General features: G+C 37.5%; 2 protein-coding genes across 6 annotated transcripts; one reads left to right on the top strand and one right to left on the bottom strand.

Annotated features, from left to right (window-relative positions):
* The first annotated feature begins 16,465 nt into the window (after nt 1-16,465).
* On the top strand, nt 16,466-68,475 carry SACS (sacsin molecular chaperone). Of its 2 annotated transcripts, XM_056481982.1 has the most exons (10): nt 16,466-16,704; nt 30,077-30,646; nt 36,436-36,586; nt 39,247-39,334; nt 41,950-42,035; nt 44,415-44,526; nt 45,641-45,787; nt 47,065-48,547; nt 51,451-51,542; nt 55,350-68,475. In XM_056481982.1, exons 2-10 carry the CDS (start codon nt 30,624-30,626, stop codon nt 66,908-66,910), a joined length of 13,743 nt encoding a protein of 4,580 aa, XP_056337957.1. In that variant the 5' UTR covers nt 16,466-16,704; nt 30,077-30,623; the 3' UTR covers nt 66,911-68,475. The 2 variants fall into 2 exon arrangements, with proteins under 2 accessions (XP_056337957.1, XP_056337967.1); XM_056481992.1 differs by lacking the exons at nt 16,466-16,704; nt 30,077-30,646 and adding an exon at nt 36,184-36,234.
* Nucleotides 68,476-70,801: 2,326 nt separating this feature from the next.
* SGCG (sarcoglycan gamma) lies at nt 70,802-174,803 on the bottom strand. 4 transcript variants are annotated; one of them, XM_056482015.1, is made up of 9 exons: nt 174,585-174,803; nt 143,984-144,075; nt 122,723-122,920; nt 110,418-110,519; nt 106,788-106,875; nt 97,003-97,122; nt 91,659-91,731; nt 75,670-75,793; nt 70,802-74,243 (listed from the first exon to the last, which is right to left on the bottom strand). In XM_056482015.1, the coding sequence occupies exons 3-9, from the start codon at nt 122,915-122,917 to the stop codon at nt 74,070-74,072; spliced, it is 876 nt and encodes a 291-aa protein (XP_056337990.1). In that variant the 5' UTR covers nt 122,918-122,920; nt 143,984-144,075; nt 174,585-174,803; the 3' UTR covers nt 70,802-74,069. The 4 variants fall into 4 exon arrangements, with proteins under 4 accessions (XP_056337990.1, XP_056337998.1, XP_056338008.1 ...); XM_056482023.1 differs by having other exon boundaries at nt 122,723-122,917; nt 174,585-174,785; XM_056482033.1 differs by lacking the exons at nt 143,984-144,075; nt 174,585-174,803 and adding an exon at nt 142,024-142,191 and having other exon boundaries at nt 122,723-122,917.
* Nucleotides 174,804-288,358: the final 113,555 nt, after the last annotated feature.

Genomic DNA, 288,358 nt, shown 5'->3' with positions numbered 1-288,358 from the left:
CACATTACTGATACAGCTGCAAAAGCCCTTCTGAATGAGGAGCCAAAGGAGTTTGGTTAGAAAATTTGCTGGTAGAAAAGGCTTTAGATAGACACAGGGTCCCTCTGTTTACACAACTAAAACTCACCATTTTTTATTCTTTTTCCTTCTGGCCCAGAAAGTACTGAGCTTTAAAAACAATATTCATATATTAACTGGGAGGTAACTACCTGTTCAAATGGTCAAGGCTCCTGTGCTCAAAAGTGTGCTGAGATATGTTGTCTAAATGTATAAACATCAGTTAGCATTGTGGAATGGGTGGCAGGCCAAGTTAATCAATAATTTAATTACCAGTGACCCATTTTGTTTACTTCTACTTGAAAGGGAATTTCTGCATTCTTCCATAAGTTATCATTTATTCAGTTTCTCACAGATGGATTCAGATGATGCTTTTCCTGCCTCCAGGATGAGAAGAACTTAATCCAACATTATAAATGAAAAACAGGTGTCCAGATGCACACTTTCCCTGACAGCTTGCATTGCATTCATTTACCTAGAATGATTCCTGACAAAATTTCCTGCCAAAAGTTTAAGTTGCCTTCACTTATGGTGAGTGTGGCCATGGATGCAATTGCTGCAGCAACTGTCAGCAATGGTTTTTTTGAAGTTGCAAGTCTTTGTGAGAAGGCCAGTGTTGGTGTGTTGTAGTTATTATTATTACTCATTTTTATTGAGAAGGCAGCTGGCTGGAGCTCCAGAAATAGAACAGCTCTAAAGTGAAGCAGAACTTTTCATTTGTCTCTAAAAATAGGTCATCTACCAGAATGGAATTTGAAACTGCCAGTTTTTGTGCTTTTGAATTCCCAGAGTTATTCCTGTTGGATTTCTCTTCATACAATTTTAATATGAACCCTTTGAAATTGGACTCTGGCTGAAGTGTTTCTTTGGCTTGAAAGTCTGCATTTCACTTGCAGTTGCTCTAGTCAAAAAAAGAAAAGCTGGATGAGAACAGGTGGTGTGTCATACCCTTTTTTATAAGCACTCTGCATTTATGTGGTATGTGGCATCACCACAGCCATCACCACAGTCAGGTTGCTGCAGAGAGGCACACATTACATATCCTTGAGAGACCAAACTTCAGTTTAATCTGCTCTTTTGATTTCTTATAGTATGAAGTATGATATGCTCTATATAGATGCTCTAACACTTTGTAACGAATTATTGGGCATGTGTTAATTATAGTACTGGCTAGAGACCTAAACAGAAATTAGAGTGTGCATGTCTTAACTCAACAAGCAACTCAGGAGATCGTTCTTACCCCTGACAGCAAGCAACATGGGCAGAAACATTTTGCCTCCACTATGCAGATGAGAAATCTATGTGCAGGAAAATGGAAATTATTGTCCCAGAAGCATTAAGCCTATGTCTAGACGCCATAACCCAGGAAACATCTGAGTTTCTGACTCAGAATGTGCACAAAGGCCATGTCTGGATCACATTTTGAGGCAAACCCATGTGCATGCCAGCCATCTCACCTCAGATACCTGGTTTTCATAGGAAGGACATCTGGGGATGCCCTAGCAAGGCTAAAGCTACAGTGAACTCCCAGACATGCCTGGCCAGTCAGGGAGCTGGATGCAGATGATGGAGCACCTTGTTAACTAGTTGTGCTTCAGGCAGAGCCACAAAAAATAAAAATAAACCCCTCTAAACCATACAAAGGTAACTCCAGTGCTTAGGTGCAAATTTGTCCTCTATGGGCCCAAACACTTAAAGGGACTAAAATGTTTAAATGGTTCTCAGTGTGTGGGTTCAGTTTTAAATAGGGTGATGGGGAAATGGTTGGAATATTTCCAGTGTTGTGTGGAGCCATTTACTGGATTCTGGGAACGACACTTCTCTGCAGCCACACTTTTCAATGAGCAGAGGCACAGATCAGATTGATCAGGCATTTTCAAATGTATGATGATTATCTGAAAATAAAATGTCTGCTACATCACAGGTGGGTTACTGGTGAATTCCTAGATGTGTTAAAACTTTTTGAATGTATTAAAGAAAGGAAATGAAGGGGCACTTCAAACTCAGAATCCTGCCTCTGGGCAGAATCTAGTGCTGCAGTAGCAGTGACCATTTAAGGACATAAACAAGATGAAGAATATGAATAGAGGTATTATGGTATCTATTATCCAAATATGGTCTTTATTACCTTTTCCTAAAAACACTGTCTTTATGTATTTATTTCTGATCTGTCTTACTTTCAGGACAATGGTCTGAGTTTTTTCTGAAAGTTTTTATGATAAAGCTACTGCCCAATGTAGAATACTTTATGAAAAGTCTTGGAAACATTTGAAGACAAAGCTTTACTGTTATTTGCACCTCAAACTTCAATATAGCTGTAGGATTTATGCCTGCTCAACTAATAAGATCTTCAGAGAGCACATTCATTTAATTTAAAAACCAACTTCAAAATGTGCAAATTCACAGATGGTAATGATTACACACATGTTTTCCCTTATTGCTTCAAAGCCAGCAAAGGCCAAATTCAGCTGTAATTTGTACTGCAGTGATGAGAGTTGTATTAATATCAATGACATGAAGAAACATATTCAGGGACTTGGGGGTTTTTGCAGATAATGGGGCATTTCTAGAAACGTCTGTTTTGGAGAAGTCAGACCTATTCTTCAGCTCATAAAGCAGCAGGAGGGTTACTCCCTAATGTAAAGTCAAAGTTGTGCAGAAGGTGAAGAGAAAGGACAGAATGCACCTTCTGCACCCCGTAGCAACAACCACATTTCATGTTATGGAAGAGAAGAAAAAAAAAAAAAGAGGAAGTGATGGGGAAAAATATGACACCCAGGAGTAGCTGCAGTGGTGATAACTGTGTAGCACACACTTTTCTACTGAGACTTTACTCGTGCCCTCTATAACTATTTACATATTTCATGTGCTTCCATGCACAAATTTTTGCTGATATATACATTTTATATTATAGAGTTTCCCCATTTCTATAGTAATTCTGGTACCAACCATCATAAAGTAAGACAATGAAAAAAAAAAATGAAAAAGCCCGTATATACAAATACATGTGATCATAAATAGTTTAATAACACATAGAAATATGTGCCCTAAGAAGAAGATTTTCATATGCTTTCTTTCTTCAAAGCTGGTGCAAACATATGGGTTTGTTCAAGTTCTTTCTACACAATTGTTAAGATTTTTAGAAGACACTTGGCTTCAAAACCCCAGTCTGTGTTTGTATAAAAGCCCTCTCTTGCAGTTTCCATTCACTTTAGAAATATTCACTAAATATAAATTTCAGAACTTTAAATTCTTGAAGTACAAAGCTGGCAGATTGAAGGCAATGGCTTCTGAAAATTGTGCTCTAATCTCTGCAGCAGCCCCTTTAAAGGGTCAGGTTCTATTTTCTCTGAGAGGAATGCAATGCCTGTAGGAATACACATGCACACAAATATTTTTCCTGTCTCTTTGATATCCAAACAAAAATCTGGTGCTGTGGCTGAAGGCACTAAGGCACTTTCTAACTCCCTGCCTGACTGAGCTCCAGCACAAGTCCCTGCCGGTGCCTTTTGGGAAGGGCACTCCTCACCCACTGCTCCCTGGGGACAGGTCCGTGGTGGACTTGACTCCTGGCTCACCACACAGGAGCTTTGCAGCCATGGCCACGGTCCAAGTGCCTGATATACTTAGCATCAGAAAGGAATTCAAATTCTTTCAGCTCATGTCTTCAGACTGGAAATTTATTCCTCTCTTCGGTCACTCTTTAATGACAGGACAATAATTTCCCCTTCTGATCAGCCACTTACAAGGTTACTTCATTTCCCCCCGGGTCACCCAGTGCTAAAGCTGAAGTGTTCCTGGGCAGTGCATGCAAGCACAGGCACTGTGCTGTGAGTGTTGCAGTACCTCTGAGGTTTGTTACTGAGGCACTGCACGTCCTGGCACAGCCTCATTCCCCAGTTTTGCTTGGTAACAGTGCTCTATACTTACTGAACATCTCCATCTGGGAATTAAGCAGGGGTTTTAGGCAGCTTAGGTAAACAAACATTGAAGTCTGCTGGACTGTATTCTTACAGTGTCCTACTCATAAGTCACTTACAGAATTTTGAGGCTGTAAGTGAACAGGGCATATTGTCATGACAAGGCACTGCCTAATTTTCATGCAATCTAAAGCAGTTCCTCTGATGCAGCAATGCTCTTGAATTACCTGAAGTCATTTTGCCATATTTCCAAATTCAGTTTGATGGAGCAAGAATGCAACAGGCACCTGGATTCATCACTGCAGTTAGTGTGATGAGGTTGTAAGAGGTTTGGGCTATAGAAACTCTCCATGACTTTGACATCTGCCTAAGGGGAGGAGCCCTCATGGCAGGACTGGGCCCAAAATGACCTGTTTCTCATATGAGGCAGTATCACTGCAAGCAAAGGAAGCTGAGGAACCAGATTTTCAGACACTACAAAGAGCACTATTGTGTGAACACTCTGAGGGTATTGAAGGGAGAGGTTCAATCCTGTATGGCATTTTTACAGGTGCATAGTTTCAAACATGAGAATAATCATACTGATGTCAATGAATTGCTTACAAACTTAAAATTAAATGCATGCTTTGCTGGATTAAATCTAGGGCAGAATCTCACCAAATTTAGCCCCTGGTTCTTTCTATTTGCACAAGTAGGCCAATCCCTTCCTCTCCCATTGCCTTTCGCAATGGCAATTTATTCACAATGAGTTGGTCTCTCACAGAATTTTAGATTAATTTTTTTAAAAATGAGTGACAACCATTGAGATGTAGCATTGACCAAGCCTAACAGGACGGTTAATTTGCTGCTGCCTGCACCTGCCTTTCATGTTGATGAATATTGCAGAGGTATGTGCCACTTTCACTACCACAGACCTTTATTCACACTCATAATTCAGCTGGAGCACACCCCTGCCTGAAGTCATCTTGGTGCCTACCAAAATGCAGCTCCAAATATGATTCAGTGACAAGGGCTGTGTGAGAAAGTTTAATGCACATCCACTCTCTAGGGTCCCACACTTGGCAGCAGAATGTTTGCACACCCATTATAATTTTCAACATAGCTTTGGAGAGAAGATAAAATAATTGGTTTTATTTGAGGGCTTACCAGAGATGGAATATTTCTCTAAATTATTCAGAATATTTAGTCAATATCTTTTTTCTCCTCTTAATTCTACTTTTATTATTTTGTTTTGTTCTTTTTTTCTAATTTATTGTATTAAAAGAGCACCACATGTAACTGCAGTCTTTCAAACACAGGCACATACAAGTGCAAAGATGAGACTATGAGGCAGGAATATGTGAACACCATTATTTAAAATACCTTCTTTTCCCTCTTCTTTTCCCGTTTATCACTATTCCCAATACAGCTATATCCACTGGGGAGGAGACCCCATAAGTAAAGTCATAGCCAGGTGCTTCATTTTCGGAGCCCGAGTTGGACGAAGTGCGTTTCTCAGGATGCTGCCAGGCTCCAGCTGGCGGGGCTGGGGGGACCTCTCGTGGTGGCAAGGCAGGGAGCAGCCCTCGGCTCCTCGGCTCCTGCGCTCCCAGGGAAGCAGAGTGGAAGTGAAAAAGGGAATGCAAGTGCCAATTAACAAGAAGAAGTTAAACAGCAAGGCGCTGAGGTGTTGGAGTGTGCAGTGCCTGGAGCACAGCTCCCATGAGGAGCAGCTGATGGAGCTGGGTTCCTTACCTGCTGAAAGGAAGGCTCAGGGAACCTTGTCCCTCTGTACGGCTGCCTGAAAGGAGGGTGTAGCCAGGTGAGGGTTGATCTCTTCCCCGAAGTAACAAGTGACAGGATGAGAGGAAACGGCCTCGAGTTGGTCAGGAAGGTTTAGTTTGGATATTAGGAAAAATGTCATCACTGAAAGGGTGGTGGTGCATTGGAAGAGACTAGCCAGAGATGTGGTGAAATCACTTTCCCCAGAAGTGCTCAAAAATTTTGTGGATGTGGCACTTAGGAACACCTATTTTGGTGGAGTTGGCAATGCCTGGCTAAAGTTTGGACGTAATGATTGTTTCCAATCTAACAATTTCATGATTCTACAATTATAGAACCATGGAATGGTTTGGGTTCCAAATCCTCTGCCATGAGGAAAGACAGGCTGGTCAAAGCCTCATCCAACCTGGTCTTGAACATTTCCAGGGATGGGTGACGACTTCTCTGCCTCACCAGTGGAAGAATTTCTCCCTAATTCTAATCTAGATCAACTCTTTTTCAATTTAAAACTATTCACTTTTGTTCTATCACTACACTCCCTGATAATCAGTCCCTCCTTGACTTCCCTGTAGGCTCCCTCTAGGTATTTAAATATTGCTCTAAGGTCTACCCAGAGGCTTCTCTTCTCTAGACTGAACAAGCCCAACTCTCTCAGCCTGAATTCACAAGAGAGGTGTTCCAGCCCTTTAATCATCTTCGTGGCCCTCCTCTGGACTTGCTCCAACAGGTCCATGTCCTTCTCATATTGGGAGCCACAGACCTGGACACAACACTTAAGGTGGGATCTTATGAGAGAGAAGTAGAGGGGCAGAATCATCTCCCTAGATCTGCTGGCCACACTTCTGATGCAGCCCAGGGTGTGACTGGCTTTCCATGACTATGATTCTATGTCTATGACTTTAGGACTATTACTCAATACCAGTGCTGGTGAAAACATGAGCACCTGCCTATATTTAAGAAACATACAGCATGAAAATCCAGAGTTTTCTGAGTAATTAGTGCCTAAATTCATTGTGCAGATGTAGTTTGCAGTCCTTTCAGTGACACACAGTCCCAACACAGGAGTTTTTTCATCCCACTTTGAGGGACATGCTTTCATCCTTCCTCTGGCACTGATGTTGTAATTTTTATCTATTCCTGTAGCATTAGTTTTGTGGAGTTAAAGAAATGTCAGTCTACGCTTACATTATTCAATATTTCTTGGGGTTTTTAATGCATTCTGGATTTTTTTTTTAATAAAAAATACCTAAACTGAGTTTGAAGAAATTTGAAGATTCTAGTTTCATAAAAAGTTGTGAACAATGCATTTAGTCTGGGAATAAAACTCTTTAGCCATGACCAGAACCATGTGTGAGACAAACTGGGAACACAATCAGATAAAAGTGTAAACTCACACACTGCTCACAAGTGGGTTTTTTATTACCTTCTGGGGTATTGAATGAAAATGTACCTACATGAGTGTCTTCAAGGCAGATAGCCCAGATTCCCATTTAAGCTTCTTAATGGAGAGCTAAATGGGCTACCATCAATCATTTTTTACCTGTTTGCATATATGAAAATTAGGTAAAGGTGCAGTGTCTTGTTCATTTCTTTATTACTGCAAGAAGGGATCAACAAGCTTCTCCCACTCAGTGTCCAAAGAAATCTATTTCAACCAATCTGCTGAAGTGCAGCTGCACTGCTGAGATTGAACCTCAGGCAAGTAGAAGGTAAAGTACAGCAAGAGGTGGCTCTGCATGTGCTTCCAGGATAGAAGTGGAGCTGTTGCTGTGATGTCTACCCAGAATTTTAATGGATTGGAGTGACACATTTTCAAGAGGATGGATTCGAAGGATCATGGGATCATAGGACTGCAGTAAAAGCAGTGGGTACCACAGGGGGCCTCTGGTCCATCTTTTTCTCCCAGCAGTCAGCTCTTAGAACAGACCAGGCTCATAAGGGCTTCATTCAGTCAGGGCTTGAAAACCCTCAAAGATGGAGGGTGCATCACCTCTCTGGCCAACCTGTGTCTCTGCTTGGGTGTCCTCACTGGGACAAACATCTATCCACTCGTTGTGGTTTAACCCAAGACAGCAATAAAACACTACACAGTTACTTGCTCACTCCCCCACAGTGGGATGGGGGAAAGAATCTGAAGAGTAAAAGTGAGAAGGAAGCTAATGTGTTCAGATAAAACCAGTTCAATATTTAAAAAGTTGTTTTGTTTTTTTAATTGTAAGGAAAAAAAACAACCACCAAAACATCAAAGAGAGAGCAAAATAAAACACACACATAAAAAAATTATGTATGAAAATTAAAAAAGTTGCTTATCACCCACCAACCAATGAACAGTCAAGTCCCTGAGCAGCTGCCTCCCTGCCAACCTCCCTTCACAGTTTTATTGCTGAGCATGATGCCATAAGGCCTGGAATATTTCTTTGGCCAACTGAAGTCAGATATCCTGCTGTGTCCCTTCCCAACTCCTTGTGCACCCTCAGCCCCCCTGATAGTGGGGTGAGAGGCAGAAAAGGTCTTGGCCCTGTGCAAGCCCTGCTCAGCAGTAAGGAAAATATCTCTGTGCTATCAACTCTGTTTCCAGCATGAGTCCAAAACACAGCCCTTACCAGCTACTGTGAAGAAAATTAACTCTATTCCAGGCCAAACCAGCACAACATTTTAAACTTCTATTCCTTCAAAGTATACCTGCTGGTTCCCATCTTCTGTCCTTCACTGCTGTGAAGAACCCAACTCCCACTGTTGGCTCCAGGAGCTGTTGGGTCTCCTGAAGCCATCTTGGCTCAGGCTGAGCAATCCCACTCCTCCAGCTTTTCCTTGCAGGGCCATTGTTCCAGCCCCCACCAAAGTGGTGCCTCTGCTGAGCTTGATCCAGTTTCAGTCAATGCTTCTCCTGTATTTGGGGCCTGGCAGTAAGGTAGTAAGTGCAGAGTGCAGGGGAATAATCTCTTCCTTTGGTCTCTGGCTCTGCCCCAGCACAATATCTGTTGGCTTTCTTTGGTGCCAGGGCACTGCTGGCTCACACTCATCTTGCTGCTCACTTTCTTCTCCACAGAGCTGTCATTAGCCAGGCAGGATCAGCCTGCACAGGTGCCAGAGGCTCTTCCTTTCCGGGAGCAAGACTGCATTTGTCCTTGAATTTCACGTGGCAGAACCATTCTTTCATCCTGTCTACACCCTTCTGAATGGCCTGCACTCAAGTGTATTCACTAATTTACCCCCAAACTGGTGTCATCTGCAGAATTTTATTAGAAGTAGATCCATGCATGCAGGGAAATGATATGGCTACATGATTGTTTGTACACCAGCATCTGCTCTATTTTTGCTCCAAGTATTTATGTGGCATCCAGCCCAAGATAATATACATTACCTCTCAGCAGAGTTTAATAGCTTGGGATCAAGATTATGCTAATCACAGCTAAAGTCAGTATTTGCTCTGTTTTAGTGTCCTGGTTTCTCAGAAGACATAACTCTACCTTGAAGACTCTAAATTGATTGATGCAGTGATGTGATTCATTTGCTATAGTCTCCAGTTTTGCCCCCTAAGTTCCTACACATATTTTAAAGACATTCTAGCCAGCTGTCATTGTCAAACAATTCCTTCAGAAAGCACAAAAAATCAAATAACATTTGTTTTGACAAAGAGATCAGGGGAAAAACTCTGAACTATTGTGCCAATGTTATAGGGGGGTTTCCTGAGTTCACAGACTCAAGATGGGTCAGAGAAGGGCAAGCTGCCTCATTCTTCTTGCAGGTAACTAAAAGCCTTGTGAGTATTAGCACTCAGTTTCTCTTGCCAGCAGACACTTGGTGCCACTGCACTGAATGGTGCAGAGGACCTATTTTCTCCAGGCTCATCACAGAGGTGCCCAGCCCTTCAGGGACTGCACCTGAGAGAGCCAGGAGTGTAACCTAGAGCTCTGACCCAATGTCCCTGCACTGACTGGGCTGACCTTGTGGCTCATGAGCTTGGTATGACTCACTGGAACAATTCTCACAGAATCACAGAATGGTTTGGGTTGGAAGGGGCCTTAAAGATCATTCAGTTCCAACACCTCTGCTGTGGGCAGGGACACTTTCCACCAGACCAGCTTGCTCACAAGCTCCTATCCAGCCCTTCTTGAAGAACACTTCTGAGGACAGGGCATCCACAACTTCTCTGGGAGACCTGTTCCAGTGTCTCACCACTGGCACAGCAAAGAATTTCTTCCCAATGTCTAATCTAAACCTGCCCTCTTTCAGTTTAAAGCTACTGTCCCTTGTCCTGTCACTACATGCCCTTGGAAGGTAAAAAGCAAAGCTGGTTATCAAAAAGTTTGTGAAAGCTGATTTAGAAAGGTTCTTTGGGAGGGAATTACTTCTTAACTTTACACTCAAGGATAAATTCTGCTTAAAAGATTGTGAAATGTGGAACAGACACACAAAAAAAGGGAAAAAATGTATGAAAAAATAAGGAGAGAATTTGTGAATAAGAAATTAATATTGTCCAGTAGGTTCAAAATACATTCTGCTTCCTGGCTATCCATGGCTTTCGCTGGTGATTAGTCATATTTTTTTTCACCTTCTTTTGATAAACAAATTAAAAAGGTTTAATCTCTTTCCTTTAAGGTGAATATTGCTTCTCTAACTGTATTGCTAGGGCTTCTCTGAACTTGTTCTCCATGTCTTCTTACTTAACTGTGACTGAATCAGAATCAGATAGAATCTTGTAGTTAACTCTCACTCATCAGTAACTTACCTTTTTCTATCCCTTGCAGATCACACTTTCCTTCTTCATGGCTGTACTATGCCAGTAGATAATAGTTATCAACACTTTTATAATAATTTTTATGATTATCAAATTGGTATGTAGTTTTTGGAAAGAAACTTATTTATAAACAAATACATTAACTTCCACTGTATTTATTTATCTATTGAATATATATAAAAATATAACACATCTGTATTTTGTATAGTATTTTTACTATTATTTTCTGCAATAGTTAATAATATTTTCTCCTGGATGGAGGCAGGGTGCAGAATGTTGACACTGCAATCTGACTCATGCTACCCCTCATTTCACACTGCTTTTCTGTCCTGTCGTGATGTCTGGTGAGCAGTTACAAGAGAGATAAGAGATTCCTAAAATGTTTTCCAAAGCTTTACTTACATCCACTGGGGCTCTGCAAATGGTTATGCATGGGTCTTCATCTTTTTCTCTTGAGTAAATTTCTTTGATATTTAAATTGTGGCAAATAATGTGTTAAGCATGGCTCTGCCTGACTGTTGAACAGTGGTTCCTGCTAGCTTATGTCTACTTTACACTCCCTGTGACATCATGTTGAAGAGGTATTAGCTACCAGTGCTCAGGTGAAGCATCTTCTCATGTAGGAGAGGTGAATTAATAAATAAACAGAGACTGGAAGTGATACAGCTCTGAGCTGATTGCTGATGAACAGCTGGCAAAAAGTGCAAAATTAATCCTACCTAGTTTTTCAAACTCTTTCATGGTAAACAAAATAAAACCCATCACAGGAAAAGCTGATTCAGTTATTTGTACCTTTGTTCACCACAATAAAGCACAGGACAATCTCCATGCTGGCATCCTTCCAGACAGAAACTACACAGAGTTGCTGCCTTGGAGTGAAATATACGTAGAACAGTAGAGAAAATGAAGAATAACAAATTGCAAGGACCTAGACACTTTCAAAAATCAGCTCATTTAACAACTCTTAGAGGAAATACCTGAATGGCTGTCCATGCTTGCAACTTTTCCTTCAAGACCCTTTGCTTCTTAACTGATAAGACCATTTTTCAAAAAGGGTTCCAACAGAGATCTGAGGAACTACAGACTGTTATGTTCATTACCTCTACAGGACACTTCCACAAGATTTATAATGAAGAATAAAATTAGAGGACACACGGATAACTATGACTCTGTGAGAAAGTCAATGTGAATTTTGTGAGGGCAAATCACACCTCATTATCCACTTAAACTGAGAGGAACAGCATGAGGGGATACAGGAAATCCTGTCTGCCTGGAGTTCCAAAGGCATTTGAGCCCACTGATGAAGGTGTTTTTAGCAATTCAGAGTGGTCACAGAATAAGACTGCATGGATATCTGGAGAATTGATTAAATAATAGAAAATTCAAAGATGCAGTAAATGGTCAATATGCATATATGGATTATATAGAGAGTACAGAGTGTGCATATAGATATACATATATACAAATGCCACACAGGCCCTCAGATGCAGTGTAGGTGCAATTCTGAGTTGAACACTGATGGTCTGAGTGCTACAGCCCAACAATCTGCTGTGACATGGCTTCTGTAGGTATCTGTTTCATGGCCCCACTTTTCCTGATAGCCTTAGCCAAGACCTCTGCCATGATATTTTTGCCCTTCATGTTGAATTTTGCCCCTCATTGGCGTTGCCAGTATTTATCATAGAAAAAGCCCATCTCCTGAATTTGAGCACTTGGTGTCAAAGACAGCTCTCCCCATGGACCCAACACCTCGGGATGCAGAGAGGGCTGCTCTGCACTGCAGTGGTTAATGCATCCACTGCCCTGGGCAAATGGGGTCAGTCAGCCTGCACAGCTCTGGCTGCATGCCATGGGCTGACTGAGCTGGCATCTAAGTCTCAGTCTGAGGGTGAACAAGTTTCATCATTGTTTTAATTTCCCTGCTTGGAATTCCTACGTGTTAATCCAGTCCTTTCATGACTACCTCTACATAAACAATATGTTAAATCTCCCATTATCATGGTGGTACAAACAAACAAAAATATTTTTTTCCCTATGGTTATGTAAATATTTGAAATATGCATATGCATATATCAATGAGGTAAAAAATAGGTAAAGATAAAGCATCATGCCAAGCTAATATGAGCCTAAATTAATTCTCAAAGGATTATAAAATTCCACACCATTGATGGTGCTAACACTAATAGCTAGGACTGGCAATATACTAATCACTCTGGCTCTAGAAGACCAGGCTGGTATTTTAATCACACAAAAACTAATTGCCTGGCCTTGCTGGCATTAAAATTGTTATGGCACTAATAGCCTGGGCAAGACTGCATTTTAATCATCCTGGATCACAGCCTAGAAATGTTAATTTATAACATTTTTGTCCTTTTATCTAGGTTAACAAGAGGTCTACCACAGATATGATCAATTAAAAAATGCAGAAATCATGATTTCAACTTAAAGCAGAAGCAAATCAAGTGTCTTGGCACTTGCAGTACTGGAGAATTTTCAGTTAGGTCACCTCTTCCTCATATTTTGTCTTTTTTTAAAACTTCTTCCTTGCAGCAGCTTTAAACCACAAGTGAGTCACTTGAGCCAGCTGAAGCAGGTTGTGCTAAAGAGTTTGCTGTTCCAAATATTACAATGATATTACTACAAGGTCTAGCTAATGCAGTTCCATATATTTAACCTCAGAGGATTAAAACCCTGTCACTATTGTTGATAGTTAAAAAAATTATTTCAGGTTGTCAACAATTCAGCTTATCTTCAAAGGTCACTGATGAGTTATGTTATACATTCACCAGCTTCAAAGACCCCATTTAATCTCTGCTGCTACATAGTGAAGGTCTCTTACATATGGATTTTATAGGAAAGTTTTATGGCTAGATTCCATTTTTATCCCCTTTAATTGGAGTCTGGCTATGCTGGGGGCTAGAGAGAAGAATTAAACAAAAAATTGCCAGTCCTCCTCCTACTGCTGAGGAGTGTGATCTTGCAATGCCTGGGAAAAATCCAATAAAATTGTGGAGGAGTTAGAGCTCACTATAAAAATTAATGTTGATTAAGATTTTGCTTTTTGATTCATATTTCTCAGAGTATTTGGCTCAGGCCTTATGAGATTTTCCATAGTTAAAGCAGTCAGAGCTCTCTTGTACCTTCTGAGCTGGGTCTGTTACCTAGGTGCAATACACTGCCACTTGAGGAAGATTTCAGCTTTCCCCATTATGGGGGTGGCTGTGGCTGCATCTGGGTGATGAAACCATTTGCTTGTACTGGCATGTGACAGTGGCCCTGTAGGTGGCAGGGTGAGGGAGGTGTTTTTGGCTGCCTCCAGCCCAGTGCTGCCCAGTGGGAACCCAGCTCTGCCCATTCTGCCACTGCCACAGTGAATGCCCAGGAAGCCCTGGGGATGAGACCTTGTGCCTCTCCCTTCATGGACAACACAGAGAGCCTGCTAAGGCTGAGGGTGCCATGTGAGAGGAGGTGTCTCTTTGAGAGGAGGGAAGTTAAATTAAAGAGGAAGAGAAATAGGAAAAATGTTTCTGACTGAAAGAGGAGGCAGGTGAACTTTACAAGGTATTAGCTTTGCAGGCCACCAATTTGAGTAGCTGGCTGCACTTCACCCACATCAGCACCAATAAAAGTCATACCCAACTCAGCAGCAGCAGCAATGAGCCTTCTAATTTTACTTGATTTTCACAGCTGGAATGCTCAATGCATCAATCAAATACTTATTTTTGCTTTTGTTTTAAAATGTCCCTGGAGGGGAAATTTGCCCTTCACCTGCTTCCCACGTGGGAAGCCCCGCTGCTTTTTCAGGCTGTTTCAGACACAGGGCTGCCCTCAGCTGACATCCTTCTATAAGAAGATTGCTAGTAATGCTAGTCGTTCACATTCTATTTTCACTCTAGGAATGGAATTTCAAAGGAGGGCTCTTTAGCCTGCTGCTTAAAAAGGATTTGAGCACTTTGTGAGAGAATGCTTTTAAAGCACTTTTATCTCGATGTCCAGTCCCTATTGTCTCCTATCCTTGCTCCATGTGTCATCTGTGGCTTCATTCCCATGCTCCTATATGGAGCAATCCATATGGATTCCAATGGGGCTATCCTATATGGATTTTCTTTCTGCTTTCAGAATGTGACATTGACAATCAGGGCTGATGCCATGCCACTGGCCTATGTGGCCAGCATGCAGCTGCAGCTGACACGTGTGCCCTGCTCAGGAAGGTCATTCTCAGTGTGCCACTGCACTGGGGCCAATCCTTTCAGCAGTGAAACTTAGGAGCAACATGACAGCTGTGTCACCTCACTGTGCTGCAGGAGCTTATCCAGCAGGGCAATGTTTTGGAGACTGGCACTGCATGTTTTCCTGGCTAAACAGTCTGCTCTGCCTGGTTACAATGTCCTTTTGTTTACTCAAACTCAGAGAGGATCTCTTACTGTTTCTGGGGTTAAAGCTGAGATGTGATGACCAGAAAAATGTGTTTTGCTTGATCTCTATGCAACAAAAAGCAATATTGTAGGGAGAGTGTTGTTGTTTACTTATGCTCACCTTACATGATCAGGACTCCAAATATAAGGACGTTGTCTTCCTCTGGTAAATTGCTCGTGATAACACAAATAATTTCACTTGCTATCAGATGTACTTATAATATGAAACAGACTTACTTTCCTCAGAAGAATAATATTTTCTTTTATACAATGCAGCAGTAGCCTCTTAGTGTTTGCAGAGTTGCTTTTACCTTCAAGGTGAGAGAAGTCAGCCTCAGCTCCTTGGCAGGAAAACAGGTTTTTCTAACCAAAAGAGACTTGCAGTAAGCAGTGGAGTTGTAGTAAAGTCCAGGAATTGTCTAAAGAGGAGTCCTCTGTCTGTACAAAGCTGCATTGGCACTTTGTGTTTGTTTTCTCTGCCTCTGCTGTCATTACCCTATGGAGAAGTGATTTCTAGTGCCTCACCTGTGCAGTTCAGGACTGCAGAGGGAAAAGAGAGCTCCAGACTCCCCAGAAATCCCTAACCTCATCCTTTGAGCCAGTCCTGAAGATCCTGTGAAGTTCTATGTTAGTCCAGCATTTTAAATGAAGACTGACAGGTTGGAATGATGTGCTTCTGGCAGTAAGCTACTGGATCAAGGGGAGAGGCAGCATTCTACACTGCTATGTGGAATTCAAAGAAACACAAGATTAGAAGGGCTCTCAAAGGAAAGGTTTCTTGATTTTCCTGGAGGAAAACCTGACAAATTAGCATGAGTGAATGAGAGGAAAGAATGAAAAATCTTAGAAATATCTTAAATGCTGAAGTCTGCTTTATACAGTTGATCACATGGATGGGAATACGAATGTGAAGTTAATAAGGAGAGGAATTTGAAAATGTGGAAGTGCTAACAGCTACCTGTGCCAGGCTGGAAAAGCGAAACCAAGATTGGGATGCAACTGGTAGCCCATAGACTTTGGACTCTTGATGTAATCAGCACTGACAAAATTAATTTAAGGAAGTACTAAAGAAGAGTGTGAGCATACTGTGTTGGCAAAACAGACACAGAACAGTAAAGATATTTATAAAACTGCTATATAGACAGAAGTTTTAACAGAGGATTTCTTCAAATTGTGAACGTTTAAAATGTAAACATTCTTTGACACAGAAGAGTTGAAGAGTGAAATAAATAAGCAGAAAACCTATTATATCTATTGTATAAGCTGAAAAAAAATGCAAAAAAGTAAAGAAATAAAGCAGCAAAATATCAAGAAAAAATTGAATTAAACAGAACCAATCAAAAAATTTGATCTGTTACAGGAAACAGTTCAAATACATGTTGCACCTTGAGTAATATCTCTTCAAATTGTGTTATTTTGTCCTTCTGTCTTGGTATCCTTCCACATCTGTTTGACTACGCCGTGCCCGGAGCTTGTATTGTGCTCCTGAAACCTGAGGTTAGTCAGGACCATATCTCTTTAAAAAAATCCCCACACAGACAAAGGAAGAAAAAGCCCAGGCTGGGAAGGGGGAGCTAAAGCCTCTGCTGCATTGTGCTGTTTGGATACATCGGCTGCAGCAGCGCTCACGCATCCCTCCGCAGCCTGCTGATTTCGCAGAAGAAGGGGCAAAGGACCATTTTGCAGTCCAGATGCTGTCAAACACAAGCAATCAATGGAAGGAATGGCAGACAATGAGCAGAGAAGCGTGCGGGAGCAGCTTACGAAGGAATAGTTAAACGCCGAGCTTTGTCCCGGCTGATGCTGTAATGTAAGTAGAGCTCAACAGCAGATCCCGTGGTCGCTGCAGTTGTTTGTGGGAGATGTTAATGGGTATCCTGATGCTTTTAGCAGCCGGGGAAAGCATTAACTGCGACATTCTTCCTAGTGCATCTAAGAAATAACTGTATTGTCTGTGTCTCTACAGGATTTTTGAGTGACTCACAGGCTGCAGTGTGTTGGTAGGGTGGGTGAAGAGCAGGACTGTGCACAGAGCTTATTCTCCTTTCCTGATAGCTTATCTGGGCTCTGCTCTATAGATGTGTTAACAGATTGCTGCAGCACCACCCTCCCTGTGCAAAGGCCTCTCACTGAATTTTAGCCTCTCACTGAATTTTAGCTCTGCCTTCAAGCACAGCGATGCACAATATATTTTTTCAAACTCCGTAGAATTATTTCTTATACAAACTTACTTCATGCCTACTGCTTTATATTTATTTTTTCTCATATATGCAGTTGTAGAAAGTTTATGAAATTTAAATAGCTTTGTGTGTTACTATTGGGAGGCTAGTTCTTACCATAGCCCTCCCAAGGAGAGTGCCAAGTATGATTTATTACTCAGAGGAATGTACACTTTCCTATCTTTGGTCTGTTGCTAGCTGAAGTAGATGTATATATTTTTAAATGAAAGCCTCCTTTTTACAGAAATCCAATGTTTTTTTCTTTGGCAAATGATTTGCTGCTTTTTATTCTGCATATGCTCTAATGATTTAAAAGCAAGAGAAAAAGCAGAGCTAGGGCAAGTTTACTGCACTGCATTTCTCAGCAAATTTTTTTGGTAATCAGACAAAATTTTTTATTGTAGCTAAAACTACACATATCAGCAGAGTGAAAAAAATGCAAAGAGTGAGTATTTCCTTGTTATTTCATGGGAATATCAATTTTGCTTCCATCTGTCTGCATAAAGCAGTGGTGATTTGCTCTAAGCCAGAGAACATCATCTATTTGATGTCCTCTGCAGCTGCACCTTGGTGCTTCACGCAGCTGCTGCAGAAACAGCAGGGAGATCTCACTCCAGTGTCGGGGAGGTGACAGCAGGTGATGGTGACAAGCAGCCTGTGTGGGCCAGTTAAGGAGGGTGGGAGTTGCTGCAAGGAGGAGACTTCTTTTGTGCCTCTCTTTTGGCAGAACTGCAGCTCCTGATGCTGAGGGCTGCAAGGTAATGCACTTCTGCCCCATCACACCTGGGTGGGGGAATGTAAGGCAGAGCCTCCCTCACAGCAAGGAACCCACAGGGAAGTTTTGCCATCATTGCTTTGGAAGGTGCCCTCACCCTGTTTTCCCTGAGGTATAAGAGCTCCATCAGCTGTCTATTCGAAAAACAGCTTCTTATTGCTTGCTATCAGAAACTGAATTATAAGAAGCTAAATTTATCCCTTAATGAGCTTATAGCAAATTACTGTTACCTAGGGAGTGCTATAGTAGTGATTGTGAATGCTGAGGCTTGGTATTGTCAGTGTTTATTCTTATCCCTTCCTCTCCTGTGTCAGGATCACCTTCTCAGCATCACAAAGAAACCCTGTCTAGAAACAGGATTTCCAAAGATTAAGAAAGTAATAATTTACAAGAATACAAGAATTGTAAAAAACTCCTCAGTTCCACATAGCAAAGTTCTGTTCACCTACTGAAAATGTGCAGGACTATTGGATAAAATAGTTTTACAGGTTGTTGTGTAAAGACAGTGGGAAAAGTTCAGGTTCTGTGTACTTCCATTGTCTTCAGCAGAATTACACTGGGGTGAATTTGGCATTTTTGGGGCCAACTCAAAAACCTTTTGTTTCTCTGTCCTCCTTTCTTGATTGTTTTCCTGTTTCTTAGATGTGATTTTTTTAATGACCTCCAAGGCAACAGGCACAGATTTATAAAGTTTAATAAAGAGGACCTAAGAAGCTCAGGTTTGGACCATAATTTCTTTCTGATAATGGAAGTGCAGCAACACTTCCAGAAAAAATTGGTATATCACATATCTAAAACTAGCCCATGGTTATTGAACTTCACAATTTTTGAAAAGGAGAGTTTCTAAAATACTCTGTTAGTTTCTGTGTTAAAATACATGAAAGTATAGGCTTTATAAGGCAAAAGAGCATTTTGTTGAAGAGTTTAAATGGTTTCTAGTTGCTCAGCTAGTATGGGCTCTTGGAATAACACACAGAATTTAAAACATGCATGTCAGACTTTGAAATATTTGATCTTTTGGAAGATTTAGTCTTTTTTGAAAAAAAGTGTTAATTCACTCAGCAATATTTCTTGTTATACACACAGCTATTCAGCAATTATTTCTGCTTCAGTTAAGAAATATAACAACTCACACAATTATTTGGTACAGTAGGTTGACATTTTTCTTCTAAGTGTGTATTTAATGGATATATTTGTACTTTAGCAGTCTTGAGCTAAATCTTTAAATGGGGTGATCTATTTCATTAGCATTTTTTGTCTTCTTTTTGATCAGCTTAGCAGAAGATGGTCATTGTTTGAAACTTTTAGCAAGCTGTTGATTTGATGGAGGTACACCAGAGGTGTGAGAAGGGAAGGATTCACATTGTCTGTGAAGACCTACATGTGTTTATGTGCAAAAAAATGTGCAGCCATAAAGGTCAGAGTAGAAATAAATGAGGCTCAGTTGTCTTCCCTAAAATTACCTATAGAAACTTTCTCCACCCGGGTGGAACCAAAATAAGGCATTATTTCTGATAGGTGATGATTACACTCATGAGATGATGGGCCAGGTGTTTTGATCTCCTCAGGCCACTCTCAGTGGTAAGGTTTGGTTTCTCTTTTCTTACAGGAGAATGTTACAGCTGGCTGCATATACCAATCACCACCTACTTCAGATATGACAGCTGGTGGAAAATAGCAAAGGTCAGAGCTTTAGCACTCTGGTCTCCCATGAGGAAGGAAATAACAATGTTAGTGTTTAAATTGCTGTTTTGTCTGGGATAGGGTTAATTTTATTCCTGGTAGCTGACACAGTGCTGTGTTTTGGATTTAGTATGAGAATGATGTTGATAACACACTGATGTTGTAGTGGTTGCTAAGTAGTGCCTGCTCTAAATCAAGGACATTTCAGTTTCCAATGCTCTGCCAAAAAGGAGGCACACTGGAAGCTGGGAGGCAGCACAGCTAGGACAGCTGGGCCAAATTAGCCAAAAGGATATTCCATACCATAGAATGTCATGTGCAGTGTATAAGCTGGTGGGAGGGGCTGGCTGCTGCCCAGGGATGGGCTGGGCATTGGTCAGCAACTGTGCTGTGTATCACCTGTTTTGCTTGGGTTTTGTTTCTTTGTTGTATTCCTCTGCATCTAAATTATTGTTATTGCTATTGTTATTGTTGTTTAATTAACTTTCTTAACCTATCCTCATCTCAACAAATGGGTTTCACCTTTCTGATTCTCCTCCTCATCCCACTGAGGGGGGAAGATGGGTGAGCAAAGCATCTGTGTGGTACTTAGTTGCTAGCTGTGATTAAACCACAATAGAGTTTTAGTTAAGGCATCAGTGGAGCAAAAGGAACTGCCTGTACTTTTTCATTTTAGGACAGGCTAATTTTCCTATCTCTTCGTTATATATGGTGCAATGTGGAGGTCTGCAGAGGTAACAGCAAAATTACTGTCAGATTTTAAATGATGTAAGCTGAGATCCTGGGGAATGTGCTAGTTACTTCAGAGTGGTCTGATGTGCTTTACAAGAAAACACCAGCTGTTGCCAAATCCTGTCCTATAAAATAATTTACACTATGAAAGAAATTGCTAATGTCAGATGGATGGAGATGTGCTGGAAGAGAAGGAGATGTGCAGGATTGTGCCCATGATCCTTGTTTGTGCTGTCTGCACTTTCCCCATAAAATGTCTTCTGTAAACCTCTTCCTTCTCAAATTTCTCCCTCCATATTGTTCTTTGTCTCCATACCAGGACAATTCCTACATAAATCACCACTTCTGACCAACTCCCATGAGGTTTTTTGTAACAGTAATGTCCCCAGCCTGTCCCAATCCTCCAGCAGCATATTGCATTTCTCCTACTCTCCAGGCCACAGATGTACTGCTAAATAAAACATAGGGAACTAAATACTGCTCAAGTCCTTAGCTGTCTGTGCTCAGAGGTGCAGCCAAAATCCTGCCTGCATGTTCTGAGCCAGGGTCTCAGTCTAGGGCAGTCCATGGTAAGAGAGGGAGCAAGATGTGCACTGGAGGATGATTTTTTACACTATAGAGAGATGTAGAGCCTCATTCCAGGTGTAAGCATATTTCAGCTCTCAACCTTCATACTCATACTGGATTGGTATTGGATATGCTTCCTTGGATCTTGTCATTGGCTTGTGTTACCCCATCCTGTGCTAGTCAGGATCTCAGCCTAACATTGTTGATCCACCATAGTAAAGTAGATTTAAGAGCTGAGGAATTTAAATTATTCAAATTGCTTTCTGGTTAGTTTTAGTTATGCCTGTTGATGGTAAAAGCATCTCTTTGACTCATGCTGGTTGTTTGATGTTTATACAATGTACATATATGGACACAGGGACATCCCTCAAACAGCAGTAGTGGTGTGGAAAACTCATCCCTTTGGGACATGCACAATGACAAACAATAATCTCTCTAGTTGTGTGGGTTAGCAAGCCCTTCCCTGCCACAGAAAAATGGATCATTAGGTCTGAGATTTTTCATATCTTCTGTGAGAGACCCATATAGATGGATTTATTGCAGTTTCTCATTAGCTGTGACAAGGATGATGTCAGACAAGTTGTGCATGTCCTGTCTTATAAATAATAAATGAGAAGGACCTATCTCCTCTTCAGCTAATGGATTAATATTATAGCTGGGTGGAAAAGCCACCAGCTTAATTTATGGAACATAATGGAGCAACAAATCTGCTTAGACCCTTAAGTGTATTTATACCAGGGCCTCCTGCCTGACCTTTTATCTTGATCTTTGGCACTCTCTCATCACGTTGCAAAATTCAAGTAACAATGGATTCCTACTGTTTTCTAAAAAACCCCAAGAAAGAATAGAACAAATTACACTGCTTTTTGGTCAACCTAAACTCTATAATATAAAAATTTACCACATACCCTTTCAGCATGACTTCCTTTATTAGTTATTAGCATAGCAGCTGCAACCTAAAGTGTACTTCTCATTTCTTTCTTTTTATTGTAGTGCTTGCAGAGAGAGCTTTGTTGTTATAAGCTCATCATTAATCATCATTTTCACTAATAAGGTGTAGTTTAATCAAGTAGTTTAAAACACTCTGCATACACTCATTAATGCAGCTTTATTTATATATGCAGCACCTGATGCTTAATATAGCTCTCTAAGAATAATGTTACAGCTGTTTCATGTGTTGAAAAGTCCCTGTTCAGACCCTCGGTCATTTTCTTTCAGTGTTAGGCCACCTTTTTAATATTTTTAATTGTTAGAAAGAAAAAAAGGCATTAAAATGTCCCTCTAGAATGTACTATGTAGAATTTAGTATGTTGTGAAGCAATGGAAGAGAAGGATGTGGTGTCAAGTCATGGGCAAGGCAGAGTTTTAAGGATGTTTTTCAACAACAGTTGCTGTCATGAATGGCACCTGCTACATAAACAGGTGGCATTTCAGTGCTTTTCACTCTTGGCAGCATCTGTAAATGACTCGGGGAGTTTCAGCTTTTAAAAGATTTCCTCTGTACTATCCTGGTGTGCTGTATCAAGACAGATCTGTGTTAATCTCCCTTGCTTCTGCAATGTTTGGCATTCCTAGTCGAAAGTTTTCAGCAAAATATGTCCCACTTTAGAGACAAACTCCCCCCACTTATGAAGGAGAATTTAATACAGATGAATTCCCTGCTTAAAAGCATGCTAATCATAGACAGAAAATGCCATACCATTTGTCATCAATTGTGGCTGACAAATTACAGAGAGAAAAAAACACTTCTGGTCATGTCTGTCAAATCCTATCCATACTTGTACAAGTATGTAGTGATGATAAAAATATCTTCCTGATTTTTGAATTTAAAAAAATGGAGGAAATTAAGAAAAAAACAGCTTGTTTATCAACATCAGGAGCTGAACAAAAAAAAAATGAATTAGCCATGCAACAAAAACTACAGAAGTACTTATCTGTTGGTCTGAATACTCTTTGCTAGGTATATGAACAGCACTCATCAGAGCTGATCTCATTCTTTTGTCTGTTTCTGACACAGCTCCCTGTCCTTTGCAGGGAAATTTGGCTGGTTACTATATGGGATTGTTCTGGAGAAAGAAGATAGCCTGCAAAATATTCCCCACTTCTGACTCATGGACCTGGCTCTCTCCTTAATAGCAGTCATGGAGACATGCAGAGTTGAGCCTGAGCTAGTTACTTTGTGCTAAAGAAGTACCATTTTTACACAATGTAACCATCATTATTTCAGGTCTTTTGACCTAAAATGATCCCTGTTTCTTCAAAGTTCCCGCAAATCTCTCAAGATCACTGGGATGTGATAGGGGGCACAGAGACCTGGGAGCAGGGAGACCCACTGGATGCATGGTCCAGATCTAGCTTGGTTCTGACCTTGAGCATGGTGAGTCGGTGTGTACCTGATATTCCAATTTCTGCACCCAGGACCAAGTAATGCCAGGCACATGTGCAAAGCCTGAAAGGAGCAGCTGGAGAGCAGTGCAGCAGAGAGGGATCTGGGGCTCATGGTGGGCAGCAGCTCACTGGGAGTCAGCTGTGAGCCAGGTAGGCAAAGCCCATGCCAGGATGCTTCAAACAGCATCACCAGCTGGGCAAAAGAGGGAGTATTAATACATTTTTCCATAGGTGAGGATCAGCTTGGTCCAAAGTAGTGTTTTGTCTTCTCTCCACACAGGTCTGGCCTATTTGTTCAGGTGGCTGTGATGTATCTGCAGGTTCTGAATTACATAATTCCTTCAAAATAGTTGCAGATTGGGTGCCTTTATTCTAGATTTGATACTACAGTGCTACTATATGAAACAAACAGTTATTGCAAAATATTTTGCTCCCTGGCCTAAGTCAGACAGTCTTGTGGTGTGTCTGGGTGCAAGGCAAAATTGATTTGTTTTGCTCTTCTACCCTTAGTTGAACAGTCTTGTGGTATGCTCGGGTGCAAGCTAACAGAACAAAGTCACCAACATCAACATCGAAATTCTCTGCCAGCTGACTGACTAACAGTGAGTTTATGTTTCAGGAGAGCACACTAAGGCAGTTTTTCTTAATGTATTCATTAATTTCTGGTTTATAGCCCACATTTAGCAAATCTGAGATGCATAAGTGCTCTACTCATGGTGCACAAAGGATCTGTAGCTGCCCAGGACACTTTTCCTCAGTATTTAGTACTAATCTCTGATTCATTAATAATATTTCCTACAAAAATGGCAATTTCAGAGATAATCTAAGTATTTCCAATTAGAGTGGATTAGCTTTAATTCCTGCCTCAGTTTTTAGAGAATTTCAGTTTCTGCACTTTTTTCTAATAGCCATGTCATCTAGGTTCCCATGTTGAATGTTAAAAATAAGAGGAAAGCTACTTGCCTTTGCTGTTTTCTCTATAATAGTTTGTGAATGATGCTTTCCAAGTAGAAAGGCCATATCTCAAATTGTACCCATAAATCATTTGGAAGCTATTGCAGGGAAGAAGATGCATCATTCAGTGAACAAGTGCACTGCACACAGCCTGCAGTCCAATACTGCTGTCCTGACAAGGTGAATCAGAGCTCAGTTTTGTCAGATGTATTTATGTCAGCAATACACTTTGTCTTACCTGGAGATCCCTCAAACTGGGGCTGTCTGTGTTTCTCATCCCTCCCAAAGGATAGAATGACTTAGCAGGCTCATGATGTCACCAAGATTACCTCACCATAAGCTTTCCAGTAACCCAATGTGAGGAAAGGTTTCTCACAAGAATAATTGAGGCCAGAAGTATTAAGAGAAGGTTTGCCTTCATAAATACTCCTTTGAGAGTTGTTAATATTTTCCCCTCCATGAAAGTATTGGGAATATTCTTTAACGGTGGATTTGAAATTCTCTCGTCAGGCTTTTGTCAGTCAAATGAAAATTTCTGAGTTGCAGTCTAAGAATTTCAATCTATCTCAGACTTTAACAAATGAGATACTGCAAAACACATTCATGCAATCAATCAATCAATCACACGTATGTATATCTGATACAGGTTAGTGCCTTTTGGCTATCAATTTTCCTGAATTCAAACAACTATAAACAAAAGGGGGAACTTCCATATAATTTTTATTTCAATATAATAATAATAATAATAATAATAATAATAATAATAATAATAATAATAATAATAACAGTAACAATAATAATAATAATAATAATAACAATAACAATAATAACTGTCCTTGGAAGACAGAAAGTCCAACGAAAAACACAACTACTTTTCTCATCAGGAATCCTTCCTTCCTGGCCATCTGTGCTTCCAAGTGACCAAAGGGGAAGATGCTAGGCCAGAGAGAGTAGTGAGGCCATATTGATAGCAATCAGGGAACAGTAATGCCCAAATCAAACATCAATTCATTTTACTCATTGAAGATAATTTTTTTGAAGAACTGAACCCATCTACTTTTCTTTGAAACGTTGAAGTTAGAACAGTAACAACATTTGGACATAGCTAAACCCTTCAATTAAGGGTAAAAACAAAAATAATTTTAGATACAATGTGTGAAAGGATAACTTCGCATATATGTGTATTACTTGTTAAAATTATTTGGAGTATGATTTACTTAGTAAGTAAAAAAATTCCTTAAGTACATTTTTTTCTTATTTGTGTACACCAAAACCAAGTAAATTAAGTATTCTTATGTAATATAGTTCAGTATACCTAAGCCTGAACTGCCTGTTAGCTTACAGTGCAGGAGGCAATGCATAAGGAATTTGGATACCAAGAATAGGTATTCAGTATTTAGGTCATAACTGACCTTACAGTATATAACTGTTCTAAGTTCATCTTTGGAATAAGTTCAATTACTGTTTCAATTGAAGTGCTTATGTGCAAAGTGTACTTCAGGGGCACTCTCAGACTTCATGTATCTGTTATAATGGTGTTCTCTGTACAGCACAGTACAGTGCCCTTACATAACCAAGAAGGGTGCTTGGGTTTCCAGATACTTCATCCACCAGTAACATTGCAAAACAATAATTACAGGTTTGAGTTTCCAGGTTACTTTTGAAGAAAAGTGCTTGAAGGAGACTTTTTTTTAGTTAGATCCAAACAAAATCTAATTTAAAAGGAAAAAAAAAAAAAAGGAGAGAGAGAGAAGGAAATCTGTAAAAGTACTCAGTTCCCTTCCTTCCTGTGGAATTGTATATTCAGAGCACTTGACCAACCCCTTTTCCTTCCAGCCCTGTATAACTTACAGAGACTGAGTTCAATCAAAATGATGTAATTATTCAGAAATTTTTGTATTTTCTGTATAAGAGTTCCATTCCTATTTTGTCCTTCATCTGGTTTCTCATCAGGGATTTGTGGGACTGACACCCTGCTGTTAGATAATTCATAAACTCTTGCATGGATTGGCAAGTCTGCACAGAACAGTGTGCTGCTGTGGTGGATGGTCCAGACTGTTTCAGATGCTAGAAATTAGTGTTCAGCTCAGATTTTGTGTACCCTGCTTTAGAGCAAGAAGAGCTTATCAGTTAAGCTGTGTATCTCTAAAGGCATATTATGCAGTCAAGTCATAACTCATATGTTATTTTTTTCCTCAGCTTAATAGCCCATTGTTCATATCTTTGTGACTGCAGTGCTCTTTAGGCTTCTGTATTATGGTTCATAGACAGTGTCAGTTTCCCATTTCATTGGAAAGCCCAGAACCAACACTAAGCACAAATGGATCTCTTTCTGCTTGTCTTTTTTTATGGCAACCATTGCTTTAAATTTCAGAGGAAAGGTCTTAAAATCTCCACATTTCTGGAGAACAGCAGTGAGGTCTTAACCACATGGCTCATGGCTCTTTCTCTCTGTTTTGTGGGTTTTTTTGAGACTTTTCCTCTGGTTGCTATGCATTGTTGAGAGATCATTTTGAGACATTGTCATTTGGTATCTGAGTTTACTTCATCAGAATTTGATGAAAGGATTCTTTATGCATAATTCAACCACATAGTCCCAAATGGTTACTGTGAGGTCATTTGAAAACCATAGAATCAAACTTATTCATACTATTACAAGTAATTTTTAGAGTCTTCCTACTGTTGCATGTAATCATACTTCTTGAGTCACCTTTTCCATAAGTGAAGTATGGCAAGTCTTGTGTTAAGCACATTTACATTTTAAGAATTGTGTTGCTTTTGTTCCTCTAAGAAAGAAACACATAAAGTTGGTATGGGATCTATTTTTGGTTTCACTTAACTTATTCTTTTATATCGAAGATGAATTTTCTCAACTCCATGGCTGAAGATTGTTTTTGCACTTTGATTGCTAACCTCCTCCACCAAAATTCAGTTAAAGACACACATAAAATTCTTCAGGAGAGGTGTTTTATCCTAAAAAGTAATAAATTTCACAGAAGAAAATTGGCATAGGCATTGGTTGTAACTGGCTTTTTTTCCCCCAGGAGAGATTTATGGTTGGCTATAGCAATTAATTAAATTAGAGACTGTTCTCAGATGCTGCACCTCAGTATCATACAAAAGTATAAGGTAACCTGTATGACCAGCTCAGGCACTGAGGAAGTGTAAGGTCAGCAAGTTAAGTGTGCCAGGATAAATCTGTATCTGGTATCTGACAGCCAAGTTGGCTCTGTTTCTCACCATGGGAGACGACATAGACATGACTGTGTTGAAATCTTTCTAGGATTGTAATATGATCTGGTACCAAACTGACAACACCTTTTGGTCACATCTATGCTGGCAAGACCAAGCACCTTCGAGGACTATTGGAATTATTTGCTGGTGTAGGGATGTCACTTCACACTGTGCTATAACACGCCTTTCTGCTAAGCAAACTATTTGTTGTATCAATAATTTTAGGCTGTTTTTAGGTAATTTGGACCTCTCAATTTTCTGAACAAGGTGTCATTGTCAAAAATCCTAGAAGATATTTTTGTTTTCCTAGCATGTATCAGTACTAAGAAAAGCAACATATCAAGGGGGTGACAAAATAAAGGACAATCTTTGAGAGACCAAGTCTAGAAATAGAATGGAGTCTGAGAAAGTGTGTCACTCACTAATTATGGAGAGTCTGTCTCCTAAAGTCATAATTAGCTTTCTATTACTTTCTATTATAATGTATTTTTCCTTTATTGTTCCTCAAGGCAATTGAAGCTGCTCAAATAACTTGAAGTACTTTTCATGTGTGATTTTTCTAATGACATTTTAGGGGAACTGGTATAAACTACCCTTGTCTTCCAGCCATGGGTGCACACACAGTCCCTGGACCTCTTGAGCCTGTCTTTTCACTGCAGCCAAAATATCTTTTCTTAGCACTCCCCTCCCAACTGCAACCCATTATGCAGCTGGGCTGCAATAGTTTTGCTCTCTTTGAAATCATTCATGTCTGGGAAAATGGGGCTGGATTTGCAAGTCTTTATTATTTAAGTATGACATAAGTGTGGACTTTTCTTTGGATTATAAGGTAGATAAACATCTCAGCATCCACAGAAAGAAAAAAATTATATTGAAGCCACTTAATACCACATTATGCTAACTTAAATTATTAATGATGTTTGTCACAGTAAACACACATTCAGAATTCATACATTTCAACATTTTATTTACTGATAGGTAAAATCCCTAAGTATTAAAAAAAATGAGAGAATCCAAGCCACAAATTCTACTTTCTTTCATATCATTTGTATTTCAATATCATGCTTACATGTAATTAATCTTTTGCAATTTAGCCACAGTTGTTTTCCTTTCTGGGTCAGGAAGGAATGTCTGTGCATTGCTGTTTGAAGAGGGACATAGACAACTGCACATTATGAAAAGACTTGCCAAAACTGTCAGAGGCTCAGAGAAGGATTTACATTTTCACAGATGCAGAGCAATAATGGAGCACCACTGCCAGTGCAGTTCTCTTAAACATATCTCATAACATAACATAACATAACATAACATAACATAACATAACATAACATAACATAACATAACAACATAACATAACATAACATAGCCTCTATAACATCTTTATAAAATAACTCAGCTCTCTTAAACATATCTTTCTTGGGTAATAATTTAGCATTGAAGTATGCTGTTTTCTGCAGCTTGACAGCATGTCTTTCCTCACTTGTACACTGTTCTGGTGCTACAGAAATTCAGTGGAAATAGCTCCCAAAGCTAGCTTAGGGGAAATATTGACCTATATAGCTTGGGACTGAGGATTACCTGGGAAGAGTTTGAATCCTCCCAGTGGAAAGTCATTGCAAGCTAGTTAATCTCTTCCCCTAGCTGAAAGCCATTTGAATAGAAGGACAAAATCCTTCTGCATGAATGTTCTGCCCAGCCTGTTATTTTCCTTGATGGCACAATTTTATATCCAGACTGTAATATCTAGCATAAAGAAGTATATATCCTTGAAAAGTTGCCAGTTGTACTGGTTTTGGCTGGGATAGAGTTAATTCTCTTCCTGGTACAGAACTGTGGTTTTGAATTTAGTATGAGAATAATGTTGATAACTAACTGATGTTGCTATTGTTGCTCAGTGGTGCTTAGTCTAAATCAAGGTTTTTCAGTTTTCTGTGCTTTGGCATCAAGGAGGTGCACAAGAAACTAGGAGGGAACAGGGCCAGGACAGCTGAGCCCAAGGGGCTGAAGGATGTTTCAGACCATAGAACACCAGGCTGACTATGTAAGCTGGGATGTATTGGCCATGAGGGATGGATCTCTGCTCAGGGGTGGGCTGGGTATTGGTCAGCAAATGGTAAGCAATTGTTTTGTGCATCACTTTTCTTTCTTGCGTTTTATTTCTGTCTGTCTTTTTGTTGTATTTCTTTGTATTGCCATTATTTCATTCTTATTAATATTAATTATAATTTCAATTATTGAGCTGTTCTTATCTCAGATTTTACCTTTTTCCCTGGTTCTGCTCTCCATCCCACCAGGAGGGAGTGAGGGAGCAGTTGCTGGGTGCTTAGTTGCCAGCTGGCATTAAACCATGACACCCATTCAGTCAGCATACTTAAAGCCCTGCATGTTTGTCACCGTGCTGATTGTATGGCATTAAAGTGGAGGAGAAGCAGGAAACCTCACTGCTCTGTGTCAGCTCTCCCTGTGTGTGCCTACAAGCAGCGCACAAGGCAGTTTATAATTAGTATCATGACTCACTCAATCCTGGTAACTGCAACGATGCCCTCAAAGGAAATGACTTTTCCATACCCTTCGGTTCAACTGTTTTGTATTAATGGCCCTACCCCTTTCTCTTGTGTCTCTTCTTCCAGAGCTCCTGAGCTGATGTTCAGAAGTATCTTCTAGCAGGTGTGATGAAGAAGACATGTTAGACTTTGGGCCTCACTAATACTCCTCCAACTGTGCCTGCTTCCAGAAAAAAAGGAAAGACAAAGAAGAAACAGCAGCTTGCAGAATCCCACTCTTCCAGAATCCTACTTCTTTTCAAGAAGATAAATATAAATCAATTGCACAAGTATATAGCCTGAATTCAGGCTATATTAAAGAAACTGAACAAGACCTCTGCTTTCTGAGATCTGTCCTGTTACATCCATTCTTGTTTATAAGAGAATGAACTTCTGTGAACAATTTAGCAATTGGCTTTAAAAGAAAACTGGAGAAGTAGCAGACGGCGATGCACAGAGACATCTTGGGTAGAAAAGCCATGAAGTGAATACTGAGTTGACTTTCATATGCTTGGGCTTTCTGGTGTCCACTGAAGAGATGATAAGCAAAAAGGATTAAAAAATAACTTTCTAATTTATAAATCCAATATCTGCTTCATGTTCCTATCAAGAAGATATCAAAGAAAAACAGACAATGGAGATCAAGGATAAGAACAGGTAAAAAAACACCAACCAAACAAAAAAGGCTGGCATGTTCTTGCTCAAACATCCATGGTCACTAGTTTAAAGAAATATGAAACCTGCCCAGTGTTTGTACAAAATTGCTATTTTAAAAGGTGAAATTAATTTCTCAAATTACAAAATATTATATAGGTGCCAGGTTCTGCTGCATTTACTTATGAATTATCTCCATGAAATGAATGAAAACTGCTTGAAAGAGCTCTTGTGATTAAAGGGCTCATAGTCTAACTTTCAATTTATGGTCTCCATTCACTATAGCACTTTTTGTAAACAAGTGAAAGTTTCCTTCCTGTGCTTGCCTAACTCTGAATTCAACATATTGTATAGGATGAAAGTATAATATTGCCAACAGCTAAAATGCAAAGCAAGTTCTTTGTGTGAACATTGTCTAAACAAATTTTATGAGATAAGGGTTTTCTTGTAAGTTACAAAACATTAAGTTATAACTAAAAGTGTTTTGATTTGCTGTCAGTGAGCCTGCAGGAAGACTTCCACCCTCAGCCTTACAATCTGCAGAATCTCCCTTGATGTGCAGTTCTTTAATGTACAGCTTCTGCTTTTTCCTGTGTGTTAAGAAGGTGGGTTGAGCATTGTGTTAGCCAGTGGTTGTTAGCAACAGCTGACTACTCTTTCAGGGTTTGTTCCACTGGCTCCCTGGGTAATTCTGTGAAAATTCAAGGCAGTTATACCTTTCCCAGCTGATGGTGGGATAGAAAATTTGGGGGTTTGAATCTCTCTCTTTTTTTGTAGGTTAGTTAACAGTCCTTTTTAATGCAAATCTTATACATTTGGGCATCTCTGAGGATTTTTTCACTTCCCTGTGTTTACCCAGAAGAGGATGAGCTGTGTGCTTTCTTCCCCTTTTCCTCCTTTCTTCTTACTAGGCCCTACATGTGAGTAATTTTTCTTCTCCTGTGCCACCTGTCCTTCTGTTTCCTGAAGGACAAATTGTAGCTTGTATTTCTGTATGGAACTATGTTATGAGTAAGGCAGGACTAATAGAGAGGGGGAAAAGAGCTAGGATTATCTGGAAGGATATTGCTGGATATCATCCGCTATCTGATGAAGAGACAGTTGCAGAAGTGCTTGAAGTTGTGTTTTCCCACAATTATCAAAACTATTTGCCTTGTATTTTCTTCTAGAAAATATGAAACTTTGGAGCATGATTAGATGCAGTATTCAGAAAAAATAGGGATCAGCAAATACTACTTAAAATGTTTAATGCATGTGTAATCTGGGCCATTTTAGTTACTGAGTTCACTTTCCTCAGTGGAAAGATAGTAGCTTCATTAACTCTGAAACTAAGATAGGAAAAATGTCTTAAGATAGTATGGAAAAACCCTAGCTTTGATAACTTGATAAATCTGTGTCCTAAACAGAGGAAAAAACATAGGCCTGGATTAATGAATATGTTTAGGAGCCTATATTAGGCTCTGAATTCAATTTGCAAATTTATGCTCTGCTCTTTTGATGTTTCAAGGTTAGAGTGGATGTTCTAAATCTGTCATTTTTATTGGCACCAAAGGCCAAAAGAAAATACCACCAGTAATTTAACATATTGCTTATTAAAAAATGTATGCCAACAGCAGCTCTTGCAACACTGTAGTCCCTCCTATTGCAATCCCTAAAGAGCAGCTGAGGAGTTTATTTTTATAATTTGGTTTAATCTTTTGCATAATTTGAAATGTCAAACATTTTGTACTGGTGTTTTGTTATTTGTACCATCTGGAATAGAACACTGTGATTCTCAGCAATTCAAATTTGTGGAGTAACGGTTACTGCTCTATAGTTCAGTTGTCCCTTCAAGGACTTAGCTCAAAGTAGCACTTCCTTAAAGGTGGATCAAACAGGAAATTTTACTACAGCACTTGAGATTTTGAAATCTTGTAATTTATTTCTGCCTTCTTGCTTTGCTCTTTATTTGCAAAGAATAAACTGAAACAATTTTCATAGGTCTTTTAAGTATTTTCCATAGAATTTGCTTAGTGCCATCAAGGAACTCATTTGAACACTGAAACAAATCACAGAGAGATCAAAATAATTGGATAATGTTATGTTATCAAATATCATTAATATAACAGAAAATAAATGTCTGTTCCTGGTCTCTGTACCCTTAAAGGTTTTTCCTCATTTTTAGTAGTATTAAAAAGTATCCTGTTCTGTTGATATTTGATGACTAGAAACATGTCAGCTTGAAAAGAGAATATGATAATACTTGAGTTCTTCAATATTTGACTAAGCTATGGTCATGTAGATATTTTGCTTGAAAACTGCTAATAATGGTTTCACATGAGGGGTGCAAAGCAGGACTATTTATTTAAACTCACTGCACCAATCTAAAATAAATAGTTTCATCAAAATATACAATTTGTGTAATAGATCTTAGGAAAAATGAGACATTTGTTTGAATGAAACACTTCACATGCCATAGGTTGGGGTTTTTTTGGCCATTTGTACTGGATAGAACTCTAGCTAGAAAAAATATAGTGGAGCTATTCAAATGAAACAGAAACTGTACAGTAAGGGTTGGCTTGCCAATGACTAGCACATGTGTCATCAACAAATGGAAGGCTTATTTTCAAACTTCTTGAAAAGGCATTAGTAATGAGGGGTAAAGCAAGACCCTGGCAGTAACTAAAGACCAATGCAATCTGTAATCTCTGACTGCTGGAAAATACCTACAGTGCAATATTTAAAACATCTGCTGGTAACACTTAAGGAGTTGATTTAAGAATGAAGGTCAGTGCCTGCTGTGTCATAGAAAGCTTTGCTGTAAGTTTGGTGTGCAGTCTCAAACCCAGATGAAGTTGTTGAGTCACTGCCCCTCGCCTGCCAGCACTGCAGAATGTCACTTGCTGTGCTGGAAGCCGCTGTGCTGCAGCGGTTTTCCTCTGGCAGGAGTGACCTAGTCATGTCTGTATCTTATCACAGCATACACCCTTTTTGTAGACTCCATTCCATCTTTCTAATCACACTGACAGGATGGAAGGGACTTGCAGGCATCTTTTTTCTTCTATTGTGGTCTTATTTTAAATAACTGGAAATACAATGTGATTCTGCAATGCAGAATTTTCTGGATAAGTGAGATTTCAAAATTCGTTGTTATTGTTGCAAAAATCTGCAAGCTGGAACATGTACTCTTTCTTTTTTTCCCAGTCAGTCAGTGTGATTTCTGTATCATCAATTTCTAGGATATTTTTATTTAGAGATGAAGAAAAAGCAAGGGGATCAGATTTGTGAGAACAGGCATGGCTGTTCCAATAGCTCAAGAGTTAACTCCTTTGTCCAGAACTGAAAGTTTGGACAGTAGAAAGTTTCCACTTCTGTACTACCAGTTCTTCCCAACTTTTCCTTTCTATGAAGAGATAACATACTAGACAGAATCTGTGGTACACAAAGCATTTTTCCTCTAATATTAATGTAAAATCATCACAGGGCATAATTTGTGAGTATTGCCTTGTCACGTTACGTGGTATAGGTGGGGGAATTTCAGCCTGGCATCGATGGACCTGGCAGGATGGTCCATGGCCCCAAATGTGTCCCACCATTTGAGAAGTTTCACAAGAAGAGGTGGCTGTTACTTGAGATAGCTTTGCTCCTCTCCAGGGTCCCAATCAAACAATTGTGCATGCTTCATAGGATGCTAAATCACTCAGAATTCTGCAGAGCAGAAGAATTAGATTCTGCCAGTGTGGCTTAGTGCTTCACAACTGTTCTGGAGAATATTTTAGTAGCTAACATGCATGAAACTGCATTGGGTTTCAACTCCTTCTATTTTGCCCAGTCACCCTCATTTATGTCCCTTCAGCAGGTATTAAGACATAAAAAGATAAACATTAAGAGATTAGAAAGCAGCCTTCTCCTTCTTTTGGATATAGTAGGAAAAATTCTGTGATGATGAACTCTGAAGAGCATGTAACAAAATGGAAAGTTGAAAGGACAAAATTAAAGAAAAATGAACAAAGTCCTAAACCAAAGCAAAGAGAGACATCTTGTTTATGTTAAAATAGTTTTTGTATTTTTTTCTGGTGTAAGCATGATCGGATCTGCAATATTGTCAACATTTTCTTATAATCCTGTATTATTTTTATTAATTTTATTTTTATTAATTGCGGATGAATAAAATCAGTTATTGTAGCTTTGGTAATCTGGTTGTAGCACTGGTATCTACCTACTTAGATACCATCTTGGATCCTGATTTGCCAGATCTTCGTGGGTTTTTTAGCCTTCTATCAATTTTAGTGGGCTTATTTTTTTTTTCTTAGCTTGATACATTTTCTGCGAAGGTTCATTGTGTCCACAGAAACTGTTGCATTTGGCTGTCAAGCATCAGTTTTAGCTCCCTGTCACTGAGTTAGGTCTTAAATGTTTTTAGTTTAGTCATAGATTGGAATTGAGGACCTGTTGGAATGCAGCGGAAGTGTTGGCTGGAGGTCTGTAGTCCATATTTCTCCTCAAAGCAGAAGGATCAGTATTGGTTCATGTACCTCTAGACAGCTCCTCTCTTAGTGACAGGATTTTTCCTGATGTTTCATGAGAACCTACCAAGCTACAGTTTGTTGCCATTGCCCCTTGTTAGTCTTGCACTACTAAGCAGAGCTCAGGCCTTTGAAACTGCCCTTCAGGTAAAAGTAGGTTGTTACCACACTGCACCCTACGGTCTCCTCATCCTCAGACTAAACCCCCCAACTCGTCTCATACACCCCTTGTAGGTCACGCACTGACCATGTCAGTAACTCTCTGCCTGGGAACAAGGCAATCCCAAAGCATCACTATGTTCTAGTCACAGTACCCCAGAGCCAGCCTCATCAGCACTGAGCAGAGACTCGCTTTCCTTGCTCTGGAAAGCCTGGTATCCCTCAGCTCCTTCGGAGCAGGGCTGCTGTGCAGCCCCTGAGAGATGCACAGCCCATGGCCCCGGGAACAGAACTTTGTACAGGATGAACACTAGCCTTTCTGCTGGGCCCCTCAACTCATCGGGATCACAGGCAATCTAGGGCTCACCTTTCAGGAGAGAAAGCCCTTTCCTTAAGTCTTGAATGGTAGGAAGACTTGACATACATCCTGTGAGATAGGGCAGGATGTAGCACCTTTGACAGGCTCTCTGACAGAGAGCAGAAAAGGTACGTTTCCTTCTCTGTTTTGCATCCTTGAGAAAGAATGAAGTTTATCAGCTGTAACTATGTCTGCTCCATACGGTGGAATGTTGTGAATTACGTGAAACACCAGCGTGCTTCCCTGCCGAAGGAGGGATGTGCCTGCGGTCCCATGTCTGGATCCCACCCTCAGCCACGGCCCACGCCGTACATGGAAGCTGCAGCCTCTGCCCCGCTGCCGGTGCCCGAGCTCTCTGTCCCGAGGGCCCCGGGGAGCGGGAAGCGCCAGGCCGAGGAGCCCCGGGCGCTGCCGCAGCCCGCAGCCCGCACCCGGCCGCCGCTCCCAGGCCGGCCCTCCCCCGCTCCCGCCTCCTCCGCCCGCGGCCTCCGGCGCCGGCCCCACCCCTTCCCCGCGCGGGGCGCGCCGCCGGCGGCCGGGCAGCGGTGCTTTGTGCGCGGCGGCGGGATGTGAGTGCGGGCCGGGCCGGGCGGCTGCGGGATCGGCCTCGCCGCTTCCCGTCGGAGCGCGGGACAGGCGCCCGCCCGCCCATCGCTGCAGCCTGCGGGCTCCCGGCGCCCGTCTCGGGCCTCCGCGGTGCCCGAGGGGGAAGCGAGCGGGCGGCGGCGCTGCGAGCCTTTTCTCATCTGGTGTCTGTCGTGTTGCCGCAGGCTGGCCCGGGTGACCGTCCTCCATGACTGCCTGGGCTGCAGGACCTTCGAGCTGCCGCCGTCCGCGGCCGTGCGGGACGTGAAGAGGAGGATCGAGGCGGAGGCCGGGCCGCCCCGCGGCGAGCAGCGCCTGTGGCACCGCGGCAGAGAGGTGAGGGGCGGGCGGGGCGGCGCCCGGGCTGCGGCCAGTCCCAGCCGGGGCCCGGGTCCTGCGTGGCCAGCGCCTCCTTCGGTGTGCTTCCTCTCGCGGGGAGCGCGGAGGTCGTTTGGACAAACCTCATGCCGCTCTTGGTGATGCCAGCTTCTATCATCCGAGTTTTTGTGTTTATTTATTTATTTATTCTTTCCCTGAAGTTCCTCGTGTGTTTCATCCTGTTGTTGGGGAGAGCCGAAATTGACCGGGGAGTGCTGGTGTATGATGTGTTTGTTCTGCCCTCCTGCCATTCTGGCCAGTTTCAAGAGCAGAGCTGACATCACAGTGAGATGAAAGTGACAAGTTAAAAATTGAGGTCTGGGCACAGGAGAGAGTCGAATGAATGAATGAATGAATGAATGACCTTGTTCTGTTGAAGGTATCAGTCATGGTGTCAAGTCTTTCAGTACTGCTTTGTGAGCTTCTAGCTGCGCTCTTGGGAAATGGGAACCTGGAGACCTGGTGGGATGGGATGAGCAGAGGCAAGGAGGGGAGAGAGAGGAGGTTGGAAGTTAGTGTTAAATAGGACAAGGGGATTTGAGAAGAGAGGGCTCTAGGGAAACCTTACTGTGCCTTTCTATATGTAATGGGGGGTTGTAAGAAAGATGGAAAGGACTTCTGCCAAGGCCTGAAAGGACAAGGGACAATGGCTTTAAACCAGAAGAGGGTAAGTTTGGATTGGGCACAAGGAAGAAATTTTTTTAGGATGTGGGTGATAAGACTCTGAAACAAGTTGCCCAGAGAAGTTGTGGATTCCCCATGACCAGATGTGTTGATGATCAGGCTGGATGGAGCTTTGAGAGATCTGCTCTAGTTCCTTTTCATGGCAATGGTAGGAAGGGAGTGAAACTACATGTTCTTCGGATGTCCCATGCCAACCCAAACCATTTTATGATACAAGGAAAGATACATGTTGGTTGTACTGCTCAGGAAGCTTTTAAGAGTCTGGGCAACACAAGTAGTCTTTGAGAGCTCAGGTTTGAATGTGACTGTGTAGTTTGTATTTTGTTTCTTGCCTGTTTTGTGTCCTTGATTTTGTTCTCACCTGGCCTTCCTGTTTTGGAGGACAAACTCTGTGTCACTTTCTAAAATTTGCCTGGAAGCAAAGGTCTGACTGGCACAGAAAACTTATCTTTTGCAGGGAACAGTCAGTAAGCAGACTGTAATTTCTACTCTGTTTGTTTGGTGTTTTTTTAATAATAGACTAGAATATATATAGGAATATTTATTCTGTACTATAGCAAATTTGAAAATATTTTATAAATTTTTGAACTGCTGTTTACTGGGATCATATGATTTTTAAATTTTCTGGGTAGGAAAATATTCATTCATAAATTATTTTTTTTCCTTGAGAACTCTTTATGTGCAATTTACAGATGTTAAGTAAAGTCCAGTATCTTTTTCTCTCATAGTCCCTTACCATATTAAACTATTGATTTGGATCTATTCAATGCCCAGTTTCTAGTGGTGTCTTGGTACAAAAATTTTGCCTTGGAATATTCAGTTAGTCTGTCTTTTTAATGCTTGGTGATAGGTTCCAGCATTCTGTGGATTGCTTTATATTTTAGTGACTTCAGAGTAGTTATACTCAATTTTATGTCTCGAGAAAGTTCAAATCAAGTACAGTATTTCTGCAGTTTTACAATAAATCCACTGTTGTTTTGATCACTATTTAAAACCGGTGGAAGTAAAAAAATTTAAGTTTTTTTCTTACTAATGTTGTTAAATAATGATTACATACTCTGGATTAGGCCTGTCTTTTATTAAATGTAGTTAGATTGTAAGCATCTATGTCTGTGTAAACACCTAATGCTGCCTAGTGATTTGTTTTTACCCATCAAAGTGAGGAAGTATTACCATAATCTACTATAAATTGACTAATATAATAACATGATTTCACATAATAATATTTTAATGTAGTTTCTAATTAGTACAGTGGCCTTCCAATTTTGCATTTGTTGTTGTGTACAGGATAACATATGTCTTATATGAGTCTTCTAGCAACACTTTGTAAATGAATGAGACACATTTATGAAACTAGAATTGCAACAAAACCTTTATGTGCTGTGATTACTTAATAGTTTTCCCAGTGGCTGCATTGGAATGTGTTGCTTAGTTTACCTCAGTTTCTCTGTGATGTTTCTGGTGGGGCACTGGAGGCTGGATTAGGTGACTTCAGTGGTCCCTTCAACCTTGACCTTGCTGTGGTGAGTCTGCATGTAGAGGTAATGGGGAACGAGGCTGTTGAATTCTTCAGGGGTGTTTCTCTGACACACTTTTGTCTCTACACAGTATCTTTCCAGCTGCTTTGAGCTGATATTGCTTAGTTTAAGCTCCCTATGAAATTGGATACCCAGATGTACTTGTGGAGTATACAGACTATATACTTCCTGTATATGTTAATTTTTTTTTGTGGGCATGCATCTTAAAACAATAACTGCTTTAGTTTTATGTTTCCAGAACTTCCCTGAATACAAAACTTTTTCAGTTGTAGAAGCAAGAGGCCATGGCTTGCTCTTAGTATGCTTCTATAGGCGTTTTTTCCACCTGATTTGTTTTGGTCCTTTTAGTATAAAACTGAAACTTCTGACCAAAATCTGTCTTATTTTTTCCTTCAGTTATCTGATGGTATCAAGATTGTGGATCTTCAGCAGTCTGAAAATCAAGTTTTTCTAGAGCTTCAGTCAAAAGGGTTGAAAGGAGGAGGTATGGAAAATATTTGTTTAAAACTGGAAGATCAAAGCATTTTCTGATGCAATATGGAGTTAATTGAATTTTTATCTTCTTTAAATGGGAGGAAATTATTTTTCATGTGAGTCCTAGGTTTGTCACTTGTTCTTTTCATTCTGCTCTAGAAAAATTAAACTTCTCTTTTTAAGTGCCTTGGTTTATTTTTTTTTCTGTGATATAATGTATAGAATTTAGGTTATTGCTGTCCTTTGGAATCAGTAAAACATGCCTTTCAGTAGTGTTGTAGCTGCCTTGTCTCATATAAAATAAGCTGGATACTTGAAAACAATTCAGATACTGAAAGGATATCTTTTCAGTAACCACCATGTAAAATATTACAACACTAGTGAAAATTTTTGGATTTTGTTGTTTTTAGGGGTTTTTCTTTGATAGCTGTTTTTTTTTTGTTTTGATTCTGACTGTTATTTTCGTTTTTATTAAAAAAACCTGAAGGTGTATCTTTTTGTATGGTATCTTGATAGCTGAGTATCTTCAGAAATGCTCTAACTGAAATCTGTCATGATTATTTTATTTGACTGCTAACATTAATATTCTCACAATAACTTCATTGTAAGGCAATGAACTAAATGCTAATCAGGTGGCATGATGAAGAAAGATATTCATGGAGATATTTTGTTTTGTCTCACAAAATACCGTATTTCTTAGCCTGTTCAAGGCATGTATGTACTAGATTATGGATTTTAGTGACAGAGGGAAGTTTGTATATTAGCCAGAAGTTCATGTTCACATTCTCTAGAATCTGAAGTGATTAGAAAACATTAGAAAATGGACCTTATGTTTTTATGACATCAAACATTTTTCATTTCTGTCATTCTTGACTGCTTGCTCTGATGTTTTGCTGTGTGTAGGCTGTGGTAGACTAAATAAAAAGAGTCTTATTTTCCACCATGTCAGTATATAGAGAATAAATTGCAGTGGCCCTAAAAAATCTGTCATGGGAAAGAAAAGGGTGCCTAGGGTTGTAGATTTTCTTAGAGATGTCACTGTAAGCAGTCTATGTCTAGATAAAGTGCTTAACCTTTCCTGGCCCACAGTTCTGATGTAAGTCAATCTAAAACATCTGAAGGCTTCAGTATCAGCCTTTTGTGTTCATTCTGGGGTCTTCCAGTTCAGAGATTTTTCTATACAGCAGGTGAATCAAGACATGCCCTGAATTTCTAGCTTGGAAGTGCATGGTCACTAGGACCAAGCACATGGGTTGCTGAAGAACTCTGATTATCAATGTCCCCTTTGTATTCATTCATTGTTGGTGTCTAACATAATGCATGATCTTTTCATACGATCCCAGAATAATTCATGTTGGAAGGGACATCAGGAGGTTTTTACTCTGCTGCTCAGAGTTGGGCAGCTCTGAGGTCAGACTGGGTCACTTGAGGGTTGGTCTGGTTGAGCTTGGAAAGAGGATGGAGACTGCACAGATTTTCTGGTCTCCTGTGTGCTTGACTGCCCTTATGGTAGAACAACTTTCTCCTTGAAATCTGTGGTACCAGTTTTGTGTTAAATATGAACAGCTGTAATACTCAAGAAAAATAGGTTTAGCCTTTAATAGGTTGCAGTAAATAATGACCTATAGCCAGAGTAATTGCTGTGACATGCATTGAGCTCTGCTCTTGAAGAGAACAAAGTTCTCTTCCCTGTCACTTAAAAGCTCTTTCATTCCTGTCACTTAAAAGCTATTTGTCTCTTTTTGTGGTGGTTCCCATGGTGAATGAAATGTGTTGTTTAAACACTTCCACCTGCCAACTTAGAGAAGATCAGTTTCTTGATTTTAGATAATTTCTGTTGATCAGTTCACCTTATTTTGGAGGTGTGCTTATTGCATATTGACTTTCATATACTTCTGTTTACTGCAAAAATAACAGAAGTTATGAAATACTTCACACATTCAGCTGTCAGTTGCAAATTCTTGCTTATTTTTTTCACTGATGCTATTAGGTTACCTTAAATAAAGTGGCACAAGAAAATTTTAAAGACAAAATATTTGATGTTTTTACTTGATGCTTTCTTAGCAAATAGAACTCTTATTTGTCCCCTTTTTTCACTTTGCTCTTTTTTCCTAGTGTTTTATTCCAGAATATACGTAATATGTGAGTTTGAATCTGTGTGCTTCATAAACACATGTATATATGAAGAAGAGAGGGAGACAGTTATCACTTGTTAATAATTTAAGAAGAACCTTTAGATGGCACATCATTAGGATCTGTTTTCCTTATGAGGATTGCATCACTGCTATTTGTTTGAAGCACATGTTTTAGAGATTTTGGTTTAGGGAGCTGCCCTTCAGTCTCAGACTGGAGTTTGAAATGAAGAGTATTGAACCTTTCATTTTGTGATAGACTTTTTCTCTTGGAGCAGATGTTCCTAATGCTGGGACTCTTTTCCCTCCAGCACTAGTCCCTGACAACACCAAGGCTGGCACCAGGTTCATGCCCATTCTGGAAAGACAAGATTTTGCAATAATAGGCCTTAAGTTAATTTAAAGAAATTATTGTTTCCAGTAATTGTTTAGTATTTTTTAAAATCTGAAATTAAGTGCATAGTACCATTTTTTATTTATTTGGTTTTTTTAGGTCGTTTTGGACAAACAACTCCACCACTTGTTGATTTTCTAAAGGATATATTAAGAAGATACCCAGAGGGAGGACAGATTCTTAAGGTAGACAATAAATAGTATTTTAATAGTCATTTAATATGCATGACATAAGTTTAACACTTCCCAGCAAATCTTGTGGTTGTTTTGTCCTATATTCACTGTACTACAAAAGATACATGTTTCCATTTCTGTGGACCAGGCAAAGTGAGCTGTGTGCTTTGTGTGGTTTTTTGTTTTTGGTTTTTTTTTTTTTTTTCTTTAAACATTTCTGAGTTTGCTCAGTAGAAGAGTAGAAGAGAAATTGTGTGATTTATTATAGCTTCCTATGCTAATGTCTGAAAACAGCAGTTCGATCTTTTTTTTTTTTTTCTTTTTTTTAAGAGCATCTGGGTTGATTAGTTGGATGTTAAACTTCTCATCCAGCATGCTTCAATGCTTCATCACATGGGTGGTAGGAACTTAATTTTCTCAGTGTGTGGGAGTGCTGGGTTCTAGCTAATGGGATTTGATACCGATATATCTTATCTACCTCTACATGCATACATACAAAACACACAAATACAAAAGTTGACAGATGATGTCAGTTCCTTATGTCTGTTGTTTTGTTTGCAACCATGGAACTAGAAGCTGATTATGCTTAGTGGGAATGCCCAAGATAAGCATATCTTCAACTGTTTTGGCAAATTGCCTCCTGGGTATGTTCTGAGCATTGTACCTAGGAGGGGTACTTACATTTTTATTATTTCTCAGTACTAAATGCATCTGTGAATGCATTTGAATTAAGAAGGGTTCAGACATCCTCAACATTTTAAACCCAAACTTTCATTCCAACATGAGAAATAAGGTAATGTACTTAGAAATCAGATAGGTAAATCTAAAAGTAGAAATGATGATATTTTCATAGTTAACAATTTAGGGTTAACAGATTGTTAGAGAGAGATTACTACCAGGAATTTTGCTGATACCGTAAAATTTATTTCAGTCTTTTGATTCTTCAGATACAATGCTGTTACAGCTGAATGTAGCAGTTACCCCATGTGCCACAGCATGAATGCAAGTCTAACCTCATGGTGATTGCCATGCTTAGCATTTAATGTTTCTGGAAACTGTCTTACTGTGTCTTCATGAAGGACTGTCATGATTGTTCTTTTAGAAGAAGAACTGCATATAAATATCTTGTGAAGATTCTTTAAACTTTTATTTATGCTTAACTGTAGGTATATTTCTTGCTATCTCATAATACTTCAAAACTATGTAGAAGTAACAATGTAATATACATTATAGACTGAACATACTGTCAAAAACTGCAAAATAAAAGGGTTATAATTTTGGAACCAGATATTAGATAACAGTGAGCTTATTTTAGTCTCAACAGTATACCTGAATGCAACCTAATCTGAAACACTTGCTGCTAGTTGATGCATTTTTTGAAGTACAAGTTTATCTTGCTATCAAGTCTTTTATGTATAACTGAATGAAATTCAAGTGTATTAATACATTGCTTGTGATATATCTACGTTGTGTTTCAATTTAGCTGAAATACTTGCTTATGCCAGGCATGCACACCCTCACATAAACATACACAGGTGTTTATGTGGCTGGAGCCCTGATGCACAGTGATGATTCAGTGTAAACAGACCATTGTGTGAGGCTGTAATCCCGTAGGTATTTATAATCATGCTTACGTGTCCACTGCTGATGGAAACAGAACTGGATAGGCGTATTTTATTAATGGTCGTGCTTACAGAACTACTTTACTGACATTTGAGTTTTCTGTAGCTCTCACTACTGCTACTACTGTTTAATAAATAATCTTAATATAAGCCTCTCTCCAGTCTATGGGTTTCATTAAACAGGGCTGCTGCTCTGTTGGCTCATGACTTAGGGAGCTACTGGTCAGAACTGCTTTGCAGCCCTTTGCCAGAGGGGTGAGAGAAACATGGGCACCCAGGAATGGTTGGTTCATAGTGTGAATTGCTAACTTGAACCTAATTCAGTTGATGTAAAGAAGAGTGCATTACCCTTTGTGAATGGTTGCCTCTCTGTTGTACAACTGTTTGTAACGACTTACCTAATACACTTTGATAAATTTAAAAATATTTTTTCTCTTCTCATGTTTGCCTTGTTTTGAGACTTTTATAGCTTTGATTCAGGATTATATAGTGGTAACAGTTTAGTAACTTACTTCTCAACTTTGTGATTACTTTTGTATGGTATTTGAGCTCCAAATTCAAATAATATTTATAGTACTTTTCTGAATATTTGTTTTATAAGTATAACTATTCTCGTGCTTGTAAACTGGATAAAACCATTTTGGTTGAAATGTATGACAACAACTACACTTGAGACGCTTGTTATTTTCTACTGTGTAAGTTCAAAAGCCATTGCTAGAATATGTATTACTGCATTATACTTTGTTTTGATTTATTTTGTCTGCCTCAGGAACTGATACAGAATGCAGAAGATGCTGGTGCCACAGAGGTTCGGTTTCTATATGATGAAACTCAGTATGGAACAGAAACGTTATGGTCAAAGGACATGGCACAATATCAGGGTAAGTATAAGTTTTATTAAATTTGGCCATTATTCTTCAATATGTGTGTTGTTTGAGGTTAGCTGTCCTGGCTATGTCCCCTCTCAGCTGCTTAGCAGCCCCAGCCCACTGCCCATGTGGCCGTTTGGGCCACATGAGAAGCAGAAAAGGTGTTGGCTCTGCATAAGCTCTGCTCAATGATAACTAAAACAGCCCTGTGTTATTGTCACTGTTTCCAGCACAAATCTAAAACATAGCCCCCAGCTACCATAAAGCCCAAGGCAGCACACTAGTTTTTAATGTAAAGATGACCTTTGCCCTTTACATTTCAGCATTCTCCAGGCAGTTCAGTTTTCTTCCCCATCTCTTTTTCTCTTGACCTTACACCTGACTTTGCTCCATGTTGTCTGTATACTGCAAATCCAATTTCTTGAAACTTTAAGGCATTTCCATCACTTACTATGGCTTTGTGAGATAAAGGTCAATTATGTATTTAGAAGTAATTATATTATTTTTAAAATTAGCTTGCATAGTCTTCCCAAAAGGCATTCAGTTGTGATTTGAAGTTGCAGTGATGGATGATCCACTACTTCTTCTGGCTTTTTTCCAGTTGTTAATCAGCCTTATTATGTCTTCTAATGTGAATTTGTCTGTCTTACTTTCTAGACACAGGTTATTGTTTTATCTTGCCTTATATTCCATTCCAATGGAGATATCATTAGACTGTGACTAGTACATTTTTCAAACAGCTTTTTGATAGTCTGAACAGATCGGGTTTAAGCCTTGTGCCACACAACTTCCTTCAGGAGTTTTGTTGTTTTCTGCTTTTTGTTCAGCTTTTCAGAATCATTCTTTTAAAATGTGGATGCAAGAATTAAATAACACATCAGAATATAAAGTACCATTTACAGAGGTAAATTCATCTCCTTGCTTTTGCTTTTGCATTTTGCTTTTTTTTTTCATTACCAGGCATAATTTGATGTCAGCTTAGAGTAATAGCTTCCCCATTAAATTTGCACATGCATATATGTCAAAGAAATGCTTTCTTAGGTCTGAGTTCATTTTCCTAGAAATTTTAAACATTAAATAGTTTTATTCTTCTGTAGTTTTTTAAATTCTTGCCTGTTTATTATAGGGCCAGCATTTTATGCATACAATGATGCAATTTTCACCCCCGAGGACTGGCATGGTATACAGGAAATAGCAAGAAGCAGAAAGAAGGATGATCCCCTGAAAGTTGGAAGATTTGGAATTGGCTTTAATTCAGTTTATCATATAACAGGTAATCTTAGTAGTTATTTAAAAAAAAAGTTGTAGTTTTAAATAGTTAAATGACTTTAGATATTCAAAGACATTTAATATTTTTGCTATAGTGTATTTTAAAATTAGTTCATGGATAGATTGATTTTCTTATGAAACATTCCTGTTTTTCTCTAATCATATAAGGTATCTATTTGATTTGGAAAGTTTTCAAAGAAGATTGTTCTAATAGCATCATTATGTACTTAGTCCTTTATATTGAAATAAACATTCCTTTACACTGATATTTCAGTTATACACTGCTATTCATTTCGTAGAGGCTCATAATATAGGGTAGATGTCCAAGTAGAAGTGTGAAAGCTCTACTCCCTAGACTCAAAGTCTTCTGCAGGTTCTTTGTATAGTAAGTAGTGATTTTTATTTATAGTTAGAAAAGATACTATGTAATAGAGGTATATGCACACTTAAACTTGAAAGAGATAGTATATACTATTTTGCAAGCTTATAATATTCAGCCTTGAAATTTCTTGAAATTCTTCCAGAATGTTTTATTGTGGTACCAAAAAAGCATAAATAATGCTTACAGTCTCCACAGTTATAATAGTAAAGTACAAGAGGCAAATTTTTGCTGGAATAAAAATTTTTACCTTGTGAATTTGTAAGACACATGATATTTTTAAAAATATTTTACCTAGCAGAGCATGAATTAATACATGCAGTCATTCAATAATTCTGTGATTTTGTGCTTTTGAATGTACAGAATTACTGTTTGCCAGCCTTCAAGTTCTGCAAAGTATGAGTCTAGTAGAACACACATGTAGTAAATTAATTAGTTCCTTTGTTTCTTGAAAATACTGGAAACATAAAAGTATGTAGTTGAAAGAAATTGTACTTGATGTTGCTCACTGTCTGCTAGAATTCAAATGGTTGAATGAGTATTTATATGTTCAGTTGCAGAATAGGTGTGTGCTTGTTTGTTCCTTGTTAGTAGGCACTGAATTATCAGTTATCAGAATCATGTAGGTTGGAAAGACCTTTAAGAGCATTGAGTCCGACCATAATCCTAATGGTACCAAGTCCACTACTAAGCCACGTCCCCAAGGGTTGTGTCTGCATGTCTTTTAAATACCTCCAGGGTTGGTGACTCAGCCATTTCCCTGGGGATTGTACTCAGCTCATCACAGTTTTAGAATATTTTATTCTTGCCTTTTTAAAATTTGTTCCTTAACACTATATTTTTAAAGTATTTTCTAAAGTTGTTTTAGGATTATTAATAATTATTGATTTTTATGTATACAGATGTCCCTAGCATCTTCAGTGGTGACCAGATTGGAATGCTTGATCCCCATCAAACCCTCTTTGGACCTCATGAGTCGGGCCAATGTTGGAATCTAAAAGAAGATAGCAAGGAAATAAATGAACTTACAGACCAATTTGCTCCTTTCATTGGTGTATTTGGCAGCACTAAGGAAACCTTTAAGAACGGAAACTTTCCTGGTACATTTTTTCGTTTCCCACTTCGTCTGCAGCCTTCTCAGCTGAGCAGCAATGTTTATGACAAGCAGAAGGTTTTGGAGCTGTTTGAATCCTTCAGAGCAGATGCAGACACAGTATTGCTGTTCCTGAAGAGCGTTCAGGATGTTTCATTGCACGTTCGGGAAGCCAATGGAACGGAGAGGCTGGTTTTTAGAGTAACTGCCAGTGAGAACAAGGCCTTGAAACATGAAAGACCCAATTCTATCAAAATCCTGGGAACTGCAATAAATCAGTATTGTAAGGGAGTTCCGAGCAATAGCATAACATGTGTGACATACCATGTAAATATAGTTGTAGAGGATGAGAGTGTTAAGGACGCACAGAAAACATCTTGGTTAGTGTGTAATTGTGTGGGTGGTCGAGGAATGTGTACAGAACTGGATTGTTTAGCTGATGACTTGAAATTTGTTCCTACTATTGGAATAGCCATGTCTTTAGCAACTAATGAGGAGGAAAATGGAGCTGTAGCAGACTTTTCAGGAAGAGCATTTTGTTTTCTGCCTTTGCCTCCAGGCGAAGAAAGCAAAACTGGACTTCCAGTTCATGTTAGTGGTTTCTTTGGTCTTACAGACAACAGGAGGAGTATCAAATGGCGAGAGTTGGATCAGTGGAGAGATCCAGCAGCTTTGTGGAATGATCTTCTTGTGGTAAATATAGTGCCTAAGGCATATACCACCCTTATTTTGGAAGCTATCAAGAGGATGGAGACTGAGAAGAATTCAGATTTTCCATTGTCACCTGAAAGAATTTATAGGTTATGGCCTGATGAGAACAAAATCAGGGTACCCTGGAAACCAATTGTAGTACCTCTCTTTAAAGACCTGCTCCAGCATACAGTTATTTACTCAGTGAGTAATCAGTGGATAAAGGTGGAGCAGGTGCACTTTTCTGAAATGGATGAGAGTTTGGAGTACACACAGTCTGTTCTCAACTACCTCCAGAATTCAGGGAAGCAGATTGCCAAGGTACCAGCAAATATTGCTAGTGCAGTGCATCTTACTATTTCTGCTGCTAAAGCTGTGAAAAAAGTGACTCCTGCTGTAGTGCGGCAAGTGCTAAGGAAATCTGGACACAGTGGAACTGCTGAAGAAAAGCTTCATCTTTTAGAATTTGTGCTTTCTGATGGAGTCTACAGTGAACTGATTGGATTGGAGCTTTTGCCTTTACAGAATGGGAATTTTATTCCTTTTTCCTCATCTGTGTCAGAACAGGATGTAGTTTACATTACCTCAGAAGAATATCCCAGGTATGCTTAATATTTGTAATACTGTGGGAAGGTTTTTCTTAGGATTTTTCTCTTCTTTAAATTTATATGTTAAAACAGAGCTTCAGACTGTTTTTTGCTTGTCAACGAACAAGGTATGTAGCAGCTTGTATTGAGATGAAATAAGGCATAGATAGAACTCAATTTTCTGTATATACATGTATGTCTGTGTGCATATATCTCATTTGATGAGTTTGACACCCATTTGTCATTAACCCTTTATAAAAGAATTATGTGATCTATGCTTTAAGAGAATATCTCAGGATACATTTCCAGTTAATTTTCTTCTTGGAATTACAAATACGAGGTGATTAGAAACATACATACTAGGAAGTTCATTAAATTAGGTAATGATAAGAGCTTTTATTAAACTTAAGGCTTGAGATTGTCTTTTTTTATCACAACACCTAAATTCAGTGAGGTAGTACTAAAAACTGGTTTCAGGAGATAAGCAGATATTACTATGATGATCTGTCTTTTACATCTGCTCTCCCTTTGTTCTTTCCAGTCCCTCCCCAATTAGTTTTTTTTCCTTGCTTATTTCCCAGCTGCATCAGTGCTCCAATTTGGTTCTCATTTCATCAGCCAAAAGAGTTTGCACTGACACTGGGGAGGGGATAGCAAAGAGCAGGCTAGCTGGAATAAATGGGCTTGGGGTCACTGGGGAGAAAGCATGGCTACTGCTTTTTATGTCTGTACTGGATTATGCACGGATTAAATACTTGTTAAATCTGGACCATTCTGCACACAATGACTAAAGACATAAGGCTTGAAATCACTCAGACACACCAGATGTCTTAATGTTTCCCCTTACAAAGTTCTACCTCTATGTATGATTACAATGAGCCCTCCTTCTATTGTGCCTCCGAGTTCCACTAATTTCCAGACCCTCAACCTGAGAGACTGTGACACTTGGCATATATTTTGTTGCTTTTACTGCTCTGTAAAGGGAAGGAGAGGTGGGTTGGAATGTGCCCATATAGGAATTATTAAGGTAAAAAGTGCTTAAAGTGAGGTCCATATGTAGATTGTTTTGAATATTCATACAGAGAGCCGGTCTTAAAGAAAAGCAGTTGGATGCAAGTAACTTTTCTTTCTATGTTTCTTGAAAACGATTTGCATATCTTCAAGCCTACTGCTGTTCTTTTTCTGCTATATTCTAAATCAATTCAGAATCACAGAATGGGTCAGGTTGAAAGGTACCACAGGGGATTATCTTGTCCAACCTCCCTGCAGGAGCTGTCCCAGAGCACATGGCACAGGATTGTGTCCAGATGGTTCTTGAGTATCTTTAGTGAGGGAGGCTCCACAGCCTCTCTGAGCAATCAGTACTCATTCTAGTACTAGGTCATTGTATAGTAAAGAAGTTTTTCCTCATGTTCAGCTGGAACTTCCTGTGCATCATTCTCTGTCATTGGCTCTTGTCCTATTGCCTGTATCCTTGGCAGCACAAAAAAGAGGCTGGCTCCACCCTCTTGATACCCTCCCTTCAGATACATGTAGACATGGATGAGGTAGGTCCCCTTTCAGCTCCCTCAGCCTTTCCTCATAAGAGACATGCTCCAATGCCTTAATCATCCTTGCAGCTCTCTGCTCGACCCACTCCAGGAGCTCCATAAATTTTAGCCCATAATCATAAACCCATGATCTTTTCTCGCTCTAAAAAATTCAGGTTATTTATCACGCGATTAAAGCTACTCAGAACCTATGATTCTATTGTCTTTTTCTAAAAATAAATAAATAAATTAAAAAAGTGTTTTAGCATCATTTTAAGATGATTTATCTTTTGTTGTTCTTTCACTTTGTTAATCCTTCCAGAAGTTAAGCCACTATACTAATAGAGAAAACATTCCCATGATGAGACTAACAAATTAGAGCCCTGCTTCAGACCAGTCATAAGATACTTCTTTTGAATCTTAAGGATACCAGTATTTCTTATTCAGTTCATGTTCCATTGGTAATGGACCTGGTTTGATTAGTTTGCAAAACTGATACAAAAGTATATTATACCAGGCATAGATCTCCTTGCTTGCTGTGATGAAACAAATTTGAAATAGTAATGCTTTCTTTTCCTCTATTCTTGCCTACATCAAGTATCTTTAATATTTTAAGTATGATAAATTATGTATGCTAGGTGTTTCAAAACCCTTTCAATTTAGGAGATTGGCTCTTATTCAGATTTGGAGCCTGCTAAGAAAGTAAAATAAACTTTTAGAAATTTTCTTTCTGCTAACTGTGGAAGAACAAGATTTTGTGTTGGTTTATGTCTAATGAACATAGCTGCGATTAGAATTAAACTGGATATTTATTTTTTATTTCACAAAGGCCAAAGCCCTGAAAACTGATTTAATTTTAAGTGCCAAAGTAAGAGAAGGGGAGGATGAGACTGACTCTTGGCACAATAATTTAAAGTATTGACTGCAGATTTTCTGAAATCTGTAGATATTTTCAGATCCATACATCTGTGTGACATTCTAGAATTATGTGTTGTATTTTATGTAAACTTTTCAAACAGAATTCTAAGAGACATAAAATGGTAGGTGCTATTTCAACTTTTTTTTTGTTAGAGTACAAATAGGTGAAAATAGATTTTTAATCCCAGTTTTTCTAGCGAAGAAAACTTGCTTAGACCTGTTTTGAAAAAAAGAGTAGTTGGAAAAATTACTTTCTTATTACTCTCTACTTCTAAATATATAGCTTTTTTATTTGTTAGAAAATGCCCACTGAAAGCCCTACTCTGCATATGCACATGATTGCTTTGCATGCTACTGATCTAATGATGATTACCATGCTAGTAATGTCTATACAGTTACATAAATAAATGAGGCTTTGCTAAAGTGTGGGGGCCTTTTTTTCCTTTTTCTCTCTTTTTCATGGTGTGCTAGATCACTCTTTCCTGGCTTGGAGGGAAGGTTACTCTCTGATAACCTGAAGCCTGAGGTCCTTGCTGCTTTGAAAGAAGCTGCCAAAAGCCGAGGTAATGCCTTTTGTATTTTCTTATAGAACATCTAATGGTTCAAACAGACTTGCTCTAAACCCAAGTTTAAAGTAATGTCTCTTGAAGTTGAATTCCCATAAATAAGACAGTCATCTTAAAAAACCCATTAAGGTGTGGTAGACTTGTCTGAATTGGAAATTACACAAATGAAAATTTGAAACAAACAAAAAGGTAAAGGAAGAAGGATGAAAATTTGTGATAAAATAATAGATACTAGTTTAGTAAAATGTATTCAAGGGTGAAGAATTTTATTCAAATAGTATTCTTCTACCTAAGACTGTCTTATTTATGTTTTGTATTTATAGTATTTGCATATGCAATAGCTGTGTCATGGTTTTAGTATTGTGGATCATCTTTTAAATCACAATTACAGGTGATCAGTACATTTGTTTTAAACCAGATTAAATCAGTTTGAGTAGTTAGCCTCAAGCATGCTGTAGATCAAATAATTTGATCATGTGTTTCCTGATTCTTAATTCATGGTTTATGGTTATGTCATTGTGGATCTAATGAAATGCTCCCAATCATGATCAAAAGACATGGTCAAGGAGTTTGTTTCTTCTCAGAGTTTGTCTGCACTTATCTTTTCATCCTTGCGTTTACCATTTGATTGATAAATTTGAAGCCTAAATCGTAGAAATATTTTCACTTAAACACAATTCAGAAACCAAGTTAGCTCATAATACTTAAACATAAGCTGTTCTTCAGTGTCTAGAAAATGTACTTTTCAGGACCAGATTCTTGTCTCTTTTTTTTAAATTACTTGATTCATCAAATTCTTTCTTGGAGTGAAGATGTTTAAACCAAGTGTAGAATGCTATTACTCACAGTCTTGATTTGCTTTTCTTTATATCCTTTATATCCTCATGGTCTTCAGTCATTTAGTCTCTACTTCTTCTGTGTTTTGACCTTTTTTCCCCTTCAATCTTTTAAATCTTTCCTCTTTGTTATTATTATTTTTGTTGAGTTCTAAAGCTCTCCATGTTTTGATCATTCCTTCATTATCAAAAACAAAAGAAAAATAACATAATCCTGAGGCAAGGTGATACATTTCTGAAGTATGGCTAAGCATTTATGAAAAAACAAGAATAATTGAGTGACTTTTTGCATAGTGTAAAACATGTAAATATTTAATATAAAATGTATTGAATATATAAAATCTGGGACTTTAATTGAATATGAAGAACATCAAGTTTGAAATTATTAGAAACAAAACCTTTATTTTAGAAAGGAGAATTTTTAAAGTCCTATCAGTATATTAGATTATGGATGATGTGTCTGTTAATGCAGTAGAATATGCTTGACTTAATTTTTTTTTCTCTACTGTTAATTTCCCTCAGTACTGTTTTAAAACAGCATGTAAAGTGTTGAAAGTAATGGCTACTTTAAGTTGTGTATTCAAACAGGGAATACTGATGATCTAGGATAGAACTATAAGGAGCTACTGTTTAATAGTACCTTTTAAAGAATGGGCATATATAGCTATCAAGACAACAAGATTAGATGGATGAAGATTTTATGTAAGACAGCAATGTTAGTATTGAAAAATGCCTGTTCTGTGTGATGAAACCTTGAATGTATTTTCGAGATGTTCTTTCCTAGACAATTTCCTCCAAGTGAATGTCACAAAGCAATCTAAAAGCAGGCTTAAATTAAAAAACAGAGGAGAACAACCAAAACAAAATACAGTATATACTTGAAAAGATCTTAAACAGAAAATGCAGATGTGACAGAAACAGCAAAACCCCTGTAAGTTATTAAACCAGTCCCTTGCTGAGTCCTAGGACATTCCTTTCCTTGCAGGCTTGATCACAGAACTGCAGTGAAGTATTTCTAGTCGTTTTAGTTATTGGGGAGATTTTTAGGTCATATTTAAGTCTTCCTTTTGTTTCTCTTTTATTCTGGTAGATTCTTTGGATGATATTTTTCTAGGCACTTATTCTTTGTAGTATGCTTCTCATTCATTAGAAGAACATATTTTTGTAAATAAATATAGCGAGTATTCTTCTAAATGTTCTTGAAATTATTAAATACTATTAGGTAATAATTTACAAGATTCAGGTGTCCTATTTTTCATTCTTCCTCCTCCTAAATTATTCTTCATTCAGTGATTCTGCGTAATTGTACAAATGCACTACCATAAAAATTGTATGTTACTATAAATAATAAATATTAGAGAGGGTTTTGACAGGTTTAGAAATCTTAATCTATCAAGTTTTTTTTTATATAGCTGTAGAAATTACATCAAAGAGATTTCTGATACAGTTGCAGAAATAGAAGCTTTTAATATTATTTCTTTGAGATGCGGTGCCATTGTTTTTATTGTGTTGTTCAAAGACAAACAGATCTGACTTTTACTCTCCTAAAATGTGAACTGTATTTGTCTAGTTAGTAACTGTTTATACTTAGTGTATTAATATGCAGCTCACAGGATGTTTTCTAAAAATGGATTTGATTACATTCTAGCCCAACAGCTTCTCTGGGGATTTTCAGGTATGGTTATTAACTGAAGATGTACTGGTTTGGATTGAAGCTTGACATTTGTGTGAATTTGGTGGTTAGCTTTTCTTACTGCCCCAGTTTTCTTGTAAAAAAACCATGTCAAATAGTGCTGCCAAGAGATAGTAACCTAACATAATTATAAAGAGATTTCTAAATACATTTGAGGGAAAAATGCATATTGATGTAATTATGTTACATGGAAATATCAATATTTTCGTTGGTTTATTTATATATATTTAATAATTTTACATGCAGGAAGATTTCCAGTATTTTAAGATTACCTGTATATTTTTAAAAACAGTATTTTAAACTTCTTTTCTCAAATAAAAAATGGGATTTAAATTTAGCTTTTAAGTAGATTCTTCCTTGGGCCTCTTCTGCAAGTTTTCCTGACTTGCACACAGCTCATGTATTTACGTGTTTTCAACAGAGCTATCACAATCTGAAGCTCTGTTGGCATGAAGTGAAAGAAAAAAGATTTTTTCTGAAGGATGCCAATAACTGCTCTTAATCTTTATTTTGCCTTCAAGAAAATGGCAATGTTATCTAGATGTGTGATGAAAGATCTGAAATACAAATAGATGTCTTTCACTTCTGTCATTATTTCTGATGTGTTGGGAGGTAGTGGAAGTTTTTTATTCTGTGCTATTTTACCCCCAGAAGTTCTGTAGTTTTTAAGTATAAACTTTGCTAATGATAATTAAGACATGAGTGTAAAGACATATTTCTTTTAGTGAGAACTTCAATAAGAATAAAAACATATAGACTTAGCTTCTGCACTTCCTGCCTGAGTCTAGTTTGTCAGTTTAGTTGTAACATCAGCTGCACCTGAACCACTTTGTTATTTTCAAATATTTCAAATCTATTTGAACATTTTCAATTATAGACAAATAAAGGATTAGATTTTTATTTACCACTAGGTAAATAAGTAGGGTAAAGAATCAACTAAACAAAAAAAATGTAGTTCAATTCTAAATCTCTAGTTGCTATGTATGCCTGAGAGCTTTTGTGCTAAACTAACAAATGTAATAACATACTGGTAATTTTCAATTTGTTTATATTTTCATACTAATATGGAATGTATTTGCTTTTTATTAACTCCTGAAAGCAAAGGAAGCTGGTATCTGCACTCCTGTTTAACAAACTTTTTTTTTTCCACAAAAAGACAGGGCACAGATTAGACTTTTTTTTCCTCGTTTTCCTTTTGCTTTGCCCCCTGAAGCCATTTGCTAAGTAACTCTGCTCTGTGATTCTCACAGCTTTTCCCTTTTGCTGTAATTTCAGGGAGGCCATGCACTCAGCTGCAGCTTCTGAACCCAGAAAGATTTGCCCGGCTCATTAAAGAAGTTATGAACAGCGTGTGGCCTGGGAGAGATGTGGTTGTACAGTGGTATCCAGGCTTGGAAGAAAAAAACCACCCATCAGTTTCCTGGCTGAAGATGGTCTGGAAGAATCTATATATACATTTTTCTGATGACTTGAGTGTGTTTGATGAAATGCCTCTTATCCCCAAGATGCTGCTGGAGGAAAATCAAACATCAGTGGAACTGGTTAGATTTAGGAATCCATCACCCATCATTCTGGAAGATGAATCTGAGACTCAGCTCCCAGAATATTTAGCTGATATTATTCAGAGAATTGGTGGAGTTGTACTTAAGAAGCTGGATACTTCTATCCAACATCCACTTATAAAAAAATACGTGCATCCACCATTGCCAAGTGCTGTTTTACAAATAATGGAAAAAATGTCCTTACAGAAACTATGCAATCAGGTTGCGTCATTCCCACCAACACATAAAGATGCTCTTAGGGCATTCTTAGCTAGTTTAACAGATGCAAATGAAAAAGAGAAGAGAATTATTCAGGAATTGCTAATATTTAAAAAAATTGAAAAATCATCTGATGAAAGTGTCCCTGTTTTTACTGGGCTAAAAGGGAGTAAGGTATTACACCACACTGCCAAAATTCCTCCTGGTCTAAGGTTTTCTGTTCCAATAATTGACAGCAGTGATGAAGCAACTATTCGCTTAGCTAATTTGCTGAAAATAGAACAGCTGAAGAGCACAGACTGCTTGAAGTTTGTCATAGAAGACATAAGAAATGATTTTTATTCATATGATGAAACAGCACAAATAATGCAATGGGTTCTTGAAAATCTCACTTTTCTGAAAAATGAGAATGCAGATGTGATAGACTGGCTGACACCACTAAAGTTTATTCAGATCTCACCAGAAAAGATAATGTCAGCAAATGAACTCTTTGATCCTGAGGTAGAACTTCTGCAACATTTGTTTTATGCTGAGGAGGAAAGTTGCTTCCCCCCTGTTATTTTTACCTCCTCAGATATTCTTCATTCACTAAGACAAATAGGTTTAAAAAATGAAGCCAGTCTTGAGGAAAATGATATCTTGAGAGTGGCAAAAAAAATTGAAAGTTTGCATGCTGACTCTAACACCAATCATGATCTGCTGTTAAGAAAAGCTAGAACTCTTTTGACGATTTTGAACAAAAACCATATGCTGCTTCAATCATCTGAAACAAAAGCTGTAATGAAAAAGATAAAGTGGATTCCTGCAAGTAAGGAAAGGCCCCCAAATTATCCGGGGTCCTTAGTTTGGAAAGGAGATCACTGTAATTTGTGTTCACCACCAGAAATGTGTGATATATCACATGCAATTTTAGTGGGTTCCTCAGTTCCTCTTGTGGAAAACGTACAGTTGGATATAGAAAAAGCACTTGGCATCCCCACCAAGCCCAGCATAAAAGCAGTCTTGAAACATTTCAAGGTGGTAGTTGATTGGCATAGTTCTAAAACCTTCAGTGATGAGGACTACTATCAGTTTCAGCATATCTTGCTTGAGATTTATGGATTTATGCATGATCATCTAGAAGAAGGCAAAGAAGCTTTTAAAGCCCTGAAATTTCCCTGGGTTTGGACAGGTAAAACATTTTGTTCCCTAACACAAGCGGTTATAAAATCAGTTCCTGATCTTGATCTCCAGCCTTATCTACATTATGTTCCAAAAACTATGGCAAAGTTTCACCAGTTGTTTAAAGGTTGTGGTTCAATTGAGGAGTTAACACCAGACCATGTTTCTATGGTCATTCAGAAGATATATCTGAAGAGTGAGCAGAATCTCTCGGAACAAGAGAGCAAGCAAAGCCTTCACATCATGTTGAGCATCATAAGATGGCTGTACAGCAACCAGATCCCCGCGAGTCTGCATACGCCCATGCCGCTGTACAGTGGCAAACTTCCTTACAAACTTGCAATGAAGCCAATTCATGAGTGCTGTTACTGTGACATCAAAGTTGATGACTTAAACGATTTGCTTGAGGATTCTGTTGAACCCATAATTTTGGTGCATGAAGACATACCAATGAAAACCGCTGAGTGGTTAAATGTCCCATGCCTTAGCACAAGACTGATTAATCCAGAAAATATGGGGTTTGAGCAATCTGGGCAAAGAGAGCCTCTGACTGTGAGAATTAAAAACATATTGGAAGAATACCCTTCCATTTCAGATATCTTTAAGGAGCTTCTTCAAAATGCTGATGATGCTAATGCAACAGAATGCAATTTCCTGATTGACATGAGGAGAAATATGGATATAAGAGAGAACCTTCTGGATCCAGGAATGGCAGCATGTCATGGTCCAGCTTTGTGGTCATTCAATAATTCTGAGTTTTCCGACTCTGATTTCCTAAATATAACTCGATTAGGAGAGTCTCTAAAAAGGAGCGAAGTTGACAAAGTAGGAAAATTTGGACTGGGATTCAATTCTGTTTATCATATCACTGATGTTCCTATTATTTTGAGCCGGGAGTTCATGATTATGTTTGATCCAAATGTCAACCATATAAGTAAGCATATCAGAGATAAATCTAACCCTGGCATCAAAATCAACTGGAGTAAGCAACAGAAGAGACTGCGAAAATTTCCAAATCAATTTAAGCCATTTATAGGAGTTTTTGGTTGCCAGCTACCACTGACAGTAGAATCTCCCTATAGCTACAAAGGAACACTTTTCAGGCTGTCCTTTAGGACTCAGCAGGAAGCTAAAGTGAGTGAAGTCAGCAGTGCATCTTACAATACAGCAGACATTTACTCTCTTGTGGATGAATTTAGCCTTTGTGGTCACAGACTGATAATATTTGCTCAGAGTGTAAATTCAATGGTTTTGAAATACTTGAAAATTGAAGCAGATGATCCTGGCATGGCACAAGATGTCGTCACTATCAGAAAAAATCTGTGTTCTTCCAAAGCCTTGACTGCACCGAATGTAAGCGTTTTAAAGGAAGCAGCTAAAGTCATGAAGGTTTGCAGCAGCAGTACTAAAAAGCTTCCCACTGAAACACCAAAGTCCTCGTGTATCCTGCAGATAGTAGTAGAAGAATTTCACCATGTGTTTAGGCGGATTGCTGATTTACAGTCTCCACTTTTCAGAGGTACTGAAGAGGATCCAGCTGCTTTCTTTGAAATGGCTAAATCAGGACAGACGAAAAGATCAGGTGATGAATTGCCACAGAAGACAGTAGATTCAACAACGTGGCTTATATGTTCTTGCATGGATGTTGGAGATGCTTTGAAATTTTCTTTACATGAAAGTGGACGAAGACTAGGCCTAGTTCCCTGTGGTGGTGTAGGAGTGTTGCTGTCTGAAACCCAGGATCAAAAATGGATTGTGAAACCTAATTGCAACAACATAGGTGAAGTATTCTGCTATTTGCCTCTGCGAATAAAAACAGGCTTACCTCTCCACATAAATGGCTGCTTTGCAGTTACTTCAAATCGGAAAGAGATCTGGAAAACAGACACAAAAGGAAGATGGAATACAGTATTCATGAGGCATGTTATTGTAAAAGCCTACATAGAAGCCCTTTGTGTTTTACGTGACATGGCAATCAATGGTGAGCTAGTTGACTACAGTTACTATGCAGTGTGGCCAGATCCTAATTCGGTTCATGATGATTTTTCTGTTATTTGTCAGGGGTTTTATGAGGACATAGCTCATATGAAAAGCAAAGAAGGGATCAAAGTGTTTTCTGATGGGTCATCTTGGGTTTCCATGAAGAATGTAAGGTTTTTGGATGACTCCATACTGAAACGGCCAGATGTTGGGCCGTCAGCCTTCAAGATCTTTCTGAAGTACCTTAAAAAAACTGGTTCCAAAAATCTCTGTGCTGTAGATCTTCCATGCTGGGTAAAGACAGGATTTGAAGAAGCAGGATGCAAATACATATTATTGGAGAACACTTTCTCTGAGAAACAGTTCTTTTCTGAGGTATTTTTTCCTAACATTCAGGAGATTGATGCAGAGCTACGTGATCCTTTGATGCGTTATGTTCTCAATGAAAAACTTGAGGAGTTCTCAGGAATTCTTCGTGCTACTCCATGTATTCCCTGTTCATTGGATGGACATTCATTAGTTACGCCATCAAGACTCATCCACCCTGAAGGAAGAGTTGCAAAGTTGTATGATGCTAAGGATGGAAGATTTCCTTACGGTACCACTCAGGATTATCTTAACCCTGTTATTTTGGTTAAACTTGTGCAGTTGGGAATGGCTAAAGATGATATTTTATGGGAAGATCTGATAGAGCGTGCAGAGTCAGTAGCTGAAATTAACAGGACTGATCATGCTGCAGCTTGTCTCAGGAGCAGCATTATATTGAGTCTTATTGATGAAAAATTAAAATGTATAGATCCTAGAGCTAAAGAATTTGCTGGAAAATGTCAAAACATTCCTTTCCTTCCTTTCCTTAGCAAACCAGCAGGCTTCTCACTGCACTGGAAAGGCAGTGATTTTCAGCCTGAAGCGATGTTTTCAGCAAATGATCTTTTCACTGCTGATCATCAAGATATAGTTTGCCTCACACAACCAATTCTTAATGAAAATTCCCACTCATTTAAAGGTTGTGGTACTTTGTCATTAGCCGTCAAAGAATTTTTGGGTTTACTTAAGAAGCCAGCTGTTAATTTGGTCATAAATCAGTTAGAAGAAGTTGCAAAGTCATTTGATGGAATCACGTTGTATCAAGAAAATATCACTAATGCTTGTTACAAATATCTGCATGAAGCCATGTTAGAGAGTGAATCAACAAAAGCCATGATAATTGAACAGCTAACAAACTGTAGTTTTATTTTGGTTGAGAATGTGTATGCTGATCCATCAAAAGTGTCTTTTCATTTGAATTTTGAAGCAGCTCCCTATCTCTATCAGTTGCCTAACAAATATAAAAATAGTTTCCGTGAGCTGTTTGAAAGTGTGGGTGTAAGACAGGCTTTCACAGTTGAAGACTTTGCTGTAGTTTTGGAATTAATAAATCAGGAGAGAGGGACCAAACAGCTAACAGAAGACAACTTTCAGCTCTGCAGGAGAATAATTAGTGAAGGAATATGGGGCCTCATTAGAGAAAAGAAGCAGGAATTTTGTGAGAAAAAGTATGGTGAGATTTTGTTGCCAGATACTCGTCTTGCACTTCTACCTGCAAAATCTTTGTGCTACAATGACTGCCCGTGGATAAAAGTCAAAGACACAACTGTTAAATATTGTCATGGTGATATTCCAAGAGAAGTTGCAGTGAAGCTTGGAGCAATACCAAAACGTCATAAAGCATTAGAAAGATATGCATCAAATATCTGTTTTACTACCCTTGGAACAGAATTTGGTCAGAAAGAAAAACTGACTAGTAGAATTAAAAGCATTCTGAATGCTTACCCTTCAGAAAAAGAAATGCTGAAAGAGCTCCTTCAGAATGCAGATGATGCAAAAGCTACAGAGATCTGTTTTGTATTTGATCCTAGACAGCATCCAGCTGATAGGATATTTGATGAGAAATGGGCACCACTTCAAGGACCAGCACTGTGTGTTTACAACAATCAGCCTTTTACAGAAGATGATATTCGGGGAATCCAGAACCTTGGAAAAGGTACAAAAGTAGGAAATCCCTGTAAAACTGGGCAGTATGGTATAGGTTTCAATTCTGTTTATCACATTACTGATTGCCCTTCTTTCCTGTCTGGCAATGATATACTTTGCATTTTTGATCCTCATGCAAGATATGCACCAGGTTCAACATCAACAAGTCCTGGCCGCATGTTTAGAGATTTAGATGCAGATTTCAGAACACAGTTCTCAGACGTACTGGATCTCTACTTAGGAAATCACTTTAAACTGGATAATTGTACGATGTTTAGGTTTCCTCTTCGAAATGGAGAAATGGCAAAAGTATCAGAAATTTCATCAGTTCCGTGCTCAGATAGAATGGTCCAAAATCTTTTGGATAAGCTGCGGACAGATGGAGCAGAACTCCTAATGTTTTTGAATCATATGGAAAAGATTTCTATTTGTGAGATAGAAAAAACAACAGGAGCACTGAATGTCCTGTATTCTGTTCAAGGCAAAATCACTGATGGAGACAGACTGAAACGAAAGCAATTCCATGCATCTGTGATCGACAGCGTAACTAAAAAGAGGCAGCTAAGTGAAATACCTGTACAGCAGATTACTTACACAATGGATACTGAAGACTCTGAAGGAAATCTCACCACTTGGTTAATTTGTAACAGGTCAGGCTTTTCTGCCATGGAAAAGGTATCCAAAAGTGTGGTTTCAGCCCACAAGAATGAGGACATTACTCTTTTCCCTCGTGGTGGAGTAGCAGCGTGCATTACTCATAATTACAAAAAGCCCCACAGAGCATTCTGTTTCTTACCCTTATCATTAGAAACTGGATTACCTTTCCATGTGAATGGGCACTTTGCTCTGGACTCTGCGAGAAGAAATCTGTGGCGCGATGATAACGGTGTTGGAGTAAGAAGTGACTGGAATAGTAGTCTAATGACAGCGCTGATAGCACCAGCCTATGTTGAGCTGCTCATTCAGCTGAAGAAGAGGTATTTTCCAGGAACTGACCCTACAGTATCAGTGCTGCAAAACACACCTATTCATGCTGTGAAAGACACTTTAAAAAAGTTTTTATCCTTTTTCCCAGTTAATAGACTTGATATTCAACCAGACTGGTATTGCTTAGTGAAAGCAGTTTATAGTTGCATTTATGAAGATCTGAAGCGCCTCTTACCTGTTATGAGAGCTCCAAATGTTGATGGTTCTGATTTGCATTCTGCTGTTATCATCACATGGGTTAATATGTCTACTGTGAACAAAGGCAGACCATTCTTTGACAATTTGCTACAAGATGAACTGCAGCACCTCAAAAATACAGAATACAACATCACGACACGGAAGACAGTGGCTGAAAATGTTTACAGACTGAAGCATTTGCTCTTAGAAATTGGATTTAATTTGGTATATAACTGTGATGAGACTGCAAATCTCTACCACTGTTTGGTGGATGCAGATATTCCTGTCACCTATGTGACGCCTGCTGATGTCCGATTGTTTTTGATGACATTTTCTTTTCCAGACTCTAACTGCCACATTGGAAAGTTACCCTGTCGTCTTCAGCAGACAAATTTGAAACTGTTCCATAGCCTCAAACTCCTGGTTGACTACTGTTTCAAAGATGCAGAAGAAAATGAAATCCAAATTGAGGGTTTGCCACTCCTCATTACTCTTGACAATGTTTTGCAAGTTTTTGATTCAAAGCGACCAAAGTTCTTGACAACATACCATGAACTGATTCCATCTCGCAAGGATCTCTTTATGAACACATTGTATTTGAGATACAACAATATTCTGCTCAGCAGTGAAGTAGCTAAAGTCTTTGATATCAAAAGTTTTGCTGAATTGTTATCATCTGTGCTGCCTAGAGAATATAAAACTAGAAATTGTATGAAATGGAAGGAAAACTTTGCAAGTGAATCTTGGCTTAAAAGTGTTTGGCATTTTATCACTGAGTCTCTAAATATTAAGGAAGAACAAGAAGATACACAAGCAAAATTCGATGGTGTTGTTGAAACTTTGAAGGACTGGACTTTGCTTCCAGGTGTAAAGTTTACAGTCTCAGCCAATCATCTGGTTGTGCCAGAGTGTGATGTTTTGCTGCCACTCAGCATCATGCACATAGCTGTCTTTCCAAATGCTCAGAGTGATAAAGTCTTCCATGCTTTAATGAAAACAGGCTGTATTCAGCTGGCAATGAACAAAATCTGCTCCAAAGACAGTGCTATAGTGCCTTTGTTGTCGGGACGTACAGCAAACATAGATAATCCCTCCAGCATTCTGAAAGCCATACAATATATGGTACAGACATCAACCTTTAAGACTGAAAAGTTAGCAGAAAGTGACTTTGAGGCTCTCCTAATGTACTTCAATTGCAACTTATGTCATCTGACATCTCAGGATGACATTAAAATTTTAAAGTCTCTTCCATGTTACAAATCAATCAGTGGCCGATACATCAGCATTGCAAAATATGGGACCTGTTATGTCCTCACAAAAAGCATCCCATCAGTAGAAGTAGACAGATGGACACAGTCGACTTCATCGGCTTTTCTTGAGGAGAAGGTTCATTTGAAAGATTTGTATACTCTGCTTGGCTGTGTCTCTGTGGATGATCTTGAAGTGTACTTGAAACATCTCTTGCCAAAAATTGAAACTCTGTCTTATGATGCAAAATTAGAACATTTGATCTACTTAAAGAATAGGCTAACTAGCATTGAAGAAACTTCAGAAATGAAAGAGCAGCTGTTTGAAAAGCTTGAAAGCATTTTGATAATTCATGATGCAAGCAATAGGTTAAAACCTGCAAAATACTTTTATGACAGGACTGTAAAGGTCTTTGAAGTTATGCTGCCTGAAAAATTCTTTATACCTCAAGATTTTTTTAAGAAGCTAGAGCAACTTACAAAACCAAAAAATCAAGCTGTGTTCCTTCCATCGTGGGTAACTTTTCTGCGACATATTGGTTTGAAATTCATCATTTCACAGCAGCAATTACTGCAGTTTGCTAAGGAAATTAGCATGCGAGCAAATACAGAAAACTGGTCTAAGGAAACACTACAGAATACTGTCGATGTTCTCCTCCATCATATATTTCAAGAAAGAACTGACCTTTTTTCAGGAAATTTTCTGAAAGAATTGTCTTTAATTCCTTTTCTGTGCCCTGAACGAGCTCCGGCAGAATTTGTGAGGTTTCATCCTCAGTATCAAGAGGTTAATGGAACTCTTCCTCTTATACGATTCAATGGGGCACAGGTGAACCCTAAATTCAAGCAGACAGATGTGCTGCAGTTGCTGTGGACGTCATGTCCAATTCTTCCTGAGAAAGCAACACCTTTAAGCATCAAAGAGCAAGAGGGGAGTAGCATTGGTGCGCAAGAACAGCTTGAGCAAGTCTTATCCATGCTGAATGTTAATTTGGACCCTCCTCTAGACAAAGTGATCAATAACTGCAGGAACATATGCAACATAACAACTTTGGATGAGGACATGGTGAAAACTAGGGCCAAGGTCCTAAGAAGCATTTATGAGTTTCTTAGTACAGAGAAGAGGGAATTCCGCTTTCAGCTTCGAGGAGTTTCTTTTATAATGGTGGAAGAAGGCTGGAAGCTCCTTAAGCCTGAGGAGGTTGTCATAAACCTTGAGTATGAATCTGATTTTAAACCTTATCTTTACAAACTTCCTTTAGAACTTGGTACTTTTCACCAGCTGTTTAAACATTTGGGTACTGAAGACGTTATTTCAACAAAGCAGTATGTTGAAGTTCTAGGTCGCATATATAAGAGCTCAGAAGGAAAGCAATTGGATCCTAATGAAATGCGCACAGTTAAAAGAGTAGTTTCAGGCCTGTTCAAAAGTCTTCAGAATGATTCTGTAAAGGTGAGGAATGACCTTGAGAATATGAGAGATTTTGCCCTTTACCTTCCCAGTCAAGATGGTAGGTTGGTAAAGTCTAGTATCTTAGTTTTTGATGATGCACCCCACTACAAAAGCAGAATCCAAGGTAACATTGGTGTGCAGATGCTTGTTGATCTTAGCCAGTGTTACTTAGGCAAAGACCATGGCTTTCACACTAAATTGATCATGTTATTCCCCCAGAAACTGAGGCCTCGCTTACTTAGCAGTATACTTGAAGAACAGTTAGATGAGGAGTCTCCCAAAATTTGTCAGTTTGGAGCGTTATGTTCTTTGCAGGGAAGGTTACAGTTACTGTTGTCTTCGGAGCAGTTCATCACAGGACTCATTAGGATTATGAAGCATGAAAATGACAATGCATTTCTGGCTAATGAAGAAAAAGCAATAAGACTTTGCAAAGCTTTGCGAGAAGGTTTGAAAGTTTCCTGTTTCGAGAAGTTGCAAACAACATTAAGAGTTAAAGGGTTTGCTCCTATTCCCCACAGCAAAAGTGAAACATTTGCTTTCTTGAAGAGATATGGAAATGCAGTAATATTGCTTTACATACAGCATTCTGACAGCAAGGACATAAATTTCCTCTTAGCATTAGCCATGACCTTAAAATCTGCAACTGACAACCTGATTTCTGATACCTCATATTTAATTGCGATGCTGGGTTGCAACGATATTTATCGGATCAGTGAGAAGCTTGACAGCTTAGGAGTGAAGTATGACTCTTCCGAGCCATCAAAACTTGAACTACCAACACCTGGCACTCCTATACCAGCTGAAATTCACTATACACTTCTAATGGATCCGATGAACGTATTTTATCCTGGTGAATATGTTGGTTACCTTGTTGATTCTGAAGGTGGCGATATATATGGATCATATCAGCCTACTTATACCTATGCAATCATCGTGCAAGAAGTAGAAAGAGAAGATGATGAAAGCCACAGTTTTCTAGGGAAGATTTACCAGATTGATATTGGATATAGTGAATACAAAATAGTGAGCTCTCTTGACTTGTACAAATTTTCCAGACCAGAGGAAAGTTCTCAAGGTAGGGATAGCACACCTTCAACCCCAACCAGTCCTACAGAATTTCCAGCACATGGACCAAGGGCAATTCCACCTATCTTCACTGGTAGAGAGAGCCACAAAACAATGTCCTCAAAACACCACTCTCCAAAAAAGATAAAGTCAAACTCATTGCCAGAAATATTAAGAGAAGTGACATCTGTGATTGAACAGGCTTGGAAGCTTCCAGAATCTGAAAGAAAAAAGATTATTAGGAGGCTGTATCTTAAATGGCATCCAGATAAAAATGCAGAGAATCTTGATATAGCTAATGAGGTTTTCAAACATCTACAGAATGAGATTAACAGAATGGAAAAACAGGCCTTTATGGATCAAAATATGGACAGAGCCTCGAGGAGACCATTTTCATCTTCTGCCTCTCGATTTCAGTCAGATAAATTTTCATTTCAGAGATTTTACACTTCATGGAATCAGGAAGCCACAAGCCACAAATCTGAAAGGCAGCAGTATAAAGAGAAGTGTCCCTCCTCCACAGGGCCATCTTACTCCCAGCGCTTTTTCGTCCCACCTACATTCAGGTCCGTTGGCAATCCCGTGGAGGCACGTCGATGGCTTAGGCAGGCCCGAGCCAACTTCTCAGCTGCACGAAATGACCTTCATAAAAATGCCAATGAATGGGTGTGCTTTAAGTGCTACCTTTCTACTAAGCTAGCCTTGATTGCAGCTGACTACGCTGTGAAGGGCAAGTCAGACAAAGACATAAAACCAGCAGCTCTTGCACAAAAAATAGAGGAGTACAGTCAGCAACTTGAAGGACTTTCAAATGACGTTCAGACATTGGAGGCTTATGGAGTAGATAGCTTAAAAACTAGGTATCCTGACTTACTTCCTTTTCCACAGATTCCCAATGATAGATTTACTTCAGAAGTTGCTATGAGAGTGATGGAATGTACTGCTTGTATCATAATAAAACTTGAAAACTTCATACAACAAAAAGTATAAGTGATTTGAAGAGGTCAGGGGACTGTTTCGTCAAGAGTTTAGGCATTTCAAGTAGTGGGATACAAATGCAATTGTGCAGATTATGGAACGTCCAAGGGGTTAAATTGTGCCAAGCAGTTTAGAAGTGTAGTACACAAAGGTGGATGGTACAGAGGTACTTAGAACTGAAATTTACTTAAATGGGATTTTTTTTCTTAACTGAGCCTGCTGTTAAGCAAACTGTAAAACCTGAATATTTTTTAGAATTTGCAAGGAAATTGAGCTGCAAAAATTAGATGTATGAACAATATTGTGATTAATTGGCATATTATTGAACTGCACTTTATATAACCAAAGCTTAGCTTTCTGTTAGATGAAGCCTGTACTTATAACTCCTTGTTAGATTTATTTCATTTAATGTAATGTTTCTGAAAGGGTAATGTCAAGTTTTCAATGTACTTATCTTAAGACTGGACATACAATGAAATGGGAAATGGGGTGGAAGTTAAAATAACTTTGGAGATATTGCTCCGAAGCATATCTGTATTATTTTGCATTCTGTGGATATTCATGTCACTCATAGTAATACTCTTATCAGCTGGATCTGATTATAAATTTGCTGCAGCATCACACTGTAAACATTTAAAGGATAGTTTAGTACCTGTAAACTGGTACAGTTATTTTAATACTGAATAATGATACTTGATTTAAGTATGCCACATCATGTCATGCATTGATTGCATTTACTTTATTATAAAGCAATGAAGTATTTAATTTACTTTTTTTTTAGAGCTTGTCATTTTTTGTTTAGTGATAAAGCATGTGGATGATGTAAAATCTGTGAACATTATTATATGGTGTTTTATGATTTTTTTGGAACAACAGAACTCAGTTTTCAGATGCCTAAATGCTTGAGTTCCTCTTTTTTCCCCTGCGTGTGTGCCTTTGTGTGTGTACATATATATGTATTTTTCCACAAACATTGGTAATAGTAGAATTCAGTAAGTCATTTTTGGTGTACACAAAGCACTGTTTTTTGTTACATGTTTAAAGGTGCTGCAATGTAATGCTAGTTTTATTTTGTTATTCACTACAGCTCTTGAGAAATCTGATTATTAGTTTACACTCTTTCTTTTATAGTTTGTAATACTTTTGGTAATGTCATGCAGTATGTTCAACATTAGCTTTTTGTAAAAAAAAAATTAAAAATAAAAATTGGAAGGATACTACTAAATGGAAGGATTTTTCTTTGCTGGATCAACCACATTAAACATAAATGTCAGACATTTTCCAGCGGCATGCTGTTACACTTGTCTACTTGACAGCACAGTGAAACTGCAATTTAACTTACTGAATACAAAGGAAAATAACAGCAAGCTTACAGGGCTGATACATCTGTGATAGTGTTGTAATACAAAAATAAAAAATCATGATGAGGTCTGCCTCAGTTTTGAGTAAATTATAAAGGCCTTGTTCAAGAAATGTGACATTTGGAAAGTGATATTGCTTCTGATTGTGGAGACCTATTATTATTATTTCTGCTATTAAATTAAGTGCCATAAATTTAATAAAGAAAAATGCAAACACATATTTCAGTCCGATGTGTTTTGGTTTTATAATGTAAGCTAACTTCACCTATTGTTTGAAGCTTTTATATAGGTAAATACACTATCTTTTTTTTAATAATTCTAAATAATTGTACAAATATTAAAATACTATTGAAAAGGAAATTAGTTTTTTTTTTTTTTTTTGCAATGACAAATGTTTGCAGTTTTCTCAAATTGTACATTTTGCTGATGTTTTGCAATAAACAGCATGTAAATAAAATACAGATCCTGGTGTGCCATGAAATAAATCAGTTTAGTTAATTCCCTATATTTTTAAAATAGATTCCCTTGTGGTTTTTTTCCCTTCGTGCATTAAGTCAGATGAATAGTATTCAGGGTAAGCAAAATACTTGAAAAGGAAACAGTTCTCATGCTTTTCATTTTAAATGGAGCTAAAACATAAGATCTCATGGAAGCACGTGAAAGTGCAGCAGGAGCACCATGAACACTTTCCTGTTTTTACGTGAGCTCTCAAGGAAGAAACTCTTCAAAGTGTATAACTGTTTTATAAGCAACTTATGTTGCCTTACCAGTATTATTATTATGAACTGTTAAAATGGCTGTATAGAACCACTGAACTATTCTAATTTTTATTTTGTATATACTGTTGAGCACCAACACTGAGAAAGAAAAGGGTCCCAGTTCTTAGAAAGCTAATGGTCTGAAGCAATTTTAAATAGTGAGCCAAGCTGAAAAAGAAAACTTGAATAACACTGAAAAACTAATAAATTCTATTATCCCTGAATTGAAACTCACAATAAAATTTACATTTGGCTGCAGAGAGATAGGCAAGAGTGGCATCTCAGTTGGAAGTCTCTTAGTTTCTTATTAATTTAACTCACTGTACAGCTAGCCTAAATAAAGAGACTTTGTGAGACTAGGAGATCATATTCTGACAGAACATGATTTTTAAAGTGCCATTTAATTTCTGATTAAAAACAAAAACAAACAAATAAAATACTTAATTGATTCTTCCTTTTGGCTCAGCTGGTAGATTTGACAATGTGTCTAAGTCAGGTGTGGAAGCTTAGAACAGTTAGGATGTGATGATTCTGTAGTAAGTAAGGGTCTGTAGAAGAAAATGTTAGCATGTACATTCCACAAAAATACATTTAACAAGTAATTCTGCACATTAAATGAGTTCTCATTGGAGAAAATGTCTTTTCATTCACGTCTATCTCCTACCTTCCACAGGTACCAGCAGTTTATCTAGGAAAAGCAGCTTCAGTTCTTGTCTCCCAAAATTACAGCTGATTGCGGTTAACAAAAAGTCAGTGGTATAGGAAGCTGATTTAACCATACATTGGGCAGTTTAAATCTAAGGAACTGCAGCTGGAATAAGCCTTGATAGGCTTGTTACTATCTTGTGCTTTAAAAGCTTTTCTCTCAAACAATAGCATACACAGCTCTTCTAAAGAGCACGGGACACTTTCCTCAGCAATTAGTGACAAGAAAAATACCTTTTGTTTGTTAGTGTGCTTTTTTGTGTTTTTTGTTAGTTTTTTTCTTGATTGTTTTGTTTTTTCTGTTTTTTTTTTTGGTTGCTTTTTTTTTTTTTTTTTTTTTTTAGGAAATAGATTTTTGTGTAGCTGACTACCAGAAGAAAGATAAATGTTTTAATCATGTAAGAAATACAATTTTGCAATATTTGTACTCAAATCATTATCAGTGAAGTTACTGTAATGATTTATAAGATAGGATTTAAAATTTACTATAAGGATTCTATTCAGTTGGTATGGTATACTTGGGTTGCTTTAAACAAGGCTGTAATTAAATCTATTATAATTTCTCCAATTAAAGTAGAGGAGGGTAGTACCACCTTTGAGATTTTCTGGATCTAAACTCTTTGAAAAAGGCTGGATTTGTCTTGGGGTGGGGAACAAAGGCAGAAGGAATAATTAAAAAATAAGTAAACTTGCCAGCCAAATGTAAATGTTTTCATTTGAAGAAGACACACTTTTTTTTTTCACATGAAGGGAATTGTCAATGAATTTTTAATCAAAACTGTTTATCTTGTCTTTGGTTTGTTTTCTGGATGATTAATTCAGTAGCACTACCAAAATTTCTTTGTTTACTTTTACCTACTACTGATTAAGATAAAGGAATTCTAGAAATGTCAAATGAAACATAATTGTAAAGCATTTTGTAAATTCTGCAAAGTACATTTTTAGTTGGGACCAAGACTTGTGTTCATATTTTAAATAAAGTACATTTCATATTCTTAGTCTTGGAAAAATAAGTTTGTTTTAAAAATGAAAGCTTTAATTTACCCTGTGTTTCATTTGAATACAAAAGCAGAAGCAGATTGTTCAAAATGTATAAAGTTTATTCAAGGACTCAGTTTCCAATTCTTGCAATTTCCTTTTGCATAAAGCTATATAAAGATAGACAAATGCAAATACTAAAAGAAATGGGAAAAAAGCTCATGTTTGGGCAATCACCAGTAAAGTTTTTCTATCATTTTTCCATTGTGTAACAACTGCAACCAGTTGCTAGAACTGCTGTAAATAATTCTTTTTGAGGGAGTAATTATGCAAACAAATCAGTTCACTACGCTGGTAGTGCTTTTTTTCTCTTCTCTGTTTGGATAATACTTTTGGAAATAAAGTAGAGAAGTGCATACTCTCACCTCCCTGTGCCATAATTTTCTGTTACTCTGTAACTATTTACTGAAGTTTGATTCAAGTAGAAACAGTCATTTTGAACAAACTATGTTGAGATTATTCAGATTAATTCAAATTGTAGCATCAGCTGATTACACTCTGGTAATTTTAGCATAAATTTTGTTTCTCTACTACCATACCTAAAAGAAAAAAAAAAAAAAAAAAGGACAAGATGTTGCCAGTTATACTTTACAAAATGTGCACAACTTCTATACTGGAACAATACTTCTGATGTCAGTGTTGTAGCATAATGAAAAGAAGAATGATATTTAAGCAATGAAAAGGATCACATTGGTGATTTGGGTGATGGCAGTGCTGAGGGTACAGCAGACCTCTTTAGGTTTTGGTACTACTCAGAAATCTCCTGTGAAATGAAGCAAGTGCAGAAGATTTATCTCCAGAAGAAAAGTGGTAGTTACTGCAGTGTCTAAAGGAAGTGCCATCCTACTTAATAGTGTTACCAGCCAGGGGACTGCACCCTGATTTTCCTAGCTCTGTAGGGTCAGGTTATTCTTGCCTGGAAAGCCTCACTTCAATCCCTTGCTGTGAATTAATTGGCAAATCACATTTGAAAATGTGCCTCCAAAACAAAAGCTTAAAACGTGTAACTTAAAAATGCCGTGCTTCTATTGTCAGCAGAACAAGCAGATTTTAACTATTTTGCAGTATCTGGCTAATATTTAGGGTGAATTATTTGTTTGATACTCCATGGAAGTGGGCATATGTTCCTTGATGTCAGAACAGTGGCTCAAATTTCTAAGGACTCAAGTCCCAGTTTTGCTGTTAATATTACACCTGTAAGAGACTGGTGACATTACAGTTCTCCAAGTTCCCTGTAGCAGCAGTTTTTAGGTATCTGGCACATGTGAGGGTATTTGCTGACCTTTATTTTAGTACTCATACTTTCTATCCAATGAGTAAGCTAAGTCTGCTTGTATTTTGGTTTGTAAAAGCTTGTGCACAGAGCTGGGACCACCAAAACTGACTTTAAAGAAATACTGAAGACAAGTTTCTGTTAAAATGTGCCTCAGCTGAGAGCTTAGCTGTAGAGACAGACATAGTCAAGAGATACAGCTGTGGAAACAAACATTTTTTTCTTTATGGCCAACAGCCTTGGACTCACTCCTGTCTTCAGGATTCTAAGTGATTCTAAGCCCAAGAAAAGGGATTTCAGATATGGAAGATGTGTAGCTTCCTACATCTCCTTTAGGCAGTGTGACAGCAACTGGAGCACTCTCCAGGTAATGTGAAACCTTGCTTCACTGGCTCAAGCTCACCTCAAGTGTTTCCTACTTGCACTGCTGAAGCTCTTTGAGCATTAATTACTGAGAGCTGTGTCCTGCTGCTGAAGTTCTGTACATCAGACTCTAGGAGAAACTGCAAAGGCAGCCCTTACCCTGGGCTTTACCTATTAGTGGAAAAGGTTAACTGGGACTCAGCTCAGGTTTTTGTGTGTGCCTGGAGATCTCATCTGAGTATTGGTTTTCTTCCTATGTTCACCAGAGCCAAAGTAGCAAGTTTTTAAAAAGTTAGTAGTTATTTTGTCCTGATTCTTCTGTTTTAAGGATGATGAATAATTTTTTCCAAAAAGTGGATATTTGTGGTTTACTAACACTGTGGGTTAAAATCCTTCTGTAAATAGACACCAAGGCACTGTGTGATAGCTCCTTCCTGGAAAGTAAAATGATAACGTATATACAAAACGGCATCAAAGGAATTAAAAACCCATGAGGTTTAAACAACAGACTACTAAATACAAATCTTGCTACCCAGAGGTGTGCAAACAATTTATTTGTGTTCAGTGCAACACCATACAGGGGAACAGGTCTGCAGTTGTGTTTCTTTACAAGACCAATAAATAGTTTGTCAGCTCTGGTGAGCATTTATTTTGTATCCAAAGTCCTAATGTAAAAAGTAGTAACAGTTTTACTCTCTGTTTGTGATGCAGTCCCACTCTGACAGGATCAGAAATAGCAGTCAACAGGTGCAGATAGAAATGAAATATTCCTCTTAATTAAAATCTGTGGGCTGCATAAAAGGATTTTTTCCCACTGCCCAAATAGTTCCTTGTGCCAGACAATCTGAAGACATTTGTTTTTTTTTCTTTTTACTAGTCCAGCTGGCACAACAGATTGCCTTGTTGAATGTGCTAAAATAAAATAAAAAAGGATTAAAATGAATATGGCGGTACAGGCAGTAGAACAAACAATTGCTATTATAAAACATAATAACATATTTCACTGTTGTATAGTGATCTGAGACACAGAGAGATCTTCATGACTTCTGGAGCATTCTGCATTAGTTATTTTTATATGAAACCCAATAAGAAGCAAATCAGCATATGTGTTGCCAAATTAAAATAGAAAGCTATTAGCAAATTAACATATTTGACACAGAACTTATACAAATACCACGTTTTTCTATCTTGTGTTATTGCAAGAACAAAATTGCATAGACCATTTGCTGGCACTTTCTGAATTCTCCAAATAATACTTTGTCTTACAAATAATTCAAGTAGTTCCCTCAATTTAATTTCACCCACTAATACAGTAAGTGTTTTACATGTTGTGAGAGGAAAAACCCACGGATCTCAAAAATATGAACAATGACATAATCATCTGAATAATAGTTCAGCAAGGAAACATATTTGTTTTATTTTTTATGCTCTTTGTAAGGCTGTTTTCCAAGTGTTACTGACAAAACTTAATTAGATTCAAGTCATTCTTTTGAAGTGAAAATGTCGTTTGTGCTCTTCTTCCCCTTACACCCTGTATTCCAGAACTGTAGATGCAGATTTGTTTCCTAAATTGTAAGAACTTTGTTTATAAAATGCTGAAAAGTGCGCTTTCAGTACCGCCCTTTAGGGGTAACACAACGCTGGGATGCTCAGGGTGTGCAGCCTGTTGGGTCTCACTGGCAGACCCGGCTGTACTCCTGGCAAGTGGAGCCCACGCCGGCCACTGACAGGTAGAGCTTTCCATCGGGGCACACGCAGATCTCATAGAGCCCCTGGGAAATCCCGGAGCCGCCCCTCGCACCCTCGGGCAGCTTGGGCAGTCGCACGGTTTCGGCATCGAGCAAAAGCTGTTCGGGGAAAGAGCAGGACAAACGGGGTTGTTAGGGATAATACAGTAATAATGTGCCATGAGGCAAGCTGAATTTGTCCAGGCAGAGGCTTAAGAATGGCCTTTTACACGGGACTTGTTGCATAGAAAGCTTCTCTGAGCCCCAGGCTCTTGGCAGACATTAACAGGACAGGAATAAGCTGTGCTCACTCTCTTCTTAGCAGAGAACTGGTGGCCAACAAAGCCAAGTGCAATGTCCTGTACAATCCCCAGAATGGATACAAGCAGGGTGATGAATGGATGGAGAGAAGCCCTGAGGAGAAAGATGTGGGGGTATTGACAAATGAAAATCTTTGTATGAGCCAGCAATGCGCACTCAGCCCAGAAAATCAATCGCATCCTGGGATGCCACAGGAGCAGCGTGGTCAGGGGCCAGGGAGGGGATTCTGCCCCTCTGCTCTGCTGTGCTGCATCAGCTCTGGGGGCCAGCACATAAGAAAGACATGGGCCTGTTGAAATGAGGAGGGACATGAAGATGCTCAGAGGGATGGAGCATCTCTCCTATGAGGAAAGGCTGAGAGAATTGGGATTGTTCAGCCTGAAGACCTCATCGTAGCCTTCCAGAACTTAAAGGGGGCCTACAAGAAAGCTGAGGAGGGACGCTTCATCAGGGATACTGGTTTTAAATTGGAAGAAGATAGATTTAGATTAGGTCTAAAAAATAATTTCTTTCAGTGGTGAGGCACAGGAACAGGTTGCCCAGAGAAACTGTGGATGACCCATCCCTGGAAGTGTTTAAGGCCAGACTGGACTGAGCTCTGAGCAGACTGGTCTAGTTGAATGAAGGTGTCCCTGTCCACGGCAGGGGAAGTTGGAGCAGGATGATCTCTGAGGTCTCTTCTAGCACAATTCACCTAAGGTAAGTGGCAGGGTCCCTGCCCACACACAGAACAGGACACTAGCACTGCTGCTGGACCCAGGTCTGTCCTGGCCTGAGTGCTGAGGCTCACTGCAGAGCCAGCAGGTTGAGGATGGATGTGGGCTGGTTTTAGTTCCTCTGTGGAATAACTGGCACAGTACAACCTTGCAGAGGGGATAAATAGGCTGCTGCATGTTGCCTCCTGTTAATGATGTCTGCAGAGCTTCATTCCTAAATTTTGCCACTCTGGGGCTGTGTCTGCTCTGAGCCAAGGTGCCTGGGAATCTCTGTGCTAGTGGGGAGTTAAGCAGTATCCAAGTTTTATTAGAAAGCATCTCTCTAAGCTTATACAATATTATGTCTGTTGGTAGTACTATTTACATAAAATTTTGTTGGCACTAATAATTTTAATATCCTGCCACCCAAAACCTGAGGAATTAAATTAACAGAACTTGAAAAAAAGACTTGAGGTTATAGCCACACAGAAGATCAACCACAGTTAGGGAAAAGAAGGGCTTGTACTCACCACGCCATCACTGCTGTGTAGTTTGATATCCATCTGGGAAAGGGCTTCAATATTCCCAGCTTGTGCTTTGATATTAATTCCTCGTGGTGCATCCATGCTCAAAGATCGAGTTGGTGATTCCAGCCTAAAAGCAGGAGCAGGAAATCGGACAGTAGCACAATCTCAAACGTTCCCTTATTTTAGGAAAATAAGTAAACATTGAACAAGCCCTTGCAGGCTCTTGCCTGAAGTCATATAAAAGATGCAGCCTCCCTTTTCTTCAGGCAGACTTGAAAAAGGAGGCAGCTATCTCAAAAACCAACAAAGCATCCCAAATGAAAATTCCAGATTAATTAATAATACAAATGGAAGGTATTATTTAATACCCAACTACAGATTAATTCAGTATAACAGTAACTTAATGTATTAACCTGGAACTCAGTTTTACATTAGTTAGTTTCAATTTCTTTTTATTTTTAGCATAATAAGACATTGAAATAAATACAAATAATGCAACCTGGAACTTTTTTTAATCAATGAGGTTTTTGACACTACAATTAGTTGGACCAAGGTTTCACTCAGTGTGTGCGCGTGTGTGTGTGTGCTGTTAACTAGATGACATCTGAAACTGAAAAACTGTTAATTTGAAATAAAAATTATACAGTATAACAAACAGGGAGTTGCAAACCTTGCAGTGCCACAAGATGGCAGGAAGGCACTGTATTATCTGAGTAATCACCTCGTCGGATCAGCTGTGCAGGATTAAAAATTTTTACTTTTCAAAGAGATAAGGCCTTGTTTCTTCAGAATTTTGGTATCATTTCCATATAAAGTAGCAGGGTAGAAGTATAATTAAAAATCACAAGAAGGAAAGAAAAAGCCCAATCCTAGCAACAAGCAGGGGATTATGTTGCTTCTTTTGACCATTACCTAGAACTGCTGCATCTGGAGGCTCTGCAGGATCAGAATTGTTACCTACCAGGTTTTGATAATGATTATTCACTCACCCTTCCTGATGACCCCAGCCAACACTAAACAGGTGAATATGAAGGCTAGGGAAAGTGAGGCAACTGCTGGTCCCTGTTTACAGCTGTGCTAGCTTTCCTATTCCCTGGACACATACCACAGAATGTGGGCTGCATCCACGCTGCAGAACACAGACACACTTGCTCCCAAGCCTGCATGCTCTCACCCACTGTTTTCTAGAAATGCAGAGGGTTGTGTGTGGTGCATGCACCCCCAGCAGATGCTGTGCTGGCTCCACTGGTGCTCCAGGGCTGTGCAGTGCTGTGGCAGGGGAAGCTGTGCCCAAGCAGGTCCCTTACTGGGAATGCATTGTGTCGCGAGTCCAGACTGACTGCCAATCATTGGCAGGAATTAACTGTCTAATCTACTGAGACTCTTTCAATTCTTCCTTTTCTTTTTGTTTTCCTGTTCCTTCATTAAAACCAGAAGATAAAATAAGAAAATTTGGGCATGTGAGAAAGGTCAGTTGTATCTTGGAATTCTGAAGAAGCTAAATCCAGCTGATAACTTAAAACCTAAATCCATGATATCTCAGCACAGTCACTGAAACTTCATTTTTTTATCCACAAATCTGAAAATAGCTCAAGCAATATTGGCTTATCACTGCTTGCCAGAGTTAGCAGAAGACTCTATCTTCTCTGATCTTCAAAGGTCCCTTCCAACCCAAACCATTCTATGACTTCATGTTTCTATGATCTGCCTCTCCCTGACACCTCCTGGGTTTACCACCTTCAATCAGTTTAAACTCAAGACTGATAAATAAATAAAATATTAACAATGAGTAAATGCATCATGGCCCCATATTGAGACCATATCCACAAAAAAATTTGATGCTTCAATCCATGAATCTGAGCTAGCACAAACTGCTGTCATGGTCATGCTGTGTACCAGGGCATGAGTATGAGCTCGTTCTGCATCAGATAACCAATATAGTATTAGAAATCTTTATTAAGCAGTGTTTGGTATTTAACAACTTTGGCATAAATTTTTGCTTTAGATCTCTAGATTTATACCTCTATGAAATAAAAATCAGTTCTTCCCTGAGTGATTAATGTGGGAGGTCTGCTTCATTGGAATACTTTTCAGTGCACATTAGTATGCATTATATACTGAAAAATTAAACAAAGTTTCTATTTTCAATCTTTTAAATTTAATATATTTTCATAAGTTAGTGTCAAGGTAGTTAAGTATAACTTTGCCATAGTTTGTCTTGACAAAAAGCTTTAAACTCTGAAATAGCTTATGTTCTTTTATAAAGTATTTCACCTACATAAGCAACTAAATGTAGCCATAAATTTTTATTTTTAAACTCCGTCAATATCACAAGACAGCAGACTGGGACAAATTTCTGAGAGTATATCAGACATGGAGTTTAAAAAGCAATCAAACACAAGTGAAATATTTCTTACTTTTTACAAAAATTAATGCTGGAATGAAGCCTACAGACTTCGGAAGCACTTAGATTTATGACATGACATAGACATAATTTAAATTACATTGGCTATATTAATCACAAAGCTAAATTTCTGCTGTTTATACAGGTCCTATTTCTAGATTAACTCAGCCTGGATTTGCCTAATTAAGCACGTCATTGAAGCTTCCTGGCAGTGCAAACTGTCGTGAGTCAGTGATATGAACTGTAATATGTGAGATTCTTGCAAAGGCAAGAGTCAATAACACTAATGATGCACTTCTTCCTACAGTATTCAAAGGTTCAGTGTCTGAAGTCCAGATGTACTCAAAGGGAAATGGGCACCTGGTGTAAAAACAGCCTGAGTTGAACTTTGACTTTGAATGTCCCTTCTCAGTGCCCACATCACCTGCATCCCTCAGGTGTCCTGGCACAACAAGAATTCAGTTTGTTTGCAAATGATGGAGGGTGCTTGGAGAGTAAGAGGGAAGAAATTAATTGTCTTAGAGTTTTTGGTCACTTGATAGTGTTTGCATTTGTGCATTAGAATGATCAGGGAATATATTGCTACCAGTCACCTTTTTTTTTTTTTTTTTTTTTTTTAACTTACAGACACATAAATTGCATTTAAGAGGATGAAGTGAATGATCTTTACTATCTAGGGGAATTAATCTATGTAATCTGCTGTCCTAAATGTGACATCTGTCACAGCCTCTATCTCACTTGGGAAGATGGATTCTATACTTTCAAGTAGCTTCTAGGTACTGTGGTAGCTGCCAGGGTCAATTAGCAATGGGTGTGGTGCAAGAGAAATTGATCTGGGCAGCACAACATTTGATGCCAAGGACCTGACAGCCCATTATATGTGTCCTGAGGAGTACTCTGCACTAGCTGTTGCCATCTGGATGCCCAGAAAAGGTGGACCACATTAGGTGTTCTCTAAGAGATCACAGCTTTCAGATCAGTTTAACACAAATGTCTCCCTGTCCATGTACCCCAAACAGTTCCACAATGAAAATCCAGATGTGGAGAGCTCAGGCCATTGGGAGATCTCCCTCAGCAGCATGTTTCTAAAGACACTCAACTAGACATACCCACAGATTGCAAGGCAATGCAAGCCTCACTTGCAGAACAGTTACTCTGCCTTGCTCCCCTTCACCCCAACCCCTGTAGCCTGAGAAGCTGCACCATGTCAGCCTAAGAATGGCAGAGAAGGGTGAGGGAATAGGTAGTCCCTGGTAATAATTTACTGCTGTTATTTGCTGGATATTGGTTCTTCATAGTCCATTGCAACTAAAGCAATTGATTACAGCAAAGATAATATTTTCATTGCTGTCTTCTTACTTGTTGGTAAGAGTTCCAGGAGTCAACTACACAGTCTTGTCTGGCTGCCAAAGAATTCTGGTGCTGAGCTGTGCTAAATAATTCATGAAGGACTGTGTGAAGAATATTCTGAGGGAACCTCGAGAGCATCCAGTCTCTGAAACCATCCCAACAACCCAAAGGCTTGGAGATTTCCCTTTTCCTATGAGCATGGTGCTAACTCGTGCCAGATCACCAGAAATTGCTCGGTTGGCTGCTAGGGAGGATGTGAGGGCAGTGGCAGCCTGCAGCAGTTCTGGGAAAGAAACAGATGGCACTGCCTGTGCATGCTGCAGGAATATTGATCTCTTTTTTCATCCTGGTCTGGCAGGAGTCAGAAGGATACCTTACAGATCTTGTAAGTACCACAAGGTACCAGAGAGCTGGTTCTAGGACTGAAAAAAGAATACCACAAGTTTCCTACCACAGTTTGGGTTTGCTTGACCCTTAGAGCAGAACAGAGGAACCACCTTGCTCTTGGGTAATTATTTATCCTTTCCTTCTGACCTTTTTGATTTTTCCAGCTCATGAGTCATCATCTCTCCTGAATTCAATGGGAAGAGAATTCCATGGTATGGCCTTAGACAGAAATTGCCCATCTGTATGCCTTCTTCCCAGCACCTATCTAAGGAAGATCATGGTTACTGCAACAGGGATCAACACTACCTCAAATATTGTGGTGCACTCAAAAACTGCATCCCTGGAAGCATCCAAGGTCAGGCTGGACAGGGCCTTGAGCAACCTGGTCTAGTGGAAGGTGTACCTGCTCATGACAGGGGGTTGGAACCAGATGATCTTTAAGGACCCTTGCAACCCAAACCATTTTGTGACTCTATAATCAAAATATCTTTTTCAAATCATCAGGTAAGGAAGAGATCCTTACACCCCTTTGGTGTGCAAAAAGAAATCCTGCTATGAACACCTGTCTGAGAGTTCATCTGACTTTGAAAAGGTCAAAGGGGAACAGAAATTAAATTATGCAATTACTAGAGGTCCTGGAGCAAAGGATGAATAGAAAAGGCTAGAAATGAAGAGGAAAAAAAGAAAACATATGAGGGGAAAAGGGGAAAAAGGAAAATCTTTAACTTGTCAAAGAACTAATGTTTTGAAAGGCAAAAAATCAACCTAGAGGATTCTGTGGGCTTAATTTGCCTTGGTTCTCTGTAGATGTCTGCTTTGAGCCCTGCTTTTTGAATTCATGTTAACCTTTAAAAGGCAATAGCAGTATATTGACTTTTTGATTAGTCTGAAAGTAGTCTAATTCCCCAGCCATTCAGCTAGACATTGTAAGAGAGTAAACCATAGGCAGAGCATGCACTAGTCACACAGGAAAAAGAGACTGTCAGCATTTATTTATGGTGCAGTATCCACAATTTCAAACTGTAGCCTTTCTTTATGAGGAAGCTGGATTCCTGTTGACATGAGCAAAACTGGGCTGGAGCTAGAGGTGGAGAGTGAGCAGCAGGCATAGAGCAATGCCTGCTGCCAATCCTCACCCATATTCACTTATCTCCCAGCAGCTTGCTGTTTTGAGGTCAGGTGAATGGGGAGGGCGATCAGGATGCAGCAAGAAGAACATGATGACCCAAACTTGAGGATCTTGGTGTTCTGCCTTGTGGCTTTTGTTAGCTTGCCAGAAGGTCCAAAGGCAAAGAAGGACAAAACAACAGGACTGAGATCTGTCTCAATATATGCCTCATTTCTGTATTTTGTGAAACTATTTTCCTTGGAACAGCTCCTAAAATTACATCTCCTTGCAAAAAGGAAAAATGAGTTTCACAGCATATTCCAGCAACTGTGTCTATCTTAAGGACATGGAAGTATCAGTATTCAACAGTAAACTGTGATAGCTCTTGCTGAATGTCAAAGAATAGAAAACACTAATGACTCATTAAATCTTCTTCCCTGATCAGTTTCTGTGTAATGGAAATATAACAGTTACTTAGTCAAGCCTCAGCACAAAATTCTGATTTGACATAACTTCTATAAATCTTTCAAATGCTGACTGATTTTTCTTTCTAAAATGTCCCATTTTGTATCACACCTATTGAATTCCTTCATCTAGAGGTGGAATAATTACTTCCCACTAGATGATACTGTCTTCCATATTGCCTTTGTTCACTTTGATATTCTAAGTATGAACTTCACTGATTTAAACTAAATGAAACATAATGAGAAGAATTGACTGGAAAACTGCATCCATTTTTCCTTGTCAAGCCCATTAGTTGGTCAATGGTTATAATCTATTGCCCAATTTTTTGTAGCTTAGTTCAAAAAAATCATTTTCCAAGGATGGTTGCCTCTGGGAGTTGTCTGAACTAGGAGGCATATTCTGTTTCAGTATGACTAATGTCAATATCTACAGCTCCTATACACTGAACACTAAGTTAATTTATTATTTATGCCACAATAAAATGTAATATGCAAACCAGTATGTTTTTAATGAATCAAAATTTAACAATTATCTTAAATTTTATAAAAAGAACATTTAATAATTTTTCTACCAAATGAATCTGGCTCTTCCATTGCAAAAAAATCTACAGGAAAACTTAAGAGTAGCATGAGATAGCTTAATATTAAAACTGTGCTTTTAACTTAACTATACCAAAATCCTATCCCAAAACTTTTGGGAAGGAGTTTTCATCATACACAACACAGCTGGGGCTTATTGATCTTGGCTGGAATGAAGGGGAGTCACTGTGAAAACCAAGGAATCAGATCACAAATAGTCACTAGGCTCAAACAAGCAACCTATAGGGAATGCATTTTCTAGAGCTAAAACAATCTTGTAATGACCTTTTGGAATATTGAGCTACTGCATTAATTGACCTTAGACATTATGCTTTCTATGTTAAGACAATCACTGTAGGAAAATAAAATAATAATTAATCAGATTCTATCGTAAGTTTAGTTTTTCATAGATAAATTAATCCATTTATCCTTATTTATTCCTGTATTTAAATAATTTTATCCACAGACTTAATACAAGCTTATAGGTCAAACATTTTGGATATGGAGTCAAGTCTGTTACATGCTCTACTGGTGCATCAGGGTGTTCTACATATTCCAACATTAGAGGTGCAGGACCCAGGAAACCAGCCTGGACTGTGTTCCTCTGGTGATGTCTGTGCTAAGGACTCTATGAAAGAAAAGCACTAACACTACAGGGTTTTCATCCTCTGTTGTGCTTCAGGCTGTGGGTAATCTGATGACCCCAGATTACAAGAAAAGAGAGATTGTGCTATTTTCCTGGTACATATTTGAGTACTCATTAGCTTTAAGAAACAAGTCAGTTGCAGGAAGACATTGGAGATGAGTGTGCAGTGTAGGATAGAAAACCAGAAAAATGTTCAAAACAAGAATTGCAGGAGCCAAGGGAAAAACTGTAAAAGATAAATATAAATGCAAATACATGGGATGCATAATTATCAAGATCAGTATAAGAAAGAAGTCTGAATTTGATGCAGAAGATACAGAGAAGGTTTTCAAGCAAGAAGAGAATCAGAAACTTGATAGCAATGAAAACACTTAGACAGTATTTGAAATTCTCTAAGTCTTTAGTGAGTATAAAACAACCATGGATTTTTACCAACTAAGAAAGGATACTTCTTTTAGGTAAATATGGTGGTGTCATGACTTTCCTGAAAAGAAAGTCAGAGCATGGCTGGGGCCTCCAAGCTAATTATTAGCTTGGAAGGACTCATTATCTCATGCCTGATATCAAACAAGAACCAGTAATTGGCAGCATTTTTCTATATAATCATATAAACTATAATTAGCAATTTAGATGAATTTATGAAATACTAGGTTCCAAGTGGAAAGCCTTAATTCTGCAATTTGAATATTTCCCAGAACAGTACCTCATTTCTTATGATGAGTTTTCATTTCTTCAGACCTACACCAAACGTGGTGGAGTTGGCAAGTTGCACAATTCCTAAATAAATGCCATTGATCCCCTGTGCATCCTTCAAAATTAATAGAAAGAAAAAACTAGTGCTAGAGCATAATTAATCTGCACTGCTTTATATGTCTCTCTAAAGTGCCCTCACAATACCTGTTGCCTTCCAACAAAAGTGATGAGATGTGGTACAGGTATCTGCACCACAGAGTTGAAACAACTCCACCTGAACATCTGCCCAAATAGTTGTAAACCCCCAGGGCCATGCTCCAGGAATATTAGTTTCTGTGTGGGTGGCTTGTGGGAGGATCCCTTTCCACTCCAGTAAATGAATGAATGAATGAATGAATGAATGAATCAATCAATCAATCAATCAATGAACAAATAACTGATTTTGCTTGTAATGAGAGGAGTACTCTAAACCTGGAGGGACATCTGAGATGCACCTGCTTATTCTGGGTACACAGAAGTCCTCTAGCTTTGGTCTCTGTTGTATGAATGCTGCCTAAATATGTAACAGAATGATAACCAGGAGTGTGTGCTGAACCATCAGCTAGATCACATACATGAACAAGGAAGAAATCATTTAGAATCAGCAAAAATGTTAGGCACATGCAGATGAAGGGGTTTCTGTATATTTTTAGATTTTAGCCCTACTCCATATGCATGGGAACCCCAGTTGATTTTTAAATAAATAAATCTAATGGGATTTTTAAAGCTCATTTTGCCTTATGCTAAAAATGATCAAGGATAGTGATCAAAGGCAGAACCCCAAGGCATTGCATTCCTTTTGGGTGCCATTCTTAAATATTGGAAGTATCTGCTGCTCTTGAAGGTGTCATCTGGTCTTTTCTTCAGGATATTTTCCTTTCCTTTAAATAAAAAATTCTTATCATACTTTTATTTCTTGAAATAGCCTGTGTTCCAAGTTAGTTCCATATTTATGTTGTAAATCTGAAATGTGTGGCAGCAGATGATTCCAGTAAAGCTCAGTTATGAGATTCTGGATTCAAGGGAATTGTTCAGCATAAGCACAGCAGGCACTAACACTGCTTATGGCTTAGGGGGGATCTCTGCACAATTACAAAGCCAGATTTGAATAACAGATGTCTCTAGCTCCCAAGGTTTTGGCTAACAGAATTTTTTTTTAATGTAAGCCACACAAAAGTAGTGTTCAAAGTTCTAGGAAAAATTAATTTATGTGTTCTCTTAAAAAAAGAATAAAACAGTTCCCAGTTTTAATGGCACTTTGAAAAGGCTCTAAAAGCAATTTAAAACAACATTTGTAACGTATTCCAAAACATATGATTCCAAAACTGTGATATAATTGTCACAGTGTACTTATTTGTTTACTAGTTCTCCATCCATTTTAAATATTGATGTGTTTTTCCTGTTTGCCCTCTGTCACTCAATGCAGAGTTGCTGAAGGAATGAAGACTACAGATAAGACTGAGACATGATTAAAATAGAAGCTTCTCTCAAGGCTGACAGTTGTGATGAAGAGTAGTAAGAGCTAATTCAAAAGAGGTCTTTGTGATGACCTCAATTTTATGATGTGCTGACTCTCCAGGTAATTAAAAATGACCAAGGCCTTAGTGAATGTGATTAAATCTGGCACATCACAGATGTTTCCAGCATAGCTATCTTTTTCAAATTACTTTAATAATATTATAAAATAATGTCTTGTATTATAAAATTTTAATCTCATATAATAACAGCACTTGCATCATTGTTGTAAAAAATAGGGTTAGCATTTTCCTTATGAGTAGTTTCATAAAATTATCTTCCAGGTTGAAATTTGCCATGCCTTTCTTTTGTGTGTATCTCAAGCAATTTTTTATTTAATATGCTGAAACATAGCACCATTTCTAGTAACTGGAGTTCTTCAGTACATGCTGCTCATAGTATCCACATGTTCTCCATGAAAACAAGCACTCAAGCGAAGAGGCTTTGCTGAAAAGCAGGTCATACCCTTTCCTTCTTGTGTTAGTACAGGGGCTGAATGTGCCACACTGTCACCAGATTCCTCACAACTGCACTATCACAACTGTGCACACAGTCTGAGAGAGGGGAAAGAGGCAGCAGTGATGGTGTACATGTGCAATGCTTCTTGGAAAAGTTACTCTTACCAGGAAATGCTTCTTTTTCCTTTTTCCAGTGCTTGTCACACCCACATCCTTATGGTGGGTGTCTCCTTTCATGTCTCCTCCTCCTCCTTTCTTCTGATATATGTGCAGATAGGTATGGAGGTGAAAGATAATGTAAGGGATTGTTTGCTCAACTCATCATTACAATTTGGATCAGTGACAGCACCCAACAGACAGGGCTCCAGGTGCTCATCTCCAAGGTGGTGTCTAAAACTGTGACAATCACCAACAAAGTTTTCACAGTGGCTTGTGCTCTAGTGGAATATGCTGTAATCACTGATGACAAGTTCACTTTAGCAAACTCACTGAGCAGTCTGACATTGTCAGGGACCCAGCTCAACAGGTGCATTAATCATTACAGCTTTGCTCTTTGTGCTACTGACATAAGCAGCCATGGAAAATACTTAAATGACTGTCCCATGCAAGCAGCAGGAACAACTTCTATTTGTTTTAATGTGTTAAGTGACATCTCTGAAAAATCGAGCCTTTAGGAAGAACATCAGCCATGTGACTGGAGCAAGTGAAAATTATTTATGACAGTACTTGAAAAATGCTTTTCACTTTAAGACTTACATTTACAGATAAAATCACAACTTGCAAGATAATCAGATGTGATGCAATACACAAGACTTTGCTAAAAGAGTTTTTTTCAAATATCCAAGTCAGAAATGTATCTGAAAAGATGATCAACATGATGCCCTGTACTATCTAATCCTTCTGAATGACACCTTTTTACACATTTGAGTCTATCAGATGAATGGAAAGAAATTCTTTAAAGCTTCCAAAAGACATATTTGATGGTGTTCTAAGTTAACCTGATTATATGTATATGAATGCAAATTTATATCTAGCAAATTAAGGCCAGGGCTCATAATATTAAAGTGAAGTAGAAATATCTCACTAGTCAGGGAGCAGAGGTGCCTTGCAAACACTGAATCATAACCTTATTCTTACTTTCTTTTTTATGTAATTCATTCTCTTCTGACTGACTGGGCTTTTGATTTACATAATGAATGCAAATCAAAATGACTGTACTTCAATTGGTTAGATGGTATTTTTGGGCAATTAGCATGTAAGCATTAGTATTACAAATATGATTAAAAAATTATTTGGCAAATGTTTTTCCTCTGGTTGGCTTCTATACATTTCTCTAGATTTCCTTCATAATTCTTACTCATACAACCACAAAACTCCACAAAATCAGTTTCCAGCTTTTTCTCTGTCTTATGAACCATAGCAAATGCTTCAAGTGCAAAAGGAAAAAATAATACGGGGACTGGAAAGGATAAAAATAAGACTTCAGAAAATATCTGAGAAAAGTAGAAGCCGTAACTCCATCAGTAGAGTTACTGGATGCCACAGAAGAGATGTAAGGATATATGTCAATTATGAATATATAGACAGGGAAAAGTCTACCATCAGTAAAGTAATTTACTCTAATCAGATACCTAGAAGCCATACAATTGATCTTCAAATTATCAGTATTCTGTAACATGTCAGTTACATACCAGTAAATATAGACTTCTATGCTTTTATGTGTCGGACAGGTATTTCACTTAGATATAAAACACGCTTAAAGTTACACACTGAAAGTTTTATTTAATGCCAGTATTATACATTCGTTTAGAATACATCAGTTTCCTTAGGGAATATTGAAGTATTTTCAGTATATACCCATAAACCATTAAATATACCCATATTCTGATAACACATATCTCTCTATACATTTATAATCATACTCTGACAAAAGTTGATTCTCTGAAACAGTGATATCATTCCTGCTATAGTGCTTTGCAAAATCAAGAGTAGTGGAATGATGCAGATCATTCTGAACTTGGATGTAAACCATCAGCTAAAGGACTGTCAGAATGGCTGAATGTACTAAAAGTGATTTCCCACAGGATTTGTGCTCAGAAGGCTCAGTTGCTGCTGTCAGACAGCCATACATGGCAAATATGAGAACAAAGAGAGTACTAATTTATAAGCATTATATTCACTATTCATAGTATACAGTTAGTTGATAAATGGAAAAATGCCACATTCGGAGGCACATTTTTGTAAATTTGGGAAATGCAAATGCTCAGCTCAGAAACATTGTTTTGAGACTTAAAGAGTTTTGCTGATCCACTGTTTTGTCTTAAAAACCACAAGCCATGTAGAAGTGAACAGTACCACAATGACATAAACATCAGAAGAGGCTAATTCCAGTACTTAACTTGGAATCTGGGGAAAAGATGACTTTTAGGGAACTGTTACAAATGTCTCTGTCTACATCATCTACATCCAGTAGTTGCCGTAACAGATTTTGGACCCACAAGGTATGTATCTAAACATGAGCTTTCCTAATTCTGTTTAAACTTGGATTTTTCTGGGAAGCAAGACACCTGTTTTCTTTTAAAACTTTACTGTGATCCAGTTACATAGGTGTCAGCTAAATAAATTCTTGGGAAGCCTCAGGAGACCTGACTGAGGCAAGTTCTCAAGGTGCCAAATACACACTAAAGTCCAAGGCCTCATGAAGAGCCATGGAAAAGACTACAAAACATCTTGGTAGGAATGAAGAGCTGGATTGTGGCAATCACTAACATATTTCTGCTCTCACTAATGACAATTGGCTGTTTTCAGCCAGATGCCTCCTCAGTGGCATTTGTCTGGGAGGGCTATTTCCTGGATATATCCAAACCTCCTGTTGACTGTAAACATGTCATTGAGATGTTTGTCAGACACTTATTACATGCAAGGCCCCATTTTTAGATGTCCACCTGGTCCTAAATTCTTAACAAATTTTGTAAATGAAAACTATGTATCTTATTTAGATATAAGAAGACCATTAAAGATATTAAAATTAGGCAATGTTATTTTAAAGTTAGGAAAACTACGATCTTGAAATGTAGATTTTATTGTTTTAATTCTTCCTACCAACTGGAAGCAAGTGCAAGCACATTTCCTTTTCTTTATGAGTGAGTCAGAAGTTTGATCTTTTAGACCAAAAAGAACTCTATAATTTTCCTTGAAATTCCAAATGAAAAGACAGTCACTGACCGCAGTATAATTGCATTGCTCTGTCTCAGTAAGTTAGCTATAAAAAGATAAGTTCTAGCACACATATCTCTTTGTTTCCAGAGAAGCAGTCTATCTTGAAATTCAGCATTTGGACAAGAAAGCCAGCAGAATGTCGAATTCAGAGGCCATTTGTGTCAGCTTTGTTTGAAATCCTGCTCTAAATCTGAATGTCAGAGAAAGAATGTGGCCCCTGCTCATATGACACAAGCTGAAAAATTATGAGCATTAACAGCTCTCCAGTCAGCTCCTTGAAACCTGCAACTCCACTTGTAGTGGATGGGGCTTCTCAAAACACTATTTCCCACATTTAGTGCTGCAGACCATGGCACTTTATAACACATTCATCCAGCATATCACATCCACATGGCACAGCACAACCACCGAAGGAAAAAGAAAGGAAAAATAGCAGAAGATTAATAGATGGTGAAAGTGTAGAGATAAGGCTCAAGGTAAGCAAATATGTTATATTAACTATAACTCTGTACTCACTACCCTGATCTGGAAAGAAAGCATGTCCAAATATAAAATGGGAAGGTCATACTTAAAATTGCATTTAAATGTTCATATTGAAGTCCTTTCCAGTGGATAGGTACCTGTATTTAACAGTGTGGAATGAAACTGAATATTTATGAAGCATTACAAAATATCAATTTTTTTGGTAAGCTAGTCTGAGCTCTTTCACAACAGAACACATGAATTTTGTTTATGCTGGCATTTAAGATTACCCTTGAAAGTAACCTTTTACCATCTTGACAAAACGGTCTTCTCTGCCTACACCTTCATTTACCACCTGCACTGCAGATCAGTGCATTTACTTCTTAAACCTCCCTAGAAGCCCTTAATGAAAAAATGAAATAATTGCCATCTCTGCTTTCAAACTTGACACTGATTATGACAGAAAAAGAAAATAAATTAAAGGACTGAGGTACCTAAACTGCTATGGGTAAAGGCCTGCCAGGACAGGAGAGAGGAGAGGGATGTTTTATAAGGAGGGACATCTAGTGAGAGAGCAAGAAGGCAAGATATTGGGAAACAATTCTTTAATGTGAGGATGTAGGGCACTGGAACAGGATGCCCAGAGGAGCTGTGGGTGTTGGAGGTGTCCAAGGCCAGGCTGGGTGGGACTCTGAGCAACCTGGTCTGGTGGGAGGTGCCCATGGCAGGATGGGTTGGAACTTGATGATCTTTAAGGTCCCTTCCAGCCCAAGCTATCCTCTGCTGGCACAAGTGAGTGGTGCAAATTGCACAGCATCATGCTCAGAAAATCAGTTTTCTTAGGGTTAAGCTAACCCAGTTTCTAGCACAGATGTTTAGCAGCTCTGGATTCATGTCAAATACAGTCACAAATGTCAGTGGCCATGTCACTAGTTCCCTGACATCACAATAATTAGTTGCAAACTTCTGTTAATTCTGGAAAAGTCTGTAATTCCCATTATTTTAAGTTAATATAAAAATGGAAATGAGTGGGATTTTATGTATTACATTTAAGCTCTGCTAATAAATAGCAGAACTCTAGATCAAAATGTGTGTTTATAGCTGACATGGTAAAAATCACTGGAGGCAAGCTGTGGGGTAAACTCATCCATGTAGGAGAACTTTAGGAACATTTTGAATTAAGCTCAGTGTTTTCCTTCCCACTGCTACCCTATTTCAAAGAGAGGCAGAAAAAATATTCTTAAATAGTTATATGTAATCAGGAACATTGTAACTGTTGTTAAGCAAAAGTGCAAATAAGAACTTAAAATGTAACAGCATATAACATACAGAATAAAACTATATTAAGCCTATTGAAATATTAATTGATCATGCATTTGAAGCACTGTAACAACCACAGAAAATAGTAGATATGTATCCAATCAAAATTTGCAAAGAGCTTCTTGCCTTTGCAATTAAGAAATTCAATTTCCTACTTCACTGAAGTCAAGATAATCACAGAAAATGTCAAATTTACAACATAATGAATCCACTCCCTACAAAACCAAACCATGTACACTTATGATGCAGAATATTGGTCAAAGTCTCTGATATCCAAATTCTACCATAACAGAAGAAACACATTTTTGAAAGTGGACATCAGTATGTTAAAAATACTGCCTTGAGCTCACAGTATGCAAATGTAAGCAAAACATAAAGAGAATCTTAAATATTAATGGGAAAATCAAAATAATTATCATAACATTCCCTCTCTCATTTCTCATTCTCAATTTGAAAATTCAATCAGCAAGATACAGATAGTGTTTTTGAAAGCTTTCACCACTCTCTAGTAGTTATCCCTATTAGACAGGAAAACTAAGAAAAGAAATTATGACAGAAAGTAGAAAATGGCCAAGATATGAAAGGATACAAACACAATTGTTAAAGAGATCTTCTTTCATTTCAAATCTTTCTTTGAACTGGCTTGTAAAATGAAAGATAACATGTTCATGAAGAGAATATACTTTGAGTTTATCACCTCATCCCAACCAGCATATTATAAACTGATCTGGGATACTCAAAATTAAATAGAATACTGCACAAAGAAATGCTACCCCAGAATTAAGGAGCTCTGAAACATACAAAGTACTTAATAATGATTTTCTCAGCCCAAACTGCTTTTTAGCCAGTTTTAATGTTTTCTCTTGATTTCACTTCTTTTCTTTTCAGCGTGTTCTCGGAGGTTGCCCCAAACAATTTTTAATTCTTATATTTTAATTCTTTTAATTTAATTTTAATGTCCAAACTTTTCTTCTTAGACTGCTTCCTCAGATACTAGTTTTCAAAACCCTTGACTAATTACAGGTTGATGACCTACTGCAGACAAGCAACTTATATTGTAACATAGTAGAAAAAATCATATTTCAAAGTGTTTCAAAACTGAAAAATAGAAGTTTACAGAAAATCCTTCCAGAGGGGTTTTAAATATATTCACCATCAGCAACAAGTAATTCATAATGTATTTTAAAATTGCAGAACAATGTGTATGATTTTCCTTTAAAATAATAGCTTGTCACATAAACCAGAAAAAAAATTATTAGGAATCCTGTGTTGAAAATCACACATTCAAAAAAACTGAATACTTAGAGAAAATAACATTTACTTATTAGATTTATGTATAAATTCTTACCTAAGCTGTTTAAAAGCTTCTGCTTTCACAAGTGGTGTTTCTACAGAGTGTTCAAAAAGTGCTCCTTCAGGCCCTGCAAAAATAAAAAAGAACAAAAATAGCAAGAGTTTTTATTTTTTATTTTTAATATGGGCACTTTGATGTTGGAAATGGGTATAAGAGAACACATGTTAAGAATTGTAAGACAATTGAAATACAGCTACATTATTACCATTGTAGTATTGGTTGGAACAATACAATATAGAAGTAAAGTAAATGCACAGCTGTAAATTTTTAAAAAAGAGAAATTTTAAACTACTTGAGACAATAATAAGATTTATACAATGTAACTTTCATTACATTTACTAGAGATAACTAAAATCCCACAAACCTCTGCAAATACTACAGTCTCAAATAATTGTATTTATTTTAGACTGCTCCATGGATATCACAACTTCTGTCATGTAGCTCTATCAAAGATTTTTATAGGCAGACTTGCTCAATATGAAATGGTGTTTCTGCATGCAAAGTGTTAATGACTATGGGATCAGATAGTTTATGTCTTGATATACAACTACTTTCATTCAAAAGGGGAAGAAACAATGGGCACCCAGCCTCTTTGTTGGACCTGAAAATCTTCCAAGGACCTCCATTTCCACTCTCCCGAGTATTAGCATTATTTAAGTATCACCAGCTCGGTGACCACCTTCCACCAAAGCTTCAGTAGGATTGGGAAATTGGCCAACGTAGGACAAAAGCCCCCCAGCAACAGAGGCAGCTCAAAAAAGCAGCTGAACACCACTCTCTACAGCAAGAATGGAGCCTCTGAACTTCTGTTCCCTGGCTTTGTGAACATACTCATCAAAAATTGGAGAGGTCTTAGGTTGAGAGATCTTCTGGCTTTGAGGATTCACATACCTGAGCACTTCCCAGGTGGATATGTGGCAAGGCAATATATTTTAATAGTTAGGATATTAGTCAAGGTGGCTTGTCTGGCTGCTCTTTACGCCATTACACTCTGGAATGAATTCTGGGCTGTAAAAATCCCTACATTAGGGATTTGGCCTCTGTCCAGACAGAGAATGGCAATGGATGATTAAAAAGCGTGGTGTAGACTGTATAAATGTGGTATTGGATTGTATTAAATGTGGTATAAAGGGAAAAAGAGAACTAAAAATGGGTTGGGGCAACCTCAGAGAATATGGTAAAAGGAAAATAAGTTAAATCAAGAAAAAACTTTAAAAATGAATACATTGCTGAGACAACAGATAGGAAGACTGTCACTTCACGAGGATTGCAGGAAAATTCTCAGGATGTCCTGAGAGGGCAAGAAATATGCAGTTTTATGAGAAGAGTTTTAGCTGAAATCGAGATTCCTTAGAATTAAATATTCTTGGCTTGGATGGAAGAGAAGTACACAAGATAGAAGAATTACCATATTAAATCACTTCAGCACTTTGAGGATTCTTTGATATACCAAGCTTGAATTTAAATTTTATTTAGCTGCTGATACCCTTCCCATCAATTTAAATCGATTAATCTTTCTGTAAATTACGAATGGGCATGAATATAACACTGGAAAACTTAAAATTTATTAATTCAGACAGAGCTTTAACCCTGCTTCATTCACATTTCATTTGATTTTCATTAACATTAAGATTATTCTGCACCTTAAAGAATTAAAATGTTTATCAGAAAATGCAGGTTTGGTACAACTAAGATATTTTGCAGGGATATCCTGATATGTCAAAAGTGCAGATGTGGCACTTGGGGACATGATTTAGTGGTAGGCTTTGAAGTGCTGGGTTAATGGTTCAGCTTGGTGATCTTAATAATTCTTTTCCAACCTAAGTGATTCTATGATCCTATGATTCTGTAAAGACAAGTAAGTGGTTACAGAGATAGTATCAGTTTCATGAAAATAGGGGCTAATGGAAGGAAGAGAACAGGAAACATCAGTGCTAATGTTCTGGGCAGTAGGCAGATGGTGTAAAATGGAATGAAAAGGCTTATTTCCATATTCTAGAGCTGTCACCTCTAAGCAAGGGCAAAACCTTGCCTTTAATGTGAGTAAAACTTCTTCATCAAACAGCATTAAGTTATAACAGTATGCTACTAATAGAAAAATAAATCTCAGGGCAACTTTTTTTGGAAAATAGCCCTAAATTGATTTCCTGTCTTCATTTCCTACTTTGTCTTTTTAACTGTGATATGACTATTACTATATTTACTATTTTATAGACTACTGTTTATTAAGATATTGTAATTTATTCCTAAAATACACAAGAACAAGGTATTAATTTTGCTCATTGAGTGAGTTGAAGTCAGCAATATTCATTAACACCCCACACACTCTATCAGGCAAGGACCATTTGCCTCCTCAAAGTCTAACAGAATGTTTACTCATACCCTCAAATTGCCTCCTACTGAACTTATCTTCTGAGCAGAAGTGTTTAAATTAAGCACAGTCACATTGCACACTTCAGCATCTGCTATGCAAACTGAAATCCTTTGCACAGAACAGAGCACTAGAAAATCACACACAATACTCTGCCAATTCTTTAGGGGATTTTTAAAGACAAACAAGCAGAATGGAAGTAGTAAACTGGAGAAAGGGTGATACAAATTTGCTTATCCTTAAAAATACTGATCCTCTTTGCCCTGCTAACATTACTTTTAGGAAAAAAAAAGTGTAGATGTGGCACTTGGAGATGTGGTTTAGTGGTGAACATAACAGTGTTAGGTTAATGGTTGGATGTTACCTTAGATATCTTCTCTTATCTTTACAATTCTGTATTTTTGCAAGCCTGCCATGACAATCAGCTCATTGCCAGCCAATACAGTTGCACAGTGGTTTCACTGTCACCAATGCCAGCTGAATGTACAAAACCCTCCCAGAACAAAACATGGATGTTCAGTACTGCCACAGCAACATAATAAATGCCTGCAAAACGCAGGTCCTTACTGAAATAATATTAAAGAGGATGCAGTTGGAGTCCTTGCTCCTTCAGGAGCAGTAATTGTCATGGAGGGTTAAGCTGAGCTTCAGTTTCGTATACACTGAAATGCATATGTGATGTAGGTGTCACAGATGAGCCAGAGGCAGTGTATCTTTGCCTAGGTGTATGTAGTTACTGTCATCTGGAACACCCCTGAGCATCCTGCCTGGCCTCCAGCTGCCATGATCACAGAAGCATCTCTGGGAGGCAAAGTGGTACCATGCGGTGTCTCACACACCCCAGGTGCTGCACACGCAGCTGGATGTTGATGTTTGAGCACATCAGCTCAGCCTCTAGCCACAACATCCAAGGGAGAGGACAAGCCCTGGAGCCTCCCCAAAGCAGAGAACAGCATTTGGTGGGCACAAGAGCTCTGCCTGGGGCAGCTGCTGGCATCTCTCTGTGCTCCAGGGGAGCGTGGCCACCAGAGCTGCCAGTGACCCTGCAGGCTATGGGAGGCACGCTCCTGGTGGGGGCTTTGCCCAGGTGTTTGCTCTTCTTTGATGTACACTATTCTACTCTACACAGGGGCCAGAGAACGCCTGACTGAAATAGTATGAGTTGAAACATATTAATCGTAGGAAAACGACAATTCTCGAGGTGTTGGATCGGATTATATTAGTCTCAGACCTTTTCCTTTGTCTTGAAATATCATAAATCATACACATTTGCTCTCTGCTACATTATATTTTAGTTGAAAACTGTCAGGTTTTCTTAAAAATCATTACTGAGCTTTTCATAATTCACATAAATAAAGAGAATCAAATAGTTCACCACACTGTGCATAAAAAACTGTAAAATGTTGTTTGTGTATTTTAAGCCCACGATCATCTGATTTTAATGGTATGAACTTTCCAAAATTTATTTCACATTGATCTTGGTCTCTATCTAAAATGTTTAAAAATAATCTCGGTATGCAAAGTATTACTAATTTATCCTTCATGCTAATAGTATCATTTAAATCACAATAATTTATCCTTCATGCTAATAGTATCACTTAAATCACAATTTTAATAAATTAATTTGAAGCAAAGTAGGCATGAATCTCCTCTCACTTACATTAATTTTACACTGAAATAACCTCACTGACTTTAATGTGTCTTAGTACACTATCTGCTGCAGTAAATAATTATCAATGCACTGTAAAGATTAATATTGGATGAGTGACTCATTAATATTAGCATAACAATTTCAACTCGTGTTTGAATGATTTTTACTTACTTTGAGCAGAGACAGACCTTTTCCAAATCAGTTAACAATTATGCAGTTTTTCATATCTTTGTTAAACATGCTTTTCTATTAAAGTTTAACATCCCTTGGGCAAACAATAATTATTTGATATGGTTTCCTGGTTAAACAAAGTTGTAATTTCAATTAGGCTAAAAGTAAAAAACCTTAAGATAAGACCCTCAGGCGTAAACAAAATATATCAACACAATTATTATAACTTAACTTTGGCTTTGAAACACTAATTGTACAGTTACTACCATATTTATAGTTTTGACAGTGAAATAATATGAATCTATTCATTAAAATGAAGACCTCAACATTTCAGAGGACCGATAATTAGCCAAACATGATAGTTGCAATCAGGCAAAAAATATTAAAAAATTAATTGAAAAGAAATTACAGAATAATTTCAATATTTCCTTTGACGGATCTTTCTGCTCAAAGAGAAATCACACTTGATGTATCTATTTTAATGCAACTTTGCACCTAGAAAATGAAGGTTGACTTTATCAGGTTGTATGAAAGGAAACAGCTTTTCATGTGATAACTTTGACATATAACTTTGTAAATGAGTACTTCAGTGATTTGAAGAAACAGCCTAAGACAAACTTTTCTCTTGACAGGTGACATTTAAGATATACTACAAATATCTTCCTGTGACATATGTGCTACTCACAGAACAGAAAAATAGTAGCTTTCACTCTGAAAGATAAAACCACATAAAAATATCAGAGATATTCTCTTATTTCTTATTTTCTTATCTCCCTAAAGTTTTCAAAGATCAGACCTGTTACTACTCACAGTGGAATATCTAGAACTTTTTCAGCCTCAGACAGCACACACTGGAAAAATTAAATAATTCATAAAAAGATGCACCACTACAGTTCCAGTTACTAATCACTTTGAAATAAAACACACATACAGATATATATATATATATATATATATATGTATAAATTTGTTTTAAAAATTCTTACTGATTATTTATTGAAAAAGGTCAGATTGTCTTCATATTTCTACTTCTAATGAAGTAAAACCAGAACTTGCATTCATGCATAATAACATATTTAAAAATGCCATTCTTATTGTGCTTTTCATATGGGTATGATCTGAGCATTTCTTAAACCCTTACAAACCTGTGACTCGAAGCTTATCTGTGCCAATTACAACTTCATTTTCATCCACTGTAAAAAGTGGCTTTCCATCCTTTGAATTGATCTGAAATTGCTGACTGTGGAATTCTACCATTTTAGGACCTGCAAAACACAAAATAATGGAATAATTTAATAATCTTTCTTCAATTTTCTATAGAAATTATTAATAATTTTAATTGGTGTGTTAATAATGTAGAGACTCATTTAAGTACACTGAAGTTCACAGAGCACTCATATATTCTATGCATAGTGGCCTTGTAAGTTCTGAAATGGGTTAAGTCTATTTATGTGACCTAACTTGTTGTTCAAAACCATGCCTGAAGTCTTCCTTTATAGTTGGGTTTCCAGGGAATCTAGAAAATCCCAAACAAATTGATCCAGACAAACATTCATGTTCTTCGTGTTGAAACTGCTTTGATCAGAATGAATCTATCTTTTTATTTATTTATTTATTTATTTATTTTTTAAGCAGAAACTAATTATTAAAGTCTGTGCAGCATCATCTCTTTTCACTAGGGACCTCAAATGCTTTAGAATTACAAATATCCCATGTAAGAGCAGGACCTCAGCTCTTCACAAGAGAGGCCAGTTTGGCTCCACATATCTAACAAACTTTGCTGATCATGTAAGGGTTTCAAGAAGCCATGAGAATATTTGCAATTGATTCTGGTACTCCAAAAATGAAAATAATATGAGTAAGAGAGTCTGTGGGTACTTCCAGATCACAAATTCAGTAAAACATCCTGTTCTACAGTATTGGTTTGGTAAGTAGATCAAAAATCAAACCCTTAATATTCCCTCTTCTAACAACTTGATCCATTAGAATTCACACCACATCTAGCCTGAATATCTATTACACAGAGTTGTCATCATAAATCTATATTCAAAATTAAAATTACAGAGAAAGTAGTTAAGTCTCCTTTTCAGCAATTTTTAATAAATGTATTTCACAGACTATCCACAGGACTGAGAGGCACTGAAATGCTTCCTTCCCATTAAGAACCTGTTTTCCCCATGTCTGCTCCCATAAATGTAAAATATATTCCAGGCAGTAATTCTCAAAAGAAATAGGAATTTTTTTTTAATCTTGTGTTAAAGGGGCTCTTGATGTTAGATGTTAAATGTTATGTTATGTTATGTTATGTTAGATGTTATGTTAGATGACAGATGATCGGGACTGCTATGAAATACATGCAGGTATTTCACAAAATCTGCTTGGCAGCTGGTATGAGAGAAGCACCATGAGGCTCTATATAAATTACTTATTGCTCCACTAAGCAGATGCAGAGCATTGATTCTAACTGCCCAAGAAACACAGAATGAGTAAGAGAAACCATAATGTCCTAAACCAGGGCAATGATTTTAAGGCATAAAACCTAATACTGATTCTACCTGAAAATGGTCAGGATTGAGGGCTGAGCTCTGCATTATGTTATGCTCTGCTGCACATGTGCACCCAAGCACAGCCTTATGGAGCCCAGTTTGGCTCTTCTCTAAAGCTATTCTGAAGCCCACGACTTTATTTCTGAGAAGTATGTTGCAAAAAGTGAGATCAGAAAATATCTTCACCACGTGAAAAGCCTTAAGTATTTTTAAAAAAAAAATTTACAGCAAAAGAAACAGTTCTGGGTAAGTGAGGCAGGGATGGATCCCTGTCAATGGTTTCCTAGAGAATCTTGGTTAAGGTTTTATTTAAGGTCCCTTCCAATCCGAGCCATTTTATGGTCCAGTGATTGATTGTCCCTGTTTGTGCCCAGCAACAATAATTAAACTGGCCATTTGTGTAGTGTATTTCTTGTGTATTCAAACAAATCAAAGGCCTGAGTAAAATGGATGCTATCAACTTTACTGGTGCTGCAGGGGCTGGTCCCTCATCCTTCCCATTCATCCAACCCCATGATTTTTAAAGCTTATTTAAGGAAAAACTCTGCAGGCACTGTGAGAGCACTCACTGAACATTTTATACCTTCCAAAGATACTTGACTCTCTTTGAAACTCCAACTCATGGCCTTGCCCATGCTGGATTTGCATTCAGACTGTTTGATCCTGGACTCTGCACAACTGAATATATCCTTAACAAGAATCTTTAGGTCCACAATTTTTTTAATACAAGTGCCCCACTAATGTGAGACAATGATTGCCCTACAGATAATCTTTGTTATCAGAGAATGGTATGGATAATAAGTGATGTATTTTAAATCTTAAGAGGGAATGCTAGGGTAAACAAAATTCAAACATATGTTTTACTCATGCTAGAGATGAGACATTTCAGGGTTTCAGAAAGAAATAATAGGCTTTTATATAATTTTATGTAATGAAAAGTAGCCATTAATTTCTCTTAATGGTATTCCATCATAGACATAAACTAGCTATATTGCAATAACACTAATTGTAATCCCAGTGAGATTAATTTTCAACTCACAAACAGCAGCCAAACTCAGCATCTGAAAGTGTAATCTCCTAATGCCTAAATGTGTTTTCTTTACTACCCTAGTATATTAACTACATGTAAGTCAACGAATACTGTATAATCACATTTGCTGATAAAATCCTATGATTAAAAATGCAACCTGACTGAATGTGTGTTCTAGAAAGTATTTGTTTTCTGCTTACTGTCAGATGTGTCACATGAATTTCCAGATCAATGGGTTATTCTTGCTGATCAGGCTGATTATTGCTCATTGTTTCTGTGTGTTTCCTCCTTTAATGTGCAGCCCTGAGGCAGACCTCATAAGTGATCTTCACATCACATACCTCGTGACACTGAGTACGCTGCTTTAAATGATGAACTTTTTTATCCAAAAAGAAATTGACGTACTGCTAAACAGTCTACATTTTCATTTGTCCTCCTCACTCTTTACTTCCCTGGAGATTTTCCAGGGAAGGAAGCTCTTTTGTTTAGTGACTCCATTTCAGTTGAAAAGCATTTTAATAAACTGCCTTCTACTGCTACACAAGGTTTGAATTCCGGGACAACACAAATATAGATGTACCAGACAATAAAGGATCTTCTGCCAAATACAGGGCCTGCCATAAAATAAATATCCACAAAAGCTTAATGTCAATGAAATTTGAGGAGTCTGAAATTTGAAGAATTTGCCTACATGTTACCAGCAGGCAGACTCTTCAAATAGTTAGTTCTGACAAATACTAAGCATTTTTAGTGTGCCTTTAGATCTTCCAGAAGAAAAGGACTTTCCAACACTGGATTTACTTCTATCATTAAGTAATTTCATACCTTTTTTTTTCTTAGTCTCTTTTCTTATCTGCCATATCCAATTAACCTATGGCTGTCAGCTACTCTGTATGCTTTGCTCTTCTCCTACCACCTAAAATCACTGAAGTATTGGGTATAAACCAAAATCCTGAGTGCTCTTTGGTATTCCTATGTAATTTCTTTTTTTAGTTAATTTTTATTAAACTAAAGCACCTTGCTTAAAATAAGATCTCATTAAAGGTGTTTTAAAAATGTAATACTCCTACAGATTCTGTTCTCATTCCATGAGTGATAGAATACAATACCAATAAAGTCCTTACTTCCAGAAGCATAAAATAAGTTATATTTTCATATGGAATGGTATGGTATTTCATTAGAACAAAAGCAATATTACAAAGAATATGCAGCACATTTCACATACACATTTTATGTCCATATCATACATATCTCTTAGCTTTGAACAACAGCTCTAATACATTAATAGAACACTTGCTGCTCCTGTTTCCTCTTTTTCTCTCAGTCCTCCTTTTATGCAATGGATGAAACAATTATGTCCTCTCAGATCAAAGTAAGAGGGCCTTACCGTCACCACTGTTTATGCTTTGTTGTTATCTGTGATTGAACGCAAGCCTAGAGATCTCAAAAAACTGGTCACCTTTTCTCACATGCTTAATGAATCCAGATTTTGTTGCATAATGAAGAACTTCCATGGGAAAAGCTGAAACACACAGTTCTCAGACAGATAAGGTGAAAAGGAAAATACTAAAGGAGATGAAGCATGATAATTTGAAACCCTGTATGCAGAGAAGATAGCTGATCTGAGTCTCTCATTCCTAAGTGAGTACTTCAACTACTTTATCATCTATATAATGGTTATTCTTCTTCCTCTTTTCCCTTTTTTTTAAAAAAAGTAAGCCATGAGTTCACTTTCATAAGGTCAACTCCTGCACTGTGTTTCAGCAGTATTCTAAGCATACCTACTGGATGTGGGCAGAGGACAGTGTGAGAGGATCAGCTGAACAGATGGGGCATGATTCAGTTCACAGCATCACTGTCTACTACCATAATACATTCTTTTGTGTTCTCTGCCCAGCCTTCAGCTTGTTTCAGATGTCCTAGAGTATCTAGGACTTTGGTATCAGACCAGAAAGTCTGACATGGGGTCTGTAAGCAATGTGAGCCCTTCCAGCATGTCAGCTGAAGACTGGGCAAGAAGGAATCACAGAGGAATGCAAGCCAGAGGTCACCTCTGTATGTCCTACTTCCTAACCACATCAGGGCCAGCTTGGTTGGAAATTAGATAAAGGTGCTCAGGGTCTTGTCCAGGTGAAATTTTAATACCTCTGAGGAAGGGGATTTAGCAGCCTTTCTGAGCAATCTGTTCTGTGGTTAACCATTCTAACAGTGGCAATTCTCCCCTGCCCCTTCTATCCAGTTGCATTTTGCCTCTCTGCAACCCATGACCATTGCCTTTAGCCCTCTTGCTGTGCACCCTGAGTCTGGTAGGGACTGGACAGTGGGAAATGGCCTCAACCAAGGGAGGTTCAGGCAGTAGCTGCCATCAGGGTTCAAAGCTACTGTTGCATTTGCAGTGACTAGGATTTTAGATGTACTTAATTATCCAAATTCTATCTTAAATTATAGTCTCAGTAAATTTCTGCTACTTTAAGCTAACCTTTAATTCATCTAGCATTAACTGGTGCCAAAAATTCCGTTATTTTTGGTGCAGGAACTCTCCTCACCTTTAGCAGTAACTACTACCTTATAATTACCACCCAATTACTTATGTTAATGATTACTGAAAGCAAAATATATTTGGGATTGCAAATTTAATGAAACAAAGTTGAGAAGGTTGTAAAATCTTTAATAATTCCCCTTTTTTCACTCATTTTGAATTATTTCCTCCCATTGGAATAAAGAGACAATGAAGCTACTCAGATGAGTAATTGCTCTCTGATGACAGACAGGTATCCCCCAAATGTTTATTTGCCAAATAAAAAAAGGTTTCCCAAATATTAGTGGTTATTTTTCAGAGCTAAATTCTATAGACTTATGTCCTAGGATTCAGGTTAAATTTCCCCTTAATGTGATACTGTCATATTTAAAAAGTTGGCAATGTATGTTATCACAGAATCATAGAATGGTGTGGGTTGGAAGGGACTTCAAAGCATGTGTAGTTTCAACCCCCTGAAATGGGAAGGGGCACCTTCCACTAGATCAGGCTTCTCAAAGCTCCATCCAAGCCTGGTCTGGAACACTTGCAGGGATGGGGCAGCTACAGTTTCTCTGGGCACGCTGTTCCAGTGCTCCTCCACCCTCACAGGAACTATCTGAATAACTCCTAGAGGATGTTTTAATTCTGGCTTAAGTCAGCCTGTCTGACTGTAAACATCATCATGTATTTCTTCATAAAGATTATTATATTTGGGGATAGGGTGTGCATATCTTGCTATGGTGAACATCTTACTCTACATGGTGTATAGACCATCAAAGGTATTTTTTTTTCAGAAGAGGATACTTATTATTTGAGTCTATATATTAAACTGCACTTTGATTTGCTTAGCTAGCTTTCATTTAAATGTATTTTGAATATTTATTACTGTTTTCTGCTCTTTGTTTTAATCCGTTTCAACATATATACATTTAAACACACAACAGTCTCACAAAATACTAAATGCATTTGCATTTAATGCATATTTAAAAGCATATGCATTTAATGCATATTCTCAAAAAAAAAGCAGAATTGGTTAAAACATCTGTAGGATGTCATTCTCTAAATCTTATACATCTAACCAATTTTTACTTTAAAGTAAACTAGCATGTATGTCTTGATATGATCAGATTCACTGATAGCTTAAATTTCTATACTTTAGGAAGTAAACATTCCTACTTTAATCTCCTTGGAATAAATAGTGTAAATTCATAATCACAAGAAGACTAAACCACCTCAAAAATACTTCAATGAATTTTCAGATTTATCTTTCTATTAATTGGTCCTATGGTGTATCTTCCTTTCTTATAACCCAATTGGGCAGCAATTAAAGCTATGCAAATAATCATCTTCTGGCAGACAAAGATCTTCAAGAAATACATTCTGCCTTTTATCTTAAAGATAAGAAGGAATTTATTTGGACAAAAATGGGGTTTTTAATGAAAGACTTCTGGGAAAAATAAAGAAGGAAAAGCTAAATGATTTTACAATGTCATTAAGTTTATGAAACTGGCTTCAGGGTCTTCCCTGTGAAAACAAGATCAAACTCTTCTTAGAGTCATCATGCCTTCTTAGCACTCTTTTCTTCTTCCTATGCCTCTTATGAAAAAATACCATCAGTTGAAAATGAAAAATTCAAATGCTGATAAGAAAACCGTACATGATTTGACTTTGGAAAGCAGTAGTTTTCCAAATGGCAATTATTAGTGCTAAAGCAATGTATGAGGTATTGACACTCATCTGTTTCCTCAGAATGGTGTTCCAGTCTGAAAAAAGAGATAGCACAAATACTCTCATTGTAACAGCTGTTCAGATTAATGTTACAGACATGAAAATAGTCTCTAAGCAGAATTTTGACTGTAATTCTCTTTTCACACTGCATAAGCGATTTTGACTTTCACCATATTCCCATGATTTCTGAGTGAAGCTGATTTCATGCTTAACAATGCAGAACAGCTTCATAATCCAACTATCTAAATTCCTACAAGCTTTAAACACTTTAAACCGAACCCCTGACCTGAAGCTACTGATGTTACTATTCCTTGGTGTAAAAAATTGAACTAGGTTGAGGATCAGCAATCTATTCTACTGGAATCTGTTCTCACAGACCTTTCATGACTTTGGGAACATCCTTTTTTCTTTTAAAGTTATACATTTTTTAAAAGATTTTTCTCCTGAAGAAGACATCTACAAGGAGAATTTAGGGTCTTCTGTAGGCTGAAGCCTCGTTACATGGTCCTTGAAAGACAGATCTCTTAAAAATCTGGTCCTACTTTTCACCTGCTGCTCTTCACTGACTTATTATCCATGACTGGAACACAACTGGAAAAACTGACTGTATAATTTTCATCTGCTGATAACCTGTGCATAGAAGCCTATGTTTACTTATGTAAAACATCACTTACTGTTTGATACCAATGTTGCTTTCACTGATTTGGTAATTGACTATATAGTCTCTGTTTCTTTTATACATAATACATTTATCACCCCTCACTTTTGAAAAAGTTTGTCAAGTTTTTTGCACTAAGTTGATTTATTATTCATCAGGATATAAATCAAAAGTTCTGCATTTTTTTTTTCTAGGATTGAATACAGCTTTGAAGTGGTTAAGAACAAGAATCTTGGAGATCATAATTAGCAGCTTTCTTGGATTACCAAAGAAAGTTCTAGATATTTCAGTTTTGAAAGTTGATAAGCAAGCTGTAACAAGGACACCAGAATCTTACTCATTATTCGAAGGAGAGGAGCTATTCTACTGAAAATATTTACCATCTGCTCTGTACACATTGTTGCTTTGCCTATAAACAACTCTCAACAACTTTCTGAATTCCCTAAGACTATCAACCCTGTACATTCCCAGAACAATGCTTAGCTTAAATTCCTTCCTTGCTGTCTGTTGGCCAACATTCTTTCAAGTCCCATTTCTCCTACAAATATTAACAAAGCAATTAGTTCCCTTAAATAAAGCTCTTATATCCTTTTATGCCTTGTTGTTTTGTTCTTGTTTGTTTATTTGTAAAAAGTAATTAAAACAAAATGAGTATTTTTGTCATCCAGAGGGCCACTGAAGCAAAAAACTGTAAAGAATGTAATTGCTTGGTTTTTTTTTTTTTTTTTTTTTTTAAATTATGATCCCTATTATTTCTAAAGTATTATTTTCCTGGCAAACAGTTTTTAAAGTATTTGCATTTAGTGAGATTTCTGAAAACAAAGTGATCATGGGTCACAGTACAAAACTCAATATCTACAGCACTTTGTTTTAAAAAACAATGTCCACACAACTCCTCCAAGGGGTATTTCATGCAGATGAACTGAGGGGCATGTAGAAGCTTTAAGGTCAGAGTGATCATGTTGGAAGTTGCTCACATTTTATGTCTTTTTAGTATATCTGTGATTCATGAGGGAATGTATAATGTGTGCCTGTTATCACAGGGGGAATTTCACAGAAACTCAGGTAAAGATTTATTTCACATCTCTGTTGTGAATTACTTCTGTTGAAGACTGGGTATTTAAATCATTCTTAGTAACTTATTAAACTCTTTTAACAGATCATTTGAATCACAATTTCCATGAGTTAAAAGGTATTTTTGTTATAATCTTATGAGAGATGCTATATTATATTGTCATCTCTGGAACAATTCCAAGCTTATCTATATGACTCCTACACAACTGTAACTAGTCCTATTTATAAGATGACTATAGAGTTTTGAGACATAATTCCAGCATGTTGGCAATGGTGGAAGATATTAACTGTTAGCAAAAGCTTGTGGAATATAAAGTAAACATGCCACACACCTATTTATCACATTCCTTATTACAAATATTTAGGAGTATTTTCTTAAGACAAGTAATTCAGGTCTTTATGATCGACTGAATTAAAAAAAGGGAATTTGAAAGCATTTAAAGGCTGGCTTGTGATTAAGTGTATAATTATACATTTTTAAGGGGAAGAACAGGCTCCTTTTTCCTTTTTTTGAAAAACAGTGAAGCTTGCAAAACATTCTATGTATTGAAATGGTAATTCTTCAAAGAGGAGGTGTCACAGAAGTTACACAGTCTCAACAGCATGGAAAAGTTGCTCATCAATGCTCTGCTGGGTCCCAATTTAGCAAACTACTTCAACATATCAGGTTAGGCTACAGTTAAATAAGGAGGAATTTATGCTTTGCTGCCTGAGAACCTTGTAAGAAATGAGTTAATAAATTGTTACATTTTTCTCCAATGTCAAATAAAGGTTGAAAAATAGTAACAAAGCTAAGAAAAAATCTGTCATAGCTCACACATATTGTTGTCATTCTTGCCTTAAAAATATGATTTAAAGAGTAACGTCTGTTTATTTTTCCTGCCAAGATCTCTCACTTACATCTGTCTAGATCTATTGATTTCACTTAGTAAAGCAATGTATTTTATGTTACCACAGATATTAAAAGATATAAATGTCTGAGTTTTGAACTTGAATTTTTTTAGGATGTCTGCTTAAATGTATTAGTTTCTAGAATACTAGGAAATAAAGAGAGACTCTAGCTATGTTTTCTTGCTGCATTTTCTCAGAAACTGATTTGCAACTACCAATAGATATTTACACAAGAGATCTTGCAGAGACCTTTCTTGCATAATTCTGCAATAAAGAAGTGCCTCAAATATTTATAGGATTAAAGCTTAACTGAGAAATTGAAAATATACTGCTGCTTTTCACTGAGTGCGAGGTGGATTATTCAAATATTACAATAATAGTAATAAATAATCATGTGTTTAGTGCTTTATATTCTCAAATCTCTATACAAACATTCACTACAATGTTTCCAAAGCAGTGGACAAGGGATAATCAGTCAGACTTACCCACATTTAATCTGCCTGTGACTTCCCCGTTTGAATTGCGAGCATTCACGGTCACATTGTGAGTAGATTGGAGAAGCAGTGATGAGTCCTGAAATATGGAGAAAGAAAAAAAGTATGTTGGACAGAACACTTAGAATTGTGAAAAATTGTCAAAATTTAGTCTGCTGGTTGGTATCATCTCAGTCACTGAAAGGTCTCTGCAGCTACAAAACTATCCACAGATCTCATCAAATAATGTGGGCAGATATTTCTGATTACTACAACTATATCAGATTTAAAGTAAGAAAAATAATTAAAGGGATTACATCAGGTGAACAAAATCTCTGTTACTGGACCAATAAGCAGGGCTGCTAACATTTCATCTTTTGGAAAAAATGCTCTAGTACTAGATTTACTACCTTCCAGTACATAACTGAGACTCCTAGAAGACAGCCATTTAACTGAGTGTGAGCACTCCACTTTGAGAATTAGCTTGGTGAGAAACATGCATGTGCATTCTGCTTCCTCAATAGTCCATGCAGTCTCTAGGCTGTGGCCTTATTCTGGCACCTGGCACTGACTGCAGGCAAGGAAGCTGCCACAGTGAGTGATGGAGAGAGTGGCAGGCTGACTAGATCAATGCTGACTTTAAGAGGTGATTCTCAGGGTAATCATAGTGGCCACTGTCTTTATTTGACATTAAGTATTGGAAAATTATCTGGGGACACAAAATAGTATCACACTCATTTGGATCAGCAAACTATGAATACCCTGGTAGACTTCAAGAAAAGAGGAGTAAGTTTTCTGCAGTACAGATGTTTTCATACTAAAGCATACTTTGTGTCTAAAGGACAAGAACTCAGTAAGTGATAGAAGTGCCTACGCAGATCTCAGTTGCCAAAGTATCAGGGAATACATGGTATGAAGAGGATATCAGCCAGCTGCCTGCTTGAGACATCAGTGGAGACACCCATTCCTAAACAAGTTTCTAACCACTGGAATATTGTTAACAGATCAGCCTCTTTCACAGCTATGGCTTCTAGCTATTTTTCTGGACTGACCAGACAGTATCTTGAAGGGCTAAACCCTGAAAATAACCCCAAGGCATGTTCTCATCTCATTTTAATGCTTAGAGCATGAGACAACCTGAGAGTTTCAAACAAGTTTTAAATGATGAATTTTACTACAAACACTTATTTTGTAACAGAACCACAAACCCAATTAAAAAGTATTAAAATAGAAGCAACACAAAATCTGGACTCAAACTTACACATTTTTTTAAAGAAAACAAACGGTATCTTACAAGTAGGTAGAAAGGTTCTCTCAAAAGAAGTCATTAAGTGAGCAAAATAAACTAATCTCACTTTTAAAATTATATCAGGAAAACATGAAAGCTCACAGAATTAACACAAATAATGAAAAGTCTTAGGAAAAAAAGTAATCCATGTGTTAGAATGAACATTGATGGTAATAAGTTAGTATGAAGTGGAAAAGGAAGGTCAACAAAAATTGGAGATTGGGTAAATATAGTACATTTAAGCAAATCTGCTAAATGACCCACAAATCTGGGCATCTTTATTGATGCCACAGTTATTTGATTGCCACTGGTTGATGAAAAAAAAAAATTGATTTGTGATACTAAATGAAAGTGTGAATAAACTGTACTCTAGCCTTGCTGCTGCCACATATGTGCTTTTGACTAATTCAAATCTAGTAACATATTTAAAAATGCTTGTCTTTTATCTCCCCATGAAGATGCTTTAGCAAAGGTGCAATGGTCTTGCCCACAGCTCTGCGTTGGACTCATAATGAAGGCATAAACTTGTAATAGGTTCCAGAGACAATGCACAGCAAGTAGATTTTCTTCTACATATTTTCTTAGCACTTTGGAGACCCTATTAGGTGAGAAAACCTGTTAGGAGACTGCAAGGAGAAAACTATTAAGGCCAGGGAGAAAGCTGCTTGGGAAGCTGAGCGGGGCTCGGTTCTCCAAGATAAACTTAGAAAAAGAAAGCTTAACAAATAAGTAACATTATGAGAATAAATACATAAATGGCAACTCAGGAGACCAAGCTGCAGGCAATTAAGCCTTTAGAGAGTTCAAATATTTAAAAAAGCAAGGATACAAACAAAAAACAGATGAATTGTCAGTAGGCAGAGAGAAGCAGTAGCCTGAAGGCTCTAATTAATGCATGCTACTAATGACCATGATGGGTCATTGGACAGCTAAGTTTATATTAGATGCTGCCACACCTCTTTTTCCTATATTGTACTAAATGTATTAAGAGCTGAAAAGAATATTAAGAGAGCACAAATGGTAGCTTAACACTGCATAACGATCTTTGGGACTAGAGGGAGTTCTTAAACATTAGCTGTGCTGGTCTTAAAAAGTTACATATCTTATTGGATAAACAACCTCAAGGGAAATTCACCAAAGCCCATAAATAGTTTTCTCACTGCCTGTGAGGCAGAAAAGAATACAACATAAGAAGCTAAATGGAAATAGAGATATAGTAATGGAATTTCACTGTCTTAATTAAGAGCTGTTCCTGGAACTGGAAATACTTGTTGCAAAAAGAGAGAAAAAGAAAAGCTCAATATAAGTAAAATATGCTGCCATTGCTTAAATTTTAGTAATCAAGCATGTTAACAACCTCATCCTGATAAATTTATGTACATTTTCTCTTGGTATAGCAGTATAAACAATAACTTTTTTCCTAGGTTCAGAAAAAACTCATGTCTGGCTATTTCTTCCCATGAAAGAGCAATATTTGGCTTTTACTGTCACTGAATTCAATGAAATGTCCCATTGGTTGATGATAATTTTTACAAAATATAAAACTTTATTTTGTGAGACATTGGACTATGGACAATAGTTCAGAAAAATACTTCTTTTATTGGCCACAAGCAGACATTTCTCTAGAAAAAAAACACTGGAAAAAGTTTCAGAGTCCCCCTGGATAAAATCCAGATCAGATTCTTGCTTCTTTTTTCTAAACCCACAACTTCCATACATTTCCCATTCTCGGTGACATTTTAAAGTTAATCATTTTGATAAATATTTGACCACGTATGGTATTCCTTTTTTACCTCACTAGTAATAGCAACAAACTTTTCTGTCTAGGTAAACTAGATTAAATACTAGGTCTTTCAATTTAGACTTGTAAATTTTATGTACATAAATATATAAACATGCCAGACATTTCATGGCATTGTCCTTGAAGTGAAAAAACCTGTATGTTTTAGAGAAATCAAAACTTTCCATTGGAATCCACTAATTTTAGAGATGATAAAACTATTGTATAATGGATGAATAAACAAATAGTTTCCTAGGGAAGCCTATATTAAAAAATAATCTCAGTAAAAATAATGAAAAACCTTTCTACACACTCCTCAAGTTTTAGCATGACTTACATAAGATAACAATTATAATTCCTGTTTGAGCTGCTTATCACATGCCTGAGAGATAAATTTTAATTCTGACAAAGCTTCATAACACTGACCTTGTAAAGTGTGCAGAATATGTGTGTATACAGACATACATGTGTGTGTGTGTATATATCTATATTTTAATGACAGGAAAAATGGAAAGTTCAATTATTCAGAAGTGCATTCATTCTGTTTAGCATTACTGCAAGATCACCCACTCACCACTCTTGAATGGATTTCTTTGGCATAAAGAGGGAACAGGAATTCAGATTCCCCTTCCAGTCGAAGGCCTTCCTTCGTAACACGCAGGTGTCCCATTCCAGTCTGAGGAGAAGATGTGAGAATTATGCAAAATTTACTATTTTACTGTATCTATTTTGTGTTCTTTTCATGAATTAAACACTTTCAGAGCTGCCTGCCTCCAGTCTACTGATAAATCTACAAATAGGAATGCATTTAAAACTTTGAGAATTCCTTATTTCTTTCCAGGAGTAATTTTTTGAGAGAAATTGCAGGTTTCATGAAGTTATTAAACTTGGTGTTTGTTTTTTTTTTATGGTGGGGGGGAGGGTGTGGAGTAGAAATACAGTTTTATAGTCATTAAATGAAAAAGAAGTGCATTTGTATTGGCTGTGCTAAAACAGATTTTGTGCTTGCCTTCTAAAAATGTAATGAACAATAAACTTTTACATATGAGTACTCACATAAAAACCTTCCATTAACATCTCAGGGTTCATTCTATCAATAATGTAAGCCTACAAAACAGGCAAAGAGGGATTTTTATTTGCTTTCATTTTCAGCAATTACTTCTTTTTAATTAAGTTTTAATTCATTGGTTTAGATTTTTTCTCCTTAGGTCAAGGCTCTATATCTCATTATCATGTACCTTTTTCTCTATCACCTGCTTCTCAGTTTTCTCATCCTTTCTTCATCATTCCCTCTTGACTTCAGCCCAGTTCTTTCCAGCTGATAACTCCTTTCATTCTTTTCACTTCCTTTCATCATTATCATAGAATTGATAATGTGAAAAATGAGTGAGGAACTACTTCAGTAAGTACATCTGAGGGTTTGCAGGCTTCAGTTGCAAGGTATTGCAAAGGTATTTAGCTAATTTGTAAAGGATTCACCCCTTTCCCTGACATAAAGAGTGACAGAAAACTTGCCCCAAAAAAATGCAAAAAAAACCAAGCAAAAAAAGCAGCCTTCCAGCTTGGCCACATGATAATATTTCAAGATAACTGCTGCAAACTACAAGAAGCAGATGGAATGGCTAAATAAAAAACAATAAACCCAGTAAAGTATTTCCACTCCAAAGAGTTTTTAAGTATTCTCAAATAAGCAGAAGAGATACAAAACAGGCCACCAATTATACATCAATAAATTGTTCATCTAATGAATTATGCTTGCCACTGATAAAAGTTATAATTGAAGAGATGGTGATTGTTTTCAAATATATGTTCTGACTAATCAGATTATACATGTATATATGTAATGCTAAGTAACATATCAAACCAGCCTTCCATGAGAAATCAGAGCTATTTTTCTAGCAGGCCCAAAATGAGACAGAGAAACAAGTTTTGCTTAAATTCCATAAGGTGGGAAATGTTCATCCACTCCACTGGAGAGTACAACCATGACCCTTTCTCAGATAGATTTGCTTCAGGAAAGAGGCTTTTAAACAGCTATTTATGGAACCTGTTTTTCAGGGTCAAATATTTTACTGTTTTACAATATATAATGTAGTGACTTCTCAGTCAAGAGAACAGATATGGTTTCCAAATACTAGACCAGGAAAAAGCTTCTAAAAAGTACCCAGTATATACTGATACATCCCATAAGGCAAAACTGAAATAATTACTAAGATGAGCTTTTATAATGACAATTCATAGCCAGCACTGACTGATTTAGAAATATGTTTTTCTAGTGAAGACTACAGACAATTTTCTCTTTTTCTCTAACCTGCAACACTACAACATTATCAAGACACACAGGTTTTAAGAAAAACACTTTTGAAAAGCCTGATGTGAAATATCAGGATAGTCTAAAGAAATACCACCAAGTATCTTCTCTTTTATTAACCAAATTTAGGGTCTGATTATTGGATTAAGCTCATACCTTTTCCCATCAGGTGAAAGTAGTTTATATTAGCTATCAGGTTTAAACAGAGATTGCATATTTTTATGGAATATAAAGAAATAAATAAATAGTATATTATAGATTAAGTACAAAAAAAATGACATTGACAAATCTGAAATTTAAGAAGGCAGAGGAAGAAGTAGAAATTAATTCTTGCTCTGAAGCAGACTGGGGAAAAAACTCCTGGGTGGTAATCTCTGTCCTGCCTTTGTCAGGAAGAAATTTTTAGTAGAGAGAAAAAAAAAATTTATGTGGAAAAAAGTAAGCAATTTACTCAGCACACTCTTTCTAAAGGATTCAGGTTTCCTAGCAATGATTATTGTGAAAATGCTATATAGACAAAGAAATGTCTTTGACATAAAGAATGTCATAGCACAAAACTCAGAACTTTTATTGAAAAGTTCCTATTTTTTCAGTAAATCCAGTCATATCCCTCAGGATTACTTTGTCTAAGTATGTCCTCCAATACACCATATTTTCTTCATAAGATATTTAATTTAAGCATTGACACAAAGCTCACATTCTCACATATTTGCCTAACAGTCTCATTTTCCATTCTCATTGACCACTTGAGAAGTGCAAACCCAGGGAAATTTAGATTTGGGTTATGTGCACAAAGGACTATCTGTGAAGACTAACAAACTTTGTAACTTGCATGCAATCATACAAACAATAAAAATGTGGATTTTATATAATGATCCTTACTTCTGTTACCCTCGTGACTGCAAACAATGATTGTGATCTTAGTACCACAATATTTGAGCATCTTAAGATTGTAAAAGTACTGAGTTATGCAGTACAGTGAGACAGGGGAATTCTATTATGCCCCTTTTAAAACTGGCAAATTGAAGTACATGGAATATAAAAGAGAGGGATTTAGAATAAACAACCACCCCCATGCACTAAGATCCAATGCTAAGTTCCATGAAAAGGCATAATAGTTACACATAATGTTCTCTCTACAACCATTGTTTCTTACATTACCAATTGCTGTTTACTGAGTATTGCAGCTTCCTCAGTGATGAACAAACTTGATGCTTTCTGTTTCAAGGATTTAATTCTGTTCCTATTCAAATAACTGAATAAAAATATTTCTACTGAATTGAGAAAAGGAACTTGATACCAGTTAGATGTGGACTTTGATGCAGTTGTACAACAAGCTATTGCTTAGGATGGGGAAACAAAAGTGCTTCATTAAACACTGGAGATGTCTGGATTCTGGTTATCCTGATGCTGGTGACTGTCACTGGTTGAGTTTGCTGGCCCTGAGCTGTAACACACAGTTGTACATACAGATGTAGCTGAGACTCACATTTTGTAATTACTCAAAGCCCTCAGCAAGGCAGGGAGGCAGATGTACAGGATGTAGGGAAGGATGAAATGGCATCTCTGTAGACAGCAAGCAGGTTTTATTGCCACAAGGAGTTGACTAGCATGGAAACTGCTGGCAGCTGCCAAACTCTTATGTACCAAAGATGCAACTTAGCATTAGTGTTCACAAAGGTGTGACTAGTTTTCATTTCAGAACTGCTTGACTTACTCTAACTGCAGCAACAGGATGCCTTCAACTACAGCAGAAGCATTCTTTCATAATTTGAAAAATGCTCCCAAGCAGGTAAGTGCTTGAAGAAACGGAGACAAAGCCTTCTAACAAAAAAATTCAATCTGTGAATCCTCATAAAAGCTCATTAAAAGATTCCTTGATTGAGAAGTCCTAGTCTAAAAGACATTTGACATCTAGCTTTTCAATGAATTATCTACATAGGGATACTCCAAACCAGCTGAAATGAGCAGCCACCACTGCAGAATCCTAAGGTAAGATGCATTGTGTTGTGGAACATCTGAATGGGAGGACTGTCTTGGATGTGTTATCATTCTTAGACTCTAAACACAGACTCCAGACCACTAGGGGTAGAAAACAGGCAGGTGCTGCTCTAGGGCTCTTGCACTCACAGTGAATTGCTCTCTGGTAGCTGAGCCTCATGCTGCCTATGGCATATGGAAGCTAAAGAGCATCAGTTGATTTATTTGGGATTTACCTCCCAGGAATATGGCAATGCAGGTCTGCTGCTGCAGGCATGCAGCCCTCAGAAATAAGCATGAGGCATGGGCAATAATCATTCAGTTTAAGAATGAGTATTTCTAGTCACCTAAATTCAATCAATAACTATAGCTTTATTTTCCTACCAACACTGAAATTGATACACACTGGCTCAATATATCTGGTCAATCATATGTCACACCATATCACATCACATCATCACTGTTTCTGCACCTTCTCAGCATTAGACACAAATGCAGTCCTCAGACCCCTTTGAAAAAGAGAAATTGAACTTCTGCTCTGTGTATCAGCTAATAGTTGCAAGGGAAGATGTGTATTTTCTCCTTTTGGAGAGATCAAAGACTAGAAAAACAGGCTGACTCATGTGTTAGCATGGTTACAGCAAAAAAATTTTCGAAGTTGATTCCAGCATAAGTTTTAACACACATTCAATTCAAATCAAGTAGCTTCCATCTCCGGAGTTAAAAGCATGTTTGATTTGCAGTATTTGCTCCCTGGATATTCAACTTTTCCATATATTAAAAAGTCCACACATGCTGCAGTGGCTGAATGAAACCAGTAATGATATTAACTTCAGAGTGAAAAGGATGCAGCATTTCCACTCCTTTTCTTTCTTGTAGGATCCTTACATCCTCCTTCTAGGCCAGATCAGAGAAAGACCTTGGCAAGTTCAGACCAAGACATCACTTGTGCCCCAAAGCTAGTTCAATTAATGGCTTTATAGATCCAGTGCACTGCAGCACTTCTTGCAGCAATTACTATTAGAGAACTTGCTTTGCAAACAAGAGTGTACTGTTTCATTGAGATAATAGGACTGTGGGTAGAGATTGTTAAAGAGCAATCAGCAAAACAGGATTGGTAATGAATCTGATGAAACTCTCTGTTTGACTTACAATATCAATTCTGGAGCTAAGTACGTGCTTGGTATGATAACATTACTGAAGCCTCATCTCATTTTCAGTTGCAAGGACTCTATTTGCTGGGCTCAGGCAGAGGTTATCTGACTCATCTGCTTAGATGACAGTGGAGTCATCTCAGCCAAAGACATTGGTCAAATCAGAGCCCTTGGCAACAGCAAGCACTCCTGGTATAGAAGTTAGTCACACCTGGCTTAGGGCTGGATACAAACCAAAACAGCATTTGCACACAAGACTGAAAATTGGGTAGATATTATTTTGAGATTTAGAAAAGTAGATGGCCACTTTGACTTCAACAGATTTGTAAGAAAACAGCTATGAATTACACAAATTATCAAACCACTGATTATTTTTATAACATTTCTTTCATAAAACAGGTTTCATATTTAAAATGCATACTTTCAAGATATTTTCAGTTTCTCTTCTTTGTCCTGATATACAGAGTAACAAACTTCCTTACTTAAAGAATTAATTAAAACAGGTGTTACTCAGGAGGAAAGAATATCTTCTCAAAAGAGAGTCAGTTTTAGCTTCATTTCCTTGTTCAGCGAAGAACCAACTTTGGTTCTGTACTGCACAGATATTAAAAAATGCCATTACATCTGGCATTACAACTCCTGTGTTAGAAAAACAGACTGAAGAAATAGACTGCTACTCTCACTGCTACATGTATTTCTTCAGGAACTAGGTTTTTCTAAGTTGGGTAATTAATTTTGTTATATTAACATAATTATTGTCATTATGCAACTTAGCTGAAGGAATGGAATTAAATATTTTCCTTTGATTTTTAAAGGTTGTCAAAAGGGTTTTCCTAAATCCAGTTCTTAAATTCGCACTCTAATCTCACTGTACTCTGAATTTTTATAATTCTTTATTAATATTATAGATTATTACAACAGTCCACTTAAAACAAATGTTCTCCACACCCTTTTACATACATGTGATTTAATTAATAATATAATTCAGAATAATCAAATGCCTAAAGAAAATATATTTAAATGAAAATATGTATCACTACTGAAAAGTTCTTCTTTGGCAACAGTTTTGTGCAGTAAGTATCTCAATATCTTTCCATTCAATTATTACTCTTTGCATAAAATATTTAAATATTTGCCTGACAGAGACAATGGGAATGACTGCAGCCTGAATGGAAGCAAATTGTATTTGTATATAATTGTATATAATAGCAAAGTTGCAAAATACTGCTATTTTGGATTATTCACAATAGAAACTATGCAATATTCATGTTCTGACATGAAAAATTGGATGAGAATTTGAAAATTCAATAATTTATTGAATTTGAGTATTAAGGCAATGCAGTATTCTCAAAATGGCAACTAATTTCATGGAGCACCCACTGTTAATCACAAAATGCATGGAAAGGTACAACTTCACTAATGGATGTCTTTAGTGAAGGAGAACTTGCTGTAAGTGTTCTTTACTGTACATTTTCATTGCTGTCTGCTCTGGTTTTAGCTGTTTCAAATGACTGAGCAACTCCAATTTAATAAAGCATGCTATTACACAGTCTATTAAGTTTCACTGTCAAAAAGTGTTAACTGATTTTCTGTTAAAATTTTCCTTTCTTAATTCATTACATTCCAAGTTTCATGTCTTCATCTTCATCTTCAGTGCCTGAGTTTATAAAGTGCTTAAATAGTTGTTTACACAACTATTTTATTACAAAATTAGTTTTTAAATTTCAAAATACATATTGTATTTATAGATTTAGAATAGAACCATTATTAGCCAGCTAATATGCATATACAGCACAATTATATATAGTTTGCTTTCCAACATATCTTATTAAATGAACTACCAAGAAATTACTATTGCCTTACAGAAAACTTTGAAAAAAGTAAAACAAAGTTCCTAATACTTTGTCTATAATAATTTTTAATGAGAACCCCAGAAGTTTAGAAAGGTGCTGTATCTGTGATAGTTTCCAGGAATGGCTACATGGGAAGAGTACTCCCTTGTTAAAAGAAGACCAAAAGAAGAAAACACCTGTCTAATATCTAATATCTAGAAAACTCTGTATGTTTTTGTACAACTGTGACAATTTCCCTGTTTATCCCACTGCCAGAAATTTATGTGAATAACGGAGAAAGTAAAAACCCACAATCTATCCCAAATGTGCAGAAACCCTCCTGTTTCTCATTGCCTTTGTCTCCATGTCCAGCTGAGGTGCAGGCACAAGAGCAGGCTAAACATTTTTCCTGTTCTTAGGAAGAATCACACTTAGGATATGCATTGTTGGACTGGACATTGGACACTGCCCTCCACAGACCAAGATATTCCCTGTCATGATCAGGTGACCTGGGTGTTATTCTGAGGCTTACTATTAGGACTTGACTTTCTTCTTGTTAGACTCAAACCCAAGTAAGGTTTGATATGGATGGCAGGAGAAGTTGAGATATGAATTATGTTTGACTAACAGTACACCTAAAACTATAATGACCTGTCTACTTCTCTTATGCTGTGCTTAAAGTTTTTGTCAGAGGAAACTCCACACTGAAGAAAGGCAACTAGTTATCCAGGTGAACACTGTAGCTGCATTACTATCTGTCCTTATCAAAATGAAATACAGTACAATTTCCCTTCTCATTCCAGGAGATCATGATAGCTGGGGCATTCACTAAAATCTATGGAAAACATGGGTTTCTCCATCAGAAGCCAAAAAAATTTAGAAATTATCCTTGGCATACAGCTGTTCCTAGTGTTATGATAATCTGGCAGAACCTAAATAATACAATAACTGAATTAATGAGGGGTTTCTGAAAATGATTTTCTAGAGAATCAGGAATGGTAATCACCTGATCAGGTGCATTTTTCACACCTGAGTTGTAGCATGACAGTCCTGGACTAGAGCTAGTGTGACCTCCAGCCTGAGTCTTGGAAGTATTGAATGGTACCCCCCAACTGGTGTCATCTGCTAGTTTAGTGAGCAAGCATTCTGTCACCTCCTCCAAGCCATTGATTAAGTTTTTGAAAAGGACAAGACCAGGACAAGTCAACTGCAATGCTTATTTCTGCCCTCCATGCAGACCACAACACATTAGCATCTACCTTCTGAGCCAGACTACCCAGGCAGTTTACTTTTTATACTTACCTGCATGCCCACTCCTCATGGCTGTAATATCCTAATTTACAGGTACAGGAATATTGTGGGAGAGAGTCAGAAGCCTTGCTGAAGTCAAGGTAAATGATATTTTATGTCCTCCCATCATCTATAATTCCAGACATCTTATCATAAAACGGCAATCAGACTGGTCAGGCATCATTCACCCTTGGTAAATAAACCCATGGCCTCCTTTTTTTAAAGACAAGTGCAACACTTGCATTCCCCCTGTCATCAAGGATTTCCCCAGTCCCTAAAGCCTTTCAAACATTGCAGAGGGTGACTCTGCAAGAGAATCAGTTCTCTCTGCACCAATGCATGCACACCATCTTCTTGCCATTTGCTCTTTGTAGTTCCTAACTCAAATTGAGCTTTGACATTCCTGACACATCTCCTGGTCCAGACATTGTTCCAAAATTTCTTCTTTGTAGCCTTTATCTGCTTCAACTCTTCTATATTGCTTTTTCATTGAAGCTCCATCACAACTACCCTGACCAGCTAAGCCAGGATATTTATCTTCCTGAGTATCAGGACTGATCATTCCTACATTTGGAGGACACAGTCCTTAAACTTGATCAAGCTTTTCTGGGTAACTTCACCCTTCAGATCTGGCTCCCATTGGATCCTGTGAGTAGCAGATCCAGCTCTGTGCCACTTTAATTGTCCCTTCCAGAAGCTGCTGCTGACACCTTCTAGAAATCTTCACTGCTTCCACCCTGCCACAGTTGTTTTCCAGCACATATCAGAGACATCAAATTTTCCCTCTTTCAGACCTACTGGACCTTTCAGAATTGCCCAAAGGACTTCTGACATCCTTGCAGCCCTAAAACCCTTAAGATTCTTAGTTTTCTAAACTCTTAAAACTAGCAGTCCTCTTTAGTGCTCAGAAAGCCTCATTATGTTAAAAAGAGAATCTGAAATTTGCATTATATGCCAAATGTGGTATGTTGTCCAGGGAAAAAAATCCAACCAAACTAATTTTCGTGCAAAAATAATGCTAGTTTTTAAATTACTCTATTTCACCTTGTTCACCAAGCTCATGGCATGATTATTTGAATGCCTTCTCTGAAACAGCTGAATATAATGAATTCATAGGTTTCTTTGCTCATTCCCACAAAAATACTTGAGACCCTGTCCCTCTGAACTCCAAGAGAGAAAGGAAAAAAAAAAAGAGACACAGCTGATATTAATTAATGAATTAATGTGCACAATTTGGAGATGCCCATGTGTGTTTTAATTGGGGCAGCATGAGAAAAGGGATATATTCTCTTTTCAGGTTTTTCTCTTTCAATATAGATGAAATGAAATGAAATGAAATGAAATGAAATGAAATGAAATGAAATGAAATAATGAAATAAAATTAAACAATGAAATTCTGTTCAATTCAGTAATCTACATTTGATACCGAAGGCCTCTCTAACAATAGAGCTTAGAAAAGTTTCTTTCACCATTCCAAATTCTTACAAGGAGATCAACATCCATTCATCTTGCAGCATATCTACGTCTGGTTCATGCTCTCCTTTATCAGCTCAGCTTCCTTGCTAGCACTTATCACACTGTCTGGTTTTATGGGGGTTAAGGCAGGACAGGTGTGCATGGATTAATTCAATGCCAGAGCTTCTTCAAGCTCTGTTCATAATTTAGCTATTATTTTAATCTGAAACTCTGAATAGAGGTAGCATGTGATTTTTGTATTCTGCAAGTTATTACTTAATGAAAGAGTCAAGGATGCTTTATAGAAAAAGAGGATGCTTTTTATCCAACAAAAGAAACTTTCAAGTCTAAATAATCAGTTTGTCATCTCTGAGTGAGCTCATGAAAGAGCTGTGCTACAGAACCATGTCAATCAATCACTAAACCACCAATGCCTATATTACTGCAAAACTGTTTTCCTAAGAAATTATATATTGTAGTCTCTCTTCTACTATAAAAATAAATTTTAAAATGCTTGCAACATTTTTTTCTAAATATGTTTAGCAACCTTAGTAAGAATACAGCTTGTTTCTTGTATTATTTTACAGAGAAAAAAACCTGTTAATATCTTATTAGCTATCAATACTTCAATATTGTTGAGTGATATTTTTAAGAGCAATCTTAATTAATTCTTTTAGTTTTTAAATGTATTTTAAAATGTTTTTTTAAGTATTAGCTAAAATACAATATCTATTGTGGTTATTCAACATAATAAGTCATATAATCTTTACCCAATATACCTAGAATACAATTAATAAATGTGTTATCATAGTCGACATATTAATGTTCACTAAACAACTGATGATTGCATAGGATAATATGTCACAATTACTTTTAAACTCTTCCCAGTCATGGGAATGTTTAATTGGGTAAATGTGATATATATGAAGCAACTCATTTCCTAAACAGCAAATACTTGTCAACCTTGGAACTCATGAATCATAAAAATCTAATTCTGACACTGCATTGATACCTCTCTTTTCAAACAGTAACAAAATACTTGGAGGTATAAATGCTTCATGTTTTATGATAGTATTAATAATTTCTTATGATTGTTAGTGCTTCACAATTGGTGTTTCCTTACACACAGGAAAGAACTGTGATGCTTCAGTTATACTTCCAGACTTTGAACATACACTCAACATCTTTCTTAGACTCAGTGGCTAGCAGGGCTTCTCTGTGATTCTCTGGGTAATATCTCTGGTATCCTCAGAGTTACTTCTTGAGAGATGCAGGCTATTAAAACAACACTCAGTAAAAAAAGTTCTCTGTTCTTAATGACACCACATGTACTTTTGCTGAGGATTGTGACATCCATGTGCACTTTGCACAAATGTATTTACAGCTGATATTTTTTTTGAATTTCAGTATTTCCCTAAAATTATCCCAAAATGAAAATATTACAGGTAAGTCACTATCCAATTGAGTGTGTCAGGCACACAGATTCTTTAACATAGAATTAGGAATTCACAGCCCAGCCTGTGAAAGGATGTAAACCTGCACTGCTAGAGCAGTTACTCCACTGCCCTTGTTGCAAAAGCAGAAGGACACTGTCCCTCAGCAGATCAAGGTACTTGGTGTCTTCCACACAGGAACTACAAGGAGATAGGCATCCTGTAAGTAGACTTTCTAATGTTATCTTTTTTAGTTCTCACTGATATCAGACAAGAAATACCAGGCTCATATGTAGAAATCAAATCAACATAAAATAATTTGTGGAACTCCTTTAAAAATAGAACTCTGAGCCACACAGAAAACAATTATATATTTTTCATGCTCTTTGTGATTTATGACATGCAGGCACTATTTTCCATGTGAGCTGCATAAGAGAAAGATTATATGTGATCTGAGATGTTTTGCACTGTAATCTGTATGACAGTAACAGTGCTGCAAAGAATTCATGTAGGGGAAGACCTTTCACATGAACTCAAGCACAAAAATCAGTATTAGCAAGTAGGACATACCATCTTTTTAGTGAGTATAGAAATATTTATATTAAGATAAAGAGTTCTTCACTTAGTGACAGAGGCGAAATAACAATAGATAACAGAAACTTTCTTCAGCAGTCAGGGCAGAGCTTTAGAAATTTATTATTATTGTTTTTCTTGCAACAAGGCTATTCAAATCATCTGTGTATCACAACTGCATGTTAGGAGCAAATTAGCTTCAATATTCACTGATGCATTTTACTGCATTCTGACTAAAGTCGTATCTTGCAGACTTCTGACACTTACCCTTTAATCTACTACATGCAAAATTACATTATAAATATTAAAATATATATGACAATGGAAGGTTATTAAATTTACTTCTGAATTATATAGCTGCTTAACTTCAAGCATGAAGTAGTGATAACTACCTCTGAGCTGTAATTAATTGGGCAAATAAATTGTTAAATTCTAGCTGCTGACAAATAGGAGAAAGAAGCTAAAAACCCACAGTAACTGTCAGCAATATTTTAACTAAGGAATTCCATATGAGATAAAACTACAGCAAACACATCTATAAAATATCAACTAAGTAGAGATTATGAGACAATGGTAAAATACATTCTCATAGAATGGTTAGAATTCACTGCAATTTAAAGCATCAACAATCTCAGTATTTCAAAAACTATTACTAATACAGAAATTACATATGAGGAAGTACATTCAAAGAGATTTTTCTAACATACTTTCAGCCAAAGTACAAATCACAGTTGAGAAGAAAGAAAAAAGAACCATCCATTACCTAGAGAGAAGCTGGTGTACATACAAAATAAGTGAAGTGCTGAGGCAGGGAAGAGAAGACAAGAATGGAAAACTAAGAGGATACTTACTGGAGAAAACCACATCACTTTAAGAATCCAAATTGTCAAAGAAAAATTCACAACTAGGATGATAAGCAGGAGGAGAACAAACAGGTAGAGACAACGCTTTCTCCAGCCATAAATTCCAATTTTGTAGATATATTCATTCTTCGGCCTTTCTAGGCTCGTGCCTGGTGTCGTTGTCGTGTATTGTTCACGTACCATCTGCTATGTAGAGGAAAAAAAAGAAAGGGAACTGCTTAGTTGCCTAATTTAAGTGACAATATTTATATAAAACTCCAAGGAAAATATGAAGATATAACTGTAAGAGCTAGGAACCAGAAACTCTTATAAAGTTTTACCTGGAAAGCATTTTCATCATGCCCTGTTCAACTTACATCTTAGTTTTTTATACATGCAAAGTGACCTTTTAATATATGAACTGCATTAACTGCTGTTTTCAGGAGGCTTAAATTTATTTCAGCCTATAAAGAATGGCAAAACTTTCCTCCTGTTTGTCATAATATTCTAATTCATCATAAAATATTTCATGGGACCATATCATAATCTACAGCTCACAAGTGTGTATCCATTGGAATGCCAATATATATATTAGGCTTCAGAATAAGTATGTAAAGAAATGAAATTATTCTTTATGATGTAAAGGAAATAATAATTTCTCAATTCCCCAGATATTCATATTTAAAGATATATCAATATTAAAAACATTGCCTAATGGGTTTAAACAACCCAATTTATACCATAAAGTATAAAGTTTATACTATAGTTCTTAAAGAAGCATTGTTTGAATTTAAAAGAATCTTACAATATTGCACTTCCTTAAAAGATGAGAATATTCACTAATTTCCACTTTTACAGCACAGAAATCACCAACAATTCAAATCACTCATTAAAGCTTGCAATTTTGGCCAAAATAATAAAAACTCAGCAGCTGAAGCTGCTTATCAAGAACAACAGTGGGCAATATCTGTCTTATAAACACTGAGATAAAGCAAAAAAACGCAATTATGGATGTCAAAAACAAAACAGGTGTTGTAAATTCAAGCCATTTCCATGAGCCAGATATGTCCACAGGCATCTTATATGGAAAAATGGATCCAGTTTCCTATAATATAATGCTCCCAAATGAGAGTGTCCTCAGAAAGGTTTCACACAAGGTCTACTCTCAATTCTGAATTTCCTCCTTTCACAATGCCCTGCTCACACAGCTTTCAAAACACGATCAAGTGACATCTCTGCCTCTGTTCAAGTTTCCTGCAGAGCCATCCTGTGTCTGTAACACACTTGTGGCTCTCAGTTCTAACCCTCATCTTTAGAAAGATGTCATCTTTTGTTCCTGTAGCTTCCTAGCAAGACAGAGAAAGCCATATCATTTACAACTGAACAGAAGCCCATGCATTAGTTCCTTGTATATATGCAGTACTCATTTCTGCACTTCCACAAAAAGAAAATAATTCTTATTTATATTCAAAAATTAGACCAAATAATTGGCAGTTCATAATGTAACTTTGTTTACAGATATGATGGTATAATATTATAATTTTTTTCCCTGCTATCAGTCTTAGTTGCTCTTACACTATGTATACAAATATTTTCATTGCTGAAAATAGTATAACAATTTATTACTGAGGAATTAATAGACACTGAAATAACTTGGCTTATTATTAGGGAAAATTATTAACAAGATTTACAAGACGTTACTTAATATTCACCACATGAACTGTGCTTGTTTAAAAATATCAGATTATGTATTTTAATTCTGTGCATTACTCAAGCACATAGTACTGATTACAGAATGCTGTTTAAATATAAGTTGATACTAGTTTTTTCAGTTTTCTACCTAATTATTGTATAGTAAACCATGTTACTCACATAGAGGTTTCCCCTTATCTAAAATCTCTGTTACTGTGTGCTGCCATGAGATATTGGGACATTTATACATACAACGGGTTCCATAAGATGCTTAGACAAACCTTTACCCTTCCACACAGATTTCTTCTCCAGACATAACTTACAGAACAGGATGCAGTAATTCTCATCTGCTAACAACCAGAGACAAACTTTCAGAAATAAGCTGTGCCATTCTTGCCCATGAGCAGTACAGCTACATCCTGGCCCTGGTCAGGACATGGTTAATATCTGCAGTAGCCAGGAGGGGCATGGACAGGACTCTGAGGTTATCCTACAACCTCAGGGGATGCAGGGGGTGGTGGGGGAGAGGAGATCCCTTCTGGTCCTGCTGGACACAGGTGAGCAGTCAGGGTGTTGCCAGTTTCTGTGTGCTGAGCACTCACACGAGAATCTGCCTGCAGCTATTCCACACCCCCTTCACAAGGCAGACTGCTCTGCCTGCTCCTTGTGTTGCTGTTCCTACACCTGCAAGGTAAATGCTGCAGTACAGACCATTTGCCACACAGTTAATTAATTGTCACATCTTCATGTTCTTATGCAGCCTCATTACAGTGGTCTCTGAGGCTGGAATTCATCTCACAACGTTAGATACGAACAATTTAGCCTTGAATATCTGAGCCAGTCAAGCTGGACTCCCTTTATGGTTAATGGAGATAGGTCTCCCTGCTGGGAATTATTTATCTGACTTCTGTTAGATGTGAACTTTAGACATCCAATGAACTGCTTACTTTCCCTCCATCAAAAGATAGAGAGCCTGGGATGACTTTCTCATACGTGTATGCCTATATGTTGTAGACATTTTAATTAGAATGATTTCCAAAAGCATGTAATTTAACAACAAGACAGGATTTTTCTGATTCCTGTTCTTCTCTCTTCTATTTTTCCCCTGTTGTAAAATGTTTATTTTGTGAGTTGAGGGTTTTATACATAATGTATTATGTACTGCTGTTTAATGAGGTGAGGTCAAAATCCATTATGCATTTCAGCAAAAAGCCTGTGAGTTTTGTGATTGTTTTCAGCCCTGCAGAAATTCCACAGGGACATCTCCCAGCACAGCATTGTTCCCTGCATGAATTATTTTTTCCTGACAGAAAACAGTTCTGTTGTTTCTGAGCATTATTAATACTGCCAAAAATTGCTTTGGTCATAGTAAATAGGCAGTGCTGGCCTAGACAACCGAATGCTTTGATAAGGATTAAGATTTTCTCCCTAATATAATATTTCATGATTTTTAAGAGAATTAGTGTCCTACTATTACAGCGGAAATCCTTTCAGAACTGATACTGTTGGACTGTTTCTTTTGGGAGAATCAACTTCCCATATTACTTACTTTTATGTTCTCAAGCTGAAATCACATAGGAAAATAATCTCAGACTTGTCTGGAGGAGTCAGAGAGAAATCTTTTTATAAGTCTAGGATGTTTTAGGAAGGTGGGCTGAAAGGAAAGCCTTAGATAGGCAGACCTCATAGCTGTGAAATGTTGTCAAGACTGCCAAGATTGAAGATAGACTCATAGAAGAACAACAGGTATTTAGTACTATGATGAGAAATGTGATTTGTAGGTGGAATGACCATGAAATTGGTTGTGTAGGAGCACTCTAAACAGGCATCAAGAAGGAATTGGTGACTTGGACACTTGGATGTACACAAGTTAGTTGTATTAGGAGAAGCAAAAAACTTGCAATGCACGATGACTTCAGCAAATGTTATCTTTGTATTATTCTACAAGGAAGCAGCAGACAGTGACTAACAGTAAGAAATACTGGCAACCTACAGTGCAGATAAAATGGGAATTGAGTTTCAGAATGTAAATTCTTACATCTTTTAAATGGGCCATGAAAATGTCTTATTTGCATCAGGTCAGCAGTACCATAATAAACAAGCTACTACAAATAAACTACTTAATTGGAAGTGAAATTTCTTGGTCTTCCTATTCAAGAGCCAACACAATCAGCACATTCCTTATGGAATTTTGGAGATTTGTCCATAATTCACAGGATTGAGCTCTATCATGATAGTTTTTTATTTAGAAGTATTTTCTAATTGTCATAATCTATTTTACTGGAATCCATTTAAATCAAATTACTTCTTGCCTCTTTGCTGATTTAAACCAGATATTGAGTGCTAATTAGCTGCCAAAAGATTTCTCACAGATTTTAAATGATAGATCAAACATATGAACAACCAGTAACACTGCAGATTTTTGACCTTGTGAGATTTCCCATGTGTTCAGACATTGCATGTGTTGCATGTCAGGCACAAAATTCATGCCTGTAGTAACATATATGAGCTGTTCATGAAAGACCTGCATGTTCTTCACACTTACAATTGTCCTCTAAAAATACATAACCATGACAGAACATTTCCCTAGCTCTAGTGCACAGTTTCTATGCAAGACTTAGAAACTGGTCTGTCATTTGAGTGACTGAGGCCCAGGAGATTTTTATATTAATATTGATTAATGAAAGACATTGAAAAACTGTCTACCACTAATGTTACTATTTGACTGAGGTTAGTTTGGGCATCAAGTTCAAAAAGCTATTCTGACATCTCTTAAATATTGACTTAAGACACCCATATTTTTAGCCTGCTTTGGAAAGCAAGCCTGAGTAAAAGCATGTTATTCTTACTATTTTCAGGAATGACTTATCTCTAGGAAATACTGAACATGGAATACTCATTCAATCAAAATAAGTAATCTCAGTGTATTTCAACTGTAAAAATATGTTTTCACTATTTTTGTTAATAAATGGCTACTATTTTCATGTAAATAAAATTCCCCTTTATACACAGTTCAGAACTGCTACTCAAGTATTTTGTCATGCTGTCATAAAGCAACTGATAATAACATACAATTAGAAACATAATTTAAATACAGAACTACTTAGTTGGTTAATACTAATAACCAGCTGTAATTTCAATAATAATTATGTAATTATCAGCATTTCATATTTTCAGCAAAGAGACAAAAAGCTTAGCATTCAATAAAACCTTTTCAAATCAGAGTTCAGAAGAATTGGTGGGGTTTCACAATGAAATTTACATCACTAGTGCTTGTACTACGCATGTTCTTCTTCATGAACAGACATCAGTGCATCTATTCTTCCCTCTTGTTCTGGTTTTGGCCAGGACAAGGTTGATTTTTTGCAGCAGCTGGAAGGAGATGCTGAAGGGGTGTGTCCAGAACCCTGATGTTTTTCTATAGCCCAGCAGGCCATTGCCAGGGGTGAGGGAGAAGGGACTGGCTTCTGAGGAAAAGGGCATTCCTTTCAGTGGAAGAAAACTTGTTTGGGAAGAACTGATTGGTATTTTTTTATTGTTGCAGGCTTTCTGTGCAAGTCATTTCTTTGTGCTATACCTTCTCTTGTTAATATTGTTGCTGTTACTGTTTCCTTATCTCATTGCTGCTTTCAGCAAACTGTTCTTATCTCAACCCATGATCCTTGCCTTTTGTGCTTCCAGTTGAAGGGGAGGGGAAGCAAGTGGCAGCATGGTTTTAATAGGAATACTGAACTGGAGAACATCAGCCCTAAATCACAACATCTCTTTACAAGAACTATATTCATTCACAAGCAAGAAAATTCACAGTATGTGTGAGCATGAAAGAGGTGACAGTGCTAAACCAAACCAGTACAGTGAAAAGACCATTTCAACCTCAACTAAATTCTTGCACCATTGTATACAAACTGTAAACTGAAATTAAACAACCTGTCAACTGAGGCAAGTGAGAACTACTTTTATGATCTGCATTCAGTATCTTCATGGAATATTGTGTTCATTTTTTGTGTATGTTGTATTGGGCTAGATGGGTATTATTATAGTGGGAACATCAGAAGCACACCAATAATTCACACTTTAGTGCATTCAGGCACGCACACTTTTGTCTTTGTGAACACAGAAGCAGTCCAATGATTAACCAACAGGAAAGAGGTGCCATTGTAGTATTTTCCTGAAAGATGAAAGACAGTTGAGACAATCCTGCTGTTCAGAGAAAATTATGAGAAACCTTTGGAATCCACATGGAAAAGCTTTCAGAAAAGCAGAAAGGCAGGGAAAAATCAGACTCTCATGATTAGGTGAAAATTTTATAATTACTTTCAGCCCTTCCATCATATTGTATTTAATCTTGCCCAACCTTGCTTTATGGAAATTTTTGTATTACAGAGCATATTACAGTTTGAAATGTAAACTAGTGCCATCAGTTGAAAACAGCTGGATCCCTGCAGTGTGATTTGTGGAAATCAGTAGAAGACATTTATATGGCCTTGTTAACTGTTTGCATACCCTGCAGTGCACATTGGCATAACAACTATGACATGGTCACAATTAACAGCTTTGCACATTTTAAGTAGAGCTGAAAGGCAGTCTGACAGCACAATATTATACAAATATGAATTACATAATTACTAATATTACATAAACATATGCCAAACTGCAATTAGAACATATTATTAATATAATATGCTATATAAAATATTCTTTGTCTAATATCTACTCCTGAATTTCATTGACAGTAAATTGTTTTTAAACCTTGTTTTCTATTTTTCAATTTGATTTGTTTTCCTCCTTTAAAAATTCCAGAAAAAAAAAATAAAATCACCTTACTCCCCCCAGAACTAAAAGAACACATAAAAATATTATACTTTTTTGTAAATTATTTTAATTTTTTATGTACTTTATGATCATTTGAAGAAGTAGCTAATTTGTGGTATGAAAAATTTTCCAACTTTTATGTAAAATGCCGGAAACTCTTTTAATTAAAAAAAAAGAAGCGAACCTTGTTCCTTTGAAATTCAACTACTATTACAGCTCAGTTACAATGATTATCATAATATGAAAGGAAAATTAAAATCTCACAATTTTTTAAATTACTTTTCTTGGTTTTTCAACATATATGTTATGACCAAGACATGTATGTCAACATATATGTCTTGGTAGACAAACAAAATCACAAAGAACTTAGAATAACTGATGCAGAAATGATTTAATGATGATTCAGGTGAGGCTACTGTTCAAACCCTGGGGAGCTGTTATTATTATTACCAGTTTTAGAAATAATCCTTTAAGAGGAGAGAAAAGAGTTGTCCTTACAGCCATTGCTTTCATCAAACAATTAAAGACTGAGGCCCATTAATGGTGTGCAGATCATTTAAGTCTTTCCTTATTTACTGTTCTTTGTATAATGAACTTTCATTGTTTCAGTGTGCAAAACACTGTCTTGTCCTTTTGAATGTCATTCAGTGCTTTTCAACGGTGTTTATTACCACAAAGACATTTTAAAATCAAACCTACAACAGGTAACTAAATCTCCACTCACTAGTACAGTTTTTATTCTCCAACCCCTTTGAGAAGAAGATATCTCATGGCCTTGAGTAGAGGATAAAAATGCAATATGAACAATTTGCTTTAATGAACCTAATTGTGAAATAAATATTACCCTCTAAAGTTCAATACACTTTCCTCTCATATAGCTGCTCTTCAACATGATTTATTTTTTCCTTGAAGAACTGCAAGCACACCAGATACATCATGCGCTGTCATGAATATCAGAACAGAAATCGTTGTAGTCTTCTGGCTGTGAGGTTTCTCTCTCTGAAGCACAAGTCAGAGTAGATTCATGGCCCTAGATTCCTCTTTTTCTTTAATTGTACATTTAAGAAAGTGTTTATAACTAAGTTAGGTATGAAATTTAAATGCCTGGGTTTGTATGTTTTTTAAAAACAACTAGCATGAGATCTTTATCACTTGTCTTGAGAGGGGTAGAAGAAAGGAAAATGCTAATGTGTAAGGAAAGCTGAGAGCCTTATGGAAAGACTAGGAGAATAACACTTCTTTGTCTCATAGTTTAATAAAAATCCTGTCTTTACGAAAAACAAGAATGGTGTGTATTTAGTCTCCTGTATAAAGGGCTTTCTCACTAAGAAGCACAAAATAAAATTAAACACATGGGGATGTCATGAGGATTTAATAAATTTTCCAATTCTAATTTATAAAATGATAGTTTGAAAGAATTATACATTTAGGATTATAAAATTACTTAACACTCTCTTATTCTGTTCATTTGATCCTTCCAGGTGTGAAAGGGCTGTTCTTCAGGTGAAAGTGGAGGGTTTCCCTTGGGGTTGTCATTCCTTGCAAGTAATAAAGGTTTACAAAGCAATCTATGTATAATCTGACACTTCAAGGAGAGAAATGAAGAGAGGGTGGCTGTCAAATGTACGGAACTTTCACTATAATCTACCACAGGTAGTTCTTGTTCACTAGAATTTTAGTTCTTTCATTCTGTGACAGCTAAATGATTTCCTTATTCAGAAGGGATGTGCACATTACACTGTATGCAGATAAAGCCTTTCCATTCCGTCCTTGTTACAGTTTTAATTACTGAAAAAGTCTAGCATCAAATTCTGAAGGTCATTAGCAAGTAACTTGGTGACCAAAATTCTGAATAAAACATCAAATTACAGAATTTTGCAAAATTTAATATAAACTAAATCTAATACCAAACAAGGATATGATGACTACAGACTACAGCACATAAATTGTATTATCATATGTGATCAATCCCAGTCATCTAATTTTTTATTATTACTAAAAAACTTAATTAAGTCAGGCAAGTCAAAAGTCAGTTGCAATCAGAAGTTAAACATCACAATTAAAAACATCTATTTACTCAGACCACGACTTAGCAAAATTTTGCTGTGTATCTACCTACCCAAGGAAATCAGTAATATTTGAGGAAATTACTAAGATTATAAAATTCCTCTGTGGAGAACAAGAATGCTATGTGTTATACAATTTCAAATCTTCTTAGAGAAAATTTACTGGTTTTATAAAAGGGGATACTTCCTCATTTGAAAAATGTTTTATCAACTTGTACAGAGGAAGTGAACTGTTTTGCATCACATAGTAGCTCTACAGGGCTATATAACTAAAATGTATGTTTTTACCTAGATTTGCATGTAGGGCACAAAAGACATCATTATAAAGGAAAAAAATCTGGAATGTGCTCTGATATTTACAGATTAATTTGTCTTAATTCCCCGCTATAGCCTTTTCATTAACAACTTCAAATGGTAAATTATTTGAAATTTCGTGCAAAGATAAAACATACTGTGCTCTTTAGAGATATATTTCTGTTTTGTTTGAGAAATTTGAAGACTGGCAAAGATGCTTAAACCGTATTTTTACACCACAAGCTGCTGTGCCTGCCAAAGCAATATATTCAGACCTGCTAGAAAGTGCTGGACAGAAAATGACATCTGAGTCTGCTGTTATTTCCAGGACTGCTCTACAGAAGTATCCTGTATTCTCAATTGTACATTAAACTCCCTACTGTCCTCCAGAGAAAAACTCTTTCACTTAGATTTACAATATCATTGGCAAGTCCAGAAAATTACAGCACTTGAGAGAGAGCTACAGAAAATTCATGTTTTTAAGACATTGCCTTTGTTCTTGGAGAAAAACTGTTTTCCACATTGCATTACAATGGACTATGGAGATGTCCACAATACCTTTGGAAGTTCTAAGCTTATCAGAAATTATTCTATTCAATGGCTGTAACTTAAAACATTCTTCCCCAATTGGTTGCAAACATCTGATAGTCTCTGTTTGCTTATTCCACATTTTACTTATTCATAAGTGACTCTTCCTCCACAATCCCTTGATAACCATTTCTAAACACAATAGAAGTTACATTTTGGCTTAAACTGACATTATTGTGCTCCTTTGTTTATTGAAAATATGAAGATAGGGATAATCTGCCTGGGGGTATTCTCTGACAATAGCAAAATTCTTCCTGTTTGCATATAAAAATTAATAGGAATTGCATAATATTTGAAGATTTATTTGTGTTTCTCATCACAATTCTACTCTGTACTCAAGCTCTTGGAAGAATGGACAGTGGGGATATATTGTGGTAGTAAAGCTAAAATAATGCAGTTAGCAATACCTAAATATATCAGAAGTTCTTGGGGCTGAAAATTAAGATGAAGCCATGGCTGGTGCTATCTTACTTCTTTTACCAGAAAGGCACATGAAGAACTTTATACCTTTTGAACATAAATGAGTAACATCTGGTCCTGATGACAGAAAAATTACTATTATAAATTTTATTGATTTGTCCCAAAATATTTTCTAATTTTTTTCTCATTTGGGACACTTCTTCAGAACTATCCTCCAGAATGAAGGGTATATAGAGAAATTTCCCAGATCTCCTCAGTAGGGAACACTGACGTTAACTCCTTTAGAATTTTCTTTTTGACATCTCTGTTCAGGCACTCAAAATATAAATCCTCCATGTATATCTAGTACTCAAGTATATAGTATTAATATTCAAAAGCAAGTATAAATCAATTAAAAAAAACAAAACATAACCCAAAAAGTATCTGAATGAATACTTCAGACTGCATGAACACACCTCCAAACACTCTTATAAGTATCAGGTTATATACTTGCAGCATCAATCACCAAAAATATTATTCACAGTATTTAATAATTTTTAACACCAATGGTAAATTACTATTAGAAGTTATCCAACTCTGCACATCTCCTGTTGAGGAAGATATTCAAGTCTACCTTCTCTGACCATTTTGCTAAAATCCATGGAGAAAAAATAACATAAAATCGCAATCAAGACAGTGATTCACTTATGTGTAGGTACTACAAAGTCATTTAGGAAGTACCACAAAGCAGAGTTTCTGTCTCTATGGTCTAAACACTAATTTAACACCTACAAAAGCAGACTTGTGACACCTCAGAGTGTCCCAATACAGGAATTCTTAGAGGTTGCAAAAAGTCACAAGACGTGATGGACTGGTCCTCACTACCTCTGATCACGAAACAGGTCACACATGGTACTTGAACATATAGGGCATCTTTCATGAACACAGCAATGACATTCTGAAACAAATTCAGGATTTGTGTTGGGAGGCAACTGTTTCTTCTGGGAGGAGTGCAGAGAAAGGGTAGAATCAAAGCCCAGTTTATGCTCATCACTTAAATCAGCAGCAAAGATGAAACTAAAGTTAGTAGCAAAGTACAGAGGGAATAAAAAGAGACTAGGGTAGATGATCTGTGTATGTTTGCTGTTGCTTCAATTGTGTCTAAAACTCCTTTAAAAGCAGCAAAGAAACAGTGAAAGCTTAATCAACGATTTGTACTATAACCAGAAGTAGTGATGAGGCCTAGTTCTGTACAGATCTGAATGTTTGCTCAAGTACTCACATCAATGCAGTAATCTTGTTACTTTTGCTCTGTCCATGTGCTTTATAGAAATTTCCTGAGCCAAATCTAACACACACCAGTACTAGCTAGCTTCAGTTCTGTATTCTGACCCAGTAGATATTATTCACATGCCAACAGAATGTGCCACGACAGACTTTTCCTCTGATGAGAGCATTATCTCACAAGACACTTTCATTAGACATGAAAAAACTTAATTACCTTGAAAACCATTATGCATTTATTTTATCACACTCAAATTTGACTGCAAAGTAAAAAAAGTTAGTGGGAAGGGCAACTTTGAGGTGAACAACAGTAAGTTGAATACTATGAGTTTAATTAAAAAAAAAAGGTAAACTAAACTAGAATGAAATATCAATAGACAGCAACCATTTGTAGAGTAATATTTTACATAGATTTTACAAACAAATTAAATTTTAAAATATCATCAGTGTATCAGCATCATAAGAAAAGAAAGAACCACAAAGTTTTACTTCACACTCATTGAAAATAAACTTTTCAGACAGGATGTGGTAGCTAGTCAGTTTGAGCTGCAGCAAAAAATCAGGAAAATCTGGGTACAAAATTTCATTTCTTAAGCGCCATTAAATGTAAATAAGAATTGTTTTGTGGCCTTCAATTTTCTTTCACTGGAGACAACACCAGAAATCTCAGAACACTTGTAGGCATACATTTAAAAAAACTTTTTTGCTGTTATTTGTCATGCTTTTTCTGGTTATTTGTAGCACTTAGAAGTGTGACAGAATGACCAGAATTGCAAAGCTAATGTGGGGAGGAATGGGAAAATAATCTTTGTTGGGGTCATTGAAAACACATCAAAAGACCTGAAATTCCAAATAAATGTGAAGAAAATGAAAGCAATCCCTCTAATGGAGGCAAATTATGAAAGAATCTCTGCTGTCATAATCTTGCATGTATGTTTACCAGACAAAAAATAAATTTAGTTACTTTTTTATAAAAGCAATTGCATATGTCTTTAAAAGTACTTTAAACATTTATTTTCATTTTCTATGTGCATCTATCATAGCACAGTGATTACCAGCAGCAAGACCAAAATGTATCTTATAGAGTTCCTAAAGCAAGTCCTGTTTTTAGAGGGCTTTTAGCAAAAGCCCTTTAACACTACCCTCAATGTTGTTTGCAGGAAAAGGATTTCATGTCGTCAGAGATGGGAAGAGGTGAGAGTGAAAACAAATAGCTCTATTTAAGTACATAAAGACATAAACACTAGCATAACTTTTCCCTCTTTTTCCTTGTCTTGCTGCTGCTTTTATGAAAGTGCTACTTCCAGGTAGAATGCTGTTACCTCTTGAGAAGTATACTTCCAGTCCATTTAGTAGACTTCAGCACAATTACAAAATAACTCCCTTTTGTGGTGCTTTCCTGTGTTGGTTGTGGACCTTGAAAAGCAGCTTATTTAGCCTTGATAAATGATTTCATGTAGAAAATGGAGTTATACTGCTATTCTGTGAAGTTTTTTGGGTTTTTTAAATATAAAAATACACCAAAGAAGGAATAGAACTAGATGTAGAGGCTAGAGATGAAAATTAAACCTAAAGTCTTCCCTCCCTAATTCAAGTGATTCATCACAAACATACTTAAAAAAACACTATAGAATAATTTGACCTTGCATCTGTTAAGTAACAACTGTACCTTTTTTGACAAGTCACATGTAGCTAAACTAAAGATTCAAAATTCACTTTTCAGTAGAAGGGGAAGCAAAATACTTTGCTATGTATGCTATGTCTCATTACATACTTTAAACCTCTGCCCTTTTCTGATGAATTTTAAATGTCAATGACTACAAAATGATGTGTTCCCGTTGCTTTGCAGTCCTGGTCATAACAACTTTATTACTCATTTTTACTCACACAGGGGAAAACTCAATTATTTTAAATGTGTATTAGACACATAAGGACATCATCAAAAGACTTGTACTGCTGAAGCCTTTTTTGGTGATGTTGACTCCAACTGTTTAGGCAGCAACCATCTCTAAGTTTTTTTCTAAGCAGCTGTGACAAAGCAATAATACAATGCAAGAAACACAGAAAATGAAGAACATGGAAAAGTGTATAAATACTGGCTTTAATCAGTATACCAGTTCTTGGATTAAAACCTTTAAGGAAGACATAGCTGATCTTTCAGTTAGCTGTAAAAACAAATGAAGCATCAACAAAACCTAAATAACCTGCTAAGTAGGCATTCCAAAATAAATGAAAAGGAAAATGTCTTATTAGACATAACATATTTACTCCCTGTATTTCAAAGTGGAATTTTCCATACAAAGTATTCAATCCAAAAAGGAAATCAGCAAGTATTACTAAAATCCTTAACTTTAGTTGAAAGTTGATTTTCTGTTATAAATCAAATAGTATAATCTGAAATGTAGGATTTATTTTTCTTTATTTTAAAGATTTCTTCATTGTAATGATTCTAATTTGAGTAATTGGAAAACAATTCCTATTTGGATCAAATAACAGGGACATTACCTTCTCTAGACAGTATGTCTGAAGTTCCTAAAGTTATCCTTTAGGCATACATAGAAAAAAGACAATCATAGAGCACAAGTATACGCTGTCTTTTTAAACTTCAGTCAGATGTTGTTTATTTTTCAGATTTGGACAGCAGTGCTTGACCCATTCATCAGTTTTTGTAGCCGAAGACATTATCAGAGATCAAGAGCTGCAAATCAGGTTTTTCTAAACACAAATTCTGGAAAAATATGCAAGTTTCTAATGGCAAAATAAAGATAAATGACACTATATCTTAATGCCTGCAGGTTCACCTAGTCCAGATTTGCAGTGATTTGGACTGTTCTCTACCAACTGGGCAACTAAACTCTGCTAAACTCTGCCTAGAATTGATTTCCTACTTGGCAGTGGAAGAACAATGTCACACACATTTCTGGAAGGTAATAACTTTTCAGAAAAGCTTAGTTCAACCTAAGGACAACTGAGAGCCTCTGGTGTACATAAGCAGAGCGCCCCCAAAGCTTTAGAATCTATTATTTCAGTTTAAAGAAAATGCTGGATAAATTCAGCTGAAACTTAAAATCACCTACCACAAGGTGGAGATCTCTTTTGGTAGGGGAAAATTACCTTAAAAATGTTTTTGTTTCTTTTTAGCCATGAATTTACAAAATATGAGATCAGATATATAAAAAAGCCTCCACATTTTAAATACAGTAAAATAAACACTGTGAGTAGACACTTGAGGATAAGAGAAAAAGGTTAAGTAGTGAATACACTCAGGAAACAAACATGAGATGTGTAAGTGGATATTGTAAAATACGGGGAGAAAGATGAAGTACCTAAGGATGCTGAAGAAAGAAAAAAAAAAAAAGGTTCCAAAAGATGGAATCTTTTGATAATGCAAAGGAATATAGATTAATTTTTCTTTCTGCTGCCTTTGATTTCCTTATTTTGCATTCTAGGCATTTATATGCTTCGATTACCAAACAATCCTAAATCAAAGCTTATTTCTACATAGTTTTTGAAGGCTAGCTTTGAATTTTTTCTTGAGTTAAAGCCATTTGTTAATAGGTGCCTTAGGATTTCTGATACAGGAAGACAGTGATATTAATATTCTGAATTTAATCAGTATTTTAGATTTTTTCTATATGACTAAAACGATACAGCTTTTAATTCCATAAATGTGACTAAAATCAGTTTAAACTATCACTAAGTATGAATCACAATACTATCAGTCCAACAGATGTTTAGCAAAAAGCAAAATTATTAAAATAAGAATATATATTTAAAAAGCAAGCACTCTCACTTTCAAAGTTGTTACTAACAGTTTCAACAGAATACTCCATACAGAAAGAATGGAGGGTATCCAAATAAATATAGTTGTTTTGTCAAGTATAGCTTAGAAATGCTTTTTTTCTCTGTTATGAAGATACATTATTAGTCTTATACAACCTTGTCAATATAAGAACTGCGTTTCTGTTTTTGGAAGCACCATCTTCACACAAGCACCAAACAGAATTATTAAATGACTCATGAAATCATTCAAAATGAAATAAAATATTTTGTAATGCAGTTCCATGTTTAAGCAAGACAACAGCCTTCAGCAGATGTCATCAGTATTTTCATTAAATGGGAAATACTTACCATAACAGAATGAAACTACAAGTAAAATGCTACAGGGAAGAAAAGTGTTGGGGCTAAAAAAAAACAAAACCAAAACTTTTCTTACACCAAAGAGTGAGGCTGAAAATTAAGCAAGTTTTTTGGTGTATCAAGTCTGTTTGAGCATTTGAGATTAGAAAAGTAGCCTGAAAATTAGCACAGGCAATATAGGACCACCAGGTCTTATCTTGGTCTTGCTGCCCACCCCACAAAAGGTTTGGCTCCACCTCCGTAAAATTCTATGCCACATCCATTTTTACTACATAAAACTTGGCTCTGGGTACACTCTGGGAAAACTCTGACCACTTCAGCCCTGAAATAAGACTTTTTACAGCACCAGAATGCATGCTAGAAGTCTTGGGGTGTCCTGCAAAGGCACAGTGTGTGTCAGGACACTGCCACGGGAATGTGGAGGGAACAAACCCAACACTGCCTCCTCTGCCTCAGCTGTGCTGGCTCTTGGGATTGCTCACCATGCTCACTTTCTTGTTTGGCACTCAGGCCAAACTCAGATCAACCTCTTCTTCCTTCACATACTGAAATCTGTCTTATCATTTTATTATCCCTCCTGTGAAAACTTTCACTCAGGCAATCAATAACAACAACCTTCTCTGCCAGGTGTACAAATATCTTCCCATGGCTTTTCAGCTCATAGGGAATGCTGATATTAAAGTAATACTGTCAGTTTTTAAGCTTTAAGTTCTGAATCCATGTCCTTCCTTCCTTGTATTTCCAAGCCAAATATTATAGTTAATTCTCATTAATTTACAGCAACTTTACGTGGCCTGAGAATACTGCTAGCTACCAATCTCACATTTATTAAATTGTGATGCCCTCTTCCATGAACTCTGAAACATTGAAGATTGGACCAGCTAGTAAGACAGCCAGGTGACTAAACAAAACCAGCAGGTAATTAATAATGGCAATAAAGTGAATAGGTAGGAAAATCTGAACAAATTCTGAGAATCCCAGAAAAAATTGGGCTATAATGGATCTCTGGAGATCACTTATTCCAGTTTAAAGCTAGACTGGATGAGGCCTTTGGAAGGAGCTTGATATCTCCAGCATTGCTAATGTAGCCTGATCTGTGGTTAGGGTTCATTGCCACAGCTGTGCTCTATTGATTCAGCACCATTCCAGAGCATTTATTTTTAAAGAAACTCTTCCATTTTATTCTGTTTTCAGCAGTCTGGAGTCACCAAAATATGGTTTTTATTTAATTATTACTGCCTCTCACTTAAAATCCTTTCCCTCAAAACTGAGGAAATTGGGTGCAGTGGAACTTTGCAGACTTTGTCTACTTCCATCAGGAGCCTGCATGCTTCTCACAGAAAGGTCTAACAGCTTGGAAATTCAAGGTAGGACCTACATGAGACTTTAACATGAAACAGGCTGTTGTACTTGACACAGACAGCCTTTTCTGAAAGCCACAAGTATCCACAACTAATACGGCAAAGATGCAAAAAGTCTGTATAAAACTTAGTATCTGGCACTTGATATAGTGGAAAAAGTTAAGGTGAAGCAAAGGTACTGAAACTTCTGTTCCTCAGAGCACTGACAGCACAGCAAATAAAAAAGGAGGAAATGAAGTTTTAACAGTCATTACTACAAGATGATTCCATCTCTACATCCCTTTATTGAAAATACATATATTTTTGATTTTTACAGGCAACCCTCAGGATATCCACATCCACAAACATAAACAAACATACACCTTATTGAAAAGCATGTGTTTTATGATTGCCACCAGCATTATCCAACACTTCAGTACATACCAGACTCCATTTAAATAATATTTATGTATTCTAGTTTATTTTTCTCTTCACAGTCTTAGACAGAGTTCATCCACCACAGAAACATAACCAACCATGGCATGAAATGCAGCAGCTGTTTAACAGCTTTTGGCAGATATACAGAAAGGTTTAATGAGAAGATGGCCCAGGTAGCCAAAGCTAAGATGAATTAAATAGTGAGAATACTATTACCCGAGCTGAAAATTTGACCAGCATATTGAATTAACCTGTTATCCAAACTGCCATGATGCTTTTAGCCTGGTTTATAAAATAAAAAAGCAATCAATCCTTACATCAATTTCTAAATCATCTGTCTCTCATTCATTTTCCCTACCTCCTTCAATAGCTTTTGAGTTTCTTGGCCATTTTCAACAAAATTCAACAAGCAGATGCCTCAAATACTACATTCCTGCAATCTTTCTGAAAATGAGATAACAGAGAAAATAAGAACCCCTGTTTATGTCTTTACTGAGGGATCATAATTGTCATGAAGACCTTATAAAATATCAGAAATTTGATGTGAGAAGAAGACCTTGTAAATGTCTCTGTTTCAAAAAACCTTCACTCACCGCTCATTAAACGTGTAAGACAATCAGCTCTGAGAAATAAGTCCACAAGAAATCCAGCTTACTTAATTCCAAGTCATGAAAATAATTAAAAACAGTAAGAGGCTAGGACCAGGGATTTGTATTTCATGTACAAGACATTACTTTCCACAGGAAGGAAAAAAATCCCATGAGGCTACTCAGGCAAGAGGATCTTTGTACACATAACTTCATGTGCCTTATCATTAGGAATAAAACTCAAAATATAACAAGATTTAAACCACTGAGTTTTCAATCAGGAAAGAGCTGTATGCAAAAGTGTAAAGCTTTAGAAAAGAGATTTTAAGCGGTTGCCTCTAATGCTGGGCTTAATTTAGACCGTTTTATTTTTAATTTAACCCAATGTAGTTGTTCTTATCCTTTGGTGGTATTCTAGGACCATTTTTTCTTCATTACATAATAAAAAGGAGGGGTGTATCTAATAGAACATTTGTTTAGAAGATAAATAGAAATCCATCTCAGCCAAAGTGGCATAATTTGTGACTGTATCACAAACAAAACTTCCAAAATCCTAACTGATGACAAACTTCCAGAACTCTATGGTACAAAGTTCCTATAGTTCACCCAAATGCATTACTCATTTAGAAGTGACTGTGCAGGCCAAAATTTATCTCTCCAAACACAGACAACATCAGCCACACTTACCTAGGCCCCCTCCACAGAAAATGGAGATAGACAGACACTTCTAGGACATGACTCACCTCCTCTCAAGTAGGAGGAGATTTAAGACAGATACAGCCAAAACATCCATATCTCAGTAAAAGGACCCCAGTTGACTGGTGCTTATGCACTAAAATCACATTCCTGCACTTTGGCAATATCCTGTTTTAGGAACTTATATCTCATTCAGATTCATGATTAAGTATGCAGTGTAAGCACCTGTTGGTGGCAAGACACCAAGTATCATCCCATAAATCATTTGATAATGAGTCAGTAATCCACTGATACCTAGTCGGTAATTTTCTTCCACGAGAAAATGTATCTGAATTCAAGGAGATTCCAAACTTGCAAAAGGAGTTCTGTACACACACAGTTATAAGCCCTATATTAATTCAAGTATGCTTCATGGAAGTTAGAAACAATTTGGTAACAATTCCTCAGGTGGAAGTTTTTTATCACACGATCAAGCCAAAAAGAAGTGTTCAGCAGAACCATGGATCTGTTCTTGATTAAATTTAACTTTTGGTATGTGATAAATAAACTGAGAGAAAGCTATAGCTACAAGCGTCAGAGGTTTACTACTGCAAATCAGATATTTATATAAGTACAGTAACATGATACTGTAAAAGATTTAAAAGTACTAAACTTGATTTATAATTTAGCTTCTTAATATTACAGAAGTGCAAGTTTAAACTGTGTAAGTTAACACTACATTAAATTGTAAAGACAAGTATAAATAAACTGAATCTAAAATAATAATTGTAGTTTAAAATTAACACATAATTTAGGATAAGGATCAAAATTATCCTTCAGTAAGGACAAAATCAGTCTGAAATGTTGCATAGAAACTTAGACAGAAGTTGAACACAACCATGTAACAAGTAAAGAACAAATAAAAAGTACTAATTTGTTAATATGCTGATGTTTTAACACAGATACAAAAATAAATTTTAAAAATTGTTCCTTACCTTGGAGATTTGAAACAATGTGGACTTGTGAATAAACTACAACCGGTCTCTTTCCAAGAGAGAATTGTCTAACTTTTCCACTACCTTCAGATCTGGAGTGGAAGATATTTTAGGTCTGGCCAAATATCACTGGAAGAAAATTCGTTCACATGTTTGGCTATGTTTTGCATTCCATCCTGTTGCTCTGGCACACAGACACAGCTAATTATAATCTGTGACATAAGCGGTTAATTCTACTGCTAAAGCGGTTGTGTACTGACTCCAGAAATGAACTGCCCGCTGCAAGACACAACCAATCCATAACGTGCACTGAAATCACTCAGCCTGTCACATAACACCAACTTCTTTATTAAAATCTGAAAATGTGAGCACTCCACAGAACCTGCACATAAAAACCATTACCAGAGCTGGCTGCTAGCAGCATAAAATGTGAAATTAGAAACAAAAAAGACTTCTGCTTTCTTTTCTGAATCTGTATGAAAAACCTCAACTGAATTTTAAGAGTTCATTTTCTGAAAACTTTTCATTTTAATGCTAACATTATTCTAGGCATAATATATACTGGTTGGCATATAAAAAGTCTCTTAAAAAAAGGAAATAAAGATATTGTAATATACCTATAATAGCACATATAAATTTTATACAAGAACCATACTAACAATTACCAATCTTTCCAAGAAGTAAAGCCTGTCTTGGTATCTAAAACACAAAAAACCAGATGCATATATATGCACAGACACACATAAATACTAGGAGCTGTACAAAAAAAAAAAGTTGCATATATTACATACTTTCAGATTTCAGACATTATAGAAGTTATAAGATGTCCTTTTTTTTTTTTTTTTTTCCTTACTTTTTGCAGTACCATCAAAGCTTTGAGCTCTCAAATGCAGAAAAAGAATTCCAGTCTGGCATCTGGCACTGCTTACATTAGACTGCCTACACAAACATTGTCCAGCAGACTTCTTGTTCAACCTCAGCTATGTTAGAATCTGTGCTGCTAGCTTTCCACAATTTAAAAAGCATTAAAACACGCATTTGTAAGATTTACAGAACAAAAGGTTTGTGCTATGTGAAGCATTGCAATCATCACCCACGTTTGGACAGTTTCATTTCTCAAAGCGCTGTGTTTCCTTTTCTCAGCCTTGTGCTCACACTGTCATCATGCTTTGGAAGATGAAGCTCCTATCACACATTTAACAGCTGCAGATCATAAATTTAGGACTGACACAAATCCAGCTGATCACAGGCTTATAAGATACTTTTTTCCCTTCATGAATTCTGTGGCCATAAATCCTTTATCAGACTCTATTTACATATACAAATGGTATTTTTTTTCCTCTGCAAAGAAATTAATTCACCAGTATCTGTCAAAAATGACAAATATTTCCAATAAAAATATTTATCAATATTTTTAAAACAGGTTGTATATTTATTCTCAGGGTGGTATGAAAGATAAAGTGTGAGGAAAGCATTTGTATGTTGTGTTAATACCAAAGCTTTTCTTTAATTGAAATTCCTTTTAAGCATTACAGGAAGAGATCTATAAATGATGGACAGTTTTGAAAGGTTCATTATTTATTCATTATTTAGGTAATGGAGTATTTATGTCTAGGGATTTTCTGCAAAATCTTCTGCCCATTCTTGGAGAAAATCAGAGGATCAGATAAAATTGGGTGCATGACTATCAAAATCCCAATGTTTTTAACTGCATTTTAGCTTGTTTTCTTTTGACGTATTTGTAATTATTTAATTTCTCAACATCTAAAAAAGATTGACTAACATAGTGCCGAGCCATTGAAAGATTAGATCCTACTAGTTCTCTTTATGACAGAACTTTGTGCTATTTTCCATACATGATTTCTCTTCACTGGTCTAGATGTCTCCTTTGTCTTGCTCTTCCACATAAGTAATTTCTGCAAAGTTAAAACTTGAAAAAATGAAAAGAACAAATAAATACCTCAGTTAGTAACTTCTGAAGTTCTCATGAAGTAGGACTGAAGCAAGAGCAACTGTCAGTGAGTTCTGTACCATCTGAAGGCAGCTGTCTTCCTATTTAAATGCAAAGAAAGGAAAGAGAAAGCAAAATTTTGCTTGAGTTAGAAGAAAAAATAAGATATATTCATTAACTGCCCTCCTCTCTACTTTAACTGACATCATCTTACAAGTGAGAGGCCAAACTTCCCTCAGCTTAAAACTGTGACATAAACAAATGAAACACTGGACACCCAGCAGCTGTTTGGACTGCAAATGCTCATGACAGCAGAGTTTACAATAAATGAGAAATAAACATTAGTCAAAAATCTATACAAAATAATAAAAAATATTCCTGTTGCAACTGAAAGATTGAAATCCATTAGTATAATGAACAATAACTTCATTTATGGGGTTACACTACCTTTGTACAAAATCTAAATATTTCTCTCCTTCAAGTAATTTTTGGCATAGTTCAAGGATGCTGGTATCCTATTCCTCACCCCAAAACTGCCAACCCCCTTTCCAATTGGATTTTGAAAGTAATTGGCTGGTGACTTAGTCCTGGAAAGGTAACTAAGCAGACATAGTAATTCTCCACATTGTCAGAGTCCACCCATATCAGCACCTGACTAACTAGGGAAAAAAAAACAACAGAAATTATGGTTTCAATATTCTGCTGTTTTAACTGATTCTATGTTTTTTTCCCCTCTCTTTTTCTTTTAATTTTAACAGAAGTTCAGTGTATGCCTGCAAGATTTCAAGAACATCTGCTTATCCCTCAAAGAACAAAACAACATAGTGGTGAAGACACTATCAGGTATCAGTTTAAGTAATTTATCTAACTAAAAAGGACATAGAGGACATTTGGTCCTGTCAGATATTTTTCAAGTCTGTGAGATGTATAAAGACTGTGATAAGGATTTGGTAAGCAAAGGGTATTTAGGAAACAAGAATATTCTAGCCTGTATAGGAAACTGAATTTATCTGAAATACTGTGATTATGTGGAAAACACTAAAAATAACTAAAATTAGGTTGTACAGATGTGTAACTCTTTATGACAGCAGAGATCTTTTTCAATCTAAAAGAATCTATGAAACACGAGTTTTGACATATGAAATATTTAAAGATACTTTGGTAAAGGTTCAGAAAGGTCAAGTAGTGTAGCAAAAGCAAATTTAAAGATAAAATGGCAGAAACCTTGGGGAAAAAAGTATGAATGCAGAACCAAATATTGACCAAGTGCTAAAACAATTCTTTTTTAGAATTCTAAAAAAATTCCAGAAGTGGGGGATAATGTTAATAATGGCCAGAAAATATAAAAAGTAATTATTTACCAGACACTTCTGGACTACCAGTAACAGAGGGGAAATGTCCAAGTATCCTCTGTTCTTGTTCTTGGGCATTTTATTTACTCATAATTTTGAATAATGATGCCACAGTCAAATCACCTTTTCAAAACTGATGTTTTCCAGTTCTGACTTCCCACTATATTAAGAGGCTCCACTATGGTATCAAGCAGGAAGTGTTGGAAAGAATTTTTCTAGTGTTTCCCTCCAGAACATGAAATGGCTATGTTTAATGGGCTTTTTAAATTTTTAAGAGATAGGACAGCTGGTCATTTATTGATAGATTGAGACCTTGCCTCCTCCTAAGGTAAGGGATGTGGTGAATATTTAAAATGGGATGTAATCTTCTAAACCTGAGCAAAAGAGTGAGCCAAAAGAGCCTTTTATCTTTCCCATATAAACAGACAAAAACACTCAAAAGTTACTCTTAGACCAATTAAACCTATAAAAATGCAATTGCTTTAAAGTGTTGCAAAGTGGAAAATACTCCAATAGGAATATTTTAAAATATAAACATATGACCCATATAAGCCCATATAAGGCTTTAAGGGAGATCTTCTCAGACCTTTCCATTACAGGATATCTATAAGGAGGTTCAAAACAGCTTTGAAACTTGGAACATCTCTGTTTTGTTAGAGAATGAACAAAAATAAACTCCAAGAGAAAACTCTGAAAAGTACTATGCAAGACAATGTGAAAATTAAAGCACTTGTAAGTATCCAACTGCCCTGTGTCAGGGCATGGCAGGTCTGGTTTCTAGGAACTCTTTTAATCTGTGAGCAGGAAAAGCTGGCTCTGGGTGTATGGCCTGATCACCCTCACTGTGTTTCAATCACTGCTTCAGCTGTTAGGCTTTGGCTCCTTGCTGCCACATCCCCTTTCTCTATGCCACTTTTTGAAGCATTCTATCACCCTTCCTCCCAAATACACTCAGTGGGTCCAGAAGAAGAATCTTTTTTGCTTATTGTTCACCAGCTCTACTCAATCTCTTTTCAAACTTACACAGACAAAAAATTAACTTATATAGAACTGTTTCAAACTGTCACAGAGGGCTAGTTAAGTTTTTTTTTTGGGGTGTGGGATACATGTGTTAAATGGTATCTTCTGTTTGGATTGCATCTACACAATCTGATTTTAAAAGATATACTCATTTCTGTGAGTATAATTCTGCATGAACTATTAAAAGAGATTAAGTAGTGAAGCAACAAGTGAAAAGCTGTGTGTGTACTCTGTGCTCACCACTGCACTCTGTGCAAAGATGAGCCTGACAGCTGCCTTGGAGCATAGATAAGTCAGGATAAATCTATCTTCTAAGGGCAAACAAGAAAGCCCATGTTTGTACACCCTTTCTAAGAGTCCAGATAAAAAGATTAATTTGGAGTCTGCAGCTTATGCAGACTGGAAGACACAATAGAGGGACTTTGCTACAGCACTACCTTTAAAGCAGAAAAAGTTGCCTAAGTATTAAAGAGGAAAAAACCCACCAAACACTAAATGTCCAAGAATATTTGTAATGATTTTGTCCTGTCGCATTGTTGGCATAATTCAAGCAATTCTCCTAACCATGAAGTGCAAATACTCTTTGCCTGAGGAAGTTAATTGATAGCTTTTTCTTGGGAACCAAATCAGAAATGTTTCTTTCTTTGGTATAGTTACCAAAGTATACAGAAATGTAAATGTATATAGATTTCTGTATACTTCGGTTTATATGAAACTCTCTAATACTCTGGACAGGAGGGTGGAGCAAAGCACTTTTTAATAGTTGTGCTATTTTGTGCATTGGGATTTTTATTTTAGGATATGATTCATTGTGCACCTACTCACAGCTCCATCAGCAAGCACTCTGTGACAGGCAGAATAATGTACTTACAATTCTATTTTGTACAGTATGTCAAATCACTTCTACAACAGAAGTCAACAGCACTGAAAAGCAACAGAGAACTACATTTCATGTTCTCTGGTCATAACATTTCCTCTTACATCATCTGGGCTCTACCAAAAACAAAAGCAAAACCTGAAATGCACTGAATGTCCAGAGCAGGATGGTCCAGCCTGCCTTGGGCTATCTGAATTCTGAGGCATGGAAGTGGAACACATGGCTGTCACCCAGCATAGGTGGCCATATGAAACAGGAAATGGAATGACTGTACCTCCATGGGAGAACAGATTTATCAGGTCTTGGAAGCACTGCCTCTGTACCCACATTTTCATATTGCATAATGGCTTGTACAGATACAAACCCTAAAGAATATTTTGATTTTCTTTTACTTTCTTCCTATTTGTTTTATCTTTTTTAATTTTTCTTGCTTCCTTCCCTACTCACTGACAGAGCAGAAGTACTGGTGATCAAGAGATAAAAAAGACTGCCATTTTATTATTAAATGTTATATTTCAGTAACACAGCATATATTTAATCCTGAGAAAGAAAGCTTTTAACTAACTTGCATTTGAAACATAAGCATATAAAACACATAAATCCAGTTATTCAGTGTCTACTTCTTCAACTAGAATAGTTTTCTCATTCAGTACCACCATGCATCTTCCCAGAAAGAAAAAAAGAAAGTTAAGGCACAGAAGAAAAATGTCTCCAGTTTCAAAAGATTTAGAAGAAGAGAAGTGAAACCATGGAAATTACAGTGTTCTGGCCAGAACCCTATAACAGAAACCATTGTTCCAGAACTCGGGCCCTTGCCACAGACTCATGCTCAGAATTTAGTGGATTCTAATTTTACATTTGGAGCAACTGACTAGTAAATTATGGAAGGAATCTCCATTAGTTTAATTTTCTTAAAACTTCAGTCTTCAATAAAAGTGATTAAAAAAATGAAAAACTATTTAATATTTTAGTATTAAAACAGTGCTTCTTCCTTGTTAAACAAGAGGGAAAAGTTATTTTAGGATGGTCATACCACAGACCAGCATGTATGTTCAAAGAAAGAGAATAAGTCAGACTGGCTGTTTAGTATAAACAAATGAACACATTCTTGATTTGTTATGAGACCTAAAGAGAACTTCCTTAAATTCTTTTGTTGCACAGGTTCAGATTACAAAATACCAAAAGCACTTGCAAAAAACAAAACAAAACATAAAATTAACATTTAAAAGCTAACAGAAGAAAATACACAGAATTGAAAAGGGAGTTAATCCAAAGGAATGCTTTATCTAATATGTAAAATTCAGTCATTTACCCAGTTATATCTTGATACAAGTAAAATGAGGGTGTTAGTATAAATCAGTGAATGAACAAAACAAGAATATAAAGAATCGATATCCTAAATTTTATTTAGCACTAATCTAGACAAAGAAGTAATAATTTTTTTTTCATTTTACATGATTGCTTCTGTTCACATATTCTGGTGAATATTCAGTGTAGAAGGGAATTGGGAGTAATGAAGGCTTCAGCTGTATAATAAAATTACATGAGTTTACACAAGCTATTTCCAGACAATTTGTGTTTATATTTACACATATAAAACAGAAGTTTAAAGTGGATCTGCTTCAAAGTTTCCTTTATGGTGAGCTCCTCAAAATAAGTCTCAAAGATTATACTATTTCTTTCAAGAATTTTATAAATAGAGAACCTGGAAGCAGCCAGATAAGACAGAATGCAAATGGAAGAAAGCTTATAAACAAGTAATTTTTCTTTGCTCACAGAACCCTTCCTTTCAGACCTGATGTCTGTCTCCTCAGTAATTTTACTGCAAAAAACTCTGAAGTTCCCCCCAGTATCAGGGAGGCTTCCATTTTATCACCTGTGAAATTTGACTTGCAGCTCTGCAGGCTTTGCAGCAATTTCTCCTCCTAACTGCTCCTCTGGAGCTGCAGGTTCTTAGACTCTTACTGTGCTTCCTCCTGCTTTTTTACTCCTTGATAAATTTGTGATTTCTGAAATTGTCTTTTTTAGAGTATTTTTATATGCCCTAAGGAATGACAATCTTCTCTAATTCCTTCTGAAATCTTACCTGATACAGTCAGTCTTATAAATAGAACACATCAAGTAAGAAGAAAAAAGAGTCCCCAGGTTAGGTCATGCCTCCCTATGCTGTAGAATGAATTTGCTAATGGACAAAAGGACACACTGTTCTTCAATAATCTGCACAGTATACATACACCGTAATATAACTTAATTATGTGTTTTCTGAAATCAGACATATTTTCACTGCCACTGAATGAATTCATGTCTTGCAGTCAGTGTAGGAAAAGCTTTTATCCAATACTGATTATTCCTGTGGTTTTTTTGGTAGCCAAGAAAAAGCAATGTTCCCAAAGCATTTTACTTTTCTTTTAAAACTTTGCTATAAAACACAGAATGATTAATGATTTTTCCTTTTACAAGCTCCCATTGTAAAGCTGTTCTGAAGTAGAGAACTATTAATTTTGCAATCAAAATCATACTACACCTTATGACTCACTAAAAGAATGCCAGGGAAAAAAAGCCCTAGTATTTTAAAATGCCAAAAATGGGGTGGAGGGTGAGAAAAAGCACAATAAAAGGCATTTGTCGTGCTACAGAATAAAACAGCCTAAACCACAGATATATTAGCTATTTTTCTGGAAACTAGGAAGTATACAGTATTTTATAGCATTTCCATTTTTGACTGTGAAACGGAGTCCCTCACTTTTAAATTCCCAAGAAATAACTAACACATGACTCTTCTCTCTATGCAATGGCAGGAACAACATGGGAAGAACTGACTGTAACCCCCATTCCCTGCCTTCCTGCACTGCTAGGGAGGAGGAGGGAGATAGAGATAAGAAGGAGGGAAAGGTAGAAGGTGTTTTTAGCATTTGTTTTTACTTCTCATTATCCTGCTCTGATTTTGTTACTAATAGATTCAGTAATACCCCCAAATAAAGTCTGTTTTCTCCATGACTGTATTTGGTGAGTGATCTTTCTCACTCCTTATCTCAACCCATGAAACCTTCATGATATTTTCTCTCCCCCTATCCAGCTGGGAAGAGGAGAGACAGAGCAGCTTTGGTAGGTGCTGGGCATCCAGCACCCACTACACATTTAAAGGTATAACTTAATTGATGACTTCCCAAGATCACTCCATGAAGAATCTACTGAACCATATTTAAAAATGCAAGACTGAAGTACTTAATTCAGAGCCACTTTTATGGATCAAGATGATTGTCCTAACTAGGCAGACAAAGGAAGCTCAGCACTTAGCTCAGGAGTTTTTCCTTTTCCAATGTTTCTAAGAAGAAAAAAAGAAGGCAAATGCAAAGGAAGCAGAAAATGGACAGCAATTCTTCTTATCAACCACCATAATAAAATAGCAATTTATGCTCCTGCTGTGGAAAAAAAAAAAAACCAAAAAAAAAAAAAAAACAAAACCAAAAACCAAACAGCCCTTAAAGAGCAACAGTTGAAGTGTAGAGAAAATAATTTTTAAAAATCTGGTTTGACATCCTGAACTTGTACTGAAGCAGAGCCTTAGTACCAAAGGTTAAGTCACAGCTCTTGATCCATAAGTTCCTTTTTGAGCTACCATTCATAAGAAAGACTGTAAAAATAACAATAATAATGTTGTTAGTATACCCCAACTATCTGTTTGCCCTACTGAGATTTTAGCTTTGCCAAAATGCAAGCAGAAAAATTAGGCACATGAGAAGTGAATTTAATTAGGAACTTGCCATCTGGCATAAGCAAGCAAATGTTAAGTGGCGCCCTTTTAATATAGAAGAAACTATAATCAACCAGGGAACAGACTATAAGCTATTTCCTTTTGATTGAAATGCTTAAATTAACTATGGGAATAGTGTAATTATCTAGGATTTTGAAGGGTTATCCTTGAGGCTGAGCTGTAGGCAACCACAGCAAGCAGAGCAACCATAGTGGAAGTTTTGACTTAAAATTGACAGATGTAAACTGATAAATTTTGGCAGTGTTTAAGAATATGACATCTCAACTTACTGAGCAGAGTTTGAATATACTTGCAAAATAAAGTGTTGTATCAGTTTACACAAGAAACAGTACTGCTATCTGGAGCAATGTTTATTATAATTTGGCATCCCATTCTAACAGGCTATTTTGAAAAATAATAAATAATAGAGAAAAAACAAGTAGTATGGAAATGGACAACAAAATGAAGTAGGCTCTACTCAGCTGCTCTAGTTGTGCAAAATTAAAGACAATTTGTTTGATTTTAATAAGAAACATTATCACCAAATTTCCAAGTTTCTCCTCTAGTGAACTTGTGATTCCTAATAGTTTCACAATACTAGTCAAAGTACTGACTAGTAGGGGATACATTCATTTTAACCACAATCAGAATGTATGGTTAAAAGTCTTTTTCCCTGTTATTTACTCAAAACATTTAATGTCACATCTTTACTTCTCACACTTCATTGGCTTTGCATCAGCTGAAGTGACAACAGCTGCATCCTAGTTGGTATGATCATGCCATTTACTGTCTGGATAACCACACAAACAGGCTGCTTCATTTTCAGCTCTGCAGTCAAATACCCAGTCCACTGACTGGCAGAAAATGGTTGCAAGGCTAAACACAAAGGCAAGGCACAGATCAGCCCCTCCAGCAGAAAACAACTTCCAGAAATTCTCTCCCCATTTCCTAAGATAAAGGTGTCTGACCACCTCAACCTACCGTGATGTTCCACACTTCCCCTTAAGGGTGGGTTGTCACATCCACTCTGTTATGGTGTATTAATCCAGCAGATAAGCACCAAAACCAGTCTAAAAGTGCATTGTTCTAGTCAGCTCTGGTACAAAATTGAATGAATCCTTTTATGCACAATATAACTAGCTGCATATCCAGTTTAACCATGACTTAGAGCCATCTCTAGTTTTTCTAGCACTTTCTAAGGAAGTATCCTTGATATTTCCTAGAATATTGATAGGAAGAGCCCTTAAAGGGTTACCAGCAACATACAAGTAGTCAGTGCCAAGCCTTTCAGATTTTGTGCACATATCCTTGGGGCTCTTTCTCTTTAATTGTCATTGTTAGACTTTACAATCAACTGATTTTACTTGCCTCATAGGAACCTTAGAATCTGATTCTGGGCTTGGCAAAACCATCAATACCAGAGCACTTTATTTTTATATTCTCAAGTAAGTTCTAGTAGACACTTGATGTACTTCTCTTTCCTCATTAACTTTGCTTGACGTGCTTAGATTTTAAGCTTTCTCTTAAGTTGAGGGCATCTTGCTTTACTATCAATAGCTAGCAGTTTTATTTCTTATACCATTTAGTGCTCCTTGTCTGTCTTCTATATAATATCCTCAAAGGATGAAAAAAATTATTGAAGATTCATTTTAAAACCAGATATATAGCCTAATAGATTCATGGGTGCATGTGAAAATACTTACAGGTATCTCTCAAAATTTCCCCACAATTCTCTACTGCTGGCCACAGGACTGAGCAAATGGAAAGAATGGAAGTTTTATTTGCTACTGAAATATTCTGGGGAGAAATGGTCTGGTCAAGATTATATTCAGATTTACTTCTGAAAATGGCACAGGAAGGGAAGCAATATTTTTGGATATTTGTGTTCTCCTTACATTTTTAAGACTGAATCAAGAAGGGATTGGCACTTTGACACCTGAGGCTAGAAGAGAAGTTGCCTCCAGCCATACTGATTTTCATGACAGCTTTCCTGGGTGTGTTGTTAGCTGAAGACTGGAAAGTCAGAGAAGACAGACACTGAGTGTTGCATTTGTGATATTTAGCATGCAACAGCACACAGGAATACTCTTCCTGCAGTGATATGGAGACCCAAGTGACTGTGAAAAATTGAAGACAATGACTCACCTTCAGGTTACACATTCAAGAACTGGAAGGAGTTGAATGAAAATGTGTTTGCACTGTTGCTAGGGAATTTGTTAAATCCTTGGAGCAGATAGTAATAATGCTTCATACAAAGGCCATGCATTGAGAGACCAGGATGAGCAACTGCTAAAGTACTGCAGGAAAGTTTGACCTTACTCTGAGAGAAACAAATGGAGGAAATCCCACAGAAGACAGACCCTAACAAAGAAGGAGCATTTTGAGGTTGTTGGCTTAGTACCCAATCTGCAACAGAAAAAATACCACTTCTGCTCTTGTTGCTTAATGTGCAAGTCACAGGTTGAGGAGAACAGCCCTTAAAAAGTAAAAGACTACCTCTGTGAGCAACAAAACACACTGAACACTTTCCAGCAGCACCTTCCCCAAGATGATACAGGAATTTAGAATACCCTTTGAATCATACAATGTAACCTCTACAAAAAGGGACAAAAGACCAAGAGATTCTTCGACATTAAATTGTATCTCTTGGCACAAGCAGCATTTTACATCCTCATGTATTGCAAGGATCTTGTCTTCACTGCAAGAGAAGTCGTCACTTGTCCTTCACTGCAAAAGAAGAGACTGGGCTTTGTTTTAGACCATTATTTCTACATGCAGCATATTCTTATAATAAGTCTATAGTTTATGTAGCTTGCTTTCTTTTCAAGCAATCAACATTTGAAACAATGATTTGTACATGCACAAATACACTGTCAAATAGCCCCAGTTTAAATTTTCTTCTTATAGCAGTATAACCAGGTAATTTGCATTTGTTAATGACTATATGGTTAAAAAATTGAGAAAAAAATCAACCTAATTCATATTTATATGAGTTTTATATACTCATTTATAATTAAAAAAAAATCCCAACATAAATAATAGAAAATATTCTGGGGTCTATGAAACTTTTTAAATGGCATGTTCAGAAACTACAAAATTAAATATGACAAAAAAAGACAGATTCATAGTCCTACTTCTGCACTTAATAAACAGTAAAATTTAGATGCTTACTTATATTCCTCTACGAAAAGCATAACTACCTTAAATTTATTTTTTTTTCAAAAGTTTTACTGTAAATGCCACATAAAATCAACTACTTGCTCTGTATGGGCCCAGGGAACAGATCCAGAGGAGGGCAAAGGTCCTGATTAGCAAGATGAGGTACAAAATAGCAAGACAAACAGATGGACACATGGTAACTAATAGTGTGTCAAGTTCTTATGAACAAAAGTGACCTTATACTTACTCTGCATTCCCAGAAGATAACTAACCATAAATAAGCTTTGGGGGTTTATTTATTTATTATTTTTTTGCTATTGAAAGAGTAATTATAATTAGCAATGCAGAGAAGGTTCTGTGTCATTTTCTCAGAATTCAACAATTTCAAACTTTGAGATACATATTTAATGTGCTTGTGCAGAAGCAGCACTGCTGATAACTGGCTATCTCTGAAGGATGTTTCCCAATTTTCTGTAGATTGCAATGCAGCATCTGTAACAATGTCAAGTACTAACAATTCTCACTCCTCATTCCTAAGCCAATCCCATGCAATTCATTACAGTTCTTGGTTTCATCTGCTTTAGGAAGGACCCATAAATAGCATCCCTGTGAGAGAATATAACAATTCCACAAATTAATGTTTTTCTGAGTATGAATAGCTTAACTTTCTTGGGGAGTTGAGTCCACTTGAGCTAGACCCAGTGATGTGCCTTTGGAGATATCTGTAACTTTTCCTAAAGATGGGTGCTTTTGTCATCTTGCTTCTCTATAGGCATTGTGAAACAAAGATTCAATCTTAAGAGGATGATGATGCTTGCAGTCATTAGAAAATCCTGACTTCTACAGAACTGTTGAGATAATTCTTACCAAGAAGAGCTTTAATAATGAAAATGTAAATAATTTTGAGAGTGAAATTAACAAAGGTCTGCCTATACATTTGTGTTAATCTGGGCTAATGATCAAAAACAATAGTCTTTTTTGAATAAACTCCAGGAAAATCTCAATGTCTCACTTAATAAATTACATAATATTTAAAAAGAGGATATTGATTTTATAAAGAGGGGCATTTATGGAGGCACTGAAAATTTACACTAAAATAATCTCCAAAAGAAAGTTTTACAAATTAGATGCTTTGAAACGTTTTCAGAAATGAAAACTTTTCATAAATGACTCAAACTACAGCAATTCAGGGAATTCTGCAGCTATAGAATATTTGCTGCATTTCCCATTTTCTCGATAGCAACATGAAATCAATGTGAAAGAAGAAGAGGATTTTATGGCTGTGAGACAATCATAGAATCTCAGTCCAATAGACTTAAAGAGAAAACTGTGAATGTGCCTGGACAAAGGAACTGCAGTTAACCTATAAAGTAGAAGAAGGTATCTACAGAAGTTCCAGAAAAACTGAGGGGAAAAAAATGACATCCTGGTGTACCACATCAACACCCCTGACAGATTTCTCTTACTGTCTTAGTAAGCATGGGATTAGAATCTAAGCCCCAATATCAGAACAATTAAAGAAAGAGCAGGCCTATACATAGTTACAATATTACATTATTTTAATTTTTTTTTTAAATAACCAGAAAACAAATAGCCCCTTTGGAAAGGGATTTAACTTCCTAGAAAAGCTTTTTTTGAGAAGTGAGTTCATTGAAATTTCCCAAATTGTAATAAGAAATTGTCTTCCACTATCTATAAATATTTCACTTTCCATGTTAGAACTTGATTTGATGAGTAGCTATTGAACTCCGAGATAAAATTTTCTCATATCATATCTACTTTCCAGCTGCTTCAACTAATTTACAAAAAAATGGAAAAAGTGTAGCATTAAACCAAAATACTCACTATCTACCCTGCACCTGTCACTAAAGCGGATGACTGTACAGCTTTTTACCACAAGATTTAATTCAAGCCACAAAAATAAACTCTCTTTTCATCATCCTGTCTGTGAAACTCTGATTCAGCATTACATATGGGAATTCTGCTATCAGCATTCATAAACACCACACATTGTAGCTAAGAAGAGAAACAAAGCTTATCTCTGATGGTTTTGTTAACACCATTGGACATCTTCCACAGCTTCTCAACTGAAAGGGCTGTTATATCTCCAAACCCCCTTTTATCCTGATATTCTTGCTTAGCTGCATTTTGAAGTCCCTTCTCATGAAGAGAGAAAACTATCCTGATCAGTAATGCTAGTCCTTCCTTGAGTAATTCCCAAGTGCATTTTAACAAAGGGCAAATTTATCCTAATCACAAAAGAATGAAGTTTTCCCTTGCAGTGTCCATGGGAGGAATTCTCCAAGCCCTGCCCCACTAACACTGCACAAGACACAACATATCCACTGCCATTCTTGTAACACTGATACCTTCAATCAGTTCCTTAGATGTAGAGAATACACAGAAAATATACAGAAATATATAGAAAATATACAGCCTTTTCTACCCCACTTTCTTTGATGACCTGATAAGTGTTCTTACAACAGCCAACCTCCAATTAAACAATGATGACTTGAAAACACAACTGTAGACTTTGAAAATGGTGCTGTGCTTGATAAGTGGCTTTACAGCAAGATGTCTGATGTGAGATGTTAAAGAACACAGGTACTGAGGTCACTAAGTATCAGTAAAATCCTACAATGGGTTGGTTTGGGTAAGAAAGGACCTTAAAATCATCTAGATTCCACCATGGGCTGGTACCATATGCTGGTATCAGAACTGGTTCCAAACACAACAACACATGTGAGGACAAATTGCTATGCTGAATCAACAGAACCCACTTCCCCCTGAGAGACTGAAGAGTTTGGGACACTTTCTGTAAGGCTTACACATGCAAAACTAAAGAAAGAACATCCTTTTTTATGTTGAGCACATAACAATACAGATCTAGCTTCAGAAGCTTAAGGCCAACAAAGAACCAAGAGGTCACTCTCTCTAGATTAACTTTAATGGTATTTTGATGCAGTAAGGAAAGCACCAAGGAAACATACTGAGGGATTTGCCATGTTTCAAAAGAACAAAGTGGCAGCTGGACTACATGACCATGGAAGGTCCCTTCTGACAGAAGCATTCTCTTCTAGTCTATTCTAGCATACCTTACATTCCCATCACCTGGATTTGCCATTCTACAGTCTCACCATTAGAATCAAAAGGTCCTTCTGAAGCTTTTCAAGTAATCCTATTTTCAACTTATTTTCAACATCAGAGCTCCAAACCCCAACACAGCCCTTTGTGCTATCATAGAAAAGAAATGTGATGTGTGCATCATGCAAAATCTGTGTTATGTAGATAGATCTCAGCACAAACTGTTGCATATCTACAAAGGCAATGTTTCTCTGCTGCAAAAATTTAACACATACTTTTACTCTCTGTTTTCCAAGATTTAGCCATCTGTTTGTCCTTTCATAACCCTACTATTGTGCCACAGCTGGTTAGTTTCTTAAATTTCTGGTTAGGGAATATCTGAAAGCTTCCTGAGGAAATCTGAGGAATAAACAAGAGAATTTTTACTGATGTTATTTTCTATGTGCAGGGACACATGATGTCTTACAGCTAGAATGAAATTTAAAACTGGAATTTCTCAATAGGCTGATCTAAAATTTGAAAGCAAAAAATATCTAGCCACATCAAAATAATTTGCTTTACCTGGTTCTTTTCATAGCTGCTTTGCCCTCATGACATATACTTCAGAAGCTTAAAAATTCATCTAACTTTTAACTACTCAGGCTACAAGAACAACAAAATCAATGTCAAAAAGCTGCATCTAAAACTTTCAGATGCACCAAAGAAGCAAACTTACAAGCGATAATGCTAAAGACTGACAGAATGCAAAGAAGCTTCTAGTTAGGATCCAATTTCCTGAAAATTAAAGTACAACTACCAAAGGGGTAGCAGTATTAAAACGAAGGTTGAAAACTGTCAATTTTTGATAGAAAGATTACTTTTAAAGTGTTAGAAACTAGTCAGATGTTTCTAAGTCAAATAAGAGCACATTAACAGCTTAAATGTTCAGGTTTACAAGGGATAGATGCACACTAGATTACAAAGAGAAAAGTTTTTAAGAAAAAGCAGCTTGCAAGTTACAGAAAGGCAGAAGAGGCTGTCATACCAAACAAAATTTCATATCATTGAAAAACCATGTAATTAGCATTATTAATGTAAAGGAACATGCGACTTAAATCAGGTAAGGATAATTTACCTATTTAATGAACCAGTGCAAGGAATTCTGAAATCTGTTTTGGTAACCTATGCTTGGTGATCAAAGAACAATAAAAAAACGAAGAAAAAAAAAAAAAAGGGCAGTGATTTTCATCATAGTCTCAATTCCTTCTAAACCTATGTCTTCTTAAGAATAAATTCTTTAGGAGAGGTAAAGAAAAGACTAGTGAATACATGCATATAGAGGAGATCTCTCCATTTCTTTCTTTTAGGTATCTTCTAGATCCACCATCTACAGCAACACAACTTCAGCAACACAACTTTTTGATTTACTCAAGGTAAACTACAAAAACACAGACAGTTGTTAGACCAGTACCTCTTAGGCAGAAGAGAGAAACCAGTTCTTTCCTTCTCTTTTCCTCATTCACAAGCAGTTTCAGAAAAACAACAACAAAAAAACCCTAACAAAAACAAAAACCCAATCCCAAACCCTCTCCATGCCAGTCCATCTAATTGGAAGATACTTGGCCAATGACTTCAGACTGAACTACAGTTTGACTTCCAGGGGATGGTGGAAATGTACCAGGCCTAAGAAGGATTCTTTGACTAAACTCCAGGTCCAGAGCAAGGAGGAAGAAAAGGACTGGGCCTGACTTCCTTCCCTGTTTTCATAGGGACTTCCTAGAATATGAAACTAGTGAAAACATGTCACAGTACAGAATTATTTCAGGGCAAAGAGTAAACAGATCAAATGCAATGATGCCTCTAGACAGCCCATATGCTAAGAATTTAGCCAGATTGAAAAGGTAAGGTAGACACATTCCTGGAAATCTGTCTAAAACTCATATACGAAGGCATGACAACAGGCTCTGCTAAGTCTCAAAATGCTCCAAGAGAGTAGGAGAATATTTTGGGAAATGTGACTAAAAGATGATGTTTTCTGTCCTTATATTTTTTCCTAGGCATTTGTTTTGAGCTACTGTCAAAGACAGACTTTTGGGCAAGATGGAGCAGAGGTATTTCCAAAATTTATCACAAATACAGTACTGGAGATACCAGCATCTCAAACAGCTCTTAAGTCTTCTTTTTTTGTTAAGGTATAAGGGAGAAAAGGTATAAATAATTTCTACCTGCAAGAGTTCAAGACTGAGCTGTTGTCCCTGCACTGGCTTCTGTTATTAAAGAATAGTTGTCACTTGCAGAGGGGAGCATGGTTTATTTCAGTGGTGCCATCACAATGTGGACTAACACTCAGATTGATACAGATGGCAGCTCAGGAGAGGTTAAGAATGTTATGCACATCACTAGAACAAGTCTGACCTACACAATACACATTTAGCTGTTAGAACCAGTCAAGGAATCCAGAAATCTTTCCTGGCTATCCACAAATCTCTGTAGACACCTATGTGCTGCAATTACCAGTTATAAACATAATGTAGAGAAAGCTACATAAACAGACCCCATCTACTACCCCAAGACAAATGGGAACTCCCCTTGAACATATGCCCTATAAACTCGGTTGTTCTTAATATGGATAAAGTTGTATTTTCTACAACTGACCATAAAAAGACTCAGATTTTACTCACTTAGGCTGAAATAATTCCTGAGGTATGAACTGGGGATTGGCACACTTTAAAGAAAAGTATCATTCTCCTACTCAATAAGGACAAGAGCCCAGAAAACAGAAGAGCAGGTGTCAGATATGCCGGGCTCTAGACAGAAAATTTCAAGACCCAATCCTGATCTCAGCTCAACAGGACAACTGAGTTCTATTTTCTCAACCAACATTCTGTGTAGTGAGGACTAGCACTTGATGAAAGCAAACACACAAAGAATCATCCTTCACAAGACAGGAGTCAGTTTCACACTTCTTTGTTTAATAGGATCACATATGCCAAGTTATATTTCATGTTAGCTCATGAAGTTGTATTCCATAAACCAGGCTAACTCTATAGGAGCACTCTGGGATCACAGCTTCACCAAGTGAAGTTACAGCAATATCAAATCTGGGCAATAACCACAAACTAATGGCTTGTATAAATAGCACAAAATATTATAGAGATAAAGCAGCTAAAGGAAGCTTAAGCTGTGAAAATCCCAAATCTTCTGAAGTAGCTGCTTACACCATCTACACCATCTTACATGAAGCAGGGATGCTACTTATCTTTCTGAAGAATCTCAGGCTTGAGAAGAACAGACATGAGCCAATACTCACTGATCATCTCAAGGAACAGATGTAGTGGACATATTTCCCTCTGAAGTCCTTTCCTCATTATACTACAATACCCTGTTATTATCCACTCTTATATCTAAATCTATTATTCTTTGCTACACAATGATTCAACATGAAACAGACTGGCTTGAGACAATCTAATATTAATTTACAGTCTGGCTATTAAGGCATTCTCTTGTAAGGTGAAGTAGTATGCTTCCATAGCTAGTAACTTTGTGAATTTGGTTTCCTACTTCCCTGTCCCTTTTTTAGTCTGTAATCAAATATGTGGCTAGGTCATCTATAGCTTTTTCCAAGTTACATTAAATTAAATTCAGGACTCTCCTGTGTAAAACCACTCCTCTGCTTCTGCTCTGGAGACAGAATTTTGGACTTGTAAAATTTAAAGCCACTGCACTATTTTACATTAACTGTATGTGCACTATACACCAAGTCATAAATTATCATAAATTATAATAGAGACCTATTGCATAGTAGAGCATACTTAGTACAGGTAAATGCCTCCCAAAATATTCTCAATAAGAAGTATCCTTCAGAAAAAGAAATACCTTGCTAGTTGTGAAAAGGTAAGCCCTCTATATGAGACTGTATTTGGTCTTATGCATTCTATAAGTTTGTATACAAAAAGTTCAATGTTACAGTGTTTCTTTTTTTATATGCTGAGAAAAATTAGATTATACTTAACTTGTTTTTACTCAGTGTGCAGCAGGTAAATTGCAATTATTTTTAAATCTTTCAAGAACTTTAAGAAACACAGCCCATATATACAATGTAAATTCTTAACCTAAAATCCTGAACACAATCTGTCAAAACACATCAGTATGAAGAAATTTAGATTCATTTGGTTGTGACCTATAATTTTTCAGGATGACAGCTTGGGCATGTGAGGTATTTTCAAAGATCAGAAATTCCCCTCTTAGGATTTAGCATTTAACCTGTCCTTGACATCTGCTAATATTTATGATCTCTGTTATTACTTATGTATGTATCCTGTACTCATAGTACTTTGAACAGGTGGGATACATTTTAAGAATAGCAACATTCCAAACATCCAGTACCTACAGATCCATAGGATTTGTAATAAGATTGACTTTCAACGACTCCAAAACAGAATTTGTCTTTTTGCCTATGCCACATGTGTTGCATATTTGCTTTTACAATTTCTTTCAGAGTGCACTGGCAACACATGACAATTCACTTCAGATTCAGCCTTCTCTCAGCTACCCCCTTTTACAGAGAATTTTCAGTACAATGCTACTGGATTAACTAACTTTAACAAGCAGGCCAATCCACTTCTGGTACTTTATTTTTCAGGATCCTTGGAACAAAAACCAAGGAGCAAGGGCTATACTGGAGAAGCCTTTCTGATGGTGGCACATTTCCAGTGAGCTGACTTCCAAAGAACCAAACAGCCTACTTCCTGTCACAGTGGCAAATGCAATCTCATGCCAAAGCAGAATCCATGAACCTTCAGAAAACACAAGTTACTGGCACTGGATAGCCAAAACAGAATGATCCACAGCCTTTCCCTACTGGCCCACAATAGGGTCTCTTTAGGAGGAGTTCAGGAATAGGGCTAATCACTTGTTTTTGAGAGCAGCAGCTCACTCCAAACTATTTGGAGTAGCACACAAAGCCTACAGTGAACACAGAGTAAGCCTAATATTTCTAGCTTGGGGAAAAAAAAGTGTTTTTAAAAATTACTTTTAAGGTTTTATTTTCAGCAATAAAAGGGGGAAATTTAGGCCCAAGCAGTTTGGTAAATGCTCTCCCCTTGTCCAGTTACTGTGACCTTGTTTGCCACTTACAAAGGAAAACAAAGTTATGGTATTTTTGTTTGAACTGCCTGCTAGGATTGCTTTTGATTAGTAAATTAAATGCAAGGTCAAGCTGCTTTAGCAACAAGGAATTTTGATAAGGTGCTCCCATGGTTGTGTTACAAAAACATGATGACCTCAATGTTACTATGAACTCAGGCTTAATGAAAATGTGAAAAAGTGATTTGTGTAGACAGGAAATATTACATAATCAAAATGTATCAGCAAGTGTAGCTGAGAAGTAAATATGCAGATAAAATACAAAAAAAAGTGTTATGTGTATGGATTGTTATGTATACACATAACAAAATTAGGGGTGTTCCTTGAAGTAAACATTACCTCAGAAGAAACTTATCTTAAAAAAGTGAAACAAGACAATAGGAAGGACTGGTGATAAAACGTAACAGCTTTTATTCCAGTTATAAAAATGTTCATTCTGCCATCTATCTGCTGAGGTAAGCCAGAGAATTCTCATTAAAATTTCAGCATGGCTGGTCATTAAAAAAGAAAAAAAGTAGGAACAGTTAAAAAAAGATAATTGGATTCTTACATGATTTCAGTATAGTCTGACACCTCTAAGTAAGTCCATACCTTCTGCCACTGAACAAAAGGTTACCTGGCATGGGATGTGTCACCTGCAACTAAATAAGCTATGAGATCTATTCACTTGAAAAAGTTGGGCCCTATTTAGTCTGTTATTTACAGAAGCTAGAACATTATGATTTTATTATAAAATTAGATAAATAAGGGGAGTACCACTAGTCACTAACACATTACTCTAAGTTACATAAAATATGTATTAGATTTGCTATTAAAATGTAAGGCAAACATCCTGAGGCACTCCTAATGGCACAAAACGTTGTTACTTCCAGTCAAAACTGAGTTATTCAAGAACAGTAAATCACCAGTACCACAGCTTTAATTATGTTTGTTTAATTCTGTGAAGAAGCACAAGTGAATAAAATGTTCTTTCTTCAGACACTTCTGTGATGGTAAAAGTCCAAAGATCTCTTAATGGCACAGACAACCATTCAATTACTCTGATGGAGAACATTTACAAAAAAATTAGAACTATCAAACTCATTAAAACAAACCTCATGGTTTCTTCTGACAAATGTGATGAGAAAGAAAATGTACAGTAACAACACTAATGACTCCTCAGGAAGCTGAGGCTTAAGAAAACTATCAATAATGTTTCCCCTGTATTTTACTTAAAATTAATCTGTCATGATGTCCTGGAACTGCTTACAAATCTTTCACTAGATTAATAAAAAAAAAATTGAATTTTTTTTTTTCTTTCCTTCCAGTTCCCAGAGCTCAGTATGGAATTTTGCTATGCAACGAGGCCAGACAGCTTTTCACTGGACTTTCAAAATTCAGCTGGCTTATGCTCAGGAAGAAAGGAAAAGTCATTTATACTAAAGAGAAGTGATAAGATTGCTTTGTAGGAGGTAAGAGACTTGAAGACGTAAGACCAACATGCAAAAAAGAAACCAAGAAATACGATGAGAGAAGCAAACAAAATAAAAGGGACTGAGAAAGGTGGAGACAACAAAAACAATCTGCAGCAGTAAACCACAGAACAAAGAGCAACAGCAGTGTCCCATCAAAAATCAGCCTGATGTCTCTTATTTCACAGGATAGATGGAAAGTACTTGCTACTACCAATTGTTGTAAGCTTAGAGAAATTTCCATTTTCCTTAAGAACTGAAGAGGTCTGGAACAGAAGCTAGTTTATTTACCCAATTTTATAATGAGTAGACAAAAATACTGAAATTTCAACACTGCTTAGCAAAATTCAATAGTACTACTTGAAATCTAATGTAATGAAATTAATGAAAATTGTCTTGCTTATAACAAGTCAGTTAGCACTGAAGTATTAACCTGAAGCATCACCAAAATTGTTTTATTTCTCGAGTGAACAGTGTATATTGTAAGACTCAAATACTGTGAAACAAAAGTTATTATTTTGCTAACTTCGTAGCAGTAAACTCACTTGTGTCTACCTACAGGAAATGGAATCCTGCTAATCCCTGCAGAAAAGAGCATTCCAACGACTTCTACTTCAACATTTTCTGTTGGATTAGCATCTCAGAACTTTGTAATGTTCATAAGTATCATAAATGTAATTTTCATACAGAATCAATAACTCAAGCATTTGATTCTCATAGATTATTTTAAACATTACTTATAATGAAATACTAAACAATGCAGGAAAAAGAAAGTTAAACTTTTCCATTTTTACCTGCTCTACTAACAATTCAAAATCCAGTTTTAGAAACTCTTATTAAATTTTTCACAATAATGCATGCACTTCTCAGCCCAAAGAAGTTCTTGAATATAAATTATCAGAATAGAGAACATATCAGATAAAATTTTAAAGTATTTTGGAAAATACATCTGCTCAGAAATAGAGAATTTTGTATCAGTTGTCTAATTAGTTCTCGTGACTCCATAAACTCTTTGAAGATTTCTCTTCAAATAAAGTAATGTATATCTTACACACATCTTCCCACAGCACTATGCTTCCTGCATCTAGCAATTATATTGGTAGCACAGTCACAGCCATTTCCACATTAGTTGCTGAAACTCAGATTCCTGAATATCTCTGCAAATTCCCCGTATGCAGACAGCAGCCCCTAACTACCAATATGATTATCTCCATTTGGCTACTGTTTGATCCAACTCTTTTGGGATGTGCTGGTGCCCAAAGCCAGGCTGGATGGGGCTTTGAGAAACATCCTGTAGTGGCTGGTGTCCCTGCCTGTGGCAGGGGCTGGAACTGGATGCTCTTTACGATTCCTTCCAACACAAACAATTTTATGATTCTCTTCTATGATATAAACACCTCCTCCCTTGTTGCAGGAGATTTACTTCACATACTGAAAGAGTATACCATTTCCTAGAACTGTTACCAGAAAATTACTATGATTCTAATGCCCATTAGAGTATATGCTTTGAGTACCTTTCATACACCTTTACATTTGTTTTCATGCTATCATTGATGTATCATTTCAGTTAAAGACTCTCATGTGTTCCTGTGAGCTGAATCTAAAGAATAATGATCTAGTGTAAGGCTTTTTACAGGGGGTAAAAGAGAGAAAACATTTTCTTTCCACAATCTATTGTGACTATTGAAGACCTTACCAGTTGTTCCTGTTCCTCATGCAGTACCCATGCAGTTTTTTTGGGACAAATGCCTGGAATATGTCTATTTTATCTCATGATTTCTTTTCCCATCAAAAACCTAGATTGTGAAAAAGCATAATTCATGTATTTAATACCAAATGAATTTACATCTAAAACTAACAGGAAGAAAAGACATGCCAGCATCTCCTTTAGAATAATATCTGCAATAATAAGCTATTCAAAAGGATGAACAGAAAGAACTAATTCATTTTCCAGACTTTAGAAAAGTCAAGTATCAGGATATTTGTATCAGCATTAAGCTACTTCTAGGTGATGTCTGTTGCAGCTGATTGCAGAGACAGTTTGTTACCACAACCAACTTCAGTCAAGCTATTTATTGTCAGGCATGCATTTTCTTATTTTTTCACAATTGCCAATGGATTAAAAAAAGTATGATTGCTGATGGTTTTAGTTAACTTACTACTGTCATAAAGGCATTGTATTTGCAGAATACTGCCACAACTCATTATTAAGAGATGGAAAAATGACATAGTAGTTCAACCTGCCAAGACAAATTCAAGCACCAAGAAATCTTGTGCTAACTAGTAAATCTATATTAACTTTTTTAGAATATTTTACCACATGAATAAGAAAAAAATGCCTAAAAAAATAAGTGAACTGTAATATAGCTGTAAGGTAAGTGTGAAGTGAACTAAACCAAAAGTGAATTCCCATAGCTCAACTAAATTTTCCAAAACCTCATGGAGCTTCATTAAAATAAAAAACAGGATTTCACATGCAACCATAAAAATTATTTTAGTCTAGTCACTTCTGCTGTTAATTATAATTTTCTGCACACTCTGCAAAAAGACTCCTTGAGTCCACGCTCATCACTTACACAATGGGCTGAAAGCTGCAGTACTCATGGGAAAGAGACTGATCCTGATCAGAGATTATACCTAAAAATGACAGGACAATCAATAAACCCTAATGATAGATAGATAGATAGATAGATAGATAGATAGATAGATAGATGAGAAGCAGATTTCACAGATGGCCTCAACTCTTGGATATTTGCATGAGGTGCTGATTTCTTGATAGGCATGGACCTTGAAGTAAGCCTGTCAGCCAAGAGTGGATGCAGCAAATATCTGCTGGAAATGTGAGCTGGAAAAATGGCAAAATTTTCTGTACTTGCTCACCAGCTTGATGACAGGTCTAAAGAAAATACATGAATAAGCATGCATGTCCAAAAATTATCATCTGCCAGTGAAATGTCTTCAATCAGTGTTGCATTCATCGCAGATAAAGGTCTGGCATGCTCAAAGACATATGTGCAGACATAGGTGCCAACTATACAAGCAACCTGAGACAAGAATTCACTGGCATGCTTAGGCACACTTGCAATTTTTGTTGGAATGGGGGACTGAATGGATTTGTTATCAGCATGTTTTTGGACTCAGCTGAGCAAATAATAACAATGGATGCTTAGCTTGGGTTACTGAGTCAACTGGCTGCAAGTTAGCCCACCATTTAAACACCAAACAAAATAAAACAACCTAAAAATATCTGAATACAGCTCCTGAAAATAACAAAATTAACACATAATTTCAAAATATTCTGAGAGACTCAGTACATGTAGTGTATGAGACATTGCATGACAGTAATATCCCAAGAAATTTTGAGACATGTCTTAGAGAGATTACCACAAAACACTCCCAAAACTGAGAACAGTTTGGCAATCATTAGAGTTTAACTAGTAGTTAAGAGAGATAGATTTCCCCATGCTTAATAGGGAGGGATGCTTCCTTTTAGCACAGATATTTCATTTGTCTCAGATTTAAGACTGACCTTCACTTACGGGAATAAGAAAGCAACGACAGCGAAAATTTCCTTACAATCATCCTTACTTTATTGCTCAAATGCTAGTGTTTAAAAATATATTAGCAATACCTGTTCTTGGAAAATGTCTAAATAGGGATTAGGAAGGGAAGATACAAGCTGGACAAAGAGCAGAATCATACACATATCCTAATTATATTAAGAACCCAATAACCCATGTTGATGGGTTACTGCAGACACTTCAGAAGTACCATAATGACTTCCCCTAAAAAGGCAGGCCTGATGAGACTGCTATATTGCTCTAAGCCATCAGTGAAATGTGCTGTTAAGAGGACAGCATATGCTAACAAAAGGGTATTATTAAAGAAGATTAAAAAATACTTTTTCTTTTAAATGCATATGTTTCTCTTGAAGCTCTATTAATTTGGTTGGAGGCACAAACTTTCACTAACAAACTTAGTAAAGTTGACTGCTTTTCCACTGAGAAGTTAGAATTCAAAATTTCAGTCACCTCAAGTCTAGTATATCCTAAACATGCAATGCTCAAACGTAGCGTGAAACCAACTGTACTCCTCAAAATGCAATATTTTTAGTTGCATTTTCAATTTCTTAATGTATTCCCTTTCAATAGAACCAATAAAGACCTGTGCAACACTAATATTGCCGTAGCTTTCAAAGCTGTGTTCACTTGCATCAAGAACTGCAGCACATCTGCAATGCTTAACCTGAAATAATATTTTGGAATGGAGAAAGCCCTTAGTGATACCTCGGGTAAATTGTGGCAAAACTTCACGGAAATTTCATGATAATTCCACCCTAGAAAAAGCCATGATGAACGAGTGTACTTATCCCCCAAAGCACAACCTTTTTTCCCCTTTTGAAGTGGTATTTAAGCCAAGTAGTATCAGAATTTAACGTGACTATTAAATTCAAAGGTGTAATAAGTGATTCAGGCCATCTAAATTTAATGGGGTAACTTTCTCTATATAGACTGAACAAGAAGCAAGCATTAAATGTTCTGGAATTAAAACACCGTAACTGACAAGATCATTTAATCAGACTACAGTAGAAGGCTCTCTAAAGGCTACCTGTCCTGGTGTCACTCACTAAAACTATGTAAGTAACAATAAGTAAAGACAGTGCACACATCTTCCCATAGCACTGTGCTTGCTGCATCTAACAATCATATTGGCAGCACAGTCACAGCCGTTTCCACATTATCGCTGGAACTCAGATTCCTGCCTATATTCCTGTGCATTCCTCTACTCGGATTACAGTCCCTAATTATGAGTATTATTACCTCCAATAATATAGAGACTTCTGTACAATCCCTTACTCTTTTGGGACATTCTAGTGCCCACTTGGATGGGGCTTTGTACACCTGGTGCAGTAAGAGGTGTTCCTGCCCATGGCAGGGGGTTTGGAACAGGATGATCTTTGAGGTCCACTCCAACTCAAGCAGTTCTACAATTCTATGTCTTCTGGGAGCACCTTGCATGAGCCAGCCAGTGAACTAAGGGAGGAATCACAGAATAACTAGTTTGGAAGAGACCTCCAAGATCATCAAATCCAACCCATGTCCTAACACCTCAACTAGACCACGGCACCAAGCACCACAAAAAATAAAAAAAATAAAAATTTAACCCTGGCGATCAATGGGGTGAGAGATGTTGGAGCCAGATCGCCATCCCATCCCATGGAGATGATCACATTGCCTAAAAGCTTGGTAAGCTCATCACATTCCTTAAAAGATCCTGAGAAAACCCTTGACTTCCTTCTACATCCATGAAGAACACAGCTCACCCAACAATGAAATGTCCTGAGAGAAGCAATATGACCTTCCACATCAGACAAAAAAGCAACTCTGACCATTGCCAAGACACAGTAAACGGTTTACTAAAAACTGAACCTTCTTTCTAAGTAATAAAAGGCCTCAGAACCCAGTGTTGGTTTCGATAACAAGGAGGATGCAGGATGTCTCTGGACTTCCACAATGGCTGCTATTGCAGTCTTTTTAGGACTGGTTACAAATTTTTTTCTCAAATTTTCTCAAATATCTAGAGAGGTTTGTTTTTGAAATAGACTGAGAGATTCCAGTGAAATTTATTCAATCAGCCAGATCTTTCCATTTTGTTACTCTCTCCTTGGCTGTTTAACTACTTACAAGTTGAAGTCAGCACCAGGAGAAGTCTGAGTCCTTTTTATTTATGTTCATATGTACCCCTATATGTAAAAAATATTGCTGTCTTCAAATCTCTGAGCAAAAGTCTTCATAGCCTGAGAAGGTGCTGCATCCAAGAAAATCAAGTGAGGGAACCAGTATCATGCTATGATTTTTCACACACAAAATTTTTCTCAAACAATGTTGCATATTAGTTTACAATTCCTCATTAGCAAATAAATAATTTGGGAAAACTGACAGATAGTTATGGACAAAAATTTCTTATTTCTGAAATCAAATTGCTCATTTAGAATCAACTTACATATGTTATTAGTCATTTTTAGATTAAGGAACAGGGTTTTCAGTGTACATTGTGCAATTTCTTGAATCTTGGAACTTTTTCCTCAAAACTCCTATTCAAAAAGCGATCTACTTTTCTGCATCACAGAAAACCAGGTTTTTACAGTATCTTTGATAAGAGCAAGTGTGTTCAATATACAAAATTCAAATTCCATAGTGCAGTTCTTAGAAAACAAATAGAATCTATCTCTCCAGTTTATACAAACATATGAAGTTTTCAGAGTTATTTATAATAAATACATTCTCAGAAGAACTGAATGCTTAATGCACAACCACAAGCAAGGAATTTATTTAGGTCCTTTTGTATGACTCACGTATATCCAAGTTTCCAAAAGTAATTCTTCAATTTCAGAGGCTGATATATGTAAAGTGACTTGACAGCAATATTGACAAATATATTAATTTGGAACATCACAGTGAGTCAATTCAGTGAAGTGCAAAAAAAAAGGAATTAGATGTTCAGAATTATTCTGTTAAGACTCTAAGACTCTACATATTTGTTAAAAGCAGGTAAATATAGCATCACATTTTATATTATGGCAATTTCATAAAAGACTGTTAATGTTTGCAGTGCCATACAACACTAATAGAAAATAATTTTTCATAACACTATTTTAGTTTTTCCTCTAATGTTTCCATAAATGTGTACAAATGTGAAACTTTAGTGACCTTTAGAAATTATCTAAAGCATAATAGCTAATCAAACAGCTCAATAATTTCACATATTATTCCCCATTACTTGGTGACTAAAGTTACTACAAATAATTGTCAGAAACTAAAAAATAAAACTAGCACTTCTATTACCTTGTTAATTTTCATGAGGTTTGTGTACAGCATTTTAATTACAAATAGTATACATGATACAATTGCAAGGGACACTGCGCCCAGGAGTATTTTGACCTCACATTCAAGAAAAGGTATTTGGTTACTCAGTAAAAACTATTGTATTAAAAAGAATTTCTAAATTAAAAGGCACTTTCTTTCCTTTAAAGCAATGATGTTTTGCAACAAGACCTTTCTTAAACACATACATACTACTCCTGCCTTGGACTTCATAATGGTTTCTAAAAGACAATAATATCCATATTTATACATTCTTATAATACTTATAGACTGAAACTCGTTAGACTGGTTAATTAAGAAAACAGATTACATTACCATATTAAGAGAAGGCTCCCCTAGTCTTTCCTGATAGATATTAATCACTTTATTAATAAGAGAAGTGACAGAGTATAGTTTTTACATATAAGCATGACATTAGGCTAAGGAGATCCAGAAGCCAGGACTAGAAATCTTGGTATACAGGACTAAAACTCAGAATAATGATGTTAAACTGAAAACATGATCTAGGCGAAAATTAAGATGCAATTAAAGAATATAAATAGTTTAAGAAAAAAAATCAACTGAGAAAATACTGGATGAAGACCCACAGTGTGTAGCTACCCTGGTATTTTGGTGGTTAGAGTTACCATGAGTAAAAATGATCAGCAATACTACATTCTTGCATAAAAGACAACATACTATCTTGAACTGAAGCTAATCTTTACAGTTTACTTGTTGGTAAGGCTACAGCTGTAATTTCCTTACAGAACATTCTCTACCTACGGAATAAAGGGAGAAATTAGAGGAATTCAGCAGAAAATATTAACTACCAGAGGTCTAAAATAGGTGACAAAGAGAGCAAAAATTAAATAATCAGGAGTCTTTCAGTTGAGAGGAAACCAGCACCCAGAATGTGCATGCAAAGTGAAAGGTCATTCTGCAAGAATATTACTTGTTTGTGGTGGCCAGAATACTTTCCCTAAATCTAGCCCTGTCTTTTAACAGATTTATCATATGTACTTCTCAGTGCCTGGGAACCAAACTTGTAACTAAAATGTAATTTTCTTTAGCCAGTATATTCTACTTTTTATCAGTTTCTTGCATCTGTAAAATCACTAAACACAGTGAACTGGTTTCACAATGATTTTATCTACTCCAACCACACCAGATGGTTTTAACAACGAAGTAGAAAGTTTTCTATTGTGGTTCAAGAGATGTCTTTAAATATAGCAGTACAAGGTCTGCAAACAGAACTATAAGGAAAAAAAAGCTGTATGTGCAACCACAGTTTTCAGGTAAAAGCAAATACCTCACCTGTTTCTTGATGAACACCTTGACCCAAAATCCTCAAGGTGCACATTACCCTCAAAAGCAGAAACTTTGTTTTTAGAGCAAATGTTCGTGTTAAAAAAACAACCAAACAAGCTCCCCCTCAAACAAACAAAAATATCATAGCAAATAAAATCCCAAACCCTCAATTCCTGAATTCCTCCTCCTTTTTCCCCCTTTACATAACTTCCCACACTTCCATACCTTAATGGCTTTCTATATGCCCCTCTTGCTTCACCTGGCCATTTTCATTGCTTAAGATTTCACACACTATAAAAGAATATTTGTTGGACACCCAGCCACATTTAAGCTCCTGACTTCCAACATGAGCTCAGCTTTTGACAGCAATTCCTAAATACAATTTGGATATGTTATTAGAACAGATATCTGATTAGCAAACAAAGCATTTTGCCTCAGTATATTCTATCCATATTGTACCTCTGCATAGCTTAAGTACCAGTACTTCTGTGAATTTAACTAAGACGCTGATACGAATAAAATTAATTCAGATATCTGGTTACAGAAGTGAGCACTAAATCCATAGGCTTCTAAATATTAAAACTATAATAAAAATCCTAAATTCGACCAAACATCACTGCATCAATTCATCCTTACATCTTAGTTGCATCCTAGAAGTGATTTTACAAGCAATATATTCACCTCCATAAAAAAAAAAAAACACATTGAAAAGTTTGTCAGACAGTTCAGAATGACATCTCCTTTTAATACACTACAGATGCTCACTCCTATGTGAACCAAGTTTTAACTGTCACACTGTCAAGAAAAATTATAATTCCCTAGTCATATCTTATCTTTTCAAGGAAGAACTACAGAACATTTTACAATAGAAAATTGCATCATATGTTTAATAAAACCTGCTGCTTGTATGAAAGCTCAGAAAGGTGTTGTATTTGAAGCTGACAATGAAAAAGAAAAAAAAAAACCCAACCAGTGAACAAAATGCAGAAAAGTGGGAAGCATTTCAAGTTTTACATGTGTTTATCTTCTATTTCCGCAGCCCTCTCTCAGCCTAATGCAATATAAAAGTCCATTAATAAAAGCCTGAACATATGTAAAGAAGTCTTAGAGCTGCATTGGGTCATTAACTGTGACAGACCTTCTTAAGGGATATATCCATGTGCCTATTAAGAAAAGTCCCAAACTGAAAATCACCTTAAGTATAGTGCCTTATCAATATACAACAATCAGGCATTACCTGCAGCAACAGATGTCTGCTTTTGAATGCTCTCCTAAATATGGTTTCAAATTTGTTCTTTTAAAAACCAAGCAAATAAACCCCCAAACCGAAAAGCTACTCATACTTCTTTGATCTAATGAAATTAAGTTCGTTGCACTTAAGTTTTTCCTTCAGATTTTGCAACAAATATTGTGGAATTGCCTTGGTATTTGAAAGTTTGTAAGTAAAACAGAAGCGCAGCTGATGGTTAAGGTAGACTATCTCAGATTAACCAAGTGAGTTAGCACAGAACATTCTCTGTAAGGGGAAACTGCCTCATTTGAAATGGCTTGAATCTTTCCACTCTCAGTGCAATTTGCAATGTTCACATCTTTGCTCAGGCAGGGAAGGGAAGGAGGCTTCCTAAGGTACAGATTGTTCGATTTGTTATTTTTCTTTAAAGTGGTTCAATGCTGTTTTTTTGCTTTGCAGCAAAGGTGCCTAGAACCTCTGTGTGGAACTCTGCTCACTTTTGATTCCTTAAGCTACTTCAGAAGAACTAAGCAAACTACTTGAGTCTGTCCTTTAAATAAGTTATGAGCAAAGGGGGAAGAAAATAATTGCAAAACATTTCAACTGGGATTTGATCTCCAACAGAGTTACGATGATTCACACATTTTACTAAAAGTTTCTGCCTTAATCTACAAATGCTCAGCTACAAAGCCCCAAGGAAATGTGAATCAAAAAGAACAGCGGTTGCATTCACTGTTACGTCACACAACACAACAAACCTACTCAACTCTCAGGCGTACTGCTGCGCGTCTCTTTCTGCCAGGACCTGGAAGCTTGTTTTCCCTGCACATACCTGAACTGACACAAGCAGGCAGGTCAATTTCACACAAGAGGAGGAGGTGGCCATTAAAGATGCCGGCATTACACTTGCAGGGATACTTGATCCTACTCCGCCAACAAACCGGAGTGAACACAACGAAACAAGTTGAGCGAACTGCTGGTAGCACCGGGGGGAAGCTGCAGCACCCACTGCCCACGGCAACACAGACAGGCTGCTTGTCCCCGGCCACGCTCCCGTCCCGGGTGACCCTCTCCGGCTTCCCTCTGCCCCTTACCCCGCTGGAAACTTTCCGCTGGCAGCAGAACCGAGCCGCGGGATGCCGGGGCCGCGCTCCCAGCGCTCCGGCCGGGAGGCACAGCCTCGGGCACAGCCCGGGGCACCGGGGCACCGAGCGGCTCCTGCCGACACACCGAGTGCCGCCCTACCCCGCGGGCTGCCCCCGCCCGCCTCCCCTGCCCTCGCCCCTCGGCCGGCGGCGGCGGGACAACTTTCCAGGGCACGCTTGCCCTCTCCCGGCTCTGGAAGCGTGCGGGTCGGCTGGGGCCGGGCAGGCTGCGGGGCGCTCACCTGATGTCCCCGCTCGGCTGCAGGGCAGGGCAGCGTCCCCGCGGTCCCCTTCATGCCCGAGGGCTGCCTCGCCCGCACACGCGTCCTCATCCAGCTTCCTGCCCGGGGCTGCGCCGCCTCCCCTCGCCCTGGCGGGGCGGGCGCCGCTCTCCCGGTCTCGCCGGCGCGGCACGGAGGGAAGGAGGAACAGGGGGCGGGCGCCAGGAGGAGAAGGAGGAGGAGGAGGAGGAGAAGGCGAGCAGGAGGCGGGAGAGAGCTGCGCCCTCCCTGTCTCCGCCCCAGCCGCTGAGCGGACACAGCGGGTGCGGACAGGCCGTGCTCCCCGGGCATGGGCAGCGCCAGGGCTGCCCCGGCCTCCGCGGCACCGCGTCCGTGTCGGGTGTCCCCGGCTCCGGCTGGCCCGGCAGGGCTGGGCAGGGCTGGGCAGGGCTGGGCAGGGAAGGGCTGGGCTCGGCAGGGCTGGGCTCGGCGGTGCCTCTGGAGGGCGCCCCGATCCCAAAGCTCTGCGCTTCCTCGGAGCGGCCCGGCTCCGGGGTGGGCGGCTGGGCTGGGCTGGGCTGGGCAGGCACGGTGACTATCCATAAACCAGTCTCCTGAGAAACCAGTCCTGGTCCGATGGGCACCACCTGCGAACAATCACTTGGCGTTCCTCCCATCCCTGGCCAGCGCCTTTAAACTGCAGTTTGAGGGGGTCTTCTTAGGCCTCAGGCGAGGGTCGTTGGGCAGAGCAAGCGAGAGACTTTCAGACGGACTCTCACAGGGAGGAAAAGAAGGAAACTGGCCGAGGCAGAGAAGGGTGATGTCCAGATTGGGAAGAGGAATGACAAATACATTTTTCCCTGATTATTTTTGCAGGAAGGTTGTTCAGAAAGGTAGGGAGGAGCGAATACCAATGGGATAACTGAAGAGGAGAAAGGACTGTCGGGGCAGCAAAGAGGAAAATGTGCCCTGTCAGTCGGCAAAGGCAGGTTTTGGGAAGGTGAAGAGACTAGGGAGATAAGGATTCCGGGGAAGCCAAAACTTTACTGGGCTTGGCAGGAAATACACGTGAAACTTAGAGGATGAGTATGGAGAACTTTAGCGACCTTATCCTAGAGATTAGAAAAATGAGTCACTGAGGAAATGATTTTAACTAAGAAGGGATTTTAATTAGAGGAAATATGCCCTAGTGGAAGCATTGGAAAAGTAGGAAATAAGCACTGCAGGAATTGCTGGGCAAGAAGGAGCTCTGATATCAAAATAACAATTCCCAGCCTGAAAGAGCGAGTGCACCTGAGCAGAACACACGATGTTCTTGGTTGAAAGGAGTGGGAGTGTTGCTTCTATATGGGATAGAAACCACCCTGTCCAGAAACGTCTCCTGTAAGAACTGTGCAGTGTATCTTACCATTTTCTGGCAAACTGTGCCATCCCACATGGGTAGTGGAGAGTTGGATTCAAGCTCTCCAAACTGAACTCACCTTTACAGCCAGTGTAGCAAAGTGGACCCTGACCAGCCAGAACTAGCAGTAAAAGCAGTATTCCCTGTAGACTTGATATTATTCTAGTCCTTGGAGAACTGAATTGAGCTTTAGCTTTCAGCCAATCCAGTCTGAAGAATGTATGAGCATACAGATTTATTATTTTTAGTGTTTACTGATTTGAAGTTCATGCTGCTAAACTGAACTACCCAGGAATGTCTACTGTCCCTTATGGGAAATAACTTGAGATACGATGGGATACAAACTGGGATACATGAAAGTGGAGTAGAAATTACTGAAATGTGTCATTGAAGTATTTACTGCAGAAGTGAGAGGAATTTTAGTAAACTATAGTAAACTTGTGTGCTGCACAAAGCTTGTGTTGTATGAGTGATTTACAATAAGCAGAATATTGTAGGCACAGGCTAGCCAGGGTACAGCTTGGATTTAAAAAAAGGTTATCCTAGCCTGCTTTGAAGTAGGGCTGTGTAATCTATATCTTTCCCTTTGGTTTTCTCTCTTCATTTTTCTTCCTGCCCTTTATTGTACAGAATCTTCCTTCTTCTTGTGGCTCATCAATCCTATCACTGTGCTAATGTCTAAAACTAATATTACATATTTTATGTATATAGAAATTTTTATGGGAGTTGTTACCAGAGATTTTATAAATGATACTTCAGTAGCCATCTCTTGCATAAAAATGGTGTGCCAGTCTGGACTTTCAGGTGCTGTTGTAGTATTGGAGAAAATAATGATGTTTAGAAATAAATGTTTAGCTGGTTGTTCATAGGAGTTGGAAGTTCTCTAGCAGTTGCCTGGGGAGCTGCTGCTCAGGACTGGTGAAAATCTTGTATATATGAAACAAGGTGAGATCAGCATTTTCAAGTTATTTCTGAGCTTTCAGTTTTTTCTTTGGTGGTCATTATGAAGATCTGTAGCTAATCAGGAAACTTTTTGTGAGAGGCTGCTCTCAGAGGTGCTGTTTGTAACTAGTTTGTATTGTGTGTAACAAAGCTCTTCTAATTCCTTGAACTGTTATGTGTCTGATTTTGGGATAATGTACTGCATATTATTGTGTCCTGGATACACTAGTGAGTTTAATAAAAATCAGTGGAAAATTCAGTCATTTTCTTAAAAATATGTACTTGATAACAAATTCTATACTTGTTAACATCATCCATAATGTGCATGGATTTGTAAATCCAAAGTATAGTTTAAAAATTATTGGTTTGGATAAAGTCCTAACACAATGCTTTAATCACTGGAACAGCATTAGAATTCGATATGTTGGTCACCTAGATTCAATAGTATTAATAACTTGTATGTAAGAATCTGTTCCATAGAAAATGAAATATTGTATTATGGATACCAGCTATAAACTCCCTGAAGAAAACACATTTACTTTGAGTCACTCTCTGTTTTCTTTTTGAAGACAGATTGCTCGTACAGAGGAGTAAGCAGTGAGTGAGATAAAAATGTTTGGGTTTGCAATGAACTGGCTAACGTGTTGATCAGTTCAGGTTTGTGGTATCCATACCATCATGTGAACAGTTGAGTTCACCTTCTCCTGCCTCACCTGTCCCCACCGCCCATCCACTCCTCACTGGCCGTATTGCTTATGTCTTTTTTTGGATTCCTACTCAGCTGTGACAGAAGCTAAATAACTTTCCCAATAAAGAAGCTCAAGGTTGGAGTTGGGAATAGCTCATACTGACGGCATGGATCCACCTGTACTCAGCTGGCTCAGAGCAGCTTAGTCATTGCTCTCCAAAGGCACAATCTTTGGGTTACACTGTGGCTTCTCACAGTACTGTCATGTGCCATGTAGAATTCTTAATATTTTCAGGGATTACGCCTGAGTGATCAGCTTCCTTCTGAGAAAAAAAAAATCTTAGGTTGTTTTGTGAGGCCATCTCCCTGGGCACCATCCAACTGTGTAAGCTGAAGTCTGAAAAATGCAAGGTGGTCTATCTCGGGGCTAAAGGATCCAACAGCTTTTCTATGGCTATGTGTCACATAACCTGCTTTTTCTGTGAGCATCTATACAAAACATAAAGCAAGCCCTTGACAGCATATTAGCCCCTTCAAGAAAGACAGGGATTCATCCATGGTCAGGTACTGGTAATAGCTTCCCTCTTGAAATCCAAGGATAGAATGACAAGGTGTTTCTTCACATTCAGACTCAGTGTCCATGAAAAGACCCCAGACTAGGTGTAAGCTCCAGAGGACTGGAGCCCATGGGCAACCTTCCATTGGGAAGTACACTGTGCTTCTTATAACCCTGAGCTCCTGAGAAATTCATTCATGTTCCTCTTCAGCTTTTCTGTTGCCCATTTTATTCCTCTTGCTGCATCTGGAATCCATGATTGTGCCTCAAAGTCGTTTATGCTCTTTATATAGCTAACAAAAAGCTAAGTGCATCCTGAGCATTCTGGAGCAGAATTTGAAGATTTCTGGCTACTCCTATTAATGCCACAGCCACTTAGGCAATAATATCAGGATTCATTTGTAAACTGGGGTCTGCAGCCTTTGCTGGCACCTTTTCCATTGAGGGAGCCCAGAGTGTAGATATTGTTTGAGTCCAAGGCTCCTTTCCATGCAATCCTGCTACATCCAGCCAAGAGGAAATACAGACAGGGTAGGTTCCCTGGTTGTTCCTGGCAGGCAGCTTTTTGCATACCTTCCTTTCCTCCTTTTGTTCCTTCACCCATGAGATTCTTTCCTCTTATATTTGAATGCCCACTTGCAAAGATTTCTTGCTGCAATGCAATTTTGCTGTAATTAATTCAGACTACACATTTTGCTTGTCTTTTGTACCCTTTAGATCTGACCGATATGAGTGCACTGTTAGCAGAATGAACACAGTTCTCATTTCTACCAGTTCTGTACCAATTTATATTGTATTATTTTCTTCTCAATTGCTAGTTTACCTCTTTTTTTATTCTTTTTTTTTTTGTTGGGAAAGGGATAAACTAATTAGATTTTAAATGCCATATTGCCGTTCTAAATAAGGTATTACTCATTAAAAATAACCTTTTATTATGATCTATTTTGTCACAAAATATCTTGTAGGTGATGTGTTGTCCTTACATAAAATTGTTAACAATATTTATAAAATTTATTTTTTAGTTCTATCTGCTTAAACCAAATCAGTTAGTGATACAATGTAGTTGGTTAAGTGTTTTAGTAGTAGTCTTGATAAAGGTGGTTCATAAGCATGAAACTTATTGTAAAGCATTTGTAGTTAGGAGGCAAAATTGCTTGAAAAGTAATTGTCTCACAATAATGTATGGTAAAATAGCATATTATATTTAAACTGGTCAAATATGGCAACTGAGACTTGTCTTTTTCTTTTTTTCAAAAAGTGGGATTAATTCCTAAAATTATTAGGATCTCTTTCTGAAGTCATACAAAGAAGATGGATCTCTGTTGTAGGTATTCTAGAAGTGGTTATAAACAAGCCCTTTAATAGTCTTCTGAAAAAAAAGGGTTTAGAATATTGTTAACAGGGGTTTTCTGCTTTGCTTTGGTTCTGGTTTTACTTCTTCTGTCTAAATTATACTGTATCTCTTGCCAAATTGCTATCAACATGCATGCAGCATAACAATTTTATTTTCAAATCTTTACTGTCAGCTGAATAATGTCCTTTCATGATACTATCTATGGAAATGTGAATTCCTTGGAGGCTTTGTAATAGTAATCAGTACTTTTAAAATTTCTTTTATGCTGTTATTCAGACTTTAGCAAGAATGTCTTACAGCCCTGAAGAGGAATCATTTTGTTGAGCCACTAGTTCTTGTGTCAGCTAGATGAATTCTTGCTCACTGTACATCTTTTAAATGTACTAAGTAATGGTAATAATAAATCTGGTGCTTCAGCTATGTTACTACACTGAAATGTTATTTTACATCATTCTTTTAGTGTGCAGTAGTTGTGCTGGAATTACCTCAGCCATCACATCTTATATCTATCATAAAATTTTAAGTTTAGTTTATATTAGTATGTTTATCTTTGTTTCACTTTTTCCTTTTAAGAATATGGATAACACATGTCCCAATAAGGAGCATAAGGAAAGTAAATAGCAATAAACAAATAAAATACTGTGGATTACCACCATCCATATAGAGACAAATTAACACATAGTAGTACTGTCATGAACAGGCCAGGAATTCTATCCTATTTGTAGGCTGTTAGGAATGTATACTACTCACTTCAGCTGTTATACTGGGTATATTCAGTCATATATGTAGCTGAATATTTACAATGTGGGCCATTACTTTATGTACAGTAATGCATAGAGAAGTCCTTTAATAGTACCTATAGATAAAACCATTTAGAATTATCCATGGGAATCAGTGCTCAGGTCTTATCCCACAGTCTCACACGTGGAATAGTGATGTGCCCTGTTTGCTGTGCCATTGCTTCTGTCCCGACTCAAAAAAGAAAAATTTGGACTGTTATGAAATCCCCAAACAATTTAGAGTCTTTCAGAATTGCTTGTTTCTAATTAAAGCAAATTTCACCCTTCAGTCTTGAGGCTGTATTTGAAACTCAGTTCTTCTATGAGAGGTTAGTGACAGAGTGCACCCCAAATTGTCCCTTATCTGCTTTTAGAAGAATTTCTGCTCTATGTTCTTTCAGAAGTTCAGAAAGATTCTGAAGTTAGATTCCAGTGTGGAAAATCACCTAAGACTTCTAAAAGAAATACTGGATCTTCTGAGAGCCCTCAGTCCTGTGTTTCTGCCATTCTGAAACATGAAGAGACACATAATTTCCCACTGAAAAGAAGGGAATTAAAGCAAATGGAGCCAGAATAAAATAGCTACTTCAGAGCTGTGGCTACCTTTGCAAAATTGAAACCCAGTTCCATGAAAATACAAGAATTTTCAGGAACAGTAATTGAGATGAAATAGCCATGTAGAAAGGCAGTATTAAATCACAGGATTCTTTAGCTTATTTTCTCAGTTAAAAAGAGGGGGGAAAAAAGTATCTCAGTGTTTATTTTATGTTAAACATATATTTTTTCTTAAGCAAAATAGAGTTACGGCTTTGAAAAGGATGACCAAACAGATCCTGCTTCTGTGTAACTAGTGCAGGATATAAATTTTCTTTGCAAAATGTAAATTCATTTAGGATAAATGTAATAGATGTGAGTGTTGCTTATACAGACATAATCTAGGAGAAATGTTTTAAAATCTCCTATAAACTCCCACTACTCCCAATTCTGGTTCAACTTTTCAACCCTCAATGTTATTATAGGTGTAAATATAATTCCTGAATAACTTGTTATTTCTAGGATCAGTATTTTCACTGCTGAGTTTGTGAGCACGTTGGTTTAATTTTTTAGAAGTTCTGAAGAGTGTAGGAATGAAAGGCTAAATATCCTTCAGTGTTTCTTAGCTCTTTGCTTAACCTCTGTGTTATTTTGGTTTTCATTATGACAATCCTATCTTTGATTGCACATTGTGTGTGCCTTATGGAACCTAAAGTAAATTCCTGTATTTCAGACCAAGAAGTAGAGTTTCCATTTGCTGTGATGATTATCAGAAATCTGATGCAGTGTAGTGTCAATGAAGTATGTGTATATCTGAAGCCATATGCTTAAAATTACCTTCACAGAGTAATTACTTCATTCATTATTTTTTAATTAAGTAATTAAATTAATTAATTATTACTTCACAGGGAAGTTCTGTTCTAACAGGAGCACTGGAGGTCATCTTCGTTCATTGCTTTCTCAAAGCAGGTATAATTAGGTCAGGTTGCTCTGGGCCATGTCAAGCTGAGCCTTGAACATCTCAGAGTCCATAGACAACCTCTCTGTTCATAGTTTGGATAACCCTTAAGGTAATTTTATGCCCTTCATATCTGCTCAGAATTTTCTGTGTTCCAATCTGTGTCTGTTTCCTCTCCTCCCACCCCAGTTCACCTCCAAGAAGAGCATGTCCCCCTGTTTACGGTACCTGCTGGTCAATTCAACTTGACTTGCATAAACACATTAGTGGATACATTCCTAAGTGATGAGGGAGACAGAAGTCCATTTATTTCTACAGGCTACTGGGAGAAAGAGAGACACCACTTTTATTGTGTGTCTCTAATAGAAGCACTTGTAGTTCTCTGTGCAGAGCTTGCATGTGGGGTCCTTTGGGCTGTTTGATCTGTCTCACTTCAGGTCAGGTGGGGTCATGGCATTGAGCTGTGGAAAGCAAATTGTTGTGAGTATGTGTAGGTTCAGGATTGCTTGTTAATAGAGGTCTTCCCATCACATCAGGAACCCTGTAAATTAGGTTTACCACTGAGCCAGAGTTCTGTGTTACAGCCATGTAAATGTTATAAAACTCCTGTTAATTGGCCATCGGTAGGGTCTAGTGCTCTTTGATATGCCCTAGGTTATCCTACTTGGCACTCTGCAGTGTGCACCTTCCCTCCTTGTCCTTTGTCCCATAAGGGCTTCTTGGACAAGGTCAGACAACTCAAATGACATTAGACACTTGTATGTGGATTCATGCTTATCCCCATTGTGTGATTTTTTTGCTCCTGCTCTAAGGATAGGATTCAGTTTGAGATTTAGAAACCTTCATGCAACTGCCCATCTATATCTAACTGTAAACTAAGAGTTAGTTATTGTCATTATCATCAGCGGGGACCTGGGCTTTGACTGATCTGCTTACACAACCAAGGTGTGCTCTAGGATATCCAAGGCAGCCATGGGATGAAAACAGTGTGAGACGGGGTTTGTGGGAGACACCTGTCCTTGTGGGGCAGCCACTGGAAGCCAAAAACATCCTACAGAACCTGAAATTGCAGTAAACCTTTCCTGGCTAGCTGAGAACTTATGTGCTTATTTCTTTCTTCCCTTCATGATATATGTGGAAACTTTTTTACCCTTTCTGCAGCTTCTGCTCCACTGTGCAGCAGTATGTCACCCTGCTGTCACTGTTCAATTATCACTTAATTGAAAATTGGCTTGATTATGAATTGCATGCTTATTAAAATCAATTCAAACATAAATTGCTGCTCAATAATATACTTTGATGTCATTCAATGTTATTAGTAAAGATGCTATGCTTTTTTCATTGATGCTTATTTCAAACCAGTGAATAAATATTTTATTAAATATTTTATTAAAATCTAGTGAAAAGTACTTTTTCCTTAGACACAGCTTTTGTAGCACATGAAATGTACTTTGCAGACCGTTTTCTCTAGTTCTGTTAGGTGCAGTTGCTTCTAGTTATCTTCCTTTAGTTACAAATACAGTTACAAATATGAATGTATAATGCATCTACTTTTTTTATATAGTCATATTTTTTCTTTCACAGTGTGTACAACAATAAATCATCTCATTAAGTAATTTGAGGAATACATAATGAGCAACTTTGGGATATAAACTTTATTGTATACATGAACTGAAGTCTTCATAACAATCCTTGAAAGAATTTTTGACTGGTGGGATTAATTATATATCACACAGATGCCTGTCATACACTCTGTTTACACTATAGGGAAATGAAATAGGATAGTTAATTTTCTTTTATTCTGTTAAAATGCCAAGGTTTAATTAAACTGCTTCAGCTTAAGGGTTGCACAGCTACTTTCAGCTGTCACAAAGCATACTAGAAATTGATTTGTCATTGCCAGCATGCCCAAGAAGACATTCAGCAGGCATCGTAATTTCACTCAAAATTGTTTTTATTAATCATAGCTGTTTTTCAGTTTCTAAAATTTGTATGGGAAACAGAGTATATTAAAATAAGTTCCAGCCATATGCTCAGGGAATAAAAACAATGCAGATGCCAAATATCTGAAATCTACATTCAATTTTGAATTAACATCTGGGTTTTGCTTTTTTATGTGAGATTTTTATAACATTGAAATTTCATGCATGTTGGAATATTTTACATTATCATTCCAGTTATACAGTAACAATTAGACAGCATCATGAATTAGCAAGACAATTATGAACAATAAAAACATAGTAACAGACAATGAAAAGTTACCACTCACTTGCACAATGCATATTTGCATGTAATGTATAATAACCATTATATAGAGAATTTTTAAAAATGTTGGCAGAAAGGACATTAAGCTTGCTCACTTCAAGTGCTCCACACCCAACCTTCTGTGATATGATAAAAACAGCAACCATGATGAACAAGAGAATCTGCATTCCATTTTGAAAACCACAATGGCAAAAGCTACAAATATAGGAAGGCCCTTAGGGCTGTCTTTAAACACATAGGGAAAACTGGTGTTAGCAGAATCCTTTTTCCTCTACCACTGAGTTTGCAGAGAAAGCTCCAGCTGACGTCTGTGCACAGTGTGCTTCCACATGCACACAACTGTTTGGAGCTTGGCAGTATTCCCTATCAGCTTCTGCACTAATGCACATGTAAGGTTTCACACAAAACATAATAATTTGCAAAAGAATAATTGCAGAATAGGAATACAAATAAAACAAGTACTGTCTGAAGCAAACTCCCTAGGCTGGGATCTTGTATTAAGCTCATTATTGGGATTTCATTTTTGATTGAACCTTCCTGTCTTCCATTTCCCAAGGATAGCTAAAATTTTTGTGGTTTCTGTGGCTGTGATCAACACAGTATTATTGAAAAGTTCTGTATCTCATATGGCAGGAAATCATAAAGATTCTGACATTTTTAGTCCGTGAACTGATGGGTCTTCATCCTAACCTGTAATTTAACTGTGGATAAGGTGATTTCTTTAGTGATAGAATGAGGATAAAATATGTGACTTAAATCAGAGAGGAGTTGATCTGAAGCTGTTTCCCGTCCAGTTCCCTTCAGCCATTTTAGAGGCACCTCATTCTTTCTGAGAGGCTGAGCTTGGATTCTTCTGCATACTTGTAGTTTGTGCTGCCTTAGTTTGTCTCTTGCTTGTCCTGCAAGCAGGCCTCTCTTCATTACCCTTCCCTGGTCTGAGATTTTGGTTTACAACTAGCAGCAACTTACTAATTGAGCATTAAAGTTTTATGTGCCACTCATCAGGGTCTGCATGTGAGGCAAACCTTCATGAATGATGTGAACCACTGAGTATAGTAAAAAATTACCTTCTGACAGTCCCAAAACCTGGTGACAGAACAAATTAATTTTAGCAAACTGAACATAGAGTTCTAGAATATGGTTACTTATATTAACTATTAAAGGAAGGTAAGCTGAATCTTTAGGCACTACAGTAATAGATAAATCTATAGTATTTCAATGAGGTAAAGGGATGCAGTCTAGTACATTCCTTGTGTGACCTCCACAAATTTCTTTTATATATATACATTGAGATATTTAAAACCATTATTGTTGTGCAATGCACCTATTTGGAGAAGCAAATGGTGTGAATGTTTCTAAATATCATATACCCAATACCATTTTGGGAGGAGGAAGTAGATCTTCACGTGGTGTAAACTGTCATGGATCCTTTCCTCTTATTGTAGGTGATGCTGCTCAGAATGCCAGCCGTAGACTTTGCACGTAGAACCTTAAATCAGGAAGGAAAACCTTCCTTTTCATGTATGGCCACCAAGCACTTCAGAGATGTTTCATTTAAAATAAAAAACCTTCAGCTGACATAACACGCCTTAAGGTCTCCAAGTAAAATTCTTTTCATTGTTGCATGATTTGTGGAACAGTAGAGAACCTTGCATTTTAATTCGCCAAGGTTTGTCAGCCACACTTGGTTTATTTTTAAAAGCACACACTGTGAAGCTGAAAATACTTTTTTTTGGAAATTGCCTTCACTTTTTCCCTTTGCTTCAACTGTCATCTGCTTCAGATACAGTGAGTGACATTATTCATACTCATTCATGCAGGGATGCACTTTATAGGCTCACAGGAAAAGTGCTCATTAGTTGATTGACTGTAACTTGACTGCCTGTGGATAGCATTCACAGGTTTGTTACTTCATTTCAGCAAAGAATGGAATCTGCCACACCTCAGTCTGCATATTTATGAATACAGTTCTTACTGTCATGAGGAAACATTTATACAATTATAAAACATTCAATGCCAAACATTCAGCCAGAGATGTGTTCAGTAACACTATGGTATTCACAAATCAAACCATACTTGTTCTAAAAGAGTGAAAAAGGTCCTTTAATTTTGCTTTATGATCAATACTTTAGGAGCATAATCAAATTGAAGATGTAAACTTTCTTGTAAGAAGGGTCTATCCAGGACACTTGGTTTAGTGGAGAAGTAAAACATACAAATGGTACCTCAAGGTGTTCACAAGATAAAAAACATCTATAGAAAACATAATAAACTTAATACAACATATATGCAAAATAAACCAGCTAGATTTATTAATAGTTTTTGGAGAGGCTGTGTTTGCAAGATGTAGTAGAAAACTTGTTAACAGGATTCAGCAGTATTTTAGAATTTTGTTCTCAAAATTCTTTGGGAAATTTTTAATCTTTGGGAGAGGAAAGAAATGCTTGTTTTCAAGAAATGTTTAGCAAACATTTAAAAAAGCCTTTATCCAAGTATAGATGGTTACAGAATGAGTGGTTAGAGGAACACACTTTTTCTTAGTGTTGAGACAAGCAAAGACACCTTGCTTTCAATGCTTGCACCTTGTTTCCTGTCTCCTTTCAAAGGCAGCAGTAGCCCTGTACCACACACACAAAAAGCTATTCTTGATCTGTCTATTTGCCTCCCAGCTCACCTCTATGTTCATGATGTTTCTCTGCATTACAGGATTAGTGAATATCTTTGTAAAAAATGAAAAAAAAATTAGTTTCACATAATAGATGTTAGGAGCTAGGCATTCCCTCCATCACTTCCTTATGAATCAATCCTGGAAGTTGCCATGTGCGTTTTTCAGTTTGTCTTTAAATTTCAAAAATATTTATAATTTCTTCCTGCTTTTTCACAAGTTAAAGGAGTGTTTTTAGCAGGTTTCTGATAGAATAATGGGAATGGAAATTAATTTGAGTGGGGAAGAAAGATAATGTTTGTATTTCCTTTATGACTCAGATGAAAGGAAATAAAAATAAAAGGGATGGAAAGCATCATACAGGAGAATTTGTAGATGTGTAATATAGTCAGTCATTTCAGGGTGAGAAGAAAACAATCATCATTCAGAAAGAACAGGTTTTTACTGTGGTTTTAGTTTGAAATTTTGCTGTGACTTAGCACAAGTGGAATTTTACACAAAAAAGTTCATTTTTCTTAAACTGGCAGGAGAGAGGGCCTGGATTATATGAAGGTCTTTAATTAGGATAGATTAATAAAAGGATAGATAAATGATAATGATAGATAAAACAAGGAAATGTGAATTCTAAGCAATGTGTCAAGTATTGTTAGAAAATATTTCTACCAGCAGTATTTGAAATGCAAGACCTTTTTATGCTGGATGAAGTTTGCATGTATGTTATCATATGGCTCAAGGGACACGTTGCAACCCCACTAGTTTTATTTTCCCATGCTCTCAGTCAGATGAATTTTTTCCACATATGCATTGTCAGGTAGTTTGGGCATTCTGAGCAATGGTTGAAAAGAACAGGGAGAATACTCTGTTTTAGCTTCATACAGTTATCCTGAAGAAGGTTTATCATGAGGATTATGCCGACAGATGCTGCATGCCATTAATTGTAACAATCTAATTAAACACATGCACTGAAAGCATAGTCACAGTCAAATGGTCACATAGCAACTCTCTCCTCTCTACAGTCTCTTTTTGGAGTTGGCTCAGTTTAATTATGAGAACTGTGGAGCAGTGGTGCCTGGTGCAGTTGCCTCCTGTGTTCCCAGACCACCTTGTCTTTCTCTTAGTGTTAGTTTCAGTCTGGTGCTATCACAGATGTGTCTCACCAAAGGTCCTCAAGGAGGCATACTGCCACCTGGCTGTTGATATAAGACTAGATTAATTTTAAAATTAATTTTAATTTATTGTGGAAACTAGTACCTTACTAGTACTTATTACTGATTACTGAGCTTCTTGGCCTCAGGGAACCCTTTTAATGCACAGCTCTTCATTTGTAAGACTCCTAAAGGAACACTGAACACTCTTCTGCTTCACAGTGCCTTCAGAGATCTTGAAATACTGCCAACTGCTGCTGACATCTTTATTCCATTTCAGTTTTTCTCTGATTAATGCATGTGTAATAATTATCTTATGGTGAAGATCTCTATGTAACAGACTTTATTTGCTTCCCTAGACTTGAGGAACATCATGTGCTTGGAATGTTTTGCTTGTATCTTCTCCTTTATCTATGGGTGTTTATACAGATAATGGTGCATAATATAGAGAACAGGCTGCCATATGGATCACAAAAGAGTCATGGCCTGTTCCCTGCAGAATACAGAGGTCATCTGGTCCTCCCATTAATACTTCACAGAGAAGTGAAGATAGATCAGCCTATATTGGGAATTTAGAATGTAGGGAATGGAAAATATAAGATGAGGTTAGCAGGTCATGCAAACTGAATACAATGTGTTTGCTTGATAAAGGGTAGCATGTCTTCATGCTTTCCTTGCACTCTTCTGCTTCTGGCCTATGGAATTTATGGTTTCAATCTTGGATTGCACTGGGGAAGGGCCAGTTAGGGGTAAAAATTCAGAACTGATACAGAGTTTTTAAAAATTTCCTTAAATGTCAGTGGGAGGAACAGAACCTCATACTCCTTGGAAAGGGCAATATCACCTAATTCTGATGCACAGATCTGTCCTAGTTTAAGATTGTTCTCAGTTTATATGAGGTTACTGAGTACAGAGTCCATAGATCCCAGATTGCAGCTGTAAGAGAGGCAGGTTGCTATTTGGCAGAGGTGCCTGTAGTGTCTGCCTCCTGAATAACAGACAGGGTGATTAGGTAAAAGGAGCAGGATAACTCTTGTAGGAAAGGAGGCAATGTAAGTTATGCAAAGAGCAGCTGATTAATGCAAACATGTTGTAAGGAAATGATTGATTAATAGGCATGACTAATACATGAATTAAATCATATTATTCTGCAGCAAACACTATGGTCTCACATTTTAAATCTGTGTCTAATTACAGTGATTATACATGCAAATAAGATAATGACATACACAAGTAGCCACTTAGATGCACAACTGGCCATTTGCATATAAATTTGCATGCAATCCTGCTATAGATTCATTAAGTACAGAAGTTTGATTAGTTTTGTGGGCACTGTCATTCCCTCAATGAAGTAGACCCTCAGAGAAGAATATTTTATGACCATACAGTTAAATAAGGCAACTGAGCACATGAAAGCAAATGTAAAGTTACACAGGAAATTATTAAATCTAACATTTTCTAATCTCTGCATAGTTAATTTTGCAGACTAAATGTTTTAATTTTTTTAGCATTGTTTTTAAATTGTATGATTGAGTTCAGATTGAGCCCTATATATAATAATTAATTTTTATATCTAAATAGATTTTTAAGATAAGATCCTACTATCCTTGTGGTTCTGAAATCTAATGTTCTTCAAGCTACTGTGACCAGGCTGGGTAAATGTTAACTCATTTTCTAAAAGGGTGGCCTTTTCAAAAGCATGTAAATAACTTTGAAGTCTGTCTCATTTTTACAATGTGACTTAGTGATTTAAAATCATAGTCCTGGAGACTGCTGTTGGAGTTAAGGCTCTTGAATCCCTTGCATGTGTCTGGATATCATATTCAAATCTCTATTTCAAAATGTCTGAAGAGCATATTTTAATAGTTGTATAATTACCTAAAATATTTATGGATGACAAATGAGGATTTAATACTATTGTGTTGTTTGATGTATTTATATTTGAATCACTTATGGCTGCCTCTGTCTTTATCTAAATGTCTTTGCAAATCTGGCCCTAAATCTCTTTTGAGAAAATCGTGGCTTAGTATTCCAATTAACTTAGGTACTTTACAATGTTGACTCAATATATTAACTCTCCAGATTTTAGTGTTTTTCATCAATCATCTATCAAAAAAAACCCAAACCAAATTAGTTTGAAATCTTGATCTTTAATCCTCATAGTAACCATTGTAGCATGAAGACCTTGGGGAAAAATCTGGAGAACCAAGGACTGTGTTTCTAATTGATTTTTCTTTAATCCATAAATATCCCCATTGTCTATGATTGTAAAGTATTATGGAAAAATGTAAAGTGTTATTGAAGAAGAGCACTCTCTAGGTTCTCAAAGACACCTGCAAGTCCCACAAATAATAATATGTATGTTAATCAAGTGCCACTTTGATTTTCTCCCATGCTTGTGATAAAATTTTTGCGTCTACAGTTAAAGTGGAAATCTGTGAGGTTTCTGCAGGTGTGTGGAGCCATTAGTTTTAGTGTCATGTCAGTTAGGATAACCATACCTCCACTAAAAACTAGAAGAGGCTACTGGATCAATAGTCTTCCAGGGTTCACAGCTGTGATATATATTGCCTGATGTTCACTGAGCTCTAAACAGCCTTTGCCAGCTGTTGCTCTTGAATAGCCTTCAAAAGGAACATCACATTTGAAACCTGAGCAGTCAGCTTTGTTGCCTTTTAAGGTAGAACAAGACTGAGAAGAGTAGAACAAATTGTCTCTGTGAAGTTTTGTCTGCAAGTTTACTTCAGATGAACTTCATTCCTTTTCACAAAGGAGAATACTCATACCCCTTTGTTTTAGTGTATGAAATATTCAGATAGACCATGTAGTTTGGCTTTCTTTCACACTTGTGATTGCTTTTGAAAGGAGACTCAGTGTTTGTAAATGTTACTGAGTCACAGAACAGCTGAGGTTGCAAGGGACCTCTGGAGAACATCTAGTCCAAAAGGGGTCAGCAAGAGCAGGACCATCTCAAGTCAGATTTTTAGTATCTCCAAGGATGTAAACTCCAAAATCTTTCCAGACAACCTGTGCCAGTACTCGATCACTTTCATAATTGAAAAGGTTCTTCATAAGTGCAAGTAGACTTTACTGAATTTAATTTATGCCCATTGGTTCTTGTCCTTTCACTGCATCAGAATCTGGCTCTGCCTTTTTTACTGTTCTCCATCAAGTCCTTATAAGCATGGGTAAGGTTGTCAATGAACACCCTCTTCCAGAAATTTAGCATTCTTTCTCAGTCACTTGTATGTTAGATGCTTCAATCTCTGAAAATCCCTTTAACTGTCTTCATGGTCAGTCAATGGACTCACTCCAGTATGGCCATGTCTTCCTTGGAGACCCCAGAGGTGGATGCAGCACTCCAGAGGGGGCCTCACAGTGGTCAGATGGCTGGCAGCATTCTCCCTAATGGCAGCAAGGATGCTTCTCATCTTCTCATCAATGGCCCATTTTTCCTGCCTGAGGTCCCTCTGAATAGCAGCACAACCATCTGGTGTGTTGACATTTTCTCCCAGTCTTATACCTGAGGGTGCACTCTGTCCTGTAGTCCAGCTCATTAATGAAATTGTTAAACAACATTAGCTCAGCACTGACCCCTGGGGTACACTGTAAGTGGCTGGCATCCAGATGGATTTTCTGTCACTGATCACAAGCTTTATACAGTGACAGTTGAGCCAGTTTTCAGTCCACCTCATTGTCTACTTAGCTATCCTGTACTTCATTATCCATGAGGATGTTGTAGAAAGCAGCAATCAAATGCTTGCTAAAGCCAAGGTAAAAAATATGCAATATGTTTTATATTAGAATGGTCTCATATTGGTTAGCCAGGTTTTTCCTTCATAAGTTCATGCTGAGTCCTCCCAGTCCTGATCTTGCCATTCATATGTCAGGAGCTGGCTTCCAGGAGTATTTGATTCTATCACTTTTCTAGAGATTTGAAGCCTTTTTCAAAGACAGGGATAACTTTTCTTTTCTTGCAGATATCATGAGCCTCCTCTAAGCACCATTCAAAAATCATGATTGGCTTTGCACAGAGCCAAGGAATCATAGAATTACAGAATCATGGAACCAACCAGTTTGGGTTGGAAGGAACCATGTCTGAGCATGGAAGAGCAGATCCTTGAAACTCAATCAGCTCTTCAGGACCCCTTAACTTCCCAGGATGGCCTCACATAGGATCCTTCCAAGAAAATCCCTGAACAGATTAAAATCTGCTCTTCTGAAGTCCAGGATTGTGGTCCTCTTAACTGTCTATTTTCCTTTTTTTTAGGAGGAATACTCTCTCTTAAAGCAATAATGAAAAAATTCCTCTGCCTATTTGTGTCTTTTTAAAGAACTGTGTTATATGGCTCCTCAAGTTAAATTATGCTTGTAATTATTTGTGAAGTATTGGAAGAATGTTGACTGTATTAGATTTATTCTTGAAGACAGACAATACAGTATACTTAGTACTTACATTGTAGTTTGGCTAATTAATGAAAGACTTGAGATAAAATCATATAACAGGAATACTGAATAAAAAATAAACTAGGGGAATAGATATGGTGTTGGAATTAAACATTACAATTGCAACAGCTTTAAGCTATTCATTTTATCCCCTTGTGCAAAACAAGAAGAAAATTCCTGAGGGGTTCAAGGAAGACATAGAAGGTTAATTTGTTTCTTATGGATATCAGTCCTTAATAGAAGACAAATGAGAATCCCTTGGAACAAAAATCAACATTTCAAATGCATTTCATTTAGGGGTAAAATGCATCTGCAACAAACAAGACCTCTTCTGTAGTACATATATTTAAGTTGACACCAGACCTTGAATATTTTAATGATCAAATAGAAACTTAAGATTATACTGGCAATTAATATTATACATCTATGTTAAAACATGAGCTGAGGAAAATCTTGGAAGCTCCATAGCCATTTCCCTGTGATCTGCATTGATATCTACACACAATCTACATTCAAAATGTAGATTACACTTATGTATGTATTTTTGCTCAGTTCCAGCAATTTATGAAGTTCATTTTTCCTTTCCTGTATGTAGGGTACTCATACATTCCTGAAGTGTTCTGATAGTTCCTGAATTTATTTAAATGACAAGGATTTATTTAAAGGTATCCATTGTATAATGAAAACTAATTTGCATTAATATAATGAGGTATTTAGTCTAAATTATTCTAGTGAGAGTAGCTATGAAAATTGTTTTGAAGGATTTATTTTCCACTTATGAGTTTCTTTCAAATGAGGATTACATACTCAGAGGAGAAGAAGTAATTGATAAAAATAGCTTTTTGTCTTTCAATGTTTTCACTCCTATTATCTTGCTCTAGAATAAGAGGTTAAATCTTTACAATTTGAGACAATGAAATAATAGCTATCCCTAAATCCTTACTGTAGTCAAAGAGTTTTAAATTATTGGCTACCTGCATTATAAAACTCACCTAACATAGTTGTTCAAGGTCTCTGAATTTTCTTGTCTGCTTTGTTCAAAGTTCTCATTTGATTACAGCATGCAATGAAAACAAACCTCTGGATTTGCCACATGCTAGTGCCTTTGTTAATATTGTAATAAAGTAATTTACAACCTGGTGATGGAGCTTGACTACTGCTGAAGAGTCATAAATACAAAGCAAATACAAAAAGCAGCAGATTTCTGAATATATAGTACTCCTTGCATGCCTACATGGTCAGTTTTGCCCACACCAGAGCTGGAGTGCATTCTCCAGTTGTCCTCCCATCCACCCTACAGGTACCTCAGAGTAGGGCTTAGAAGCACAATTCTGGATGAGATCAATGGTGCAGTCTAAGGAAGAGAAAATAAATTATTTTCATATTTTTCTTTTTTTTTTTTTTTTTCTTCTTTAACCATAAATTATAATAATCTCTTGTTTGTATCTGTCCTAGAAAACTTCTGTTTCCAAATGGGATGATATTAAAGGCCCAGTAGACAGTGCCCTTCTGTCTGAAATCAAAGCATTAGAAATCAGTGTGATGACCAGGTTTTCAACCTTCTGATTGGTTCAGACATGGAAGACCACGCCTGGGTGAAACATGAAGTTTCATACTCTTCTTGAAAGAGTTCAGATCTAAACAGAATAGAAAAATAAAAACTAGCATATAATATATTCCTAAACTTTGCATTCATACATTGACTATTTAAAATATTGTTATTTTTATTTTTTTTTTTTAAACAATGCTTCAAATTTGAATGTTTTTTTAGCAGGAAACAAAGAAAGAGCCTCACGCTTCAAAATACTTACAGAGTGTATGGTTTTCTATTTAAAACTCAGAGAGTTCAGAAAAAAACTTTCAAAAATTCATGGCTTTTTGGGTAATATATATATGTATATAGGCACATATATAAAATATTTTATATTTTTCAGGAAAACTATTTGCAAATAAATTTTTATTTTATTAATGTGCATCTAAGTAGGATTAAATAGGCTATTTAATTATTGTAATACAGAAGTTTCTTGCATAATTCAAATTCTATCTTATTGCTAAGAATTCTCTTACTGGTATCCTTGGAAAACCTGCTAGACTTTTTATGGAATCTAGGTTACTTCACCTTGATTTTGAAAGGGAACAAAAGATGTGGTTCTGGGAAGAGGCAAATAGAGTGAAAAGTTAAATGACATCTAGCATGTCCATTTTGGAGGAAGAAATTTCTGAACTTTGGAAGAAGTCCAAACACAAGCCATTTATTAAGTGTCCTAGGGATATGTTACAGGAAATTATAAACTGCTGTAGTGGCTTGGCCCTGGCTGGATGCCAGGCACCCCCCCAAAGCCTTTTTAACTCTTCTGTCCACAGCTGGACAGGGTGGAGAAAATATAACAAAAGGTTCATTAATAAAGGATCAGGAGGGATCACTCACCAAATTCTGTCATGGGCAAAACAGGCTTGAATTAGAGATATTAATTTAAATTATTGCTAACAAAATCAGGGCAGTATAATGAGAGGTAAAATGAACCTTCAAAACACCTTCCCCCCACTGCTTCCTTCTTCCCAGCTCTACTTCCTCCCACAGGGGCTCAGGGAGACGGGGAGTGGGGGTCATGATCAGTTCCATGGCCTCTCCCACTGCTCAGGGAGAGGAGTTGTTCCCCTGCTGTGCCGTGGGGTCCCTCCCATGGCAGACAGTTCTCCATGAACTTCTGCACTGTGAGTCCATCTCATGAGCAGCAGTCCCCGTCACGCTGCTGGGGCATGGGTCATTCTTCCCCAGGGTGCAGTCCCTCAGGGACAGGCTGCTCTCCCAGGGGCCTCCCACGGGGTCACAGCCGCCTCTCAGCATCCACCTGCTCCAGCCTGGGCTCCTCCACAGGCTCCAGGTGGATCTCTGCACCCCTGTGGATCCCCATGGGCTGCAGGGGCACAGCTGCTCCACCACAGTCTGCACCAGGGCTGCAGGGGAATCTCAGCTCCAATGCCTGGAGCACCTCCTGCCCCTCCTTCTGTACTGTCCTTGGGATCTGCAGGGCTGTCCCTCTCACATGTTCTCGCCCTGGCCACAATTAGACCTGTGCAGTAACTCTTAAAACATTGTTCTTAAATACGTTATCTCATTTCTAATATGTCCAGCCTTAATCAGCAGCATTTGGAGCTGCCTGGCATTGGCTCCACTGGACATGGGGGAAGCTTCTGGCAGCTTCTCACAGAACCCACCCCTGTAGCCCACCCCCACTACTAAAGCTTGGCCAATACAACTGCCTCATCAGTTGTAAGGAAATATTGAATCTGACTCTCTGACTTTAACTACGACCCTCTTATCTAACAGATAAAAAGGGTAAAGTGGATCTCGTTTCAAAATTGTTTCACTGCCATTAAATGGTCAACATTCCACAAGGAAAGCAGTCACAGCTTTTTTGTTTATAATAAGATTTTATAGGTATAGAGTCCAAAACAGAAAAGTTGGCAACCAAGAAATAAAATGCTTTTTTACTTCAGAAATTATTCTGCGTAATCTTAATATTATGTAAATATTTGTGTACAAAGTGCTAATTTGGCAATGGAAAAGAAACACATAGAAATAAATAGAGGTTGTTCTAATTTCTGAGTGTTGTGGGAGTAGATGTATGGTGGGAAATCAGGGGAAGATTTCTGACTTTGTTGGTAATACCTACCAGAGTCATGGTTTTGCTGCCAGGTGGTCACCCAGATCTCTTCAGCCTCAGTGGAGCAGTTCCCAAGTCTGTACAAAGAACTGAATGACAAAAAATACTGCTTCTTTCTTGTTGACCTTGTCTACCTGTTCTGGTCAGGTTTTTCAGGCCCCAAATATTTCCAGATAACAGGATAATCCTGTAAACCTGTTGATCAGTTATTTCTTAAAATACTACAATTAGTTTTTTTGTTTTATTAATACTTTATTCAATAATTTTTTTACTATCTGACTGTAGGTTTATACAAAGGCTTTGTCTTAAGTAGTCAAAATCATCAGAACAATGTCATGGCTTTTCTCCTGAAAATGATTGTTTTTCTTAGTGCAGTGTACTGAAATTGTATATAATGACTTCACTGTAGTCTGTATAATTTAAAATGGAAAAGAAAGCCTTTGTCTGAAAATACTCTCTGAAGGGAAAATTAACTTAATTATGGAGCTTTGGTTCCATTTTGAATCAATAGGTCTGTTGCTTGGAGGCTTTAGGTATAAAGGTCTAGGGGACTGAAAATGGAGAAAAGGTAATTGTGATATTATTGTGTAGCTAAACAGCTGTAAAAATAGTGGGTTTTCTTCTGAGCATGTTAAAAAAAAAGTGGTTTGAGTTCCTGAGCTGCAGTCTCAAGAAGCAGAGGAGCAGTATTTCACAGTATCATCACAATAAACTACAGTGGGAGACTGTACTGCCGGTAGGGATAGTCTGGGGACATTGCTGAAAAACTGGAAGAATCATTGTTAGTACATTACTGAGTTGGGAGGTGGGAGAGACCCACTGAACTGGGGCCAGTCCACTCTTATTCCAGACAGTCATCCTTGACAGGTCTACTAAGAAAACTTATTTCTATTTAGAAACTGAAGTGTTGATTTTTGTTTTAGCTTATGAAATGTTCATCCCTCACCAAAACTACCTCTATCATAATCCCAGGGAAGTTGCTTTTACTCCCATTTGTGGCCTGATTTATCAAATTACCAACACATTTCTGACAGAACTGGCCTTTTGCTTTCATGCTGTATGTCTGTAGACTGCCTAATGTATGTGACTCTAGAGAAATAATAGCTTATAATTGGGATTTTTTTTCCTTTTTCATTAGACCTACTACATTTTTGTATGCTGCTTATATTAATACTAAATCCTGACTAATAAATGTTAAAAGATTTCTGGGTGAAAGTCATACTTTTACCAAAGCAATCCTAATTTGAGTTTTTCAACATGGTGCATAGATCTTAGCTGGCCTTCAACAGAAAAGACCTTTTTGTGTAGAAAGGGTATCTTATACAAACATAAATTACCAAAATACCCTATACATTAATGAGTCTGTGGTCACCTAAAACCAGTTGAGTTTTTCACTTTCTATTGGAATAAGCACAAGGAATTCAAACTAAGTATCTCTAATTTAGTACATAAGAACTATTATTGTTCTGTGGGATTTAAACTTGAAAGTTACAAATATGCTTGAAAAATTTGCTAAAAGTTCTCTGAAATATGCTTTCACTAAATATAATAAATTAAATAATTATCAAGTGTATTTTTTTCAGAAATATGAAGCATTATATAATAAACTGCTAATCCAAATGGAAACTGTAAATACTAAAGACTGCATTCAAATTTCAAATGTCATCAAAGCTCATCTTTGACCTCATGTGTTGATGTCTGATACATTATTTTTTGCCACAGAATGATGGTAAAGGCTTATGAAAAGATGACTCATTGAAGAAAAAGAAAATTAAATTAAAAAGCAGGACTTCACACAGACTTGCTTCCTTAGACTTCAAAGATGAAGTGAAACTGTTTCAAAGCTTTCAAATAGCTTAGTTATTCTCACTGCAGTTTTGACTGATTCTTTATCATTTCATCTGTGAGGTTTATATTAATCATAGCTAGGGAGTAACACTCTCAGGTGTAGCTATGCTTAGGAGCAGGGAGTTCTGAGACCAGTTCTTTAATCCTGCAATTCTGCCCTAAAATAGTTGTCCTGCCTCTTTCTGTAGAGTAGGAAGGCTGCAGTGGGAATCCCTTCCACATGTTTTAGGCAGCTGTCATTGCTAGAATATAAGGATTGGCCCTTGTACTGCCCTTTATATTGACCAAGAGCAAACCCAGGAATCTTGCTCAGAATAGAAAAGAACAGAAACTGCATGTTTAGCATGAGAAAGTTACATGAAGTTATTTGAATCCCTCACAATTTAAATAGTGTTTGGCTTAGCCTCTCCCAAGGATCTCTGGCCTGCTTCTGCAGATGAAACATATTTTCTCACCTATACTTATCTCCTGCTCTATTTGCTGCTAGAAGTACAGCATCTATTGGTGCCAGCTGTACTGTCTCAAGCCCACACAAAGAAATGTAGTATTGTTGTCTGCTGATGGATCAGTAGAATACAAATACAAAAGAAGAATATATTTCCCCAAACCTGGCCTGTCACCTCTCTTTCTCCCTGGTTTTCTTGTGTTGAAGCCACACCTGAGTCATCATGCTGCTTGCAGAGGGGCTAGAAGAATAAATAGCTTTTGCTGCTCCTCCAGAGATAGAGAGTGAATAAAAACAGGAGAACTCAAACATTGCATGCCCTTGTTCTCAAGGAGAAAGAGATAATTCTTTCTGCAGGAAGTTGTGACTTAAATTTCTTGATGTCATATGAAATAACCTGAGTCAGAACTGACTTCCATAGAGCATTGCAAAACAAAGCAGAATGTGGCTAAGCTTGTAACTCAGATGAAACATTCTGATATTGATAATACCATATGCTGAAAGCAGAGCAACTTAAATATTATTGAGATGTACAAATAGTTAAAAAAAAACTTTTCTACAGAATTTTCAAATACTTTAAATTGTCTGATTTAGTAAACTAAGCAGATAATATACAACTCTGGATTTTTTTAATAAAGTTTGGGTTTTTGCCCAAAGATTCCAATGGCAAATGAGACAACATTTTCCACTGATCTGACTGCCCAACCCACATCATTCAGTTCTGAAGCTGTACCTCAAGTTCTGCTTCAAACTGATAACTTCTCATAGGAAACAGATCCCTTCCAGAGAGATCACCAGCCTTGATCTCCAAGTAACAGAGAACCACCCCTGAAAAGGCATTTTCAGACTTGTTAATTATCTTCAGGTTTGATAACATAGGAACCAAGTCTGCAGTCAGTATTTGAGGCTTTGGCCATGTGTGATGAACAAAATCCAAAGCAAGTCAAACTTATACTTTTTCTGCACTTCTGGTAATTTCTACTTTCTGTAGGATTACAGATATTGGAAATGTGTTCCAAAGTTCAAGATATGGGAAAATGATCTCCAGAGAATATTGCCAGCTCGTAATATCATAGCTACATATAATGTGAATTTATATTTGCAGTCAGCAGATGACAGTTTCATGGAGACAGAAAGTGTTTTTTTAAAAGAGCTGGTGGATTGCTCAGTAATAAAGAGAAGAATGCCAGTTGGACAAGGAAAATACTACCAGAAATACCAAATATTTGCAAACAAATTAGGACTAATTAATTATAAAAGATATACAAAATGCTAGCCACATCTTCCTTTTCTTCACATTTCTTTAGCCATAGATTTTAAATTTTCTTCCTTTGCTGAAGAAAATCTGTCATCTTCTGTTCCAACTTTTGCAACAGATATGAGTCCAAACTTACTGCCTTAATTAAACATAAAACATTAAAAAAACCATAAAACTGAAAGTTTTAACAGTTTAACAGCAAGAATCAAGAAAGTTTCCAGATCTGTAGCATAGACACAAATCAAAGATATGTCAATTTTGCTAGCAAAAAGATAGTTTACTGCTGATTTCAAATGGAGTAATGAATAATAACTCCAGTGAAATAATAAAATCTGTTTCTTTTTCATACACTGTAGCTTTTCCCACCACTTCAAAACCCAGGGAGTCTTGGTAACTTTTAAGGATCTGTTAGTCTTACCTCCTGCAATACTGGTAGCAGATTTTCCGTTTTTGGAAGATTTCTGTGAATATATAAACATGTAGCATTCTATATTCCTAGTTTAGTCTTTTTCATATTCAAAGTGTTATTCATACTATATTTTTTTTTTTCCTTCTGATGTTTAAAGTAAAAAACCCAAAACAACAAGAATACCACCCCCCCACAAGCCAAACCAAAACCCCAAGAAATCAAAACTGATACGCCATCCCTTCCAAATGACAATTAAATACAGCAGCTGAACCAAACTCAGCAATTTTCAGGTTCTCAACACAGTTTTTAAAGTAATCCACATTATCAAAGTAACCTGGGTTGTCTCCAGTCTAACCTTTCAAGGCCTTGATCTAACAGCATGCTGTAGAATGATAAAGCATCAAGAAGTCCTGCAGACATCTGTGGAGCTCTGTAAGGATGCACCAGTCTGTTCACACACTATTAACTACAGGATGGGTCTCTAAATTAGTTTATCAGGCAGTTTAACTGGCAACAGCAACCACCACAAAACCTCAGTCATAAAACCCCTTATTTCATGTAGAAACTAAGAAAAGCTGAAGACTTGAAAATTATTTTGCATTACAAGTAGACAAATTGGCAACTAAAGAAAAATTTACAGGTATCAAAAATAAAATTAAAAACTGCATAGAGGTTTTAATGGCAAAAAATAGATACTTTATCTATCTTATTGTCATATTCATTCTTCTATGAATGAAATTTCTTACAATGAACTATTTTAAGGTATCAATGCCTCTATATAAATCTCCTTCCTTTAGGAAGAGAAAAGAAGGCTTGGAATTGTCATCAATTGTTCCCAATTATAATTCCACACTATGCTGCTTTGATATCATTGCTATTTTCAAAGACTCTGATGTTGAAGTGAATGAACAACATCTTATTTTATTAACATGTCACAAAGTGTCTCACATCTTTTGTATTCTCACAATGATATCCAAAAGGGAAGTGGAATTCTTTCTTTTTTTAATGGAAAATGAAAGGAGAAAGTATCAATGCAATGGTCAAAGATAAGTAAAGAAGGGCTAAAATGAATCAGAGAACTTGACCAAGAAAGAAAAAACACCTGGAAAAGTTGGACATTTAGTTCTAGTCTGCTCACCACAAACCTGGGCATCTGAGTCTTTCTGAGCTGATGGCTATTGCTGTGACAGCACAGTCCCTCAAAATCCTTCAGTTTTTATAGTTGTCATATGGGAGTTAACAGCCTTCTCCTTTGAAACAACTTAGTCATCAAAACAATCTATGTTCATTGGGATAGATGAGGCATTTTCTAATTAATAGGTTCTCCATTTTTTTTTCTCCAAGAACTTCTGTATGCAATACAGTTCTGTCTCCTTCTTGGTCACTTCTAAAAATCCTCTACATGCAGCTCCACTGTGAATTTGATTGTTTTCTAAATATAAAAATCATATAGATATGCAATATTTCAAGAAAATATTGAAATTTCCCCCTTGGTTATCCACAAGCCAGAAGAAGTTTCATACTTCTCAGCAAATTTATTTTCTATTTATAAGTGAGTAGTCTATGGACAGTTAATTCTGAGCAATTTAAATTCCAAATATACCATTGTACATAACATATTTTCCTTCCTTGTTGCCTTTCCAATTATCTTTTTATATCTTATTAGCAAAGAAAATTTTTAGTGTCCCTACCATCATACAGTTTCAACAACTGGGAACAATTACTAATATTAAAATTGTTAGGGAGTCACAGCAAAATATGCTGTAATTATTGCAACATTTTTACTGGTTTTAAAATAAAAGAGCCAACATAATAAACCTCTTAAATTTGTTTCTCTTTTATATCTGTTTACAAACTATTACAGGCAGTTGTTTTAAGATCTCTTTAGTCCTATATTCTTTGGCTGACTTGTAATCCAATATTTTTAATATAATATCAGTTTATATTATGTTGTTTATCTCCATTTTTGCCATTAGTCTGGCAATTATTGCTAACTAGGAAAATTTTTCTCATAAGTTAGAACACAGGGGTTCTTTTTTTAATGTCTCTGCTTGAATAAGAAAAGAAGAAGAGTCTTATTTTGCTTTCCCTGGTGTCCATTTGTTTGGAAGTTTTCTTTATAAGTACTCCCATAAGCAGCAGGGATGTCTCAGTGCACATAGGTCTTGTCACCCCCTTTCCTTTTTACAAGCTTTATTTGGAGAGGCTTGCTCCAACTGATGTTAGTGAAACCTGATAAAATGTCTCTTATTTGGGTTATTTATATGTATACATACATATATATATATATATATATATATATAATCTATCCTTCGAGAGACTGTGATTCAATGATTTCACATTTCACATGTGGAAATGTGCTTCATTTTAGCAATTACCTCTGTGTTTTCTCCCAGCCAGAGCAGTGCAGAAAACATCAGCGAGCCTATGCCCCTGGGAATAATACTTTTAGGTTATGTATTGAGAGAACACAGGATCAACTTTCCTCAGAGTATAGCTCCCTTTTAGCTTGTGAAACTAGCAATTCAGGAGAGAAATTGTCCATTAATGATAAAGGATGGTTTCATATCAAGTATTTTTTAATCTCATATATTACTTTTTTTTCTATAGCACTTAGTATCTGTATCCATAAGCAGACACCTGCACATATTAAGCCCTCCACAAAAACAGATTAAAAAAACCCAAATCCTCTCCACATCCAGATTTCCATGAGAATAGAAGGAAAGGCAGCAGATGAATGCAATCAAAAAGGTTGCACACAAAGTACAGAAGTATTGAGGCTCTCTGGCTTCATCGTAGACCTTAGCAGGGCTCAAAGTGCATGGACAGTATAAATCATGTCTAGCACTTTCAATGTGTAAACATTGCACTAAAGGGAGGATTTGCTGGAGAACAAGGAGGTGATTTTGTGGTTTTTTTACATGGAGCTCCTTAAAAGTAGGAGAAAGCAAGATGTTTTTTGACTTGCAAAAGTCTGCAGCCAGTTTAAAACACACTGAACACCGAAAGTCTGAGCTGACTGTACTATTAAATATTTAAAGTAAGGTTAAGATGCATAAATAGTGGCAGAGTCTGCAAAAAAGTGTAAATCAGATGGGTCAGGATAAAAGCACATTGAGAGTGTAATAGGATTTTTTTTCTTTTCTTGATTAGAAGGCTAAATCTTTTTGAAGGGAGGTGTTGAACTGACCTCTGGTCAAGTAGTCACAGGGAGAAAGATCTCATTTGTTCTGATCCATCTGCTGACTCAAGCAATAGAAATTATTTGAGAAAATGCATACTATTTATTTAACTGGACAATTTAAAAACAAGAGATGAAAGACTGTTATCACACTATGTTGAGCTGACCTGGTGCTCCTGCTGGGCTTGGTGCACTCTGGTGCAGTGGTGCTGCTGGGTGCTATTTGCATCTGGTGCTTCACACCCAGCCCCAAAGCAGCACAAAGCTGATGGGAGAAAGCAGCTTCTCCTCTCTGGGTGACTGGCTGAAATAGAAGATTTCTCTGTGATGTCTCTGTTCTTCTTGTCAAGTCCCTGCTGGTGTGCCTTGTTTCTGAGTTATTTGAAATGTGTTCTTGTGCTGTGCTCAAGCATCCTTTCATTTGTACTGGTTAATTTAAAATAACATACCTGCAAAAGGGAGAAAGCTGCTGAATTTTCATGCTGAGCAAAACAAAGACAGTTTGCAACTAATAGTGCTTTCTATGCCACAAAATTATATTTATGGTCGTTGTTTTATTTCTTAAACAACACAGAATTTGGAGAAGTTCAGTCACATTCCTGGACTATCTGAGGCTACTGATAAGGAAACGCATAAAAAAATGAATAAAATGGATGCATTTGTATTATTCGAAATGTCTTCATTAAATCAACCCTGCAAAGGTTTTACTTCACAGGAGCACAACACTCCAACAGAACAATGGTCCCAGGGAGAAAAAAAGTACCCTTTTTCACATTTTGTCCTTGCTGATGTTTCAATTCTATTACAGTGGCAGTTGCTAATTGCTAAATAATACAAGTCACTTGTCAGAAGTTTCTATTAGCATGTTATTATCTCTGCAGAAAAAGGGAGATTAGCTTAGCACTTCAGCTACCAGACCTAGGCAGGGTTTCATACAGAAAAAACATCAACATGCAGAGCACAAAGTTTTCTCATAAGGCCAGATAAGCACAGGAGCTTTTGTTTTGATTGCTAATATGAAATAGCAACACGATATAGATCCAAAGTCTTCAATGCCAAAACTTTAGCAATAAATTCATCAAATTTACAGATTATGGATATTTATATTCTCTTATTTCAAATAAACTTCAGGAGAATATTTTGTTCAGTCTTTTTAAATTGTTCACTCCTGCAACAAAGGCTCTCCATTGTCTTATGCTCTCTGGTTACTAGATGAAATCAATATTGGAGTAAAATTTGTTGTCAAACTCAACGTTATATTAGAAGAAATATGTTATTAGTGTATATCCCTTAGTAGTATTGAGAGATCTCATACATTATGAAGTAATAATAAAAGAACTGTTGTCTGTGCTATTTATTTGGCAAGTATGAGAGGTTTCCTGCTATTTCCCCCCATTTTGTAAACACTCAATTACTCTGAAAAAATCTGACTGCAGCACTAGAAAGACAAAGTCCTGCCCTGAATAGTTATAGTCTAAAAGGCAGAACATTACAAAGAGGACCACACAGCTTTCTGTGTGATTAACACTATGGTTCATGTCTTTAATGATGGTGTCTTCTGTAGATTCCCAGTTTTTCCTGGGTTTTTATGTATCCTAAATATTTTGACTGCACCTCTCCTCTACTTCTAGCACAGATTTATTCTCCAAGATGTATCCTCAGCTTTCCAACTCCCTTAACTCCCATCTTACTTACATTGCCCTGGCTTTTGAATAAAAAAAGCAAAAACAAAAAATGCCATCAGAGAGAGACCATGACATGAATTTTGATTCTGAACATATTTTATTATCTAATAATTCAAATTAATCTCATTTCTTCACATGGTAACCATATGAATGAGGGACACATGGATTTTTGGGGGGGCAATAAGTATGAGAAGCAGAGAAGGGCTGCTCCTAATGATGTTTTTTTGTTATCCCTAGATTGTATGATTCATTTCCCAGAGACCCAAGAATCTGAAGTTTTCTCCTGATATGCACTTCTGCATAAGTCTAGCCATCTGATAGTGACATTTCAGCAATGGCATGACAAACTGTTTCTGTTGCCAAGTGTGAATGAGAGGCAGCCCTTAGAATGGCAAATCCAGACAGAAATCCTGAGCTTCATACACAGGAGGTTTTATAATTTTTACTGTCATTTTTGTCTGATCTTATTTCAGTATCAAAGTACATACAGCCTTTCATTTTTAAATTGCAGGCTGCTTTTTAAAATCAGCTCAGCAACTCAGCTGGAATAGATTTTCTAGATATTTCAGCAACCAGAAACCCTCATTTCCATGTTCACTGACATTCAGAGGAGCTTAGCACCGAAGGTCTGATCTCCTTAGTCATTGTAGACTGTTCTCTGCCCTTGCAGGCAAACAAGATACACAAATTCCCTTCATGAAGTGCTTTAATTCAATTCTAAACATGAAAAAAATTTTGTTCATGTTATCCTTTCTGGAAAGTTGTTCCAGACAGGTCAGTGTGTAGGTTTATTTCAGTAGGGTCAGAGTTACAAGATACTTGTGTTCAGTTTATTACCCCCGGTTGTTCTGGTTCAAGTGTTATTCTTTAGCATATACAGTTTTATTTCCTCTTAGTGTTTAACCCAACATGTATTTATCAGCAGCCATATATTTTATTAGCCTGTACTTTGTCAAACCAAGCAAGCAAAGCCTTTCATGCTCTGGATGATGCTATTCTTTACCCTTTTCAAGTCAAAGTCACTCTTCTTGAGCATTGGTGACAAGTTTTGTGTTGTAGTAAAGATGAAGTGTCATGAGCACTTTCTACAAGAGGAATGATGCTTCCCAACCTGTACAGCTAATGCTTCCTAGTGTTGTATTTAGTTGTTTCACAAATAAAAAAGAACTATTGTTACCTCTCCTGATGATCATTTTCATTCATTACCTTCTAACTCACAGCATAAGTTCCTCTTACCTCTCTTCAAAGAGTTTTCTTAGGCCAGTGTGTTCCTTGTGTATTCCATCAACATAGGTAAGATGTTCCAGCAATGGTTCAGAACAGAATTGCTCTTTAAACATGCCCCTTTCTGTCTCCTTTTATTGGCTTCTGGGCAATAAGACTTCCTAATTAACTGAAGTGAGGTGCCTGAGCTAAGGGTGATAAATACAGATCTGTACATGGCACTTAGCTCATTCCCTGTGATCCTTATAACAGTATCACAGAACCAATCAGGTTGGAAAAGATCTCTGAGGTCATCAGGTCTAACCTTGGCCCTAAGTGCCACGTCCAGTCTTAAACACCTCCAGGGATGATGACTCCACTGCCTCCCTGAGCAATCCATTCCAATGTCTAATTACCCTTTCTGTGAAGAAATTCTTCCTTATGTCCAACCTAAACTTGCCCTGATGCAGCTCAAGGCTGTGTCCTCTCATCCTGTCACTTGTTGCCTGGGAGAAGAGCCTGAGCCCCACCTGGCTACCCACTCCTTTCAGAGAGTTGGTGAGATCTCCCCTGAGCCTCCTTTTCTCCAGGATAAACAATCTGGAGAAGGTCTCTCATCCACTCCTCATCAGGCTTGTGCTCCAGACTTCATTTCTCTTCTCTGGATCTGCTCCAGCCCCTCAATGTCCTTCCTACACTGAGGGGCCCAGAACTGAACAAGGTGCTTGAGGTGTGGCCTCAGCAGTGCCCAGTACCAGGGAAGAATCACTTCTGTAGTGCTGCTGCCACAGCACTGCTGCTCCAGGCCAGGATGCCATCGGCCTTCTTGGCCACCTGGGCACATCTGGATCATGTTCAGCTGCTGTTTGCAGCACCCCCAGGTCCTTTTCTGCTGGGTCACTTTCCAGCCTCTGCCCTATGCCAGTAGTGCTGCATGGGGTTGTTGTGGCCAAAGTGTAGGACCTGCCACTTGGCCTTGTTCAACTCAGTTTGATTCATAGAAACAAAAATGATAAGGCTGAGATCAAATCCACAGCAATGCCTGCATTCTGTTGTACACTTACTTTCAACAGCTATCTACTGCTATCTCTTCTTAACCTGCCCCCTTCATACCCTCCACCTGTTTATCCTGCAGTGACCCAGCTCACATGTGTGTGTCTTCTTAGGATTGGGTGGTACCTTTACTACCCTCCAGACATCTGGGATATCACTCTCCAGGATATGAATGGATATGAAACACTGGGCTACATGGTTAACACTACTAGTACTTTTAATTTTGGTTAGAAGCATGGGAGGTGTTTATTTCAGAAGGACATGAAGAGCAGTTGCTCCACATGTGACCATGCCATCTGTACCACCCTTCCTCAGAATGATTCTGTATAACAATGTTAAGATCTCCTAAAAGGCAAAAAGTTTGTGTTTTTCAAGTGCAACAAAACAAATCAGAGGAAACTATCAATATCCTGTTTTGTTTTCTTTTTTAAACATAGTAAACATTTATTAAACAAGCTGAGAAATGCAATGTTAGAAAAACCTGACTGCAGAATCTGCAAGCTCATATGGCAGCCCTAATAAAGCTTTGGTCAAAATTCACTAGTATCTTAGAGTTTTTCTTTCCACTTATTTCCCTTCCCATTATGGTCCTGCTTTGCTCCCAAAATCAACATCATTAATTGTATTGACAAGTGAAGCAAGTGTTCATTTAGTTTTGAGGACCTTTCAAGATTATCTTTAATCTTGACCTTCCCAACAAATTTCTTTTTCCTTGCTCTATTTTAATTAAAAGGTTTGAGAAATATTTTCCACTGTTTCAAATAACCTTTGAAAGCTCTAGCAGAACTTGACTTGCTGTCCTCTTGAACTCTTGATATATGGTTGTTTATTCCAGCATTTCAGTGGGAGTTGAATGTTAACCTCTTCAGAAAAATCTAGCTCCAGGAATGAGTTCTAAGCTCATAAAAATTCTAGCCTGAATCCTTAAGTATTTTCAAAAGCATGTAAGAAATGATGAAGGTTAATTACCAGTGACTTTATGTAAGTCATTGAGATATTTTTGAAATTCTTTTCAAGGGTATAAAAAGTGTCAGTCACATAACACAAATCTTTTGTAGTTGGCTCATTTTGTATACAATGAAGAACTACTAATTTATACCTTCTGCAAGAGTAAAAAAGTCAATTTTTTTTGGAAGCAGCATTCCATATGTACTTATGATCAGTATAAGTTCACTGCACATGGTCCTTATTTATAATTTTACACTTTTGTTTTGTGTTAATACAAAAATTACAATGTATCATCTTGTAACCTTTTAACTTGCTGGTTTATGTAAAATTAGTTAATTTTTTAAATTACAAATTAGTAAAAATTATCCTACTTTAGGATCAAGAAATGAAAATATCAAAGCTGTCTACTAAATTGTTGGGGGATTGCACTAACAATTATAAGACTATTCCATCAAACTAGTTTGAGGTATCTTGCAAAATGAGATACTGCTTCATGATTCTACATTTTGGATTATTCCTGGGGAACCAGCTGCAAATGTCCTGTCACTTTTAATACTGGCAATATTTTTTACTTCTGTTTAACATATAAACAGTGGCAGTAAACTGAATATTTAAAATGCTTTTTAAGAGGAAGTTTCTTGGTATTTCTCATAGAGCATATATACCTTGATGGTTCTGACAGCTGGATAAACACTAAACAAACTTTTGCTAAAATGCAATAACTGTATAAAAATTAGAAAGTGAGACTCTGACATACTTTCAAGGTTATATAAAGACAAAGTGATTAACTAGCAAGACTGTGTACATAAAGTGAAGACTTACTGTCTCTGCACATGTTGGGATGAAGAGCACAGCTGACTATTCTGCCAGGATCAACAGACATGTGGGAGATGCTGAAGTATCACCCTTAAGGCAGGAACAAACCTCTGCAGTTTGGTTACTGATCCTCCATCCACTGGAATGGAATAAGAGTGACACAGAAGAGAAGACAGTTCAATAACTTCCATCTTGTCTGGGACTCAAACTTAGGAGTGAAATGGCTATTTTATGAAAAACTGGTAATTTATGCACAAGGAGAGGTGTAAGTTTCATATGCAGTTCTGGGGTTTTTTTGGCATTATGTGAATATGACATATGGGAAAACTGCCCTGTGCTGCCTTTGGGGTGTCTGCACTGCTGACACCCTCAGTCTGCTTGGTGAAGGTACAGCCTGCTTGTGTGACATGACACTGGAGCTTTTGCACCTCCCAGCAAGTGGGAGAGGGAGGCACTGTGCTTCTGCCCCAAGCCTGGAGCCAGGGGTCTCATGCTGCTCCCAGAAGTAAGGTGTGGGGATCCCACCTGTGTGCTCCTCTTCTCCCTCCCCAAGTCCCAGATGTCAGTCAAGGCCATGGCTGTGGTCCTACTCCATTTTACCCACACACAGATGAAGCTTTGGCAGGGGGCTGCAAGGGTCTGTTCCATAGATACAGGGCAACAAGACAGATCCTTTTATTAAAATCTCTCCTCTTCACTGTAAGGAGGCCACATTCCCAGAGCCACATTCAGCAAATATTCAGCAATTGCCCACAGCACCAGTACAGTACAACTTCTGAGGTCCCACTACCTCTGCCAAGAAGGTCACTGTGGTCCTGCACTGCACAGCCACTCTCATTAATTCACTTACTCAGATTAGGATGAGGAAAACCCTCATTGGCTTGAATACAGCCAAAGTAAAAACCCAAAACTCTCTCCTAAAACTAATTGCAGTGTTATGCTGAGTGTAGCAGACTGTAGCAACTATTACAGAGAAGTGGGGATGGCAAGAAAAATGCAGCACTGACCCGTGTATCTCCTGTATTGGAGAGGTCAGCTCTGGGTGGCTCATCTGACCTTCAAATGCTCAGACATGCCAAGCCACCAACAGCTGACAGACAGGGTAAGTCTGGTAACTTGTCATCTGCACAAATAAGAACAATTCTTGACTCAGCAACTCCAAATGACACAACATACCCTGACAGGAAAAGCTGATAGCAAAGCAGCTTTAAATGGAATGGTATTTCTGGTGGCCTGATCCTTTGCCTTAGGCACGTGGGGTGTGATGCCTTGTGTCTCAGAGGTTTTACAGCTGGGATGCTCAACAAACCTGAGCAAGTATTACTATCCTGTCACTGAATCACATTTGGCTACTGACACTACAGAAAGATGGTCCAAGTCCAGTGGGGAACAAAATCTCCTCGAAGGTAACCGGTCTTCTTTTGCCAACAAAGCAGTACTTAATGGTCATGAATATCTAGACTTTTAAGAGCAAGAGAAATCTCTGTAAGAATGTGATACTGAAACACTCAGAGTGACAAATCTGAGACAAATCTAAGTAAGATCTGATGATTTATCGTGGTTGAAAGTTTACATTCTGAGACCCACAAGTAGCCTCACAAACACCCTGAAATTCAAGTAGTGTCTCTCTCTTTCCTGTGTCTGCATAGGAACAAGAAGTTTGGTACCAGCATAACTTCATCTTATTCTTTATTTTGTGATCTAAAATTATAAACACATACAACTGAAATAAATGTTATTGTCCTGGTAGTACCATGGAAGTATCCTCCAATATCCTCATGCTATTATGCTATTAATTTAAATTAATTCAAAAATTTTTAAGGATTAAAAAACATTCCTACTCATTTTTTACTCTATAAGAATGTGGCTATAATTTTTTTTTTTTAATGAAATAACCATGAAAAGAAAGAAACCCAGCAATGGAATAAGTATTTCATTCCTTCTGGTATTTTGCTCTGAAAAACTAATATATGAAGCACTGGAAAATGCTGTAGTGTCTCACCTCACTGAATAGTAATATACCATGGAAATATATGTCATTTTCCTTGAGCATGGTAGACTTGGGAGGGGGGTGGATAAGGTATGCAGTCAATCCTGCTCTGTAAACACATGAAGAAAACTGCCCTTGAAGCTTCAGCTCCAATCTCCTTTTCCAACTCTATTTTCATTACGATTATATCACATTGTTTGTTATAATGACTGTCCTGGTAGTCTTATGTGGGAACTGTAACTGTAACTGTAATTAATATAACCCTTAAAATAGATCTTAAAAAGAAGAAAATAATTGACTCCTTTTAACAAACCTTTCAGCTTCAGTTCAAAAGGAATAATCTTATATTTTCTCTCATGTTCTAAGCCATGGGTGAGGAATAGATCCTCATTTCCCACATCTCAGAGCTTACAAAGCAGTTCTGGGGGTGGGAACTGGGTGTCCTTTGGTGGAAACTCAGTGGGAAATTCCCATCCAGGTTGCATCACATGCACTGCAATCACAAATGCACACAGGCATATGAAACCAGGAATTTTCAAACTCTTCAAACAGCTTCAAGCTGCATGTTTCATAACCATGTTTGATCCAGGAGACCAGACTATATCCAACCAGATAATATCCATGAGCCACTGGTTTTGTTAGGGTGCTTGGCACTACATTTTTTGTTCTACTAATCCACCCCTTTAATCCAAAATTAGGTGCTTGCATAGACATATCCTGGGTCTTAGAGCTAAATCCCTCTCTTCCTAGAGAAGTCATCACTTACATATATTTATACACATATAAAAATAAAATACTGATTGTAAGAACAGGGACTATCAGCAAAATTGAAATGAAGTCTTTTTCTACTTCCTAAAAATACTGTAATTTTATCCATGAAAATTCAGCGCTCACAAAATGTGATTTTCCATGAGACTGTTATTCAATCAATTTTCCAGGGGGACTGATTGATGCTGAGTGGGTGGCAATTGAGTAACCTGCCAAGGTCACACATTGAGACATTGATTTTCCTGAGACTGCAGCCCAGCATCTTGCTGACTAGCAGTCCTGCTTAAAAGAGGCAGGATACCTGTTAGAAATTGCTAGAAATGGCCATATAACTACCAACCACTGAGGAAAAATGTGACAACATTGAATAACCTCCACATTAATGGATCTAGTTTTCAGGTGAATACTACACAAAGGCAGAAACAATTCTTTCAGGTAGATTACTGGATAGTGTTTTCTTCTGCAGTGATAACAGGAACATTGTTCTGCTGGCCAATTGAACATGTCCAATGCATTTTTAGGATGCATTCTAAAATACTCTTTAAAAATACTAATAAATATTTAGAATTAAAAATACAGCCCTGTGCTCTTCTTAATACTGACCTACCTTGGTCAAGATGAATGTTAAAGTTGCCCTGTCTACATTATAATGTTTAGAAAAGCAATTGTCTTTTATCTGTGCTTCTTGTTGTGAAATTATTTCCCAATGATGCCCCATCTCCTGCTGTCCAGGTATGTTGTTTTGCTCCATATGAAGTCAATATGTGAAGAAAATGACACTTTTTGCTATTCAGACCAGAATAACTGAAGTGTTTTTAGCCTGAATTTCTGGAAATATTTCATGCCACTTGAGTGTTCTTTGTCCTAAGAATCATCAACTAAAAGGATTAAAAAAGGGGGTAGTGAAGCATATAAACATGTTAAGAGAAAATAATTATGAAATGCTTGATCATGTCACTCAGTGGCAGTGTAAGCATGCTTTGAAGGTAAGTATCAGGCTAAGATTCCAAACTCAGGGGTGATGTAGAGAAAATAAAATTACCTCTCAAAAGTAGAACAGCACGAAAATAAAAAGAACTTTAAATGGTTTATAATAATGGAATAGGTTAGATTAAAATAAATATTGACAGAAAAAGCTTTCTCCTTATTAAAAAACTTGGTTCAAGTATAGGATAAAGTGTCCACTTAAATGGTTTAAATATTACTTTTACCTCCATGATCTAATTTTTATTTCCCTGACTAATTAAAAACAATGCTTTCAAATGTAAATATGCAAGTAGCCAATATAACTCTGAAATTACCAAAATATGGTGTTAGGGTCCCAAATTCAGTTAAAGATCTTTCACAATGCTGGCTATAAAACATCCATTTGCCTGATACTGAAATCACTGCACTGTTCAGTCACCCTCTGGTGGATTCACCCTGACTGGATGCCTGGTGCTGACCCAAAGCTACTCTCACTCCCCTCCACAGATGGACAGGAGGGAGAAAATACAATAAAATCTCATGGGTTGAGATAAGGGCAGGAAGAGATCACTCACCAATTACCATGATGGACAGAACTAGGGAAAAATCAATTTGATTTATTACCAATCAAGGCAGAGTAGGATAATGACAAATAAAACCCAATCTTACACTCTCTTTCCATCACGCCTTCCTTATTCACAGACTTCACTCCTGACTTCTCTACCCTCTCCCAGCAGTGGTGCTGGGGGAATGGGGCTGCAGGGAATGGGAGCTGCAGTCAGTTCATCACATGTTGTCTCTGCTGCTCCTTCCTCTCCTCACACTCCTCCTCTGCTCCAGCCTGGGGTCCCTCTCACTGGAGACTGCAAACTCCACAGACTTCTTCCACTTGAGTCCTTCCCACAGGCTGCAGATCTTCACTAGCTGCTCCAGGGTGGATTCTCCAGGAACAGGATGCTCCAGTGTGGGTTCTTCCTCAGGCTAGCAAGTCCTGCCAGGAGCCTGCTCCACTGTGGGCTTTCCATGGGGACACAGTTTCCTTCAGACATCCTCTTGTTCCAGCATGGGATCCTCCATGGGCTGCAGGTGAATCTCTGCCCCACCATGATCTGCACCAGGACTGCAGGGGAGCTCAGCTCCAGTGCCTGGAGCACCTCCTGCCCCTCTTTTTTCCATGATCTTGATGACTGCAGAGGTGTTTCTCTCACATATTCTCTCTCCAGCTTCTGCTGCTGCTTCTCCCCTGTAGCTCAAGTCTGCTGTCCCAGAGGTGCTGCCACCATCACTGATGGCTTTTTTGGTCTGTGATGGTTCTGTCTCAGAGCCAGCTGGCATTGGCTCTGCAGGATATGGGAGAAGCTTCTGGCAGCTTCTCACAGAAGCCACCCCTGTAACCACCCACTACCAAAACCTTGCCATGCAACCCAGTAGACACATAAAAAGCATCCATAGAGGAACAGGTTGTGCCTAACTGGGTCTGAACATCCACCTGATAAATAATTCCTTACTAATACTGAGCATTTCTTTTCTCAGTGTTCTTGTTTTAAATTCTACTCACCAAGAAGTATTTTCTCAGAAGCTTTTTAAGTAATATCTCTCATGCTCCAAAAGAAGAACTAAGTATTTTCTTGTTACTCCAAATGATCTCTAGCAATTGCTGTAAATTAAAATACACTGCATCTTTGAAACAGATGAATCAATGTAAGCTATTATGTAAAGACTTCTTTTCAATCATTGCTAAATTTTTCTTTACATATTCTTAGGGAGAATTCTTCTGCATAGGAAAATTTTCACAATTCAAGACACATTTTGGAAGTGATATGGCTCTCTATAGACCAACCAAAATTTAGAAGAATCTGACAATGCAGGCTGGAAAACCTACATGAGTTTCAGACCAGCCTCATCTAAGGGGTATTTCAGACTCCACAGTGAAGTGTTCCTAAACAGCTGTGAATGTATGCAGCTTTATCAGATTCAGCTAAAGCTAGTTAATCATCTGGAAAAATACATAAAAAGAGATGTTTTTACTCTGACAATCCTCTCCCTCTTGGGCTGCCTATGAGCACAGGAACTGCAGAGATTTCTTTGGCTCCACAATCAAGGGGAGGATGGATACAGCTGCTTCACCAGGAAATCTTTGCACCTGGTGTGGAGAGCCATGCATTCCCCTGTCATTCACACCAGTGCTTCAGCTGCTGGAGGTCTGGGATATTTTCCACTCAAAACAAATATATTGCTTTATTCAGAGCTGCTTTCTGTGGACAAAGAACAGACTCAGATGTCTCTCAGAAAAGCAAAAAGTGGGGAGGCCAAGGATTTTAGATGCTGTTTGGGAATATTTTGCTAGTCATCTGCAGTCTGACCTGTCCAAAAAACATCCTGCCTAGTGCACTGTGTGCTTTACTGCAACCAAATATCTAAATCTCTAACAGGATGCTTTACTGTGTTACTTGAGCCCTTTTTCCTCCCATTAAATAGGTAAATGAAAAACTGATGCTATTAAGGAAGTACAGATAATTTATTCATTACTACATCTAATAAATAAAAAAAGTCCTTGCAAAGAGATAGCAATGAGAAACCCACCTCCTAAATATATTTCTGTGGAGCAAAAATAGCCTGTTGTGTGTGCATGCAATAATTTCCCCTAACCAAGCAGATTAAAACAGCCAATGAGAAGAAGAAGGAGTCTGTTTTAAGTTACTTTTTTCACTGGAGAGCTGTGATATAGGTCCTGCATCATGCTTAAAGGACCAGTAGCCTTATGAATATGGGGAAAATTAGATCATTTACCAAGCACCTAGTTATTAGGCACAGCCTAATGGGATGCTCAGAAGATCTGAAAGTCCATTATTGTTAATGCAATAGATAATGTTCAGAAAGAGTCTAAGTGAACAAAGTTGCTTGAAAAAGACACATTCAGGTTCTGAAACCTTTCTAGAGCTTTGTTCATTCAAAGACAATAGCTGGCAGGCTGCCTGAGAAAGGGAATGTGATAAAGAGAAAACTATTATATCTGGCACTTCTTTTGCAGGAAACTGTAACTCCTATGTCTCATTTTTCTGCTCTGCTTGATAATGTAATAATTCTCATGAAAGGAATGCACAGAAATATAATGAAAAATGATAGGATTGTGCAGTGGAAGATAAAGCAATTTGAAACTTCATGGTTACAAAGTACAGCACGGTGCTTTAGCTGTGTGCCTGTCCATTGAAGTCAACACAACTCATTTATGTCCAAGTGCTCACACTACCTTGAGAATTGAGTTGAGTTCAGCTGAAGTCTTAGTCTCTGCCCGCCTGGACATACCTCTAAGTTGTTATTTCAGGCTCTGTGCTTGCATGGAGAAAGTATCACAGAACTGCTCCTAAATTTTACTTCTAATCACAGCCAAAGCCAAATGAAAGGGGAGGGTGTGTGTTTTTGGGCTTTTGAAACTCCAGTGTTAACAGTTTAACTCCTCTTTCCACTACCAAATAAATTTCTGCTACACCTTCTTCTATTTTAAAAATAAGAAATGTGAATATGTACAAAATGTTTCTAAATAATGAAAAAATAAAATCTGCAACTGCCATTGGACTATTAGTGTTCATGCTGTTGTTATCAATTAATCCATCAATGAATCAACTACAGACAAACTGCTAGTTTGCTTGTAGGCATTCCTGGAAAATAATTAATTCAAAACTTAATGTAAATTTTATCAAGTTCACCAGCAGGGTTTCTTTCTATGTTTATTTTTATCCAGTGCAGTAACCAGCTATAAAGAAATTCTGGACATCTTCCATTAGATAAGTACATTGAGAATTTGATCTACCTGATTTATTAAAAGAAGCACCGACCAATTTTTTTATTATGTGGCATCAGCAAGTAGCATTCTGGAAAAGATCATCAAGTGTTAGGATATCTTTATCTCAAGTCACAGAAGTATTTGGAAACACTTGAAAGCCTTTATGCTAATGAGAACAGAGCGCTCCTTGCAGGCAAAGTGTGATCACTGCTGGGGTACTCAGCCTCCTGCTCCTCCACAGTGGGATGTGCTGCCCAGGCTCCTCCTGTGGATAGATAAGATTCTCCCACTGGGTTGCAGAGCTGTGCAGTGAGCAATGTGCTGCAGAGTCAGAGAGAAAAGAGGGAGATCTGAGTGCTGCAGAGCACTCCTGCTATAACAGTGTACAAGACCTAAGTTCAAGTGTCAAAGATTGATTCCATTTAGACACATCCTCTTAGCACTCAGAATACAGAGCAGCCTCAAGGCAAGGCCCTTCAAAACAAGTGCTATCTGCCACTGCACCCAAACATTGCTCTTCTGAGATAAACTGGGTCTCTGTATTTTTGTGACTTTAGAGCTACCAGATTAATTTTAAGCTAATCTCGAAAGTTCTGAAATACTGAGAGGAAAAGATCAAAGTCATTTAAAGGTATTCATGAACCCACAAATAACAGTTTCTCGTACAGATAGATGACACTTGGGACCTGAGTTAAAAAAGATCAAATCAGCATCACAAATATATGACCCCAAGGAGCAACAATTCAAGGACTTACCCTTCAGGGACTGATTCAAGGCTATAAGAAGCTTCAGATCACTGGTCTTTAAAAACAGTTATTTTATGTGGACTTGATTAATAACACTTCAGCCAGGCTAAGGCCAGTTTTGGTACATGCTTATCATCCAAAATTCTGGCAAAAATGATGCTTACTAAAGCAATCAAATAAAGAAATACATTTCTCTATGAACATCTGTTATCTTAGGATCAAAAATATCAATCATGAGGAGAGACAAGGATAATGCATTGTGAAGCCATAAATCAAAATCTTGGAACATTAAAGTTCCATTAGTAATTGTGTTAGCAGTATAGTAAGTTATAATTTGGAAGTACTTTACAACTGTCAGTAAAAAAGACAGAGAGAGATCATTGCAACAGAAACAACCTGACCAGGGATAACATATCCATCAGCATCAGCTGGACAAGTAAACAAGACAACTGGGAAAGGGACAGTTATACAAACCTTTTAAGGCTTAAGGTTAAAGAAATTTTCTCCTTTATAGAATAACAGGTTTAAAAATGAAATCTCCCTACTTTAAAGAAAAGGTAAATACATTGTATGTTAATGACTAGAAGCTACAAAAAAATAATCTCATTGAATAAGTAGCTCTTAGTCATAAAATGAGAAAGAGTTGTGGAATCCATCTTCCTGTAAAACAGAGGAATCATCTTAAAAAAATTATAATTCACAGTTTTATTATAAGTATAATGAAATGTGAGCTTGCAGATCAAATAAACTCACCATTAAAAGACATGAATCAAAGAAGTGTTAAAGCAAAGATATTTGATAATTGGATGCAGATATTGAAATTGGTATTGGGCTAATAAAGTGTTCTCTCTAATACAGAATATTTTAGATATAAAGATGTTATCATAGGCTGCCAAAAATGAAGTTTTAAAAAACTGATAAAGAAATTCACTAAATTACTTAAATCTCTCACAGTTTTCTTTTATGGTTTTAGGGTTAACTTCAAAACCTGCACAGTGTTTAGAACAGAAAATAAGGAGAAGTCACTTAGGAGAAGATGCTTATTCCAAAGATTGGTTTCAAAACAATCACTAAGTGGTAGAGGTTGGGACCCCCTGAGATTGTCTAGTCTATCCCCACTGCTCAAGCAGAGTCAGCTAGATTAGGTAGCCCAGCACTGTTCCTCGTTGGGTTTTGAACATCTCCACACAGGGAGATGGCACTGGGCACTACTGAGCAGATTCCAGCTCCCTTATCTTAATTCCCTCCCAACAGGTATCAGTACACATTGATAAGATCATCCCTAGACTTCTTTTCTCCAGGTTTCCTCTTAAATTCAGTGAAATAAAATATTATTTTATAATTCAGGAGGGTGTTGGGTAAATATCACAAAAATTACCAGAGTTAAAATACTTGAAAATTGTGCTCCCACTGCTCTAGATATTTGCTACAACTGGAATTGCCAGAGTTTGTCCCATCTCAGATTTTGCAGTGCATTTTGAGAAATATTTGAGAGACTCTCTGCTCTTGGCTCTTTAGTTGTAGTAAATTGCTAATGAAAAGCTATGAGCAGAGTTAACTTTGAAAGGGTTGGTTTCATTTGCTGAAGGGAGGATCCCAAATAGTGTCTCTTTTTAGTGCTGTGTCTGTCAGCAGAGAAACATTTTACCTTGAAATCCTTACACAGATCTAAGTACATAAAGCTATACATAAATGAACTTATAAGGTAATATATCAGAGGGGCCATAGCTTGGTCTTTAATTGGATTTCTGCCAATAATATTAAATATTAATCATTAGAAGGAGAAAATAGGTGCTGTCCTGTATAATTTGAAGGTGCAATTTACCTGTGTTTGTTCTGTGGATCACAGACTGGGAGTTGTACCACGTCCAAACTCTAACATTTCTGTCCTCAAACAACTGCTTGGAAAGTGACACATGCAACCCATTTTAAGCCTTCCAGATGTCCTGGATCCCTGGGGCCATTTCCCCAATGGAGCCCTGAGCTAAGCCAGCTCCTGGCTCATGGGAGAACTGAAATAAGGGAGGTTGTCCACAAGCACACAGCCATCTCCAGAGGGTCCTGTATCCCAAGGATTCCCCTAGCACCTGAGTCAAAGTGTAGCCAAGTGTCCTCTACTTCAAAATGTTGCATGGTGATCATGTCCAAAAAGGTGACACAAAACCCCTGAACCCTTAAATAATTTTGGAGGTGCCTTGGACACCAACAGAAGATGCACTTTTGGGGCCCTTTTAATAAGTAGTAGTTCATTATCTCTTAAGATGATGAAAATCAACAAACTCCAGGGAAAAAAGGAAGTATAGTAGCCTTCTCCAGTGATCAGAAAGCAACTGATATTCTGCAGATCTCAGTGTACATTCTGTGTTTTCACAAGAAAGAAAAAGAAATTAACATCCTGATGAAATATGAAGCAGTATGTGTTATGCTGCCAGACATGCTGGAAATACCCTTTGGTTGGAGAGTTTACCTGGCAGTTTATTCAGCTGCTTTCCTGGCAGGAAGAAGGGAATGGTGATATTTCAACGTGGCTGAAAAAGATTCAGAGCAGTTTCACATACCTGAGCTCTCAAAATGAGGTAATAGAAATTTTGGCATTTAAATCCATGAGCATATTGGTTGGTTTTATTTTTTTTCTGCATTGTTAGGTGTTCATTATTATTTTAAAATCAGTGTTTTACTTCCATTAAGTGAAACAGTAGCAATAAAGTCCTCCCAACTAAATACTTAATAGTAGTTTGATTTCTTTAAAATCAAGCTTCATATTCTCCACCTAATTGGATTCACAGTTCAAAAGTAGCTATCAGAGCATTTGAGTAAAGGTGTTGAGTAAAAGTATTGGTTGAGCTAAAAGTGACAATTATAATGAAGGTAAAACAGCCAAAGCTAATAATTCTCAGAAGCAAAGAAGAAGACATATTTTGGTTAGTATTAAATACTTAGGAACACTGAATACATTCTTCTGTGTACACATTTTTGTATAGGCAGCAAACAGTGTAATAATTATTAGTACTATTATTAAAATAGTGTATGGTAACTTAGTACAATAATGATAGCATCTACTCAGTGTGAATATAGATAGAATCAATTGCAGATATGCCAGGGAAGTTTATTCAGGGAATAGAAATCTCATTAATTAAATGTGAAAATTATACCAATCTAAGATCTTTTCTTACTTTTAGAGAAGAAAGCAAAAATGACAGAGAATACAGAGATATTAATATATTCAGTAAATGAAAATTTGGAATTCTTACTAGAGAGAAGCAAGCTAACAGATCTGCTTGAAAATTGTCTGTGATAGTCAATATGAGAGAAACATGAAAAGCAGAGGAAATAGAGGACATCAAATGATATGTTAATTTGTGACATGATGCAGCAAGAAAATAGATGAAGACTGTCTGTGCAGCTGCATTAAGCCTGCAGTAAGCTGGTGATGGTCTCATGCTACACAGCTCTGTCAGAGAAGCTCTGCCTTTATTTTAAAGTCTTTCTTTAAATGAATAAAGCAAAAAAAAAAAAAAAAAAAAAAAGTTGAAATGAATTCAGAAACAGCTGTGAGAAAAGAGTGTTACACCAGGAGCTGCTGAAAGACCTCACTGCTGTTTCTGGCCAGGTGGCTACTGAGGCAGGGTCTGCAGAGCTGTGTCAGGTCACAGAAGCCACCTGTGGTCACTGAAGGATGTGAATCTGGGCATGTGGCTTTTCAAGGGCATATGGAAAATACACCTTTGGGCTCTTGCACAGCATTAATTCCTTTTCCAGTTCCATGCACCTGACACAGCCAGTAGTTTCCCCAGGTGGACAGCTGAATTGGCACGTGGAATTGCAGAGGGCCCTCTCCCACTGGGGAGAGTTGAGGAAGGCATCAAAGACTGTGTGAGATTTAACTGGTTGGCCCAGAGGTCTGGGATGCCTTGCTGCAACTTCTCAACCTAGTGAGACCAGCTCCCATCTGATGGGGGCACTACTCCTGCTCTGATTCACAAGAACTAGGATGGGGTTGAGGTGGAATCTGAGGTTTTCTGTCCTGGTAACCCCTCAACAACCCTCTGAGCACTGGGAAGCACTCTGAGCTCTCTAAGGAAGAAGGTTTTTACAAATGAGCATCTGAGAAAAAAAAAAGAAAAAGTAATAAATATGAAAAGGAAAATACATGTTGGTGTAGTGGTTTTGATTTGCCAATTTGAGGTTTCCTGGTCAATGCAGTTGGGAAGTGAAAACTGGGACCTCCATGTGACTAAAACCCAGTCTGAGATTTCCAAACAATCTGGAGGGATCAGATGCAGCAGTGAAAGTGCTGCCATTTTGAAATCATATTTTTGAATGCTGTTGATAATCTTTGATACCAACATTTAATGTCAATACCTGGTGTTTGCAAAATGAACATCCTGCATCATCAGTGTTACCATTATTGTTGGTGTTGGTATAATAAGATTCTAATTTAACATGATTGTTAAACAGTCATGGGATAGTGAGCCCAAAGTCCAGTCTTAGAACTCAAAATACTTAGGTATATTACACAACATATGCATTTGCCCAGTAATAAGAGCTAAAAAAAAAATGAGTGGGGGTACTTGTAATTTAATTTGTCTTCCAGAGAAAGATAGATCCTGGTGGACTGAAATATTTCCAAAAGTATAGTTTTGATTTATTTAAGTAATTTTAAAATTATATGAAATAACAAACAGCAATTTTTTTAAAGTTCTAGAAGGAACAACACAGTAAATCATATAAATAAAGACTATGCACATTATAAGACATGCTTGTTTTGAATGAGGAATATTCAGTTTCTAATATGTCTAATATGTTTTAAATTGTGCAATTAATTTTTTAATAAAATTCTAAATAACTAGAAAATTCAAGAGATGTGAATATTTGCTATCTGATTTATTCTGGACAACTTTTTGAAAGTAAAGTCCCAAAAAATCTGTTGAAAGAAAATGTGGATTGTTTCTCTACTAGGCTGCCCCTTGGTAACCATGGAAACAGCAGACTTGCCTAGGACATAAAAGAGAGCTATATTGCATTGGACACATTTATTTGTGTAGATTTGAAGTTTTACAGCAGTGAAAGTCGTATAACATTGTGCACCAGTTCTCTGTCAGGACTGTGACCTCCACACTGCAGCAGTACTCCTTGGATATAAGGAACTCCCTAAATCTCTGCTGATCTGGTACAACAACAGCTGTTATTGCTGCCAGCTCTGTGCCCCTGAGATCAATAAATCAGACTTCTAAGGAAATATTGGAAGATGATGGCTTCATCTCCCATCCTTGTGGTGAAGAGAGATGCAGTGAACACAGGGACTGCCCCAGCAGCATCCCACCCCTGCAGAAATGCACAGGAGAGGAAGCCCTCAAGCCCTCATCTCTTGATGAAAATGTCATGTCTCACCCAAAAATTATTAGCTCATGAAGGGGCCCTCATCCCTTATGTCTGGAGACAAGAGTCACCCCAGTGCCACAGGTGCTGCCATCACACACAGTGACTGTGCTTTGCTCCAAGGTAAAGGTGGCAGGAGCTGCAGGGGACTGAGGAACTGGGCAGCTGGAGCTCAACGTGCTAAGAAGGCTCTTGCTAAAGAAAGGGGGAAAAGTTTAAAAGGAATTTTAATTCAAATTTTTCTGAGAATTGTTCATTGCAGTGTTCAGTGATGAGGCAGGTGCATAAAAGTTTTTTTCCAAATTACATCATAGCAAGAAGGGATACTATTTTGATGACCAATTTTGTCCAGTGTCATTTGGAAAAACCCCCTCCAAAGAAACAAACAAATGAACAAACAGACAACAACAACAACAAAATATTTTGTGTTATGAATCAAAGTAAAATTCTTTAGCCTGAAATTACTGTCCTTAAAGAATTTCTTAGGCTGACTTCAAAATTAGAAACATTATACAAAACAAAATAGCTAAGAATTTTAAAGTATCTATGTTTCTTTTTTTTAATCTGAAAATATTAAACAAATACTGTTTGTAGCTTGAGCAGTTTTGGTTACACTTTGTATAATTGTACACAATTATTAGTTGTGTACTTAAAACAAATGTTTTGCTGAGACCTATTGAGCATTTTGTAAAATCAAAAAATCGTTACACAGAGCACAGGATTCTAAGGAATTAGTTCCAAAGCAGATTTGTTTCCTTGGTATGACCCTTCACTGAAAGGTGGTTTGGGGTTTTTTTGTGTTTTTGTTTGTTTGTTTGTTGTGGTGGGTTTGGGGAGGTGGTGGGGGTGGGTTTCATTAAATATCACAGGTATTAATTTCAAAAATAAAATGCTATCCTTTTTCATCATCAAAGTTACTTTGCTTATTTTTAAACTCCAGCTTTTCAGAATAAAATGTTCCAAAATGGTGCAGGGAACACCTTTTTATATAGTGCTGTGGCTTCATTTTCCCTTTCAGCCATTTAAAGTTTCTCATATTTCTTATATTTTATGTGAAAAGATATTTCATACCATTAATTTTGAAATAAACATGTAAATAGAGAAGCAATATTGGTGCAGGCAGCTTATTTATGCCCTTGAAGAGTTTTGACCTAATCTTTGAAATCTTATTCCAGCAATTCTTTCTTAGCTTTAATGTGAGTTTGGTTTGAATATGAATTTGGGCAAGTGTCCAAGGAGGAGGAAAGAAAAGGTGAGCTTTCTGCTGTTATGGAGTGTAAGAATGGAAATTAATAAAATTACCTGAAAAGTTGCCAATACTGTGAGAGATATATTTATTAATCTTGCATAAATTTGAAAGAAAACAAAATAAATAAAAAATAAATAACAAGATTGTCAAAGAGCGAACTCATATGAAATCTCAACACGTAAAATAAATTAAATCTGTATTTAAATTTCAGATATGACAGATAAATAAAATCTTTCATCACACTGGACAAACAAATTTGTTTGCTATTTAGGGTCTTTCAGGTAATTTGAGAAAAAAAGTAACAGCATATTCTAAAAAGCTAGGACAAAAGAGAAATATTGTGTGAAGATTGTAGAAAGTAATTAAATGCCAACTCCCTTGGCAATTAGCAATATGAAAACTCTGTAAACATGCTTTTAGGATTATGGGATTATTATAATTTACTAGCTCAATGCATTCCTTTGTCTTTACATGCAGGAAAAGCATTTGACAAGGTTGAGTGGTCAGTTTTTAATCAAGCAAACATTTTTAAAGTGTTTCAAGGATACAGAAATGGAAAATGAGTTTTAAAAGGCAGTGGCCTTGACAAGTTTTCCAAAGAAATTTATTTCCAAGGAGAAGGTAAAAGATTTCAGAAATTCACCAATTTTTTGAGGACTATATTTCATTCCCTTTCCCATACCCAATGGTGTCCTCAAAGCAATCACAGCAAAAATAGAGCATTCTGTTAGGATGTCTACAAGTGCCATTTCCATTGTAAAATCTATTACTTTGAGGATGCATGCTATATAAGGGAATTTAAACTGTGATATGTGAGCTGAAACCACTCTGAGACTACCCAAGGCATGGGCTGTACTTGTCTGAGGACAGGAGCACAGCAGTGACAGATCCCCAAGGGCTGCACATCAGCAAGCCCCCCCAGGCCAGACAGGCTGGGCTGAGCTTAGGGTGGGATTCTGCCAATTCCAGCCTTCGTTCAGAGGGTGATTAGGGAATTGTGGGTAGGAGGGGGAAAGTGGGCAAAATCCTGATTGGGTCATCAATCCTGTTCTCATCAGGAGTCAGGGGGAAAAGAAATATTGAATTAAATTCTCTGCTGCTTCTCATGAGAATGAGAGCGTGGGATGTACAGGTCTGGGGTGGAGGTGTTTAAGGAAAGGAGAGTTTGAGGAAATCCTTTAGAGCAGATTGATTCATGTGGGAAAAGGACTCCTACCTCCACAGGTGGCAAGCATACACTGACAAGATTGTACAAAGGGTTGGAATAGAAGATAGTATCTGGCCCATTTATTTTCGCTATGGACTTTACTCCTCTTTATTTTTTAATTTTTTCCAAGGAAATTTATTAAGTATTTAGTATAGTTTTATTTTAAAAACCTCACTAAGTTCTCATTAACTGAGAATATTGGCAGATTAAAAGAATAGTTAGTCCTATTATTATGTATTTATTGTTCACTTATTTAAATTTTTGCAGCACTTGTTACAGATTAAAATAATTTCTTTTCACTAAACTGGAAGCTGAAGTAGTGTGTGATTCCTCTGAGTTTTGGGATTGCTGTTGGCTTGTGTTTGTCATTCTCTTTGTGAGAATGAGAGCATCAAATTGTGTTGCTCATAAATATGCCATTGTGATATACAGCAGACTTTAAGTCTCTCAATGCAGCGACATATCCATGCACTCTTCTTAATCGCAAACGGAAATTAAACTTGTTCAGCTCATCTCTTAGCATAATAGGGGCATCCTCCCCTATAATTGCAGAAAAGGTTTCAAAGGATCTCCTCTGCTTAAAAGATTTTATTAGGTTCTTCAAGGTGTATGAAATTGAATAAGGGTTATATCGAGCAATTTGTCACTCTCAGCAAGCCAGAATAGCAGGAAAAATAGATGTATTCAGGGTATTTTTCCAGTCAATGTATTTACAGCCTCCACATTTCCTTGAGATAAAGCTAAGCCAATTCCTAAAGCTTTTTCTTTCTTTTAAAATTATTTATGGCGAAGTACCCCTGCATATTTCTGTATTTTCTCTCTTGATTTCTATGTCTCCCTCTCTTCTTAATACTGAAAAATCATTCCTAGGTGGGTGGAACAGGTTCCTCTGAGAACATCTCTGGGGTTTTTGTGTCACTTCAGAGGACCCAGGTGCTATTTTTGGGGCATCACATTAAACTGGTTTTGTCTTGCATTTGCCTTTTCTCTCTTATTTCATCACAGCACATTACCAGGACTTTAGGTAAATGTTTTTTCTTTATGGGAGGGGTGGTTTGGTGAATTTTTTTCCTAGTGCCACATCTGTGCCTGATTTCTGTGCAGCTGTGTGTGCTCAGTGATGGGAGGCACTGTGAAGGTCTGTGAGTGCACAGTGTATGCCTTGAGTACAAAACAAGGTCAGATGCCACCCTGGGCTCTGGTGCCAGGGGATGTAGGCAGCCCTGGCTTGGAGTCATCTCCACAGTGCTGGAAAGGCAGTGGAGGTGACTCAGGCATGGTGCCTGTAAAAGCAAAGGACAGGCAGTAAGGAGAGAGAGAAACACCCCTGCTGCTGCTGCTGCTGCTGCTCCCTTCATCTAAGGCCTTGCTATTTTTCTCTCAACACTAAATGAGGGTGTATGGTTGCTAGCAACTTTCAAAAGACAACAGAAAAAAAAAAGGGTATTATCTATAAATAATCCTGTAGTGCTTGTAACTCTGCTTTTTGCCTGTCAGAATTCTGGAGGAACTTTAAGTCAAGATTATTCTTCTTGTACACATGGATATAGAGGTAATATAAGCACCATTCCTCAAAGCTTTGCTTTATAGTCTAAACACTGATACAATATAGAGTAGAAATTAAATACTGAATATATTTATGGCAAACCAGTAACACAGCTAAGACTACTCAAAGAAATGGCTGTTCCAATATTTCCCTTTCTCAGTAGAGCAGGCTGGTATTACTCTATAATTTCACTGTAAACCTAAGGAACAGCCTTGCTGGCTGGTAGCTGAAGGTCTAGAAAATTTAAGGCTCTGAGTGATGTGTGTATTTATTTCCATAAAATTCACATTTGCACCAAGATAAATGAACAGCCAAAGTTGTTGGTTTTTTGTGCAGCAGACAGATGTAAAACTGAGGGTGACTGCAGTTAAATATGGAGGTCCCATTAAGGGATATGGTCTGAGTACAATGCTGATACTTGCATCAGTAAGTATGTATGTATGTATGTATGTAATATATAAGTAAGTGCCATCAGTGGCTAAGAAAGAATAGAAAGATGATCTGACCTTGAGACAAGGATTTTCTTAGAGAATTCCAAATCCAGGGCACTCACATGACCAGAAAAATGACCTATGTCCATGCTGCCAAGCCTTAAGGACAAGAACACCCTTTAGATGTTCAGTGGATCAGAACTGAATTAGCTGTAACACTTTCAATCTGATCTCACTGGAATCTGTATAAATGTTATCTCCATCCCACCAGAATTTGTTCTCACAATCCCACTTGGGTGTCCACCAACATGGTTATACCAGGGAATAAAGCACATTATGCTCAATAAACTAGCAAGAAAGTTCTTCTTAATCTCAGAACTTGAAACGACAGGTCCACTGAAGCTCACAAGAGCAATAGAGCAACTTTAATTTTATGCACACTTTATGTTCTGAATCATATGAAATATAAAAAATATTTCTGAAATCTGTCTTAATTCCAAAGCATTATTCACAGGTTTTCTTCTTGTCTGTAAATGTTACTATAGCAGTTGACTGAGAAGGCTGGGAATTACAGCCTCACAAGGAATGTGGGGAATAGCAGCACCATTCCTTACAAGACAAGCATTGCCCATTGCCCTGCATGTCATCCTACTGAAACACTCTGGAAACTTGATATGACTCTGCTACAGATATGTTCCTCCAGCTCTCTTCTGGGAAAGTGAAATGGTTAATAGAATCTTTTAATCTTATATTGGCTCAAGACAAGGAAAAAAAAAAGTTATTTGCATACATGTATGTATCTGATAAGAATTATACCTCTGTTAATAAGTTCTCCCACTCATTGCACTTCCAAATCAAAGATTAAACCCCCTACAGTTAAATTTATACTTAATATACTCACATATTACCAATTTGCAGTCACAGTACCACAATCCTGATTTTGTGAGCTGTGAATGTGCTACAAGATTCTTATTGAAGTGAATAATAATTGAGAACCTCAGCATAATAAAGGATCAGGCTGAATAGAGGGTGCAGGGTAATGCAACTCCTCTGTACCAATTTCTTGGTTGTTCTGGTAATAGATAGCATTTTCTCTTCATTTCTTAACATTTATTTACTGGATCCACTTTTGTCTCCCTAGATTGTGAGCAAAATTTGTTGCTGACACAGACGGGTACATCATCTTTCATTGATGTTGTGCTTATCTGCCCCAGCAAATTATTGACCTCAACCTCAAAAACAGCAGTGATTCAATCACATGAACAGGCTGTATTATTTTGCCCCATAACAGGTGAATAGTGAGCTGAGAAACACCTGCATTGTTCCTATGGCTTGTTTCTCTTCCTGCTGAACTATTTGAAAGAGGCTTCTGAAGGACCAAGTCCTCAGGGTGAAACGATGACCTTGGTGTGGGGCAGGGCACCAAGAGCAGCCAGGTACAGACTTGGCACCGTCCCAGCTGGGTGACAGTGACACATTGAATAGAAGCAAACTGAAAGGCCAGAGTTTCCCCATGGCCCTGGCACACGCTGCTGGGCCTCTGTCACTGCAGGAGAGTGTGCTGTGGCCAGGCACAGACACAGTTCTACCAGGCACAGCTACATTAATTGCAAAATTCCCTGATCACACAGCGTGAGACTGGGTGTCCTGCATCAGTCAAGGGCAAGGAGATGATTCTCTTTTCCTTATTTTGGCCATGCCAAGAGAGGTTTGACTACTGAGACAGACCTCAGAAACTCAGGCAAGGACAGGGAATAGCAAAAAATGTCTAACAATAGCAAAATGACTAGTCTCTACCACAGGAGAATTAATTGTTTTGCTCCCAATATTCTTCCTGGCACTGCTCAGAAACTCATGCTATTCAATGGCCTGCTCTCATTTTTAAATACTGGGATTATAGTTTGTTGTAAACCACTTGGAATAATACCTCTTCTCTCTATTCCTTGCTGACATTGAAAAGATAACATTTGTCTAATAATGTGTTGACACATTTGAAGAATCCATTTTTTAAAAATAAAATTCATATTACAAGTTTTACATAACCTTTCTCTTCTTGTAAATTTAAGAGATGGATTAAAGTACTTTCAATTCACTATTGCTTTAAAGTGGTTGATTTGATAATGTCAGATAGTATTTAAATCCTCTTCTCTATTCAGTCAGTGTCAGTCCTCCTTTAAGCAGCCCAATGGCATCCTTTGCTTTATCTGGAACAACTGTGAAGAGACTGTAAATGTAGAAAATGTCCTTGACAAAACCATCTTTTTAAAAATTGCTTTTTCATTTATTAAACAAAATATTATTTCTGTTTAGTCTGTCATTCTGTGAGTTTCTAATACTGATTCCATGTGATTTCATATTTTCTATTCTCATGATTTTGATTCAGTCATGGTTTCTACACTCTGAGAATATGATTTAAATCAGGTGAGAGAAATTCCAGACTAACCAATTGTTTTACATGAACCTTTTGCAATCAAACAACAGTAGGACCAGATGACATGGCTTGGTGTACTTGGTATGACTGATCACACTAAAATCTCCTATCCCAAATTATGTCACCTTGTCCTTGAATAGAGAGATTAATTAAAAAACTTTTCCCAGTAGCTTGAGGGGGTCCAAAATTTTAGGTTCTCATAATAATTGTTTTTCACCACTGTAATACCCTTAAACCCATTTATGGACTAAATTTTACATAAAATATCTTAAAATGTACTTGGAAAACAAACAGGTTTCTGGAGTATTGCCAGGGTTTGTATCAAATCCTCCCTTGAGGTTTCCTTGGTTAACCCATTGCTCAGCAATAGTGAAGACATCTTTGATTCAAGTTAATAATTACTGTTAGTGAAAGAATAGGGGTGGAAAAAAGGATGATCAAAGTTACAGAGAAACTTCTACAGAGGGAATAACACTGAAAAATACTCTATCCCTTGAAAAAAGTTTGGCCAAGTTAAAACACAATTAGGTTCTTTCAAATTATGAGTGGCAAAGATGAGAAAAACAGATAAAAATATTTGCAGCATTTTTGAAGAAAATTGAAGTGAAATCAGAAGGTCATTATTGCAAGAGAGAAGGGTTTGTTCACACAGCAATGGTGAAGCTGTGAAACTCCTCTGGTGCAAGAAAACTTGCAGAGGCTTGAACTGAGTAAAGAAAAAGGGTGAGACAAATGCACAGAAGAAAAAGTTACACAGGACTATTAAATAAAAACAGCAATAAAATGCGTCAAACCTTTGGCTCAGGAAACCTCTAATCCATTATTTTTGGATGTGAGAAGAATATATACAGGAGGTATCACTGCTTGCTTGTCCTCTTTTTTGCTCTTTCCTAAGAATTCACCATTAGTCACTGCCAGGGACAAGAAACTGGGCTAGAGGAATACTTAGTCTTACTCAGGAGAACTCCATTTGTGTTACTCCTTTCCAAGATTCACATTGCCTTAGCAAGTTTTCTATTTCTAGAATTTTCTTCTCATTTCTTAGAGGAATGATATATAGAATTTTCTTCATAAAAGTTACAAAAGTAGAATATACTCTGTTAGGGATTGTAAATAACCCTTAGCAGTTGTTTTTATATATAAAATCAGAGACAGCTCCTGAGTCCTTTTAGACTTTAACATCAATAACTTGCAAATTTAATTTCCTTTTTCAGAAAATGTTTTGTATGCCTAAGGGTTTTTCTAATGGTTTCTGTCATCATATGCTGCTTCCTTCCAGTATTAGTGACTTCTCAATACAGTATTTTGCATCAGTATTCCTCTGAACCCCTTACACATTTTATCTTTTGTCCTAGTTTTCACTTTTCTTCAGGTCTGTTTATCAGCTGACTGTCAAAGCCTGTTTTATGACATCTTTCAGAAGATCTCTTCTTTCTCTTCTTTTTATTATTCTTATGATTTATTTGAAAGAAATGTCCTCTAGTTTTTTGCAAGTGAATCTCAATCCTGGAGAAGATTTGAGCTTCTTAAACATGTGATATCACTTCCACTGCAATGTGATCCAAGCACAAAAATAGCAGGATCTTTACCACTTCATTAACAAATTCAGAAGTTTGTATGGAATAAATGTATAGCATGAATAAATAAAACATTCTTATTCCTCTAGTAGGAACAATTGATCCAACTATGAAAATAAAAATGTTAAGTGCTTCACTCTCTATATATTTTTTCCCTGTCTTTTTATAATAAAATTATTCACAACTGAAGTATTTAATAGACATGATTTTTCCAGGTATTGCAATAATTCAATGAAACGCCTAATATAAGACTTTCTTTTTAATTTGGAGTGTACTTTATTGTTGCTAATAACTGACAAATGTCCCTATTAATAAGACCAATTATATCTTTTTCTTAAACATATTGCTCTTAGAAATATACATTTGACAAGTGTTTATTTTTTTTTCTAAACAATAAATGTCTACTAAAAGTCTCTTCCACATCCCTTGAATAATAGTGAAATTATTTAAGTAAGGATATTTTAGTGTTTTCAGTGTTTTCTTCTCTCTAATATTGCTAATTAGAAGCCATTCCTTTAAAAGAAGGAGATACATTCAATTTATGAAAAAGCCTGGAAAGCCTTTGGATGTTTAATGGATTAGCCCTTACTGGCAAAGGGTTTGGGGATTTTTGTGTGTATGTACATATGGAGTATGCATGAATATGGCTTGACTGTAACATTAGAATACCAATTTCTCATTTTGTTCCAATCCCTGCCTATGCTGCAGCCTCTTAAAAAAAAAAAAAAAAAAGATCTGAATGAACTCTAAATGGATGAATATACACAAGCTATAACTTTCTAGCCATTGTACCTGGATGTGTGAACTATTTCTTTTGCATTATAGAACAGGTAAATTTCCTACCTCTGGTGTTAGGGACAAAATACCTCCAAGTTGTGCTGGGTGCTTTGTCCTCTTTCTTCCTCTCTTCTCATACTGGAGGTCATGCTGGTACTTTCTTTTTAGGCTATCTTTTCTCTGTTTTAACACACAGAGACCTGTATAAAGTGCTGTAAGGATGCATGAAGTCACAGTTAGTCTGCAATTGGTAGTGTTTGACAGTCACTCCAAACCTGTAAGGTTTTGGGAAGAGCAAACACCATTATTGCAGCACTGCCATGCCATCATTAGATCAAAACTTCTACAGGTTCCTCCACAGCTTTACTCTAATTTTGGTTGCAGTGTTTGACACATGACATTGCTCTGTCTAGACACGGGGTGTTTGATATAAGCTGGTTGTCTCAGTCCTGTTTGCAGGAGATATCTCCTAGGTGTGATTCATCCCAACTGTGTTATGTATTATCTTAAAAGACTGTGAATTTCTTCTGTCATTTCTCTGCCCTTTGGAACGCAGAAATATCTGCAGAAGCAGCAGGTAAGTGACAAAACAAGGCTTTGTCCTGCCCTGCTGTAGTGACCCTGACCAGAAGTCTGTCACACAAGGAGCAGTTTGAGATGCACAACGCAGAAACCCTGAGCACACCCACAGCTTTCAGCCCTGTGCTGGGCTGCCAGATCCCTAGGCTGGAGGAGGAACTCCTCCAGTTTACCATGGCAGAGCATCCTGCAGGCAGCTCCCAGCTTTTACCAGCAGTTATGGCTTTGCTTGATCTAAATGCCAGCCAGGAGTTCTCAGGTGAACACTGTGTTACTGCAGAAATGATAGTTTTTTATCTTGAATGCCAATATCAGTGTAAGAAGGCAATAGCTGCTTCTACTGCAGCATAAAGAACAGAGAAAACCCAATTAACAAATACTGCTTTTAGACTGTAGTTGCATATGTTCACCAAAGCCTATAGAATTTTGGCACTTAAAATTTTTATTCTTCCCTTTTATAAAAAACTGTAATCAATAGTAATAAGATTAATCTCATGGTTAAAGAGGATTGTATATATGCTTGTAAAGATGCTAGCTTGCAAGTAAATGTGTAAAACCTCTAAAAGTTCTGAAAACATGAGATTTTTTTTTTTTACTTCTCTATCTCAAGCATTCAAATGGAATTTATTGGTATTTCAAACTTGTTATTTGAGACAAGGAAAAACATGGGAAACTTCATCCTAAAGATACTTTGATTCAGGAAGGAATTTTCAGTCTGAAATAGTGGCACTGAAAGAAAGACATTTCCAGAAGCTCATGCCCACCCTGCAGTTGATGGGATCAGGAAATTAATTCAACAACGAGAAGTTATAGCACAGACTGAACAAAGCATTTACCCAAGTTGGCCACATGGGTTTTTTTGAACCATGAAAGATATACTCCTGCTTTTGAAAGCAGTGAAGAAAATGCTGAAATGGTGGGAAGCAGATGACCTAACTTTCTGATAGGGAAGTCTTTCCATAGTAATTTAAGAACTGTAATTTCTGGAATAACAGAAGAAGTTGGCCTGCTAGTCCCTCAGTTCAACCCTTTGAATTAATTAGATTAAGCAGGGTCTGTGCTCAGGGACAGCCTTTTCTCCAGAATAAAAGCTGAGGAAGATACAGGTGACCAGGTGAGTCCTGTTGAAATTACTAAAAATTTAACTCTTGCCAAACTGAAATCAGAAGTAACTAATTTTATATTTCTAAACTCATTTTAGACAGTGCAGAATAAAATCAGACTAGGTCCCAACGCTGCTGAATACTGCAGCCACAAGAGCATGTTATCTGCCAGGTGGGTTGCAGGTTTTCCCTAGACACTGTGGCACCTCCAAGGTGTGGGATGCCTGTGGCTGCCCAGCCACCAGCAGACCACAAAGGCAGAGCTTGTCCTGCACAGTGCTCCTGTCCCATTAGGGCCTCAGAGGGGCACCTTTATCTGGCAATCTTGTGAAGTTTAGAAAGCTGCCTGGAACAGGTGCTGGCCTTAGAAAGACAGATGGCTTTACTCCAGAGTGCCTTTGAAGTGAGTTTTGGCTTTGAACCAAGCTCATAACACCTCAATCTGAAAGCATCTGTGGTAACTGCTAACCAAGTTGGGTCGCTCAGTTTTACCACAGCAAGGGAAAATGAGTATGAAATAAATACAGACATGCTAGGACTAATATGAAATGTGGGCTTTAACTACCTTGATCTATGTTAAGACTTTCTTTTTAATTTAATATTTTTTAACCTGCAATCCATCAGGAATTTTCAGGTGAGGCTCTGAGGTCAGAAAATAATTATCTGTCAAAAGCAAAAGTCAGTAGGAGAGCAGGATGGGCTTTGAAACCTCTGATGTCACACTGGCATGATTGAAAGCCCTTTTAACTTTTAAAATAAGAATTTCAATACATTTCCAAATTTTACACAATACTTTCCTGAAGATTTGAATGGGTTTTTTTAAGTAGAGGGAAAGCAAGAAAGAATTTTTCAGGTATATTAAGACTGACTTTTTTGTAGCTGAGCTTTACTGTTCTTTTAATACAGTTGAGTCAGGTAAAATGTCAACATTTCAACTTTTTGTTCTATTTTGTTAGAGATAAAATTTTCAAAACCTCACAGGATTGAAAGCTCAACCTGATAGACCCAGGTCTGGTTTTGAAGATCTTCTGCATAGATTTACTTTGACCAGATTGGAACAATCTGTTCCAGGACTTCTAGTCTTGTTACTTTGGAGATAAATGTTAGAAGCATTAGAAAAACAAGGTCACTGGTGGCAGTAAGAACTTGATTAGATGCAGAAGATAAAGGCTACCCTGAAAGTACCTCTTTCTTTAGGCTGGCTATAAAAAGCATGATTAGTTTCAATCCAGACTGCTTTGGACACAGAAATGAGAGTCCCCCCATAGAGAGAGTAAAAGGAATTAAAATAGCTGGTATCAAGTACTTTGTCACTCCCTAAGTGAGGACACCTGAAGTATCTGAAATTTTGTTATTGTCCATTCATGACAACCAGCATGAGAGATGGGATAAAAATGTAACTCTTCACTAGTAGAATAGTTAGAGAAGTTTGGGAGACATATGGGGAGATGGGACTAGAGATACTGACTGATTTATGGGCAACATTCTTATAAATGAGAAAAAATACTGAGGCTTGAATTTGATACATAGAATGGATTTGGGGTTGGAGCTGTCTGGTACCTGGAGGGAGCCCACAAGGAAGGTGAAGTGACACTATTTACAGAGAGAGTGTAGTGGCAGCACAAAGGGGATTGGCATCAAACTGAAAGAATGCAGGTTTAGATTAGATATTAGGAAGAAATTCTTTACTGTGATGACAGTGAGGCACTGACATAGATTGCCCAGAGGAGCTGTGGTTGTTCCATCCCTAGAATGCTCAAGGCCAGGTTGGGTGAAGCTCTGAGCAGCTTGTTCTAGTGGGAATGTCCTGCTCATGGCAGGGGGGCTGGAACAAGATGATCTTCAAGGCCCCTTCCAGCCCAAACCACTCTGCAATTCTGTGATCATCTAGAAATGATCATGAAGATTCCTACAGGCAGGGGCATCTTTAACTAGAACAGGTTGCTCAAATGTCTGTGCAGCCCAGCACTGAACACTTCCAGTGATGGGAAATGCACTACCAATTTTTCAGCAGTTTGATATTAAAATGATATTTCTCCTTTCCAGTGCAAATAAAGGGGAGGCAGAGAGATGTGACACCACCTTAATAAACTTTTATGGATGAGTGGTCTAATTGGGCATTTCTCTTGAAAATGTCTGGAACACGACACAGATAAGAAAATGGCCAGAGTAATTCAGCCACTAGTTAAATAATTACCACATATTTCTTTGAATTCTTTATCTTGTAAAACAGTAATCACACATTTTTTTTAAAAAAAGTTCATTTTCTCTGTTTCATCTTAGAAAAGTTTATTGTGCAGTCACTTTCTTGAATCTGCAGTTAAACACCCTCAATACAGGTGATTTTATCTAAGGACAGCACCCTGGACATTAAAGTGACAATGGTTTTCCTTGTAATGCAGTGCTCTGAGCATAATTGGAGCTCTTGGAACATATCTAGAAATAATTTGTAGGACAACAGCATCTAATTATGTAGGACACAGAAGTCTGGTAAGTAGCACTAACTACTGACAATTGTAGCACTGAAAGTACTATAAATGAAAAAGAAATGTGATTTAAATGGTAACATCAGGATGATGAAACCAGTTTATGTAACAGAAGGAAAACAAAAACTAATTAAAAATATTGTGGACTGTGCAGAAAGTCCCCTCTATAATGTCACATAAAAGTTAATTCTCACAGTTGTTGTGTCTATTGATTATTTTTGTTTTTTGAAACAAGGCTCATTAGTCCACATACATTTCTGCGGTTAGATAAAAATTACTGTTCTTTGTGGTCCTTTGGTTTCCCAGCATGATATGTTTTGTAGGACTAATCCTTTCCACAGCCTGTCATATAATTAATGTTGGTGCCCGTTTGCATTGACATTTGAGAATCTGGTAGGATATAATTTTAGCTGGAAACATTTATTGGGACAAACAAGTTATACAGTGATTGTTTGCTGGTCCTTTTTTTGTTGCATTTTCCATTTGCAAAATAGTTAATGAGCCCTGAGAAGATGCATTTTTTTTTCACTCAGAGACTTTCACAAAACTGCTAAATTATGTTTGATCTGGGAGCAAGCACTCCCCCTGGGGAGAGAGCAGGGGCTGCCTGGGGCAGCCAGCTTCCAGGAGCAGCACAATTGCACAGGTACTGTTCCATGAGCTGGCAGGGCTGCCTGGGCATTCAGCAGCAGGCTGCTTGGGCTGGCAGTGTGCCTAGGGCAGAGACCCCTCTGGAGCTTGCCCTGCTGGACTTGACCAGGCAAATAAGGACTAATGCTCATTGAACATATGGCTGTCCTGCTTAATGTGAAGGTCCTCCTCTGGTAAGAAGTAATTTTGAGCAGCTGGGCAGACTTGGACTTGGTAAGTGGTTGGTTTATTTCTTAGGCAAGAAAAATGAGCAGGTACTGAGTAAATTAATTATCCCAATTAAGCTTTATTTTTAGTATAGCACTGGGTAAACACGGATATTAAGGCCAAATCTGAAGTATAAACTCAAGATTATAAGAGAGGGTAGAGAAAGAAAAAGCCTTGCCTCTGAGAAGTGAAGGTGACACATGGCCACCCTGCAGCTTCTCCTGATAGCTGATAAGTGAGGGATCCAGGTGCTGTCATCTGTCAAGAAAATTAGCTTATGAAATTAGTATAGGAATCTCCCACCCCACCCAATGACTTCTGGTTTATTGCATGGTTTATTGCTCTTTATGATTGTGCTGAAAAATCTCTGGGTCTATTAACCCCACTCTTTTCTCATGACTTTCCTAGAGGGAGTTGAGTTGCTCACATCAGAAGTTATTGTGACCTAAGACACTGGGAAATTTTTAACAATGCAAATACTATTATATCATTAACTTAGTCACTCACCAAACAAGGTGTATTTGCTCGTGAATAAATTAAATTATCAGGGTTTTTTTTTTTTTTTTGTGGGTTTGTTGTTTCTTTTCTGGTGGAAGATATGACAGAACTCTCACTTCTCTGTACAGCAGGTACATCCTCCAGGGAAAGAAGAGTGAAAATTCATGACAAGACTGAAATTGCAATTAACTGGATGATTGGTTCCTACAAAGAATGAAGATAAAAGAGGAATATCAGGCCAATTACTTGGTGTGGAGGTAACAACATTATGTTGTATGAAATGCAGTGTTTGGGAAGTACAGCATTAGTGGCAGGTGGAAAGTTCTGTGACCTCTGGCTTGTAGGCAATGCTAAACTGATATTTTAACAGCACAGAAATAAGCAGGAATGTCAGCAATATTTACATAGCTTGGATGTAGAGGCAGACAAGATAAAACAGAAGGAAATCTTGATATTAAGAAATAAAGACCACAAGTGACAGGAGGGAACTGCTTCAGTATAACATTAGGAAAGAAGGAGAATGTAGAAAAATGTCAGAAGTGAAAATTTTACTGGTGGTATTAGAACTTACTAAACCTGAAAAGATCTGGAGAGGTAGGATTTGTTCAAATGCAAACAAGATAGAAATGCCTTAGAGTGACAATGTTTTCAATAACACCTTTAGGGATTTTAATACTGAATATTTATGAAAGCAAAAGAACTATGGCACCATTTTCAGCACATGGGCTGAACACTTTATCAGGTGTAAATACTTAGAGTTGTTATGTTATCAATAACTGATTCTCAGGAGTAAATGTTCTGATTGTAAACTGAATGTCAGGAGTAAAAGTATGGTGGTCATGAGAAGATGTAGAGACCTAGTGCCAGGGTTCTTAAAAAAATATTAATCAGAGAAGGTCAAGAAGCCTCAAGCAAGACTTGTACAAAACTACCAGCAAAGCTTCTTTGCTTTTCCTCTACTGAAAAAGATATTCTGCAAAATGGTGTCCTCATATAAAAACAATCTGTGTGAGAATCATCATCTTGGAAATCTGTCAAAGGGCAGAAAAGGAAATCCAAACTCATAAAAACACCTTACAGCTAATGGGGAAGAAAAAAAAATACTTAAATGCCTCATATTTCACATTTGTGATTACTACCTTCTCTTTTCACAGTGTCTTTAACAAAAAATGCTAAAGGTTTATTAAGATTTATTAGTCAAGGTGTTAAGAAAGAGATTTTTTTTGAGAACTCAAGTATTGCTTAGAAGTGTGACAATGTAGGGAGGTAAAGGGATGTCATATCTCTCATTTATTCCAAAGATATAAGCACAATGTGTTGAGTGTATAAATCTAGTAATTGCCTAACTCATGCCAAGGCATGCTATATAAAAAGGAAAGCATAGAGAATTTTCCCCTTTTCTTCCCAGATATATTATAGAACAAAAAATAAAAAATATTTTTAAAGGGTTTTTAATAAAGAATTGTCATTACTACAGCACCTCAACTAGTAAGGCAGAATTTGTTTTAGAAAAATGTGTATCCCAAAAAAGTGTTTATATTAGACTTCAATTAGATTCTGGAATTCCATATTTATTCTCATTGGAAGCTTTCAGATAACTTCAAGATGAGCTTTCATGTCTTGGACTGTAACTTCAAAAGCCCATAAATTGAATGACTTTGCATTTTATTTCCACAAAGTTAGACAGCTGGGAACTGAATGTTATATTTTGTTGGGTTTTTGAGTAAATGTCTGGGGATCTGTAAACAGGGTAAAATAAACCAGCACTGAGGTAATAAAAATTAGGAATCAGGACTGTTGACAGTGTGAATACTTCTAATGTGCTATTAACAGAGGGACAGTTTAACTAATGAGGTACAACATCAGTAGTGTACTTTAAGGTATTAATATATAATGCTCACATATTTGTTAAATCATATTAGCAGAGGGACTGTTTAGTTAATGAGGTACAACATCAATAGTGTATTTTAAAGTATTAATATTTAATGCTCACATATTTGTTAAACCATAATATCCAATGAATATTCTCTTGCTATTTAATTAAGTATTTAGGTTACAGTAAACGGGTTATTTAATCTCTCACTTTCTGTTTAATCAAATATTACATTCTTGTAAACATTTGCCACCAACATGAAAATAATATAACTACCATCTTGTAAATACCAAGTTAGGTGCCTCATAAAAGCACAAATGGATAAGGTCACAGCCCTGTGCTTCTATAAATTTTCCACCTCTATCTTCTGTGAGTTAAAGCCAAATGCACAATTTGCATTCCTGCTCTGGAGCAGGAGGCACTTGCCCAGTGCTCTGTGTGAGAAAGGTCAGCATCCTCTGAAAGAAAGGAGTCACTGCCTGACCAGCATCTAAAGACAAATCTGCTGGGCTAAAGATTCCTGGCTGGAGCAGCTCTCCTCAGGTGGAGAAGCTTCTGCAGCTGCTGTCCCACCACACTCCACTGTGGCTCCAGCTCCTGGGGCTGTGGTGTCCCTGGGGCTGGGGAAAGCTGCACTGGTCCTGGCAGGGCACATCTTGGCTCCTCACTTCCCACCCTTGTAAGTTTTAGGAAACTACATGCACTTGCAGAGTACAGTCCCACAACTACTTTGTCTTTGACCATACAAATCCTGATCTCTTCCTCAAGCATTCTGGCTCAGACTGAAGGAAATGGAGTTGTGGTTTAACCCCAGCTGGCAGCCAAAGCCCACACAGCCATTCACTTACCCAACCCTGGAGGGAGAGGGGAGAGACTAGGGAGGATAAAAGGGAGAAAACTCACAGGCTGAGATAAAGGCAGTGCAATGGGGAAAACAAAAGCCACACACACACAAGCAAAGCAAAACAAGGAATTTGCTCTCCTCATTCTGTGGCCAGGCAGGTGTTCAGCCATGCCCAGGGGAGCAGGGCTCCACCAGAATGGTGACCTGGGGAGACAAACAGCCACTATTCCAAAGATCCCCTCTTCCTCCTTCTTCCCAGCTTTATATGCTGAGCATGACTGTGTATGGCATGGAATATCCCCTTGGTCAGCTGGGGTCCCATCTGTGTCTCCTCCCACATGTTGGATTACTTCTTTGCACAGCCATTTCTCCTCATCTGCAGGCTTCTTTGTCATTTCCCCTACTTACTTCCTTTTGACTAGTCTAAAAGCAAATAATTCTTATTGCATATCATTTTAGCTCTTTATTTACTTAAGTCAGTATTTTAAAACAATGTAAAGATTCCCTCTGGATAATTTTTAAAACTTAATGTGTATAAAAGATTTCTTAATGCAAAAAAAAATATTTTCAGTATGTTTTTTATTTATTTTCCCATACTATCAGTTGTTCTCAGCTTTTTATTTGAAACTTTGGATAGAATTTTAAAAAATAGAAGTGCACATTTCATGGGATATTTCCCTGAACTGCTTTTTGTCCTTCATCCAGCTAGCCTGTTCTTGGAAAATACTTCCTTTCCCTAAAATCCATTGATGAAAAACTCTATCTCAGCGTTTGTGGAAGTATAATATAATTTTTTAATTATGTAAAGTATGCAATGGATAATTTCATTGTATGATTCGTTCTCCCTCTCTTTGCAAGAATTCTGGTTTTGAAATTCTAGAAATTCCCAGTGATAACCATAGGAATTCCACAAAAAAAAATAAATGCCTTGTCTGACAGGCACCTTCTGAGACAGACTGTACCTTGAAGAGAAAATGGCATCATCTAGGCACTCTCTTTTTCAGGCTGTGATAAGGTCTGGGAATATATTGCCTAGGAACTACCTGGAAGATTCAATTGAATTTAAAAATTTGTTTTGGTTGGATCTATGCTCACATTGTATTTTTTTTCTATAATGAACAACTTTATACCTTGTGCCCAGCTAAAAATCTTTTATTCTGACATATGAACAGGAGACACTGCATGTTTTACAAGACACAGAAATGATTAATCCGAGATTTTGTGATTTATACTAGAAAATTTAGTATAATTTTCTCCAATGTAATTTTTTAGGGATGTTATTTGGAGAAAATGAGGCAGAATATATTTACAGAATATATGATTTGATATCAATTTTATACCTGGTGTTAACTTTAAGAACAAGAAAGCAAGCACAGGCTTTTGCATTGTTTGTACATTATGTTCCCTCTGCAAGGTCAAGCACTGGCAGAGCTCAGGTGAAACTTTCAGAACAAGCAGTATGATCAATATGAGAGCTAAGGATGCCTGGTTCCCCACAGGTTTCTTTTGAGGTTGGTTGTCTTTGATGTCTAAGCAGGCAAGATCTATGAATGAAGCTTTTCACTCCTTGACAATGTTAATAATGGCTCACTCCACGTGGATCCTCTGATGTCTAATCAAGGTTAAATCTCCAATTTCATCAGTGCAGGTCCTTAACAGGGTGCCTCAGGTGCCTTTTTTTTTTTTTGCATGGCACTAGTAAGAAGCAGGTTGCATTAGAAACCAGGAAACTTCCACTAGTTTGGATGCTGGTGGCCACAGGTTTTGGGGGAGATAAGTTATTTGGGAGGCAAGGCAGACAAGCAGGGCTAGAATGGGACCACACAAGTTTTCCCTCAGGAACAATGAAAGAACCACAATGCTTACAGAGTGGTACTGAAGCTGTGGCCCTCCCTTCTCTATCTGAGTTAAAGCTAAGGCTTCTTGCTGTTCCAAGGAGCAAAACATCCCTGCATGTCTCATGATAGACAAGCTGGAGCCCTGACCTCTGGTTTTCTCTACTCATGTAAGAGGAGCTGCTAGGGATTTCTCATCCAAAGCAGAGGGGTCTCTGCCTGTGATTAACCTGTGTGGTTCCCTGCACAGACACTGCTGTCCAGCAATGACTGAGGCTATTCTGCACCAGGTGGCTGAACCCTTCTCAGCAGGATGTAGGTAAGACATGAACAGAAAGATCTGAAAACACAATTACAGAAATGTTCCCAATGTCAACACGTATTTTCAAAGGTAGTGGCATCCTTGTGGAGTCACACAGTGAGCAAACACTGAATCAGTGCTAATACAGCTTATGAAAACTCAGGTTATTGCCAGCAGGTGATGAGACTATCCTTATCAGGCATGAGCAGGAGCTAAGAAACTGCTCCCATTTATGACAGCCCTTATCAATATACTGAAGAAATCAAGCTCTTCCATCCTTCTGATTTTTGCTGAGAAACTTTTGAACTGCTCACCTAAAATCATGATGTCTGTTCGACTTCAGACAGGTGAAGTCTTTGTAAAAATACATCAGCATTTCAGTGATAAAAATAAACCTTCTTTTGTGCTGTAAAATTTAAACTGAGAGATTAAAAGAAGAAAGGGTTTTTTGTAATTTTTTTTTTTAAATTTTTTAAATTTTTATTTCTATCATCTGGCCAATTTGTCATTTCTCTCTTACTTTCCAAGCTTGACCAACCTTCACAGGGAGCAAAAGGTACTACTGGAGCACTTTACCTTTTGGGGCTTGCAATATCAGACTGTGAGCTTTGGTGTGATCCAAAGTAAGCCAAAGACAATAAGAGTCTTTCCACTGGCTTCAGGGAACTCTGGATCAAGCTTTAAATTCTTACAGCCAAGGATGATGGTGTCATATTCACATCTGATACTTCAGGTTGCAAAAGATCACAACTTCTTTTTAAGATCTTTGGGATTTAGGCTTTCTGCATATGTAGAATCCAGTTTGGTGTGGGCTACATATTCAGCTGTTGAAATGGAAACATGTTGTGCTTCAGAAGCTGAAATAGATGCTAATTTAAGATATTGCCACTGTTTTTTGTCTTCCTGAGAGGGCAAAGGCAACAGGGACATCAATTTGTACCAGTGGTCCCAGGAGTCAGACAAACACAAGTCTCTGAGTTCTTCCTGCTAATTGGAAAATTAGATACCATAAACATTCAAATCTCTGATAACACCAAGTGATTTTTCACTGTTTAGCAAACGAGACAGTTTAAACCAAATGAACTAGCTAAATGGAAAAGCAGAGAAAAGTGCCTGCAAGTTCATTTTCTTTTGTTTTTAAAAAAAAAATGTCCCTGACATGTTAGCAAAGGGAAAAGGACACTACACAGACTTCTGATTCTGCTGTAGTCAGCAACATCTAAAAGAAGAAAGTAGTTTGGCTAAAAATTTGAGCTTGTTATATTTATACAGCAGCATGTGGGGCAGTGTATTTTATTTGACTTTCCATTGCAGCTGTTGCAATTGGTCTTTGTAAAGCCTAGAGGTAGGTATAAAAATAATATTTGACATTATTTGCAGGTTCCTCATGCACTAAGTAAAATCCACCAGAATTCTGTTTCTCCTATTTTAAAGTATAATAACTCACCTGCACATTTTGAACAAAGAAAGACTTTATGAGGCACCTGCCAGTTGTCATGGAATCACACACTATCATTTTAAATAGCATATTGCTCCTGGGCACAAGCAGCAATGATCATAAATTACATACAGGTTAGAAGAAATGGTACTGTCATTGGTGAGATAAGTATGATCCACATTTTTAGGAGTATATGCTCTTTCTGCTCAGACTGAAGCATTTGAGTATTTTTTAAATTTTTTTCCCTTATAATGAAAGGAAAGAAGTACTTAAAGTACATTTTTTTCTTTTTTTTCCTCACAGAAAAAAATAAAAGCAGAAGGCATTTTTATGAGTGTTTCAGTGTGTTGACATCAGAAACACCTTTCTGTGTCACATATATTTATAAATCTTGGGTTTTAAGGTTGCACAGAATCCTAGCAAACATAAAACATCTTTTAAGCCTCCCACAAGAAAAACCTTTCAAAATGAGCCTGTGGGGAAGTGGTAACCAAATGTTCACATCCTAAAAATTTGCAACATCATGTAGAAGAACCTGCCTCAGGAGTATTTAAGAATACTTAGCAGAGTATCTCAGTGCTTTAGTAGAATAAATTAAATGCCATATGTTCCACTATAGGTTATTTCAAAATATATAGTGATACTAACAACCTACCTGTAGATAAGAGTAATGCATATGAATTTAAAGAATGCTGTCATCCACTCTATTTTCTCTCCCTTTTCTACCTGAGTAAAAAAAAGTGTGTTAAAGCAAGCTGAGAGGTATATTTTTGGTGTATTGAGCATAAGAAGTGAATATATCTTGCAAAATTAAGGAGTTATTTAGATGTGTATATATATATATAATGTGTTATAGATATAATGTTTAAATATATATTTTTAACTCTAAAAAAATGTAACCAATGTCAAAGAGTAAGTCAATAGAGGAACATGTCAAAACCAAAATGCTCTTAACTAGTTAGATATTTCATTTATTAATGCTTTCTTGTAGACATGGTTAGAAAACTTCCATAGAAATATTTTATAATGCAAGGCAATAATCTCTAATACTTGTTGGGAGCAAATTTGTTAGCAACACCCAGAGCCATCTGCCATATTTAGCAAACCTTTAAAATAAGCAGTAGAAGAGATAAGGTGTTCCTTTTGGAAGTCTCAGAAATTCATTACACAAGTTTTCTTAACAAAAACCTCTAAAGTCAAATACCTTCAGGTCCTGGTAGCAAGCAGAAGCAGTGTAAGCATTCCTATAGAAGGTGAACAGAATATTATTCAGTTCACTGGACTCATTTGACCTTTGAAGATACATTACTGGGAGTGTATTGAAATACACTGGTTCTGATTCTGGTGTAAATGATGCCATTTACTCAAGTAGTGCTGATGGTTACTCATCATTCACAACAAAGTAGCTTAGAGCAGACATACCCCTCACTGAGACTTCACATTTTAGTCTATTTTCTTTGTCAACTTTATTTTTAAAATGTAGAAGGTAGAACCCAGAAGCTTCTATTGGGTACTTTAATTTGCCCAAAGGGCAAAACTGTTGCTTCTTTCTGCCCATTTCTTTTGCAGGTGCAATCAATAGATTGGCCAGCTAATGCACTATTATTTGGCTCACAGCATTGATCCACAGTGTCTCTGTTATCTGAAAAACTGAAGCAACCTGTGTCATTCAGGAGTATTAAGAAAATGGTGTACTCAGAAGTGGCTTAAGTCTTGATTCTTTACAGGGATGCTAAGTTTTTTTACTGCTTTTCAGATCTTTATGTTAAATGTAGTTGCTGAGGCTTAAATCAAGAGTGAAACATTTCCACTCTGTTCATGGATGGCTGGGCAGCCCACAAAAAAAATTGCAAGAGAATGGGGAACAAATGAAAGGGAATCCTGCTAGACATAAAGCATGTTCAGCTTTGTTACCTGAGAGACATTTCTGTTAAAGGAAACATAAAAGAAGTGTAGAAAGGTTTCTTATTGCAATAACACAAGAAAATTCACAGTAGCTACCTTTTCTTAAATGAATCTGCCATAGGTGATCACAGCCACCAGCACTTAGGTCCAAAAACTATAGCCTGAAACTGAAACCAAGGGTCATCTCTCATCTTTTAAAAAGATGAAGCAGTTTCAGAATCTTCTTTATGCATGCCCTGCACAAGCCCTCAGTGACATAGGCATGCTTGCCAAGCATTGAAATCATAGGAACAGTCAAAGCAGGAGCTAGCAGAGCAGGATGTACCAAAAAATCACAGAGCACTACCACACAATTCTTACAGCTCTGCCTTGGGTGACGATTACTGCAATGAAACTCAACAAGTCCAAGTGTTGGATTCTGCTCCTAGGGCAGAGTACACCAGGCAGAAGCACATACTTGGAGAGGAATGGCTGGAGAGCAGCCCTGCACAGAGGAATCTGGTGCTGGTGGGGAGTCAGTGTGAGCCAGAAGCAAGCCCTGGCAGCCCAAGACCAAACCCTATCCTGGGGTGTGTCACCAGCTGGGAAAAGAGGGGATTGTTCCACTGTGTTCAGTGCAGGTGTGGGCATTTCTGGGCCCTGCAGTTGAAGAGGGCCTCTGAATGCATCCAGAGGGGGGCAAAAAAGCTGGAATTGGCTGGAAGGAATGTCCTGTGCCTTTGAGCTTGTTATATTTGGAGTAAAGGAGGATGGGGGGAAACTCGTTGTTCATGAGCTAAATGAGGAGGGGAAGTGGAGAGAGTGCCGAGCTCTCCTCCTGGGACTCCATGGCAGAACATGTGTGAGTGGTTTAAGCCTGCCAGAGTAGGTACAACCTGGACATTAGGGAGTATTTCTTTACTGAGAAGGTGGTGGAATGCTGGGAGAGTCCTAGAAAGGTGGTGGATGCTCCAAGACTGTCAATGTTTAAAATGCATTTGGACAATGCACTTAACGGTGTGCTTTAACTTTTGGTCAGCCTTGAAGTTGTCTAGAAAATCCCTGTAGTGCATTAGTGAAATTATTCTATTCTATTCTATTCTATTCTATTCTATTCTATTCTATTCTATTCTATTCTATTCTATTCTATTCTATTCTATTCTATTCTATTCTATTCCATTGCATTCCATTCCATTCTATTCCATTCCATTCCATTCCATTCCATTCCATTCCATTCCATTCCATTCCATTCCATTCCATTCCATTCCATTCCATTCCACTTTATATTTAAAATTACCTTTTAAGGTTGCTCTATTTTTCTACCCTTTTTTTTCATGCCTGAAATACTATTTTTAAATCCAGTTGATTCCTGTTTGAGAAAGGGGAAAATTTTTTTAGCTAGTTTAATTTGCACAATGTTCCACAGAGTGGCTGGAGTGTAACCTGGTGTGTTATTGTCAATCCCCTTCAATCTGACCCTGACTTTGCTGATGTCAGGCACATCCTGGAAGAAAAGTTGCATGTATGTATGTTTTACTTTACCACTACTGCTCTTGCAAGAATAGCCTAATCAAGTGAGTAACTATGTATAGGAAAACCAAAATGAGACAAGTGGTATTTATAAGAGCTAGTCGAAATGGGTTGTAATTTGAGTAGCATGGATGCAATTTCATGGCCAAAAGCAGTCATCAAAAATAGGAATTCTTGTTCTGAGAAGGAACATAGTCTCTGAGACACTTTTATTTGCTCTTACTTTAGAAATAGATGTCCCTGACAGCCAGTGCTATGGTCAGCAGAATTCACAATTAGCCTACTCTTGGGCAATGGGTAAAATATCCTCTCTTTCTTGCTAGCACTCATTTTCCCTTCTGTTGTCTTCAGAACCGGGGGCATGAAACCTCTCTGCCCCAGGACAGCAGTTGAGCTTTCCACCCATGAACACATTTGGCTTCTCTTGTCTCCTCAGAGCCTCTCTCCTGAGAGATATCACATCTTCTTTTCCCAGTGTCTGCCTCTCTGCTTCAGTCTTTTCTTGCTTATGGCAGGGTTGTCAGGATCTTGGTGGGAGACAGCAGGACAGTCTTCCCCAAGGTCACACCTAGGACAACAATCTTGTACTTTCACCTTCTTTTAGCAAAGTTTTAGTCACCAAGGCTCTGAAAGGGAAAAGTTATTAAAATTGTCTTAATTTTCATGCCATGCATTCCATTAACTGACTTAGGGATCATTTGTTTCTCAATATCTGACAATTATAATAGTGATTATCAGTTTAATTGTGTAATAGTGCAGACAGGGGACACTGAGGGGTGATTTTGTCATGTGCTCTGAAGCTTGTCAGAAAAAGACTTCCTATATCAGTCTTGTTAGTTCAAATGTTCAAAACCTGGAGTATGTCCTTCCATCACAGCCTAAAGCCATGAGATGAAAAAAAAAATTCTGGCAATTTTTTCTTATTTTATGTTTCTGAATTTTGATTTTTAGTCTAAGTGAGTTTAAATTTTCCTTCAGCATGCCTTCTGAGGAACAAATGCAGTTCTTGACAGATCACACAGTAGTGAATGAAGAGTTTCATGGATTTTTACTTACATTGAAGTATTATATATTGGTAATTTTGTCCCATGTCCTTTAAAGCCCAGTAGGACTCTCTTTCCCTACTGGATCCTGGGTCCCACTGGGATCCCATGCTGTTCACAGAATGGTAAGCATTGGAAAGGACCTTTGAAGGTCATCTTGTCCTGTCATCTTGAGGATGTTAAACAGGACTGGAGCCCTGGGGGGCACTGCTAGTTACTGACCTCCAGCCAAACTTTGTGCCACAGGTCACCAACCTCTTTATGACCTCTCTATGAGGATCTTACAGCAGGCAGTGCTCATGGTCTGGTCTATAGCCTCTACTGGCTTGTTTCCAGTAAACTCTGGGGTCCTGGTAGACAATATCCACTGCTCTCCCCCCCTTTAGCAAGCCCTTTACCAGTTCATGACAGAAGGTTATCAGGTATTTGGGCACAACTTCCCTCTGTTCATGCCATTCTGTTGGTGGCTGTTACTGGATTGTCTCAGCTGTGCTGAAGCTGACTGGAGGGAGATACTGCACACTGCTGCAATCCCTGTACTGCTCATTCTGGTCAGGGGCCAATCCAAATCTTGCACAGGTCCCTTGGTCCTCTGACTATCCACTTTAAATCCCTGAGAAGTGATACCAGAGGTAATGCAGCTAGTGATACCTTCTGTTGCATCTGGACTTCTGCTCAATGTGGAGGTTGGATATGGACTGATGAACATGGACCTGGAAAACAGAAATCTGATTAACATAGATCCTTTGTATGCAGTATCAGATGCTAATCCAAAAAGGCTGCAATGTCCTGGAAATGAACCTTGCATCCAATAACTGAAGAGGCACAATAGTGAATTGCAATAAAAAAAATTCAATTGCAGCAATTGTGACAATTTCTTTTGTTCACACAAGGTTTTTTAGTGTCTGTATTTTCTACATGTTTACATTGGAAAATAAAATTCATTTGAAACAGGTGGAGGGAGAAAGAAATACCTAATCTTTCCCAAACTCTTTTGTATTTTGAATATCTCAATCCTGTAGTCCTAATGACCAAAGAGGACAGAGCTGAGGTGGTAAGAAAACTTCTCATTTATACATCTGGTTTTGGGAATCAGGAAAAACATATTCACTGTGTTAAGAGAGCAGATGTCCTTGTGGTGTGATTAATATATGGCTAACAGTACAAGTAGGACAAGGGGTTTTTTTTGTTCTCAAAAAGAAAACAAAGGCATAAACAAAAATATTTTCAATGAGGAAATAAAATGATGGATGAGTTTTTGTATCCTAAGGAAAGCTTGAGGATCAGTATATTATCACATGAGGAAACAAATCTTTCTTGGCAAAATTAGGACAGAAAATTATGTCTCCAATGCAAAGTCCCACAATCCCCAGGAAGATAAACTTCTTGTACTCTTACAGTCTACAGCAGCTTTCCCACCTGAGGGATGCATTTACTGATGAAGAACAACCATGGAAAAATGCTGCAGAATGCAGTGTCATGCCACCCAAACTCTAACACTTCCCAGTTTTTGAGACAAGGCTCACAAAAAGGAAAGGAATGAAACAAATCCATCTAAAGCAATGCCTCTAATTTTCAATAAATGTCAGAAAGATAGAATATGTGAAGTGCAGCTGTTTGTTGTGAGAAGGACATTAATTCAAGAAATCAAATGCAGGATACTAGAGACAGCTGAAACCATCTTTGGGAAAGCCCAGTGGTCTCCTCACTGCTCTGGCTCTGGCTTGGTTGAAAGTGAGTCACAGTTTTGCTGCACTAACCAGCAACATTCCTTGGACATGCAGTTTTCACAAACAGAGAACATTTGATTGTGGTTTTGGGTTTGTTTGGTTTTTTTTTTGCTTCCACAAAAGTATAATGTTCTGGGGAGTTTTCCAGTCAAACTGAGGAGGCAGATGGTCAGTGTTGGCATGGTGTCCAGCCAGAGCCTTGCAGAAATGAACCTTCAAAGCACTCATTTTAATGGAGGCTCCACCTGTGGTCAACTCTACTGAGAGACATTTTTATTTACCAAATGTTGAATGATTGGGTCACTGTCCTGAAAAATGATTGCACTTTTGGAATACTTTAATCAAAGAAAGCAAATAAGCTCTTCAGAAACATAGCTTTAATGACAGTTGTGCAATTCATACATTTTAAATAAAGTCCCTAATTGGCTGGCTGTGAAGTAGAAAAAGGGTTGGTGCAGTGAATGGTTTAAATGCAGCAATTACAGTATTTCTTATTCTTTGCCAATCTAAAATTAATGAAAAACCTTTCTTGCTGTGACCTTGACAAATTGTGGTGTAACCTTTCTCGATTCTCGGAGGGTGCTGAATTCTACCCTGTGAGAAAGTGATGCAAAGGAATTGCAGCTGAACGTTTATAATTAGTAAAGTGAAACCCTGTGACAGGGAAGAAAGCTAAAAGGTACTGATTGGATTTAACATATATTAGACACTGTCCCCAAGGAATGGAATTGGAAGTTAGCTCTGAGTATTTTAATTTTCGCATACCTGATTATCTTTGGGCATCACTGAGCCCTGCATTACTGAATTGTCTGCAAAACTGATGTAAACCTGCTAGAATTCAACCAAAGTCTGGTCCTTTAAAATACTGGGTATGTTCAATTCCTACTGCTCTGAGGAAATGCATAACTCCTCAGGGAATGGGACAGAGAGAGCAGCTTCCCAGCAAAAGGTCTGACATTTGCACTGGAGATATTTCACCTATCCCTGGTGTTATTTAGGGGTTTTGACATGGAGGTACAGCACAGTTAAACCAGCTTTAAACCCTTTTACACTGACAAGGTGGTATGAGGGAATCTGGAACCTTCACATTCAAACCTAATTTGTGTAAGTATAATTTCCATATAGGTATAAAATAGTGCTGGATTACTGAAAGTGATTTATTGATCTGACACCATGAATACTCCCAGGAGACTCAAATATCTTTAGAACATTGTTTTCATTCCCTGATAGGCCACAACTGTGATATATAATGATGTAAGCTATGTTGTGTTTTATCAGCTCTATTTTTATTCCTTCTAAGATCCAAAGAATTTTTGGGTGATAGATAAACAAGAGAAACCAGTAAAAAATGTATCTTCACCTTCATATTTTTTGTGTTGCTAAATCCTATTTTCAGCCACTGGACTGTCTAAATTGCCTAGGGTGCCTTGCAAGTGGTTTCTGTTACTATTTCCTCATTTCTTGGATAACTCAGAAAATTCTCAATCCCTTTTGAGAAGCTGAGCATCTTGTGTTTTATTTAGTAATTCATATCCTGACAATGCTCCTAATTGTGAGTCCCACCTCCTTGACTCCTTTCTGAGAAGCAAACCAAGTACAAATATAGGTCAGGAGAGCTGATACCCAAATTCCCTGTACTTTGCATGGAGCATATGAAAATTTTCAGTGGACTAAAAGAGACTCTGCAAGGTTAGTGGAGCAGGTCTTTCTGACATTAATTTCTATTATATGTTAACTATTTTGCAAGTTCCTTTTATTTTAAGTTAAAAATAGGCACTTTTTCTTTCTTACAGCAATTGGCCATGTTGGTCCTTAGTTTTGTCACTAAAAAATAAGTCCTCTGACAGCAAATTAATATGTTTATGAGAGAAAGAATAGATATTGAAAAGAAAAGAAATTTAAGTGCTTTCTGAGTTGTTATCAGGGAAAAGTTAGGTGACTTTTCTTATGTTATTCTTTATTTTCCTTAGTTTTCACTTGAAGAATTGATTTTATTTGTAAAATTCAAGGTAAAAGTGTTTCAGGTAGGGGTTTTAATTATCTTAGCAATTCCTCACTGCAAATTAAAATGGCAGAAATGGGTTGTGCTCTAATTTTATTTCCTTCCATCTTTTTTTACCTCTCACACTCCCTGCCATACTCCATCCAGTTTTCCTTAGCTTTGTTTATGTCTGACTTTTGATTGATTCAACTGTAACACTGGTTTATGGAATAATTGTAAGTATCTGGTTTTAAAATTAGCTGTACATGGAAAATAATATGAAACATAATTGCACCTTAGAAGTAGAAACATAATAAAAATAATGACTCTGCTGTAGGAAATTTTTTTTACCTATGTGGAATGAATTTTCCTACTGTCTTTAATACTAACTGAGAAATGTTAAGAAAATATCAGTACAATGAATAAAATCAGTAGAGACTAAATTGTTTAATCATAACTGCAATCCTAGATTTTGTTAAAACTGGTGGAACTACCTTCTGCATGAAGATATCTTTCAGATTACATTTTTACATAGGCATTTCCTTTCTAATATTGCATACAAATCAAATAAAGTGTCAGTGTTATCACAAAAAATTTTTTATCAAAGGCAAAAAATTTGCCACATATTCACAGAGTAGAAATCCCCAGCTGACAGAAATCTCTTGGAACTGAAGTCAGAAGTGGCCAAGAGCCACTGATGTGATAACTGCTGCTGGTACCTCTGCCAGCACCTCAAGCCAGCCTTGTATCCTGGGTAAGATTCTTCAGCTTTCCTGTAGTTTTGATGTGAATAGAACAGTTCTATCTTGTGCTACCAGCTGCTCATTCATGCCTGTGTCTTTCAATAATTGTACTGTCAGTAATAAATTCCACCAGTATTTCCACTCAGATTTAGTCCAAAATCCAATATTGTCAATGAAAATCACCCCAGACTACTTAAAAGATCTCTACCGGACCTTGAAAAAATCTAAATGTTTGCAAATTCTTCATTGTTTATTGATAATTCCTATGAATGTTGACATTCTGAAGGCAAAAAAGAAAAGACAGCTTAAATTCCTATATTGAAACAGAGACCTTATTTCAAATCAGTGCAAATTTGTACAAAAACTTCTTTAAAAATTCAGCATTTAGCACATATTAACTTAAAATAGTACTGGAATCAGGTCTTTGTTCTCAGTCACAGCTTCCTTAGGAGGGGGTAGGAATTCTGAGCTCTTCTCCCTGGTATCCTGTGACAGGATGTGTGGGAATAGCTCAAAGCTGCACCAGGATAGGTGCAGATTGACATGAGGAATCATTTCTTTACCAAGAAGGAGGGTCAAACACTGGAACAGGCTTCCCAAAGAGGTGGTGGATGCCCCAACCCTGACAGTGTTTAAGAAGAATTTGGACAATGCACTTAGGAACATGTTTTAATTTTCCTTCAGCCCTGGGATGGTCAGAGAGTTCAACTGGATGATTGCTGTAGGTCTATTCTTTCTATTCTATTCTATTCTATTCTATTCTATTCTATTCTATTCTATTCTATTCTATTCTATTCTATTCTATTCTATTCTATTCTATTCTATTCTATTCTATTCTATTCTATTCTATTCTATTCTTTCTATTCTATTCTATTCTATTCTATTCTATTCTATTCTATTCTATTCTATTCTATTCTATTCTATTCTATTCTATTCTATTCTATTCTATTCTATTCCATTCCATTCCATTCCATTCCATTCCATTCATTTCCATTCCATTCCATTCCATTCCATTCCATTCCATTCCATTCATTTCCATTCCATTCCATTCCATTCCATTCCATTCCATTCCATTCCATTCCATTCATTTCCATTCCAATTCCTCTGGTGAAAACCTAGAAAAGTTCTGCTGAAGAGGATTGGTTCTCTTTGTCTTCATGTGTATTACAGGTATCAGAAGTTGGAGCCACCTGTCCCTATCTGCTTTCTCTTCCTGAGGGGTGGGATGCTGTGTCCAGGAAGGGACTGGATAAAATTCATTGCTCCTATTTTACCTAAAAGCCTAGGGAAATTATCAGACATTTCTAAAGCTCAGTAGTTTTAAGCCCCATGGAATGATAAGTAATGCCACTTATTCTTTTTATGGCAAAATGAGTTTTTCCACTTCATTTCTTCACTGAAACTATTTACATAATGTCTGTGTTCTTTTATGACTTGTACAAAAAAAACAGTACCATACTAAATTTGCATGGGCTTAGGGAGAAGGCTGAAATAGGAAGAAGTAATAAATGCATATGCCAATCATTTATCTTATTTATAACTATCTCATACATTATAAACTTCATAGAAATTTCAAAGTAGTAATTTCTAACAGCTGAAGAATGCTTATTTCCTCATGAACTTTCAATATACTTCCATTTAACATTTAGTGGCCCAATTTTCTTTGTATAGGTCAAGAGGATTTTTTCACATCTTGTCACTGGGAAAAGGGTACTTGAGTGGAAAAGGTGCACTCTCTATTATCACCACAGAATTTCAAGTACCTGAGCATATTCATTAGAAGCTTGAGGACTTTAGCAAAGATATATTAGAACAAAACCTGCATGTTCTCACTATAATAAGAATTGATTATAGTCAAACTGATATAAAGGGCAAAACTCATATGCCAAGCATGTCTGAGTTCTAGTTCAGGTCTGCATATCCTACTTTAGAGTATTTTCTAGTCTTTTAGAGAATTAACTGATTATAAGAAAAGTTATGTTACAAGAGTCCCAGTGACACTAATGTATTCCAGCACCAGGCAGACATTACCATGTGATGTCATGAATTATCTCATTCATGCTGGCATTGCAAAACCACAGAGGCCTCTGTTCCTGAGTACTGGAGTGCTGGGGAGAAATCTGGGGGTGGGAGGAAGACAGAAAACTCAATTGAAAGGTAAATGAGCAAGATATCTAAAATGAATATTGTAAAAGGTTAAGTTCCTTTCTTGAATTTTGGATCCTTTAAGTAGTTTCAGAAGTAGGCAAAATAGTCTATTTCAAACTCTGACTAAAACTCAGGTGTTTGCCATCTGCCTAGTAATTTTAATGTATTTTAGTATATCAAATAATTGATTTTAATAAAATTCACATCTTACAACCCATAAAGACTTTTTTTTTCCCCTCAAGTTTTGTCTAAGTTGGCCTTGAAAAATTAAATTTCTCATTAGTTTTCCAAAGGATAGTTGACATTTAGGAATTAGTTTAGAAATTACAGTTTTATTGCTCATGTTATTGCAATGTAATGTTCATTTGGAGACAAACACAATGTCCTACTTAAGCAGACTGCATTTAAATTGTCCATTTTGTTTTATTCTGAAAAGTATTTGCATGATGATAAATGGATGAAGAATACTGATTTCCAAGGAGACACCCTCTCTATCCTTGAGTTAGACAAATGAAGGCCAAAGTTGGAACAAATGGTCTGGGAAGATGCAATTTCTACAGCAAAAGCAAACACTGTTTTCTGAAGGATGTCTCCTTAGGAAACAAATCACTGTCTGAGAGGGGATGAAGAACAACATGACTAAAAGAACTTAAATTCTAACCCAAACATCAGGTTTTTTTCTGCAGCAGAATTATTACAGATGCCACAACATTTCAGTTTGATTGCTGAAGTCTTCATACATATCACTACCGTTTTAATTTTCCATACCTTACCTTGATTTTCTTCTGTCAATTGAAGTAAGAAAGAAAACACTTCAAAAATCTTCAGACATGATAGCACCCTGCAGATAAATAGAGCCAACACTGAATGCATTCAGCTGGAATCCAGTGAGAAAAACACCCACAGAAATACCATTCCCTCCATCACTATGGTAGGTGCACATCTACCCACATGCACAGGTTTTTCTGACAGCCCTAGGAGACAAATCTTCCACCACAGTCACACCACCTGATCTGAGCTCCCTGGAAGGGAGCACTACCCACCAAATATAGAGGAGACCAGACCAGGAAACCTTCTTTGAAAAGGCAATCACTTTTCTTCGGAAGAAGCACTGGGAAATTCCATATTTTTTGTATTTCAGTATCTAGATTATAATAAAATATCCTATATGCTTCTACTGTTGATAAAATATAAATGTGTCACCATGACTATAGGGAGACAGTAGATGATTGGTGTCAGAAAACTAGACTCCAGACTGAAGGGAAGCTGCTATTGGACTTTCTCAAGGATTAATTTTTGGACAAATTTTTTATTGACCTTGGCTTAAAACCAAGTAGTGCATGCATCAAATCAGACTATCATAAACACAAAAGGAAGATTGGGATATCAAATAAATAATGGTATAGACCTGATTGCAGGAATGCCAGAAGAGGGATACAAGAAAAAAAATAGTTTTAAGGACAAGTACCTGAGGATTAATTACAGGAAAATTAACAATTAGATTTTTATTTAGAAGTGACTGAGGAAGCCAAAGACTAAAAGGTATACTATAATCCAAATCACCATCTGGAGAGTAAAGTTAATCTGTGGAACACTCAATGCTGTTAGTGAGACTACAGTTGTACTCCTAGGTAAATTCTCAGCTCCCTCCCAAAAGCTGAATTCACATTTGAATTAGTACAGAAAATATGCACTGTGACAAAAGGTGGAGAGGAAAACTTTAGGAAGCAGGGAGAGAGAAAGAGCATGGATTAAGTAGCATGGCAAACTGGAATGTGGTCTTTAAATACACTGGGAAACATATGTAGAAAAGGAGAAGTGTCCCCTAATGCTGCAGAGCTGGGCTGGTATATTAAAAGTAACTGGTCATAAATATATATGGTCAGGGTGGAAATTATTGGAGACCCCTAGTCAGCAGTGGAGTCATTTTCAAGTTATCATTTGAGGAGCTTGGGAGAGGCTGTTTAGAGAGATGTCTGGTGCTGTTCTGTTCTGGAGCCCCCAGAATGGAGAGGACCTGTTGAGTTGAGTCCTTTCTTATGAGAACAATCTGAGAGAGCTGGAGCTGTTTCAGTCTGGAGAGAAGGCTTCAAGGTGACCTTAGGGCAGCTTTGCACCTGGAGAAACAAAAGAGCTGAAGAGTTTTTTAAGGGCATGGAGTGATAGGACAAGGGGGAATGTCTTTAAAGTGAAGGAAGGCAGGTTTAGATATTAGCAAGAAATCCTTCATTCTGAGGGTGGTGAGACACTGGGACAAGTTTCCCAGAGTTTTTATGCCCCAACCCTGGAAGTGTTCAAGACCAGGCAGGATGGGACTCTGAGCAGCCTGGTCTAGTGGAAAGTAGACCCATGGCAAAGAGGTAGGATCTAGGTGGTCTTAAAGGTCTTAAAGGTCCCTTTCTATGATTTTATGATAACTGGGATTGTACCACAAGATCCTATGGGTCCTATCCTCCATATCAGTGTATAGTTTTGTTTCTACAGGGACAGGTCTTTTAAAATCATAAATCAAGCCTTCCTCAATGCTGAGAGAAGGCCTGGTGAAGTTATATTTTAAAGAGAAGGAAAAAAAATGTAAACCTCTTCCCAAAAGGGGTTCACCTTCTGCAGTTACAGCTGTTAGCCTTTTTGTGTTATCAACTTTCTTTAAGGAGAGATGATAGAACATATTATAGATGTTGTACATCAGACTATTCCAGAGTTATCTGGCTAAAAGAAACAGAAATATAATAAAAAGAACAGTGGATATTTGCATTTATTATGACTTTCTATTTTATTTCCTTTGATTACATGTCTGTCTAACTGATAGATAACCATTCAAAGCAATTTCAGCTTTGTTTTAATTTAGATTTTAGTATGGACACTTATCTGAATTATCCAAGGTGCTTGGATATGCTTTACTGGACTGGAAAATTCATGTAAACATAATCTAATAAGATTTCAGATGGTTTTTGTTTCCAGAAACAAGATATTCCATGTAGAAAGTTTATCTGGGAGCAAGGGTGACCAGAGACAGACAGAAGGGACTGCTATTCCTTGTTAGTTTTGTAAAGGTTGAAATTCTCATTGTTTGTCTTCTTAGTCACGATGTGTTTTAAAATGGAGGTACATCAACCTGTTTTTTTTAATCCTCATCAGTCATTCCATCAGCTAACAGAATGACCAGGCTGTATAACATGGATGGTACTTCTCTTTTAGCTTCTTTAATCAACTGGCAAACCAATGTGAGGCAATTACCTCCTTCCAAAGGGATATTGCCCAAGGAAGGAACAACTGTCACCACTCAGCTGGAAATTAAGCTTCAGACACCTAATGAAAAAATTCCCACACCTCTGTGAGAGACTGTGAGCTCCTTATACATTCAGTGAGGCCAAAAGGGCACTTATTCAGATACCTACTTCATGAAGAGAGAGGCATCACTTCAAAAGTGAGCATTACTCTCCACTGTGGACAGATGAATTCCTATACTATGGACAGCACTTCACCCAAGAGGACAATGGCAGAAGGTTTCCAGCTTTGAACTTTGTTGCCCAGGTGTGTGGCAAGCTGTGTTTCATGCACTCAGGCTTGAAAGGTACAGCTGGTCACAGTGAGGAATTGAGGAGTGATTGCTTTATGCTAAGTACAATAAGCAGGTTTTATTCTATTGCACTTTTTAACATTTGCAAAGTACTTGATGCAATGGGAAAAGTCCTTCAGAATTTAAATTAGAATGAGTAAATTTGGTGTTCACACTAATTTTAATGAATACGACTCTCCCATACTCTAATAGAGTCCCCTAATATTCCTGACATATAAGGTAAAGCAATGAAATATGAGAGAGTTCCAGATTTTCAGAAACTTTTTCTAAGTCTCTGTCACAAGTCTGGTGTCCTGCTAATGTGGTAATGAATTAAATTTACCTTAAGGACTTCACAAAGTGTTTGCTTAACCTGTGATTTTAACAGCCTTGATAATGTTGTACTCCTAATTAACACACCCTTCCAACCTGCTGGTCTTCTCTATTTACAATAAAAGATTAAATTCACTAAAGCTACCAAGGATTTGGAGATTAATGGAGTTCAGATCCAATGTTTACAGGGAAAATAAATAGCAATATTCGTTTCCAGGATTTAATAATTGTCTATATATTAGTTCATCAGTAATTAATTAATAAGTGATGTATCCTATTAAATACAGATTCCTGCTAGATAATAGGAAATATGCATGGAGGAAGAGTGTTAAAAAAATTTATAAATAGCCCTAGGGAGAAGACTGAAGGGAAAAGGGAGCAGTTAAGACTCAGGAGTGACTAATTACTGAGAAAATAAACCATAAAAGAGCTGGTTCTGGGAAGTAGTGCTAAGATGTTGCTTGGGGTCTCAGTAGAAGCTGTTGTGACACATGCCAAAGCAAAGAGAACTATGCACTAGCTTTAGAGAGGACCTGAAAAGGCACTGTATTATTTTTTCCATTTTGTAGCACTAATTGCAGTTTCAAGATGAAGCACAAACCTTCTGTTTTTCTACAGAAGCCTCCATTTACTGTTTTCTACAATCTCTTCCACTTAACATATAGTTCCAAGGTGAAAGGATGAGCACAGAGTACACCATTCTCAAGAAGTAGCAAAATTAAGAATATTTTTCTGTGCTTCATTGCTGTGAAAGTTTTGGGGGTTTGCAGAGGCTGGGCTGTTTCTCCCAGGCTGAAAGAATCAGCGTAGGAGCTGCTGATGGCAGAGGTTGGGTCAGTGCAATAGGCTCCTGCACATCACTGTGCACATCAATGTCTTATACTGCAGACAAGCAGCTTGTGGCTTCAGGGACTGTAAATGGGACATCAGCTTTCCCTTACTTTGTCAACCCAGCAAGAAGATGCATTGGCTGAACTCACTCTTCTGAACTTGTGGCTTCATTTCCAAAGCACTGCAGACTTCTGTGGCTCCTTTGTGGTATCCACTGGGTGAAACTGTACTAGGTTTTTGCTTGGCATCTAAGATGGAAGATGCTATCAAATTCCTCCTCTGAGCAATGTGCAAGTTTGGCAGAACATTATGTTGAGATTATTTTATACTGGATCTTCCTATACTGATATCTATGTTTCTTTTTGATTAAATATTTGTAATTTAAATGATGGAATATGAACAGATGTGTTTAACTTTCATGGTTAATGATCTCTTTGTTTCTGCTTTTAATCCCTGCCTATTACACTAATGGACTCAAATTAGTAGAGTGTTCAAGAGTCCATTAAGCACTTTTATAGGACATCGAATGCTAATGGAAATTTGGTATGAGAATTCAAGCATTTTGCTCTTTCACTAACAAATTTGTGGTTTTAATTTCTGAAAAAATAGATTACTGTTTTAGAAGAGTTTGTAGGCTAAAGAATGCCTTTTAAAAATTGTCACACAGCTTATTCTGTCATATATGTAAGTATTGATTTATGAAGTGTTCTTGTTTGTGTGCTTTCTGGAGCATGATACTAACCTTAGAGAAGAAATTTTAAACTCCTGTCCTCTTGTCTGAAGAAACCAAACAGCTCCCTCAGAACTGGGCAATAACATTATTGCTATCATAAATAATCATTGTAGGCTGAAGCAATCCTAACCAGGAAAAGTAAAGTCTGGCAATAAATATAATAAGCTTTACTCTGAGCTTCCAACAGGTAATCAAATTGTAAATTATTCTAATGAAACACAAGGTGGTGAGCAATTACATCTCTTGACTAGCAGCAAATGTCCACTCCCTCCTCCCCTTGATTATCCATTTGTTGTCAACCTGTCTACTACTTGGAAAGATTATCCTTTTCTCTTTACTACTGGCGAGTTGTCTAGGCTGATTCTATATGTGTGTTTACCAGCAGATGGTCTCCTAGTAATTACTAGAGTTGCCAGGCCATTTAGCATAACTCCTTCCCTGAGCCACAGACCAAAAACAACATTTAAAAAATTTTGTCTTGCATGTGTTACTCAGAAGGTGTACAAAGGGAATTAGAAAATTAAGGAAAATCTCTAACTGGAGAAAAACAAATGACAAATTAATGACAGCAGACAGGCACTGCTGAAATGTAAGAAGGAGTGAAGGAGGAGACCCTTTCTGGGAAAGTGAAGATTCATGAAATGTCTGGTCCCCACAGGAGGTAAGTTCTTTCTGGTCTTGTATTGTATATCCTACATTTACCCGGATTTCATGAGTCCAAAGGTCCATTAGTGATAAGAGTGAAGTGTTGGATTCAGCCCAGTAATATAAGAACATATGGAATGGTTTCTATAGGAAAGCAGTTAGTCCACTGCAGCTTGGAGGTCTATAAAATCTTTGATGTTATGGAAAAGGTGAATAGGTAATATTTATTCATCACAGCAGAGGAGCTCAGTGAACAGCAGTGATATGAGGACAAAACCAAAAGTGTTTTCATAGAACATACTGCTCATTTACAGGGATTGTTGTCAAAGAACACTTGCCAGTCCAAAATTAAATAGATTCACAAAGAAAGCAGACAAATTTATGGAGAATGTTTCTGTAAGTGGATGTGAAGCACAACTAGGTAGAGAAAATAACTATCTGCAGTACTTTCTAGAGCTCTGATTGACAAAAGCTACAAAGGTTTCTAATGCAAACTTTGTGCTCTAAGGACCTATTAAAGATTTCTCTAAGTTAGGCATTATCAATCCTGATTTCCTCATAGAGATGATAGGTTGAAGCAAAAGGCTGCCCTTGATTTTGGGAGCTGAAGAGCAGACCTAGAACATAGCATAGAATGATGAATCAAAGTGGTTCTTAAAATGAACCAGTAAAAAAAGAAAAAGATGGCAAGAACAGATTAAAAGAATTGTTTCACACTGAAGCTACTGACAGACAAAGGACTAGTGGAATGACCTTGAGGAGGTCTAAAGAGACACAGATCAGTATTTCTGAACCCCATGAGGAGATGAGAGAGAAGCAAGGAAGAACAAAGATGTAGTTAGATGCTTGTATGAAGCCTGGAGGAACCTGATAGCAGTAGAGGGAAGAAGAGCTCTAATTAGACCTCTAAGAAGATATTTAATGCCCTACAAAGGTTTGGGCATGACCTAGCTGAGCCCAATTGGGTTTTCTGCATCAGGGACCAGAGCCTGAAGGAATTTCTTGGAGGAGGGCTGAGGCCAGAAACATTACACAAGAATTAGCCATGATTCCTCCCAACACCTAATCCAGATCCAGGGACTGGAGGGAAGGCAACAGGCACGTCCCTACCCAGCAGGGGGAAAAGTCTTCTGACTCCAAAACAAGCAGTGGGTGACACTGTGGGCATAGAGGAGAACTCAACTCAGTAAGGCTGAGAACATTCTCTCTGGTGGGATGGCCCTTATCATGCACTTGCTGTGTGTGGTGAGAACAGGGATTGAATCCCACTTCCTCAAACTGTGCTTATTTCTCTTGTCAGGCAGCCATGGAAGCAACCCAGCTGAAAAAGAGACTGGGACCACGAGAGGACAGGAGGCCACCAAGAGTGGCTAAACCCTGCTCTTGTGCTGCCAAGGGCAGCAAACAGGCTGGAAGGTGCCCCATGGGCCCCTTTTGAGAATTCACTCAAGGAAGAGGGAATTCCAGCTGAACCTGCCCTCCTGCCCCCACCTGTCAAAGCCTGTCCCAGCATGACTGGCTGGATTTAGGGGGCAGCAGGTGCCCAGACACTATGGACCCATAGGAAGGGGCATTAAGGCTCTGTGAAGGGGCTTGTGATGTTTGTTTCAGAGCCCACTGAAGGTGATATACATTTAGACACAGGTTTTGCAGCCCTATGGCCGTTCAAGGGACTTATGGCCCTTCACCTGAGTATTTGCAGATCTGATCACCATCAGAAGTCTCTTAAACCTTTTGCTCTTAGCCTGCTTCCTCACTTTTTGGCACTATCAGAGATACAGTTTTTTGGACTAGGGGCTTGATCTGTGGAGTCCTTCAGGCATGAAGTGAACTGACTCCCTCTTTTGCCTTCAGCAGTGAAATAAACAGATTGCTCTATTCTAGAGCAAGTACAGCCTGCAGCCTGAACTCACCACTGAGAGGATGACAGATCTCTCTTTCATCCACTGGCCCTTGCTCTAACCCACCAGATTCACTTTCTTCTTACACTGAAAATATCTTCTAGTGCTTAAAAATATTTTTTTTCCTAAAAAAAGAAGCATGTCTTTCTGTGGCTGCTGCATGATTTATTTTAAGCTTGTAAAAATGTGTCACTTTCCAGTGAGTTCAGCATAGGACACTTCCATATTTGATGATGTTTGGAAAGCTGTGTATTCAGTTTGCATGGCATGATTTTGGTTGCAGGGGACTAAAGAAGATGCCAGGAACTTTCCTTGTGTCAGATAGAGCCAACACCAGGTGGCTCCAGGACAGACCAAGCCCCTGGCCAAGGCCAAGTCAACCAGTGATGCTGGTGGAATCACAGATTTAGGAAGGGTGAGGGGAGGATGTGGATGGAGAGGAGAGTGAGAACGTGTGACAGAAACAGCCCTGCAGACACCAAGGCCAGGGAAGAAGGAGCAGGATGTGCTTCAGGTGCCAGAGCAAAGATTCCTCTGCAGCCCATGGGGAAGACCATGGTGAGGCAAGATGTCCCCCTACATCCCATGGAGATCATGGTGGACCAGATCCACCTGCAGTCTCTGCAGGACCCCACACCAGCACAGGTGAGTGCCCAAAGGAGGCTGTGACTCCAAGGGAAATGTGTGTTGGCTCCACTGTCATGTGGATCACTTGGCTTAGTATCATGTGCACTCAATCCTACCATGTCACTAATAACCATTTTAAATAATATTTATCCTAGTAGGGACTTCTGATGGACACCACTTGTTAGTGGTTTCCACTTGGATGTTGAACCATTGACTGTAAATCTCTGGATGTGGCCATCCAGACAATTTTTTATCCATCTGGCAGTCCATCTATCTACCTTATATCTCCAATTTTTTGGCAAGAATGTGAGGAGTGACTGTATCAAAGACCTTACAGAAGTCCAGGTAGATAACATCCAGAGCTCCTCTCTGTCCTCTAATGCAGGCAGTCTCTCATAGAAGGCCATAAGTTTGTTTGGGAACAATTTGCCCTTGGCAAAGCCCTGTTGGCTGTCTAATTACCTCCCTGTCTTCAATGTCCTTCCACCCATCTTCCAAGAGGGTCTCTTCCATGATCTTACTGGGTATGGCAGTGAGGCTGACTGGTTACTAGTTCCCAGAAGCCTTCTTTTTTCCTTTTCCAAAAATTGGTGTGGCACTTCCCATGTTCCAACCACTGGAGACTTCTTTTCTGGTCTCTGAGAGCTACTGTGTTATAAACAGGAAATCCAAGGACAAATAAAGTAATAGCAAAGGACATAATTTCAGTCAATAGCTGAAATGAGTGCACTCTAAATCAACTGATAGAATTCTTCAACTATAAGGAGAATTCTTTAGATCTGGGCTAAAACTTCTAGATGATGTAGCACTGTTTTGCCTAAAAGATTTAAAATAAAATGTTATACTGTCTTGGGTTGCAATATAGAATGTGGCCAGAAATGTGTATTCTATCACCATCTGTTGAAGCAGGGTGGGGCAGTGACCCTTATCTCCGTGGCACATACCATCTGCTAATGGGCCATCTTTAAAATCAGGTGGGCAATTATCTTTATCTTTTCCACAGCCCATCCTCCCTCCAGGAAGATATCATCTGCTGCTGGCCCATTAAGTCCCACTGTATGAATGATAAAATTACATCATCCCACTGGGAGATGCTCCAGCCAAGGGGAGGAGCCAAGCCTTTCCTATCTAGATAAAAACTGAGATTTTGGACACCAAGGTACCTTCTTTCCACTGGATCCCAGAGGAAAACCAGACCTTTCCACATCATCCCTGGACCTTCAGAGGAAAACTTCACCCTTCTACAGGAGCACTGCTTCAGCTGAACCACATCTGTCACTGCAGGGGGACTGTAGCCACCATTTAATGGGATCGCTACCAACACCCTGACTGACAGGGTGTCAGGGTGTATTCTGACTCTGTCAGTGTTTGGGGATTGTTCTTTGTAATACTGTATTTCTATTTTAATTTTCCTATCTTTGCCTGAGAACCCTTTAATTTCAAAATTATAATAATGAGAAGCTTCTGCCTTTATTGGCAGACACCTGTCCTTCAAATCAGGACAGATTTATATATATACATACATACATACATATATGTGTGTGTGTGTTGATATTTTTTCAACAGACTGAAAACTTTGCTGGTAAGACAGCTAAAAGGATGATGAAAACTAATAGTGCACTACTGAGAATGGACAGTCTGAGCTATTCCAGGTAAAGGCTCATTTCCCCAGCAGGGTTTTGGGGCTGTATTTACTGCTCTAGTGCATTGCCTGCTGTGTTCTGTGACACTTGCAATAACAGATCCTGCTGGACTCTACTATAAACACTTCTGATCAATCAACACTGGCATCCTCCTGTAGCTTTGGTATTAAAAAGTGGAGGGAATTTTTAAAGAAAAGGCCATTAGTGTAATTAAAATAATACCAGTAATTTGTAATGATCACAGTTTAAGGCAAGCCACTAAAAAAACTATTTTCTTTCAAAAGTTTGGGATAATGGGATGATACTAATTGATAGTTTTAGGCCTCCCAGGTTTGTTTGCAGAAATGGCCTTCTTTAGTGTATTACCTGTAGGTTGGCAATGCATTCTAGGCAGGAAAGCTCATGTATTAAATGGGTTATTTTGTGTTGCATCAGTGAGTTCATAAACATGCATGAAAAAATGTCCTAACATCATGATCATCCATGGAGCATAGTAAGGAAACTACTGTAAAAAGCAACTTGTTCAAAATTTAACATTAACTTCACTGGAATACCACACTCTGAAGCCCAGAAACTGTGGTATGACAGACTATGTGAGGCACAAAATGCTTATGAAAGATTATATTTGAAAGACATGTATTAACCTGAGATTACTAATATGTTTTTATTTTTTTTAACTGCAAGAATTTGTGCTGGAACTCCTGTAGGACTCATGCTCTTGTAGAACAAAAGTGCTTTTATGGGACCAGTGTGATCCATCTTGAAATAAGCAGTGCTGCAGAAGTGTACCTGTGTAATAATATATTTTATTATATATTATACCTGTGACATAATATATATATTATGTCTGCAAAATGTGAACAAAAGAAGAATGTGACAGTCAGCTTGTGCTTTTGAATGTTCTGCAAGAGCTGTATTAATACAATGAATTACTCTGTATTATCTGCTTGATCACAATTTCTTCTCTAAATTGTAGGTTCCTTTTGCTTTACATATTGCCCTAAGTACAGATGAGGATCTAGATAGATCTAGGTATATTTTACTTGTTCTTCTGGATGCTCTTAAATGCCCACCACTTTTAAGAGTGTGGCAGAAAGGAGCTGCAGCAGCTGAGGAATGTTTGGTGGTGAATTGTCTGAATATCTGAACTGATTGCTAAATGATTCGAAGCTAAAATTTCTCATGTTGATAGACTTGACATTTTTATATGTAATTTTGTTTAGACACAGACTCATAGTAGGAAGGTGATGGCATAATCAGAGAGTGAATTCTAATTAAAGGAGCAAACACTGCAAATTTTTTTTCTCATCAAGGGAAAAACACTACATTTAAACAAGGACCAGGAACTATATGAATGCAATATGCTTGAAGAGGAAAAAGTAGTAGAAGGATTTTGCATTACAAAGAAAGCAAATATCAAACAATAGAGTAACAAAGGTAAAAAAATAACCCAGACAGAAGTCAGCTAGGATACCTGAAAGTTACTGCCAGTTAGCAACAAGTGAGAGATTGCACAAAGAGCACCTGGCCATGGGAACATCCCAAAAGTGATGGATTAAAAATCCAGTGTGAAAAGAGGAAAGCAAGACTATTAAAAAACAATATAAAATGCTCATTGGTTTAAAGGTATTGAAACTCTGGAGGGTTAGAGTTGTCACATTACCCTAGCACTGAACCTGTACAGAAGTTCTCTCCAGCATGCAGCATCATGTAACCCTTATGGTAGCAAAAATTTCAAAATTAGGTTCTAATTTCAAAAAGCACTTTTCCACATGTTTATATTTTAAAACTACCCTACTTTGTATATGTCTGGTTTGTATAGCCTCCTCCTACCCTTTTCCTATGAGAAGAGACTGCAAAAATCGTTTGGTTTGAGTAAGAAAGCATGTTCATCTTTGAGAGATGGGTGGAAAATTGAGCAAACCAAGTGAAGACAAATGCAAGTTTAGTCTTGTAAGGGTAATAACCCCAGCTACACCCAAGACAGTGTCTATATTAAGGCTTAACTCAGAGCCAAACTTCAAGCAAAATTATGTTTTCTGTTCTTGAAACTGTCACTAGTGTGACAATACTATGTACAAATGTGATCTTTCAGTGAGCAAGAAACCCTAGTTGACTTTAGGGTTTGGGAAGTGCATGGAGGCTTTGAGCACTTTGGTCACCAAATCTTTACATGTGACAGCATCCCAAACCCTCACAAGAGAATAAAAATTTACATTTTCTTGTCTTTCTCTCACTTTTTTTGTGACTTCTCCATTGGCCAAGGAAATAACTAGGAGTGTTTCTGCTGACTTCAAGTAGTGTGGGAGAGTTTTGTGTGTATATCAATTAGCTGTAGTGGTATATTGTGCAAAACTGCTTGATCTCCATTCAATTTGCCACATCCCACTGGGCTTATATAACTAGAGCTTCCCAGTAATGAAATATAATGAATAATAGTAATACTTACAATTAAAAAAATCACACCTAGTGATTTCTCATGCTTAAAAGTAAAAGCCTAACACAACCATCCCAGAAAACAGCATGATATAATAACATAGACTCTTTATAGAGAAAACAGCATTTTTTCATTAAATATCTTTTTCTTGATGCCCTTTCAGTTCCTCTTTGTAAATTAATATGCCCAAGCAAAACCCTAGAATTTAAAAGTACAGTTTACACAGGAGAAAAATCCAGATTTTGCCTGCAACTTTGCTTGCCTTATCCTCTTTTCAGTCTCTCTCAAAAGTAATTAATCCAGTTCAATTTTTAGAGCTGGAAATACAAGTTTTACCCATCTTTAGCGTTCTTTTCATCCTCATTTTCACACAATTCACTTTGTATTTAGCCTGGGTTCCTTAGGTGAAGTGTTTATGCTAACTCAACTGCTGAAGTTGCACTGGTAGCTAATACATGTCAGAAGCTTCTCTTACACTATATGCATTGTAGAGGTGTTAATTAGATATTGATTGTCCTGACACTTTCCTGCATTTCAGCCTTCACAATTTCAGGGTTGTTATTTATCCATTTGCATAGACAATCTTCTCCTCCATCATCTACACCAAAATGAGCAGAATGATGGGATCTCTCTCCTACAAAAACAGTCTGAGAGAGCTGGAGTTGCTCATCCTGGAAGAGATGGCTCCTGGATGACTTTATTTCAGCTTTTCAGTACTTGGGAGAGCAAATTTTTACACAGGCAGATAATGACAGGACAGGCGGGAACAGAGTGGATGATAGGAAGGAATTCTTTATTTGGAGAGTAGTGAAGTGTTGGAAAATATTGCTCAGAAGCTGTGAATGCCCCATCCCTAGAAGTGTTCAACACCAGGTTGGATGGGACTTTTAGCAACCTGGTCTAGTGGAAGGTGTCCCTGCCCATGGCAGGGGGTTGGAACCAGGGGATTATAAGGTCCCATCCAACCCAAATTATTCTATGATTCTATGTTTTTCTTCACCTATTTTCATTAAAAATACTGCTATGAAAGAGAAGTGTGACTGTGATAAAGGAGATGATAAAGTGAACATTTACCATAGTTAACAACTCACCTAGAGCAGACTTTAAACAATTTGGATTGTTTTTCCAAACCTATACAAATACCTCCTGTTTCTGTAAAGCCATGCATCTGTGCATGCAACTTGGTGAATATGATGTTGCTCTTCTTTAAATACTTATATTACATATGCAGACACATTTCACTACAGCTCAGCAGACTTGATAGTTGCATTTGAGATGTTTTTCCATTTATATGTCATTGTCTTAAAAGGAAAACATGATGATTTAAGCGACAGTGATTAGCTAGAACATGTGAATCACCTAGTAAACATACTCAGCAATTTATTCAAAGCAACAATTTCAGCCCTTTTAATTGGCCAGTCAATATATGCTGTCTGAAAAGATGCACACCCATGCAGTGAAGTTAGTCTTACTGAAAACAGGTTTTCTTTTTTAGCTGTGTTTTACAGACCTTCCAGAAGTAATCCATGTTCCCAAGACTAGACGATTTACAGATTGAAAATCCTTCATAAAATCAATTTCTTCAGATTCAGTGGACAAATGCAACTCTATTTTCTTTAATAATAGAATGGCAAAGTAATAAAATACTGTGCAATAATTGACTAGTTAATTCCTTTTTTTTCTTCTTTAGAGTAGGCTTTTTCTAGAAGGACCTGTTCCTGTCTCTGATTAGGTTGCTTGAAATCACTCTGATTGGAATAGCTAATTGAACATGACTAAATGATGAGTCAGACCCAATAGGAGTCAAGGATAAGACACAGTTGCCAGAAGAGGAAATCAGATTCTGGGAAGTATTAATAGCAGTGTCATATGTGAGGCATTGGAGGTAATTATTCTGCTCTACTTGGTTGTGGTGAGGATGCAGGTGATGGCAGTCTGGTGCAGCACCTTATGTAAAGCAGGATAACAAATTGAAGGGTCTGGAGGAAACTGACAAGAGCAATAAGAGGTTTAAGCAGTATTATCTGTTAGGAAAAGTGAATGTAAGATTACTATCTTAGTTATGTAAGGCACTTTTGTTGCCACTTGTTCACTGATGAGAGAAGTAAAAAGTTTACATCGCAGCCATGGCTGTGCCTGCTCTCCTGAAAGGGGCATTTATTTCTGACCCAGGGAGGCATCCCTGCCTTCCAGCTTGGGGAGCAGGCTCATGGGTGCTGCCCAGGGCCCCACTGCAGTGCTCAGCCCTGGAAGCAGATTGTGGCTCAGCTCCTATCCCACTGCATGTTGCACTGCTTATTTCCACAGCTCCATAGCACGGCTTTCAGGTCCATTTCCACCTCATGTACTCCTGGCCCTCAGTGTGGGCTCCTATCAGTGATGAAGCCTCTTCAGTATCTGTGTGGAAAAACCCAGAACCCACATCCATGTCAGTGCCCAGAATTTCCCAGAATTTCTGAAAGACACACTGCTCTGTTGTCTCATTCAAGGCATCCTTCTTCAAAAATGTACAGTTGTGTTTGAAAGAATCTGGACTGGGCTCATTCTCAATAGCCCAATTAAAAAACTACTGACATAATAAACTCCTGTGTTCATTAGACTCCCACAGATTGCAGGAGAACAGCCATATCCCAAGACTGACCTTGTGCCTCCCTGCACAAGGAGAAGAGCAAATAAGTCATCCAAAGAGCTGGACCAGATGCTGATCCAGTGTGTGCATGGTGTGTGTACTCAACATCTGCTTCTTTGCTGTGGTTTGTTGGAATAAGTGGACAGCAAAAACTTTGGGTACTCTGCTGAAAATGGAAAACACCTTTGAGAAGAGACCTGTACCCTCCCTCCACCAGGACCTATCCATTTAGATGAAGCTGTGGTTAAGCATAATTCATTTGCAATGCACTTCTGCTAATTGCAGACCTCTCCCAAGGCTCCATCCTCCTTGGGGTACCTGTCAAGGGTGATGAAAGCCAACCCACGGTGACTGGGTACAACCCATAGAAATATTGCTCAGTGTGTATTGGGTTTGCATGGCAAGGCCTTGGTAGGGGCAGAGAGGAGGTTTTTACAGAGGTCACTTCTGTGAGAAGCTGCTAGAACTTCCTCCTGTGTCCCAGAGAGACAGTGAGAAGAGGCTCCAAGATGAACCTACTACTGGCCAAGGCTGAGCCCACTAGTGGTGGTCGTGGCAGCTCTGGGATATCATTTGGGAGAAGGGGGAGAAAAAGCTGCACAACTCCAGCCAGAGAAAGGAGTGAGAATATCTGAGAGGAGCAGCTCTTCAGACACCAAGACCACAGAAGAAGGAGGGGCAGGAGGAGCTCCAGGTGCCAGAGCTGAGATCCCCCTGCAGCCCCCATTAAGGCAGCTGTGCCCCTGCAGCACACAGAGGTTTGGGGGGCAGTAGATACCTGCAGCCCCTGGGGGATCCTGCACCAGAACAGGGGCATGGTCAAATAAGGTTGTGACTCCATGGCAGGTCCATGCTGGAGCAGGTTTTCTCTAAGAACTTGTGACCTCATGGGAGATCCATGTAGGCAGACATCTGCCCCCACAGCACTGCCTCAGGTGTGGAAGCTGGAAACACAAACTGTGTGTTCCTAGGGCCACAAAGCAGAGTGCATCTGTGCCTCACAGGGTGCAATAGCTGACTGCATCAGAAAAGGTCTGTCACCTGCTCTGGATGTCTGAAGCAGCACTGGGCTTTGTCCTATGCTTCATGGTAAAAGTGTCCTTTTCACAGCTGTACCTGAGACATGTTCTCTATAAATAATGCAGCATTGATTTTAACCTTTTCTGAAGTCTATTAATGATGGAAGCTTATTTTTCCCCATATTTTAGACTTTTGAGAAGCTTCTGCGTGCTTCTTTCCTAGTGTCAGTGTTTGAGATTTTTTCCTTACCTCAAGAATATTACCTTGAATTTCTTCCCATATGAATCTGTTCTTTCTGCATGCTCAAGGAGTATAACAGCCTAGTGATTGGATCTCCATTCTGCTTTTTCTGATACCTTCCCATTTTTCCAAGGTTTCTCAGTTCAGTTTTCAGAGCAGTATTGGATATGTAATGCACAGACACCCCCTTTCTAGCAGTTCTGCATTAGTCTCTTTTTTTTTTTTTTTTTTTTTTTTTTTTTTTTTTTTTTTTTTTTTTTTTTTAATTTTTTCTCCATCTCTGTATCCCAGACACTGAAATTGTTGTTGCTGTGGCTTTGAGGCAGGACAATGAACTGCCTGGTGGGCTACAGGCACCTTAGGGTTAGGTCATGCAATAGAGGATACAGGAGGCAAATGCTGTATGTACAAGTATCAGATGTTTCATTCCTATGTTTTTTGGGGGGAAGATTTAAACTAGAGATTACCTGCATGAGTTACCTGACTGGCATAAATAGTGACACAGACACAACAAAATATTTCAGATTTCAGCTTTATTCTGACTCAGACCAAAACAGGAAGGGGAAAGAATAAACAGGGACAGTTCACAAAAAACATAATGTTTAAGAAAGGCTTGCATTCTATGCTTGAATTGAAAGCTTATTAATAGCAATGGAGTTTCAGTTATGAAGCTGAATTACAGAGATTAAAATGTCAATAATAATATGTGCTAAAACTTACATACTGTCCTCCCACCACCAGTCTTTTATCTCAGGTTGGGTATTCTAGAGTTTTTTTCAAGGTGTTGAAGATGCTGGTTGACTGAGACAGGATATTATTCCACAGCAAGTTGGTTTGGAGAAAAGTGATGAATATGGGAACCTCTACTCCGTGTGGACCAATGATGTAATAAAAGATACACACCAAAGAAATAAATACATTTGAAGAGAGAAAAGAAGGCCTAAGTAGTCATTCAAGGGCCAAAATCTTACAGAATACAAAAGGCTGTCAGTTGCCTCCCTTTGTTGAGGTAACTATGATTTATACTTGATGGGGGCCCTAGGTACTGCAAAAATATGGAAAGAAGGAGATCAGAGACTTCAGTCAAAACCTGATGATGAATGTTCACTTGTCTCCTATAAAAAATTTACAGGGAAAAAAATCTAGACAACTTTTTGCATCATGATAAAGTTAATTGCAGATTAAGTATCTCTTAAATATTCCAGCCTCCTTTCAAAAGCATAAATATTGTTTATTAATTTCTTTTTTAAAAATAATTTCTTCGCAATTTTTCACTTTTGGTGACATCTCAAATCAGTAAGCTTTGAAGTAATAAAAAACTGTGTAGGAACATATTTAATAGAACAGTACAGATAAAGATGTTTCACTGCTTTGAAATGACAATTCCACTAACTTAGCCATATCTAATAAAAGTCTTTTTCCTTGACCCACCAAACCATCTTAGGCAAATTGACTCCAAATGAACTAACAACTTAATGAAATATATGACTGAAGTTTTTTGCTCTTTATAGAGGTTTTTAAGTCAAGCATTTAATTTTTTGTTCTCTTAACCATTTCAGTTTTCCATTAGTCCATTCTAACAGCCTGAGCAAGAGCCTAATATCTGCAGGAAATAAGAAGAAGGTACAGATATAACTTTCTATAACCAAATACAAAAAACTAACAAGCTATATACATTGTCTTCCAGAGAAAAATATGTGCTTTGTTTTTTTTTTTAATCTCTATACCTAACTTTTCCTGTCATATGTGTTATCTCTAGGAGTGTGACATTTAATGGTATTTTGATAAAGTTTCAAAGATGAGTTTCAGAAAGCAGGTGTAAAAGAGCGGGCACTTTCCAGAGCACATCCTATTTTCCCAGTGAGTCCTAGTAACTGTTCTTGGGTCACTCTGGTAATTCACATCATGGTTGGTTTGGGATCTGATTTGTATTTAAGTATGAATATAAACTGAACAGATTTGTTTCCTGAAATCTCTGAGAGTGATAGAGGAACCATAGTTTCATATTTGGTGTCAGCCCTAAAAACCCTTGAAGGCTGATAAGAAAAGAATGAAGTTTTCTCTGGTATTGCTTGGGCTGTTCAGGTCAGACACTGTAGATTAGTTGTATTGAAAGCATTCTGTATGAAATCCATGGAGAGGCAGTAATTTTATAACCACTTGAATAAAAATTGTCTCTAGGGACATTACATTTTCTAAATCCTTGCCATTACCAAAGGGATCTCTTGAATCTTAACTGAGAGCTGGAAGAAATTATATGGAATGAAAATGTTGTCAAAGGAAAATAAAAAGCATGGCTAGTCTAGTGCCTTTCCCAGTAGATATCACACAACAAAGGACTGAGACTAATCAGATTAAAAACTTCCAGTGTGGTGCTAGAACATAGGTTCCTGTATCTTTAATAAAGAGGTTTCTTTTTTCCTTCTAAATGTTTGCAAAATGTCCCTAATCTCTAGTAACTAGAGAATATTCCAGCAATTGACTTAATTTTATTTACTGTTTCCACATTCTGTCTTCCTTGATCTTTGAGCAATTGCTGACTAACTAAAGCTCAGTGGATAACACGTGGTTTAGGACCTTTCAAAGGTATTCTGGCCTCCAAAGATCCTGTCCAGTCTGGGATGTCAGATTAGGCATTCCTATTTTTGGCACAAGAGTCTGGCCAAGAGATAGAAAAGGAGTATTGCACAGGCAAAACTGTGACCTCTATACATCAAACTTCCAGAAAACATTTCTAAGTTTAGGTGAATTCTCCTTTAACTCTGTAGTTTCCAAAAGTGCTATTTATCATTGGTATATTTATTATACTTCTCTATCTTTGGCCTTATGATTTCCTAAAATTGGTATGTGTCCTAAGCATAACATATTTTTGCCTCTATTTTCTTTATTCCTGAGGTTTAGAGCTCGTATGTTTTTCTTGCTGTTTGGTTTGGATTTTTGGCTGTTTGGTAGGATTTTTTGCTTGTTAATTTGAAAGAACTGAGCTTTGCACAATGCAATACACGCTGTGTTAATACACTGTGGAATCATTCATGTTTGCTATAATTATTTTTACCAAGACTTCAAGGCACCTAATGAATAGCTATACATGATATAAGCATCTCCATTAACCACTCTTGAAAGAGAGAGAATTAACCCACTTTTGAAAGAAAAACAAATCTGTTAGAAAGGTGGAAAATTGAAAATATTGTAGTGTCTCTTTAAATAATGAAAACCTGTTAAAAGGCTTTTGGCAGGTCCAGAACATCAACATGTCCCTGCCATCCTGATCTTTGTCTCTACATTTTGACATGAAATTTGATTTCACTTTTTTTTCATAGCTGGAAGTCCATCTGCTTCCATTTTCAGCTACTAATGATCAATAGTCTGTCTGAGCAAGCCTTACCTTTAATTGCACCATCCCATTTTGCCAGGTTATAATTTCCATTTTCAGGTCACCCATTTTTATTTTGAAGATACTTGCTATGTAATTAACTATTTCCCTCATATAACTAACAGAATATGATAATGGAAGTTGCCACTGGTTGATTTTCATCATATCTAAGCTTCCAAGCTCCTTATTGTTTTCACATTTTGCTAATACACTTTGCCAACAAAATGGGTCCCATAATTTACTTGTGGGATAAGAATTCAGCAATAGCTGCTATTGAGTTATGGTTCACATCTCGTTGCATAGAAAGACCTAATTCAAGTTGGTCAGCAAGTCTGCTCTTTTTGCTTTAGTTACTCCTCACTTTTCTGGCTGTTCCTTGCAGAGTTCTCAAGCTGCAGCCCCCAGTCCCTGCCTGCCCCACCAGTGCTTCCAGCAGCTTTTGTCCCTTCAGCTCCAAGTGTGTGCAGCACTGATCTGGCTACCAGGAAACTCTCAAGCAGCTTTATTCCTTTCCACACCTTTGCTTGAAACTTGAAATACATAAAACCTTCTGTTCCTTTTTTCTCTAATCTCAGCACTCTTACACAGAGATAGTTGACGTATATTTCCATGGAGTGTTTTAATTACAAATTTTCTCTTACCTTATGATATAGCTTCCTTTTGGTAGAGATACCATGAAATGTGGAAGCATGCCAAAAGTTAAACAACTCTGTTCAGACCTGAAGATGGGCTAAATATCTATGATTCAGACATGTCCATATATTTTTCTTTCTCTGCCAGAAGGGACCTGAGCACTAGCAGAGGACAGTTAGAGGCTCCTCTCTTCTCTGGAGCTCTTGGAGAAGAAAGGAAACAGAGGGATTTTCCACCTTCTCAGTCAATCTTACATAAAGGTATATGAGATGAAACCTACAAATTAGGGTTTGAAAATTGGTTTATAATCAGTGCCCCACTGCAGAGCAAATCCAGCTTGAGCAGGTGCCCACAAGCCACCACAAGCTGCTCTGTGAGCCAGGCATTGACTTCTTTCTGCTTTAGAGAGGGCATCAAACTGCAGTGCACAGCACACACAGAGCACTTGCTGATACACTTTTCTCTCCCGATGAATCTAACAGACAATTGCTAAAAAAACCACCTGCCACAGCTTGCTTGCCTTTTGAAAATTATTCCATTTTTGTTGTTTGGCTAAACATTCTGGCTGAGGTAGCACTGGCTTGTAAGACTTTGAATCAGCCAGGAAATCTAAATGTTAATTGGTTACAGCTGAAATTTGCATTCATGGTGAGATAGAAAGTTGACCTTTAAAGTTTTGTTACCCTTGAATAGCTCTCAGCATTGGGAAATGTACCCCTGTCAAAGTGTTACTGCATTCCTAGAAGCTGTGCTAGAATTAGAAAGAAGTTGTTCAAAATGAGGCTAAAGTATGCCATAATCATGGAGTAGTCTTATCACAGGCTGAATTAATGCAGGATCAGATACAACCACGGTGTAGTTTCAGGAATATTAGGTGATAATTGTGGAGTCTCAGATAATTGCTTCAAGCAGTCAGATAACCTCTGATACTCAAACACTGTGCTTGTCTCATTAAAACTTCATCTGGAAGAATCAAAATGCCCACTTTTTCAAGATTTAAGGAAGGTACAGTTATGACTTAGTGCATGGTCCATTAGTTGAGTCTTTCTGTTGGTAGTGTCTCTGTTATATAAAATATATTCTTGTTAAAACCAATTCTCCAAAAGTTCAAAGCCCTATATTTATGTCTCTCACATTGCTGTAACTGCAAGGCTTTATCTAGCAAATATATACATTTCCACATGACACAATAAAGATATTGATTTTAAGTTTATTCTAAACTGTCAAGTAAATAGGCTTGATCACACCAAAGCACAGATCCTATTGACTTTGTTGGGCAGAGACAAATAAAGCTCCTAAGCTTTACTTGGCCAAAAATAACCCTTTGTAGTTCTGATCTGTGGTTAGAAGGAGAAAACGCACACTGAATTTCACTTTACATTTGCATTGAGATTCTTAGTGTAGTTTTTTTTTTCCTGTTTGTTTGTTTTGCTGTGGTTTATTTTGATATTGTTTTAGCTTTTTTTTTTTTTGTTTCTGGATTGCTGTTATGGCATTTTTTTTTTTTTTTTTTTGTTTGGCTTTGGGTCTTCCCCAGTGGTATCAGGCAGCTATAAAGAGAGAAAGCAATCTATGAGGACACCAGCAAACAAGGACAATCCTTTGGTCTGTGATGTTTTGTGTCTTTCCTTTCTATGGTAGCACCTCAGTTTCCTTGCAGCCTATTCAACAATCATGACTGCAGATCCAGGGACTATTTAAAATTAATCAGAGAGGCAGAACTTGGCCAAAGGGCATGAGGGATGTTCCAGGCAGTGTGATCTGATCCAGTGACAAGACCAAAAAGGTGCTACAGCTGCTGTGGCCCTTCCTCCTGCAGCACCTTCTGGTTATTCACACACCTGCTACATACATTTGTGTTGGGATGATGGCCCCTGTCCTGTGCATCCCTCAGCACACTGGCTCCAATCCTGCCTGCTGCCTCAGGCTAAAAGCAGAGGAACAGAAGAAAGTTGAAGGAAGAAACCTGGAGCAAATTGCACAGCAGTATACCCACATACTCAGTGAGCTGGCTGCACACTGCAAGACAGGTATTTGAAAGCTTGACAAAAGCAGCCCTGCCTCACCTCAGGGTAAATTTCTCACCTTTGAGAAGGAGATCACTAACTTTTAGATGCGGAAGCATGAGCCTGCAATTTTTTAATGGCCCCACACATTCCTTGCTGGACATTAACCCATATGTATATAGAAAATAACAGCAGTGGGATTTGTGATCAATCATAGCTCTTTTACCTGGATTTAAAGTATGTGATTGCTTTATGCAAATGCTACTTCTTCTTCCTTTTCCCATGCCTCCATCCTCACAGAAAAGGTCACATGATATCTCTTTAATTAACTCCATAGGATTGGGATGAGGTTGAAATACTTCAAGAAGTGGTGTTAGGAGGTTCTCCACCAGAAAATTCAGATGCAGATATGGAACTGAAAAGCATTTAAATTAAAGTTTGCTTGAAGAGATGTCTGGGATCCCAGACACAGTGGACAAACTCTGCTGATATGACTTGTGTGTGTGTTGGGCAGGAGCAGGGCAAGGACATGGCTTGGAAGGCATTAGTGTGTCAGCATTCATGAAGGCTGATGGAGGTGAGTGTCAGGCTAGGGCCAACATTAATGGTTAAATCCTGTCTTTAATCCTCTGGAACTGAGGGCTTATACTTGGCAAGGAGCCTGGACTGTCACTTGGGTGTGTTAGAAGGAAGTTTCTCACTCTATTTCAATCCTTTGGGAAGAAGTGAAGAATTAAAAATACATGTTCATGCCTTACATTACTTACAGAAAGTTATCATGATTGCTCAGGAGGCGTGGCAAGCTGCAGCAGTGGCTCTGTGCACAGCAAAGCTGAGGATTCCCTCTTCCAGATGGAGTGGAAGCTGATGGAGGGGCAGGCTGCCCTGTCCTGGCCCTCTGACTCCTGGAGCCTGGGGTTTGCTGCTCTGCTGCTTTGCCTTTCCCTGAGTAACAGGCACTGTCTCCTGCTGCCCCAGTGCCAGGTCTGCCCTCTCAAGGGGATGGATGGGATGGTTTAACATCTCTTCTTCCTTGACTCCTTCTGTGAACCTACACACTGAATACTTCAGACTAAAAGCCCATCACAAGTAAGTAAAGAGTGGGAAAGTATAGAGAGGCCATAACTGCCTAAAAACAGGAAAAATCCAACTGACAGAACAGTTTTTGTTGTTGTTGTTGTACTATTTAATAACATTGTAAGTACCATCTTTTTGTTTTACTAACAAGTTGTCAAAAACATCAACACATGCAGAAAAAATACTGCCAGCTTTTTAGGTAGCCAGCTCTTTGCTCTGCTTTAGACCATTAGACCTCTCCATTATCAGGCCCACTTTGCATCTGTACTCATTCCTCAAGAGAGAGCACCTCCAAAGTACAGCTTGGAAAGGATCTCTGGACTACAAAGACCCCTGAATAATAATGAATGTTCCTGTGTCCTTCTGGCTGAAGAACCTGGGTCTTGGTCCTGCACATCCTCACATCAGCCTGATGTTCCTAAATTCTGTATATCATGCTGTATGATTTATTATGAGATTTTTATCCCATATTCCAGGTTTTCTTCTTAATTTCAGTTTCATTTTTTTCACAGATCCCTATGGTTTATGAGCATTCCTGTTTAGTATTACAGGTGGTGGAGACATAAACTGATAAAGTAAAAATTTGAATTTGTTAATGATCTTTAATGAGGACGTTCATCATATTTAATGTCCTTTTTTGTCAAACAACAATAGTCTACATTTTTATTTAAGATTTCATGTTTATAGAAGAGTGGAGTCAGTGGAGAAAATAGGAAGTAACTTGGGCTTTTTTTTCTGAGATGCTTCCTACAACTCCAGAGATTATGTGGATTTTGTAGAGATGATCTGCAGCTGTTTGAGAGGATGTTGTGTTGCTAGGAGACACTAATAAGGATGTACAATGAAAAATATATGGTCTTTTTAAATTGGACTTGGGCCAGGAAATGGATGAATAACAAGTAGATTAATGAACCAGGGTATCAAAAATATCAAAGACTGCAAGAATATTTAACTTTTGTGCTGGAAAACCAGTGTTAAGTGTAAAGCTTAATGCAGTTCCAACCAAAATGCATCAAAATTAGAAAAACAGACACTGTGGATCATTAACATTGGTAGCCTGAATCAAAAAACATAAAGGAAACAAGAACAGAAAAAAAATTTTACAACTGCATGGCTGTTTCACCTTGCTGGTGTTAAACCAAGATCAATGGTAGATATCTCAGGTAGCTTTATCCAGTTAATTGATTAAGCTTACTGAAAAAACTCTCTTCTTCTCTTTATAATCATTATAAAAACTATAATAAAGTTAAGTCAGAAAGGACATGAGAAGACATCTCACCCAAGGAGGAAAGTTAAACATCAACCATCCCTGGTAGATATTTGATCAGGCCATTCAAACCACCTCTACTAATAGAGGCTGCTCCTCAGGCAGTCTCATCTGCTGCTTCCCTTTCCCTGTTTCCCTTCCTAATGTTCAACCTAAAACTGCATTATAGTATTGTTTATAATGGAAAAGACTTTTAAGATAATGGAGTCCAACCATTAACCCAGCATTGCCATGCCACCACTAAGCCATGTCCACCACAAATGCCACATCTACATGACTTCCTCAGGCAGCCTCTTCCTGTGCTTGGGAATTTTGGTGAAGAAATCTTTTCCCAACATCCAATCTAAACACCCCTGGTGACAGCTTGAGGCCTTTTCCTCTTGTCTAATTGCTTTTGACCTAATTGCAAACCCAACCTCACTACAACCTCCTTTCAGGTGTCTGTAAAGAATAGTAAGATGTTCCCTCAGCCTCCCTTTTTATGGGATGAACAATCCCAGTTCCCTCATTTGCTCTTCATAATTCTTGCTACCCAAAACACTCTTACCAAAGTCTATGGAAGTGCCTGCATCCATCATGTTTTCAAAGCTCTGAACTCTTTTGGAATTTGTGCTGGAAACTGTTAAATGCAAAGATATTTTGTGTACAGACCTGATAACTTCTCCTGGACTTTGTAAATAAGTGAATGAGAAAGAACACAGGTTTATTAATTCACAGCCAAGGAGATTTACTCATGAAAACTGTGCTTATTTTGTCAACACAACCTTACCCTTTCAGGTCAGCAGTGAGTATCCAGTGTCTTCTGCGGTTGCCCATCACAAAAAAAATAAGAGATGCCTGAAAATGTCAAACATAAAATAAGAGATAACTGAAAATGTCAAATGGCTTCTCACAAGCCAAAAATTCCAGATAAAGCCAGGCCTTTTTCTAGAAATAACTAGGCTGTAAATGGAACACCTCTCTGTTTTTCTACTTTCTCACTTTTGCTGAGGATCTATAGCTGCAAAAGGTTTTAAAATTAATTTCTACCATGGTTGTGTTGTCACTGGAAAACAGTGATGCTAAAGTTTTAAGAGTTTAATTAAATAAGCTGCAGATTCTTAATACCTTAGTATAGCTTCATACATTCTGTGCTTAATGATACCACCAGATCTCAGCACCTCTACTGATGTGATAATGTGCCTGAAAGGGCCTCTGATAGAGTGGTATGATAGTAGTACAGGCCCATCTTCCTCATTTTCTCTTAAATTTTGTTGTTAAATGTGAAGTCAATTAAAAAACAGAAAAATTGTGGTCAAATAACATCAAATGACCGAGAAAGCCATGGAATTAAATTCAGAGTTCAAGCTGAAGCACAGCAGGAACCAACCAGTTTTGGCTGTCTGATGGCAGGGTGCTGTGCAGAGGGAAGGCTGAACTGTGTGCATGGATGGGTGTGTGTGACTGCCCTGCACATCCACAGGTGTCCAGTGATGCACAGCATAGAGCTGGAGCTTCTATCTGCTGCCAAATCCCATACACAGTGAATTACTCTTCAAGTGGCAGCTTTACCTCAGGAGTTATTTTTTATTTCTGTTAGAAGGAAAATCAGGCTCTATAGTAACAAAGCATAACCCACCCACTAGTATTTTACCTTCATTTTATTTCTGCATTGATGAACTCTTGAGTATCCAGACTGGCCAGAGCATTAGGAAGTGACCCATGCTTGAAATGGCTTTATTTTGTAATGCAAGATGTGCTTGAAAAAGTTTAAAGATTACTCAAGACAGACAGATTTCCACCAGAAACCAGAAGCTTCTCCTATGTCTGTCAGAGCCACTGCCAAGAGAGATCCACCACTGGCCAGGGCTGAGCTCACCAGTGGTAGTGGCAGAGCCTTTGGGATAACAAAGTTCAGGAACTCTTGTGAGTTTAGGCTGACTGGGCCAATGAAAGGCTGGTTTCGGTCACTTTAAAAAATCACCATCAAATGTATCAGCAAAAGCAAGTTTAGTGCAAATCTGTGAAAGCACCACTGTGTTCAATGTTAAGGTTCAATACTTACTACATGGATGAAACCTATGAAAAAATCAGATTAGAATCAATTAAGAATTATTTTCAGAGGTAAGAGTGCAAGAGGGTTTAGCAGCACTTAATCTTTGTCTAATGTAGGAAGTGGTTCAATAGGATTTGCTACAATTATAACTGGAATTAATTATAGATTTGAGATAGTAACACTCATTCTACCCTTGCTAGAGGCTATTAAATCCACTCAATTGCTCACACACACACGTACACACATAAAGTATTTACCAGGGTACTTGTTAAAAATTCCCCTTGAGTGTCAGTGAAATACTCATGTTAAATGCCTTGGGGACTCTTAATAGGTGAGAGCTGAGTCTCAAGAGTTGGGGGCATCAGCCCAGGTCCTGCTGTGTCTGTGGGGCTCCTCTGAATGTTGCAAACCCAAAAGGGTTTGGGAGCTCTGAGAGGATCCCTGCAGGGGAGATGCTGCTGCAGTCACTGAGTCCTGGAGAGCCCAAAGGGCCTCACTCAGGACTGCTCTTTACAGGACTGCAAGGTGATTTCCATTTGTCTTCTGCAAAATCTCCCTCCTCAGGTCAGTGATTATCAGAATTTCCAGAGCAATTGGAGATGGTTTCCAATACAACAGGATATTGTTTCCAAAACTCCAGCCACAATGAATGGCCATTCCCCTCTGGCTGTGGCTCAGGTAGGGAGTGTTCCAAGGCTGTATCAGGCTATAATGGCTCTCTTTAATTGCAATCTGCCACTTTAATGATGTGTTGCTAACAAGCCACAAAATACTACACAACAATATCAATAATTTTCCAAACAATGTTAGAGCCTTTAAAAAAAAAAAAAAAAAGAAAAAGTTGGGTTTTCTTGGCACTTTTTTATTGGGGAGGTGGTCTATTCCTTTTATAATTATGGAATTGCACTCCTAAACCTGAAGATGAATGGCAATTTTACCATGAATTTTTACTGCACAAGGAACACTAGATGTTTCACAAGAATACAGATGAATTAAAACCCCAAGTACACTAATAACTCCTGTGAATGACTTACTCCATACCTTCTTTTAGCTATGGTTCTCAATATGGACATATCAAAATATATGATGAACAAGGCCTTACCATGGCTGCTTTGTGCTTTCTTTTCTCCATAATGTAGTTCCAAATACAGTAAGGGGCTGTAAGTGTTGGAACCCTGTAATGTTATTTTCCCATCTGCTCTCACATCATCACAAACTTGTGTTCCTATAAATTGTTTTTTTCTGCTTCACTCCCACATCATCTTTCAAATAGTTGTATGACAGTAAGAAAAACTGAATAATGGTGTATCTTATCTTTGTGACTTGATTCACCATTATAACAATGCCAAAAGTGACAGCTTCATTTTATCAGTTTGTTAAAGTGATTTGCCTTGCAATAAAGGAAAACATCTCAACATATTTATTTGTTGAGCATTGTCTTTGAAAATTTAATTTAAAATACAATTGAAATAATTATTTTTTGCAGTACGTACCTCACAGTGAGGAGCAAAGAGTGTGGGACACAAAACTCCTGACCTTTTTCTCCTGCCTAAATTTTAATACCAATTAAATAGAGGGTGTTTCTTGGCTGGTTTGTCTCACCTGCAGCTTCACTGATTCATGGCTAACTGGAGCCAGTGTGCATCCTCCAGCACCATCTGCAGTCAAAACACAGGTATTATTATATAGTAACATCAGAAATAATCACCAGAGGCCAAAGTTCCTATCAGGAATATGGTATCATCTGTAAAGTCAGTATTAAAACTCTAGTCACTCTTCAAAGCAACAGAAGTGTAATTACTGCTGCTCACTTTCCTTCTTTTATGAAAATAAAAGAACAGTGTGATGTATAAAACAACTTTCTCTAAGCTGATTTTGTAGCTTTTTGAAGCATTTAGTTATTAAAATTCCAAAAGTGATCCTTCTAGATTAATCTTTAAACATAAAGGCTGACTCTCCACTGGAGTGCTGAGGTGAAATGAAGAGGGAAGAGCAGCCAGCAGGGAGCTGATTGCAGGTCCTTGATCTCCAACAAGTAGCCCCCATGGTATGTTAAAAAGTCATGAGGGTTACTTTAAATGTTAGACTACAGATGTAAGCCCAGCATGATGCCACAGCCCAGCCCTTGTGCCAGATACCAGCTTTGCAGCTGGAGAGCCAGCAAAGCCATGAAGGACAGTCTATTCTTTCCATTCTTAATTTTACCTCAGTAGACATACCTCTAGGCTGAGGAAAGTCTTCAGGCACAGTACCCTGCTGCCTCAGAAAACCTGAACCTGTCAGTTCTGTGAGATTGAGTCTGCAAGAGTTTAACAGCACCCACCCATATCCCCACAAGGAGACAAAAGGAAAAAAAGACACTTGTGGTGCACATTTGTAAGGCAAAGGCCATAACAGGAAATATTTTCTGTTTGCCACATGCATTCTTACTTTGATTTTCTTCTGAATCTGCACTGAAGAATTGTTTGGGCAAGATGTTGCCATCACTGGGGTGCTAGAGGTGCTAAAGGCACCTAGCATGGTCCCTGACAGATAAAGGTACAAAAACCCTTCATAAAATGGTCACATGGGAGCTTTGACATTTTCACTGGGCTACATGCCAGCTGAAACACTCTTCTGCTTCCACATCAATCTCCCCCACTTCTGATTCTGAAGAAAACAGGTCACTCTACTTTGTTCTGTTCCTCAGAAAAAAACAGATTTTATAAGCAGAAAAATCTTTCAGAAGGAGTTTTCCAGTTTAAGTCAGTGTAGAACAAACAATGGCAAAAATTAAAGTGCGAGTCAAAGGTAAGAAAAAGACAAACCTACCTACACATATATATTGATATGTTTGTAGGAAAGTGAGCAGGTGTGCCACAAGAGGATGGGCTGTGCTCTCTGCCTCTCTTCTCTTATTATCTGCCCTGGTGTCAGGGAGCTCTCCCATCCAAATGTACTCACCAGCTCAATCCTTGTAAGTTTTCTGTCACCACCCAACCACTGTTCACCAGTGTCAGAATCTGTTTAGCATTCACATATGCTTGAAAAGCAGAGTTGTGAGATACAAATAAATCAGTCTGATCTTTTTAATGGTGTTAGTGACAGGCTTTAGTCAGGGCAGGGAAGAAGAAAGACACTTCAAGTTCCTGTAACCAGCAGTTTATAAGTACAAGATATATAGATATCCATGATTAGAGCACAAAGAAAAATGTAACTAATGAAGTTTTGGAAGAATTTCTTCTACTGCCACTTTATTTCATAATTGTTCAGCATAAAATTTCTTGCCTTCACCTCTGAATCATCCCATTTGTGGACTTCAACAGTGTGTGATACTCCATGTAGCTCTGATGTGAACTGCTTAGAGGTACAAGGTACACCATGTACCTGCCTTTTGCTGCCTTCCAGATCTTGCAAATGTTTTATTGATGTACAAAAAAAAGGGAAAGATATGGGTCAAGAATGGGAATGTAGTTTCTTCATAATTTTATTTCAAATATTAAAGTTTAAGCCAGTGGCAATTAGCAAATTTCCAAATGGGAGGAGATGGCATCTGCAAGGACTATTTAAGAAGCTAATGCATCCCAGACAGAAGTAGTGGCACTGGGATGTCTCATCTTTTCTCTCCAGATTTTTCAAGTAGTTTTTAATGTCCAGATTAGCTTTTGGCCACTGCTGTGCTCTGAATTTGCATTTTCATGCACCTGTTATGCATCTCAAATCCATTTTTGTCAGATGTCTCCCCCTAATTGAACCACTTATGGTAGTAGGGCTCTGCCCAATCCATTGCTTATCAAATCTCTTAATATTTATTCACAAATATATGTGCTTAATTTTCCTCAATGTGTACAACAAAAATTTTACAACATACTCTATGTTTCCTAGTCCACCACTGTATGTGGAATGATTGTTTTTCCCACCTGTATGTGCCACTTTGCATGAAAAGCTGGTGCAGTGTTTCCAGGCTATTTAGTGTCCTACAAGGCTCCTTTCCTGCCTCTCTTGCTTATAGCAAACCACAGCTTTCTCTCTGATTACAGCAACTCTGAACTAGGCACAAAAACTCCTGGCACAAAAACTAGGTGTGAAATTTTGAAATAACTCTGTCACTGCTATTCCTAAAATAAACTTAATGGATTTTTTTAATATCTTCTACTCTACTCAAAGAAAAAACAAACCAAACAAACCACCACATAGGTTTTCACTATATTTTCCTAATTTTCCAGAGTAAAGTCATCCTTCATGGGAAAGACTGACACCCTGATCTCACAAAAAACGTGATTTAAGCACAGTTCCTAAAAGTAGACATAAACATAGCTGACACAGGTCAACATAAATTACCAGCAAGGGTAACCCAAACTTGAAATTATAACTCAGGTTGCCACACATTCTCAAAATAAGTTATTAATTCTATCAGCAAGTCATCAGTATGACTCAATGAGATAAAGATGAAGTCAAACTCATTAGATAGGCATGGGCAAAACAGGGGTCACTTCAGTGCTGAAAAACTGTCCTGACTTTTATACTGCTAGAAGGATACAGGGGATTGCACAATCTGATTGCATTATTCAAAGTACTGTAAGTGGATAAAACAACCTGCATCTGTCTCTGATCTGAGGCTTTCAAGTTCATTTAAAGCTGAAATGTTTAATCAGTTGGAGAGAAGAAGGAGAAGCCTGGTAAAAATGCCAGCTGAATTAATCTGAATGCTGAGATCCTGAACAACTGGGAGTATCACATGTCCTAATTTATTAACTCTTAAATCTTTCAGAAATGTGAGAAGACAAAGGAAACAGAACCTTCAGATTAAACTACCTGTAAAAATGGAAATTCACTTACTTTTCTACCCACATCTGTGTCTGACAATGGACTGAGCTCCATGTTTACATACTAAGTGTGCATTACACAAAATTTTTTCTCCAAGAACCAGAACTTTTCCCCTGTTTCTTCATTTTTCCAAGGAAAAAACAAGATACAAATTTGTAGTACTTGAAACAAATTAAAAGTGATATGGCTAGTGTTGGATGCTCAATTACTAAGGAAACCTGTTTGTTTTTATCTCTGTCCACGTCCCTAGTAGGACACATGAATGCAAAAATAAAAGACAAAAAAAACCCAGCAAAAAGAAACAAGCAGAAACAGTTTTTTAAGATCATCTTCATGCCCAGATCTGAGTTAAGGTGGTTTCTAGTATTGAGTTGGTAGCATGAGTTCTATCAGGTTCTTCATTTTCCCACCCCCATTCTCTGTTAATAAAAGAGATTAGATGCTGTCCTGGGGAGAGTAAGAACCTTGAAGTTCAGTGCTGTGGTCAACGCTGTCTGACATCTCCATTTATCACTTGGCTGATGGGACAGAGTGCACCCTCAGCAAGTTTTCAGAAGAGACACAATTGTGAATCATCTGATGTACCAGATTGCTGTACTGCCACTCAGAGGAGCCTCAGCAGGCTGGGTAAATCAGCCAGTGCAAACCTCCTCTTGCTAAACAAGGGAAAATGCCAAGTTCTGCATGTGGAGAATTGTGCCACACACCTGCAGTGGCTGGGCACTGACTGGCTGGAAGGCAGCTTTGCAGAGAAGGCCCTGGGGATCTGGGGAAAAATCAGAACAAGACCCATCAATACGTCCTTTAGCAAAGAAGGCAAGCAGCCTCCTTGTCTGCATTAGGAGGACATTTGTCAGTACTCAGCACTGTGAGACACATCTAGAACACTGGGTCCAAGCCTGGGATCCTGGGTGCAAGACAGACACGGACTTCTGGCAGAAAAGCCACAGAGGGCCATGGGCATGATTAAAGGATTGGAGCATTTGACATATGAGGACAAGCTGAGAAAGCTGAGACCTTCAGCTTAGACAAGACAAGGCTCAGGGGCAGCTCATCAAGATGTATAAATATCTGATGGGGGAAGAGAAAGACAAACTCTCCTCAGCGAGTGCCTGCTGGCAGGATGAGAGGCACTGGACACAGATAAAACACATAAAATTTTATCTAAATGTTAAAAAACTCTTTCTAGGGTGAGAGGGTTCAAACACTGGAATAGGTTGTGGAATTTTCATTTTAGAACCTATTCAAAATCTCACTTGACATGACCCTGAGCAATCTCCTCCTTCTTTGAGCAGGGTATTGAACTGGATGATTTTCAGATGGGTCTCCTATCCCCAGTAATTCTATGAGTCTGTGAATCCTGAATTGCTTTGTACAAAATAGATTTTTCTTGTGTTATATTAACATCATACTTGTAAGGACAGTGAACATTCAGCACAGCTGCTGACTTCCAGAAATTTTTCCTTAGCAACCACTCCATCTGAAAATTCTGATAATTTTTTTGAGTCCTGGGAAGCTTTTATTGTCACTGTAACAGATATGAGCACAGGCCCAGTGGACATTATGGGGACAAACCAGAAATTATGTCTGTTTAAAGGTTGGAATACATGGATTTATTTTCTGTGACATTTGGTCACAAAACAGGACTTGAAAGAACAAATAATATGTTCCAAAAAATTTATGTTGGTAGTCTGAATTAAAATACTGGCACAGTTCAGACATTTTAGAGGGGAAAGACACAATGAAAGCAGTGTTGCTCAGCTAAAATACTTATGTTTATTCCTCCTCCCTACTTCCCACAAAAAGCCCTACCCAATGTTTTCCAGGCTAGAAATATCCAAGAAAGGAATTAGAAACAAAAATCTCTAAATGTTTTAGATGATTATGTGTTTCTCTTTTCTCCTTCACTGATATGCACTTTTTTCCAGTCAATTTTTAACTCTGATTTCAAGAACAAATTAAAATATTTTCAGTCTGACTTTTTCTTCTGAACTGATAAGAATTCATTGAATTTGTTTTCACCTTCT

This window comes from Oenanthe melanoleuca, chromosome 1 (assembly GCF_029582105.1).
Source record: "Oenanthe melanoleuca isolate GR-GAL-2019-014 chromosome 1, OMel1.0, whole genome shotgun sequence".
Lineage (NCBI taxonomy): Eukaryota > Metazoa > Chordata > Aves > Passeriformes > Muscicapidae > Oenanthe > Oenanthe melanoleuca.
The sequence above is the reverse complement of the archived record's forward strand: the minus strand, read 5'-3'. Positions and strand labels throughout refer to the sequence as shown.

Excerpts from the sequence above, each read along its gene's own strand:
- SACS (XM_056481982.1), top strand. The coding sequence starts at position 30,624 with ATGGAGATCAAGGATAAGAACAG. Across the intron at positions 30,647-36,435 it reads GAGATCAAGGATAAGAACAG|GCTGGCCCGGGTGACCGTCC; the intron begins GTAAAAAAACAC and ends GTGTTGCCGCAG. Across the intron at positions 42,036-44,414 it reads AGGGAGGACAGATTCTTAAG|GAACTGATACAGAATGCAGA; the intron begins GTAGACAATAAA and ends TGTCTGCCTCAG.
- SGCG (XM_056482015.1), bottom strand. The coding sequence starts at position 122,917 with ATGGTACGTGAACAATACACGACAACGACACCAGGCACGAGCCTAGAA. Across the intron at positions 110,520-122,722 it reads AAGTGATGTGGTTTTCTCCA|ACTGGAATGGGACACCTGCG; the intron begins GTAAGTATCCTC and ends TCTTCTCCTCAG. Across the intron at positions 97,123-106,787 it reads CACAGGCAGATTAAATGTGG|GTCCTAAAATGGTAGAATTC; the intron begins GTAAGTCTGACT and ends TGTGTTTTGCAG.